This window comes from Mya arenaria, chromosome 5, assembly GCF_026914265.1.
Source record: "Mya arenaria isolate MELC-2E11 chromosome 5, ASM2691426v1".
NCBI classification, from domain to species: domain Eukaryota; kingdom Metazoa; phylum Mollusca; class Bivalvia; order Myida; family Myidae; genus Mya; species Mya arenaria.
The window spans coordinates 63,975,313-64,251,562 of record NC_069126.1 but is presented as its reverse complement, the minus strand read 5'-3'; the positions used below and the strand labels follow the sequence as shown (position 1 = coordinate 64,251,562).

The 276,250-nt window shown below is 34.8% G+C and overlaps 10 protein-coding genes and 3 long non-coding RNA genes across 29 annotated transcripts; 9 read left to right on the top strand and 4 right to left on the bottom strand.

Moving 5' to 3' along the window:
• Positions 1–11,147: 11,147 nt before the first annotated feature.
• LOC128234093 (steroidogenic acute regulatory protein-like) lies at positions 11,148–61,673 on the bottom strand. 5 transcript variants are annotated; one of them, XM_052948084.1, is made up of 14 exons: positions 61,535–61,673; positions 57,815–57,873; positions 52,790–52,940; positions 52,061–52,144; positions 51,206–51,283; positions 50,389–50,442; positions 48,670–48,811; positions 47,644–47,751; positions 39,659–39,867; positions 29,244–29,405; positions 25,310–25,405; positions 23,663–23,847; positions 17,856–17,949; positions 11,148–17,104 (listed from the first exon to the last, which is right to left on the bottom strand). In XM_052948084.1, exons 1-14 carry the CDS (start codon positions 61,547–61,549, stop codon positions 16,985–16,987), a joined length of 1,557 nt encoding a protein of 518 aa, XP_052804044.1. In that variant the 5' UTR covers positions 61,550–61,673; the 3' UTR covers positions 11,148–16,984. The 5 variants fall into 5 exon arrangements, with proteins under 5 accessions (XP_052804044.1, XP_052804042.1, XP_052804046.1 ...); XM_052948082.1 differs by lacking the exon at positions 23,663–23,847 and adding an exon at positions 23,395–23,582; XM_052948086.1 differs by lacking the exon at positions 23,663–23,847 and adding an exon at positions 23,395–23,582 and having other exon boundaries at positions 39,740–39,867.
• A 2,067-nt stretch (positions 61,674–63,740) lies between these two features.
• Positions 63,741–96,489, top strand: LOC128234031 (zinc finger and BTB domain-containing protein 17-like). 9 transcript variants are annotated; one of them, XM_052947984.1, is made up of 5 exons: positions 63,741–63,845; positions 72,251–72,327; positions 72,756–72,875; positions 73,600–74,842; positions 94,825–96,489. In XM_052947984.1, exons 1-5 carry the CDS (start codon positions 63,836–63,838, stop codon positions 95,568–95,570), a joined length of 2,196 nt encoding a protein of 731 aa, XP_052803944.1. In that variant the 5' UTR covers positions 63,741–63,835; the 3' UTR covers positions 95,571–96,489. The 9 variants fall into 9 exon arrangements, with proteins under 9 accessions (XP_052803944.1, XP_052803943.1, XP_052803942.1 ...); XM_052947983.1 differs by lacking the exon at positions 94,825–96,489 and adding an exon at positions 91,755–93,237; XM_052947982.1 differs by lacking the exon at positions 94,825–96,489 and adding an exon at positions 89,213–90,050.
• Positions 65,092–66,729, bottom strand: LOC128234032 (uncharacterized). Its single transcript, XR_008260848.1, has 3 exons — positions 66,645–66,729; positions 65,560–65,663; positions 65,092–65,375 (listed from the first exon to the last, which is right to left on the bottom strand). It is a non-coding gene; the product is annotated as an uncharacterized LOC128234032 (long non-coding RNA).
• A 1,785-nt stretch (positions 96,490–98,274) lies between the features above and the next one.
• On the bottom strand, positions 98,275–107,116 carry LOC128235879 (outer dynein arm-docking complex subunit 4-like). Its single transcript, XM_052950666.1, has 12 exons — positions 106,997–107,116; positions 106,355–106,486; positions 105,137–105,290; positions 104,371–104,435; positions 103,632–103,797; positions 102,797–103,006; positions 102,069–102,276; positions 101,722–101,808; positions 100,972–101,168; positions 100,411–100,479; positions 99,318–99,515; positions 98,275–98,618 (listed from the first exon to the last, which is right to left on the bottom strand). The coding sequence occupies exons 1-12, from the start codon at positions 107,114–107,116 to the stop codon at positions 98,404–98,406; spliced, it is 1,821 nt and encodes a 606-aa protein (XP_052806626.1). The 3' UTR covers positions 98,275–98,403.
• A 3,743-nt stretch (positions 107,117–110,859) lies between these two features.
• LOC128235352 (uncharacterized) lies at positions 110,860–115,620 on the top strand. 2 transcript variants are annotated; one of them, XM_052950165.1, is made up of 2 exons: positions 110,860–111,393; positions 112,851–115,620. In XM_052950165.1, the coding sequence occupies exon 2, from the start codon at positions 113,404–113,406 to the stop codon at positions 114,358–114,360; it is 957 nt and encodes a 318-aa protein (XP_052806125.1). In that variant the 5' UTR covers positions 110,860–111,393; positions 112,851–113,403; the 3' UTR covers positions 114,361–115,620. The 2 variants fall into 2 exon arrangements, with proteins under 2 accessions (XP_052806125.1, XP_052806126.1); XM_052950166.1 differs by lacking the exon at positions 110,860–111,393 and adding an exon at positions 111,713–112,057.
• Positions 115,621–131,381: 15,761 nt separating this feature from the next.
• Positions 131,382–157,136, top strand: LOC128234948 (uncharacterized). 2 transcript variants are annotated; one of them, XM_052949599.1, is made up of 6 exons: positions 131,382–131,519; positions 133,889–134,227; positions 152,594–152,899; positions 154,057–154,326; positions 154,704–155,018; positions 155,206–157,136. In XM_052949599.1, exons 1-6 carry the CDS (start codon positions 131,462–131,464, stop codon positions 155,325–155,327), a joined length of 1,410 nt encoding a protein of 469 aa, XP_052805559.1. In that variant the 5' UTR covers positions 131,382–131,461; the 3' UTR covers positions 155,328–157,136. The 2 variants fall into 2 exon arrangements, with proteins under 2 accessions (XP_052805559.1, XP_052805558.1); XM_052949598.1 differs by lacking the exons at positions 131,382–131,519; positions 133,889–134,227 and adding exons at positions 150,691–150,828; positions 151,920–152,258.
• LOC128234951 (uncharacterized) lies at positions 144,268–148,319 on the top strand. Its single transcript, XR_008261077.1, has 3 exons — positions 144,268–144,386; positions 146,075–146,389; positions 146,579–148,319. It is a non-coding gene; the product is annotated as an uncharacterized LOC128234951 (long non-coding RNA).
• Positions 157,137–157,207: 71 nt separating the features above from the next.
• On the top strand, positions 157,208–174,850 carry LOC128234949 (uncharacterized). 2 transcript variants are annotated; one of them, XM_052949601.1, is made up of 6 exons: positions 157,208–157,650; positions 157,993–158,331; positions 158,652–158,957; positions 160,110–160,379; positions 164,269–164,583; positions 174,604–174,850. In XM_052949601.1, exons 3-6 carry the CDS (start codon positions 158,765–158,767, stop codon positions 174,723–174,725), a joined length of 900 nt encoding a protein of 299 aa, XP_052805561.1. In that variant the 5' UTR covers positions 157,208–157,650; positions 157,993–158,331; positions 158,652–158,764; the 3' UTR covers positions 174,726–174,850. The 2 variants fall into 2 exon arrangements, with proteins under 2 accessions (XP_052805561.1, XP_052805560.1); XM_052949600.1 differs by lacking the exon at positions 174,604–174,850 and adding an exon at positions 164,778–165,708 and having other exon boundaries at positions 157,219–157,650.
• On the top strand, positions 171,982–173,316 carry LOC128234952 (uncharacterized). The gene is made up of 2 exons (XR_008261078.1): positions 171,982–172,124; positions 172,867–173,316. It is a non-coding gene; the product is annotated as an uncharacterized LOC128234952 (long non-coding RNA).
• Positions 174,851–178,147: 3,297 nt separating the features above from the next.
• LOC128235117 (uncharacterized) lies at positions 178,148–186,183 on the top strand. The gene is made up of 6 exons (XM_052949854.1): positions 178,148–178,268; positions 179,364–179,702; positions 180,016–180,321; positions 181,602–181,871; positions 182,291–182,605; positions 182,798–186,183. The coding sequence occupies exons 1-6, from the start codon at positions 178,211–178,213 to the stop codon at positions 182,917–182,919; spliced, it is 1,410 nt and encodes a 469-aa protein (XP_052805814.1). The 5' UTR covers positions 178,148–178,210; the 3' UTR covers positions 182,920–186,183.
• Positions 186,184–226,075: 39,892 nt separating this feature from the next.
• On the top strand, positions 226,076–230,424 carry LOC128235115 (uncharacterized). 2 transcript variants are annotated; one of them, XM_052949853.1, is made up of 4 exons: positions 226,076–226,322; positions 228,218–228,556; positions 229,632–229,946; positions 230,134–230,424. In XM_052949853.1, exons 1-4 carry the CDS (start codon positions 226,271–226,273, stop codon positions 230,235–230,237), a joined length of 810 nt encoding a protein of 269 aa, XP_052805813.1. In that variant the 5' UTR covers positions 226,076–226,270; the 3' UTR covers positions 230,238–230,424. The 2 variants fall into 2 exon arrangements, with proteins under 2 accessions (XP_052805813.1, XP_052805812.1); XM_052949852.1 differs by having other exon boundaries at positions 226,078–226,322; positions 228,212–228,556.
• A 6,062-nt stretch (positions 230,425–236,486) lies between these two features.
• On the top strand, positions 236,487–240,329 carry LOC128233844 (uncharacterized). The gene is made up of 3 exons (XM_052947702.1): positions 236,487–236,714; positions 237,988–238,326; positions 239,259–240,329. The coding sequence occupies exons 1-3, from the start codon at positions 236,654–236,656 to the stop codon at positions 239,363–239,365; spliced, it is 507 nt and encodes a 168-aa protein (XP_052803662.1). The 5' UTR covers positions 236,487–236,653; the 3' UTR covers positions 239,366–240,329.
• A 2,172-nt stretch (positions 240,330–242,501) lies between these two features.
• On the bottom strand, positions 242,502–258,534 carry LOC128235878 (basement membrane-specific heparan sulfate proteoglycan core protein-like). Its single transcript, XM_052950665.1, has 22 exons — positions 258,447–258,534; positions 257,619–257,957; positions 256,947–257,252; positions 256,359–256,634; positions 255,883–256,149; positions 254,971–255,246; positions 254,398–254,664; positions 252,763–253,029; positions 252,315–252,584; positions 250,825–251,094; positions 250,304–250,609; positions 248,025–248,360; positions 247,690–247,821; positions 247,254–247,272; positions 247,059–247,108; positions 246,569–246,587; positions 246,366–246,415; positions 245,642–245,696; positions 243,909–244,171; positions 243,672–243,687; positions 242,963–243,054; positions 242,502–242,515 (listed from the first exon to the last, which is right to left on the bottom strand). The coding sequence occupies exons 1-22, from the start codon at positions 258,502–258,504 to the stop codon at positions 242,502–242,504; spliced, it is 3,948 nt and encodes a 1,315-aa protein (XP_052806625.1). The 5' UTR covers positions 258,505–258,534.
• Between the last annotated feature and the right edge of the window lie 17,716 nt (positions 258,535–276,250).

Genomic DNA, 276,250 nt, shown 5'->3' with positions numbered 1-276,250 from the left:
TACACAAAACTAATAGATACATTTTAATATGGAACTTATTTTTGTAAACAGGACAAGTGTTTCCATTCATGTGATCTGAGTGCTGGAAAAATCTCCCCCCACCCCCCTGGAAAATGAGTTACCCATAACAAAACATCTATTTAAAAAAAAATTGTTATAAGATAAAATGCTAAAGATAATTAATTTTTGACATTTTAAATTATAAAAGCAAAATCAAATGAATAATTAATTAATTAAAAAAAAAGGGTCGATTCCAGTTAAGTGGGGGGGGGGGGGGCCTTGGTTACAATTGACTGGTGCATCACTCCTAGATAAAAAACAAGGGTTACATCCTAAAATGTTATTGTAGGGTTCACTGAACTAGAAATGCTTAAAATATAACATAACAAAATCTAACACTTTAAAAATATGATGTTGTTTTGAACTATTTTACATCTACTCAGTAAATAATGATGCCTGCACTTTGGGTGGTAACAAAATCTAACACTTTAAAAATATGATGTTGTTTTGAACTATTTTACATCTACTCAGTAAATAATGATGCCTGCACTTTGGGTGGTACAAAAAGTGTTTCTGAAAAAGTATTAATCATGTGTTTCCATCAGGATGAGAAAATCAGACCCTCAGGCCTGCCACCGAGCCTGGAACTCTGCAAGCCATGTTACTTATTTTGTTAAAGAAATGTTAAAACCAGAAGGTACTTAATCAATTAAAGCCTAAAATATAGGTAAAAAACAACACATTGTAATAAGCCATTTAAATGAAGGTGTTCATAAAAAGTTAAATAAGTTAACACCCTACCTCAAAGTCCAATCATCTTCAAATATTCAATTTCTAACATATAAAACAGGTGAAAAGAAAATGGGGTTTGATTTTTCAATTTCATTTTAAAAGGTTTTTATGTGCTTTAAAATGCCTTATCAATTAACACATAAAAAGTTCAAATGACAGGATAACAATATGTTTATGGTCCATCAAAAATCTGGTAATTGCATTTGTTTGAAAAACGTGAATGGGTTATGGTCAATTTATTTTGCCTAGCATTCTGTGTATTGTTTGATTAGCAGAGATAAAAGCAAAATTGTGTTTTATGTTCTGTTGGAATGAGCATAAACTAAACCTTTAGGTACAATTATTCAAAAGAAGTACTTTTCTATGTGAAAGATTATTGAAAGAATCACAGTTTTTCTAATAAAATTGATTTAAATATTTGCCTAAATAAACAAAACTGAACTGAAAAAAAATATATATCAGAATAGCAGGGCTATCCCCGGCTATCCCCGGTATACCCCCGGACCTGGGGGAGCTGTGGTTACAACTGACCGGTGCATAAATTGACAGAATTTTTTTTAAAACCAGTTCATCTTTGACAAGATAATTGCACTTCTGAAGTCCTGTATGCCTCCATACTGAATTGGTTACTCAAAAGACAACTCATATAGACAACTTAGTACAAAATTGTTATCTCCCTTGATTTAGTAATTTTTGGCAATATATATATGCAGTAAAAATGGCAACAGAGATCTAACATCTTCATGTCTAAATGGTAAATTTTATGCACCAGTCAATTATAACCACGCCCCCCCCCCCCAGGTCCGGGTGGTATACCGGGGATAGCCGGGAAAATGGGCCGTGTTTTTACCTTCCAGGTGGCCCCGTAGTGCCGGGTGAACGCGGTGGTTTTATCTTTGCGCCAAATATATGGGGGAAAGGGCCTTACCTAGGGTCCCTGGGGTGCAGGGGCATTTGGCGGGTGTTTTACCAGTAGTTTGTCCCCGCAGAGCCCGAAAGTCAAAGTCCCCGCTATTTCCTGGACCTGGGGGAGCCGTGGTTACAATTGACTGGTGCATTAGCTGTCTTTCATCAGCTGCTTGTATTCAACATGGTGTGTTATTAATGTTATTTCTATAAATATTTTAATTGACAAATTTACCCATTGTGAGTGGACACTCAGTTGCAACAAATATGCCTGCATACTTTAATACCTTCATTACAAGTCACTTTTACCATGTATTTGAGTGTCTTCTTCATTTTTGTTTACACATAAACTCCCATATCGGGATAGAAACAAGAAGAATGAGTGTAATCGTTCCATAACTACTGTGAAGGGCGTGTTGGCATACTCCAAAGTGCACCGGCGTACAAATCCATTTTGGCTCAAGTGCTTAAATATCAAAATTGGTTAATGGATGTATATATTGCTTAATATATCCTGTGGTAAACAACTGCTAAAAAACGGTTCTTTCATGACTGTATTCATCACATGTTACCACCTCATATAATATGTCGAGACAAACTAAAGAGAGACATTCACATGTCGAAGGCTCACTTAAGTATATGGGCGTACAGTTCAAATTGCTTCAGGTATGCCCCTGTCTGTGTGGATAAGTTAAAATACTATTCACTTATACCACACACAATATTGAAAGTTGTCCTTGAAAATATGATACAAAACAGTTACGTCTCTTGCAACCCTCGTGATTGAAAATATTCACTCTCGCTAAAGGGCTAGCGCTCCTGTATAATCTATATAACTCACATAACAGGTGCCAAAACTATTAAAATTGCATGTCAATATTTCTGCACAGTTTTCCAGTTACGGCAATTAAAATGTTACAGTTTTAACGGGATTGCAACAGGTAAATGGAGCCCCCAACACTGTGCCAATACTTTCGCATCTTCTCTTCTCCTAGTGTTCCCTTTTCTTTAATCATCAGTACAACTGATCTGTTCATGAATTCGGATAAACAAGAGTGTTTTCTGTGTGAATATTGAAGTGAGTACTCTAAAAACTGATAATAGTTAGATAAAATGAAGAAAAATATCAATTTCTATATTAAGAAATTATAAGAGGGCTTCAAAAGACAATTGTGATAAGCAATCAAGTAAAATAATCTTAAACAAACAGCGTAAACAGGTGATTGAAAATGTAACTGATTCACATAAAAGACGCCAAAATGTCTTACTGGTTGAAAATATATTTTGTCAAATGGGATAACAACATTTTTCAAATCTGTGAAACAATTATTTTGGTCAATCAGCAGTCAGCCTTTATTCATTTTAATCAGGTGAATTGGTAGATTTAAGTTGTGGCTGGGCCAGTCATGACCACTAATACCTGTAAGGTTTTTATCCATGAAAGGGAGTTGAATTACTCAATTTGAACAAAGTTTTAAAAATTCATTTCCAACATTAAGGCCTATAAGCAAGTCCCTTTAAAAGCTATACGTCTAATGAATATTTGTAACAAAAATCTTGCTACATCATAATTCTGTAACCTGAGCTCAAAATTTGCAAAACAATCTAACTGTTTTTATAAACTCATTTTAATCTAAATATGATGATATGAAAAAAATAACTGCATGGGGGCAACGGAAGAATTACCTCCAGCATATTTTAATCTCGTAAACAAATGACAGCAACTTGGGTGGCTGGGTCAAGTACACTTAATAAAACTGAAAAGATGGCGAGAGAAAAAAATAAATATATGCATTTATCAGCGTTTTAATGACCATGCTAAGTAGCAAACGAGCATTTCAATTTCCAAACCACACCACCTCTCCGCCCATTGATGTCATAATTATTAAAATTACTAAATTGACACAGGCAGCTACTTTTACATTTTTGTAACCTGAGACCTACACTTAAAAACTCATTTGTAAGCAATATTTTTAATTTTTTAAGGGCTGAAAATATTTTCCCTTTACAAAAGAAAGTTTTCATTGAAAAAAATGCTTATATTTAGTAGTCTGTTAAATGGAATATTTGTAAAAATGAGTTATGACATTGAAAAAAAACATATTGTATTTCAGTCTAAATTTCGCAAGCCTGCTTAGGCCGTTGACTTATGTCATGTGCATGCTCCACCTCAATTGTACCTTTCCACATTTTCAAACACACCATACTGCAATAGCACTCGGGCATTGGCCTGAGGTGATAATGAAGCACAATATTAGCGCTTGTTAAAGAATGACATTGAGTACGCGTATGTTACAAACATGTTATCATATAATGCACAAATTATTTGGTTGATGTAGTGTGTATGTAATAGCTGTTTGACAGAATCTGAACATGACTTGAAAATGTCTCATCAAATTTGATCACCACATTTCTCACACTACCGCTTCTGAACAATCTGGTAAAGGGCCAAGTAACCACCACGGGAGAATATCTGGATGAGTAGTAGAAGGAAATGCTGTAAAGTGGCGCCACAATTGGAAAAGCTACCTACGTTTACATTTTAAATGATTATTCATTACGATTAAAAAAAAAATAGCAGTATCTTCTGCATATGAGTGTTTGTTCTTAAAAAGTTATAACCAACAACATACGTTGGCATAAAAGAATAGCTGATATTTGTAATGTTGTGGACTCTTGGTTAAATGATGTCACGCTAATCATATCGAGGGTGTTATATAATATGAATGTTATGTGTAATCTATACAAAGGATATAACTTCTTAAACAGTAGAAGTCTTACTCTGCTTTATCAATGTAGTTTCCTTCTTCAATCAAACAAGTGCCATAACTTAATTTAATATAATTCAAATAATTTTTTCACCCTAACACGTTAAAGATCTTACTGGATAAAAAAAATATATATAAAAAAAATATGTGCTTAGTGTATCTTGAACCATGTGTACCCTATTTCACTTGAATATCTTTAATCAGTTTTTTAGTAACTACCAAGGTTCAAGTTTTGGCACAAGAATGCCAACAACATCACAAAAGCTATAACAATTCCTCAACTTATTTCTTTAACAAGAGGCCCAAAAGTGCCTATGCTCTACTGGCATGGCTCTTGTGGTCATTTTCAATACAGAGCATGTATGTATGGGTAATAGGCAACAAACATATAGTTCACGTTTTGTGCTTGGGATAGCTGAAAACATTGCACGTTCAACATCTGTGAACAGAAAGTATTGTGAGCAGATTAGTTGCATGAACTATTTTAATATGTGCCAAGTAAAGGTCATCTAAGGAAAAAAATATATGCTTTCAAAACTGTCCGCACAGTCAAAATTTCATTTCTGTAGCTTTAAAAAAAATGGTCAAAAGGTCAAAGTCAAAGACTTCCAAGGACAACATTGATGCTTGTTTTCAAAACTGTACACATGATCCAAATTTCATTTCTGTAGCCTTTAAAAATAAAAAAGTAGGTCAAAAGGGGTGGGACCGGCTTTAGCCCAAGAGGCATAGTTTCAACTGTTTTGCTAGACGGTCATCATAAGATGCTCCACAACAAATATCAAAGGATTGAGCCTTGTGGTTTGAACAAAGAAGATTTTGAAAATATTTTTTAAATAAGTATCTAGGAAACTTGTGACCCCCTGGGCAGTGCCAGTTTTGACCCAAGGGACATAATTTGAACAACCAGCGGACCACTAATTTAAGCCTTATTCAAAATAGCAAGAGTCTGTATAGCTGTTTGAGACAAAAAGATTTCCAAACATTCCCAATTTAAGTATACCAAACCTGTGAACCCTGGGGGTGGCCAGTAATGACCCCAGGGGCTTAATTTGAACAAACATTCACAAGCAATTGAGTAAAGATGGATGCTCGAACACACAAAAAGATTTTCAAACATTTCCCAATTTAAGTATAGCTAACCTGTGAACCTGGGCATGGCCAGTTATGACCCCTGGGGCATAATTTGAACAAACATTCACAAGCAATTGTGTTAAGATTGATGCGCGAACGACAGACACTTTGGCCATTAGAGCTTAAAATGGCCATTGCCCTTTCAAAATAAACAAAGCAGAGTAATACACAAAACCAATTGCACAACCAAAAAGCAAGTTGTCTCCCTTTTATCCTAAACTTGACTTTACATGTATGTAAACTTGGCTTAAATAGCTTTGGCTCACATAGACTTGGCTAACAGTAGACTTAGGCCTTTTTTTTAAAATAAATTGGTTAACGGATCCGCCGCCCAATTATTTTGAAAACTCCAAAAAAAAAAATGAAAAAAAAGAGGAATTTTTTTGGTTGTATTTTTTTTTTTTTAAATATTAAAAAAAACAAATCTTTTTTTTCTGCGCACATGAAATGATGTAAATCCTGTTGCCTGTTCCTTTGTTCTGTAGAAATGCAGTTTTAAAATTGTTTTTGAAATGGCGGCCTCAATGAGCTGAGATCATACAAAAAAAAATAATCCCATTTTCAACATACCATCTGCATTTAAACGATTTTTTTTTGGTAATAACTGACATCATGGCTGATGTCTGTATCAATGGTTACAAATCACATATAAACCATAGTAATTGATAAAATATTTTGTCCTGTGTTTGTCCCAGGGGGCATTAATTGTTAAACAAATTATATGAAGACTACTATTCAAGTAATCAAAATATTGGGTAACTGAAATTTTGTTAAAGCTGCAAAGAAATATCTTAACTTCAAAGAATGCATTACTGAATATAAAATCATTTTTATTATTTACATGTCCTTATTCCATTTAAAAAATAATTGAGTTAGTGAAATTTGCTACAGTGTGCTTTTTCTGTTGAGAAGAAGTAGTGCCCAACAATTAGGAGACACAGGCATATTCATTGTAAGGAAGGTGGAAATAGTGTTGCAATTAGGAAAACTCTTGCAGTCAGGATGTGCTTCAAAAAACATCAACAAAAAGTGGCACTAAAACTGAAAGTTTGTAACAACATTGACTTTAAATGTGACATAATTTTAAGGTGAAAGTGTATAAAATGCTTATAAAATGATTACATTAATTTAAAGTTGAAATTGGTAGGAGAGAACACTGGACTGTAAAGCCAAACATATGTGTATGACAAAGTGAGCATTTGGACATATCAATATTCATTATAATATTGAGGCATTGCAGACATTGTGTTGTTCAAAACAAACCATCACATAATAATTAAGCTCATCTGACGTTTGGCCAGTAGAGCTAAAAAACAGACCAACTCCAAAGTCTTACAATCAGTGACGTCATCTTGTTTGGTAATGAGTGTTTCAAAATTACATGAATCGCCTAGAAAGAAAAAAAGCTATATTCTTGCCAAAGACCTTGGCATTTAAAACTACTTTAAGGGAGACATGGCTGATTATCATGAAGCTGCAGCTAACATTTCTGCATGCAATGGTTATCACTTTCCTTTCCTTCCTTTGGATAATTATACAAATTATCTGGACAAACACTTCCATGAAATTGAATAACCAAGAAGGCAGTGAATGTGACATCTATTTTCCAAATCTCACATTGACTGTGTTTATGGTTAAGGCAAATTTGTTTAATTTACTTCCACTCACCCGATCGACCCCATTTTGTTACACAAGGCCCTACTCTTTTTTTTGCCTTTTGATCGATCAGTAGTCGTTGCATAAAAAATGAATTTCTTTGAGTGAACCAGTTAAAATTTGAACATTTAATGTATATATGTTTTTCTAACAATAGTGATATACCCAATTTAGGTCCTGTGTTTTTAGTTGCTTTGATTAGATTTCATACGATAGGAAAATACAATACATCAAATATAGCATTCCCTTTAATGAACATACACGTTTTGTTTAAGGAATATCATTTTACAAACAACTTCAGCAATAATTCCATTCAAGTTGCACAGCTTATCACTTCAGTCGACGCATCCCTATGTATTTAAAGTTACAATGCATGCCCCTTTCAATCGCTTCTAAAGATTTTCGGTGCTTTGATTATATATCATACGTTATGCAAGTTTTATGAACATACACGTTTTAATTGTTTAAGGAAAATGATTTTATTTTTACAAATAACTTTAGCAATAATTTCTATCAAAATGAAGAGCTTATCAGATGGTTGTTTTCCCGCGGTGAGGACAAACATGTGGTCAGTTAATGTATGTAGAAACTATTTTTAGAAAATCAGTCATTTAATGTAGTTGAAACTATTTTTAGATTATCGGAAAGTGTCTGTTCTAAGAATGGGAATATGATTGTGCCTTTTCAAGTATTATTTATAAATAAATGTTATTTATGTTTTATGTAAGTACCTGTGTAGAAATAGTACTAGTGCTGTTATGAATGCTTCGCACTCTTTGGGTGTTTTACAGGTTAAATCCGAACTACTTTGCTTCACCAAACGTATGCATGACTCACTGTCGTATCAGGGCATGTGTGTTAGAATAACTTGAAAGGCTAATGTCCAAAACTATGCCAAGAATACACTGGAATGAAGCTTTTACGCAAAAAATGTAAACATCTTATTAGAAAAGTATACGCCTAAATGTCATTGAATGAATAGTATTTTGTTATTGTATAGCAGGCAAATCATAGTATTTGAAGCATTAGCAACACAAAACCTGGGTTACAACTATTTTGACTTTCAGACAATCATTTTTGTTTCTTATCTCATAAAAGTAATAAAAGAAATACACCCTTACAAATAAGCGTGCTTCATGGTCACACCAGGTTATAATAACAAACCCTGCAGGCGATGGTACACTTGCGCTCTGTATTAATTTCTAGAACATCTTGGGCTGAACTCAGAGTGAATATCAGTATGTTACCTTCCTACCAGAGAATCTATTATTTTGACCCACACTAATCTGATAAATATAACGATCTATAAATAGTTACATTCTGCTGAAATAAAACGCCGGAATACAGAAATACAGCGCGGAAATAGCCGAACAAGCAAGAACTCATACTTGGATAGTCTATTTTATGATTACAACGTCGTTCTGTTAAACATAGAGCGCACTGAGAAAAAAAATGGGTTAAAACGACATGAAAAGAACTAGTTCTTTGGATTTTGCGGTCTTAAGACTACCTGTGCACATACGCAGATAGTCTAAAAACTTCTCTATATTATAAAGGGAGGCAATAGTGCAAATTTAGAATCACCTGCTACCGTAAGTTTGTCCCCTTGGCATTCTCATGTAGGTATGTATCATGTATGTATTAGTGTCTGAAAATCTGACTCCATTTGCTATCAATAATCAATGGAATTGGATCAAGCATTTCGATTTACTATTGGACTATAATCGAAAGTTCTAATTTGGGAATACATTCTTTATACATAGTATCATCATGCTTATTTGAATGGTTTAACCTGGAGTCAGTAAGCGAGATACTATGAACTTGTAATGACTAAAGAACATATTAACAAAACACATGTATCAGATGCAAAATGATGCACTGTAAGTACATGTAAGTTACACATTACAAAACAAGAAAACCCGCAATGAGACAAAACCAGGTTTTCAATGATTGACAGAAGAAATTCAGCCTGTGTCTGTTTTTCTATTTTTAGTAACAGTGATCTTGACACTAGTGACCCCAAACACAATCCCATGAAAGGTCTCCATAAACTCTTCCTTTATACCAAGTTGGGTCAAGATATGTGAACCCTGACTAAAGTTATTCAGTTTCCTGTTTTTCTATTTTAAGTAACAGTGACCTTGACCCTGGGGACCCCAAACGCAAGCCCATTAAAGGTCTTCATAAACTCTTTCTTTATACCAAGTTGGGTCAAGATATGTGAACCCTAACTAAAGTTATTCAGTTTCAACTGTTTTTCTATTTTTAGTAACAGTAGATAGATAGATAGATAGATTTATTTCGGCATAGGAAGCATATACATAGTTAACAACATAACATAGGATAAAATAATGAGCATTATTAAATACTATATCACATACGAGAAAACTATGACATACACACCAACACCAAGGATAACACAAAAAAGGGCAAGCCCTTATTTCCATTGTGGTCCTTTGTATTGGCGTCATGACACAGAGAGGCGGACCTAAATATAATCATGTGTAAAAGTACTATTGAGTCATAAAAATGTATATCACAGTCAAATCTTGATTTAGTGACACTCCTGTTTGCAGCTAGGATTTAAAACACATTTCTAAAATTGTAAAAAGATATTAGCAAACAATTTAAAATCCTGAGCCGAAATAGGTAAAAACAATTTTAAATACTGTTCATAAGATGCCTTTTGATGGCAACCTTAAAACTTTGTAACCTGTTGATCTCCGTTAACTCTACAGGTAAATCATTCCATAGTTTAATTCCAGAGAAAGCAAAGGACTTAGAACCATGACTTTTGACTTTAGGTAGACAATACCCACCCTTTTGACTAAGTCTTGTACTATAATTATGTACTGAATCTTGCGAAATAAAGTGTTCACCCATGTAATCCGGAGACAGGCCATTTTTTATCTTAAAAACATGACACAACATTATCTGTTCAACTCTTCTGTGGACCGGTAACCAGCTAAGGGACTTAAAGTGGGATGGGTCAATATGGGCTCTGGAATCTAAGTCAAGTACAAATCTCATTATTTTATTTTGGCCTTCTTAAGAACAGACTCGGCCATGGAGCAAAATGACAGATTTTGGTCTATAGTAATCCCAAGATACTTGATAGATGAAGTTGATTCAATGGATGTACCAGAACAGGTTATATGCAGGTTAGATTGTGACCTAAGCTTTTGCTTGGACCCAAATAAAATTGACTCGGTTTTACCCAAGTGCAGTGACAACTTATTGTCCACTAACCATTGGCTGACCAAATCCATATCATCTGTCAGCGCCTTTTCAACAACAGATAAACTTTTACCAGATACCAGGATACCAGAATCATCAGCATATAAAAGCAATTTATTAACAGTGACCTTGACCTTGATCTTAAGGACCCCAATCGCAATCCGATGGAAGCTCTCAGTAAACTCTTCCTTTATCCAAGTTGGGTCAAGATTATGTCAACCCGAACTAATGCTATCCAGTTTCAACCATTTTTCTATGTTCAGTAACAGTGACCTTGACTGTGACACTAGGGACCCCAAATGCAAACCCATGAAAGGTCTCCATAAACTCTTCCCTTGTTCCAAGTTGGGTCAAGATATGTCAACCCTAACTAAAGTTATTCAGTTTTTATAGGTGAGTTTGACACCGCCCGGCCGCCTGCCCAAACAACGACGTTCGTTATTCTAATAACCAGTTACTGGGTATTACTGGAAGTAACATTAGCGATATTGATTTTGGACTTCTGCTATCAATCGTCGCCAACATAACATTGTTAGGGACGATTTATTGATTGTACTCAATAATCGATTCATCATTAGCATGTATGGAGTTTTAAAACAAAGCAATTTTCAACTTTTATCCAAACATTTATTTCAATAAAATATATGCATAAAATTTATCAAAAAATTAATCAAAACAATAATCATTTTGCAAAAAGGGTTCATCTCACAATTATACACATTTTTTTAAAACAAGCATTCAATTAAACCAGCATTCTCACTGTCAAAATGCCCCGATTTATCAAAAACATGACTTCTTTTCAATGTCTGAAATCTCTTCTGAAGACAAAAATAAGGAGCTTATCTTCATCCTGTTAAACAATGGTTTTATGAATTAGGGCCAGCAGGCAGCCGTGTAAAACTGGATAAGTTACCCACAGATTATTTTTTGGCTTGTTTGCACTTTGATTGGCTAACTAATAATAATTGGATAACTTTTGACCAATCATATTTTGGTCAAACCAAAGAAATAACCAGTTATATACCATTGGTTGCTGATGATTATAAAGCACATGTATGTCAATAAATGAGAAATGAATAAACTGGAAGTTACTGGAAGAATGCTTACACAAATCTCCAAAATATTTACAGACAGACAATATGTTGTTTCCAAATTAAAAATACCAAAGGAACATACATTTTTTTCTAAAACCATAAAGAGTGGTCGCACTAAGAAAGCCAAAAAATAAATAAGTATAAGTTTCACAGTTTTTAATATTTATTGGAAGACAATCTAAATAACCTTTACAAATTTCCTCTTTATGTGTAATTAAACATTTTCACATAAATCAATTAATTAGAAAAATACATGTTATAAGATCCACATACTGTTTAAAAAAGATGTTTGCCTCTTTTTAACATTATAAAATAAGCTTTTTTCACTTTTTAATCATATTGTTTTGTGCCAAACATAGATAAAAATTATTTATATGTTTTGAAATAATACATCGTTTATTCCATGTTATGTTAAAGTATAACACCTTAACTAAATTTGTAAATGCTTTCAGAAATCCAGCAAGTAAAGCGTGACAAACAAAAATAGGTTTTATAGGATTTTTTACAAAGTTTTCAGCCTCATTTTAAATATGTTTGACTAAAAATAAAATAAATGTAAAGCATCTTAAAAGTACAAGTGACCTTAAAAAAGTCACACAATTGATGCAACAATTATATTTTTACACACAAAACATTATATTTACACCTCAACTACCATTCCTTAAATGAACCGCCTTTCGGCAATTGCGTTTATCAATCGATGAACGCAACATCTTCGAATATGTTCGGATCGTAATTCATTGCATAACAATATACATGAAAGCTATTGATCTTGTTATTGGTTGTATTGTTTCTGCAGGTCCCGTAAAATATAGATCAACATTTTTAAAAGTGTTAGTTTATTACATTTTAAATATATTGGTACCAGAAGTTTCAATTTTACGTTTTAAAGTGATTTCAAGTGGTTGATCTTTTCCCGCGTTATTGTAACGTCATTTGAAAAAATGTTTCCGGTTATAGTCGGGTCGTTCTATTTACAGAATGGATAAGAACGGATAACTGAAAGGTTTTCTTAAATGAAATGAAGTATTTTTTAAACAATTCTTGAAAGAAATAATGAACTATTGGTGTAAATATAAGGAATGAATTGCGGGGTTGATGTCGGGGATATGAACGCAATTGGGTACACATTGACCAACCCAATTGCGTTCATACCCCGATAATGACATCAACCCCGCAATTCATTCCTTAAATGATATCATACTCCTTCTGATGTCATATTTACTACACAGCCGTACCTGCTTGGGTCGGTTTAAGAAGTAAGTCACAATTCTTTGTGTGAGGAGTAAAAAAAACTAAAACAATTTACTAAAACATACAACCTATGACTCTGAATGCTTAGCATTAATGTTAAAACAAGATTTAACATATTTTAACATTAATGTTAAAACAAGATATAACATCTTTACACTTTAATGGAAAACCAAGAAATAACATCTTAAAACAATAATGTTAAAATCTTAACATTAATGTTAAAATGAAATGTAACATCTTAAAACATTAATGTTAAATCTAAACATTAATGTTAAATGTAACATAACATCTTTAAACACTATAATGTTAGAATGAGGTATAACATATGTTAACATCGATGTTAAAACAAGGTATTCCATCTCTAAACATTGGTGTTAAAACAAGGTATTCCATCTCTAAACATCAATGTTAAAACAAGGTATTCCATCTCTAAACATTGATGTTAAAACAAGGTATTCCATCTCTAAACATTGATGTTAAAACAAAGGTATTCCATCTCTAAACATTGATGTCAAAGCAAGGTATTCCATCTTTAAACATTAATGTTAACACAAGATTTAACCTTTTTTAAACATAGATGTTAAAACAAGATATAAGGTCTTTAAAACATTTTACATTTTGAACCAGTATTTTATGTACATTCAATCAAAACTATGACAGCATTGCAAAAAATGAACTAAGAAATAAGGATGACTTTACACATTTAAGGTATATAACAAGAAAACAGCATATATTCCAAACAAAATACAAACAACTTTAAATAGCAACAGTACAGACATACTGTTGTAGTATTTTCTACTTAAGACTTATTTAAAACTTGCAAAATGTACTCGGTTCCAGGGCTTCTTAAGTTTTGGAACCTCAATCGGTCTGGATCCGGCGCCCCCCCCCCCCCCCCCCTAAAAAAAGTTAAAAAGTCCGATTATTTAGAAATGTCATACATTTTCGCAACGTCTTCTCTGTCAATATTTTTTCACGATATCACAATTCCTAAGAGGGTTCTAGAGCCGCATAGCCGATTCAGATAGTCATTGATACAAGCTTAATTCAAATGAGATTCTCATCGAGTTCTGCGGCGTTTCTAATAAGAACGATTGAGATCGTAAATAACTGTGGCTGTCTGGAAGCGGTCAGACGACAAAAAGTGGAAGCGGTCAGACGACAAAAAGTGAAACAGTATTATGTTTTATTTGCTTAATGCATCTACAATGGGTCAACATTCAACTGATACTCTTTAATAATAATATATATCTAGATTTATAATCGGGGCTTCAATTAAGCTATAAGTGTGATATCGACAACGATTTTTTCATTCAGCTTCAAGACTATGTAGTTAATCGAGCGTGTCGCTGTTCATATCCTATATATGACTAGGTTCCGATTAACAATGATATAGATACAATTGAAAAGAACAATTTAAATTTAAGAGTTTGGTAATCAACAAACGGATATATCATGTAATGATCGACGACGACATAGCATATTCATATTGCCATGTGAAAATATGGACCGATTTTAACACTTCATCAGGATAGCTGCAAGCATATAATTAACACATAGTTTGTTTAATTGTCTTCTGCCAATACCAAAACACGTGATTGGACCGATTGCAAGCGTCTGCTAATTAACAGATAGGCTTTAGAGTGTTCAGCGTAGCGGAAAAAGCAGCTGGTCGCATCTGTCTAATGGTAACTAGGACACTTTTATGACCTATTGGGGGTAGGTAGTTTTGAATGTGTGAATGACCCGTAAATGTTTGTGTATTACAATTTCTACAACTGGCAATTTGCCGGTTTTTAGAAGCCCTGCTCAGTACATATAAAAAAAACATTCAAATAACAATGATATTGAATTTTCTGTACAGTGACATTGAAAAACAAGGAGAGTCAAGCCCCCATTACAAATTCTGGAATTACATCGTAGGTCATAGGTCAGCAGGTCTCAAAGCACCACCTCTACTTTACACATTAAAACTATTTCCATATTTGATTGATTTCCATAATTCTTGTTCTTTCAAAATGTAAAAGCCTTAAACATTCACAGAAAAATAAAACAAACAGTTTTTATGACAGATTTCCATAGTTGAAACCTCAGTAACATGTACTAAAGACATATGTTTGAATCATAATTTAGTACAATACTCAATTTAAAACGTATAATTAGTTTTAAATAAAAAAACAGTTATATCAGGGTTAAGACAAAAATATATCTTCATCAATCTATAAACACAGTTTTGTTGACATTCACACTGGTTGTTATAACGAACAATATGGTTAAAAAATTAACAAAATATTAAACAGTGAAGATCACAATACTCCTGTTTCTGGTATTAATACCGCAAAATTGGTCGGTATATCACAAGCTATATATCTGGGTATCAAATACAAACCCTACATTTGCACCAATTTTCAATGATCTTTGATCATAAGTTATTTAAATATCACACTTTAGAACTAGAACATACATCACAGATGAGCAAATTCAGAATTTCTTAGAACAGAAAATTCTTAATCAAGTCTTCCATCTGTCTATTCATCATTTGCATACTCCACAGACAGATATACGATAGAATGTGGCATTTTTTGTTCATATTTGGTTGTGGTTTTTAACAAATGTGTACGATGAATTTTCTTTACGCCTTTAATCGACTCTTTTGATGAAGTACGCATTGAGAAAGGTCCCAATACGGTATATTAACATTGCACAAAGCATTATGACTATATATATGAGCCACTAAAAGCATATCTTGTCATTAAATATCATCATACCAAAAAATATCTTTATACAATACAACCCAAATATTTTTTTCTATTAATGAAACAACCCCATTTTCTTTAATGCATAATTTTGAAGACTTATCGTTTCCATTTTTAACATTCTCTCATCAGAAATATGAAATGTTATTTAATTCTATTTTAGGAAAATCATTAACATTTCAAATACATCACTGACAATATGTAAGTAACTTTAAAATGTTATGTGTAATAAATACATCAATATTAAAAACATCATGTAACATCAGACATGAGTATTTTCATATCAAAAAAGAAATACTGGTCCATGATTTAATAGGATGGCAATAATAAATGATCTGATTGTTCTACATTATTCCTGGCAGAGCATGATCAATGAAAAAATAAATAATATAATTTGGTCAATGAAATGTAATGGAACACTTATAATAAGTTATGCCACACAAACAAGTTCCTAAATGAACAATATAAACAATATTTTACAAACAATATCATGGTAAATCTATTTTTATAACAATACTTCCATCATACTTTTGTATGTATATCATATACAAGGCATGGTAATGTACCAGTCAATTGCAACCACGCCCCCCCCCCCCCCCAGGTCCGGGGTTATACCTGGCATAGGGAAACAGGCGGTGTTTTTACCTTTCAGGTGGCCCCACAGTGCAGAGTGAGTGCGGTGGTTTTGTTTTCATGCCGATAAACAGCGGCGAATGGGCCGTACCTAGGATATCCCAGGGGTGCAGGGGCATTTGGCAGGGATTTTACCAGCAGTTAGTCCTCCCCGTAGGGCGGGTTTTTTACCCGGGCTTGGCTGGACCGAAAGTCAAAGTCCCTGCTATACCCCCCGGACCTGGGGTGGCAGTGGTTAAACTTGACTGGGTCTTAAGGCGTAAAAAAATATAACAGCTTTGTTTCTGGTCACATGCCCTAAATGATTTGGGTCAGTAGGAAGTTTTTTTTTGTTTTGTTGTTTTAATACAGCATGTTAAATTACTTTCAAAGGGCATTCTTGCTTTGTTATAGGGAACAAAGAATTTATGCACCGTTTGGTGCTGAAATAAATCTACATGTGAAATAAGTAAAGTAGCCATATTTTTGGGACGAACAATTTCGGATTTTTTAGGTTGGGGCCAAATATTTTTTTGAGTCAGTGGCAAATAGATAGGATTAGCTGGATGACCAGAAACAAACCTTTTTTTAGGCCAAATCAAATGAATACATTTTAATACTTCCTAAATGACTTTTTTGCCTAAAATACAAAGCATGGTAATGGAAATGAACAAATTTGAACATTTCTTCCTAATTAATTTGTGCAGAACTACAAAGTTAATATCACAGGCATTGCTCTAGTTTCTAGAGTTAAAGCTTTAATAATTGGCACATGCTACGCTTGTTGCGTACGTCTATGATCTATGATGTCGGCGTAATGTTGAAGTAGAAGAGTAAAGTACGTCGTCAATACCCCGCTCATCGCTTGGTCTATCGCAGCCTGAGGTAGCCAACCCTGAAAATTAAAAATGAATTACATCTTATAGCAATATTTTTAAATATCGTTTTTTAAATCATAGAAAATAAGTCATTGCTTAAATAGAAGCGTACCTTAAAAATACCATGGACCCCCTATTAAATGTGTCATGAACGATTTAATTCTGTTTTATTAGTCACAGAAAACACTAACATCATGTTACCCGTTAATGCCAGCCAAAACTGCTACGAGACTTATTTCTGCTTGTCGGCATACCTTTATTATGATCTGTATGTCAACATAGTAAATACATGGGAATAGCGAATCCTTCACTTGCATATATATTGATTTAAATGTTTGGTTTGCTCTTTGTTTAAGGGGGGTTCTTTTGTTGTTTATAACTTATGTTTCACTATTGTCATACAATAGTGTTACCATATAAAATTATAATAATGGATGTCCTGTAGTAAGGAGTTAAAATTAAAATGATTCACTTCCCTGACAAGTGTTTTTTCCTGTGATTAGGTTGTACTTTAGTTTAAACTCCATATAAATTTAAGAAAGGAATATTTACTTATACTAAGTAACTCTCTTAAGCATGATGTTGCTCGAGAGTGTGGGAACTTAAGAACCCAGAGAGAACCCACTTGTCCGGCTTTTTTACCACCAACCAAACTCACATGCACCTAGGCCAGATATCAAACACGGGTCACCTTGATGAGAAGCGAATGGGCTAACTGGACAATCGGCTCTTACTTTAAATCATCCAAAAGTCTGAGGGCTACCTTACCTTAAGGTTAGAGTTAACAATCCATGTGAAGAGACATTTGTCCGGTTCCCCGTCCACAGCCTCAAACACCCAGCCACCAGGCCCATTCTCACCTCTGGAATTGTGGGTAATATACAAGTAACACTACACTAAAGTATCTTCAAATGGTTTGTACTACCACTATATTATCTTATAGTCATACTAGTACTTATAATATAATATGAATAAAACTAGAGCTGTCACAGGAGTGACGAATACCCCCAAATGCCGCCTGGACACAGGAATGGCAAACCATTCCTTTGAAAGGAGGCCATAACTCCAAGGTTACTGCACACTGCATCTTCTTTTATCATGCATGTATTGTTTTATTTAAATCTGTTGAGTAATTTAGAAGTTACACTGCTGACAAGAAAAACTAGCCATTCATGAGTTATCGTCCGGAAACCGTTTTTCTATTTTAAGTAACAGTGACCTTGACCTTGGCCCCACCAGCCACAATATCGAACTTGACCTGTATCTTCTGATGTTACACCTGTGTACCAAAAATTGTTCAAATCTGTCTAGCCTTTCATGAGTTATCGTCCGGAAACCATTTTTCTATTTTTAGTAACAGTGACCTTGACCCCACCAGCCCCAATATCGAACTTGACCTGTATTTTCTGATGTTACACCTGTGTACCAAAAATAGTTCAAATCTGTCAAGCCTTTCATGATTTATCGTCCGGAAACCGTTTTTCTATTTTTAGTAACAGTGACCTTGACTTTGGCCCCACCAGCCCCAATATCGAACTTGACCTGTATCTTCTGATGTTACACCTGTGTACCAAAAATTATTCAAATCTGTCTAGCCTTTCATGAGCTATCGTCCGAAAACCAGTTTTCTATTTTTAGTAACAGTGACCTTGACCTTGGCCCCACCAGCCACAATATCGAACTTGACCTGTATCTTCTGATGTTACACCTCTGTAACAAAAATTGTTCAAATCTGTCAAGCCTTTCATGAGTTATCGTACGGAAACCGTTTTTCTATTTTTAGTAACAATGACCTTGACCTTGGCCCCACCAGCCCCAATATCGAACTTGACCTGTATCTTCTGATATTACACCTGTGCACCAAAAAATTTTCAAATCTGTCTAGCCTTTCATGAGTTATCCTCCGGAAACCATGAAAACCGACAGACCGACCAACCGACAGACAGACAGACCGACAAGCTCACTCCTATATACCCCTTCAAACTTCGTTTGTGGGGGTATAATAATCTTTAAAAATGTTGAAAACAACATGTTACAATATAAATTATGTAGTTATGAAAGGATGTACCCTTAAAATAAAATAGACAACTTAACTAGTAAAGGTATATGAAGTATTCACAGTGATTCTATTTGCTAGCATAAAGTGCAAGTAAATCTAATACAAGAGCCCAGCAGAGCAAATACCAACGCTCGTCTGTTTATGGCCTTCTCAAATTCAAACAAAGAGAACAACTCCACAACTATTGAAGCAAGAGTTATGGGCCTTGTAAAAATGTTCGCATTACTCTGGGAAAATGTGTACCAACTTTTATTTAAATATTTTGAATGTCTTTTTGAGTTATGGCAAAGGTAAAAGTTTTGCCGATGACGCCCATGACACCAACACAAAGGCTATGACAATACCTCATCTTTTTTTCTTATAAACTATAACAGACTTCATGACTGTGCAATGTATATTATTCAGTTTTATCATCTAGAGCCAACTATATTAAACTGGTCATTTTTCTGGTTTAGTCATCAAAATGTTTATTGATTGGTTAATATTAATCCAATAATTATTATTGAAATTTCTTGCATTTGCAAACTACCCAAAAGATAACCTTTGGATAAGTTATCCAGTTTTATACAAAAAGCCCCAGTACCATATTTAAAAGAATGAAGTGAATAATCCATACATGCCATATTTCTGGAAGGCTTCCCAGGGGATTTTACGAAGAAATCTAGGGTGCTTTTTATATCGTTATAATCGAAGGCACATTATTTTTTTGTTTGCTCTTCTTTTACAAGTGTTTTATTTAACGAGCTTTTTTTTTAAAATGAAAAGCACTGAATCAGGTATATTGTAATTAGAAATCTAGTCTTCATTTTCTAAATCACATAATGTTTTTTATTTATCCCCCAACTAGACCCCGGGGGGATAAAACCAAAGTTCCAGAGGATATGGCATGTAAGATAATCATTAAAATTGATTTAGTGCTGACATATTACTGTCAATGTTACCAATTTGGCAATGTAGCGATTAAAAACTTTTTTAAAATAAAATATGTACTTAAATGTGAAAAAAAAACACATGTATATGAAGAAGAAAAGGTCTGTACTGAAGCAATTCATATCAAAACAATGTGGAAAGAAAACCCAACAAAAATGGTGAATAAAGCTCCTCCATCTACAGAATACACACATATAACGGCAAATGGCTTGAAATGAAATCAATACAAATATGACTGGTGTACATCACAAATGTTGCTATATATAAGATTGTACGTCTAAGAAATTTGAAATTTCAAGGTGATCTTGGAAATTATTCAACAATAATTCTTTTGATATGTGATCCAGTGTTTTCATATTAATAATATACAAGAGTGACACTCACAAAATACGCCCATCAATAATTTCTTGGATTCTAAGACAACTTACTGTCACATTGGCCCTTTGAGAAGCAAGCTTTTCAAGAAGCAAATGATTTGGCACAATATGGCATTAACAGTAGAAATTTTTTATTTTAATTCAAGGGTTTCGAAAAAAAAGTCAGAAAAGGCTCCTGAAAATCGTGTCTATAGATATAGACGATTAATCCCAAATCATGCCCAAAGACGATCAACGTGTTCGGGATTTGAAAAACAACATTCATGTAAAAATCGTCTCCAAGAGATGATTCATCCTTAATCGTACCCAAGAGACAATCAGTGTGTACTTGGCAAAGCATTTATACCGGCAAACATTCTTGGTAAAGATTTTATAGCTACAAACATTTTCAGCAAGTTTGGTGAAGATCAGATGAGAATTGTAATCCTGAAGTGCTTCGGGGCATTTGGCTGATTATCATACTTGACCGATTTATTTTACCAACAAATATTTTCAGCAAGTTTGGTGAAGATCAGATGATAACTGTTCAAATTAGACAGTGGACAAAGCAAAAATGGCAAATTTTGACCAATTCAAGGGCCATAATCCTGAAGAGCCTGGCTGGTTATAGAACTTTTCCAAGAATATATACCAACAAACATTTATAGTAGCAAGTTTGGTGAAATTCGGATAAAAACTGTTCAAGTTTGAGAGTAGACAAAGCTAAAATGGCCAATTTTGATAAATTCAGGGGGCCATAACTCTGGAGTGCCTAAAGCGATTAGGCTGGTTATCGATCTTCACCTAGATATTTCACCAACAAACACTTTCATGAAGTTTGGTGGAAATTGGATGAGAAATGTTCAAGTTAGAGAGCGGACAAAGCTAAAATGGACAATTTTGACAAATTCAGGGGGCCATAACTCTGGAGTGCCTAAAGCGATTTGGCTGGTTATTAAACTTGACCGAGATATTTCACCAACAAACACTTTCATGACGTTTGATGGAAATTGGATGAGAAATGATCAAGTTAGAGAGCGGACAAAGCTAAAATGGCCAATTTTGACAAATTCAGGGGGCCATAACTCTGGAGTGCCTAAAGCGATTTGGCTGGTTATCGAACTTGACCTAGATATTTCACCAACAAACACTTTCATGAAGTTTGGTGGAAATTGGATGAGAAATGTTCAAGTTAGAGAGCGGACAACATTGTGGAGCCGCCCGCCCGCCGCCCGCCCGCCCGCCACCCGCCCGCCATGGGTGTTCCCATAATACGGCCATCGTAAGATGGGCGTATAATAATAGTATAGAATATCATTTAGTTTATTTAATGTAGAGATGATAATTGTTGTTGAACATTTCCAAGATAAAATGATAACTATGCACAAAAGTATTAATATAAGAGATAGTTATTGGAAATAAAACTCTATCAAACAGTGAAACCACAACTCTTTTTAAATTGGAATATTGTGCTATCAATAATCTAAAAAATAAAGAAGAATAATAACAAATTCATTCAAACCAAAAAAATAGTCTCCATTATTTCTGCTGCCAAAGAAAATAAAGAGTAGTTTGGGATATTTCTTTCTTAGGGCAAGCAGAGTTGAAATGTTATTTTTACACTTAAAACTGTCATAATTTTGTCTGTGTCAACGAGCCCACTTTTCAGAGCGTTGTTAACGTCATCATTGTTAACTTTCAAAAATTATTGCTCTGGAATGATCGTGAACACTTTTGATCTGCAGAATTTCTAACAATTTTTGAGACAACTGTTTCAGCTGTTTTATTTTAAAAATATTAGCACACCAAGAAACATTTCATCTTTAAAAGTTAACAACGATGTGGTCAATAACATTGTTAACTTTAACAAAGTTCTGAACAATATTAATTTAGTTTTTTACCAAACAGTGTAAAAATTAATGGGTACAAAAAAGGTTACCCTGGCATTAAAACATTAGAATTGGATTCGAAAATAAGTGTGAGTAACAGAAATAAATAAAATTGTTACGCCTAAACAAAGTGATTTTCAAACAATGATACCGTAAACCATTGGGTATTAGACGCCCTTTTTCCCCTCAGATTTTGATGCAAAAAAATGCCTGCGTATACCCAGTAACAATTTTTTTAACTTTTTTTCTGAGGTCGATTTCAAGCTGAGAGTTTGTTTAGATTTATGTAGAAAGGGATGTTACTCGCTTATATATAAGTTAAAACGGCAGTTGAAGATCGGGATACTTTTTTTTCGTTAGACATTTATAATTTAAACAAAAATATTTTTCGATTAAAGTTATTGAATATTATTTTGAATAATAAATTGAATTCAACAATAACTAAACTTGCATATAAAAAAGCAAAGTTGGGCACTGTCAAAATATTTTTTATCAGTTGTACGAGAAGGTGTGAAAAACTCGACTGCCTTTAACCTGTTTAACATACCAATACTACTGCAAACTGTTGCGATAATGGTCTTGTTTTTTCGCACTTTGTCACATTCTTTATTCTTTTCTGTAGGTGTTGACATTTTGAGAACGAACCCGTACAATATAAGGTTTTTGCAAAACTTAACTTTTCATTCTCAACAGTTTATCATTGTATGGTTTTAAAGATAACCGTCTCCATTTTCATGAAAAAAATAATTTCCCCTGCGTCTCATACCACCTATCGTCTTATACCCAGTCATTTACGGTAGTTACAATTTTAAGCAGAAAAATAAGTTCACAATATTTTATTTAAATTTCTTTCAGAGTTGTCCTTTCAGAGTTGTGGTTTCACCGATTTTCTTTAGATAGGTTACATAATAAATACATACAACAGTTAGTAAAGGAATCAAACTGCAGATTGTGAATGAAATACTGGCAAGTGATGGCCGGTGGAGGTATCTAGAGATGAAGACATGCTAGTAGCGTAAGAACTTGCTAGAACACACCGCAGCACATCTAAGGCGAGATAGTGTTACCAGTACCTAACATATTTCTTTTGAACGGGCATATCTGGGTGTGTACAGCCCATGCCTATTGATACAAAATGTCGCTCATCTAATTTCGACCACTGCCTCACGCTTATAAAGTCCCGCGCCGATACCAGCCCGCCTGCCGCCTCTGTCGCTATGTTGTACATAATCTGCGTATTTTCATCTAGTTCTTGCAAGCACTGCAAATTTTGAAAAACAAATATTGTTCCATTAGCATGCAAACTTTGACAACACAAATCTTATGAACACTCGAGCGTACCTGACATATTTTTTCTGAATGGGCATTTCAGGACATGCGCAGCTAACACTGGCCACGATGTGCATGTTTTTATGCACGAGCCAGTGTCGTACAGTGACAAAGTCCCGTGCCGAGATCAGTCCGCCCGCGGCCTCATTAGCGATATTGTACATAATCTCAGTAGTGTCATCAACTACAACCAAAGTCTGCAAGAAAATAGACAGCATGCATCTCTCCGCAGACAATTGTATAAAACAGGTTTACTCTGGTTTGTTAGTAAGCCAAAAATGTTCAATATTTATCTAAAAAATATAATTAACCAGTCAAATAATTTAAATTTGCAAAATAGCAAAAAGATAATGTGTAGACAACTTATAAAAGTTTTATACAACTTTGAACTAAGATGTGAAAGTCAAATTAATAAAAAAAAGAAAGAAAATCTATCTTACACCACCATTCAAGCATTTTTTCTCAAAGGTTTCCCCGGACCATCTAGCTCAGAAAACCAGGACTTGCCCACAACTTGAGGGATACCATCATAATTTGCTCTTCTTATTGACATGTTCCAGTTTTATAAGCATTTTATTTAAACTAGTATTTACATTTAACTTAAAAGCACTGTTCAAATTAAAATGTTGAAAAACAATCCCACATAGTAACATAGCAATCAGATTTATCAGAAAATGCAAACTATATTTTATTTTAATAAGAAACCACAACAATTTTCAACCCCAAATCATACAAAAAATGCCAAAAAAAGCTAATTGATTGCCAGATTCTATCAGCTAAAATCTGTCAAATAAAACTTAAATTGGTATGGATTTTGCTGAAAGCAAAAAAACCAATTGACAGACAGGTGCAATTTATTCTTTATTTGAAAGGATATCACTCTTATTATATTACCCAATTAGCAATTGTAAAGGTCTACTTTAGATCTACATTATACCTCAGGTTCAAATGGTCATAACTTATATTCCCAAAAACATTCATATAAAATACTTGATTGCCAAAGTTTTGAGCAGAGATGGACAGTCCCCAACTCACCAACAGACTGAACGTGCCAATCTTAATTTTTTTAAATATTTTGTTTGAGTATTTGAGTCTCAGACTGAGGACCAAATAATGGTTAGGGGATTAGACCTGCTTTGAAATTGCTTTCAAAACAAGTTATATACATTTTAAGATACTTTTTCCTTATTTTTATGCAAATTATGCCCTGAAAAAACAACAACACTAAACAAATTAACATCTGTCTAAAATTTAAATTTCAAGATTGATCCTGATTTTGGACATCATTGTTTGGAAATAACAGTTAAATTTAAAGCTGCACTCTCACAGATTGATTTTATTTTTTGTCTTGGAACGAGCCAATTTTTGCGAAAAATCCATGGAAACCAGTTATGTAAGACTGCTGACAAAAAAATTAGATCGCAGATTTTTATATTTAAGTTCAATTTTTTTTTATTAAACCCTTAGTAATGGTTTAAGCCATAACATTTGCTCTATCCAAAATTAAAAAAGTTGTCAAAACATTCAATCTGTGAGAGTGCAGCTTTAAGGCAAAACAAAACGTCTCCAAATTCATCAAAACAGATGACCTTAAATTTGACCTGATATTAGATACTTTGATTTCACAGTGGACCATCAATGAAATACTTAGTCACCTACCCTACTCTCTAGAATGGTTGGGTTCCACTCCGGGGATTCGTTGAGGGTTTTCACCATGTCCTCCCAGAGATCTCGGGGTGCCATATTAATGAAGCCCTTAAATAAAAAAATAAATTTCTTTACAACATTAAAACAATTTATTCAACAGCATAATGATGGGAAATAAAAAGCTTAGCTGAGGCCAAAAAAATACAATTCTTTGTTTCCACTAACATCTCAAAAATCTAGGGTACATAGGTAGGTAGGTAGGAAAATTAGGGAATCCACTTTATGGCAAAAAATGTGTAGGATCGGCTGAAGAAATATGCTCGGTCGGATCTGTGTAAAGATTTTTTTTTCAAGCCTTCACATCAATAAATAAAGTCCACCAAAATAGTCCTATTAGTTGGATACACATTTGCTCAAACTTGGCTCATCTTTCCAATGAGCCTACCAAAAAATGTCATAAGATCACAAATTTCTATTGAATACAAAGCTGGCGTCAATAATGAAAATAAAATTTGAACTTGTAACTTTAAACAAGCTGAGAAGAATATTTCAAGTCTAACATTTTGTTTCAATATGACTGTAGCTCATTACAACCAAGGATAAAAGATACGAAAAATCGATCATATGATACTTAAGATGGACCATAATGTGAATCTTAATCTGTTGACATAATGCATTATCATTAAATCATATTGGTTAAATGTCATCACTTGGTTCGTGATCAATTGAGATATTGACTCGTTAACAGAGCCTTAAACTGAAACTAACCCAATCAAAACTACCCATGGATATGAAACGGTCATTAGGCCAAAAAAATAAATATGTCTGGTTCAGGAAACGTTGTCCCAAAAAATTAGGAGGGTAGGCATTTTTTCCATTTTTTTTTTTTTTTTTTTTTTTTTTTTGGACGTATGTTGTCTATGTGTAGACGATGCACAGAGCAGTCAGATCACTTTGTAACTCCCAGCATGTGGTATTGTGATGTGTGCTTGTTTCAATGCAGTCATTTAACCACATAATAACAGAGCATTTCAACCCTGTATTATCTGTAAGGACCACAATGGAAATAAGGTTTTATTTTAACTCTTTTTTGTGTTATCCTTGACATAAATGTTATATATGTTTATACATGTTTAAATTTGTATTTGTCATGTTATATGCAATTTTTATGTCGAATAAATCTATCTAATCTATCTAACCATGTATCATCTTTGTTTATTCACATAATTTTCCTTTTCTATGCTTGCTGTTTATGTACCCTATGCCTTTTAGTCACCCTCTGTACAATGCTAACCTGCACAAAGAGTTCACAAAAGAGATTCATGTACAACCTAGTATTTTATAAAAATTCCATTTTTTAAAGATTTCTGTCGACAATTTTGTTTAAAATATCTTGTAAAGATAAGTCACTTTAATACATCTCTTTTGTGAATTCTGTCATTGTAACAAATGCACATTGTGAGTGGTGTTGCACAAAATCATATAAGGCATTAGCTAGGCAACCTTAGTGCACTGAGGACCTAGGGGTCCAGGTTAGAAGAGCAACAAAAGTATTATCCAATACTTTGTGAGTTTAATATTATTAATTGACTGTTGATATATTTCCCAAACACAATTATTAAAGTACAAAATGCGTACATTCAATGACATGGCAATTTTTTCACTGTGCAACCATGCTGGACCGCTTTCATGACCTGCCGCTCTGCTCCATGTTCACATTTTTGGAGTTTTATGGCCATCAAAGTGGCTGGTGAACACGCCATGGGCGCCGCCATTGTTGTGCGCTCTATTAACCCAAAGATCGATATAAACGCGCTCTATTAACCCAAAGAGCAATAACTACAGAAAAGAAAATTTTCAATACGCAGTATAGCGGTTTTCGGCCGCGATTTCGAAAAAAAAGTTTAGGGTCGGCGGGTAAAAAATAGGGTCGGTCGGGTTTCCTGAACCAGACATATTTGTTTTTTTGGCCTTATGTCAAATCAAGACAAACAACATGTTGACCTCCTACCAATTTGCTCATAGGACCTGACCAACAAAGACAGCAAATCAGATTGGATTAGGAAATACTGCTAAATTAACAGCTTAAAAAACAAGAGGCCCAAAAGGGCCTATGCTCTACTGGCTGGGTTTGAGTGGTCAACATCACTGTTTTCGAAAAGAACCAACCTCTAATCTGAATACTGTAAAAGTTTCATTGAGATACAATCAAAACTGAAGACTGTATCATGTTTGCAAGCATTTTTTGCACAATAGCATTTTTTTATACTATCAAGGCCCATAATCTAATCATTTCAAGGCCAATAATCTAGGCATGCATGGGCAGATCTAGCTGGTTTTCGAAAGGATCCGAGCTGTAATGGATATCCAAATACTGTACAAGTTTCATTGAGATACAATCAAAACTGAAGACTGTATCATGTTAACAAGTAATTGTTTACACAATAGCATTTTTTTATACTATCAAGGCCCATAATCTAGGCATGCATAGGCGGATCTGGCTGGTTTTCAAAAGGAACCAAGCTCTAATGGATATCTAGATACTGTACAAGTTTCATCAAGATACAATCAAAACTAAAGGCTGATTCATGTTAACAAGGAATTGTTTACAGATGCACTGACTTTTTATACTATCAAGGCCCATAATCTAGGCATGCATGGGCGGATCTGACTGGATTTCGAAAGGAACCGAGCTCTAATGGATATGTAGATACTGTACAAGTTTCATCGAGATACATTCAAAACTGAAGGCTGTATTGTGTTAACAAGGAATTGTTTACAGACGCACGGATGCACATACTACGTACACATTACCATTGCATAAGCTCTTCTGGCCTTTGGCCAGTAGAGCAAAAAACATGTCAAAATATTGATATCCAGCAGCCACAGTAAAGCGTTGAAATAGTTTATGGAATTTTACTTTATATAATGATCAATACATGCGCTAGATCATAAAATAACTAAAATACAACATTTAATGGAATATAACACATAATATAATTGTTCCTTGGAAATCGGCTGAAAGTAACACTTGCAGTTAAACTTGCTTTATTTAAGAGATTGGTGCAATTACTGCTTAGAAACAGGGAGACATTATTTTGCTTTAATGTGGTTGTCTGATGTGCAAATTTTTGATGACCAAGTCTGGTCAATGTATTACTTTAGCAACGAGAATAGGCAATCCCTAGAAGTATATATTTACATAGCTGATGGGAGATTGCGGATGTCTTAAATCCACCGTTGTCTCCCAAGCCAATATACTGGGAAAAATTAAGTCATATCAGAGCCTTGCATTTGTGAAGGATGGTGAATAAATACTTCAACAGGAATGACTGTAAACACAGTGTTTACACGGTTATAACGGCTGCGGTCAATGAATTATTTAAATATTAATTAGTACATGATATGCAGTCAATTGTATCCTTGGTTTGGTTAAAGTTAGCCAAACTGTTCATTGATTGGTCAATTGTTATCCAATAACTACTGTCGCCTAATCAAAACTGCTTTATATTGTATTATAGCCAAACGAAAACCAATGTGGATAAATAATCCAGTTTTATACAATTGGTGATGTTTATGAATTACCTGTTACCAAGAAGTTCTTAGTGATATACTTCTTACACTTAAACTTTTATAATAACGGACTTGAATCTTTTAAAAGTGATGCTTAAAATATCCTTATATGATCCTTGCCCAAGAAAGTTTTGCTATTTTAAGTCCCATTTCATGGTGCAGTCTTGTTTATTTTATTCACAAATTTTCTCTGATATTGACATAAAATGTTCACTTGGTCATTTTTTGTCGGGTGCGAAGCCAACCTCCAGCCAGCCAAAAGTGCCAGTGGTGGAATATAAGTAATCAATTAAGCACCATTTCAACCATCAATGACAAGTAAGGAAATGTTCAGCCACTTAAATATCACTGATGAATCCCTGTATATACCAACCTTAAGTTTAAATAATTTTCGTCCGTATTTTTTAATGTTCTTGCAGTAGACCATTCCCTCTTCGAGACTTTTCCCGGTCTCCAGTTTCCAGTCATCCTCGTAAAACATCTCCAACATGTCTTGTTTGGCTGTATCCAGGAGTTGCCGGTAGTTCTCCGACTCCTGAATGAGGAAAATAATTAATTACCAAGATGCAAGTTGTCAGTCAATCATATTGTTGGTCATCAATAGGATTATACTTCAACAATATATAATAGCACATGGCTGTATCGTCCGGTGGATTACTTTTACCACCTCCAACATTAACCTCCATCCAGTGACAACTCTTTCGAGTAATCTAGGGTTATAGACATGTTTTGAAAAGGACAAGGTGCTGATAATTGTATCAGGTCATAAAGAACTGGAAAATAAAAAAAGTAATAGAAGTATAGGCTGAAACTATCAAATATGTTATGTTTTGTATCCATTTATAATCGTTTTAATAAAAACAAAATAAATATTTTACAGTCTTAAGCATTTCATTCAACAGAGGCAGGAGAGTACACATGTTGGTAAGGCAGAAGTGTGCTACCAGCAAAGGAGAGATCGCAGCACCATTCCGTAACTCTTCCGCTAAAAAAAAGTTCTAAATGGTAGTTAAAGGGATGTATATATATATATATATATATATGTACAGTGAGACAATAATCTATGAGCTCAGATATTTCCTTGTATAAAAAAAATATAACCTAACTTGGCCAAAAATCCTGTGCAAAGAAACATGTAGTTCCACTTTCTTTTTTCTGTCAGTAAAATCAAGCTATGTGAATCTATGCAATATAATTATTATGACACAGAATTTTTTTTTGTATAATACTTATTAGAATCACTTATGGTACATTGAATTTGTAAATATTTTTAAAAATCTGTTTCCTAACAGATAAATTTTACTTCCGGCAAAAAATGCCAAATTCCTCCTGAGAGACAGCTCTGCTACCAAACCTGTAACAACCGACAAAAATACTCCATTAAAATTACATACAGTTACCTTTTCCTTTTTAAAAAATCCCTTTGAACCTCTCCGAGAATTTCTACAGCCTTTACACCCATTAAACATCATCCCTCAACCAGCGATAGAAAAACAGATGTGAGTGGGACGGACTTTCAGGCTCTTTGATTGCTGGAGAAACTGCCCACGACCAGGGCAGTGAAAACCAGCCAATAAGGCCATACGAAATTGATTCTTGGTTTCAACTTCAAATCCTACCTACCAGGTAGGAAAAAACACAATCAAATGTTGAGGATAAAAATATAAATTGTCTGAATTCATTGTCTTCGATATCACAGCAAACAGCAGGCAATCAATAAGAAGAATTATGCACCATCTTATAAACAAGATCGTAGGATCGAAATTTTCAAAACAATATTTTAATGTTGTAATTATTTCTATTTCTAAAATGAGAGTTAATTTAGACAAAGATTACATGATTTTGGCAGTAAATCGTTCTATTTTTAAAATTGTTGCATTGACCGAATAATTAAAGAAAAATCTTAGTCTTACAATATTGTGTTTTCACCTCAGTGATAAGAATGTTCCCTAGTAGGTGAATAAATAAGGTCATATGATTTTAGAAAAAAATTCTTTTGTTTTTTCTTTTTTGTCATTGAATTTAGAAGCCGGAATACGTCAAAATCTTTCAACAGGCCGTACGTGCTATATAAAATCCAGAATTTGAGCAAGCCCTACTTAAAGCTGCGAAATAATTTCACCAGTGCAGGGTTGCGTTGACAACTATTTGTTTAAAGCAAAACCTTGAAAGCCTGCTGGTGCTAACACAGAACTAGTTTGGCTTGGCCTAATTGCTGTCTGTCCTCAAACATTGACAAAATAATCAAGAGGTCTCCTATGGATGTCCTTATGTATGCATTTCATCGGGGAGTATTTAGATGAATATAAATATTATTCATTGAAGAGGGAAAGCACTGACTCTGTCATTGAACGGCATAATTTATACAAGAACTGCTAGATTGTAATTTAACTTTTCATTCCACCTCTTCATATTAATTAAAGTCCCAGTGCCACAGAGAATTAAAAATTAGTGAAAAATATAAAAGTGAGTATATATCTATGAGAGAGTCTCATATAATGTCTGATCTAATCCCGAGGTCCACTCAATGCTTTATTACATAGAAATGTATGGGAAAAACCAACAAAATCCAGGTCCACTGACTCACTATATACTAATGAGGTAAGATAAGTTGGCAGAGCATAGTGCTTTTCAAACAGTACCTGAGCGGTTGCTGAATTTGACTGTAGAAATAATTAGAGAAATACTGATAGAAACAGATGAATATAATTAATAGTTAAGATTTTAAAATCAGGTATGCAATAAGGAAATGACCATGGCGTCTCAAAATGTGTGCCGCAATTATGATCATGGACCTTGTGCGTATACCAAGAAAACTATCATAGGATATAAAAGAAATTCAGTGTGGTAAAATTTAAAATCACATTTTAAACCCTTTTTAGAAACAATAACGTCATTAACGTTTCAATTACTTCAATTTCTCTTTTATTTTGTCCTCTTTATAGTAATCAATATCTCATGTGGTTTAAGTAATTGTTTCCCTACAACAAACACTTCCCTTCGTCCTATAGTTCACAAATCAATGGTGAAGTGTTGAAAATCAATAGCAGAAATTAGCCATGAATGTTATTTTAACAAAGATTATTATTAAGTTATCATTTTTCAGCCTTATTTTCAAAGCCATTTTCAATTCCATTTGATTCAATCAGAACAGTTTGAGTATTTAAGGTATCTGATGTATACATCAATGTGAACATTGGAAGCCTGTTGGTCCATAAGAATTTGGTATCATTTTGAAGGATTTTCTGGAAGAGAATTGCAAACAAGCTTTTTGGGTATGAAAAGATTGAAAAATAAGCCAACTCACTCTGATTATAGTTGAAATAATATTAAAGAACAAAACTTCAATCACCTTATGTATTATGTAGGTCATTTATTTTAATAGTAATCAGTTAAATAATACCAAAATTACATGAGGGTCACCTTTAAAGCAACAAAGGACTCCACCTACGGTCTACTCAGATGATTGGTATCTGTGAAAAGGGTAGTTGGTATTTAATATTCTTGACTGTACATCATACTGAAGGTCAAAATAAGCAGATTTTAAAAAGTTTGCAGAATGGGGAAAAATGGTTCTTATTAATTAGCATCAGGGTTCCCAAAAAGACACATGGCTGGAACGCTTAATAGGACATTAACGGTATTTAAAGTTATATATATCCTTTCAAAAACTCATTTTAACTTCATTCATTATTTATCCACCAAATCAATAGAAAAAAGAGAAACTGGAACTGTGTTAAACCAAGTATGACAGTTTAATTAATAATTCAGCAGCTTTAAATGACAGATGATACTTATTAACCATCGGAAATCATATTCTGCAGATTTAAATATCAAGAATTCATTCATACATGACATGAATGCAAAGCTAAGCTATCTAATTAAAAGTAATAAGAAAAATAATCTGTCAACAACACCAGTCTGTTTTTAATCTGAAATGTTGTTTTATAAACAAAAAAGATGCATTCCACTGCTCTGTAGAAGAGTCACTGTAGATCTGACTTTATTATATACCCATCATAAATCCACACGCAATACATATCGCAAAATACGTAAGTCCGCATTCCACTCTTGTGACGTCACGTCATAACAAGCATCATTGCGCGATGTTAAAATGACGCCATAAACCAAAATAGTGCATCGTTAAAATGTCATTTTTTATGAAAACATGTGGCTTTTAAGAGATCTAACCAGTAATGTATATAACAAAAGGGTTATTAGTACTGTGGTTTGATCCAGAATGTCGTATTCGATTCTCGTGAACTCTTGCAGATTTTGATCCAAATCTGCAAAAACCCACTCAAGTCAGATACAAGCCCTCGGATCAAAACTCAGTTCTAATAGCCCTTTTTTGTTATCTAATTGATATATCAGATTTTTTTTTCTAATAGAAACATACAAAACTACCTGATAAAATTTCGCTATATCTGTTGATATTTGATTTTTTTAAAAACAAAATTGAGTAAATTTGAAGCTCTTGAATGCCATAAAATCAATTTGTTTAGCAATACATATGCCACCACTATAGTTATGTCGTAACAAGATGATCTGTGATGTCTGAAGTACCTTGGTTGTTGGAATTATGCAGCAATAAATAAAATAAAACAGAAGGCAGAAATGCATCTTTTTCTTTTAGAAATATACAACACAAACACCTGATCCTTTTTCAACAGATGCTTGCCATATTTATTTCAAAACAGAGAATACTGTGAAATCATTAATGTTCGTGGGGCATTAATGTTCGTGGTTTTCGTGGGTTAGGTGATCCACGAATTCAAGATCCCACGAAATATAAACCCTTTATTCACTTTTTCAATTGCCTTGTTACGTACATTCTCTAGTATATTATTTACAGAGGTCGCAGTATACAGTGTTAAAACCTGTCTCACTGTATAACTTACGATCATTATTCTGTTAATATATTATAACTGCCTTTAACAAATAATGAACCAAATCAATTAAATGTGTTTTATGCAGCAAATGACAGTTATAAGCACGTGTTTAAACGTGTGCTGTTAATGAAAATCTCCAAGTTTACAAGATGTGCGTGATGAGTGTCTGTACTCGATTTTTTTATTTAATGAAATAATTAATCGATTACTAGTACATTGAAGGTTACTAAGCACCGAACGTGACAATATACGCACCTATTTGGTGTTTTCACAGTTTGCAAAATTCTTAATTGTCATTAAATGGCTTCCCCTATCTGTACTTATGATCAGGGTACATCTTCTTTTATTACCTTTATTCCCAATTAAATCGATAAGTGACATGGGTATATGCACTAATTGGCATGTCGTACCACATTAGCGAGTGTCATAAACCGAGTGACGTAGGAGACGGAAATCACGGGCCAGCGCGTGGATATTATGCAGACGATCTAGGACGATCGCATCTTCGATTTTTTTTTTTCAAAAATGAAAATCCACGAATTTAAGTACCCACGAAATTGTTTTTTTTTCGGCAAACCACGAAATTTCATGCCCACGAACATTAATGATTTCACAGTATATTGCGACTGTCCGAGATCTAGTTCCCTTATTAAACTTTATGAACGCTGAAACCTAGTCTAACAAGAGCTGTCACAGAGACAGGGCGCTCGACTATTCCGCCACTTTTCAGTGTAAGGATTGAAAGGTTTTGGTAAAACATGCATGGATCACTGTTAGATTAGATTTCAATGCAATACATGATGTGTGGAGATATTATCATAAATGTGGTTATATGCAAAAAAATTAACCAGAAATTTTAAGTGTAATAATAAAGGGCCATTATTTGCAAAACACAGTTATCTAACTTGATTATTCAATTAGGTTGGGTGGTTGAATACCATTGTATAAAGTCTCAATGCAATACATCAAGTAGTTGCTGAGATATTATCCTATGTGTGCTAACATACAAGACCTTAACCAGAATTTCTAAGTCGCATAATAAAGGGGCAAAAATGATATAATACAAAAGATAAGAGTTATCTTACTTGATTAAATAAGAAGGTTAAATGGTTGGGAGCCTGTGTGTAAAGTTTCAATGAAATACATGATGTATTTGCTGAAGCATTGACTTAAAAAGTGGTTCACATGCAAAACCTTAACCAGAATTTCTATGTTGAATACAAAAGGGGCCATTATTTGAATTTAATGCAAACTAGAGTTATCTTACTTGGTTATTTAAGTAGATTAGATGGTTGAGAACCATTTTATAAAGTCTCAATGCAGTTCATCCAGTAGTTGCTGAGATATTAACCTATGTGTGCTTACATGCAAAACCGTAACCAGAATTTCTGAGTCAAATAATAAAGGGCAATTATTTGCATTAAATGCAAACTAGAGTTATCTAACTTGGTTAATTAAGTAGGTTGGATGTCTGAGTACCATTGTATAAAGTATCAATGCAATACCTCAAATAGTTGCTGAAATATTAACCTATGTGTGCTTGCACGCAAAACCTTAACCAGAATTTCTAAGTCAAATAATAAAGGCCTATTATTGGCATTAAATGCAAACTAGAGTTATCAAACTTGGTTAATTAAGTAGGTTGGATGGTTGAGTACCATTGTATAAAGTCTCAATGCAATACCTCAAGTAGTTGCTGAGATATTAACCTATGTATGCTTGCACGCAAAACCTTAACCAGAATTTCTAAGTCAAATAATAAAGGCCTATTATTGGCATTAAATGCAAAGTAGAGTTATCTAACTTGGTTAATTAAGTAGGTTGGATGGTTGAGTACCATTGTATAAAGTCTCAATGCAATACCTCAGGTAGTTGCTGAGATATTAACCTATGTATGCTTGCACGCAAAACCTTAACCAGAATTTCTAAGTCAAATAATAAAGGGCAATTATTTGCATTAAATGCAAACTAGAGTTATCTAACTTGGTTAATTAAGTAAGTTGGATGTCTGAGTACCATTGTATAAAGTATCAATGCAATACCTCAAGTATTTGCTGAGATATTAACCTATGTGTGCTTGCACGCAAAACCTTAACCAGAATTTCTAAGTCAAATAATAAAGGCCTATTATTGGCATTAAATGCAAAGTAGAGTTATCTAACTTGGTTAATTAAGTAGGTTGGATGGTTGAGTACCATTGTATAAAGTCTCAATGCAATACCTCAGGTAGTTGCTGAGATATTAACCTATGTATGCTTGCACGTAAAACCTTAACCAGAATTTCTAAGTCAAATAATAAAGGCCTATTATTTGCATTAAATGCAAACTAGAGTTATCTGACTTGGTTAATTTAGTAGGTTGGATGGTTGAGTACCATTGTATAAAGTATCAATGCAATACCTCAAGTAGTTGCTGAGATATTAACCTATGTGTGCTTGCACGCAAAACCTTAACCAAGGGGTGACGCAGACGCCGACGCTTGGGTGAATAGTATAGCTCTCTTTATTCTTCGAATAATCGAGCTAAAAATGAATGCTGATTTTGCCAATAAACTTGAATTCATCACATTTGCATTAAGTTTCATGTATATATCTGCTACAGTGAATGCAACTTTAATTCCGCAAATTGCATTTCTGTCAAATTCAGAGAGGGTTTATCTTATAGAAATGGTCAATAGTCCTACTAAGTTTGGGAACTGAAGGATTGAGCATCTTGGATATATAAAGCAAAAACTGTTGTTTCTAACTCATGGCCCATAGTAAAGCAATTTGGATGAGTTACGCAATTTGGATGAGTTACGCAATTTGGATGTGTTATCTGATGCGATCAACCATAGCTGTTGATCCCAATTTAATTATAACTTTAATATTAAGTTTTAGAGATCAGAATCAATAGGGGCCATATACACTCTACTGGCGTCAACAGTCCTACCAAGTTTGATGACTATATAATGACACTTCTTACTCATGTCACATATGGCTTTTAAATACACTTTGATTCATGTTGGCTAATGGTTGGGTAAAAAAATAATCCAGTTTAGGTGAGGGCAGTCCTTCATAAACTTTATAAAACAAATATCCACTTAAAGTCAACATTACCTTGACCTTTGACTTAGGCCTAAAAAAAATAATTGTTTGGTTAGGGTTACATCCTTTTCAAAAATAGGTAGGGTAGGTAGGCTTTTTATTTTTTTTTATTTTTTTTTTTATTAGGCTTTATATAAGAATATCATTTTCATCATTGGAGAATGGTGTTAAAGCTATCTTCTGTATAAGCATTTAAGGTTGAAACTACATATTGAAAAGCAATTTAAAAAAAAAAATTATTATTTTTTTTAGTTTTTCATTTTTTTTTTTTTCAAACTGACTATAAAAAGTCGGTAGGGTCGGCGCCTATTCCGTAAGTAGGGTCGGGTAACCCGAACCAAATGTATTTTTTTTTTTAGGCCTTACTGACCCCCAAATCAATAAGATTTAATCTTATGACCATAATATACCCAAAGTGCATACAAAATGTGGCAACTTTACAACAAGCAATTCCTCAGTTATTGATCAAAAGCTATTTTTCTAGTAAAGGTCACCATAACCTTGACCTTTACCTGCTGGCCAAAAATTCAATAAGGGTCATCTTCAGACAGTGATCCATGAGCATCAAAAGTTTGAGGAATCTAGAAGTCCTACACATTTAGTTATTGATTGGAAATTGTTGTTCAAGGTTAGGTCACTATGACCTTGACCTTTGACAAAATCAATAAGGGTCATCTAAGTTTTTGATTGGAATCAAAACTGTGACTCTGTTGTTGACACCGCACCCAGACAATATTATCCTGACGTGTCTGCCATGATTTGCAGGCAACACAACAACAATCAATGACATCAAGTACACAAGCACTGCTAGTGGATGGCAACAGTGGTATAATTTCTTAGATGGTCAAGGCTGATTACTTGAAAATCCACTTGATCAATCGCACGTAGTCTGTCCTCGACATTTGCGAGCATCATCAGATTTTTTAACTTGCAGAGGAATTATTGCAAATGTATCACCAAGCTCCCGAGTTGTTGCTGAGCTTTTATATTAAGTCACAGCTCGCAAGGGCCCAGTAGAGCTTGTACAGTCATTGCATGATGTCCGTGAGAAATTGGAACACCGTGATGCTGGTAAGAGCCTCGCACAGTCAACATTATGTCTGTACGATACAATTGTTAATAAATCTTAATTTATTATAAGAAGGTGTATTCACTTCAGTTGACTAGCTACAATGAGAACTTTTCAGGTATAGCCAAACTGGTTTATTTCACTTGTACAAGGTGCGTTCGAGCTCCTTGCGTGCTCCGAACAAATTGTCTGCGATGTCCATACAGATAGCATATGATTGCATCCTCCAAAATATTGTATGGACCCCATAAGCATTTATCCAGAAGCTATGCTTGTACAGAGTCTGTAGACATTATAAAAGTTAGTGGAATTGTACGGGCATTGTACGAATATGTTACCAAAGCAAAACAGAGAGCATTCTTTTTAAGCTTAGGGTAAGGATCTTAGTTGAAGCCATCCAAGGGGGGTAAGTGTGTGGATAGAACAATGTGGTACAGTACTTGCAGGTTCGGGCAAAGGAGTGGCAATTAAATGGTAGTGTTTGTTTCTTAACAGTGTTTAACAAGGTTTGCTTTTTTACATATTATTAAATATCATTAAGATTAATTTTAACTTATGATAGAACTCATACTTATAAATATACTAAATTATCTTAATAACAAAGTATAATACTTTTATATTGAACTAAAATTATTATTTATTATTATCGAACTATTTGAGGTATAATAATTCATAACATTATTCATGTTTCAGTAATATATGTTAAGTTTTAGAACATAATTTAGTATTTGTAGTAAAAGAATATCTAATTCATTTTAGTTTGTACATAAAATTAACTCTTACAATCAGAATTTGGCTTGTGACCTTTAACAAAAAAGAACTGAAAACTTTATACAGCAGAAGAAAAGTCTTTGCATAGTTGTAAGCACAGTTCAAAATCAGGTACATAAAAGAAAACTTTTGGCCATTCAAAAGACAAGTATTGGGAAATAGCACTGTACTTTGACAATTACTTCCATTTTAGAGAAAAAAGTGATCAAAGATTTTACTCAAAGGATTTTGTGGGTCAAAGTTCCATTCAAATAAATCATGTTTATTCAGTATAAATATTTAATGGCCATGTATTGAATTATGAAATATTCCATATTAGGTTAATACCAAAAATGTTCTAACAAAATAAAAATCAGAAATAAAAATATTATAAAGTCACGTACAATGCACACAAAAAAAGTTATCAAAAAGTTAATCAATCATTGTGCAATAGAAAATTTACATTTTTAATCAAAGCTTTTCAGATTTTAGACAATTACATTGAAACATGATATTTTGGGAAAGTGCTATCCCTAGTTGAATTTGTACATTCCCTAGTTACCATGCTATAGAAATCAATAAGCAGTGAAAATGCAGCTTTAAGAAATTAACAACAAAAATCATTTTTTTGTGAAATAAAGATGTTTAAATGTGTTACAATTTCACAATAAAAGCATTATAGTGATTATTTTTTAATATACCGGCCGGTAATTAAGCAATGCATTTTGAAAGGAACATTATGAGTCGGATAATGTGTTGAGGTGCCTTATATATAAATATCATTAAAAAGTACTAAATTTGTTTAGAAATGTATGTTGAAAGTTAAATTTGTAAGAATTACTTTTTATCTAAAAATGTGATTTTCTAAGGGCAGGGGATTGTGTAGTGGGTTGTTTTTTTTGTTGCATTTTGCAGTTGTGCTGCGGGTCGTATGAAATTTTGGGTAGCAGGGCGTATTGTACCACATGACATATTCCATCCACACACTTACAGGGCTGGCCAGGCTGCGTACGCTGTACATAGACGCGTTTGACCCCAGCGAACTGATCGAACCCAACGACGAGTCACTTGCCTTGCGTTCATGCTTGCCCTTATGGTGGTGATGGTTGTGGCCGTGGTGGTGACTGTGACGGTGGTGGTGCGATGATGATGATGCTGACAGGCTGTTGTTGTTGGCTTGTTCTTCCTCATCTTCGGAACCTGAAAGTACCGGAAAAAAGCCCCGTTTTAGTTTGTACTAATCTATTACAGGTCAATTGTTAAGAAAGCGAATCATACTTTTAGTCCCTTTCCTGTTTAAAAACAATACTATTATGAATTTAAAAAAAAACTTCCTTTTTTACAAGGCCATGAGGGCATCCCCCTCAGGTTACAAGGACTTGAGCCTTTGGGCAAGTGAGGGACATCGAAACCACTAGACCACTCCAAACAGCTTGATCATTGTATATTTCATATTTTAAGAGGTTGAAATAAGCTTCTCGTAGAAGTTACTTTTTTATTACCGGTATGATTTCATTTCTATATCTTAAACAAGAGTGCCATAAAGAGAACATTGCTCATCTGATTTTTTGTGGAAAGGGGCATAACTCAGCAACTCTTAAAGTCAGAGTTATGAACGTATCTAAACATGTGTTTATTGTCTCTGACAACATGTGCCCTCCTTTAAATAATATCTTGAAATAGTTGTCTTGTTATGGACTTTTTTGCGCTCATGGCAATCAGCTGATGACAAAATTATGACAATACCTCAATATGTTTTCTTGATAATTAAAGACGAGCTAAAAACATGAAGGATATAGGTAAAAAAAATGTACATGAAGTTCATATGTAGGTCATCAACTCCAAATGCATACCCATAAAACATCATACCAATAATTGCTACCACAGTGTCACCTAACAATAGCCATTATTTGAGGCTAGTTGATTTTGTTTTATGGATCAAATGGCAATGATAGTTCCATAACTATTCGTTTGTTAAAAACAACTAATTGACCTTACGACAGCGGCTTCTAAGCCACGCCCCCTGATATCAAGGGAGCGAACTCTGTCTATGTCCGTCAAACAAACGAGGAAGTAATGGCGTATCGCGTCGTTTCGCTTTCCGATATTCCTGACAAATTATCATAAATGTGACATTACAATGCGAAAAAATAGAAGTCAAAGGAATTTGTAACTGGCTGCTACATCGGAAGGCTCGATATATCTTTAGAAAATGACGATATCTAACATTTACGGGATGAAATCTATCCAAGTCAGAGAAAATCGGATAGCCGCCATGTTGTCAACATTGACATCGATACAAAGGAAAAGCGTGTGTGTGTCTAATCCAAAACAGTCTTCTGCAGATCTAACTGTTGAAGGCTTAGGTAAAAGACAGGCACCCAAAATAAACAAATCAGATATCAAACTCTCAACTTCAAAACCTTTTAAACAAATCACTTTTAATAATGAAAAAAAGATCAAATTATGTATTGACAACACAACAAAGATTATAACTTAAGTCTGAATTAAGTTCAAATTTCAGTAAAACATTTTCTCTATTTTCATTTCTGGATGATCATTATTTATAATATTTGACTTAATCAAATATTGACTACCAGTGAGGTATACAAACATTTCAAGTGTTAGATTATGCATTTATGACGTTTTTTAGGTACTGGGGTTATATATTTTAGGAAAATCGAAGTGAGCAGCATGGCGAATTCAATACAGTTTATCATAAAAAGTACAATATCATTATGAAATACATACAATTTTAAATCCTTAAAATATTTGTATCACAAAAAAATATATATCTCTAAATACTTTAAAGCTGCACTCTCACTGATTGACAGGTTTTTTTATTCTAGTTTTTGTCTCAGAATCAGCTAATTTTGGCATCAATGCCTTCAATTCAGTAATATAAGGTACCTTACATTTATGGAACAAATCATGACTGTATGGAAAACTGCCAAACACTTTATATTCTTAAAGCGTTAGTAACGCTTTTAGCCATAAAACATCAATTTTCAAACATTTGCAGTCAGCAGTCTTGTATCACTAGTTTCCAGATATTTAGGCCAAATTTGGCTCATTAATTCAAAGAAAAACAAAAAAATGTTAGAAAAGCTTTAAGACAAAAACACCTTTTTTACTAATCACCATACAACAAAATTAATGTTACTTTTCAGGGATGCAAGACTGACCCTATCAGATCAGCCGATATTCAGGACAATTGGTCACTTGGTCAAACATCACTATAATGAAGACCACATTATTGACCATATCACCTGGAGGTCACTTTAATATTACAAGCCTGATATACTATTTGCCTGTCAAATAAGTTGCTCTTTAAAGTCCGAACATGTATGACCAATATTGTTTCTTCAAATATACAGCTTGGGTATTATGATGGCAAAAAATAACACATTAGGTAACGAAGCATGATCAAATAAACACATTTACATAAGGTTACATAATACTAAATCCTGGGCTTTGCATAGGTAGTATGTATAATCAGACTAAGAAAAGAACAGAAATATCATCTTAAATATTATCTAAAATATTATCTTAAATTTATGTTATCAATGATCGTTTAATGTGACAATATCTCATGACAATAAAAGTGCATATCGCACAATATTATACTGATCATGTAATCATGTAATCTTGTAAACTTGTTTTATGTCAATGACTTTATGATATCATGACATGTTGCCAATGTTATGTCGAGTTAACCACTAATGAAGTTGGCATGTTAACATAATTTTTGTTGACAGCACTGGCAAAATAATTATGCTTATGTCTACTCATTTTTGTGAACATGATATGACTTATTTAAATTGTGTCAAAATAATTATCCAGTTAATAATTTTGACAAAATGTAGCATTTTAACTTTGTCAAGTCAACCTCAAACAAGTCAACAATACTACATAATCATGATTATCAGTAAATACAATATACGCTTCCATACAAAACAGTCGCTTCCATACAAAACAGTTGTACCTCAATAAATATAACGTACACTAACATTACAAATACTTTGTTTTGTCAAAGCCAAAATCTTGATAAAAGACTTCCAAGACTTATGATCCAACATATTCAAACTGTCAGTCTATTTCAAAATATTATTTTGGTAACACCCTGGCAATTGGCTTGGTCTATATCTTTTTATTAGCATTACTATAGTTTCATAGACAATATTTGGTTTCATTGAAAGATAAAGACATTAGCCTATCATCATGATTTCGAAATATATCATTGAATAATACTACATTGAAAAATAAATGATTGCTCGGTGCTGATGTTGTAAATGACATTGAGCATAAAATAGGAGAGGTTTGAAGCGATCGTTATCTTCAAATATTAATGCTCATAAATATTTTGTTTACTTTTAAACCTACTTGTATATTATTGGGCAGGTTTAAGACATCCATGTGCAATGAACATTAAAACAGAGTGGTAGCATCCAAATAAATCAATCAACTCGTTTGAGATTTTTTATTTATTTTTTTCCAATTTTAGTTTACAATTAACTATATTTAATATATATTCTGATGTAAAAGCTTGCTAAATATACCGTACATCTCATGTGTGTATAAAAGAAATAACAATGGTTGCAAGAAATAACAATAAAAAAATCATCACAGTTATTATATGTATAACTTTTAAGTTCCATTTAATTTCTATTTTAAGAATTCTAGTATGCCTTGAATAAAAATCATGTATAATACATGACACTTCAATGTAAACATGGGTATTTGTTTTCTCATCATAAATCAATACATATAGAAATAATTAATTAAACACAATAAAATAAAAATAAAAATGTTTAAATATTCAAACTTTTTATTTCCCTCCTTTTATTTTTTCTTGAATTAAAATAAAGTGAACACAACACTTCAATGTGATCATGATTATTTTTCTTCTGATCATAAAACAATACAAATATAAATAATCAATAAACACACAAAAAAAACCAACAGTTTAAATATTCAAACTTTTTATTTCCCTCCTTTTATTTTTTCTTGAATTAAAATAAAGTGAACACAACACTTCAATGTGATCATGATTATTTTTCTTCTGATCGTAAAACAATACAAATATAAATAATCAATAAACACACAAAAAAAAACAAAAACAGTTTAAACATTCAAACTTTTTATTTACCTCCTTTCCGTTTTTTCTTAAACACCGATAAAAATCCGCTCATTCCTTTCCGTTCCGTAGTGGCTAGTGACATTGTACACAAAAACTCTCACTCAATCTATATATTCACCTATTCAATTCAATAATTTTAAAATTGTCATTTAGACCAAATCAAACATGAAAACTAATCCCACATTTCATTCAACTACTTTATATTGCTTAATACCCGACACACCTGTTTTAACCAGTCTAAAAGCCAACCCAATAAGGTCTTTAATTGCCTTAAGCATATAAAAAGCAACACTTTAATCTTATTTTAAAATTTCATACATACATCTTTTCAATTCTTTTATTGATTTAGAATCCTCTTTAATTTAAATCTGTTACAAAATTCAATTATCGTTCGATGTACTTTTCAGACGTAAATCCCCGAAGAATAGTAAACTACCATATCCATTGGATGTATTTGGTAAACATAACCCTATGGCACTGTAAATGACCCAAAACAAAATATGGAACAGATTTTAGTTCAGATTTAGATAAAACAATAAAAGAACAATCTTATTTTAAGTTAATACTAGCTAGCAGTAACATGAATTCAACATATTTGTATTATGGATTAAATAAAAGTACAGCTCGAGTCAATGGAGTTATGAAAACTCTATCTTTATAACTACCAGAATAATACAAAAGAGTATTTGTTTTTAACCTATATTTATGATACTGTTTCACTTCCTATATTGTTTATTTGTATTGGGTAATTGTGTATGGCAATGGCTCGGTTGCCTAATACAGCCATTGTATTGTTGTTGTTATTGGCATAAAGCGGCCAATACAACGGTTACTATGAAATGAGATTAATCAATTATATGTATAACACTAACAGGAAAATTTTGAAAAATTGAGGGCTCAACCCAGCCAGAGGTAAATCTCTCTATTTATATTTAGGGTATTGTAAATTGCTCTAAAGTCCTAATAATATTAGTTGTTTATCAGAGATTTTAACGCATTAAAGATTAAACTTCTTCCTTTGTACGAGACAGACTTAAGAAATGGAACTGCCTGGACATAACCGACCTGTTTTCATATTGTTATGCAATCAAGCCTTTCTTTCTTTTCCTTATATAATCAGATTCTTATTAATAATCCAACTGAAAATTTCCACAATTTTCCCTATTCCTTTATTTCAAAATGAGATAATATTTCAAAATGTGATAATATAAATTGGGTAAATGTATCACTATATAATAAATATTAAAGTTAAAGTATTAAGAATTTTCATTTAAGAACAGTTTAAATACAGGGTCTTCTTATCTTAGGAGTACTGAATAATAGAAAAGATCAAGAAATTCTGTCCCAGACTTAAGTTAGCGTAAAAAATATACAAACTCTGTCTAAAGTTAATACTCGATACCCTTGTTTAAAGGTTTTCAATGCACAAATAACGTGGTTGTTTTTTGGAGCCATTAGCACTGATGTTAAATTTAGATGCCTGTATGGTAACCACATATAATTCTGGAATGTTTGAAAGGCTTGCTGATTACTGCTTTAAAAATCAAATGACCGCAAATAAATCAAAGATAAATTCATTGCGGTTTGCTTTTTTGTTCTTTTTTTTTCAACTGAAATCATTATTTCAAAATGAAATATCTTGAAAAATTGCAAGGCCAAAAAACTTGTTGATATTTTTTATATGTTTTATTTTTTTCTACACTTTTTACCCTTTCATTAATTTAATGAGATTATACAAATATGGGGTTGTTTGTTTGTATGGTGAATAGCCCCAAACTTTTTTGATGGAATTTTGATAGAAATTTCTAACCAAGTGTTGACAGCATCAAACAAGAGAATATCCTGTTCTATAATTAATGAACTACACTACCAATCATGCATTATTTTGCAGATTTTGTCAATCGCCGCAATTTATCCTTACTGCAGACATTATCTTTTTAATACATTTTTCACTATACCCCGTGATATAAGCATATCGCACGGCCGTTGCTATTCACAGCATTTCAAAGTGTTAATAAACAATAAATAAGGTAGCTGTTTTCGATTTTCTGAAGGCTATTTCTTTGTTCCCTTCCAATTAATATCATTTTGGTCGGTTTAATTGTACTAGTACGAACTCAACATGTAATGTACAAATCTCTTGGTTCATACTCAAAATGTAGTTGGTTCCCTGAAAATTATGCTTTTCAACTGTGGAATATTTCAGATGCTATTGTCATCTTATCCGACTAATCTAAATTTCGAATACTCTCATAAATCTTGTGTGAATGTGAATAAGTAATGTATTGACTACAATGTAGCGTATAATTTTATGATATTTATTATTGGTAGTAAAAAATAGCTAGTGATGTTTAGGGGAACTTTCCACACAAAAACAAGGCAAGAAGGCCTTCAACCATGTGAACTTTGAAGGCATATATTTGACCCATTAGTCACTTTCAATCATGATTTTCCAAAAAAATTTTTAAATAGTAGCATACATAACAAAACATACTTAAACAAACTCATTTTGCAATGATACCTTTTTAAATAAAAACTTGATTTGGTTTTGTTTTATAAGTTTTGACCCTTACAAGAAGGTACAATAACTTCTGCTCCTCCAGCAAATTACTTTATCACGGTAAATCGCGGGGATATATTCCGTGATAGCCAACATGGTGGTTTGCTGCAGATCGCAGTTTTACATATTTACATTTGAAAATTGATGTTTTATGTCGATAAACTAATTTTTCTTAAAGCGTTAGTTACACTTTTAGCCATAAAACATCAATTTTCGACCGTAACTCTGAAAAAATGTGTTCTGATTTTTAGTCATCAGTCTTATATCATTGGTTTCAGACATTCACAAAAAAATTGGCTCATTCCAAGACAAAAAATAAAATAGTTGTCTACACGGTCATCTACGAGAGTTCAACATTAAGGGGTTGCAAGTTCTACATATAATTGTCATTATCTCTATTTTTTTCTTGGCACAAAATTTAACTCACTCCTTTTTAGTTTAAATCCACACACAGTAAACACTGAAAAATATCAGTACTATGTAGTAGTTAGATGACATAAAGTAGCATTTTAATGATTAAGAATGGGCAGAGTGGGCGTAGCCACTATCTTAAAACTGTACATATGAATATGCTCTATACTATTTAGGAATGTTACTTATTTTTTTTATTATTTCTATGTTTAAATGCATAATTTCAGTTTGAACCTACAAAAGTGCACATCATAAACAATCATATCGATGATTTTGTGCATTTTTTTTTAATATAAACACAACAAAGTAATAAAGGACATTGATAGTACATTCCTGAAAATTGTTCTTATAGTTAATATTGTGAAACTAACATACTAAATGAATATTAGTGTGTTAAAAGTAGCACTCAACACTTCATCCACGAACATAGAACGACTATATCGTGATACAGAATTTTTGAATACAGCATGCTGTACTTGAACTAGACTTTACACATAACCAGAACTTTGTCATGGCTTATATGTCACAGCTGTTAATTGTCAATTCTGAAAAATAGCCGGGGGTTTCTCTGAGTCTGAAGGATTCATGCCAAACGCAGGGTGAAGGGGCTTTAACCCCTTATGAAACTGTTTCCAAAGACATCTAGACTATATTCATTTCAATGGGCCTCTCACAGTTTTTGCATATATAATAAATAATATAGCAAATATCTTACCAAAAAATACCTGAACAATTGTCCTGAACTTTAAAGCTCTCAAAAACCGTATTTCAGAATTAATCCTGAACTTGAGATTGCTTGATTATATGCTTCAATACCAGAGGAGCTAAACTGAACCTACTACTGCACACAGAACACAGCTCCTACCTTCAGGTGTATAGAACTCCCGGGTGTCGATGGTGGCCGTACTTTGCTCGTACTCGTTCTGTAGAAGTGGATCTCGATCAGAATGATGTTGTCGGGCTCTTCGTTGGGCTGAAATTATCAATGGTTAGATTTAGCACAACCCACAAACCATGCGGAGGTTAATGCTTCGTTGGTTAAGTTAATGGTATGGAATTTAAATAACTAGGCTAATGGAGTTATATTCTAAAACTATTTATTATGGAAAGAGTTTGGGCTTGTTTATACAAATGTTCAACTTCAGAGAACAAATACTTGTTTTTACATTTATAAACATAACTACACCTTTGCTTGAAAAATAAAACTTTCAAATAAAGACATTTTATACCACAGATAAACATGTTAACATGACTTGTTATATCATCTTCATAGTCAAGATAAACCTTATTCATGGTTATAGAAAAGAAGAACATGAGTTTTGAATTACAGAGGAAAAGAAACTTATTGAGTTATTTCCCTTTGTCTAAAATACGAGTATTTTTACCAATTGTTTGAATTTCATTCAACTTTAAAATACCAAGAAGTTCTTCAGTTCTTCTACATAGAGGTTTTTTTAAAAATGTTACATACTTTGTGTCAGTTTGTTGTTTTCATTAAAGCAATCTTAGGGGGTTTAACAAGGAATTGCGGAAAATACTTCTATTCTAAATTGGGAAAATTTAAGATGTTTTGCAATAATTTCAGCATTTCGCAGCATTTTAATGTCAAATATGGTACATTCTCCCCAAACAGAATGGTCAAACCAAAAAATATATGCTAGATTACTTAGTCATGGGTTGTCCAGTTAGCGCACTAGCTTCTCACCTAGGGGACCTGAGTTTGATTCCAAGCCTGGGTTTCCCCCACAAAACAAGACCATTATCTTGCGTAAAATCAGGCCAACGAAAGTGATAAATATAATGTTGTAATAACTTTTCTCACAATCATTTCACAATGGGTACAATATTTCGACCCTATGAAAGAGGTGAACAATCCATGCATCTACACTACCTCTGGAAGCTTTGACAATCTGTGTTTCCTCCGGTATAACTTTGAAGTCCAGCATCCAAGTTTCCACCCAGGCCAGCACGAAACACACGATCAACAACACATAGCTGAGCGGGTTCCTACCACCTAACAACTTGTCATTAAACTGAAAAAAGAAGTCGAAACAGTAACAGAACCAGTTACATATATACATGACTTGTATTTATTTTGATTAGTGTGTAATCTCTTATACTAAATTCCATGTTTGCCCTTTACACAGTGTGGCCATCCGATGAAAGAGTGTCTGACCAGAAGCCATATTACAGATTTGTACCTTTTCCATAAATTCAAAGTTTCCTTTATTTCACAGGTAGACCATGTTATGCTTAGTGTATATTCTGCAATTAAAGTATGATCAATTGAGCTTTAAAAACAAAACTCCATTTTAAAGAATTAGTTCTTTGAAAAAACATAACGATTTCAAATTTTACACGTAAGTTAAAATATGTTAAAAAATTCTCAAGATGCTTCTGTAATACAGACCCTGTTATCTTAGCATAAGGACTTTCAGTCCAAGATCGCCTAAAGATAATAACTACCTTCCATGGCCAAGAGTGTAAGATAGGTTCATCCCGACCAGATCGTAGGATGTTTTGTGGAAACGAGGTTTACAGAGTTTCCGCAAAACACCCTGCGCGTGGTTTGGGATGAACCTATCTTACATGAGCGGCTCAGGTAGATGCTTTTTCTCCCACATCATTTAAACAAATTAAAGTAAAAATGTATTTTTTTACTGGAACTCTTTTGTGCGTAGTGAAAATAAATGCATTTGGATATGTGATAATTCATGGTTGTCACGGATATGCGCGCAATGATTTAGATAATGTTAATTGTCAAATCGGTCTTTAAATAGTTAAAAGGAGAGTGAAGCATTATTTCTACGCCATTTTTTCCACAAATTGATAATTTTAGATATGCAAGAAAAAATATCAATCATGTGTTTCCGGTACGGATAGAAAAATCTGATCCTCGGGCACGCTGCGTTGCCGGTAACTCGGCAAGCCTTGTGACCGGCCTACGTGCGTGCCCTTAGGTCAGATTTTTCTATCCGTACAGGAAACACATAAAAGATACTTACAATCTGAGGTGGGAGAAAATTTACTGAAATGAAAGTGTTTTTTTGAAATTTAAAGTATTGATTTTATTTATTGGTTTCAGACCAGCTTGAAAAAGTGATCATTGGATACAATAGTCGATAAGAGAGCTCCCAAATCCATGATTTCCATGCCCTATTCACCAAAAGTTATTTTCAATTTGTGTCAGTTCGACCTCAAAAATTAAGATGTAATTTTTTTTATACCTTATTTGTGTGTCCAATCCTAGACTCTCATTTTCAGCATGTGACCGTACAACATATTTCCATACCAAGTAGTCTATGCCGCTTAAAGAGCCCCGCCTTCGTTTTATTACCGGAGATTGATAAGGTGATTAGTGATTAGTTTGCTCAAACACTTTGACAAACCTGTTTACAAAATAATGTTTTGACAGTGCTCCGTAAGTGGCGTAGACTGCCCTATGTTTTATTTAAAATTGTGAAGGAATAGTAAAGTTGTCTTTGTTTTAAGTGACCATTCAAAGCAAAATGTTGCCATCTGACATAGCATACATGACGTAATTTATCACATAGTATACACACACTGATATCTACAGACTTTTCTTCAAAATTTTAGCTAAAAGACTTACTTCAAATAAAAAGCATTTAACTAGAAGATACACACAGGTCATGGAGGTCGATATCTGAAAAGAAAAAGCTCAGCAATTAAATAAGATTGCAAATTAGGTTTTTAGACTTAATGATTGATACATATACTATGTACTCTTAGCTTTAAATACTGAGCACTGATCAAAATTAGCACAATCCCGCAGGCTCGTAAAAAAATGTTTGTTTTAATGTTTACATAGATGGTAGAATTAATAAAACATAAAGTATTGAACAACAACAATGCATTCAGGCAATCATGCCTATAGCATACAAACAGTTTACGAGCAAACAGGTCAATTTTAGCAAGATCGAAGCATAATAATAAAATGTGAACAAAAAGATAAATGATTGTTAATTAGAAGTAGTGAATTATCTTGTAATTGAAGGTTAATCTAGAATGCTTATATAAAAACATTTTGTCATTAACAATTTGCTAGAACATAAAATACAACAAGTAATTCACCACTCTCAGACTTTTTCAAGAAAATCTCAATTTGGATAACCGATCCAAACAAATAAATTTGTAATAAGCTACAATGAATATTCACCCTTTCAATAACAAAATAACAAATTTATTTATAGATAAAAACAGATGAGATGTCACTTCCAATGCACTTAAAATGATGGCATGTTTATCTACAATGGCGTTCGATGGAAATATATTTATTCTGCAGAACAAACGTTATGTGCTGCCAAGTTTACATGCAGATTTTATCGCACACTTTGAACAAAATAAGTGTGTAAGGAACCAATTTTGCAAATTCAAAAAGAAGTGATATAACTTGAACGTCTACTTACAGCAATGACCCACCAATGACGAATTCTGAACAATGCGTAGGCTAAGATGATGAAGGTAAAACGTGACGTAGCGATCATCTGAAAATATATCATGTCATTCAATTTTAACCAAACGGTATATATAATAGCACAGCATCTACTATTTAACATCAAGAATAGAACATTGCTATTTTAGCTTGATTAGTTTAATACTTATACAAAGCATGAGCACCACAACGAAATCGAGGGCTTAATGCCATCATGTAACATCTTTTACATTTATATAGAGTTACATTGCTCCAGCCAGGTTTTGAAAAGGGCAGGCTGCTAGATCAGAAATGACACTTTTGATGCGCATAGAGTGAGCCCTAGTGGGGCACTTTTAAGGGTCAATGTTAAATTCATACTGTGTATGTGTTGTAACTACTGTAATTTGTTACGAGTACTTAATTAGCTGTTATCTTCACTTAAGTGTCAAAATTATGTATATTTATTCTTTTTATGAGTTTATTTCTGAAAATTGACTCAGTCAAGCAAACGGGCACTGCAGGGTGAAGTAAAAAGGCAGCAGGGTGCAGGAGAACAGCAGTGGGTGCCCCCACCCTGCTATTAAGGCCTAGCTGGAGCACTGAGTTACATCCGTGTTACACTCATCAGACCCCTAAAAATGTCAACACTTGTCACATTTCTCTGAGCATTACCTAAATCACTCAATCACATCAAAGTGCACATAACTTTTTAAAATATAAACCATGGTTTGACACTTTAGGCCAGACTCATATTTTGGAACTTGCGAGTGCGTCAGATTCAGAGTTCAGGTGACGGACTACTGTGCAAAAGCAGTTGATGTCTACCACTGGAAATGAGAACACTTACCACTGTATCAAACAGTGACTTGGTGAATGTGTAGTTCCCCACTTGGTCATCAAATGCCTTCCATATTGGAGTGACCCCAATAAGCTGGAATAAAAGGTTACACAAATGTATTCAGAAAAAATATATAAAGTTCTGAGCTCGAGGACTGTCTGAAACTCCTAAGAAAATAGAAATAATAGACTACCGGTATTCATCATTTTCACATTAAAGGGAAAGATCCATTTGTTCCATTTTGGTTAAATTATCTTAGCTCCTGACATTAAGCTTTCTATAACACATTTCAGCCTCTCCTGACATTAGTTATATCAATTTCAAAACAAAGCCTCTTGGACATTTTATCATCTGGAAGGTTAGAAAAAATCCACAAAAATTAGTTCTGACTATGTTTGAATTTAATTGGTGAGTAGGAGACATTATGGCAGAGATTAACGACTATTCTATCGTCTGTAACGTGTCATTTTAATTTTAAGAATAAAAATAGGGACCCAAGGCCAATATGAAAATAATCGGTGATTTTCAAGTCGCAGGTTTGTAAAACATGGATTAAAAAACAGCAGCCTAAATTGGTAATTAAAAACCATGGTCTTTATCTGTAAAACAATTTATATTTACACAAAGTCATAATGATAAGCCAATGTAGTAAACATGTCTCAATCATTTAAGTCTTTTAATCATAAAATACTTCTTACATTTTCATGGACAAGTTCTAACATACTATAATCATGTTACCTGAGTATAAATGACCCATAATATAAAGGTTAGAATAAGGTCAAAGGTCGTGAGCAGGCAGAATGTTCGTCTTGCGGGCGACATGACCCCGCTTTCTGGGTCCCATTCTCGTGACACCGACAAACTCCCACTAGACGCTATTGTATTGTAACTGTAAAATAAGGAAACATACATGTAGGTCAAAATATAGCAATTAACCATAGTACAGTATTAATTATACGCTTTCCGTGGTTAAGAGATTTAATTTTTCGTTTTTTTTTTAACCATTAAATTAACAGAAAAATTGAAATAAGATTTCATCAAAAAGACATAACAAAAGACTGATAAACAGAGACATTGTGCAGTAAGGGATGGCTAAATATTGAGACCACCTGTTGTGTTCTGACTTCCTGTTTAGATAAAGAATAAAAAGCATTTGCAAATGTGTAAAAAAAATAACCTCTAAACAATCATTCACACCAGTTCTTGTAAATAACCCCTAAACTGGTGTATGGATACATGCCATATCCCCCAGCAGGAGGAAAAATCCCCCGCAATTTTGATCCATCACCTGGTGTCCTGGCCCCCTGAATTAATTTATTATTTTTTTTTGGGGGGGGGGAGATTTTACATCAGGCAATAATGACAAAGCAAAACCACAGTATGTGAGTGAAACTGAATGTAAAGAAACAACTCCACAAGGGTGAAATGACTGTTTAACAAGAGGCACATCAGTGCCTGTGCTCCACTGGCCAAAAGGTTCAAGCAAAGACCACCTAACGAACATTTTCGTCAAGTTTCATAGAAATACAATCATCAATTTTTGAGGAGAAGTTATTTAATTTTTTTTTTTACTTTAGTTTAATAGCTCTGGCTGCCATGTTGTGCAGTGGACCGAAATGATTTGGGCAATTTGAGTAAAGGAGCACCAAACAAACATTTCTGTCAAGTTTTATCGAAAAAAGGTCATCGGTTTCGACGACAAGTCGTATAAAGTTTTTTTTTATTTTTTAGCTCTGGCAGCCATGGTGTGCAGTGGACTGGAACCATTAACAAATTTTGGTTAATGACCACCCAAGGAACATTTCTGTCAAGTTTCATCAAAATCTGATCATCGGTTAACATTTAATCTGAATAGATTATGAAGCAAATATCTAACCTGAACAAGAACTGACGAGATAGAATCGACTTGGTGTTTCACTTACACTTTTCGGCCATTTAAGTTACTAAAAATAGCTGTTTCATAAACTTTCAGAATGTCACTTAAACGAAAATTAATGTTCAGTCTATATATACTTTCCTATGTATAAATGTAAGGTTTTTAAATTGATCTTTTTGTGAGAACTTTATGCTTATATGTTTACTCATAAATTATTATTGTTTAAAAATTATTTAAAGATGCTATACGTGAAAAATTAAGACATTATTTTTTTTCTATTAAAGGGAGGTAATTCAGTAGTAAAATGTAATCAAAGCTATTAAAGCATGGCATTTCTTTTCTAACCATGTTGATACTATTACAGTCTATTCAAGCAAGATGCCTTTTGTTTTTACATAGTACCCATAGGTTCTGAAAAACAAGGAGCACTATTCCCAACAGAAGGATGTCACTCCCTATCACTGCATGAGCATCATAATAAAGAAATGTTTACTCAAACTGCAAGCTGCTCAATTGAAATAGGTATTTACCTCAAGCATACAGTTTTATAATGTGGCAAAATAGTCGGACTACTAGATTGTCATTCGGACTAGTAAAATATGCCATTATGCTAGTCCAACTGGCTAGTAGGTTAAAATGTTTTTCGTGAAGACTGCGGACGAGAAGTCCTTAAAGGTTTTTCTATTTTTAACTCTCGCAGCCATGTTGTGCAGCGGACCGGAACCATTTGGGCAATTTTGGTTAAAGGGCATCCCGATGAACATTTATGTAAGGTTTCATCAAAATCTGATAATCGGTTTCTGAGAAGATGTAGTTTAACGTTTTTTTCTATTCTTAGCTCTGGTGCCAATGTTGTGCAGCAGACCAGAACTGTTTGGGCTATTTTGGTTAAGGACTACCCAAGTAACATTTCTGTCAAGTTTCATTGCAATACGATCATCGGTTTCTGAGGAGAAGTCGTTTAAAGGTTTTTCTATTTTTACCTCTGGGGGCCATCTTGTGCAGTGAACCGAAACCATTGAAGCAAATTTGATAAAGGACCATCCAAGGAACATTTCTGTTAAGTTTCATCAAAATCTGATCATCGGTTTCTGAGAAGATGTTCTTTAAAGGTTTTTCTATTTTTTTGCCCTGGCAGCCATGTTGTGCAGCGGACCGGAACCATTTGAGCAATTTTGGTTAAGGACCACCCAAGGAACAATTCTGTCAAGTTTCATCAAAATCTGCCTATCTGTTTCATAGGAGATGTCGTTTAAAGATTTTGCTATTTTTAGCTGTGGCGGCCATATTGTGCAATGGACCAGACCCATTTGAGCAATTTTAATAAAGGACCATCCAAGGAACATTACTGTCAAGTTTCATCAAAATCTGCCAAACCGTTTCAGAGGAGATGTCGTTTAAAGATTTTGCTATTTTTAGCTCTGGCGGCCATATTGTGCAATGGACCGGAACCATTTGAGCAATTTTGGTAAAGGACCACCAAAGGAACATTCCTGTGAAGTTTTGTCAAAATCCGCTAATCAGTTTCAGAGGAGATGTCGTTTAAAGTAAAAGTTTACGCACGCACGCACGCACGCACTCACGACGGACAATCTGTGACGACATAAGCTCCATGGCCTTTGGCCAGTGGAGCTAAAAAAGGTTTGATAAAAGCAAAAGGAAACTTTAACAACAAGTGATCAATTAATTTGTAGTAAATGATCAAAGGCAGAGAAATATTACTACTTTGCAAAAGGAAGAAATTAAAAATATTTATTCCATTCTCCATATTGTCTGAACGTGATCAAAACTTTGGAGGAAGGTAAATTTAAATTAATTGTCTCGAAAACATATTTTCCATAATAACCTCTAAACAATCATTCACATCTGTGTATTTTATGTTTACTTTTATCATAAGTTGTATAAAAAATAATAATAGGCTTGAAAAAGAATAAAGAGTTGCTTTGTTATGGCGGATGTAAATTTTCACTCTTGCACAAAATATAAAGTTGGTTGTATTTCTTCTGTTATGAAACTAGATAACAAACATTTCCCCTAACATTTTTTGTTAGAAATGCAGCAGACCATTAATTTGCATTTCGCAACATTTCAATTGGAAAATACATGCAATGAACCAAGTTTACATAATGAGCATTACCCATCAACCCCAAAAATGGTGATAATTGTAATAACCTTATCATGTTTTTACATTATAGGCCTAAAAAAATACATTTGGTTCGGGTTACCTGACCCTACCTGCCAATCCTACCGTTTTTAAAGTCAGTTTGAAAAATAAATACAATAAAAAAAATTGTATTGCTTTTCAATAATTATGTAGTTTAAAACGTTGAATGCTTTATACAGAAGATTACTTTAACACCATTCTCCAATGATAAAAATGACATTCTTATATAAAGCCCATTAAAAAAGAATAAAAAAGCCTACCTACCCTACCCATTTTCGAAAAGGATGTAACCAAACGTTTTTTTTTCAGGCCCTTCTGATGAAGGAGAAATATTGGAAAGTTAAGAGATAAAAGATAAAATGAAAACAGTTTTTTGTGCAATTCTATGCAATATCAATGAAATGTCATAAAATACAAAAAATTCAAACATCAAAGGAAAGATCAAACACAAAGAAAATATATGAGATGGTTGTCTTACGTTCTTATGTCACTCATTCTTTTCCAATATTTTTTTTTCCATATCTGCTCTGTTGCGTATTTGTACAAAATGGTACTAAATTACAGCACATTTTTAGTAAAAATAACAGCACAGCACCACATTAAATAGTTTAAATCACATGAGTATGACTATATTGATCAGGAAGTAAAAAAAAAGCATCACACTATGAACATGATTTTTTGTTTAAACTTATGAAAGATGTTTTTGGGGAAGAAAAATTCTAATCATGTGTTAGCGTGCATCACTTCATAATGACTTTGTATATACATGTTCATATCATCGCCTTAAATATTAAAGTTTATGGACAAAGGCTGCTTCAATAAAATTGGCTGGATTTTATAAAAATATTTAGGCAGTGATACTAAAATGCTTTATTCTGTTGTCACTAGGGTTGCAATGATATATCCATACATATCGATATTCTGTCTGACAATATGGTATCACAATGAGATTTAATTCATAACAATATACCGTAATACATTGTTCAGTGATTTGTTCTTTAATGTTTCATGCAGAAATCCTTATTAACTTCCCCTCAAGATGATGGACATTGTTTACACAATGGCCAATTGAAGATGTAGTGTTTATTGTGATTATGACTGTTTTAGAACAGTTTATAATGTTCAATTATTCTTAATAAACATTAAGTGAAAATAACATTTTGCTTTTATTTTTGGATCTTTGAAAATGAAAATTTAATCAGTCCAAAAAAGCTTGCTTAAAGTATTGGCAAGTTGTTGCAGCCATAGTTACCTCCCATATAGAACAAATGCTAATGTTATGATATATATAATCATGCATTTAGCCAAACTTGACATAAAAGCAGCCCTACTATCTGTTAAGACCAAAAAACTATTTGTTTAATACCAACTTCGTTCATAGATTAAGTTGTTTCTGAATATTATTGTCACACTTCAAATCAGCGCCATTAATTTGGTCTGGATCAACATTACCTACGGATCTCTATCAAAACAATATGTTAAGGCTTCTTTCCAAGGCATGAAAGTACCTTATGTTTCTAAAAATAGAAAAAAATACCGATCACAAAAATGTTGTCAGATGGCAATAAAAAGTAAGTCAGGTGAAAAATATTAGAATTGGTCGGGAAACAGGAAACAAATTAAAAAGTTTGTATAATGAAACCATATAATAAATAATAAATTTTAAGGAAAATTGACGAGCTCAAAAGTTGACAATAAAAATATGTTAATGTCAAGGACATACTTAGGATTATCATTGTCGATAAGCACCGAATCTTCTCTCGGTCTGTAATCCTCACGCTGCTGAAACGAGAATGATATCAAATTTAATGTTACATTTGAGTTTATAAATACATTATGACACATTGTATGTATAATGTTACATTGTACTTTATGATAAATGATAAATCATGTTGCATTATGTGATACTATACATTGTGTACGGTATTACTTCTCTGACAGCTTTCTTGAAGAATTTGACACATTTTGAAATATTGCAAGTTTTTCACTGAAATGAGGAAGTTTGAAGTCCATTCAAACCATCAACTAATGGAATTTTCTAAAAAAGATGAACAGATTTTTTGTTCTTCCAAGCCTTAGGTATCATTTTTGAAAGTTAAGCCCATTTTTAGGTAGTTATATATTTTCCTTTTAGTTCCTTAAACGGGAGCCCTGTATTACTTAACATTGCTCATTAAACTTCACATCGTGCTGAACTTTACTACTTAAATAATCATATGTAGCTAGCTATATATTGCCGGTTACTTTACGCTGTACAATATGTTATGTAATATTGTACATCATGTTGAATGATACGTGATCATGTTATATCATGCAACACAATACATTGCACAACATTGTACATTATGATATAATAACATTGTATATTACATTAAAATGCAGGAGCAGATAAGAGTAAGAAGAATTAGAGTTTGGGAGTAACGAGTAAGAAGAATTAGAGTCTGAACGAGTAAGAAGAATTAGAGTCCGAGAGTAACGAGTAAGAAGAATTAGAGTCCGAGAGTAACGAGTAAGAAGAATTAGAGTCCGAGAGTAACGAGTAAGAAGAATTAGAGTTTGGGAGTAACGAGTAAGAAGAATTAGAGTCCGAGAGTAACGAGTAAGAAGAATTAGAGTCTGAACGAGTAAGAAGAATTAGAGTCCGAGAGTAACGAGTAAGAAGAATTAGAGTTCGAGAGTAACGAGTAAGAAGAATTAGAGTCCGAGAGTAACAAGTAAGAAGAATTAGAGTCCGAGAGTAACGAGTAAGAAGAATTAGAGTCCGAGAGTAACGAGTAAAAAGAATTAGAGTCCGAGAGTAACGAGTAAGAAGAATAAGAGTCCGAGAGTAACGAGTAAGAAGAATTAGAGTCCGAGAGTAACGAGTAAGAAGAATTAGAGTCCGAGAGTAACGAGTAAGAAGAATTAGAGTCCGAGAGTAACGAGTAAAAATAATTAGAGTTCGAGAGTAACGAGTAAGAAGAATTAGAGTCCGAGTGTAACGAGTAAGAAGAATTAGTGTCCGAGAGTAACGAGTAAGAAGAATTAGAGTCCAAGAGTAACGAGTAAGAAGAATTAGAGTCCGAGAGTAACGAGTAAGAAGAATTAGAGTACGGGAGTAACGAGTAAGAAGAATTAGAGTCTGAGAGTAACAAATAAGAAGAATTATTTTGAAAATCATTTAATTACAAGTATACCAAATGGCAAAGGGGGAATGCCAAAGGGTGTAATCTGCAATTTCCTTTTTTTTCCATGATGGCATTTATGAAGCAAATACTTTGTATATTCCTACCTTGTGGAAGTTGCCTTCATATTTCATATTCAATCAGATATTTTCTTCTTTCTATAAATCAGCATTTTATAATTCTCAAAACATCCTCTTTTCGGCACAGTTAATAAATTCACAAAATTTGAACACAACTTTTAAAAAAAGAAAGTTAAAAAAGCTATTTCTAACACCATTACCATGATTGCTCTCTCTATATATAATCATTCATACACTCCCAATTTTGTAACATCAACATATTATACAAAAATAAATGCTTGCCAGATAACAACAAGGTCGTCAGATGATCAGTATGAATTTATCTTCGTGATATAGACATACTAATAAAATATTCTGATAACATGTGAGATACAGCTGCCATTTGTCTTGATAACTCAACACCCTAAACAATGATTTAAAACTGGGTTGAGGACAAAAAATATTATTTGTGTAATCTTTGTCAAAACTTCAATAATCTTAAATCTGTATAAAAGGTCACAAATGGTAATGTTCAGATATTTTCTTAACTTTTTGTTCTTTTTTAATACTGGCCAAATTCAGATCACATATTTACATGTATCATAAAATAACAAAATTATGACACTCAAGTAGTTTTAATTAATAACTAATATCGAAAAAAAACTTAAAATGATTTTTTGGGGTCATTTTTCTCTGAATAACAATGTAAATTAATTCATTGCCATGGCAGTAATAATAAAGCAAGTTTAACTTATTTTTTTATTGCTTAATAAATGACCTAGCTCCTGCTTAAATGGCAGGGCCTTCTTTAAAATTGTATTCATTTGAATTGATAAAAGCCCTGCCTAAAAAATCAGGGATTTGTTCATTTTGGAGGGAATGGGGTTATAGTTGACTCGTTTAACAAGGGATCTTTTACTGAATGTAACAAGTTTCAAAAATAGAAATGCAACACAAGTCAATGATTATTCTACTTGTATTTTGTTTCATAAAATAAATGAATAAATAAACAACTTAACTTAATTGGAGGCTACGATAATATTAAATATCAAAGAAGAAAAACGCCCACTTCCACAAAGCATTTCAACATTATATAATTAGGCATCATCTGGTGAAAGCAATTTATGAACTTGAATTATAAATGCTCTAGTTAATCCCATTTGTTGTACTCAGTAAATGATTGCTTTGAAGGGACAAAATTTAGCTGTCTGCTGATTATACAGAAATAATAACTGACCAATAATCCCAATCTGGAAAACCTACTTTGAATATTCAAGAGGTATTTAAGCCCCAAGCAGGACTAAGGTATTAAAAGGACTGTGTCACAGAAGTTTGTACGCCGAGGGGGAAAGCGGAAAGAGCCAAACTTGGTGCTCAAAACAGCACATTGAGGCCCTGTAAAATGCTGACACCTGTTCCAGCAGTAAGGCCATACCAAACTGTTTTAATGTTTAGCACCAACCATTAGAACGGAAACCTATCTAGCTATCATGAAAAAACAACATAATTATGAACCTCTGTAAAAAATAGATGTAAAATAATGACACCACAAATATAATCATGTGTTATTATTTTACAAGGAAAGCCAAAAACCTATCAGTCAGCAGACATTAAACATAGAAACAATTTGGCATGGCCTAAGCATTATTTATTTACATGTCCTTTATGCACCAGACAATTGTAACCACGGCACCCCCAGGTCCAGGGGTATACCGGGGATAGCCAGGCAAATGGGCCGTGTTTTTACTTTTTAGATGGCCCCGCAGTGCCGGGTGAATACGGTGGTTTTATCTTCGTGCAAAATGTAGCGTGGAATGGGCTCCCTGGGGTGCGGGGGCATTTGGCAGGGATTTGACCATCAGTTCATTCTCCCAGGACGACATTATTTTCGGGGTTGGCTGGACCGAAAGTCAAAGTCCCCGCTATTCCCCGGACATGGGGGGGGGGGGGCTGTGGTTACAATTGACTGGTGCATTAAAGACTTTATTCACATGAAGTGGCTCATTTAATTCTTCAACGTCATCCAGGGTCCTCAATCAACATTTGAGGAATTAAGCCAAATTTGATGCAAAGAATTGTTATTTTCTTTTTGAAAAAATATTTACATGTACATTCAAATCAATGATATTCAGGCTTTGATATTTAATAAAACTGTAGCCTATAAATCGAATTTATAGTGATACAAATAGGGTACTTCAAACATCATCGTTTCATTCTTACCGTGTTTACAGACATGCCTGCAATTGAAGTTGATTTTACTAATTGATTATTTATTTGGGTTTTAGCTCTGCATTAAACTAAGGAAAGAAAATAATGAACTAAAACACTAAGTTCCTTGTTTCACTTGGTGGGGAATGGTTCTCAAATTTGGTACCCAAACTATATACTGGTTACATACTACTAATTTGATAATTTCATATCAAGACAAATTCCCATGCACAAGTAATATCCCTTTACAAGAAGGAAGCGATAAAAATACAAAATTTAAACGTCCTTTTCGTCGATTTTTCTACTTTTTGTTCAAGAAGGGCTTTGTTAAAACATATAATTAAATGCTTGATGGAAGATAGAAAAAAAGATCAAATAAGCTAAGACAACTTTTTACAGGGATCTTCTCACATAATGCATCTTATATTTCAATTTAAGTCATTAATTGATTTAAAAAAATGCAAAACAACAAGTGGCAGACACACTTTCGGTCAGAATCTCCTATAATTCAAACTTAAAAACTATACCATTCAAAACTATATTTATTTTATTCATTTTCGAATACTATTTATAAATACTATATAATAACATATAAGCCGTCAAGTACGTTGTACTGTTTACAATATCTTGTATGACATCAATTTAATCACCAATTGTGTTTCGCCGTATGGATTTTCCGGTGATTAGCTATGTTCACTCCCGCTTTTAGTCTGTTCTTTTCCCCGATTTTGAAAATATCTTCTCGAAGAGTCTCTTATCGAAATGTTTGCATATGGTATTTACACAAAATCTGAATCTGCAAACTGACCCACCTCCACACTCACTTCATAGCCAGCATATGAGTTGGTATCTTTGGGAAAGCTGCAGAGAAAAACTGACGCTACACTACTAACCTGTGTTCTCTGTTCCTGGCTGAATAATGTGAGCCAGAACTAAACACATGACCGAGGCCTCCAAAGTTTCCCTGTACAGTGTGAAGCAAGGGACGTCAGTGGACAACTCCGGTGAGTGCTGATACCACAGAAAATGCATGGGAATGAATGACATAATATCCAAGGCCCTAGCCAAAGCAACTGCGATTGGGCATGTGTACAGTGCAGCATACAAGCAGACATCATTATTGGTACGGAATCTTTAAATCATATCGGGCAATCAAGATGGTGGTGTATTCATCCTTGTTCCGACATCAACAACAGTGAAGAACCATTTGATATTACACTAGTACTGTAAACTGAATGTGAAATAGTTTGGTGTTATATTAAGAGGGTCTCAATATATTTTTATTAGTTTATTTTATAATTCTCCAAATCAGACCCAGAGTCTCTGGATTTTCAAGGTCACGCTCTCAACAGGGTACCACGAGGTGCTATGACTGGAATGGATTTTAGCTTGTTACCAGACATTTACTGACATTTTAAATAATGAATGTCCAAAAGCAGCAAATCAATGCCAATAACTATATTATAATTGATGTAACTAGAAAAAAATCCAAAAACAGATTGTTACTTCTACTACTAGAGCAACAGTGTATGTAAACAATATTCTAGAGTATATTTGTCACTAATAACATTTCTCATGTCAATAGATACAGAGTCTTTATCGGTACCAATTGATTTTTTGAGAACAAGACAAATTAGGTCTATGATGTTATGACTTCATATCAACCTAAATCAGATGCATTCGGGTGATTTTTACAACATGCACATCAAGAGTTGTGTTATTTAGCACGAACTCGGCATAAAAAATATAATTTATGTTTTGAGGTATGCTTTCTGCTACTACATGTAATTTCTTTGGTGTATGATGTGGCAGTATGTGTTGACCTGTATGTGTTTTGTCTCTTTCTTATTTTCAAATTGGTAACTTAAGTAGACTTCTAGAACAGACTGTTTGTGGTCGCTTGTCATCTACATAACTTACATTACAAAGATTTGTCTGTGTTGTACAAAAAAACAACATCTGGTGAATCCCATGATCAATATCCGGTCGTAAAAAAAGTTCAGATCAGTGTCTTCTAATCGCATATAATAGGTTATGGTTCGTATATAAACAACAACAACAAAAACTTAAGCAAAATATGTTATTAAAGTTTTTCAAAAGAAAAACGTGAACAGTTAAGTTGATTTTTTTCCATACTGCAGCATGGGGATCCACTTACGCAATACGTTTTAACAAAACGCCTAAATTGGTGGAAAGTAACCATAGCTCTTCGGTAGCGGTTTATTTTCCATAAATAAGACGCCATGAAAATGCTCTTCCGGTGAAAATAAAAGTTTTGAATTAACCAGATATTATCAAAATATTTGCAGCAAAATGGCAAGTGGTAAGTATTTTCAGCAAATCAATATAGTATTTCACCATATTCAATCAAAATGTCTTGTTGATATATCATGTAAGCGGTTGAAATTCGCCTTTAGTTTTGAGTGAAAGGGAGGTAAGCGTGGCATCTTTTTTGGCGCAAAGTCAACTAATATTTCCTCAAAGTCAACTAATATTTTCGTAATAAATTTTATATCAGACTCAATTTATGAGCAATTATGTTGTCTGGTCATTAAAATTTTACACTTTGGACTTAAAAATCCTAAAACTCAATAACTACAATAGCCCCATGAAGGCCTCTGCTTTTCACAAATTTTTAAAGTCTTAAAACAGCGTCATTGCAAGTTTAGTTTTTGTAATTGGTGATTTTGTGATATTCTACGGTGACCAAATTCCAGCTCAGGCTACCAACCGCAGAAACTAGCCTGACCATCTTTTCGATGATGATTTAAAAAAACCTGTGACAAACATGCATCCTGTTTTTCTTACGATATCCAAAAGGTACTATACACCAGTTTGACACCAAAAAAAGTTTTTTCTCTGAAGAATCTTAGGACAATTATTAGTGTTTTAGCCAGGAATTAAAAAGGGCAGGGTGGGCCAAAAAAGGGCGGGGTGGGCCTAAATAAGGGCATAGTGCTTTCTTAATTGGGAAAACAATGAGCACAATATTAGCTTTGTATTGTTGTAAAACGACCATGTACCTTATCAAAGTACATGCATGTTCATGCACACATTGTAGTAATATCACTACAGTATACTCTTAATTCTTCTCCCTTGTTCATTTTCACTTCAGACACTTTCTTTACCATCTCGGGTTGTTGTCACGGCTACCAGACAAATCGGCCCCTTACCAAATCGGCCCCTAGCTCAAACGGTTACCTTTTCGGCCCCTTACCAAATCGTCCCCATCACATAGACGTTTCGGCCCCTGATTACCGAGACGTTTCGGCCCTTATTTTTATTTTATTTTTTTTATTTCTAAATATAAGTAAAAAACATGTAATTTCATTTTTTTTTAATTTTAATAGACAAAGCTATACTGTATACATGCATACAAAGGCATCTATAGATAAAAATAGATTTAAAGAAAATACCTGTACACTTGAAAACATGTAAAGATTTATTCACGAGATATTTTTTATAAAACGAAATAGAGTTGAAGAAGAAATGTTTAAACTTTTTTTTTTATTAAATAATCTTTAAATATTATACACAACTATGTTGCTAATAATATGACATTTCCATTGCCTAACATCAGTCTTGACCAAACACCTATCGGCCGCCGTAGATGGCACCAACATTTTCCAGGAACTCTTCGCAGGTGAATCATGGGAATCGTATGAGTCCCACTCATCCATGATCATGGCGTCGATGTCTCTGTAGCGCTCTCGACGCTGACGGCCAAGGGCTGCCTCCGACACCAGTTGATGTGTTACCTTCACCATTTTGGATTCCCTCAGCAGCAGACTCAGCAAAACGTAAAACTGCAGGATTGACCGACCGGCAGAAAAGTTCAAACGGCGATGCCATCCTGAAATTACAGTCATAACACAATTAAAATTAAAACATACATGATTTTCTATTTTTAGTGAATGCTATTACCGGAAATGATACGGGGCATATTAACACACATAAAATATATATTCTGTTCAACCTTATAAATTCATACTATTAATATATATAAATAGTGACGTTTTTTTTAATTTTATACTTACATCAATAGGTACCAAACCGTCCCTCGTAACATTGCAGGGCTTGCAGACGAATTGTACTGTGGTTAACTCTTTCCTGGCTTTAAAAAAATCTTCTCTGGAGATGCCTTTTAAGATGGATATTGAGGGATAATGATTTATGAACAGAAGAGAACAGATATTTTATAAAAACTATTATACAGTACATCTTATTAACTACAATTTAATTATAAATAAACAAACACATGGAAAGAAAGTTATACATTTTAATTTTTATGAAATTCAGTATTTTATATTCAAATCAGGTAAGGATGAAAAAAACTATTATTAATCTTATATTGAATACGTATGCAAAACCATACTGGCTTAAAGGTGTTTTTAGACAGACGGTCTTATGGCGAATTGTCACATACCACAGAGGTATCAGGCGTTGGAATTGTGACACTTTGTGTTTACAAGCTTATAATTACGTCTACAAGGATTGTTCCGACTGTCCCAACCGCTAATTCTCACACTTACAGAATAATACCAATTATCTCTTCGCACCTCAAACAGAATATTATTTCACTCTTATTACGGATATATTGTGTTACTCTTTTTAAAATGCATATTTGTTGTAGAATATATGTAGAACTATCAAGTTGTCACTTGTTTGCAATTCATAACCATAACAAACACATTATTCAGGTATAATATGAAAAGGTAATGCTATCGGTGTTATATACCGCAAGGTTCATGCTGCGTGGTACATACAACACAAAATGAACAAGTATATGTACATCGCGTATGTCCTATGGATCTACAGAATTATGTTTAAACACTACCGTTTATGATACAATAAACATAACAAAGAAACATAGCAAAAATTTTGTACTAGGGTATCACAAGTCAGACACGCGTGTAATCAGGAATGATAAAAATAATGAAATAAAAACAACGACAGCCAGTCCAGTGTCAATGACAACAGTTTTGATATACCTTTGGCGGTACGTGCATTTTAATTTAAATGAGTTATGGGAGTACTCGGCGGTAAACATAGCCATCCTTAGAAAGTGTTATACATTTCTATACGTTTTTTTGTGTCTATAAAACATATTACTTGCACCTACCTGTATCGCAGACTCGATGCTGCCAACGGTCAAATACATCGCAGGTGATGGCATGTTGCAGTGGCCTCACAGCCTTATCACACTCTACACAAATCAGAATCAGACATTATAATTTATAATAAAAATCCATTTCATTACACAATAAAATAAAAGTAGCACAACAACGCGTTTATAATATCCAATACACGAAATTCTAACAGTAGCACAGCAACACGTTTAAAACAAATGGTACCCACTTTTAGAAACAATTTAATATATATACTTACGTTGTTTATATTACTCAAATCTTCTTTAATCAACTGTAAATACCATTAACAAATTAAAGACAATTATTCATTCACACGTTTTGAATGTCTTTTTCACACCCACAACACTTACAGTTTGCCTTGCAAAGAACGCATGGTTCAAAGACAAATTTTTTTGAAGTCTTTAATGATCAATTAATAATTAACAGTTATAACATATAAACTTTCTTAGATTTTCTAACATTTTATATTAAAAATCATTAAAAATAGTTATTTAGATTTTAATTATATTTTTATATCAGTCATATCATTGTTTTCCATGCATATTTGTCTATTTGTAAATTTAAATATGTTATTGTTATTTACAACTTATTTACAGATCTCATTTACATTTATAAGACGACCTACAATGTTTTACTTTATACTCAAGATGAAAAATAAAATAAAATTAAGGGGCCGAAATGTCTCTGTTGAAAATCACTAAGGGGCCGAAACGTCTCGAGTCATTTTAATTAAGGGGACGAAATGGCAGGGCCGAAACGTCTTAGGGGCCGATTTGGTAGTAGGCCGATTTGGTAAGGGGCCGATTTGTCTTGATCCCGTTGTCACCTGGGCTCTCACAAGGCTGATTTTTTGGGGAGAAGTCACTTCTCCCACCAGTCAAGTTAGGGAGAAGTGGGGAGACTTTAAGGAGAAGAGATCCTTATCGTAAAACCTGAGATACATATTGTGCCATGCCACAAAACTTTAAATTCACATTTACTTTGATTGCTTTTACTAGATGATATGTTCAAAAAAAGTGTTCTTTTTGGCCTATCAAAAGTGTACTTGTCTAGAGTCTCTTTTTTGCAATGTATAGTTTACCTCCAAAAAGTGTCTAAAATAAAAACAAAGACAATCAGACTGGCCTTATTTATGAGCTGTTAAAAACATTTAAGTGCAGGGGGCGAATCTTGTTTTGGTACGATCAGGATAGGCTACGAATGTCACATTCAGCTTTGCTGTTGTTTACTTGTCTTTGGTTAAATAAATTTCAATATGCTGATATTTTAAAACAAAATGACATTTAAATTCTCTATCCTTAATGAAATACTCACTAATACTTAAAAAAAGAACTAGAAAATTGAGAAATAAACTCCGAAAAATGTTATGACAAAATGGCGGTGACACGCCGAATCTTCTACTTAAAACATCGTACAAAGGAGGAAAATACTGTAAGTAAACGCTAAATAAAGCAAATAAAAAAGTTTTGAGATTACAAAACAAATTTTCATTATGAGCATTCAACACTAAAACTATCAAATATTGGTCATGAAGTCAAGTACAGTACACTCCACGCGGAACTACCACTTTCCTCGGTGACTCGGAGGCGTTTTTAATTTATCGCGGATTTCCGCCGAGTACGCAACCTTTTTCCTCGCTAAATTTCGCCGAGTTGCACCGAGTTAATCGTTTTCTATGGAGGGTTTTATTGCCGGTAGCGCCGGTGATCGTATCGATTTATTGACCTAATCGCGGAACTCGGCGTTTTGTGCATAGCAACTACAGTACATTGCTCTGTTAAAACAGTATTAAATAATTATTTTTTTCAAAGTACAGTCAGTTTCTTTTTAAAAACAATTATTGTAAATTTCCATATCAATTTTCATCAGCATCGTCAAACAAATGTTGTTTTTCACATTACGTAACTAAAAGATATACCATAGCATGTATTTGTGTTCGTTATTGTCATCTTTCTCTTTCTATATTAAGGTGACCGTGTTGAGAACTTAATTAGATTGGAGTAATGAAGGTGTTGAGAACTTTGTAAGTGTGAATATTTTTCGGTCATTATTTCTTAATTTGCATTTTACCACTTATTAATTTATCCGTAGTTATCAATGGTTCTAAACTTATTCATTACGCATATAAGTGTAAATCCTTCATCAAGTTAATTAAAATCCCATTAAACACCATTGTATACATGCATTGAAATGAATAACACATTCTATCGGCTTCAGATCAAACAGTCTCACTGTGTGACGTCACATAACTCACAATTTTACCCACGAGGATCTCATGGAGAGCATGTATATTGTTATGCAGGATTAATTTGTCTGAGTGGTGTTTTCGAATGTACCTTAAGTATTGCATTTCCAACTTTATCTCATCACATTAATTAGTTACCTATAAATCATTGAATGTGTTGTCTTTAATTGATGATTCAATAAGTATAACTGTACATAATTGCTTCTTACAGTCTACAAGTGTGGCACACGTTTTAAAGTTTATTGGCAGATCGTTTTACAAAAATGTCATTTCTTTTGTTTTCTTAATCCCATGATTGCCCTTGCTGTTTATTTAATTCTCCAATAAATATTTCACACTTCCTCTTACTACATGCAATACATTATTTACTAATTAACTTGTCAACAGTTGCGTATACGGTTAGGTAGATAATCTTAGTCTGTGAAATTTGGTAAGTGTGAAAGTTATGATTGATGTCCTTTGGATGTCCGAAAATTAGGTACGCGAAATAAATTATTTTTATAAATAATTACGGGTGTAGCAAAAAATATCAAATAAATTAAACAAAATTAGATACAGTGGGAGATTCTTATTGGTTTTCCTCCAAGTTTCGCGGTGTTTTTACCTCCGAGTAACGCGGCGATTGTAAATATACGGTCCACTGATCAGCCTCGGTGGGTGAACGAGTAAAAACGCCGAGGAAAGAGGATTATGATCAATTGGATGTCGTGTCCGCGATGACCAAAATCCGCCGAGGAAAACGGAAAGTGGTAGTTCCGCGTGGAGTGTACTGTATTTGATTTTCTTAGCGCCACCGTCTGTTTTTCAATGACCGTCTGCTTCAAACGAAACAATGTTCTAAAAAGTGTGCCTTGTTTTAACACTGCAAGTATCAATTGTTTACTAATGCTTGACAACATTTTTCATCATTTCTTCGCTTTTTCTATCGCAATTTAACAAACTTTTAATCATTTGACCAGTGTCTTCTCTGATTGGTTAACATGGGACGTTTCGATAATTGGATGATAGACGACCCAATTATGCGATTAGGAGATTAACGATTATATATGGCTAAATTAATTAAATTTGTAACAACATTGGCATCAAAGATCGACATTTAGAGGTACAGCTTCGATGTCTCAGACAAGGAATAATGTGTCATAATGAACAGCAATTAGCACCCTGATTATAAGCGTGATTTACCGTTAATCAGACCCGCGGTGATGACGGTCGTGTGCCTTAGCACGCACTGATCTGTGACGGATTAGGAAACGGCGACATTGACCAATGAAATACTTTAAGGGCGTAACTTTGTGATAAACAACGATCTGAATGGCCAGAAGGGCGCAAGGGGGCGGGAAAAATATGACAGGGCTTGTAAAAAGGGGCAACGGGGCGGGGTCAAAAAAGGGCAGGGCGGGCCGCCCTTCCATTCCGCATTAGCTAAAACACTAATTATTAATAAAATGTTTTATTTACTCTTTGATATCATAATTGTAAAAAAATATTACCAAAATTGCAGTTCAGTGTTGTATCCACTGTGCTACGAAGGCTTACCCTAAACCGTGGGAGTATTTAAGTTAGATACCTTAACTAGTAATAGCACGTGATAACATTGACTAGCCAATCACGCATAAGATTGAATTCTACTAGGTAAAGATACCTAGTAACTTTTTTTATGGAAAAATACGAAAAAAATGCAAACTATGTGGTACTTCAGAGTCAATGCATTGTACACAGCAATACCATTTCGCTATTTCATTTAGGTGTATAGCCCCTTGAACCAAGGCAACTTCGTTATTAACAAAGATCAAAGCGAAGTCTGTTCGCCAAAGATTACGATGCTCAAAAGGGATATGCTTTGCAATTCAGGGCAGTGCTACAGCCAGGATTTAAAAAGGGCAGGGTGGAGTTTTGAAAAGGGCAAGCTACATGAGTTGTGTAGGGGTGGTTGTGGGAGGGGTCCACCCCTGTCACAAGGGGGGTTTATTGGGGTCACCCACTAGAATATGTTTTGTTTTCATACTCAAGTTAAATCTTTTTCCATGATTACCAGACTTGAACAAAATGAGTTGTTTTTTCTCAAAATTTAGAAAGGTGTTTGATTTTGAAATTAAAATTTGTAGTAACAATTATTTTGAAAGATTTAATAGTGCTTGACAACATTTTTCACCATCCCTTCGATTTTTCTATGGCATTTTACAAACTTCATCATTGAATAAACGAGTTCTCAATAATTTTTGATTGGCTGACATTCAATAGCTCCGCCTCCTGGCGATGTTTCCCTATTTGGCTCTTCCTAATTATTGGATTAGAAGATGACCGATTATGAAAACACAGGTCGTCTGCTCACAACACTAATACACAATTAGCTGTCATATGACTTGGACAAGGCACATGGGACGATGAAAGGGCAGTACGGTATATTTTAAGCAGTCAATGGGGGCATGGTGACACCTAGCGGGAACACTATTATCAGAAGTATTACGTAATTTGTTTCAATAATGACAGCTGATTAAGGGCTGCACATCTTTCATCATAATTTCAATAGTAATAAAGGGGGCAGGGCGGTAAGAAAAGGGCACGGGTGCTGCGCCATTGAAAAACAGGCTAGCTGGAGCACTGCAGGCTTGATATTTCATTTCTGTTAAATATATTTTATTTATCAGCTAAAATTAGAAAATAGCTCTTCAATTTCTTAATTCATAACAGAAAATAAACAGCGTCAGAAACAGGTGCCCTTTACTTCCTGTCAAATTTAATGAAAGCGAAAGGAGAACTGGTGTATATAATTATATCGGTGTCAGTGTACATGTACAATATTCTTTTATATACCTTTGAATTGCTTTGCCATTTAAATATGAAAGTGAACAAAATTAGCAGCATGGGAAATAGGAACATCAAGTGTTATTGTTTTTACTTCTTGCACTTGAAATGAAACTTAAAGTAGAAAAGAGTGGGGGAATCGTAATCAAACTTCCATAAAATCTTCCAAAAGAATGATATTGTATTGCTAGTGAAATTTGAATTGGGCTTGTAAAGTTTCCTATATTTGGTAAGCCAGTTGGACTTGTGGATTCAGATGTGAATTTTGTACCGTATTATACTATGTATAGGATGCTAGCATTGAATGATAGGACGCAGGCAAAAAAAAAAATGGTGAGAAAACTGCTAAAAACCCTTAATATATAAGATTTAACTTTAACTTTTAACTTTAAGCTGACCATGTGTGTGTAATGACAGACTTCTGCTTCTGTTAGAACTAGTAAGATTGTTGTGCTTGTTAGATGTAACTTTGAATACACGTTGCACTGAAATCGGCATACACTAGCATTAGTTTTGTTATGATTTCAGATGACAAGGGTCCTGGTTTGAAAGCCTTCATGATGCCAGTGCGTATCTCCCAGGCTGGAGCCCAGTCCAGCTCACAGGTAACAATATCAACTGGCCAGTTGGCTTCTTGCTTCCCACCGGTAACTGTAACAACTGGACAGTTGGTTGCTTGCTTTGGAAACCAAATTATTATGTCAGCATCCTTCTGGACAAGTGAATAACTCACTTGACTGAAATCCATCCAATATAAAATTTGCTGTAAATTAGTTGATCTTTACTTGCCAATTCTCATCCTGCTCTCATGTGCTTGCATTTTGCCAGCACTAGTTGGGACAGGAAAAGGGTGGCAAGATTTAAAATTGATAGAAGGTTTTTAGTGATCTGAGACCATTAGCCCTAACACAGGTACAAAACAAAAAACTTTGTTCAAAAACAAATTGAAAAAAATCGATTTGGAAACAAATTGAAGCAAATTGTGTGAGAAACAAATTTTACACCTGTTACAAAATTTGTGACTATTTTACAGGCAAAGATAGCGGTCAGTCCGGGAGGCACTCAACACATTATGACCACACAGGGTCTTAATGTGCCAGGAGGGGGACAGAGCAACACCATCATCATCATTCCTGCAAGTGACCAGTCACAGGTAAACCCCTCGTGTAAACTGTACTAGTATATCTTTGTATGTTTCAACTTAAATGAATTTATGAAAAAGCATGTAGTGAAATATTAAGGTATAAAGCTGTTGTGACAGAGAAGGAAGAGACCTAATTATTGCGACAGGAAGTTTTTGCATAAAAGTTTAAATATTTCCATGATTTCGAATTCTGTGCGACACAGTTTATGGAGTTCTTGTGTTGCATGCGAAACTTGGCAGACATAGGGATTACTTTTGTCTGGTAACTTTGTGTGATGATGGCAATGACTGTTGTTTCTGAAATAGTCTTCAAACTCAGTATGCACATCGGTCATGGTCAGTTGATGTCTCATGGGCATTTGTATGATTGATAAGTGACAGCCTCAGTTGCACACGATCATGGTGACCGATACTATAAAAATGATGGATGCTATGGACAACACATGATTTGTTAATTTTTGGAAATCTAGTTCAGAGATTTGATTTAGTTAAAAAAAGATAAATTTGATATATATATATATATATATAAACAATTGAAAAGAACTCCAATCATATATGTAGCTGTTCTGCTGACTGATATTCACTAATTAATTGTTAAAGTTTTACATAGTCTGTAGGCATTAATAGAATAAACAAGATTATAAACAGTCCAGTTGACCTTTGATGATAAGTTTACATCTATTTTTAAATTAAAGATTTGACAAAGTGTGAAAATGTCTCTTCCACATTCCAGGGTGGTGAGCATGTAGTTCAGCTGATGGCTCCAGACAGTGTTGGTGAACATGTACAGGTGGCCACCACACCTACAGCGACTGCTGAGGTACAGACCCTATACACTACACAACATTCTCCTGTCAAACGAGTCGTGGCCATGACCCCGGAGTCCCGAGCTGCTGCCTTGGACAAGATTCGACAAGCAAATAGGGAGAGGCTTCAACAAGGAGATGCGAAGCCCCCGTCAACTGGGAGGGGGTCAACGCCAACTCACTACGTGAAGGCAGCAAAACCGGGCGGTGGGACACAGAGGGTGATTTATCGAATTGGGGAAGGTGAGGCTGCGTCGGCTCCAAGCATTGATCCATCTCTGCTGATAACAGAAGATTCAAGGAAACAGTCTAAGGACCAGAGGACTCTCACGCTCCCTCCTATAGGCATGGCTCAGTGTGAAACACAGAACATTTGTATAGAGATTGAGGTGGACAATGAGTTAAATGTTGGCGAGTTGGAAAGCTGTAGATTGAAGAATGGGAAAACGAAATTCTTCTTTAAAATCTCTAAACAACAGATTCATTTGAAAGCAACTGAGCATTTTACAAGACAGAAGCAGAAGATAACGGTCACGCCAGTTCCAAAGAGAAAGCTCCCTTCAGAAGATTTTGATATGTATGACGATTTGGATGATTATGATGATGATGAGGAAATTGAAGAAAAGGAAGCGAAAAAGCCAGCTGCAAAGAAAATGAAGCTTCCCATTAAAGTCATAAAGGCTGAGAAAGGTGTCTTTGAAGAGTCTGGTGGTGCTGACAATGACGGGGGTGATTCAGTGAAAGATAAAAAGGTTGTCATTGAGCCATTGCCTTATGAGATCAAAGATGATGGTACATATGAAGCGGAGGAGGATGAAGCATTTGATGATGAGGCTGGAGATGACGATGATGACTTTGAAGAAGAGGTCGCTGAAGCAGAATCCAAAACGTCTAAACCTGTAACAAGAAAAGGAAAGAAAATGGCGGATTCCACTCAACAAACTGGAATAGTAACTAAAAGGGCAGCCCCAAAGAAGACACCCGCTAAACGGAAAGGGCGTAAAGCGCTTGTGGACGAAGATGGTAACCCAGAAGTAAGGTCTCTTACAAAGGCAGTTCCAAAGAGCCTTGCAGAGGAGGATGAGGGGGAGGATGGTACACCGAAGCGAACATACTTCCGGACGAACGCATATGCTAAGAATGACAAGTTCCTGGTCCTGCGGGAAGGAGGTTAGTGAAACATACTTGGTTTTCAGCATCTTTATTCTAATGAAAAAAATATAAAATTATCATGTTTCTTCTTATCTTGTCTATATTAAAAAGAATCTGAATTATATAAGTATGAATTTAAGCTGGATTGTGCACTAAGCAGTCAATTTCAGAAAATATATATATTTTGGTAGATTTTTTCTACTAGAAAATAACATGGTACAACACAAATTGAGATGCTGATATTGTATTCAAAATCATAATTTCTATCAAAATATCATACCATTATGTGGTTCAGTGTTGTCTGTTCTAACATACACATGAGTTAGATCAATATTAAGGTATCACAGCCCAGCTTAAATTAAAATATAAGAATTTAGTTATGATTGTGATCGACTTTTGTCCGTGCCGATCTTTTAACGTCTTGTCTTCCATCCTATGACACCATATATCTAGGCACATATTCTTGTACATGTACATCCGACAAGTCAATTTTATGGTGTTTAAACCAAGTCTATTGATAAAATATACTGTTCACTCATTTCTGCATCTACATCATGTGTAGGAGCTGAGAAATGTTGTACTTTTTTACCGTTATGTAAAATTAGGGTACATGACTTATTGTCATTTTTTATAGAGGTTTCATTCTTTTTAATGAAATTGGGTTTGTTGAAATGTGAATGATGTCTGCTAGTATAAGTTAAACCTATAGAATACTTGTATAAATTATACTAATATCAATGTACATGTATGATAAATGTATACTTTTAATAAAACAGTGTTTCTTGAAGACTTTAATATTTGTGTGAAAGGTGGGCGACTTGAAAAGTCCAATTATTTCTTAATTTACTTTTTCAACTCCATTTATGCAAAAGGAACTACCGGTACCTTGAAAACAAGTTGTTTCCCTTTGTCCAGTATTGTTGCTTGTGTCATCAAAATTGTTAACATATGTTGGAAGTTAAATATCCTCCATTAGAAGGTTAAAAAATATTATCTTTTTTTTATATAATATGGCTTATATTATACAATTTACTTAGCATCTATAATTACCGAACAACTGACTTGTCTAAAATATACAATTTCCATTATAACATATTATATGATTGCTTTTCTTGAGATTTCCATTTCAAAATATTTTTTTTATTCATTTTAGATCTTGTTATTTCTAGATTCTTGTACCTTTATATTAAGGAGTAATAGAAATAAATTAAATTGGTTCGTGGAAATTTAGCCTTGTCTGTTTTAAAATTCTGACAGTTCAATGGAAATTGTATATTTTCAGATAAAAAAAGACATTCCTGTAATTTTTGTGGACAAACATTTAAAATGAAAAAACTGTTTATAAACCATATGCGAGAAATACATGATTACAAAGTTACTGTGAAATGTGAAGTCTGTGGACTAGGTTGTGTTGATAAGAAAACGTTACATCGCCACATGATCAGACATGGTGAGAAAAAGCTTATTTGTGATCTGTGTGGGATGCGGTTTCATATGAAGCAAGATTTGCAGAGTCATCAAGCCACGCATGCAACAGAAAAGAAATATGAGTGTCAGATATGTGGAAAAGCTTTCAAACATTGCTCAACATTTTCACGTCATAAGTTTGTGCACAAGGAAGGTATGCGGAAGTTTTTGTGTAACGAGTGTGGGGCAGTGTTTCCAAGAAAGGACGGTCTTGCTAGACATTTGCGTATGATACACGGGCTGGATAAAGGCCAAGGACCTGAACAAAACATTGCTGAACATCATAATGATGCACAAGTCGCTGAAGTTGACAATGTGATAAGTGAACAAATTGAATTCTCTTGACCATACTGTACATGGGAGAAATTGAGACATTTTTATGCCCCCTTTTGAAAAAAGTGGGGTATATTGTTTTGCACATGTCGGTCGGTCGGTCGGTCTGTCTGTCGGTCGGTCGGAATACCAAATGGTTTCCGATCAATAACTTGAGAACGCTTTGACCGAGGGACCTCATACTTGGTATGTGTATTGGTCATCACCAGCAGATGAACCCTATTGATTTTGAGGTCAGTGGGTCAAAGGTCAAGGTCAGTGTGACCTTTACATGAAAAACGGTTTCCGATCAATAACTTGAGAACGCTTTGACCCAGGAACCTCATACTTGGTAGGTGTATTGGTCATGACCAGCAGATGAACCCTATTGATTTTGAGGTCAGTGGGTCAAAGGTCAAGGTCAGTGTGACCTTAACATGAAAAACGGTTTCCGATCAATAACTTGTTAATTTTTTAATTGAATGATCTCTTAGTATTTTCTTGATTGTATAAGAATGATTATAGATGTGAATTGACAGTTAATTAAAATGAATAAATATGCCATTGTTTACTCAGTTTTAATTTTCTGTCAAAATTGTTTAAGAAAGCGACATGTATTTGTCAAATCTTTTTCAATTATTTGACAAATCTGACTTTATTTAAATGTAAGAAGCATAAATGAAGCATAATACTGTTAGCTAAAAGAAAAGTCATTCTTGCATGAGAGGAACTTGTCATGTGCAATGAAAAGGACTTTTACTGGGATGAAATCTCAGGTGAGCGAATCCAAATGATCCGTTAAATAGTACTTGTTTATATTTTCATTGTTGTTTGAAATAGTAAATAAATAGTTGAAACAAAAATACTTGCTCGTAATTTATCATAGCCATATTTTTTTGACAAAAGGTATGAATGTTGAGTTTATGGTGTGCTATTAATTTTCAGGCAAGAGAGTGTTCGAGTGTAAAGAATGTGGCTTCAAGACCAAGTATAACCAGAGTATTGTGGACCATACACGCATTCACACAGACGAGAAACCATTTGAATGCGGAGTATGCTTCAAACGCTTCAACAACCACTCAAATCTGAATGCTCATCTCTCCATCCATTACGAGGCGCGCCCGTTCGAATGTGATATCTGCGACTACAAGTGTAAGCTGAAGTCAACGCTAAACACACATCGCAAGCGACACTACCAGCCAGATAAAGTGTTTGTTTGCGAACTGTGCGGAAAGGAGAGCACGCAAAAGACCGTGCATGAGCGTCACATGCAGATTCACTCCGATGAGCGTAATTACCAGTGTGGGGAATGCGGAAAACGATTTAAGGATAAGTACCAGGTGAATCGCCACATGTATATTCACACTGGAGGAGGGAAGAACGAGTGCTACATCTGCGGAGAGAAATTTGCGCGAGTCGACTACTGGCGTAAACATTTGGCCAGTAAACATGGAGAGGAAGTTGAACAAATTAAAAAGAGGCTTGTGCGTGTCGATGAGGTCATTAAGGAAGAACAAAGTGGGGAAAGTGAAGAAGACGAGGAAGAGATGGAAGAAGAGGAGGAAGGAGAATATCAAGAAATGCGTGAAGTACAGACAGCAGATGGCCAAACAAACTATGTCATTTCCAATGTGGAGGGAGGAGGTCAGGAGATCCGGTACTTACAGGAGGAAGATGAACAGGACGGGCAGATTCAGGTTCATATTGTAACTGTCGATTCGGAAAATCCGGAAGGGCAGGAGATTGGCTCCGATGTAGAGTATGAGTTTGAAATCTCAGAGCAGCCTGAAGGGGAAGGGGAGACTGGACAACAGCAAGTGACTACTGTACCGGAGCCGGAGGGTATTGACAATGAGTAACTAACTGGAAGAAGTGTAAAGCATATTGATGTTCTTCAGACTCCAAATTGAAGATTCAAAACTTTTTTATTGTTCAAAGTGTTTTGAGAAATGAAGACATAATAATGTAGCTTTGAATGGCTGCTGATAAGAAATTGAACTGTTTGTGAAGAAGAATTGTTTTTGTTTGTGTGAATTATACTTGTTGTATTGTATGCCATAATGTGGAATATGGCTGTAAATAGACATTTTGAAATTAACTTTTATTATTAAGCATTAACTTAATGGTAATTAGAGTTACAGTTACACTGGAATTCAAGAAAGTTCTTTAAAAACCTGATGCTGTGAAACATGACAATGAGCATTGAAGTTGGTGATTTTAAAGAGCAAAAAATCATGAAGCGTAATAATTATGATCTTCGAATTATGGAAATTTAACAAACAGTAAATAAGTTATACCATTTTTTCGATTTTTTTTTTTAGCAAAATGTATCTTGCTCAATATCTTTCTACTCTTGTACACTGTCTCTATTATTGACCATCTTTAACTGAATAACTCGTGGTACTATGTGTAGTAAAAAGAAATTTCATTTTTGTGTAAAGTAAATTACCATGGTTTGAATGAACTTACAGATGTCTTGCACTTGGAATGTTTGAAACAAACTTGGGCACTGCATTTATACCAGATATTAACAATCAATTATGTAAGAACATGTTTGTCATTTTTAACTCATTGATATTACATGAATCTATATTTATCATATTTTTTCCTTGTTATAATAGACATGAAATGATGTATTTTTAATTGATTGAAAACTATTGTTGGTCTAATTGAAAAAGTTGTGCTAATGAATTGTGAATGAGGTGCATCAAATATTTGGTGTCAGCATGGATGCATGCATTTGCATCATGAAAAAAATGGTCTAATTTATTGTGAATATCATGTTTAAGTTATGGGTTGTATTTGGACTTGATGTTTGTTAACTTGATCTGAGAGTGTCTCACTATTAAAACATTGTTTATTTTTTCAATTTCTGCATTTTATCTTATATCTTGACATTAAATATCAGTGCTTTTTTCACCATTTTGGGAATGAGGCCGGGGGATTTCTGACGGGAGAATAATGTGTCGTTGAATTCCAATTTTGCCTAAAATACCTATAAAATTGACAGAAAGACAAAAAAATGTGTTGATGTTTGTTTTGTTAAGAATACACCATTGCTTCTATATAAAATAATAAAGGGGTCCCAAATTTAGATTTTTTGAAAATTAAGATTTGGAATTCTTGTTGACATTTTGGAAAAAAATATATGTATGCAGAATTTTGGCTCCAAATTGGTCATGAAAACACAATGAGTTTTGTAGTTGTCATGTAGTTGTAAATGTTCTTCGTAGTTTTCTCAATAAATAAAGATACATAATGTTTTGAGTCTTTTTTTGATTAAAAAAAATGGTGATGGAAGTTGAAAAAAAACAATGAGAAAAGGGACGGCATAGTTTGTGCCTAGTGTCACAGTGGGTGTCAGTGCTTCAGCCAGGATTTGAAAAGGGCAGGGTGCTAGGCCAGAAAGGACACTTGATGTATTGATAATCCTTATATTGGCCATTGGGGCACTTGCAAAGGTTAATGTTCGATTCATGTCGTGTACATGTTCCAGCTAGGCCTAAATAGCAGGGTGGGGCACCCTGCTGCCCTTTTCCAGCACCCTGCTGCCTTTTAACTTCACCCTGCTATGCCCTTTTGTTTGACAGAGTCAATTTTCAGAAAGAAGTAGGAAAATAATAAATATACATAGTTTTGACATTAAATTAAAGAAAACAGCTTAGCATAACTAACTATTAAAATAGAAAGTAATTACAACAAATACACAATAAGAATTCAACATTGGCCCTTGCAAGTGCCCGATCAAGGCTCATTGAAAGTGCCCTTTTTTATCCTAGCACCCTGCCCTTTTCAAATCCTGGCTGGACCACTGTATGTTCTAACTACTTTTATTACTCTAAGTGTGTTATGAATACCTTTAATTTAGCTGTTATCTTTCCTTAAGTGTCAAAGTTATTTGAATTCATTATTTTTATACTTATTTCTGAAAATTGATTTGACAATATGACAAATAAATATCAAATATAGTTCATTATCATCAAAGGCAGCTCTGTGAAACAAAAGGGCACAGGGGGCATATTGAAAAGGTAGCATGGTGCTGGAAAAAGGCAGCAGGGCCCCACTCTAATTAGGCCAAGCTGGAGCACTGAGTTTACTTCAAAGTTGAGTCAGTAAATAAAGAAAGAGTGGAGTATTAGAGTGAAGTTCCATTTCAAACAAACCATTGGATTTATAATCTAGATAAAAAGTGTAGAGGATTGGTCAAATAGGTTAAATGAATTGAGATGTGACTTGTCTAAGATGTTAAAAATTGAATTCAAAACTTGTTTTTGCAAACAAAACAACCTCTGTTAACACATAGCTATTCTTAAATGAATCTGAGTATAATGGATAAAAAAGAAGACAAGTAAATGTAATGGCCAGTGTTTGGAAAAGTCAAAATTAAGAAGAACCAGGTGGGCTGAAACACAAAATGCTGGGACTTTTGAAAATACAGAACTATAACTTCATTTTAAACCTCTACTTCCAGATAAAAAGCTGTTCCAATGCGTTTCTTGTGGATTTCAAACCAAATACAATGTCAGCATGGCGGACCATGTCAGAAACCATAAAAATGAACGCCTTTTTGTATGCGGACAGTGCGACAAGTCATTCATTAGTCAAGCTAATTTGAACACTCACATGCAGACACATAAAATGTCAGCAGTCGATGAATATCCGTTTTCTTGCGATCTCTGTGAATTTAAGTGCAAGCTTAAGGGTTATCTCCAAAAACATAAAAAGTTACATTTTCCCCAGAATAGTCTTACATGTGACATTTGCGAAAAGACATTTGCATATTTGTGTCAACTCAAAAGACATATGGTGTTTCATGAAGATAAAAGACCATTCACCTGTGAAATTTGTAAGAGGGCATTTAAGGCTAAACATTTATTACAAAGGCATATGCATCTACACAGTGAAGAGTCGCTACTTTGTCCCGAATGTGACCAAACATTTTGTAGACTTGATAATCTACGTACGCATTTAAGAAATGCTCATAAGAATAGCGTGACCATAGCTAGTAAGAAGAGAAAAGTGACGAAGTACTCTAGTACTGATGTGAATAATTCTTTGAATCTGAGTAAAGCTAATTATAATCCAGTCAGCGATGGTGATTCTAGTGGTACATATTATGTCCAGGATATTATATACCTTCAGGAAAGCAAAGAAACTGCCACTACAGTTAGCAATTTGGAACATTTTGCAGATGTTGAAGAGATTGTTAATTTTTGTGACGTTGTTGAATCAAGTCCAGTAGCGCCAGCAGAATCTGAAGTTTTTGCAAGTAGTAGCGCTACCATTCACACTGACAATGACATGTCAGGTTGTGTGATTGAAGAAGTGGTGCAAAATGAATGAGTTTCATTTAGGATAGTATCTAATTGTTATTACGTTGATAATGAATTTGACATCTAAACATTTATTTAATGTGGTGTGCTGTACACTTGCGTACACTTGTTATGCCCCCACAAAGTGGCGGCATATAGGGTTGCCCTTGTCCGTACGTACGTACGTACGTACGTACGTACGTACGTATATGACTTGTAACGTACGTACGTACGTACGTACGTACGTACGTATGTACGTACGTACGTACGTACGTACGTACGTCCCGAAGATTGTTTCCGATCTAATTCTTGAAAACCGTTTGTCCAATCCTCACCAAACTTTAAACACATGTTTGTGACCATAATATCTTGATCAAGTTCGATAGTCATGGAAATCGCTTTAGTCATTTAGGAGTTACGGCCCTTTTTTGCCAAAAATTCCCGAAGATTGTTTCCGATCTAATTCTTGAAAACCGTTTGTCCAATCCTCACCAAACTTTAAACACATGTTTGTGACCATAATATCTTGATCAAGTTCGATAGTCATGGAAATCGCTTTAGTCATTTAGGAGTTACGGCCCTTTTTTGCCAAAAATACTTCAAAAATATATGTTTCCAATCTAATTCTTGAAAAGTATGTGTCCAATCCTCACCAAACTTTACATACATGATTGTGACCATAATATCTTTATCAAGTTCGATAGCCATGGAAATCGCTTTTGTCATTTAGGAGTTACGGCTCTTTATTTGCAAAAAAAGACTTGAAAAATACGTCCCGAAGATTGTTTCCGATCTAATTCTTGAAAACTGTTTGTCCAATCCTCACCAAACTTTTAACACATGTTTGTGACCATAATATCTTGATCAAGTTCGATAGCCATGGGAATCGCTTTAATCATTTAGGAGTTAGGGCCCTCAGATTATCCTGAATAATCATTATGGCTTATTTTTATATCTGTGAAGCTTTTGCCAGGGGTTCCTAAGTTCAGGATTAATTCTGAAATCATGATTGAGAGCTTTGATATCGTTAGACCATTGTACAGTTATGTTATAGAGATTGTTTTTTGCATTAAACACAGTAAGAAGAACCTTGAAATGAATAATTATAAATGACTTCGGAAACAATGTCAAAATTGGTCTTAGGTTTGGGCATGAATCCCTCATACTTGAACAGATCCTCAGCCCTTTTTCCTGATTGACAATTATCAGCTGTTAAAGCTCCTCATTTGTTTATGTGGAAATAAAAAAATAATGTTGCCATACTGTATGAAATAAACATGTCGAAGCAAAAAATATTTGGTTTCAATTTTAATTGAAATAACTCTTTATCATACACACAGTGTTCTCAAAAAGAAACCAGCTGCTGGTCATAAGTTCAAACATCAATAGGGCTGGTTTAAATTTGGAAAATAAGTGAATTTTAAGTAGAATAAGTAGTGGCTGTTTACCTTACTGTTTGAGACAGTTCAACTGATATTTATTTAGAACCAACTCTGTACCTACACATTTGTAAGGAAAATTGTAAGAACTTAATATATATATATTTATATTAAAAAGGCATTAAAATTAGCAAAATATAATCAAGGTAACATGGCATAGTGCTTAAAGCATTTCAGAACATAATATTACTCAGGTGAGCCGAAAAATTCTTCAAAATCTTCAATCACATCCTTGGTTGACACTGTGATTTGTTCTGCACATTACAGTGAGTTTATCACTGAAAATAAATGTAAGCCTTTTTTCAAATTTTCATTTTAGGCAAGAACATATATGAATGTAAAGAGTGCCATTACAAGAGTCGTCACAATTCTAACATGAACGACCATCTACGCACACACACGGGTGAGAAACCGTTTGTGTGTGGTGTTTGTCATAAAAGTTTCCGAGCCCAGTCAAACCTGAACCAACATTTGACGATTCATTACGAAACACGGGCGCATGAGTGTAGTGTTTGTGGAGTGAAGGTGAAAACGAAGCAGCAATTAAATACCCATAAAAAAATTCACACCCATGAAAAGAATATTAAATGTGACGAGTGTGATAAAATGTTTTCAAGTCAGAGGTTGTTAAAACAACATAAGGTGTCGCATTCTGATGTTCGTCCATATCAATGTAGTTACTGCAGCATGTCATTCAAAATTTCGGCGATGTTACAACGTCATATGTTCATTCACACCGGAAAGGGCAAATTCCAGTGTGAGATCTGTAAGAAATCGTTTGCTCGCAAAGAATCACTCACAAATCATGTTGGGGGAAGGAAGTGTGAACAGACAGTCCTATTAATAGAGCGAGAGATTATTGCACATGAGAAAATTGACCATGAGACCTATATAGACGAAAACACAAAAGTTGATATACAAATTTTACAAAATGATGGAAGTGTCCCGCTCGAGCAGATGGATACCTGGAGCACCGTAGTTGAAGAAGGGGGAGATTACTACCTTGTGGAAAAGACGGGGGAGATGTTGAGAATATCTCGGGATGATGTGGAACAGTCACACGAGGGGGCGAGGCTTATTGTGCCTCAAAACTTGTGAACAAGGACATTGTGATTGTGTACAGTAAAAGCAAATTAAACACTAGAGGTGAAATTCATCAACTCTGTCTTTTAACCCTATAGGGGCACAATATAGGTATACAGAATATAATAACAATACTTACGCGCTTTTTCAACTCGGAATTTGGCCACGTAACTATTAGTTGAAAAAAAAACATTTATAAAGGCTGATATATTTTATTTGTACACATATTATATGAATTATTTTGTTTTGATCGTTCAAGTAAAATGAGATACAATTGCAGAATTATTTTTTTTTTTTTTTTTGCATCAACCTTTATTGTGCCTGAAAGAACTTTTTTGTTTTGTTTTTATCAGAAAATACATTGTGAAATCTGAGTTATAAATTTTCAATCAAAATGTGATTCTTTATGTAAATTTCTGTGACAAATTCATCAATATTCAGTTCTGTTTCTCAGGTGAGCTTGGCATTACTTGCATATGATGTATTTTGTAACAAAAAAAATTGTTTTGATTCTTTGAATGATGTAAATATAACATAATGATAGCTTTGCCGTTTATAGATGCATACAATCATGTACTATAATAAATTTTAAATAAAGTTCTATTTTTATAAAAGATTTCCAATTTTTCTTTATTTATCCTTCGCAAAATGTAGATGAACTAGTTCATTGGTATTTCATAATGAACAAAATGATCATTTAATATCAATATTTAATATCATTTCACATGCTTGTATTACAATTTGTAGGAGGGAAGATTACAGCCTATCAATGCAAAGTGTGTGACTTTAAGACAAAACACCGAACAAGCTGCATCGACCATGTCCGATCCCAGCACACAAAAGAACGACCTTTCTGTTGCGCAGTCTGCCTCAAATCATTCTCAAACCAGTCTAATTTAGAAGCGCATCTCGCCACACATTCTGATGACCGTAGATTTGCTTGTAGCATATGTGGCAAAGCATTCAAGCAAATGCGTTACTTGAAATGGCACATGGATAAACATACTAGGAAGAATGTGAAAGACCTACCGTGCGAAATCTGTGAGAAAACATTCACTTCTATATCTCTATTAAAGCAACATTTGCTAACACACTCCGATATACGCCCATTCTTATGTACACATTGTACCAAGACATTTAAAACGAGGGCTCTTGTTAAAAGACATGAAGCCACACATACAGGCGCAGGACAGTTTACTTGCACGGTTTGTAAGACAACATTCTGGCGGAAAGATTACTGGAGGGACCATATGAAATTGAAACATGGGCAAAATGTGGACCACTTGAAGCGGCAACCTTTAGTCCGCGTAACGACTGAAGAGACTAAAACTGCTGTTAAAATTAGTGAAAGTAATGTTACGATGGAAAATGTTGCCAACGAGAACAGTCAACCAGTTGCGTTCGTGGAACATATAGCGAGTAAGATAGACTCTAGTACAGATAATGTTGATGGACAGACTGCGAATTACACAGCAGTGGAAATTAGGGAAGTAGAAGATGAAAATGAGACTTACGAAGTGTTTATAGATTATGGTGATGGCTACCAGGCTGGGGATGTTACATTTGAGGAAGGGAAGGTTGATGTGAACAGTGACGGCCAGATTATTGTCATCCACACTGATCAAATATGATTATAATTGATTATAGCGTTTCATCCTCATTCATTATTTTAATTACAATTTTAAAGTGAAACTGTCTCTGTTGAGTAAAGCACAGTTTAAGAAATTAAAGTTTGTGCTTATTCATCTGATGAAAACTTGATATTGTTTAACTAATCAAACATATCTTAACACGTTTAATATAATGATATATTATGATAAGTAGTGTACAAGACTTAGTGTCTGAACTTGTGTGTGATTATGATATGTTGTCAATGGTCACACTGTTTATAACTGTTTTATATGCCAATGTGATTATGGTCTGGAGGCCTTGTTTGAATATTAATATTATTAGGAATTTTAGTGTTTTCAATATACTTGTATTTCTTTTCTTTTGAATCAAACAATATCTTTATTTGGCTGGACATATGAGTCAGTTTGTTAACATCATAGAAATAAACAGTTCTACAAATTGAATAGTCTTTTTATAACTGATATCTCACCAAGACTTGACTTAAATTATTGACATCTTACTTAGACTTGATTTTAGTCATAACATTTGATGGGTTGATATTCATCTCACTTCAACTGGACTGATTGATATCTCACTAAACAGACTGGACTCAAATGAATGGTATCTATTCTCATTCAGACTTGATTTCAATTCTTAATATCCAACTAAGACTCAATTTAATGATTGCTATCTTACTTAGACTTGACTTTAATGATTGATATCACACTGTCATGACGGATTAACAGGAAATGTTTAATCCCATGTACAGTATAATTATGCTCAGGTGGGCAATAATGAACTTCACCAGAATATAATGTTTTGAGGAACCTGCACAGGATAAATAAAACTCCATATTTAAAAAATGGAGTAAAATTCGTCCTGTGCTTAAATAAGTATTTGATTTGTTAGTTTTAAGAAGAACCAGCACATCCCATTGCCTATACTACAACATTAATGTCAGGGTCTCAGGGATGTGATTTGTGTGTGGATTTAATGGCATCAGGGACCAAAAACAACATTTTATTTTAAGTAAAAGTTAACCTGTTGGTTTTGATTGATTCTCAATTTGTTGCTTATATTGACACACTCCAGTTTGCTTGAACTTTGAAGTATGGAAAGTCCTCAAAAAGACTTCTTAATAGCCAGTATTGCTCCTGCATCAGGGTGTTTCACCACCAAACCCATCACCAAAATGGTTTAAGCACTGCATCAGTGAGGTCAATCACATCCCTGAACTTTTAAGTGAGTATTCAACACACAGATCGAGTACCATTCTCATTCATCAGAGGTTTGATTATGATAAATCTATCCAGAATGATCACATACTGACAGCTGCAATTATATTTAAACTTATTTTTCCAGGAAGGGCTATCACAGGTTACCAATGTACGGAGTGTGAATACCGAACTAAAAACCATAGTAACGTGCTGTGTCATATTCGCTCACGACATTCACTAGAAACACCGTACATGTGTTCAGTGTGTTCGAAACAGTTTAACAATCGTTCCAATCTTAACAAACATTTACGAATACATTCAAATGATAGGCAGTTTGTGTGCAAATTTTGTGGCGCCACATTTTTGAATAAACGACCTTTGTTGAATCATGTTAACGTCGGACATTTCCAAATTAAGGAATTACAGTGTAAAGTCTGTGGAAAACACTTTGGCACTCAATCTGGAATGGCACAACACATGATAACTCATTCCGATAAACGGCCTCATGAGTGCCCGCAGTGTGGTAAAAGTTTCAAAACTCGAGCCCTTTGTGATAGGCATAAGGCAACTCATTCAGGCGAGGGACGCTTTCAGTGCATGGTTTGTAAGACATTGTTTTGGCGAAAGGATTATTGGAGACAGCATATGGAAACCAAACATGGTGAAAAGATGGAGCATTTGAAACGAAGACAAGTTGAGAAATTAGAGCTGCCCAAGGAGCAGAATGAAGATAACAAAGTAGTGCTTGAAAACAGTGATCAAGGAAATAGTAATTTAACAATTCACACTGAAAATAAAGATGAAAAAAATATTGATTCCACTATTCCAACTCAGCAGCAACTGCTTTGTTTCAATGATGGCGCGGTGCTTGAAAATGTTGATATAGAATCTGAAAGTACTGAAATTGCGAGAGAAACTGTGGAGCAATATGCTGACAATAGTGTCACAGTAGTTCGTCTGGGCTCTGGTGAATATGTGATGTACAATGAGCCGTCTCCCGGCACAATTGAGGTGGGAACTGTGACACAATTGGGTGACCCTGGCAATGCTGTTGAATCCTTCGTGGGTCTGCAAGATACAGGCTGACGTTTTGTTGTGGAATGCCGTGGTCTAAAAGACATCTTTGCTGAGAGGGCTTAATTTTATATAAATGAAAATTATGTGTGAAGAAATATTTTGAAATTAAACAAAACTTGTTACATCTCTGTTTTCCAAAGAAAAAAGTGGAGGTATTTAACATTTCAAACGTTAACAAAAATTCAAGATATTCAAATGAAACATATTGCCAGAGAAAAACAAGAACCATAATTCTAGCTGTAATAAAGGTTGAGGTTGGCCTTTTTTCTGATTAAAACAACCGTAAGCATTTGATTTGCAACACATTTGTTGTTGTTTGGTTTTGTTGACATCTTCTGTTATATACAGTCAAGTTATTTGAACAGTAGAATTGAAATGAATTTATACCACAGGTTTATTTGTTGCTACTGTGATTACTGAATACAATGCGTGTGAAATAATTGACTTGGTTAGCTAGTCTTCAACAACAAGTAGTGTTGTTTTCGTACTCTTTGTCTTGCTGTCATGGTCAGAGGTGCAACATGCTACCAACTGACAGTAAACGTACCCATTAGCAACAACAATGGCAGCTATCCCGAGAAAGGCCCATGATATTAGTGTACAAATAAATGAAATTATGCACCTTATAAGATCGTGAGAAAGAAACAAGAAATTTCTAAATAAAGTTTGTAAGATACTGTATATTCAGGTGAGCGAAGGTGATAGAAAATCAGACATCAGTTAATGTTTAAAAATAAAAGTATAGTCCAGGATCTTCATAGTTGTTTATAATGATAATTTGTTATGTATAATGTTGTCGGCAAAAGTTCACATTCAGTTACAAATTGTATAACTTTTCTGGGATTAAGTGTCACGGTCAACTATTTCCAGGACGGATTTCCGGCTTCAGCTGTACAGACTGTGATTTCAAGACTAAATATCGTGTCAGCATAGCCAATCATACACGATCTCACATTGGCAACAAACCCTTCCAGTGTGGTATTTGTGATAAAACTTTTATCAGCCAATCAAATCTGGATTCCCATCTTCATTGTCACTATGAAGATCGGCGTTTTATGTGCAAAATTTGTGGATCCAGTTTCAAGAGGCTTAGGTCGCTGACAAATCATGAAAAACGGCATTTTGTTCTGAAGCGGTTTGAGTGTAATGTGTGTGATAAAGTGTTTAATACGCAGGATAGTCTCCGACAGCATGCCATTGTTCATTCTGCAGATCGCCCTTTTAAATGTTCATTCTGTATATCAGATTTTAAATCTAAAACATTACTGAAAAGACATGAGTTTAAGCATACAAAACAAGGAAAATATCAGTGTGAACAATGTGTTGAATCCTTTGGACGTAAGGAAACATGGCGTACACACATGAAACAAAAACATCAGCAAAATGTTGAGAGTGGCAAACGCAAGGGGATCATTCACTTTGATGATGAAGGGGAGGCTATCGACTCTCAAGCAGAATTGGAAGAGTACTTGGTTGAAGTGGCATTACAAAATGAAAATATTGATGGTCCTAAAGACTTTGCAAGAGGACTTGAGGCTGATGTAGATGTGGCAGGGACTATAGAGGGTCTTTGTACTGTTAGCAATGCGGGAGCTGCTATATTGTATTGTACCGAATAATTGATGAACATTTTTGTTTTATGTTTCTTCTCATTGTTATAAAATTGTTTTATCATATTGAGTATAACAATAAACACATTTACAATTTTCATACTAGATCTTGCGTCATTCAATTGTTAGGGTTGTATTCTACTAACACTATATGTCATTCTCTTTCACAGTGACCTCCCTTGATGAGAAGAAATATAAGGTCTCTGCAAAAAAAAATAATTTGAACTTGTTTGTGAATAACTAATTAAATCTTCAAAAAGGTGACAAAAATTGATCTATTTTGATGGAAAGCATTTGAATTGCTATTGAATATTGCATCAATTTTAAGGAGGCCTTGATTTACAAGATTCAAATGAATATCTGGTGTTTGAATTAAGTAAAATAACTCCTTTTCAACAAAGAAAAAAGGTTGTCAACAATTATTAAAAGCTGAAAGTCACATAGTTCCTTCAAAACTTAATAAATGGTGAGCAAATAAAACAAATAAACAATTTAACTATTGACTTAGAAAATTAGAAGTGCTTATCATATTATGTTGCCTGGATACCTTTAGCTAGAATAAAGGACCACTAATGATCACTCACAGTATCTCTTTGTAGGCTTTTTTATTAGTTTGCAAATTTATTTTGCAAACATGATAAAACTTAAGACAAATATTTTCCATAGTCAGTTGACATAAATCATGTTTCCCACACTTATTATGTTTCTAAAGGACCCTTAGTCACCCTCTTGTTATCAGGTCAAGGGTACTAGAGGTCAATCCTGATGATCTCATGGTCCTCAATGGATTTTAAATACAACTGAGCTCCTGAGTCCTACCAAAGCCTGAAACTATAAGAAGTGATTCTAATTTGATGTCCAGTCCTTCCAAAGTCTCACACTAACAAGTGAAGGTCACATTTGAGGTCCAGTTATATGTGAGGGTCACATTTGAGGTCCAGTCCTAAGTCTCACACTAAAAAGTGAAGGTCATATTTGAAGTCCAGTCCTATCTAAGTCTCACACTAACAAGTAAAGGTCACCTTTAAGGTCCAGTTCTACCAAAGTTGCACACTGTAAAGTGAAGGTCAAACTTGAGGTCCGACCTACCAAAGTCTTACACTTAAAAGTTAGAAGTGAGGGTCACATTTAAGGTCTGGTCGTACCAAAGTCTTTTACTAACAATTTAATGTCACAGTTGAGGTCCAGTCCTTCATGAATGCTTAACGCCATGTAGTTTAACCTATGATATGAATAACTTCAGAGTTGACGTATTTTGACCAAGGTCAATACATGTATACATCTCTATGTTCTGTGTCAAAGTAAAATAATCCTCATTATTAATTGATTAACCTTTCCCTTTAATATTTTTCCATTCTTATGCATGCTTTCTAGCTTCTTTGTACATCCTCTTGGCCAACAGGAGTTGAGGCTAGATTCACTATAATTATAAATAATTGGAAAACTTTGAAAATGTCAGAAACTGCTGGCCAGATTTCAAAATGATTTTTCCTTAGGGGACCCTTATCGATTTCCTTGTTTCATCAGGTTGGTAATAAACTTCGCCATCAGAGGGCGGGGCTAGTTTTCACTATTTGAAAATATGGATACAATTTAAACATTGTTTTTTGTTGTTGTCAGAAATCATTTGTCCCTTTTGCTCAAGAATAATTGCACAGAGATTTTCCTCTGCTCTGAATCATGTACTCAGGTGAGCATAAAGAACCATCTTGGCCCATGTGTTTTTATTTATTGAAAGTTACAGCAAAACATTTTGCACCATGTCATCGGCCTTTTAAACGATTAATAATTTATATTTGTAGGCACAGGAAAAATTAAAATGTACATGTGCCCACACTGTCCATACCAATCAAAGGTCTGCGTCAACATGCGCCATCACATCTATGTACATGAGGGTGTGAAACCGTATAAATGTGATCAGTGCGACAAAACATACACTGACCGATCTAACCTAAATGCTCACAAAGTTTCCCATCAAGCTGATCGGCCTTTTATGTGCGATGTTTGCGGTGATTCGTTCAGGACTTCGAAGATGTTGAAATTACATCGGAATCGACATTTCCCTGGAATGTTTACCCATGTTTGTGAGCTATGTGGGAGATCTTGTACCGACGCCACGGCTCTGAGAAATCACAAATTCCAAATTCACAAAAGTGAGCGAAACTTCAGTTGCGAGTACTGTGAATCAAAGTTTAAAACAAAGCCGCAGTTGTTGCGACACCAGTTCACTCACACAAAACAGGGGAAGTTCCAATGTGATCAGTGTGGCAAACCGTTCTTCAGGAAAGAGTATTATAGAAATCACATGTGGAAAAACCATAAGGTGAATCTGGACCATGAGAAGAGGAAAAAGATCATGCGTTTACCGATGGCTGTTATGCCTGAAGATGCTACTGCAGTTCATATTGAATTAGATGAACGCTCCGCTCGGTTTAAGGAGAGGGAAACAGGAGCTGATGTCTCGTTGATCAAGCTGGAATCTGAATTTGTAATCGAAGAGGAAGTTCTCGTGCCATTTGCAGACCATACCTTGAATCTGCCAGAGTAATCCATGCCGTTTATATGATACATGTCGAGGGTTGAAAGCAAAAAGGTTCTAACTGAAACAATTAAGGATTGCAGTTCAATGCAACCTTGCTCTGTTGAAACATATTACAGCATTATACATTGTAAAATTTGTAATCTGTGTGTTAAAATTTGCTTCACTTGTTTAGATTGTTTGATTATATAAATATTATTTAGGTAAATACATTGTGCCATGCTTTCAGGAACAATACCTGAAATAGAATGGAAAACTACTGTCATTACATATTGAGGATATATATATATATATATATATATAACATGAGTGGTCATTTAATATGGAATTTATTTTAATAATATTTTTCTTATTTTCTGTGTGTTAAATGACCTCTTATTTTACATTTTTAGTGTTTTAGCTGAAGGGTTTACTGTTATGGAAGGATGCTGCACCCAGTGTTCTGTTTAAGTAACAACCATGGGCACCCTAATCTGCCTCAAGCAGAATTGGAAGAGTACTTGGTTGAAGTGGCATTACCAAATGAAAATATTGAGGGTCCTAAAGACTTTGCAAGAGGACTTGAGGCTGATGTAGATGTGGCAGGGACTATAGAGGGTCTTTGTACTGTTAGCAATGCGGGAGCTGCTATCTTGTATTGTACCGAATAATTCACGAAACATTTTAGTGTTATTTTTCTTCTTTTTATTAATAGAAATACATTGTTTTATCATATTGAGTATAACAATAAACAGGTTAACAATTTTGATACTAGACCTGGCTTCATTCATTTGTATTTAGGTTGTAGTCCATTAACAAAATATCGACCAAAAATGTCAGTCTCCTTCACAGTAACCTCCCTTGATGAGAAGAAATAAAAGGTCTCTGTAAAAAGTTTAATTTTCGCTTGTTTGTGAAAAACTTCTTCAAAAAGGTGACAGAAAAGGATCTATTTTGACAAAAAGCATATTGACTTGAAAAACAAGAAAATCTTGTTCAACGTTAACTGGGTAACAGAGCTAAAAATCTTTATTGGCTATATATTCATCCACAAATAAAGTTTACATTACACTCTGATAAATATCTTTAGACAATGTATTTATTATGTTTCCCACAAAGTATAATGTTTCTTTATGAATCTTTAGTCATTCTCTTGTTATTTAATAAGTCAAGGGTGCTAGAGGCCAACCCAGATGATCTCATGGTCCAATTAGATTTTAAAAATAACAGATCACTGGCCCTTTTGAAAATAATTGTACAGAGAAGTTTCTCTGATCTGAACCATTTTCTCAGGTGAGCACTAAGGGCTATCTTAGCTCTCTTTGTTTTAATATACCAGTTAAAAAAAATGTGACAGATTATAATTTAACCTCAGCTGTGATGGGCTGGTGGGCAGGCATTATGTGTCCAGTATGCTTTCTACTCAATATTTTTAGAAGCCTTTGTTCAATCATCACCAAAATTGGTCAGAACGTGTAAATTGGCAAAATTTCATGGAGAAGTTTGATAATCTGAGCCATATTGCTCTAGTCACTTGAGAGTATTCTCCCTTTAATTATATGAATATTCTAAAACTGGTCCTGATTGCCCACTCAGTAACATAAGAAGCCTTTGTCCAATGACCACCAAATTTGGTCTGAATGTGTAATGGCATAATATTGGAGAAGTTCGATAACCAGCCATGTTGCTCTAGTCATTAGAGTTATTGCCTTTAATTATAGAAACTACCTCAAATTACCTTTTCCGGTTGATCACCGGTTGGTGTTATCACGTGATATTACAGAGGTAGGTTTAAAGTTTAATTATGTTAGCCTTGATAGCTCTGTAGGGAAGATGCTGGACTGCAATTTTTGCGACGCGGGTTCGAACCCGATCTCCGTCACAATTATTTTTAACATTTTGGTACTTTTTTTACAATTTTGACATCAAAGCGTACATTTTATTAGATAATTGTCCTGAGATTCGTTACAGAAAAAAAAATAATTTTGGTACCAATCTGTGACACAGCCCCTTTAAGATTTGTCTTGTCATATTAATAACTTTAGAACCTTTTGTCCAATCATTATCAAATTTGGTCAGAATGTTTATGGTCAGAATATCTTGGTCAGGTTTGATAACCAACCATGTCGCCTCAGTCACTTCAAAGTTATGACCTTTGAATTGGCTAAAAATGTAATTACATTGTCTACTCTCTAAATAAGTCTTATAGTACAACCACTCGCCACCAAACTTGGTGTCTTAAAATTATGACAGGTGTATGTTGTGACAGTTGGTGCTCTTGTTATTTATCGAAAATTTCAGCAGGTTTGCACTGAATCATGCCATTTTCAATGATTAAGCGTTTATATTTTTAGGCACAGGAAAAATTAAAATGTACATGTGTCCACACTGTCCATACCAATCAAAGAACAGCGTCAACATGCGCCATCACATCTATGTACATGAGGGTGTGAAACCGTATAAATGTGATCACTGCGACAAAACATTCTCCGACCGATCTAACCTGAATGCTCACAAAGTTTCCCATCAAGCTGATCGGCCTTATATGTGTGATGTTTGCGGCGATTCGTTCAGGACTTCGAAGACTTTGAAATTACATCGGAATCGACATTTCCCTGGAATGTTTACCCATGTTTGTGAGCTATGTGGGAGATCTTGTACCGATGCCACGTCACTTAGAAATCACATATTCCAAATTCACAATAGTGAGCGAAACTTCAGTTGCGAGTATTGTGAATCAAAGTTTAAAACAAAGCCGCAGTTGTTGCGACACCAGTTCATTCACACAAAACAGGGGAAGTTCCAATGTGATCAGTGTGGTGAACCATTCTTCAGGAAAGAGTATTATAGAAATCACATGTGGAAAAAACATAAGGTGAATCTGGACCATGAGAAGAGGAAAAAGATCATGCGTTTACCGATGGCTGTTATGCCTGAAGATACTACTGCAGTTCATATTGAATTAGATGAACGCTCTGCTCGGTTTAAGGAGAGGGAAACAGAAGCTGATGTCTCGTTGATCAAGCTGGAATCTGAATTTGTGATCGAAGAGGAAGTTCTCGAGCCATTTTCAGACCATACCTTGAATCTGCCAGAGTAATAAATGCAGAGTACATGTTAAAACAATTAAGGATTGCAGTTCAATGCAACCTTGCTTTGTTGAAGCGTTATAGTACATTTTATTTTGAGTGTAAAAATGTGCTTTAGTTTTAATTTTGGATTATGAAAATATTTTTTAAGTAAATTATATATTATTCAATATTATACAAAATGTGCCATACTTTCTGGAACAATACCTGAAGTGGAAAACTACTGTCATTACATATTGTGGATATCACTAACTTGAGTGATCATTTAATATGTAATTTATTTTAATCATATTTTTCTTAAACCAATTTGGGCTCCCTTCTGCCTTCATAGAATGAAGTGCTTGAGACTGTCAAATATTGCGCTTGTATAGATAAACTTATAATATGATTGTAAATTATGCAAACAAATATTACATAATTATATGGCAGTTGAAACCTAATAGGTTAAACACAATTCTGTATATTTTCTGTCAAATTCAATGTGCAAAAATGATGATGATGATCGACGATTTTAAAATGATAAGTATTATGCTTATAATATTGATATGGATTAAGAGGAGGAATTATTGGTTTTAATTGCTATTAGTGCTACTTTATTAAATTGCTGATTTCTATTTATTTGATGATTTTACAATTCTCCACTTTGACTTTTAATCATGCATCTTGTTTTCTGTTCAAACAAAAAGAAACAGAGAATGTCATAGGAAAGGTTATGTACATGTATTCAATAGACTTGAGTGGTATTTGTTTACTTTAATGGTGTGATTGGGTGTTTAAGTAAGTACTTATCATTTACCTGTTAAATCATGTTTTTGTGACAAGGAAGTTTTAAATTTATTATTTTCTTTATTCTTGTTATCTGTTACTTGGTTATAGATATAAAATACTTCTCTTAACTTATCTTTCTTGACTTCTGACTGTTTTGTAAAAAAATGTGATAAAATAAAAATGAAAAAAATTGTTACTTAAAAAAAAGAGTAGAAGGTATGGTTTGTCATTGCCTTTAAAGCTGCACTCTCACAGATTTACGTTTTTTGCAACTTCTTTATTTTTAGCTCGACTATTCGAAGAATAGGTGGGCTATACTACTCGCCCAAGCGTCGGAGTCGGCGTCCGGTTCAAGTTTTAGGGCAAGTTGGGATTTTCACTTATAAGTCCAATGCCCTACATTCAATTGACTTAATACTTCACGCAGTTGTTCAGCGCCATCACATGATGAGGTTAGATATCTCCATATCATTCTTTACACAGATTATGGCCCCTGATTAACTATGGAACTTAGGTTAAAGTTTTAGGGCAAGTTGTAATTATTTATTAATAACTTCTCTATCCTTTGTTCAATTGACTTAATACTTCACACAGTTGTTCAGGACCATCACACAATGAGGTTACTTAACTCCATATTATCCTAAACACAAGTTATGGACCCTGATTGACTTAGGTTAAAGTTATAGGGCAGGTTAAAGTTTTAGGGCAAGTTGGGATTTTCACTTAAAACTCCAATACCATTCATTCAATTGACTTAATACTTCACACAGATGTTCAGAGCCATCACATAATGAGGTTAGATAACTCCATATCCTTAATACAAGTTATGGCCCCTGATTGACTTAGGTTAAAGTTTTAGGCAAGTAAAAGTTAAGGGCAAGCTGGGATTTTAATAAAAAAAAATTCTATACCGTTTATTAAATGCACTTAATAAAATTCAAAATTATTTACGACCATCTTACAACAAGAAACATTACTCCGTTTTAAGCCTAAATACAAATTATGGCCCTTGAATTTTTTTTTTTAATTTCCTTTGAAAGGCATATTTGTATATTCTTAGCCACATTTTCATAATGGGAAATCAAGTTATTTGAATGACTTGCGTCATTGTTTGGGTGGGCTGGTGGGAGGGCAGCATCAAAGTCACCTTATGTATCGAATAATTTTAGTTCGGTTTGACATAAAGAGACCAAACTTGGTATTATTACATCTTATTGTATTCTAAGTCAAAGCGGCGTAGTCGAGCGCGCTGTCTTACGACGGCTCTTGTTTATCTTTGAAAGAGAGAATTTTTGTGTAAATATCTGCAAACCAATGATAAAAGATGGCTGAGTGACTAAAGATCAGATCGCAGATTTTTATATTTCCGTTTGGAAATTGCAAACTAATTCATTCAACTTCCGATTTCAGTGAGAACAAAATTGAATCTTCTACAACTTTCTCTTAACTGTATAGTCGCGTATTTAATTTCTAATAGTAGTTATCAGTAAGCCTTGCAAATGATACCATAATAAAATTGGGTTCATCAAGCATGAATTTTAAACATTATCGCCATCATATGGCTCAATAAATTGACAAGCACATCATTGTGGACTGGATACCTTACAGAACAAACTGCATTACTGAAATCAGTGAGTTCGAAAACCTGAAATTTTTAGGGTAAAAAACAATGCGCCAGTGGGACAAGAAACAAATTGATTTAGATTTACTTTTTTTATTTTTCCAAAGTGAATAAAATATCCTCTAATAAATCAACATATTTTTAAATATCACAAGAGTATCACATTTAGCTGCCATGACTAGAGTTTGTTTAAGTTGGCAAGACATTGGAAAGTTGACAAAACATCGAAATCACTATATTTGCTAATATAAATGATCTACAATAAAATAACGAACATCTGTTATCAAACACGCAACTTCAATTTTATAAACATCTGATGTCTTTACTGAGTATTTATTTCAAAAGATAAAGTCTATAATTTTAGCCTTGGAAACGTACCAAACTGGCTGTCATTGGTGATGATATATCCAAATCTTAAAAATGTATGTTTAATAACTAATACACATCACAATATTCTAGCTTTCCCCGGTCTGCTCCTGTGACTTTGTGTCACCACTGTCCTCTGCTTTCTCCACTGGCTTGTCCTCCACACTTTCCTCAGCCTTGTCTCCGCTGGGTGTTGTCGCTGTCGGCTTGTTTTCAGCCGGGCTCTCTGTTCTTGACGTGGTCTTTGGTGTATCTTCTTTTTTTGGTGGCTCTTCATCCTTAGTGGTCTCTTCTGGTTTGGTTTCTATCGTAAAAAACATGTTTGATTATTAAAATGGACTGAAATTCTGTTACAGGAACTATTACATGTTGTTTTACTTCAAATTTTACATTTTACAATAAGATTAAACTTGTAAACTATAGTTTAATGATTTGGCTGCAACATGTTGTTTCAATGTAAAGTGCTTAACCATAGCTTACATTTTTTCTTCATTTGTAAATGTAATTAGAGCTGCACTCTCACAGATTGACCATTTTAACAACTTTTTTTATTTTTTTGTCTTTGAAAGAGCAATTTTTTGCATAAATATCTGCAAACCTATGATATAAGATTGCTGACAAAAAATCAGATCCTAGATTTTAATATTTTTGTTCAAAAATTAATGTTTTATGGCTAAAACTGTTACTAACAGTTTAAGAAAAATGCATAAAACACCAATTTTTTAACTCATTTATTTTGTCAGCAGTCTTATATAACAGGTTTCTATGGATTTTTGCAAAAAATGGCTCGTTCCAAGACAAAAAATAAAGTTGTCAAAACGTTCAATCTGTGAGTGCATCATTAATAGCTATTTAATCAAGAACACCTTGCTTATTCCTGGACCCTAATATTACTCCAATTAATGAGTCTGAATGTTAAATTGGACTGCTGCCATCTTATTAATTTCTGAAGCCCCAAAACAACTCATTATTTCGAAATCTTTCTGCACTCTCATACACAAACCTTGTACAGGAGTCTTGGCTGGTTCTTTAACGGGTGAAGATGACTTTACAGGTGATGCGGGCTTATCAGGTGATTGTGATGGGGGTTGGTTGGCATTAATGTTGTTCTCATTTTCTGCTTGCTTAACCTGCTCTATGATTATCTTGGTGTTCAGGTCCTCTATGGCTCTGCTGATGGCACTTTCTGCAGCCTTGTCCCCTGCAAAATAAAGAATACTTGTGACTCAGAAATTGGTTATTACTTCTGTTTAAGGGACTCGTTTACATTTCAGACATTGAAAAAAATAATTTGATGGAAATTATAAACAAAAGTTAAAAAAGAGCTATAGCATAGAAAGGATGCAGGCAATGTTTTAGACGATAATCTGGGGTAAAAAAGTGTGTCCTATGCATAGTATAATAAGGTAGTTAATAAACAGTGATTTAAATGTATTACAGAAAATGCTGTATGTTTTAATAGCATTAGTGATGTTATTGAAAAAAGACAGACTTCAGGCTAGGATTTACAACATCATCTGTTCAAATGAGGATCCGCGACTTGCTATTTTGTGTTTATTAAAGAAAGTAAGGAAAATAATTTAATTTAAAAAAAGTGTGTACGAGTCACTTTTAACCATCATGTAAGAGTTTGAACAGTTGTGAATTCCCCCTTGTTTGTTAAAATGTTGGACCAGGCTGCGTTAAACAATAGGACTTTATGGTATGTCAATGGATAGAGAAATATTTTTAATCTTATATAGTTAATGTTTTCATCAATTATCAGGAAAAAGTAATTCTATTCCATTTCAAATGTTTGGAAAGAATGAAAAAAACAGACTTGACAGTATGTAGTAAAATTCCCTGAATTTGGTGAGTCACTAACAGAAGTGTCATTTTACAAGAAAAGGTATCATGGCCTTGACCTTCTGACCTCAAAATCAAAATGAGACATCAAATGATCATGACCAGTGTGAATACCAAGTTTGTAAACTCTACAATCAGTCATTCAAAAGTTGTGGAATGAAAACGATAAAGGACGCTGATGGACATTGCTGGGGGACAAATAACTCCCTACAGGTGTCTGCTGTGTTTCGCAAGCCAAACAAAATGTCTACCTTGTGCCTTTGCGAGTTCTAGCGCCTTCTCAAATGTTGCTGCTCCTGCCGAGTACTCCTCCAGTTTCACTGAAGAAACAAATGATATACAGGTGAAATCAGTGATGGAATATGTGTATGTTTATAGTACAATAACGTTGCACTATGGGTGACAGTACGGTAACCATTACAAACATGAAGATGAATTATTATAAAGAATAGCATTACAAATACATAGTGATTCTTTAACATACATGCTGAGCCTAATCAGCTCACATTTATATTTGTTTAATTGCTGGTGGTATTTAAACACAGAGGGGCGTATATAATAACGTTTTTATATAATTCTTCCCAATAACTATATTACATGATCTAAGAGTGCAATTTATATAAATCAGATGAATAAAAATAAAGTTATTTTTTATACGTAAATTAATCAAAGCAACTGACTCAATCACTTTCATGTCAATGATACAGTAAACAGTTTTTTTTAAACAGATTTAACACAGTCATAAAATACACTATAATTATGGAGAAAGTCAAATTCCACTAAATAAGCCAAGTTGATTAAGTTTGGCTTACCCTCAGCTTGTCCTGTAAGCACAGAGGCCTGTAGATGCCACATGGTGTCCCCTGCATCTACAGCAGCTGTCTCCGACTGCACGCCATAGTTCTTCGCCTCTGAAAAGTTCCCGATCTCAAGATGACAGCGACCAATCTCATGGAACAACCATGTGTTCTCTAATGGAGACTTGCTCATCGGCAGCTTGCGTTCCCAGCTGAAATAAAGGTAACGATTCAAGGCTTGACATCTTAACACAAGTTTGGCCAATAAAGGTAAGACCATTTTGTTTAACATCTTGAAGAAGGCAGTTCACATTAAAAATCAAATCAAAATTGTTATGCTGAAGTTTTTTATATCACTGCAAACAAAGTTTAAAGAGAAACATTGGACATGCCATCCAGTTAGTTGATTGGGTGGTCTGATGGCAAAAGCAGTCTTAGAGAAAGCTCTGTTATACTTGTTTCATGGCAAGAAGTGCCCGGTGTGTTTTTCGTAGCCTACTACCATTTCATCTTGGAGTGATGTGCCATTTAATTTGATTTTTACACTGAATTTCTCCAAGAGTAATAACTAAGGGAAACAACAACTGATACAATTAATGTCAAGATCAATACAAGTTGTTTCCCCTTAATAAAGTAAAGATATAGCCAAGTGCAAAATAATGATTTTTTTGTTGGATAGTGTGGGGAAAAATTCAGCTATGTAAATCTCGCAGTTATAGAAAGGGTTTTTAATTTGTTCCAATTTACTTGGCTATGACCACTCACACTTGTATGGCGTTTGAAAAGTCTCCCTTTCTGGCGTGCACTCTGCCAATGTTGTCCAGGGCTCTCGAGACAGCCTCCCCAAGGTCACTGGAATAACAAGAATGTAGAAAGTTTAGATCTGCATAAAGTTTTATGGAAATATGTCTCCTAAGAACAGAATTAAATGCCAACTTCAAAAATCATTTTTGTACACTTCTTTTATACTTCATTCATTCACAGTTTACAAATTCTGCAAAAAGTAAATGGTTTTGGTGTTAAATGGGAATTTATCTATTGCAAACCTCATTAATACAGCTAGAGTGCCCCCTCCCCCCAACAAAAAGTAAACATGAAAAGAAACCACATACTTAGTCTCTCCAATTTGCAGGTCCATCTCATGACTAGCAAGGGACTTGCCATAGTCTCCAAGCTCTAGGTATGCATTACCAAGGCAACTGTTAAGGTTGGCAATAACCTCAGTCTTGTTTGGAACGTCTTCTTCAGAGAACTTCTGTACAGTTGCCATGCATTTCTCGGACCTTCGCAGAGCCTCTGTGTAACGTCCCTCAACATGAGCTGTAAACAGGTACATTGTAATAATAACATTTTTATAAAAAAATATTTCTGGACTACCAGAGCTTAAAGGCTTCGAAATTTTCAGGTCTGGTTCTGAAACGTCAAACAAACAATTTATTCAGGATGAGAATGATTATATGTTTTCAAAATTGAATATATTGTAAAAAATAGATTAAAACATTTTTACTATGTTTTCTTTAACTGAGCTGGGAAAAAAAGCATCAACCATGGCCACTCGTGTAAGACAGGTTCATCTATAACACCTTACACTTGGTTTGGGATGAACATATCTTACACTGTCGGTGATGGAAGATACTTGTAATCATTAGCAGTTTTAATACAAATGTTGACAAAAATTGAATTCTAATTATAATAAATTCTTTTAGATATACAATACAAAATTCATATATAGAATTTCATTTCAGAAAACAAACATTACACATGTGAATCATTTTCAGAGTAGGTTTAAATGTATCATGTACCATGAACAAGGCTTATATAGACAGATTAACAAAGTTACCATCATCAATCTTCTCCAGTTCCTTGATGATGTAATCATTGGGTGACACCTTATTGGACGACACCTCACGTTTCCGGCGCTGCATAAGGCGATCATGTCGGCGAGCATACATGGGTTTCTGCTGGCGCCAGAAGTCAGACCGTGTATCAAGGTAGGAGAGGCCCTCAGTTACCAGTGTGGATATGGTCTTACCCATCTCTGACTGTGGGTCTGAAATGTTAAAATTATGTCAAATGAGCATGAACAGATTAATTTATTAATTTGAGAAAAGAAAGAAACTTGCAGTATAGTCAATTCACCTATGATCCATATGTATGATCTGAAACTGCACTTCTTGGTTTTCTTAATGTACTATTACCTATAAGATACTTTAATGAATAGTTGGTTTTCAGGTTTTTGAAGACATCGCACAGTAATTGGAGTATAACTGAATGCAATAACAAAATAACCCGTAACCATTTTTTTTTCAGAAGTTTGTCAAGGTAAATAGCTCCCCTTGCAGCTGTTTGATGATCTTTTCTCTTTGTTTAAACCTTATTTATTTTACAATGTTTGTGAATAAATTTATTTTAACTTATAATACTAAGTCCTCTAGTTGGCACGATGTTAAGCAAGAGTGTGGCCTTGGGTTATGGGGATCACAAAATAACCTAGAGTAAACTTACTTGTCTGGCTTCGTGACCACAAACCAAACTCACATGTACCCAGGCCCGTTAAATGAGGAATCAAACCCATGTCGCCTAGGTGAGAAGTGAGTGCGCTAACCTCTTCATTAATCTGTTTGGTATATGAAGAAGATACTAAATAGTAAATACAGTACTTTACATTAAAATACCTGTTTCTTTTAGGAGTTTCTCGAGGTACTGTCTGTCTCCATAGAGTTCCCCAAGCAGCTGTTTGATGGTCTTCTCGCTGCCTGGAGGCGTGCGCTGCTTTGTCGTCTTGCTTGTCTGGGCAACAGCAGTTCGACCGATTGTGTTGGTCTTGCGCTTGATCTTCTTCTACAAGTATTATTAATTAAAATAAAAAGAATATGTTAGAAATACAATTTACATCACAGGAATGGAAGCCTAGTTTCGCCCGATCTCTTGTAGGAGGTCGTTTGTCTGAGATGGTCAAAGTATCTAAATGGATTATATTACTTATGACTTGAACTAATTAATGATCATAGATAATATGTTTTAATTTAATAGATCAAGTAGATTTTTTATTGTGTTTTTTTCCGTTTTCTTTTGAAAAGCTTTTATATCTTAATTCTTTATTTGATCACAAATAAAATGTGTGTTATCTTTTAAATCTAGTTGTTTTTTTTTCAATTACATAGAACAGAGTTTAACAGTTTAATTATAAGTTACCCTACGCTTGATCAAATTCTGGGTTTTATATAACAGGACTTGTATCAATTCTATATGCCAGAAAGTTACCAGGGTTTGCAAATTTTTGGACTATTTGTCCAAAAGTCTGATTGTGATGATTCTTGCAACTGTTCTTACTTTTACCTAGATCACAGAGAAATCAATTTGATTGAAGGCATGGAGTGAAGTGGTCAGTCCTAAAGCCCTCTGTTAACTTACATCATCCTGCATCTGTTCGAAGTATGACAGGTCGCCCTCTGTTGTCAGCTTAACGGTGTCTGGAGCTGCACAAACATGACATAGTAAGTGTATGTGCAATTCTGATTCAAAATGGATGGTAGTTATTACAATGCGTTTTACATGTACCGTTATTATAATCATGTTAAATGTTTTAAAACCTTGTCAAGGGTTTCTATCCTATTAAAATAAGACAATCTTTATTTTAAGACTGCAAGTTTTGAATAGAAAAAAACTTTTAAGAAAAATGTTTTTTCTCACAAACTGTTATTTTTCTTGTAATATTTATATTACCTCAGGAGTCTGTGCAATGCTTGTTTAGTATATATACCTTAAGTAAAAGAAAGTGTGTAACACTGCAATCATTTGGCTTGTTCTTTTCAGAGACAAAATAAGATGGATTAAAAGAAAACTGGAATTATATAGGACAAAAGGAAGAAAGGAGTACAGAAACAGTAAAACTGATGATGAATAGTTACAAAAAAAAGAAAGAAGTTGGAAACAGTGTTACCTTTAGTGTTATATGTGTTAGTTAGATTTGCTGGTTTCTTTGTAGGAGCAGATAGGTTAGAGGTGCTTACAGAGTCACAGTTAGTAGAGGCAGTAGAGAGAAGAGATGAACAGACACACTCGAGAGACCAGTCCGACTTTCTGCTGCGGGCTGTAATAGATTTGCCCAAGCCTTTCTTTCGAGCTGGCTGACTTTGTCGAGATTTGTTTTGACGAAAAGTAACTTTAGTTGACTTACAACCAACACTGTTATCTATAGCTTCCTGTCCTTTTTGAATGCCTAAACGAAATTCGTGAAGCTCAGGCCTGAGTTTATGACCTCTGTGGTAGAATACAAGGGCCATCTCAAAATCACCCTGATAATACAGGGCTTGCGCCTTTTGAAATATGCCCTGAAAAAGAAAATATTACAAAACATGAAATATTAAGTTTTAACTTTGTTGCACTTTTTTCTCACCTTTATGATATTTCCATATTTAGATAATAAATACTGGAAATTGCTACCCAAAGACTAATAGATTTCCAATAGTTATGTACTTTATACAGATTACAAATTGATCTCAATAGCAGTGAATGCAACATCTACTTTTGTTTTTATTTTATTTCTTGTCTATTTCTTTAAGAACCGCCACAGAGTTCATTTTAAAATTGTAAGACTATCATTTTTATGTTGTTATAGAAAATGGGATCCTCTTGGAAATTATTCTGCTAGGTATTTAGCATTGATATTAGATCATATTTGAGTCTTTGGCATTTAATATTTAAAAGTTTTCAAGGTTAATCTGTTCATCACTATTGCAACACCATAGGAATAATTTTATCACTATCATTGAGTGAATCGTGATAGTTATCCTTTATATAAATATTTTTTTTAAGTTTTATTGTACACTTGCTTCATTAATCCATATTTGTTTTGTATTCATCTTTGCCAAAATAAAGGAATTGATTATTCAAGCTTTTAGGATCCATTTTAATGATATTGAATGAATCATAGCGGTAAACAGGGCCTCTATTCATAAAATATCTTGAGTCATTTTCTAATTTAAAGTCTGAAATGTCAAATATTAGTGTTTTTACGTAGAAGTACAAGTTTTGAATACAGTGAATGGAAATAAAGTCTTTTTGAAATTATCACAAAAATTATGTTATAATATTTATGTATACCCTGGTATGTAGCTGTACACACAGTGAAATATTTTAATTAGGAAAAGGACTTACATTGTAAGTCAGGAACTGACTTAAAATGTTTTATGAATACCGGCCCTTAGATTATGTCTTTTATGATTTTTTACATTGACCACTACAGTACAGGTCTTGAATCAACAACCACAGGAAACAATAGCAAAATAACTACATGTAGTTACCAACTGAGCTACTGAGTGGCTGATTTTAACACTGTACACAAACACACTAATTTGACTGTAAAAATAACCAAGCCTATGCCCTCCCACTGTACCTTGTGGTAGTCTTTATCCTCTTGTAGAGAAGCCTCTGCATCGTTTAAGGCACTCTGCATGTCTCCCAACTGTAGGTAACATTTTGATCGGGCAACCAGGCAGTTCTTCTCTCCAGGAGTAAGTTCAAGTGCCTGAAAAAGGAAAAAGCATACTTGTTGATAATATTTCAAAAAGGAATAAAATGAGCATATATCATGGGAATTTACATCACCAAAAATTATTTAATTTAACTATTTTGAGAGTCTATGCGCCAAATACCGCCGACACTCTTGAGTATCACGTATCCAAAAGTCGGGTTACACCTCAGTTGATAAAATAAATAAATATGCATTTGGTTACATAATATAATAACTGTTTTCCTGCTTATATCACCTGTGTCGAGCATTTAGGCAGTCATATTACAAAGGTACTTCCCAACACATTCAAACATATCTGACCTTGAGAAGTTTGGTTGCTCCCAACTGACTCTAGGCTGAACAGGTATTTTTTTGAAAATAGAATGCCTCACTATCTGACAAATACCCATCACCATGTATGTTAAGCATTCATGGACATCATTCATTGTTATATTAATAATTGTCAATCCAGACCGGTCACGTTATTAATCATTTGGTAGTTTAGTGAAAAAGAAAAATACTCACGAGGGTATAACTTTCGATGGATTTCCTGTATTCCCCTTGTTTGAACAATGAATCGGCTTCGGCTCTGTATATTTCAAAGGTTCCTCTCGGTCCTTCCGATCCATTGTCATCGTGATACATGTTTTAGTCTTATTTGTTCTTTATGAAATTGTTATTTAAGTCCGTTGTTGTAAAATTTCACTTCTTTATCATGTATGTCGTTAGTTTTCCTGGAGAGTATCAACTTCCGTCTCGTGTTGCTTAGCAACGCGCATGCGCACTGACTCGAAACGTCACGCGCTCAAAAAGTACTTTGCCGGGAAAATTTTAACGAAGTAAAAAATTGCTCGAAGTTTATTAAGTTAAGTTGATTTTGTTTTATTTTATTTTAAATATATTTATTTCGTTCATAAATTGTTTTTGTATAAAAATGGCGGTTATAAGGGTGAATGGCGGACTTGTCCTCAAATGTTAATCCGCCCATAATGCGGTGGAAAGGATTATACACTGATTTTGCGGATTAATGTAGTAGATCTAAGCATAGAACTTATAAACAAACGGCGTAGAGTTAAATGCATATTGTTAAGACTTATTGTTATACATGTACATTTTCGTTTCATCGCTAAGACTTGTTTCTAAAGACCTTTGTGAACAATAAACAGGGGCGTACCTAGAGATATCTAGCATGTACTCGCAACCATCCCCCGTGATTTTTTACGGTGTAATTTGGCGTATATTTCATGGCTTTTTTGCTTTAAAAAGCTTTAAAAAGCTAATATTTTACACAAATCACATGTAAAATTCAAACCAAGATGAAACATTCCGGCCTTTTTTCAACCATTACGTCTTGAACTGAACTGTAACGTTTACTTTACATGTTACTATTATGGGTACCATTGTGTCTTACCCGGGTAATGGTTGGGTTTTTATATAAAATTTCGCATTTGAAACGTTTGTGTGTTTTTTCAGGGGTTTTCAGTAGTACGCGCTCGAGTATTTTGCGTAAAGCTTGGTACACCGCTGTTAAATCTGTCTTTCGTTGTCTCGTTCCGTCATCATCTCCATTATTTAATGTCACTTTGAACCATTTCGCATTCACCCGTCGCGATGGAATAGTAAAGTAAGACCATAAACGCGCTTGCATCCTGGCGTTGTCGCTACCTGCCAGTGACAAAGGTTCTAAATCACATCACAAAAAGCTGTACACCATTGTGGAAAAAAACAGGATCGCAACGTCACCACAAACCCTACTTCAGTATATATGTAAATAAGCAGTGATTAATTTAAAGAATGGTTGCATAAGCTCGTCTGTTGTTTGTTGTTGGTTCAAAAAAAAGAAGAGTCGAATCTAAAACTTGATCATTAGTCATAACTCCATGATCGTACACCAGAGTGATGATGATTTGCGTACCACATTAATTAGATTTATCATTATCAAACCTCTGATGAATGGAAATGTCATAACTCAAAAAAACATTTAAGATATTCGATTTAAACTTAATTAAATATGCACATGTACATTGTTGCTCATAACTTATTCTTCATAAATTATCATGAAATGTCCATTGTTTTTTTGTTGTTTTTTTAATGTGGCTGTATATTAATAACCATTTAAGGTAGTCACGTTAAATTTCGTATTTTTTTTCATATATTACCCGTGATAATGAGTACATATTTTTCAATGCCAATAACTATTACTGACTTAAATAAGTGAAAAGTTATGACATAGAACGGACGAGCTTTGGTGTTCGCTCCGCGGCGGTCTTGTTTGGAAATGTCACATGACCTATCAGGTGACCACTCACCAGCCTGTAAGATAATTATCTGACCTTGAGCCAGTATTTATAAGAATTTTGACTAAGATCTCTTGTTATGGAGTATCGCACCCGGATCTCTTGTTTCTCACTCGGTTTCTTTGAGTCTTCAAATATCTAGATGTGACTGCGTATTGCTGTCACTTCTATCTCATATCACTTACGACCTTTAAACACAATTTAAGTCGTGATGGAGTCACGGCGCGGTCAAGCCATAAACGGCGAATGGGCGAGGTCAGACCTTGATAAACTCACGTAAACACAAACAGATCCTTTTATGAAACGGGCCCTGGGTACATGATTATGCCCAGAAGTATCAAAAATGCGATTTATTCACTTGACCAGATCTGAATCACATCGTCGAAATTTCAACGGCTGTGTACATTATCAAACAATTGTATTGAAAACATATACTACGCTATACTTTACGTTACATCATTTTCATTTACTAACAGAAACAGGTTGAAATATCAGTCATATTAATATTTATAAATAAGCGTGTTCGAAGGAGTATCGTCAAAACGTTGTCTAAAAGATGTACGTGAAGTTAGCGGCCTAGCGGCGACAAAGTAGCGGCCTAGTGGCGTGAAGTTAGCGGCCTTGCGGCGTGAAGCTAGCGTCGTGAAGTTAGCGGCCTAGCGGCGTGAAGCTAGCGGCCTAGCGGCGTGAAGTTATGTAAGGTCATTTTTACTACGATGTACGATTTTTTTTAAAAATATATATCTTTCCCAATATGGAAATCACCAAACCCCATCCCCTTACATCAAATTCAGCTATATAGTTTTGCAAAAATGCGTGCATCGAAGCCATTCGTTGAAATATTTGTGATGATGTGCAAGATAAAAACAGGAAAGAACTCATTGTAAACTCGTACATCTTAACAGGACACTTGATAGGATTTATCTCATTTTAACATAAAGTGTAGGTTGAAAGTAATTGATTGTTTTAGAATCATGAGCAGGCGTGACGTTGTAATCCTTTTTAATCCACAGAGAATTTGTTCGTCGCCGAAAAGCTGTACAGAGTCTATGTAGCATGTTCATAATTGCGACGTAAAGCCAATCTTAACTGTATCTGTATGTCACGGTCACTCTATCTGTATATCACGGTCACTTTATCTGTATGTCAATGTCACTCTATCTGTATATCAAGGTCACTCTATATGTATGTCACGGTCACTCTTTCTGTATATCAAGGTCACTCTATCTGTATATCAAGGTCACTCTATCTGTATATCAAGATCACTTTATCTGTATGTCAATGTCACTCTATCTGTTTGTCACGGACACTCTATCTGTATAACAAGGTGACTCTGTCTGTATAACAAGGTCACTCTGTCTGTATATCAAGGTCACTCTGTCTGTATAACAAGGTCACTCTATCTGTATAACAAGGTCACTCTGTCTGTATAACAAGGTCACTCTGTCTGTATATCAAGGTCACTATATCTGTATATCAAGGTCACTCTATTTGTATATCAAGATCACTCTATCATTATGTCAAGGTCACTCTATCTGTATGTCACGGTCACTTTATCTGTATGTCACGGGCACTTTATCTGTTTGTCAATGTCACTCTGTATGTCAATGTCATTGTATCAGTGTCTGAAGATCACTTTATCTGTATGTCAAGGTCACTGTATCAGTATGTCAAGTCACTTTATCAGTTTGTCAAGGTCACTTCGAGAAGAGTTTAACGTTTAGTGGAAGGGGTTTCATATATTGTGTAAGAAATAAGAAAGAGAGAAACTTCTTAATGAAGGAAACTTCTGACGATACAGAGACTCTTTACCAGGCGAGCGTTTAGCACCCACAGTCCCAGTCCACTTGTTTCATTATTATAAATATGTTACATTATACAGATAAACAGCCTGAGGATATAGATATAGTATTCGGAATGTAACTAAATCAGCGGTTGTATCTTCTATCATTTCTAATATTATTTTACAATTTAACGGCATGTTAATATATAAGGTAATTAAATTTGCGAGCATGGAAGCGTAAACTATTCCGATTGAACAAACGGTATGACGTATGTGTTCATTTGATCCGAACAGCGATTATATCTGACTGGTGAAAATATTTTCATTTAATATTCATAAACGTATACAGTAGAAAGTAATGTCATTATTTCTGTAAGTGCTGTGTAAGTGAAACGAAATATAAGTATTTATGCGTGACATTTAATGCTGTATATATCTTTGACAATATTAAATAGAATAACTACACTACCATGGCTGCGAAAATATTTTCATCATAATTAGAAGTATTACGATGTTCTGTTTATGATATGAAATATCATAATGACACACACCTGAGACCTTAGTGTTCAGGTGAAGGAAAACACCAAGTGAGAAATACCACTTCAAAAGGACAATTGATTGGGACAACAATGCATGTTTAATATTCCAATATCTCTAGTACCGTACCATACACAGATTTAGGCTTGATTTCAACTTCTCAGGTCAAACAGGGTTATGTAAATTGGACACACGTTTGAAAGTGATATGAAATGTTTAAGTAGTTATAGCAAAAGGGATAAATAAGAATAAATACGTCGATTACACTCGGATGTTGGAGGATTGTTGTGTCAACTACCAGACAGGTAAGCAAACTTGTTAATTATCTTATCAAAATTATAGAACTGTTAAGGCGTTTATTGAAGCTAAACGCGTGTTTAACACAGGTAAATACAGGTTAAGCGTTGTAAGATTAATTCAAATGTGAAATAAATGATTCGCTTCTTAGTTGAAAATGACTATCAAATGACAGTGTTTTAACGTTTAAAGAAAATAATGATCATAATTTCAATGGGCGTACGAACTTTTTGTTTTAAGTACGTCTTAAAAGTTGATTAAGGAAGTGTTAAACGTCGTTTTAGTTTTTCTTCCATATTTTAAGAACATGTCTTACTATAGAAATAATATAATGGTAAAGTTTGCGTTTTTGTAAACAAGTTATCAGGTTTCTACCTCATCTAGATTACAATTGCGATCTTTTTAAGAAGGGGATTTTTGTAACCATATAATTTTCTTTTCAAACATAAAGTGGCTTAAAGCAGAGTTTAGTTGATGTACACCTGCTGTACCATCTAATTAAGCCACGTGGCGTGTCATGGGTTTTAACTCGTAATAATGACATTATTGTGTTTATGAGAGATTTGAACAATGTCAAGGAATGTGATATCGAGTCAACATTTAAGTTAGACAATATAATGATGGTTTGCGTATAACAAATGAATGGCTGTTCTTTTTTACTTTAAACACAAGGTATATTGTTTATTTTTCTATATTGAAAACTTGTTTATATTTCAAACTAAAATGTGTTCAAGGTACATGTGGGTAGTATTTATTACCCGAAAGTGCAAATATGCCAGCGCCAATATGCCGGGTAGTTTCGACAGTAGAGTTATATGAACCATTTTGTATCCGTACACAGGACAGCATATATAAAATTTGAAGAATATTTGACTATTTCATTACACCGATAAAAGGTTAATTCACCGTATATTGAACACCCGGTAAAAGGCAACCGTTCTCGCTGTATAGGTTCAAATATAAAAACAAATCGTCTGAAGTGAGAACAAACTTCTTTTAACAATGTTAAAAATCAATCACAGTGTTCAAATAGAAGCTCGTTTGTTAACAAATTTATACATGTATATAGTATGTCTTGGCTGCTTGTTCTTTGTTTGTTCTTCACTTGTATTTACTTTTGTTCGACGTATCTTGTAAATGTATTTCATTTTGTTTACCTGTTTTAATTCTCTTCAATGGGGAGGGATAAAAGAATATTTCTCTATATTTTGTCGAAAAGGTTAAAGTAATATTATGAAAATTAGAATGACTTTAGGCTAGAAATGACATTTCTTATTAATTAATACGTATCTATCCGCTTTTGATTGATGGGTGTTTAAAAATGTGGACACAATAAATACATTCCCCCCAAAGTGACAAAAAATGTTGCCAATATAGAATGTGTGAACGAACCCTTTTAATGTTGGAATTTATCAGTGTAAACAAGTACTACTATTGTATTAAAAGGTTGTTCTTTTCATTTCAGGGGCAGGAGATAGAATATACAGTGTATACAAATGCAAACAAACGCATTGTGATACGAAATATCTTACGCTAACATCAGCCATTATGTTGAATAAATTTGGATTTTAAAGCTCGGAGCTATAAGCAGAAGTTGTTGGTGCGGTGAAGTGTGTAAATTCGGACATTAGACCTGCAGGACCAATGAACAAAGACTGATTAGTGATTCACGCACTTATTGAACGCCTTGGTTGCGAGTAACATGTAAATGCTGTCGAAGCATAATGTTCAGTAGATTATTTGATTCAACAAAGTATAAACGGGGTCGATAACACAGTACATCAAATAGTGTCGTATTGATTCATGGTTTATTCACGTATCGATAAAGGATTGGCGCATGACTTTCACTACCGGTTTATTCTAAACTTACTAACCGTGGATCGTAATCCACAAATGAAGCAATAAATCTGAGTAATAAAAGCTAGAAGATGTGAAAAGTGATAAAGAAAACAGTGTCGTAGCTTTGTTAACCTGAGAATAAAGAGTGCTTTTAAAAAAACGAAGGATATAAATTCAAAATGTCTTCTGGTGAAAATGAAGCAGCAGCCGACAATATGTCGTCTGCTTCAGGGTCACACACTTCAGAAGATGTTCACATTACAGAGGATTCAATTTACAAACCAGAACCTGACGACGCGTTCCAAGAAGCCATTGATAAACTAGATGATCTGAATCTAGAACCGGACACTTCTCTGCCTGACTATGAAGACAACGAGAACGGCTCTGTTGGTGAGCATTCAGTTGACAGTAAAGAAGAGAAGACAGATGATAAAGGTGATGTTATTGCCAGTGGTGTGAACAAAAAGGCCGAAAAAGGACAACAAACTAAAGATGAATCAAAACCAAAGAAAAAGGGGTCTTTGTTTGATAGACTGAAACGATTAACAAAGTTTGAAAAGAAATCTGGTGGCCACAAAGAAACGAACTTGTCAAAATTCCGAGGAGTAAAAGTAGACCGCTTACCAGTATGTTTTGTGGCAAAATATATAGGACACCGTGAAACAAAGGGAGTGTTCGGTTTAGAACATGTTCGAGAACCAGTGGATGACTTAATTGCTAAGGTCAAGGACGATCTTGTGTCTATGGACAGGGTGGAGCTACCCCTGTGTTATTTGGTGTTCTCACCGAAAGGGATTGACGTAAGAGAGCATCCTTCAAACAAGGTCCGTGATGCGGTGCATTATGGTCTTCATCCCATTGATTTTATTTCGTACGGTGTCCAGGATATGAAATACTGGCGCGTGTTTACATTCATTGTTGTCAACGAGATGGGTTATAACAAGAAGAAAACAGAGTGTCACGCATTTATTGCAGACCAAAGTCAGAATGCAAGGAAGATGGCGCTAGCTCTTGCCGCATGTTTTCAGGTATACAAAAAGAAGCTTACTGCAGAAGGGAAAAGACACAACTTCCAAGTTGAGCTAAGACCTCCGGATGAGCTGTCTGGGGATCTTCAAAATGATGTAGAAGCTTGAAGGAGTGCATAGTGATATTAGTAAAGGTTTCAGTGAACCATTCGCCATATTAACACTCCGTCCTAGCTGCATTTACCCAGTGAAGATAAGGGATTGAGGTCATAAAAGTATTTATACTTATTAAGTACCCAAACAACTCAAATTTGGAAGCGAATGCACGTCTTTTTTGTTTAACTATTTAATTTGTCGTGTATGGCTTACCGTATCAAATTAGAGGGCAATAGGACTTTGCTAAATCTTGAGAAATGGCTTCTTGCATGGTTTGTGTCTGATATTATATATAAAGGTATAATAATACTATGTAACCTGTACTTGTAAGTATTCTGTAAAGCATTATATCATCTTATCTACGTATGGGTCATCTTTAAGTGACACTCTTATTCAAAATCAACACATACACAGGCAAACATAAATTTTGACTGATATACCTTTAACTACTTACTAAATAATGCATTTATGAAATATATAAATTACTGATAACAAGATTGTAACCGTGTTTTTTATAGCTGAAAACGCAAAAAATATTAAATGATTGGTGAATGCTAAAAGATTTAGAGAGATCTACTTTTGTCTCATAAGGTAGAAATACCGTGTTTTCTGCACATTTCTTTCAAATGAAACTCGGAATCCTTCATAAGAACCATTATTTTCGACATTTATTCGTCCTTTCTGGTATATTTAAACAATTGTATTAATTGAGGTAAATCTAAATCTGATTAATAGTGCATCTTTAACAACACACGTATCGTACGATTGAGGTTTTTCAAATAGATATTTCTGAGAAGTTTAAAGAATATCTTTTTTGAAACTAATAGCTTTATGGCTCAGTTAAGGTAATGTTTTTTAGGTTTTGAAAGTAAAACTTAAAATTTAGTTTGAAACGATCGCTCCAAATTTTACTGAATTTCTTGGTCTTTCAATATTTTTTTTCGTACGGTCGTTGATGAGACAGAAACGTGACCATTATTGATAAATGTCATGTATGTATACATGTGTTCAGTATTAGAATATTTACAAGTATTTTTCGCTTATGAGTCATATCAAAATGAATATTCTTTAAAGCATTTAAAATGTTAATATATAGTTTATAATATCAATATTGATAAAACAATTATATTTTGCAAAACATTTTAACCCGAAGTTATTATAATATTTTAGTCATTTTCAGATATTGTCCAACATGTTGTTAAACATAACCATGCTGCTTATTTTAAATTCAATGTAACATACAATGCTATTAAAAGTGTAAAAATATCAAAGTTTCGTTTTTAACCTGCCGACAGCCGTAAAATAGCGTTTGATTATGCGACTTTCATTAGATTTATGTGAGTTAAGTCATGCGGCTATTTTATAAATCACGATCATACGAAGGAACGGATATATGTCATCCTTTGTTATTAAAGAGACACTGTTATTCAAAATAAATATATTCTCGTACACATGTATAACAAACATCAATTTTGACTGATAAACCTTTTACTACTTACTAAATATTGCATTTATGGAAAATATTAATTACTGATAACAAGAATGTAACAAGATTGTAACCGTGAGTTTAGTAGCAGAAAGTGCAAAACTATTAAATGATTGGTGAGTGCTAAAAGATTCTCAGTGATCTATTATAGCCTTATAAGGTAGAAGTACCGTGTTTTATGCACAATTCTTTCAAATCTAACTCGGCATCCTTCATGTTATGGACATGTATTCGTCCTTTTTGGAATATTTAAAGTGACACTCTTATTCAAAAATCAATACAAACAAAAAATTAACAAACATATATTTTGAGTGATAAACTTTAAACTTCTTACTAAACAATGCACAATGGAAATTAGTAATTACTAATAACAAGATTATGGCCATGTATTTACTAGCTGAAATCGCAAAAATATTAGATGATTGGTGAATGCTAAAATATTGACTCTGATCTACTATCATTTCATATGATAGAAATACCGTGTTTTCTACACATTTCTTTCAAATTAAACTCGGTTTCCCTCATAAGAACCATTGTTTTTGACATTTATTCATCTTATTTGGTAGATTCAATCAATTATATTAATTGTGGTAATTTCATTTGGGAATAAGAGTGCATCTTTAAATATGTTGCCACCGAATGGATACCACCGTTTATTTAACCTTAATATGAAATGTTCATTTCTGTGTGTATTAAGATTAAAACACATTTAACAAATCTTAATCAGTTAAAGAATGTTGCGACAATAACACATGAAGCATATATATCTTAATTAGTTAAAGAATGTTACGACATTGGCTACCGCTTTAAAAGAATTTAAAAATAAAATGCTTTCGTGCTCATTTACTAATTCCGAAATGCAGCATTTTCTTAATCATAATTATTACTGTTCCGGAATAACTACAAACAAAAATCATAATTAAGTTTATTTAACTTAAATTTCAGGAATTTTAGCAATGCAATAATCATTCTGATGTAGACTTATTAACCGCAGTCTTACACGCTTACTTACACACGTACTGAAAACATTTTATCATTTTCAATTCGTGAACGCAATTAAATGATTGTATCGGCTTGCATTGTAATTAGTGTACATGCTTGCATTGTAATGAGAGTACATGCTTAAATTGTAATGAGTGTACATGCTTGCATTTTAATGAGAGTACATGCTTGCATTGTAATGAGTGTACATGCTTGCACTGTAATGAGTGTACATGCTTGCATTGTAATGAGTGTACATGCTTGCATTGTAATGAGAGTACATGCTTGCACTGTAATGAGTGTACATGCTTGCATTTTAATGAGAGTACATGCTTGCACTGTAATGAGTGTACATGCTTGCACTGTAATGAGTGTACATGCGTGCATTGTAATGGGAGTACATGCTTGCAGTGTAATGAGAGTACATGCTTGCATTGTAATGAGAGTACATGCTTGCATTGTAATGAGTGTACATGCTTGCACTGTAATGAGAGTACATGCTTGCATTGTAATGAGAGTACATGCTTGTATTGTAATTAGAGTACATGCTTGCATTGTAATGAGAGTACATGCTTGCACTGTAATGAGTGTACATGCATGCATTGTAATGAGAGTACATGCTTGCATTGTAATTAGAGTACATGCTTGCATTGTAATGAGAGTACATGCTTGCACTGTAATAAGTGTACATGCTTGCACTGTAATGAGAGAACATGCTTGCATTGTAATGAGAGAACATGCTTGCACTGTAATGAGTGTACATGCTTGCACTGTAATGAGAGTACATGCTTGCACTGTAATGAGAGTACATGCTTGCACTGTAATGAGAGTACATGCTTGCATTGTAATGAGAGAACATGCTTGCACTGTAATGAGTGTACATGCTTGCACTGTAATGAGTGTACATGCTTGCACTGTAATGAGAGTACATGCTTGCACTGTAATGAGAGAACATGCTTGCATTGTAATGAGAGAACATGCTTGCACTGTAATGAGTGTACATGCTTGCACTGTAATGAGAGTACATGCTTGCACTGTAATGAGAGTACATGCTTGCACTGTAATGAGTGTACATGCTTGCATTGTAATGAGTGTACATGCTTGCACTGTAATGAGAGTACGTGCTTGCATTGTAATGAGAGTACATGATTGCACTGTTATGAGTGTACATGCTTGCATTTTAATGAGTGTACATGCTTGTATTGTAATGAGAGTACGTGCTTGTATTGTAATGAGAGTACGTGCTTGCATTGTGATGAGTGTACATGCTTGTATTGTAATAAGTGTACATGCTTGCATTGTAATGAGAGTACATACGTACATGCTTGCATTGTAGTGAGTGTACATGCTTGCATTGTAATGAGTGTACATGCTTGCATTGTAGTGAGTGTACATGCTTGCATTGTAATGAATGTACATGCTTGCATTATTATTAGAGTACATGCTTACATTGTAATGATTGTACATGCTTGGATGGTGGTAAGTGTAATGTTAGAATATTCTTGCATTGTCATGAGTTTAATGAATACACATGCTTGTCTTGTAATAAGTGTACATGCTTGCATTGTAATGAGTGTACATGCTTGCATTATACATGACTTCATCGTTATGAGAAAAAAGGCGTATACGTTTTGTTAGATTAGTCGAAAGGATTTTCCTTGTTTGATCTATCAAATATATTAGGCAAGGTGCGTACTTTGAGGATATCGAAGATAAGAATGATATTCGTTATCTTTCGAGTACCGCTGTTACACTGTAGATCCTTAAAAAGACAAGGAAGTTATCTTGGTTTTGATTTTCATTGCATACATATTCAACATTACAGATATGGGTGCAGTCTAGTATCTAGATCGTAAACCGAAGTAAGGCTACCCATTTCTCATAGATTTGCGCATAGGTGGCAGTATTAGTCAGGACGGTCGAACAAAATATATAATTATTTACTTTTTGAAGCCATGTTATCAACTAGCGAACGACAAACTGGACCATGTTGAGAACCGTTAGTGAATTAAGAAGCATAACTTAAACATTATGAACCTAGTTTACCATCTCCAACCAAACTTCTTGACAACGTTTCAAAAATATATCATGACGTCCAAGAAATACAATCGGAGCACCTAGGCCAATATGCTTCGAAACAACCCTCGGATGTATATGGGCGGCTTCCAATTTCAGGATCCATTACTTTTAACAATGCTGCAAAATGGCTGAGATTGTGAAAGTTGTCTTCATTTTATCGCTACAAAAATGGACATTAAAAAGTCGCCTGTCTGAATCTAAACATAAAGTACAGGTGGACACCAATTTCGTGGCGTTGCGACCATTTTAATTTTTCTAAATACTTTGACTCGTATGTAACCGGGCGTACCTCCCAGGCTCGTCATATGGCGAAGATATCCGAGGTGTTCCGATTGTCGAGGAATTAGAGTCGAAAACTCGATCGTATGATACGCTCGTCCATACGATGTCTCCAGAATGTATGTATAACTATACTTAACATCACCTTATATAACTGATATAGCAACAGTGCCTTAACATATGTTGACTACATCCATTCTGTGTAACATAAACGGCAGGAGGACATATATTTAAGCCATAGAAATGACGTGTAGAATGCATGTTCCAGTGTAACTTCTTTTGAAAGTCAAGATCCCAGACATGTTATATGAATCTAAGGTAAGTCAGTTGTTTGTTTCCTCACCATAACTCGTCAGCCATTAAACTCAAGGTCTCGCCTCGATACCAAAGGTCAGTCAGATGGTGACCTTCAAGTCGAAATCACAAAAATATACAATTATTACTGTCCTTAATTATTTCAATATATCCATCAAATCAAGACGAAGCACAAAACACATGTTTCAGCGGCGGCGCTAAAATGTCAAGGTCACATTCAGGGTTTAATTACGTGTATATTAGTTATGTTTCCTTCACGACATTAATCCGAGATGTGCAGATCGCGTCTCGTAGTTAAGCCAAATAAAGGTCAAGGACACGCTTTGGATATAGCCATTTCTCCTTACGGTCAAATACCTAACCGCTGGCATTTATACCATCTCTAAAAGGATCATCAAGATCAAGTCAATACGTTTTTGTCAAAACTCAGATAAAAAAATGCACCCATTACATGTAACCTCATCCGCCAGAAGGATATGGAACTAAGTTTACAAGATATTTCTCACATGGAGAATATAATTATAAGTGTACATAATGTAAAGTCCAGCCAACCAGTTCCAATGCCAAGGTTAGAATTAGGGTTCAACCGCTAATATATGTGTTCATTCATAACGCTGGGAAACGTGAGAACTTGGCACCGTTTGTCAACACATAGACTTTAATATGAACACAACACGCTACGGACACGCTGTTCACATCTATTGGTCAAAGGTCAGATAGTCTTAACCCTTAAACTGCTATAATAAATTCGAAATAAGATGGTCACCACAGTTGTGCTCAAATACTTGGGGTTTTGTGTGTACGCTTTATCAATTCTTTTAACAGCTAGAACAGATATGCAAAAAATAATAATAAAACGTTAATTTATTTAAGTAGCACTTCCAACCATTCCGATTCAAGGTCAATGTCACACTTTTGGAACAGAGGAAATCCAGCTTCCAATAACTCCTCGACCGTTCGAGGAGTTAAATAAATTACATACTAATAACAATAACAATACCAATTACAATTGGTTGATGTTTGTAAGGGAAGTAATCCACAAACATACACACTCATACATAAGGAAGGTTATGTCCCTTACAAGGTTGTAAAATTAAATTGTGTTTCCTCACTACGAACAAGGGTAAAACGAATATTTTCTAATAAAAACCACCAAATATACCTTACATCATCAACAATACAAATTTGGAAATGGTTACGTATATAATTGCACATTGCATTGAAACGTAATTTAATAAATATTGCATGCAACACTCATTGATGAGAGGTGAGTAAAATGTGTTAAAGCTTCACTCTCCCAGTTTGAACCTTTTGTCAACTTTTTTTATTATTTGTCCATAATCAGCTGATTCTCATTAATGCTTTCAATTAAGTCATATAAGATAATATATAAAACTCAGTTCATACAACATCCATTTTCGAACGTAAACATTTAAAACTGCGATCTGATCTTTTATCAGCAGTCTTAATTCACCGTTTTTCAAACATTTACGCAAAGTTTGGCTCATTTCAAGATAAAAAAATAAAAAAACGTGTCAAAATAATCAACTTTTGAGGAACTTTAATGCAATTTAACATAAATAAACATACAAACAATTGGATGGCAATTTAAAAGGTGTATATATAAGATCAAAAGATCCGTTCAAACTTCACATCCGTTTAGAGTAAATACCAGAGGTTAAACTCCAACCAAATTATAAGATGTAAAAAGCCTTGGACCACACATAAGCAGTAAGTATGAACAAGGAATGCACTTATGCATTATGTTTATTCGATATTGGCATAAACAGAAACATCAAATTAAAATTCACATTGATATATACTGTCCATGTGTATTTTAAACTGTTTAAAGGCCTGGAATGCGATAACGAAGTCCTAAATCCTGGCAATATGATATCTCCGATGTTAGAAGTCTTTAGGTTTAAGATGTGTGTCACAGTTGACGTAAATTATGACGGGGGCCGCGTCATCGTTCTAAACCATGCAGCAAGGAGCACCGAGCATTTCCGTCCGTGAGGCGATGGCAACGACACTTCTTAAACCATTGAGACACTTTATATGATTCCATTGAACATTACCGACATTCTATGTTCTTCCAGTGGCCGGCGTCCTCTGCAACCTTAACATGACCACTTAAAGTAGTTAGAAAATACCCACAATAATATATTCCTTTGCCGTTCTCATTTGTTTTATATTAACGAGAATCCTGCACGTATTTGCCTGCAGTACAAAAAAAACAGTTTATACATGGTTGAAAACTCATATGAAATATAAATCCTCAGAAACTGAGCGCGAGCGGTGGGGACATATTGACTTAATAAATGATTGTTATCACTGCCACATGATGTCCTCGAATGGCGAACCACGCCTTTGATCTTAATATACGATAAGGTGCCAAGAAGTAAAAAATAATGTTTCACAAACTTTAGCGACAGATCATATAAAGTAGAGATATAACTTGGCAGATAGAAGAATATTACAGAATGTAAAATATTTTGTAATAGTAATGCACATTTAGAGAGGTATATAGCACCTAACTTGTTTATGTCTGCCAACAGCAAGTTTTATATACCAAAAAATATGCTAAATTATGCGCAAAATATGGGTTGGGGTTAGCATTTTTATGTGTAGACTGAGACAGGAGGTCACCAAGTAATATAAATACACAGTACCTGGTAAATACAAATGAAATTAAAAACAGCAAAGTAAATGAATGAAACATACCAGCGGTGTAAAAAGTATTGTTTTACAACAATGCAAAATATTAGATATGAAAGGGTTTCCAAGTTGTGACTCCAACGACTGTCAAGACAGCAATGCCCGAGAGATAGAATGGCGGGAATGTTACGGGTGATTTCGTGCATAATTGAATTCTAATAATAATTAACCAATTGAAAGTTGTTTGACCTATATAATGCGTATTCACTGACCACTCTCACACACTCCATAACAAAGTACGCGGAATCTAAACGCAAGCAGGCAATGATAATAAATGAACATGAACGGATTGATATAATACCCTGTTACACCTCCCCATCCCCTCACCCCCGTAAGTGAAAGTTCGTCCTCAAATTTTAAAAATGTAATACGAGAAACGATTTATGCAAAACAATTAATCAAACAAATTCAATGTAATCCCATTATAATCACAAACCCACCGAAACAATGTTATTAAAGTAGTCTCCCTTACACCGTATAAAAATATTACAATGTAAAATGCCTTATCAAAAAGAAAGAAAACCTACATATACTAAACAATGTGAATAAAATATGCATGCGCACATATCTTAGTTGCAAAACAAGAAACCATTTCTAAATATCATTGAAAGCAATTGCAAGTTCAGAAAACTAATCGTATACGCTCAAATAAATAAAATGTGAGCACTGAAATAAAATGATTATTAGTTCATAAACTTATCCATTACAACCTGAAACAAAACAGAAACTATTATTTCATCTCCTGAGACTGGGTTTATATTAAAACCTGATAAAATAAGTTAAACGTAATAAACATGCTCCTGCACAGAACATTGCGAAACCCATTCTCCATAGCGATCAGGGGGTCTCCTTTGACGTGCCGGACGAGGAGAACGCTCCTCCTGTAGGGGCTGAATCGACCCTGATGGTTGGCTAGAAGTTACTGCTGTGTCTTCACGACTTGCGTCGAGCCGGATGGGCGTATCGGTGAGGGGGTAGGCTGAGGTCACTGGTGTAGCAGGAAAGTCCCTCGGTTCCTTCTCTAATGTCAGATGTGTCCGGGGCACGATTTGGTTTCGTCCGACGTTTGTGATCCTCCGTTGCGGAATCACATAGCGAGTAATGCTATCGTCGTAAGAATCCGAATCGGTCCCGGAATCACTCTAATCGCGAGGAAATGCTCGTGTTCGCGGCCTACGCTGTATACTTGACGGGTTGGTAGGGGGCGGAAGATGGGTGACGTCTTCCTGTGGGAGAGAAAGGAAAGACAGTAATAAATTACGATGAACTGTGCGGACAGGCCCCTTCCGAGTCTCTTGCTGAACTTGATAGATAGGAACATCTGGATCGGGAATGTTAACGATGACGTAAGGAATCCTTTCCTACTTATCAGCCAACTTGTTCCTGCCCCTCAAGCCAACCTTCTGCACGAGGACAACGTCATCAACATCCATACGGTTCTGTTTAACTCTAGAGTCGTAACGTTTCTTGTTAACGTAGCCCGCTTGCAAGCACTTTCACCCGCAATCCTGTATGCGAAACGCATCCGCTCACTTAGTTGTCGGGTTGACCACCCTCTTGACTCGCTGTAGGGTCTGTTCCATAATAAGCATCGGCGGATAACCTGGGATGCCAGCCAAAAATCAAATAGTGTGGGGAAAATCCCGTCGATTCATGTTTTGTGGCATTGTACGCTTGTACCAAAGGTCCGATATACGTCGATCAATCCGTATTCTGGTCATCTGTTAACGTGCCAAGCATCTTCAATAAGGTACGGTTGAACCGTTCCGCACTTTCGTTTCCGCATGGGTGGTACGGCGTCGTACGGGTTTTTTAACATTGGCCAGTTCACATAGAGACCTAATAAGTTTGCAGTCGAAGTTTTTCCCTTGATCGCCATGAAGTTGTTCTGAAAAGGAGAAATGTACAATCAAATTATCACACAGAGCTTTTGCTGTGGCATGAGCTGTTATTTTCTTGGAAGGTATGGCTTTTGCAAAACGGGTAAAGTGATCCGTTATTACACGAATGTCTTCGTAACCACCCTTGCCTACATCTACTTTTAGAAAATCCATGCCTAGAGGTAACAATGGGCAGAAGTTAAGCCACTGGTTTCGTTGGTGTCTTACGACATATACAAGTAATACAGCATGTGACCAACTTCTCAATATCCGCCTCCATTCTTGGCCAATAAAATCTCCAACCAGAATGTCTTGTCCTTACCAGGATGTCCAACTTCCTTATGTTCGCCGTTAAACGCTGTAGTTCGGTAGCTTTCCGGGGCAACAAGCTGCTTGACAGGCTCACCGTCTTAAGTGGCGTTCCGGTACAAGACTCCTCTGTCCAAATGTAGTCTGTTCCACTCCCTAAGGAGGCGCCGTACTGCCGGTAGTTCCGTGTCCACCTCCCGCGGGCGAGAATCGGCACTCAGTAGGTCAATAAGACGAGCAATGACTGCATCTTGACGCTGCTCGGTATTCCATGCCACAGTCTGCATGGTAACGGGGGGGGGGGGGGCTCTAACTTCTCGGAGGTTGAGAAGTGAGGTCACCGGCTAAACTATTTAGTAAATACATAAGGCACATCTACCGTAACCGCAAGGCGAACGGCTTTAACAGCGTCCGGGGATATAATTCTGCTCAGACCATCATGGAATGGGGGAGTTTCCCACACTCTGCTGATAAGCGGAAGTAGTAAATAAGAGGTATACACACTACAGCCACTTGATGTAAACACAGAGATTAAACATGGATTCTAAGAAGGTTTCGGAATATTTTGGCTGGTCAGTTGTTAAATTAAAGAAATAATTAATTACCAGAGGGGCTTCAACAGCAGGAAGAAAAGAAGATTTAATATTAAGGTAATTATATTTAACATATTGAATATATTATATTAAATCTTAAGCATATAAACTGCTTTATTTTTCAGCTGTAAAATGTAGACCATGTAGACTGAATAACAGTATGAAAATGATCTTGGAGAAATAATCAACACACTTCTGGTTAAAACTTGGTTATTCTTTTTTAAAATATAATGCCTTTACATACATTGTATTTAAGTAGAAATGTAAGTGAATTATACCATGTGTTTGATATAATTATTCGACATATTTGTATATTTATGATGCTTTAAATTAAAAAAAAGTAATCATATAGAGTGTATTGCTTCAAATCTATTCTTTACTAAATAAAAAATGCATCTTGTTTTATATTTGTTACAGATTGGAGGCGTATGACAAAAATTTAGACTTTAAGGGAGAACCTATTCTGATACCCGAGCCATTGGACACTGACTGACCAGAGTCGGGACTCCACAAATTGCAGTAAGAACAAAGAATTCTTCTGCCAAAACTGTCAAGGCCACATATCGATGGCTATTTCAAATACAGATAGGCCACAGACAAGAACATCACTTCAGATGTCAAGGCTTTACAAAAGGGACAGTTGCTGTACAACAAGTAAAAGAATTAGAACATGTAGCATAAGTGTAAAAGGACAAGACTTGTTTTTCACTGGTATAGTTTCAGCAGCAATGAGACGTAATGTAACATTCAGCTACAAGCTAAAACTTCGCAAAGAAAATGGGGAAGTGTTAAATAGTCACTGTGAATGCCTTGTTGGAAAAGGACCACATGGTACATGCAAACACCTTGCTGCTTTGCTGATTATGCTCTCCGAGTTTGTTTCTGGCAATAACCCCAACGTGCAAAAGACATGTACTGAAATACTTCAGACATTCCACAAGCCAAAGAAACAATATTCTGGGACACATTTAAAGGCAGAGGATTTGCCAGGAAACAAACAAACAAACAAATGAATTTCAGGATCCAGGACCCCGTGCTCTCAGGAATTCCCAAACTACATAGATCATGTGAGGAGCACAGTTTTCAATTATTGTTCAAATACGTCCAAAGACTTAGCCATCCGCTACATATGGGGCAAAGCAGATATACAGTCTGCAGGAAGAGATCATGACTACCTCCCCAGACCACTGCTGGAACAGTGGGTAGACAACGCCCAACACATTAGCCCGGAACAGATAGACACAATAGAACGGAGGACTAGATCGCAGGCTGACAACCACACATGGCGTCTCTGGAGAGTAACTGCATCCAGATTTATGGAAATTTGCAAGTTGACAGCTAGGAGGAACATGAATAAATTATGCAAATCTTTCATGACTTCTTCGAATCTTCATAGCAAACCTATTATGCATGGCAAGCAGTATGAAGAAACGCGCGTATGAAATTTGAAGCTGAAACGGGACTCACAGTGCAGCGTTGTGGACTGTACATCTGCCATCAAAAACCGTACTTAGCCTGCACACCTGATGGCGTCATCAGCGACACTATGATCATAGAAATTAAATATCCATACAGTGTGTGAGAGACATGTTCATTAAACCTTGAAAATTATTTCCTTTCTTGGAATATGACTCACAGGGTAACATCTTACTGAGACAAACCAGCAACTATTACTATCAGATTCAAGGACAGTTGTATATCAGTAAAAAAAAAGTATTGCTACTTTATCGTTTATACATTCAAGGACATCATGATTCAAAAGGTTGAACTTGACAATGATTATTGTGAAGGCAGTTTAATACCAAAGTTAACACTGTTCTATGAGAAGTATTAAAGACCGTATATAGCGGATCACTACTGATACAAAGACAGGAAAGCTCAGTTTAACTCACTTTATTACATGTATAAAGGCAAGATGAATTAAGTATGTGCATTAAAACGTGACATAATCATGATAATGTGTGTGTCTGAAATTATAAAATCATCACTTTATATCTGTCTTTATTTTTTATTGAGTATCCACTAACTTTTTGGGGTTGTTGTGAAATCTTCTTTTCTGAAATGTCTATGACAAACAACATCGTGCTTTGATGGTGACCATAACTTCATTTTATTACCACGCACACCCTTCTTTACTGCTACTCTCCATTTATTCTTAAATCCTTTGTCTTTCGGAAAATGACCCCCCCCCCCCCAAACCCATTACAAAGTGGAACACAACAGTAATTCACCATTTCTAAGACTGCAATGTTAATCAGTTTACTTTGCAATATAAACCTTAGCTTATTGATTAGACCAGGTCAGTTGATTACATACTCTGCATTCTCCCATTGTAATTCAATGTAAACCAGCTATACTCAGAGATAGCCAGCATACAGGTGTATACCTCTTATTTGTCAGGGGCGCTGCAGAGATAACTCTGCTGGATTATCTAGAAAATCTCCCATTGCGAGAAATTCAGGCTTATGTGAGAGGTAATTCCGCTCACTTGCTTGAAGTCCCCGACTGGCGTAGGCGATAACCCGCTCAACACCGTCCTGCTCCTGCACCAACGCCTGAACCTGAGGCGTCTGTGTGAACTATAAATGACATCAGCAATACCTAATATGGGGGCTCGGTAAGGTGCCTTTTCATCGAGTCAAATGCAGATTGCTGGTCCTGTCCGCAATCACATGATGAAGGCCATTGGCCTTCTTTCTAGACTTGCGCGACTTCTTTCCCGTGCAATGGCTCTCCAGCAATTTGTTAAGAAGTTTGACTATCTTAGAGTAGCAGGGCACAAAGCAACGGTAATAGCCGGTAAATCATAGAAAGGACCGTAACTCCTTCACATTGGAGGGGACAGGCCAATCCAAGACCGCTCGTGTCTTGGCGGGATCTGTCGATATGCCATCAACAGGAATCACGTGACCTAGGTATTCGACCCTTGTTTTAAACAGTTCACACTTTGACGGTTTGAGCTTAAGACCATGATCTTTCCAGGCGCTTAAAAACTGACTCTAACATATCGACATGTTCGTCAAAGGTTCTAGAAAACACCAAGATGGCATCCATTAACACACGAAAATCTTGTGAGACCATATGACATACGATTAAATTCCCAGTGACCAAGGTTTCCCACAAAGAAAGCAGATTTCTCTTTGTCCGGCTCTTCATTTTCTACCTGCCAATAAGCTATAGGAAGGTCAAGTTTGGAAAAGAATCGGGCCCCTGACAGTACATCAACAGTATCGTCAACTCTAGGCAACATGTAGTTATGTATGCGCGTTCTGTTATTCAACATACGAAAGTCGACACAGAAGCGCAGGCTGCCATCTTGTTTTCTTACTAACACAACACTGGAGGAGAAGGGGCTGTCAGACGGCCTAATAGCATTACATGCTACCATATCTTTAATGTGTTGTTCAACTTCCAAATACATTGAAGGAGGTATCTTACGATATGGCTGTTTAAAAGGCGTACTGTCCGTAAGAATATTTCCATGTTTAACAGAGGTTGCTTTACCAATGTCGGTGAGACCAGTACTGAATATATTTCTCCAATTGCCTAGAACTTGTCTAAGTCGTCTGGAGTTAAGTTCTCCTCTTCAATCGTAAGCCCTAATGATTCAATATACGACTTATCGCTGTCCTTATCAACAAAAGTACCCAAACCAGTCTCAGGAGCTAAACTTGAAGTTATATTGTCAATAATAGAAACATCATTAACCACGCACAGTTCAGACTTCGGTTAAATGTACACAAGCTTAGCAGAAATAAAGCACACCCTGACCGATATTTTAACTGAAGTGCCTCATTCAGGTACAATTACAACATCCGGTCGTACAATATACTGCCTATCTGCATCTAAATTCTCTGCAACAAAAGTAGTAGCATTAGATGGAACACCCCTGACTATGCCGTTCACTGTAAAACTTTCGTACAGACCAACCTCTATGGCGCGCTTTGTTTGTAGACCGCACCGTATAACGAGAAAGTAGCTCCTGGAATTACAGCGCGCTGAGACCTATTTCCTAAGTAGTTGGAAAACCAAGACAATAGACGACCACAAAGTCCTGCTTGTTCAAGTTTGTACAGTAGACCACGATGCCAAACTTTATCAAACGCTTTACTTATAAAGAAAAAGACAACTCTAAGTTCAAGTCCATCGTCGAGAGCTTGACAAAATGTATTATAAAGATAAGTTAACTGGTTAACAGTAGAGTCACCGGGCATAAAACCTGGTTTGAAAATGGTAAAGAAGTGTAAATCACGAAGAAAATTGAATACTGTTTAAATACAGTTCTTTCAAATACCTTTTCAATTGTATTACGAAGAGAGATTGGGCGATAGTTTGAAGGGTTGGTTTGAAGGATCACCTTTTTTGATTACGGCGCAGACATTTGAACATTACCATTCTAATGGCATAACCGAAGAGCCAAGTGTAACATTGAACAAATCACATAAAGGTTGGCTAAGTTGGACAGAAGCTTCACGTAGGATACGATCATTAATGCCATCTGGTCCCGATGCTTTGGTTATCTAGTTATGGTTTGCGAATTCCACTTAATAAGAAACATAAGAACTGGTTAACTAGATAAGATTCGTTTTACCAGTTTTCTATATATATATTTATACAACTGGTTATCTACTTATGATTTGCGAATTTCACTTAGTAAGTGGTACTACCACTACTACTACTACTACTACTACTACTACTACTACTACTACTGCTACTGCTACTGCTGCTGCTGCTGCTGCAACTGCTGCTGCTGCTATTGCTACTACTACCTACCACAGTTTAAGTTTAATAAATAGTCTCATGCGTATATTTATGGCATTGACGTGTTATTGACAATCTTATTTTGCAATCGAAACATTCCATTCAAATGATTCAAATGATTTATATCTTGAAAGGTATATTACGTGTCAAAACTTAAACTAAATCGATGATTTAAAGCTTGAAAGCAATTATTTACAAAAAAGGTTTATCGTCAAATCAACAATCATTACGCAACATAGAAATCGTGATTACCTTAAAATAACGAAGGCATGTGCACAATTTGAACACAAAATGAGTCGATATCTTATCTAACGGGATTTAACGATTACAAATTAGTTTTCGAAAACAAATAAGAGCGAAATTGTGCCTCTTTAGATTTGAACAATGACGACTTCTATAAAGATTGACCAAACGGGGCGGAACAAAACTGTATCTATTCAGCTTTATATATCCAGACAATCTATTTCATACGTGCTTCTAAAATATTTTCTGCAAATTCATTACAAAGTGGTAAACAGGATCATTAAATACATATAACAAAGGGAATTTTGTTTTGATTATTCGAAAATAGAAAACCCAGGGTCGATATCTGCCATACAAAAGTAAATAATGGCAATGATTAATCAGACCATACGTGCTTATTGAAGTATTTACTCCTTATTCTACGTCAGATACCACACTGATAATGGATGATTTACACTGAACGAACAAAATCAATGAGCACAATTTGAATGGTGACTGTAATCTTTCTCATGTATGAACTTTGCGTGATTTGTCTAAAAATAAAAGTGATTTCATGTTAACTGCGAAATGTAATCTAGTGTTTTTGAAGTCAGGCCAGTCCACACCCAATTTATTTTTTGTTCCACATATTTTTGAAGAAAGAAATTGGAGCGAGCAAACAAATTTTCTTTTTAATAAAATCATTTTTCATAAAAAGCAAGGTTAGCGAAGAGCCAAACTTTGTCTTTCGTATAATCAATGTAAAGAATAAATATATTTCAATATATTGTCCTTAAACCAATTGAACTTTGACCTTGAGTGCTATTGGACAACGGAAAATAAGTTCCAGTACTTATTTTTACCATTTATTTTTGAGAAAGCACAGAAATTGATCAATATTTTTTTTAAAGATAATTATAACTGATTTTAAGACCTTTGATAATATTTATTCACAAAAAATAATAAAAAAGTCCTTTAAAGAAATTGGTTGAAACAACCAATCTACCTGAATCACATTAACATCAGTTAAGTTCAGAGGGAGAGCAATATTTCAGCTCAGTTTGAAAATTCAAAAAAATGTTAAGGGAAGCCACCTTTTGGTTGGAAATGACACCAATGCTAAACAGGTTTAATATAGAAGATTCCACGAATCGATTACTTCCCTTTATAAAACAGTACTATACAATCATAAATAGAGTCACTGCGTGAGGAAAAAAAATCTATTTAATTGCAGCTATGACCATAAAAAATCTATCTGGTTCGCGCGCAGACATTAAAGTTGTGGTAGAAGTTTTTTTTTTATATTTTCCTTAACATTTTCTAAAAAGTAGCTAAATACGTCGGCGGAACGAAACTTGAATTTGATTTGGCCTGATACGTAAATTTAGAATATTGGTCGAAGTGTGTCGATTGGAATAACACATTACGTAATGCAGGTTTTTCGATTTAACATTTTAAAGTTAATGAAATGTAAAGTCGGCAGTTCATAAATGGCGATATTTTACTATTTCAGTGGTTTTAGTTTTATTTGGGTAATATTTTTATCAAGTAAGTATCTGTTTTATTTATGATTTTAAACTTAATGTCTCAGTTAAACCATCGATCGATTTAAACTGAACAAGAGATGTTTGTCAAACATTATGCCCCCCCCCCCCCCCTGAGCGCCATGTTGTCAGGATTATATGGACAATTGAATGAAATATGCATGGACCGAAATGACAGCTGATTTGTTGGCAGTTTTAAGATTATGACCATTAAAGTGTGAGGATAGAGTGTGTTATGACCATGACTTTTGACTCTATGAACTCAAAATCCAGAGTCATCAGCTGGTCGCCAGAATCCTAAATGTCAAGTTCGAGGGCCATGGGTGCAGGCATTGTCAAGTTATCACACAGACAAGTTGTTTTTCGTTCAAGGTCACTGTGACCTTGACCTTTGACCCAATGACCCCTTAAATCATAAGGGGTCATCTACAAGTCAGATGCAACTCCAAGTCAAGTTTGAAGGCCATGGGTTCAGGCATTGTTGAGTTATCACTCGGACAACCTTTTACCATTCAAGATCACTGTGACCTTGACCTTTGGCTCTATGAATCCTAAAATCAATAAGGGTGATCTACTGGTCAGGCTTAATATCCATGTCAAGTTTAATGATCATAGGTTCAGGCATTGTTGAGATATCAGTGGGAGAAGATTTGTTAACTTGTTTGCGTTAAAGGTTACTGTGACATTGACCTTGGCCTGATGACCCCCAAAGTCGATAGGGGTCATCTACTGGGCAGGCCCAACCTTCATGTCAAATTTGATGACCATAGGTCCAGGAATTGTCGAGTTCGCTTTCAAGGTCACTGTGACCTTGACTTTTGACCCCTGAAATCAATAGGGGTCATCTACTGGTCAGGCCAAACCTCCATGTCAAGTTTGAGGGCCATGGGTGCAGGCATTGTTGAGTTATCACTCGGACAACCTTTTATCATTCAAGGTCACTGTGACCTTGACCTTTGGCCCAACGACCCCTAAAATCAATAGGGACCATCTTCTGGCCAGGCCCAACCTCCAAGTCAATTATGAGGACCATGGGTGCAGGCATTGTCGAGTTATCACTTGGATAACTTTTTACCATTCCAGGTCACTGTGACCTTGACCTTTAGCCCAATGACCCCTAAAATAAATAGGGACCATCTTCTGGCCAGGCCCAACCTCCAAGTCAAGTTTGAGGGCCATGGGTTCAGGCATTGTCGAGTTATCACTCGGACAACCTTTTACCATTCCAGGTCACTGTGACCTTGACCTTTGACCAGATGATCCCCAAAAACCATAAGGGTCATCTCCTGGTTAGGCCAATTCTCCAAGTCAAGTTTGAGGGCCATGGGTGCAGGCATTGTCGAGTTATCACTCGGACAACCTTTTACCATTCAAGGTGACTGAGACCTTGACCTTTGGCCAGATGACCCCCTAAAACAAAAGGGGTCATGTACTGATCAGGCCCAATTCCAAGTCAAGTTTGAGGGCCATGGGTGCAGGCATTGTCAAGTTATCACACGGAAAACCTTTAACCATTCAAGGTGACTGTGACCTTGACCTTTGGCCCGATGACCCCCAAAAACAATAGGGGTCATCTACTGGTCAGGCCCAACCTCCAATTCAATTATGAGGGCCATGGGTGCCGGCATTGTTGAGTTATCACTCGGACAACCTTTTACCATTCAAGGTCACTGTGAACTTGACCTTTGACCCAATAAGCCCCAAAAACAATAGGGGTCAGCTACTGTTCAGGCCCAACCTCAAAGTCAAGTTTGAGGGCCATGGGTGCAGGCATTGTCAAGTTATCACTCGGACAACCTTTAACCATTCAAGGTCACTGTGACCTTGACCTTTGGACTGATGACCCCCCAAAACAATAGGGGTCATCTACTGGTCAGGCCCAACCTCCATGTCAAGTTTAAGGGCCAAAGGTGCAGGCATTGTTGAGTTATCACTCGGACAAGCTTTAAAATTATTTTACCATTAAAGGTCACTGTGACCTTGACCTTTGACCCGATGACCCCAAAATCAATAGGGGTCATTTGCTGGTCAGGCCCAACCTTCATGTGAAGTTTGATGACCATACGTCCAGGAATTGTTGAGTTATCACTCGGACAAGCTTTGGTCTACCGACGGACCGACCGACCGACCGACCGACCGACCGACATGCCTGTGCAAAGCAATATACCCCTCTTCTTCGAAGGGGGGCATAATAATCATCATTATATAACCGAATACGATATGGTAATTGAATATTGATATTATTAACAATAAAATGTGCTTTGGATATTCAAAATAGACAATTTAAAATGCATTTAAACTACAATTTAGCAAGGCTAATTACGCATAGGTATATTAATTTTTTACATAAATCCAATTTTTTTTTCGATTTAGGAGTTACATGTTGCCCTAGTAACAGCAGTGTGTACACAGAAAATGGACAAACAAAAATATTGAAATTCGAGGCTCCCATAAACCCAGAAATAAAGTTTGCTATCTACCGAGTGGCCCGCTATGATGGCATAACACTCCTAGCAGTAAACTACCAACATGGGAAAGTTATAGGAGAACCTACCTTACAAAACTGCTCCCTGGCTGCAAGCGCAAATATTCCAAATGGGCTCCTACACATCGAGCTTAATCCGTTTGTTGAGGGCGACCAAGGAACATACAGTCTGACGGAATTAAGTGAAACTACTACTGTCATAGAATGTGTGACATTATACATCCTAGGTAGGGAAGCTTTTCAAACCTGTATGTGACATTATAAAGGTAGGATTTTTTTTTTAATCTGTATGTGAACCAGCATGTCACAGGTCAGGAATAGCATTAAAAGGGGCAGTCCTAATTGTTATGAAGAAATTGACAAATGACAATACAAGTTTTAACAAATATATTATTTACATAAATTACAATAAATATAGAGAGATCTTCTGATGTAATAATGGTTGAATGTCACTACTGCCACACTGTTACGCTGTTACCAGTCTACCACTCCACTATCTCAATCTCCCGCTAACGTAAATGTCACACAGACGTCACCCGGATGTCGACAACGGCGTCACACAGACACCACATAGACGCATCGACGTCAGACACCGACCACATGAAATACAGGCGTCACTTAGACGTCAACACTGACGTCACTCAGATGCCAATCCCAATACACGTCCCGCCTCTCGACGTCCACGATAGGATATATCAACGCCCACCTAGGCGTATCCGTCCTCAGCATCAGCCTGCGTTACCGGTACAAACACGAGGTCCACTGACATCCCGCCCTGTTAGCGTCCGGAAGCCCAACTACGTTGAAAACGTCCTCTGACGTCATGAGCCCCAAAACGTCAATGTAACCGTAACGTGGCAACCATAGCAAACGATGTTCTGCTGTTTACGTATAACCTGACATTCAAAATTACGACATAAGTCATACTATTTACTGTATCATTGCTTACCTAAATTATATCTAACAAGCATGATTATACACTTTTACTCTCAACAATTATGCAAAGCAAACCAATAAAATGTCGGTTCATTCCCAGTCAAGGCAAAACTGTGAGAATCTAAACAATTATAGTTTAACACGAATGAAAATAGTTCTCTAGATAATTATATGAGCAAATAATGCTTACAACGCTTTCTTGCAATATAAAAACCTGACAATTGCAAAGTACATGTACAAGAGACAATATTTAACTGTATTTACAAACCTAAATTGTAATGCAAGAATGTCTATAAAACAATTATAATGTAATGGCACTTACCCTGGTATCAGGTGTTAATAATACTTAGTATTAATGCACATTCATTCCCCAACAGCTTTTCGGCTGCATAACTGCAGACGTGGCAGTTCCGTCCGTCCACCCAGAGAATGTTACACGTCTGTCTTGGTCAAAAACCTGTTCCCAACTAACTAGAGAATTACACACCCAAAACATGTACAAACAAGAGATGTTTGTCAAACATTATGCCCCCCCCCCTCCCCCCTGAGCGCCATGTTGTCAGGATTATATGGACAATTGAATGAAATATGCATGGACCGAAATGACAGCTGATTTGTTGCTGTTTTAAGATTATGACCATTAAAGTGTGAGGATAAAGTGTGTTATGACCGTCATGACCTTTGACTCTATGAACTCAAAATCCAGAGTCATCAGCTGGTCACCAGAAACCTAAATGTCAAGTTTGAGGGCCATGGGTGCAGGCATATTCAAGTTATCAAAAGACAAGTTGTTTTCGTTCAAGGTCACTGTGACCTTGACCTTTGACCCGATGACCCCTTAAATCATAAGGGGTCATCTACAAGTCAGATGCAACTCCAAGTCAAGTTTGGAGGCCATGGGTTCAGGCATTGTTGAGTTATCACTCGGACAACCTTTTACCATTCAAGATCACTGTGACCTTGACCTTTGGCTCTATGAATCCTAAAATCAATAATGGTGACCTACTGGTCAGGCTTAACATCCAGATCAAGTTAAATGATCATAGGTTCAGGCATTGTCGATATATCATTGGGGGAAGATTTGTTAACTTTTTTGCATTAAAGGTTACTGTGACATTGACCTTGGCCTGATGACCCCCAAAGTCGATAGGGGTCATCTACTTGGCAGGCCCAACCTTCATGTCAAGTTTAATGACCATAGGTCCAAGAATTGTCGAGTTTGCTTTCAAGGTCACTGTGACCTTGACCTTTGACCCCTAAAATCAATAGGGGTCATCTACTGGTCAGGCCCAACCTTCAAGTCAAGTTTGAGGGCCATGGGTGCAGGCATTGTTGAGTTATCACTTGGACAACCTTTTATCATTCAAGGTCACTGTGACCTTGACCTTTGGCCCAATGACCCCTAAAATTAATAGGGACAATCTTCTGGCCAGGCTCAACCTCAAAATCAAGTTTGAACGCCATGGGTGCAGCCATTGTCAAGTTATCACTCGGATAACCTTTTACCATTCCAGGTCACTGTGACCTTGACCTTTGGCCCAATGACCCCTTAATTCAATAGGGACCATCTTCTGGCCAGGCCCAACCTCCAAGTCAAGTTTGACGGCCATGGGTGCCGGCATTGTCGAGTGATCACTCGGACAACCTTTTACCATTCCAGGTCACTGTGACCTTGACCTTTGGCCAGATGACCCCCCAAAACCATAGGGGTCATCTCCTGGTCAGGCAAATTCTCCAAGTCAAGTTTGAGGGCCATGGGTGCAGGCATTATTGAGTTATCAATCGGACAACCTTTTACCATTCAAGGTCACTGTGACCTTGACCTTTGGCCCAATGACCCCCCAAAACAATAGGGGTCATCTACTGGTCAGGCCCAACCTACAAGTCAAGTTTGAGGGCCATGGGTGCAGGCATTGTTGAGTTATCACTCGAACAACCTTTTACCATTCAAGGTCACTGTGACCTTGACCTTTGACCCAATAAGCCCAAAAAACAATAGGGGTCAGCTACTGGTCAGGCCCAACCTCCAAGTCAAGTTTGACGGCCATGGGTGCAGGCATTGTCAAGTTATCACTCGGACAACTGTTTACTATTCAAGGTCACTGTGACCTTGACCTTTGGCCTGATGACCCCCAAAAACAATAGGGGTCATCTACTGGTCAGGCCCAACCTCCATGTCAAGTTTGAGGGCCATGGGTGCAGGCATTGTTGAGTTATCACTCGGACAAGCTTTAAAATTATTTTACCATTAAAGGTCACTGTGACCTTGACCTTTGACCCGATGACCCCCAAAATCAATAGGGGTCATCTACTGGTCAGCCCCAACCTTCATGTGAAGTTTGATGACCATACGTCCAGGAATTGTTGAGTTATCACTCGGACAAGCTTTGGTCTACCGACGGACCGACCGACCGACCGACCGACCGACATACCGACATGCCTGTGCAAAGCAATATACCCCTCTTCTTCGAAGGGGGGCATAATTATGATGACGTAAAAATGGTCAGAGCAGTGAAAATTGGTCAAGTGTTACCGTATCGTGTCGATACAATACTACCTAATGATTGATTTTTAATCAATGTTTAAACTAGTACAAGCAAATTATATTAAATAATAATATCATAATATAAATGTAAAATGGGATTTGTGACACAGCAGCTTCGAATAGGCCTCTTTATCATCTTTCCACTACAAGAATTAATTTCATTGAATATGATAGACGTTTTAACATTCAACTTTGGTACATAACCCTTTTCCTTGTTTGTTTTGGCAGATAGTTTTTAGTTTGACAAACTAGTTGTCAAGACTGGACACACATATAAATGTCGTGTACATATAGATATTAACTAATTAAGTGGAAATTGAAATCACGTTGATCATCTGTTCGCATGTACACCGACACAGCCGACACTCTCGGCGTCGGCTCATCATTTGCGAACTCGAAAATTAACACACACATGTACCAGTTCTTCATCGACACATCCTTCTTACAATCCCTAACGATGCATAAAAGATCCCCTCCATTCTCAGTTGAAATGCAATTCATAGAATCGCTGTGATCTTAATTTAAAAGCTCCGACAGTTTGAATGGTTGAACCATCCATCGTCCAATCATATTGCATCGTTAGGAGTGGTTTAAGGGCTTGGTCGTTGAAGAACTGGTACATGTTAGTGTTCATTTTGAGTTCTCAAATGATGAACCGGAAGTCGAGAGAGTAAGCTCACTTTAATTAAATACCCTCATTTAAGATTTTGTTTTGGGAATAGACAATGCATTCAATTTACGGCATGAGGGTATTTGTTTCACAATATATAACACATAAACCAAACTGATGCTGTTTTAAATGATTTCTTCTAACCTTGTATTCAGCTAAGCCTTGGCCTCCTTCAAATTTACACATTATCAGTACACCTGGCTTGGTACACGCTGAATGGACTAAAGGTTTCAACGGAGGAAGTCTTCAATCATTTCTACTGCAAGTATTCTACGATAACATTTGGAAGAACCTGACTTAGGTGAATGAGAATGATAGGAAGAATATGTTGAATGAAACCGTATATCAAGTCAATATCACAAATGTAGAACCTGGGAAACACTCGGTGCGAATTATTGCTTTCAACAAAGTTGGGTATGCAGACCCCGTGCTCTTTACGGAAAAAGATTCGGAACAGATCAATTTTCAAGGTAACGAAGCGTCATTAAGATACATATATACTTTTCATTTGGTAAACATAATCACACTACGGTTTTAAAATGAAACAAATAAATAACTCGCCGAAAAGAAATTCATGGACTGAAATAAAAAAATGTTTAGAAACAAAAGTTAAATTGCTGCTTCATTTTTATTTGTTTCATTTTTCTTCTTCAGAAAGTACAAGTGGAGAAGATAGTTTGAAAATTAAAGTTATGTTGCTGATCTCTGCAGTTGCTGTATTTTCTAGCACGTGAAACAATGGAACCGTGATTACTCTATGCGTTTTGAAAATACCAAAACCAAACATAAAAATAGTATATTTTATCAAGACAACTAACTCTCAATTATTTTATAATGCTCCAAAGTGTATGTTTGCTTATACTTTGGGATCATTGCATACTGTTTTGAAATTCGTTAAAATCGAAAACCGCTTAAGCCCGTGCTAGGTGGGTTTCAGTATTGCACCAATAGATCGAGGTAGCTATATTCATTCATCTTTTATCGATGTTGCACTGCAAACGGATGCTAAATTGTTCTTTCTAAAATGAATATGTTGAGATGCTAATTTTCGCCATTGTTGAGGACGCTGAAAGGCTTTTAAAATGAGTCAAGTACCTAATGTATTGATATCCCCAAACATTTGCGACCAATGATATACTGACATTTACTTTCACTGTTCATTGTTTAAGTATGTGAATGTACACACGCATATTTACCCAAATCATTAATATTGACACTTCAAACAAAGTTATTAACTGTACTACATTACATAGGCATTTGTCTAAAGGAACTCTAGAAGGTTAAAATCATAAACTGACCTTCTATTAAGATACAAGTGCAATTTACTGAAGATTTAGTACGATTTTTTTATATGGAAAATCCTTCAGTTTCACAATACTCCAAGTATTTGCAGATAACATAGACAAAGTTACTGAAGAAATTCATGAACATTATAGTCCGAATCCAAAAATATGTTTATACATGTAAACATACTATTTTACCATATATAAAATCATAATGAATTTCTTTAATGCAAGTGCAAAGCTAGGGTTTCTTTAATGCTTGTATTGTTGTATATATATCAATTGACTGTAAAATATGTTAACATTTAAATTACGCTTAAATCAAAATAAAGGGTATATAGTTATATAGAATAAAACCAAAAGTATATCCAAGGTGTAGACAGATCATGTTTCCACTCAATAGATATAACAGTAAAATTCCATTTTATATGTATTTGTCCATGTTTTGACAATATTCGAAGATGTTCTTATAATCGTACGTCTTTGATGAATGTTCTCAATTTATTGTGTCAAAAACAATAAGAACTTATATAATATGTTTATATATTTTGCATAATTATCTTTACCTTAATTGATCATCTGTTGTCAGTTTTATAGTTTGTATTACTGTGTATTTACCATTTTTTATATTATTTAATTTATTTGTAAAAAAATAAGTTGATGCTTCTCCGATTAATCGTACTTTTGGTAACGGATTGTACAGTGTTCTACACGATATATCAAAGGGACTTAACTGTAGCTTAGATACATTTTGTTAATTTACCGAACGGTAAATAATTGTATCACCGTGCATAAAAAAATTCTAAGCGTGGATGACGAAAGTTCCTTTGTTTATTTAAAGTAAAGTTAAACCCACCCTTTCCAATCCTGCACAAAACATTTATACCTGAAAAATGTATTAAGTCGTATTTTGTTTATCGTTGTATTTGATTTTTTTATCTTAAGATAACCACACATATGTGCATGAATTTATTATCATTGTTATTGCATTTGTTTTGATTTAAGAATGCCAATTATTATTTATTATATCCATGTTATTGTTCAATCAGTGCTGCATAATACCACTTTTCCGTTGTCCATGCATGATCTCATGTGTATTAATTTTTGACATATTTCTACGTTACTTTTCTGTTTTGTACCATATATTTCGTTGTTATGGAAATACATTTGTACACATTCGTTTTCGGTTGATCGTTCGTGTGCCTCATGTTGAGATAAGGTTAAACATTTTATTTTAGTTATATTTATCTAAACTGACATATTAAATCAATTTAATTAATTAACTATAATAACAATATCGAAACCTATCTCTTTTCAAACTTCAAAGAACACAGAATGGGTACCCAGTGTGTGTATACCACGTGATAAATTGCGTCATAAATGCTACGTCGGAAGGCAATATTTTGCTTCAAATGAGGACTTTAAACAACAATAACTTCACTATTTTTTAACCATTTTAAATGAAACATAGCGCAGGTTACGCCGGTTACGGAGCCCGGCCTTCGGTCTTTTACCAGTGTTTGAATGAGAGTTTAGTTTTTAAAAACACTTCGACAAACCTTTTTACAATACAGCCGTCTGACGAAGCACTGTCAAAACATTATTTTGGAAACAGGCTTGTCGAAGTGTTTGATGAAACTAATCACCTTATCAAACTTCGGTAATAAAACGAAGGCGGGCCTTTTTGAGCGGCATAGACTTTTTTGTTTAAAAAATGTGTAGTAAAATAAAGGTTATCTTTGATTTAAGTCATTATTTTAAGCAAAATGTTGCCGTCCGACGTAGAATATATGACGTAATTTATCACGTAGTATATTATTCTTCGTGAGTATTCATTGTTGATCGATGTCGGGCTTTTTTGTATAGATTGTTTATCTGCGCTACTTTCGTTGGTGAAGGTCAGGATTGGTAATGAATAATAAGGTGACACATTATTCTTACACTGTTTTCAAAATTACAGATGTTTTCATTCTCGCTCATATACGGAAACGATATTGGCCATTGTCATTTTCAAAGTTCATATCGATTATTACACAGAAACGACTACATACATTTATTTTAATGTATACTTAATAGGTGATGTATATATGTTGTATTGATGAGACTTTAATAAACTATCAAATATATAAATATAAGTATACATTAACATTATCAAATATCAAAGGGCGATAACAAATTTGTGCAAGTTGAACTATATTTTTTATGTTATCTCCCAACTTGTACTATAAATGCGTATAATCAACCTGTTCCTATATATATATATATATATATATATTTTGAAGCCTTGGATTGCCGATAACTGCAAAGCTTCAACCAACTTTTATAAGTACAATTACATGCGCACCAGCGAGGATCGATGCCTTTTTTGTTAAATTAGGTTTAAATTATTTGAACAAGCAAATAAAAACATGTTGTTTTTAATTAAGATACTTTTTGTGTAAATAAAACTGTTATCTGTATTCGACTCTCCATACAATTTCAACAACGCACACATAGCAAAAAGGTCAACATTGGTTTAAAGGTCAACACATCGTCAAAGCTTGGAACTGCTGTCTATTATATAAGATAAATAACCGCATGATCTTAATATCCAAACCAGCATCAAAGAGCGCGCACCAAACATTTTGGTTTCATTAGTGGGATTGTTTATTTCATACTTATCTAGAGAGTCGTATCTGCATAATCAGAATACACAGAACAGAAAGACACATACCTTGCTATAACAGCGACGAGGAGGTAACTTCTCTAGACCCAGATGCCGAAACAGCTATGGGGTTTAACTTATTCTATATCAAAGCCACTGCCATCTCCACCAGTATAGCAGTATGTAAAGATAGAAGACACTTTCACATTTGAAGGCACTAAAGTGGTGCAGGACCCCTTTCTTAGTGGATTCAGAGATGACTACAGAGATGCGTCCATAACTGCGTCACATGGACGTTATAGATATAAATGACTGTAAACAAATGATGTTGGCAAAACAAAACCAAACTATCTTGATATGGGTTTCTGGTGTTTAATCAAAAGACCAATGGTTCATTATTTGTGAAAATAGTGTTAAAACTAAAATATTTTCTGCAAATTCATAAGAACAGTCATTTAATACATATACTAAAGAAGATGGAATTTTGTTTTGATCCAAATTCTCGATATCTTCAATACAAAAGTAATTAATAGCAATGATTACTCAGATCATACGTGCTTATTGAAGTATTTACTTCTTATTCTACGACATATAACAAACTGATAATGAATGCTGTACAATGTACGAACAAAATCAATGAGCACACATTATATTGTGACATTAATCTTTTTCATGTATAACTTTTGTGCTATGTTATAATAATAAAAAAAAATAATAATGATATGTTTTTTCAATCAGGCCACAGCAAATTTATGTATGTTTCACACATTTTTGACGAACGAAATTGGAGCGAGCGAACGAATTTTCTTTTAAATAAAATCCTTTTTCATAAAAAGCAAAGCAAGCGAAGAGCGAAACTTTTTCTTTCTTATTATAATAAATATAAAAATAGAAATCCTTTTCAACATATTATCCTTAATCTAAATTGAACACAAACTAATTGGACAACGGAAAAATGTTCAAATACTTATTTTTTACATATTTTTGAGTAGGCGAAGAAATAAATAAATCGAATTTTCAAATATAATTATAACAGATTTTAATACTTTTAATTATATTTATTCATAACGAAAATTGAAAAAAAAATATGTAAAGGGAAGCCACCCTTTTTTTGGAAATGACACCAATGCTAAACAGGTTTAATGTAGAAGACTCCACGAATCGATTACTTCCCTAGCTTTACAAAACAATTCTATGAAATAATAAATAGGAAGTCACTGTGTAAGGAAATTCTTATCTATTGACACCACTTATTACCACAAAACAATCATCTGGTTTGCGCAGACATTAAAGTTGTAGTAGAAGTGTTTTTTTTTATACTTTCCTTAATTTTTTTCTAAATAATAGCTGAATACGTCGGCGGAACTAAACTTCAATTTAATTTGGCCTGATACGTAAATTTAGAGAATGGATTTGTTTTCTTGGTTAACCGTTTCTATTCTTTCATGAATAACTCAATTCAATAACGATATGATTAACATCAATCGTAACAACTCGGCCATCTCCGGTAAGCTTCGGTGTTGACAATTCTGTAGGATAATGGTAGAGGTGTTCCAACTGGTATAACATATTGTGTAATACAGGTTTTCCAATGAGTAATACGGTTGATTTGACATTCTAAAGTTAATGAAATGTAAAGTCGCCAGTTCAGTAATGGCGATTTTTCACTATTTAAGTGGTTTAAGTTTTATTTGGATAATATTCTTATCAAGTAAGTATCTGTTTTATTTATGATTTTAAAATTTATGTCTCAGTTAAATCGTCGATCAATTAAAACTGAATATTTATCATAATATAATCGAATACAATATGGTGATTAAATATTGATATCATAATAATGACATTTGTATCTGATATTCAAAAAAGATAATTCACTATGCATTTATACTACAATTTAGCAAGGCTAATGCCGCATAGGTGTATGAATTTTCACATAAGTCCAATTGAGCTTTTTTGTTTTTTGATTTAGGAGTTGTATGTTGCCCGAGTAACAGCCGTGTGTACACTGAAAATGGACAGAAAGTTTTATTGAAATTTGGGGCTCCCATAAACCCAGAAATAGAATTCTGTACCTACCGAGTGGCCCGCTATGATGGCATAACACTCCTAGCAGTAAACTACCAACATGGGAAAGTGATAGGAGAACCTACCTTACAAAACTGCTCCCTGGCTGCAAGCGCAATATTTCAAAATGGGCTGCTTCATATCGAGCTTAATCCGGTTGTTGAGGGCGACCAAGGATCGTACAAACTGACGGAATTAAGTGAAACTACTGCTGTCATAGAATGTGTGACTTTATACATGCTAGGTAGGGAATTTTTTCAGTATGTGCCATTATACATCCTAGGTAGGTAAGCTTTTCCAACCTGTATGTGGCTTTAAACATCCTAGGTAGGTAAGCTTTTCCAACCTGTATGTGGCTTTAAACATCCTAGGTAGGTAAGCTTTTCCAACCTGTATGTGGCTTTAAACATCCTAGGTAGGTAAGCTTTTCCAACCTGTATGTGGCTTTAAACATCCTAGGTAGGTAAGCTTTTCCAACCTGTATGTGGCTTTAAACATCCTAGGTAGGTAAGCTTTTCCAACCTGTATGTGGCTTTAAACATCCTAGGTAGGTAAGCTTTTCCAACCTGTATGTGGCTTTAAACATCCTAGGTAGGTAAGCTTTTCCAACCTGTATGTGGCTTTAAACATCCTAGGTAGGTAAGCTTTTCCAACCTGTATGTGGCTTTAAACATCCTAGGTAGGGAAGCTTTTCCAACCTGTATGTGGCTTTAAACATCCTAGGTAGGGAAGCTTTTCCAACCTGTATGTGGCTTTAAACATCCTAGGTAGGTAAGCTTTTCCAACCTGTATGTGGCTTTAAACATCCTAGGTAGGTAAGCTTTTCCAACCTGTATGTGGCTTTAAACATCCTAGGTAGGGAAGCTTTTCCAACCTGTATGTGGCTTTAAACATCCTAGGTAGGTAAGCTTTTCCAACCTGTATGTGGCTTTAAACATCCTAGGTAGGGAAGCTTTTCCAACCTGTATGTGGCTTTAAACATCCTAGGTAGGGAAGCTTTTCCAACCTGTATGTGGCTTTAAACATCCTAGGTAGGGAAGCTTTTCCAACCTGTATGTGGCTTTAAACATCCTAGGTAATAGCTTTTCTAACCTGTATGTGACATTAAACAGTCTAGGTATGGAACAAGCAGCTTAAAATAGGCCACTTTGTCAAAATATCTAAAACAAGTTCCATTATAAGTATTCATTTCTTTGAATATGATAGTCGTTTTAACATTCATCTTCGTTACATAATTTCAACTTATCATAATTTCAACTGTTCCTTGTTTTCTGGGCATATTCAGTTTAAAGTTTGACAAACTAGTTGTCAGGAATTGACATACAGTTCTACCTCTCCCTAATGAAGCATCAAGTTTCCCTCCGTTCTCAATTGCAATGCAATTCACAGTATCGACGTTATCTTAATGCAAAAGCTTCGATATTTTTAACGCTTTCCTCGAAATTGCGTCGAACGAGAATCTTCCACCAGGTTGAATGACTGTACCGTCGATCGTCCAAGCATATTGCATCGTTAGGGAGTGGTTTCAAGGCTGGGTTGTTGACAAACTGGCTAATGCTAGTATTGATTTTGAGTTCTCAAAAATTAAAAATTAAAAAACTTACTTGATATATTTTTGCACGAACAATAATTTTGTTCAATTCAACAATTAAATGCGCAATAATTGTATGAAAGTCGTGATATTGAACGTTTTGCCGATTTGGAACAAGAAAACTAATTGTTGATAACACGTATACAGCTCATCGTTCTAAGTAGATTTATCCCGTATTTATATGCCTTATATCAAACATGTTGGCAAATAGTCAAGCATTGAGTCATAAAGATTTTATTTCAATACCTTCATTTAAGTGGTTGTTTTGTTAATAGATAATGCATTCACTAAACGGCATAATATTATTTATTTAACATCATTTCTTCTAACCTTGTATTTAGCTAAGCCTCGGCCGCCTACAGATTTACACATAATCAATACGCCTGGCTTGGTAAACGCTAAATGGAGTAAAGGCTTTAACGGAGGAAGTCTTCAAACTTTTCTACTGCAAATATCCTATGATACGATTTGGAAGAACTTGACGCAAGTGAACGAAACTGACAGGAATAATATGTTGAATGAAACCGTGTATCAAGTCAATATCACAAATGTAGAACCTGGGAAACACTCGGTGCGAGTTATTGCTTTCAACAAAGTTGGGTATGCAGACCCCGTGCTATTCATGGAAAACGATTCGGAACAGATTAACTTTCAAGGTAACGATGCACTGCATTATTGAGATACATGAGTTATTATTATTTTGTTAACATTATGAAACTACGGTTTGAAATAGAAGCAACATAATAACTCGCACAATACAAAATCATGGCCTGAAATGAAAATATTGTTTAGAAAAAAGTTATATGTCATTTGTGCCTCATTTTTGTTTGATTTTTCTTTTTCAGAAAGCACGAGTGGAGCTAATAGTTTGAAAATTACAGTTATGTCGCTGAGCTTCACAGTTGCATTTATTATACATGTTCTTGCACGTGATACAATTGAACCGTGGTTACTCTGTGCCTTTTGAAAATACCAAAACCAAACAAAGAAATGGCCTATTTTCTCAATACAACCAACTCTCAAGTGTTAGATAGTCCTCCACAGTGTCATTGTGTTTGCTTTGGGATCATTTTACATTGTTTTGTTATTCATGAAAATCGAATACCGCAGACGCCCGAGCTTAGTGGTATTTGTAATATTTCACGAACACAATTCTCGACTTTTAAAACTGTCAATGATCCTATCTTTCTTAATGTTGTCAGTGGGTGCATGGGAAATCTCAACCGTTATTCTGAAGGATGAATGTTGAAACTGTTCACTATGTGTGACAGTACCAAAAACACGATATTACAGGACCTTTAAAAGACATAAATATATTATATGTTTCTTAAATTTCGGCAAGAAAACTTGACCAGAAAAATCGGCGGTCTGTTTTTCCAAAATTAACATCAGTGCACTCGTGTCAGTTTCACAAAACTCCAAGACAGAGTCATTTACTTATCCAAAAAGATTGACAAAGCTTAAAGAGTAGCTTATTAATCACGACTGTACCATGTATACACTTAGGCTTATAGTGTTATTATTTGTAGATGAAATGGCCAGTGTAGTCAAGTCATCTGACGAAATTCAGAATCATTTTGATTATGTTCTCAAACCTAAAATACTATGTCAACTATTTTATCCTTCTGTTGCCCCTCTTTTCTTTATTACCTGTTTATGCTTGGGAAAGGGCCGTAACTGCTGTTGGAAAAACTTCCAAAGGGCCCAATCCCTTTGCATGTCCTTTTTATTTGAACGCAAAATTTGTTACATTGCACTGTTCTGTTTCTTTGTTGTTATCATTATCATATAAGGTGTAAATGTATCGTTATGCAATAAAATATGTTTAACTAAATATGCTTTCGAAATATGGGGTTTTCTAAATGAGAATAAATGTCAATATATTTGTTAGAATTATACACTTTTAGTTTAAAGTTGTCAACAGTGATAACATTATAATACCCACTGTATATATGCAAGCATTATCTGATTGTATAAATGGTAACAGTAATTGGGTATCTAATATTAGAAAGCTATTGAGAAATTCTGGTTTTGCTTGTGTTTTTGATAATGTTAATTTCATAAGTATTAAGTCATTTTTGTGTGAGTTTAAAACTTGAATAGTTTACTTTTTAAGCAAGAATGGTTTACATCTTTAGATAACCCAATTCTTTTTTTGTATAAATAATTGTTAACAAACATTTTCATTTAAAAATGTGCCGCATCATACCAATATTGACCCAATCACTGGAACAACCTATAGCAAGTGTTTCTTACATTCTTGTTTTGTTGTATATATTGTAAATTACTGTTAAATATGTTAATAATTAAAGAAGTCCAACTTCAACAAAAATTATTTATTTATGAAACAACGTTTCGGCCACTCGGCCTTCATCAGGTTGTATGTATATAATGAACAGGAAATGACGTCAACATCAAATGACAACATCTGGTCAAGTTTTCTTGCCGAAATCGTTAATTATGTTAACATTTCGAAATAAAGAGTGTAGAGGTGTATATAATCAAACGGGTAGATATACCCGAAATCGTAATCAACGTGAAGAAAAATTTCTGTTTCAACTCAAGAGATATAGAAATAGAAGTAAATTCCATCTTTTATGCATTTATCCATTTTTGTCAATATTCGAATAACATATATTAAACGATCTTATTATATTCGACTGTCTTTGATTAATTTCCTAGATATATAACGTTATCAAAATAGACAAGAAAATATCAAATATATTTATATATTTTGTATATCCTCACCTTTTTGATCATCTGTTGTCAGTTTTATGATTTGTATAACATCAAGGCCTTGACAGCCTTCATTCCTGGGAACACGATGGCAGATGTATTTTCATCAGATGAAAGTGCGAAGTAATCCATGTCAGCACAAAATGTATCTTTCTTCATAGTCAGTGCACCGTCCGTGGTAAACCTTTATGTTCAGTATGGTCAGGCAAATACCTTGGGTATCCATCTCTCCTGAAATTTCATTGACAAATGATATAAAAAAAACACGAAGGCAAACTCAACCATGTCCGCTTTCAGAAGAAACTTTTCGTCGTGTCCACCTAAACCAAAGGCAAATGTTTACCGCACACACGTTCGTCAAAGTTTGGAGTATTTGTCTGTTTTGGTCGCATACACCGACTGCCTTATCAACCACCTTGAGTGGTCGCATACACTGACCGCCTGATCAACCACCTTGAGTGGTCGCATACACCGACTGCCTTATCAACCACCTTGAGTGGTCGCATACACTGACCGCCTGATCAACCATCTTGAGTGGTCGCATACACCGACCGCCTGATCAACCACCTTGAGTGGTCGCATACACCGACTGCCTTATCAACCACCTTGAGTGGTCGCATACACTGACCGCCTGATCAACCACCTTGAGTGGTCGCATACACCGACTGCCTTATCAACCACCTTGAGTGGTCGCATACACCGACTGCCTTATCAATCACCTTGAGTGGTCGCATACACCGACCGCCTGATCAACCACCTTGAGTGGTCGCATACACCGACCGCCTTATCAACCACCTTAAGTGGTCGCATACACTGACCGCCTGATCAACCACCTTGAGTGGTCGCATACACCGACTGCCTTATCAACCACCTTGAGTGGTCGCATACACCGACTGCCTTATCAACCACCTTGAGTGGTCGCATACACCGACCGCCTGATCAACCACCTTGAGTGGTCGCATACACCGACTGCCTTATCAACCACCTTGAGTGGTCGCATACACTGACTGCCTTATCAACCACCTTGAGTGGTCGCATACACTGACCGCCTGATCAACCACCTTGAGTGGTCGCATACACCGACTGCCTTATCAACCACCTTGAGTGGTCGCATACACCGACTGCCTTATCAACCACCTTAAGTGGTCGCATACACTGACCGCCTGATCAATCACCTTGAGTGGTCGCATACACCGACTGCCTTATCAACCACCTTGAGTGGTCGCATACACTGACCGCCTGATCAACCACCTTGAGTGGTCGCATACACCGACCGCCTGATTAACCACCTTGAGTGGTCGCATACATGGACCGCTTTAGCATCCACCTTGAGATGGTCTAACGTAGGGCAGCTTTTTTTCAAACATAACTACTCAGGGACCAGTAGTGTCAGCCACATGTTGACAGAGTTGGAGTGGGGGCGTCACAAAAACGCAGTCTAGGTTATAGTATTAAAAAGATCAGACATAACCGTGGCGAAGTTTAACCTTCTCACATAGGAATACCTTAAAGAAACGCCCAAAAAGCGCACAAGGAAGGACACAGCCAGCATTTTATCAGCAAGACAATCAGCCTAATTGTACAGCTTCAATCCATCATCCATTTTTTCGAACTGACTTTCAACACAGGTAATTAGCCAGCCTGCCCTCACCGGCCCCAGTCGACTCTTGTGAAACTGGGATGCATATAAACGAAAATTTACTAACTCTAAATCCTGCAATTTCAAACACGATAAAACAACCTAAATAAATGCGTTACTTAAATAGCTTAATAATTATTTCTGTTATTGCTTCTTGAATCGAATTTTGAATTGAACCAAACTGTGCAACTGCTAATTTACATGGTTTTACACTTGTACAACACACTTAAGGATTATATTTTAAACAAAATTCATCGTAAACTTCTACAAGGTACAACAAAATTCCTTCATCTAAATTAATTCATCGTGCAAAAGCTAGTTGACATCTTGATATATAGTGCTGGCAAGTCCCAATTTTTGAACATAAATAAAATGTTAAGTAAGGTTATGTACATGCTTCTTTACAATAAAATGACAAACTTGAAATTCCGGTTTTTTATTCCGCGTATACTAAAGCGTAAAAGTGTTATTGACCTTAAGATCGATTCGCTGATCAAGTATTGTGAGTTGGAGTTATTTTTGAATATTATTGGCATCAAATCAAGTGTCTATATTTTCAGAAAATTATTGTGAAGCTATTGTATCATTTTCATAAATAAATCACAAGTGAAATCATAAAGGGGTCCATTTAATCTTTTAAAGTTAGTTTATATATTGTTGTTATGGCTTATCTTCTTCTTTTCCACTATTGGATTTGTATAAGTACAATATTTCACACAGGCAAGTATTTGTTTTATTTATGACTTAAAAATTATGTTTTTTTGTTGTTGTTTGTTTTACCGTAAAATGATTTACCAACATGATTTTCAATAAAATATTGTGGGGGAGTCAATCATTGATATTATAGAACATTACATCTTTACATGTATCACATCTATGAAATGCTTTAAGCACGACCAAATATTTTATTTCTATTGAAACTAGTGCCATGGTACATGACAAGTGGACATAAATATACAATCGTCAGACAGCCATTCTTTTATTAATTCCAGCAAATCTTCATAACGTCGTTTTTTTGCATAAGGTCAACGATGTTAACAGATCAAATCGGGTACACGTTCTAGATAAAATGGCGAACTTGGTCAACTAATTTAAGACTAGTAGCCCTACGTACCTTTTGCCAAACTATGAACAAGAAAAGAAATCGTCATAAATGATTAATAATGTTCAAGCAACATAGTTTCCCATTCTTATTCAATATTCTCAATATCAAGAGTACAGAAGTATACAAATGGCAGACAGGCGCACTCTATTTATTAAGAAAAATATTGTGCGTTGACCAAACCTTGCCCGTTTCTTAACTAGACATCGCAGCGGCCTATCATCCTGAAGTTAGTCATGACATATAGATCCCTAGTCTACAACTGGAATTATTTTTAGATCAACATACCAAAGGTCAATATCAACAGGGAGGTTGGATACGACCAGACACTAACCGTTATTGAGGTTAATAGGCAAAAAGTCACGGTAGCGAAAGGTCACGGTCGAGGTTACCGTGAACACAAAGAGCTTGTCTCATTGATAAGTAGAGTATGTTTGGACCAACCGTCATCCAACTTGAACATAGGAATATTGCCATATTGAATAGAAGGTTAGTCATTACTAACATATAATCCATATGGACTTTGAGGTCAGCAGGTTAATTGTCACAGTCGTGGTGAACTTGAAAAAAACACACACTAATTGTCCTATTGTAACAAGAGGGTATAACCTTAAATTATCCGACTGATATTTCTTGCCAAATGAAATATAAGCTGCCATTAGGGGAGCGTACATTTTTAAAAATCTTGATTAATTTGTTTCACGTATAGGATTTGGATGCTGCCCTAGTAATAGCCGTGTGTTCACACAAAATGGACAGACAAAAGTATTGAAGTTCAGGGCTCCCATAAACCCAGAAACAGAGTTTGCTACCTACCGAGTGGCCCGCTATGATGGCATTACAGACATGGCAGTAAACTACCAATATGGGAAAGTAATAGGAGAACCTACCTTACAAAACTGCTCCCTTGCTACAAGTGCAAATATTGGAATAGGGATCCTACACATCGAGATTAATCCGGTTGTTGAGGGCGACAAAGGAACGTACAAACTGACGGAATTAATTGAAACTACTACTGTCATAGCATGTCTGACATTATACATCCTAGGTAGGGAAGCTTTTCTAACCCGTATGTGCTATTGTAAAGGCCTACATAGAAACTTTTTTAGCCTGCATGTCAACAAGCTGCTTAAAATAGGCTGCTTTGTAAACAAATCTAAAACATTGTCCTCTTGAAGTGTTTATTTTATTGAATGGCATGGACCTTTTAACATTCAACATCGTTACATAGTTTCCCCTTTCATTTGTTTTCTGGCAAACATGTATTCCGTTTTCAATTTGTCATACTAATTGTCAAGAATGGACACACACATAAATATCGTGTTTATATAGCTATTAAATAGTTTTGTGGAAAATGAAATAACGTTGATCATCTGTTCGCAGGTACACCGACACAGCCTATACTCTCGGCTTCCGGCTCATCATTTGTGAACTCAATATTAACACTCACATGTACCAGTTCTTCAACAACCCAGCCTTCAAACCATTCCCTATCGATGCAATATGCTTGGGCGATCGACGGTACAGTCATTCAACCTGGTGATAGGTTCTCGTTCGACGCAATATCGAGGAAAACGTTAATAATATCAAAGCTTTTGTATGAAGATAACGGCAATACTGTGAATTGCATTGCAATTGAGAATGAAGGGAAATCTTCGATGCAAGCCTCTTATGCACTGAGTGTATTTTGTAAGTTGTAATTAAATTAGATATCGATGCTATCATGCTAATAGCAAAACTAAAGCGCCGCTCAGTATATCCTAAATCATCCACTTATTGTGAACAAAACATCCAAATGCTATAATCATTGTGCTGAATACATGTATTGGGGATCACAAGCGCTCTTGCGATAGGATCCGAAAGCCCTTAAATGCGTCTGTATTCGGTCATTTAGTACTTGAAAAAATCAGTTTCTTTGTAAGTATTACTTTATTTGTCATTGTTTTCAGGTTGATAGGAAACCGCCACATGACATGTTGTCTTTGTCATTAAAATTTGACGACCTGATAGGTTCTTAGTGTCTTAGACTGTAACCTGTGTTAAGAAATATCAATCTAAAAGATAAAGCTTGGTACTTATTGTAAACTGATTGTAGGTTAAAATTTATAAAGTAAAGATACTGCCAACAATTTTCGGAAATTTAAAAAAACGACCATTTCGTAAGGCATCACGAAAGCAATTGTTTGTTTCCAGTTTTCCGATGTACCATGTTTTTGCCTACCCTTATTTTTAAATGCGAGCAGAATTTGCTTTACTGACCGTTATTTTCTTTCTTCTTCGTTTAGGATTCATTTTTGGTACATTCTTGTTCGAGAAAGACGCGAAAATGTATTTTTTGACATACCTTCCCTATATCGTTTGTCAACAATATGTTTGTTAACTCATATATCTCCTGATATTAAATGCGCATTATTTGTATAAAAGTCGTGATATTAAACTTTTGGACGATTTGGAATACTAAAACTGCAGTATTTTTCAACTTACATTTACTGCATTTTATATAAATCAATTGGTTAAATGCGCGATAGCATATTGATTAATCTTTTGAGACTGAAATCGAACGAATAATTTGCGTCAGTGTCATGTTACAATAATGATGAATACAAAGACCGCGAATAAACTGAATAGACCCATGCAAGGCGACACATGACCAACTTTATCTGAAAGAAAATGCTTATTTGTAATCAGATTGAGCACGTACACGTAAGCAGTTAGATTGTTAATTTTTTTAATCCACTATAATTTTACGTGAAGGAGCACACGCATGTACTGTGCCTGTTTACCATTGTACTTCCATTATGCATTGATAAATACTAGATGAAACTTACTGTTTAGTATGATTATAGACGGTCCGAATGATGCCAGTGTCAATGCCTCCGATGTGATCACTGTTAATGAGCATGAGGATGTTGTAACCATCAGATGTGACGCGGATTGCAGACCTCCTTGTCTAATTCAATGGACGAATCTCACAGACGGAAACAAACGTTTAATGAACGAGTTGGCGTTTGGAAGAGTAAATCGCTATCACGCAGGGACGTATGAATGCAAAGCTAAAACATCTGTTACTGGAGTGATAAAGATGTCCATAAAACGCATACAGCTCATTGTTCTAAGTAGGTTTCCCGTATTTATATTCGATACATGTACATATACTTGTATATTGTTTTAGAGTATACAATACAAATACTTAAATTTATACTTATTTCTATTAGCTCGATTGTGATTTAAGCTGATGGCTAATAGAATCACTATCGAGTCCATTTCCTTGGTAGAAACCAGTACTGGTGTTCATTAAGAGAGGCCGTGAGAAAGGAAACCTTATTGGGCTCTAACCAACAACCTCTTAGGTGAGCGGCGGACACCTTTACGACTAGACCACTCTCACTCGCTCCCTGCATATGATATACGACATGAGATCATTCGTTTAACAGTATAAAACATACACCAAATTTATGCTGGTTTCAATGATTTCTTTTAACCTTGTATTCAGCTAAGCCTTGGCCTCCTACACATTTACAAGTCATCAGTACACCTGGCCTGTTACACGCTGAATGGACCAAAGCTTTCAACGGTGGAAGTCTTCAATCATTTCTACTGCAAATATCCTACGATAACATTTGGAAGAATCTGACTCAAGTGAATGAGAATGACTGGAATAATATGTGGAATGAAACCGTGTATCAAGTCAATATCACAAATGTAGAACCTGGTAAACACTCGGTGCGAGTTATTGCTTTCAACAAAGTTGGGTATGCAGACCCCGTTCTATTCATGGAAAACGATTCGGAACAGATCAACTTTCAAGGTAACGATGCACTCCGTAATTAAGATACATGTGTTGTTATTATTTTGTAAACATTATTACCACGGTTTTAAATAGAGCATCATTATAACTCAAACAATAGAAAATCGAGGCCTGAAATGAAAATAATGTTTAGAAATAAAGTTACATGTCATTACTGCTTCATTTTTATTTGATCTTTCTTCTTCAGAAAGCACGAGTGGAGCAGATAGTTTGAAAATTACAGTTATGCCGCTGAGCTTCGCAGTTGCATTTATTTTTCATGTTCTTCAACGTGACACAATTGAACTATGGTTTCTCTGTGCCATATAAAAAACACAAAAAAACAAACAAACAAAGAAGTAGCATCTTTTCTCAATACAATCAACTCTTAAGTATAAGATAATCTTCCGCAGTGTATTTGTGTTTGTACGTATGCTTTGGGATCATTGTATATTGTTTAGTTATTCATGAACATCGAATACCGAAGCCCGAGCTAGGTGGTGTTTGCAATATTTCATGAATACAATTTTAGACTTTTGAACCTGTCAATGATCGTATCATTCTTAATGTTTTCAGTTGGTGCATGGAAAATCTCAACCTTTAGAAGTTGAGATTCTAAAGGATGAATGTTGAAACTGTCAACTATATGTGACCATACCAAAGACACGGTATTATAGGACCTTTGAAAGCCATATATATATATATATGTGTGTGTTTCTTTAATTTTTATGTTATGGGAAACTTGCTGGTGACATTGGAGTCGTCTTGGATGACGTAAACTCAGAGCTATGAGATGTACACAAGGTATCCCACCATACTCAAAAGGAGCTGAACAGAAGGGATACCACGCAGCTCTTTGTGCAGTTGTTTGGTCAAGAAACCTTGGACAGCGAATCGGCTCTCTGATCGTTTTCCAATATTAACATCAGAGCACTCGTGTCAGTTTCTCAAAAACCTTACGTATCCAAGAAGCCTGACAGAGCTTGAAGACTAGCTTATTAATCACGACTGTCACTTAGGTTCATATTGTTATTGTTTGTAGATGAAATGGCCAGTGTAGACGAAATTCAGAAACATATTGATTATGTTCTCAAACCAAAAATTCTATGTAAACTATTTCATCCTTTTGTTGCCCCTGTTCTTTATTACATGTATATGCTTCCGAACTATGGTGTTATTCTAAATCGAAAGAGGTTGAAACAATTTATGTAAATATAATTGTTAGAATTAACCAATTTTGGTTTTAATTTGTCAACAGTGATAACATTATAATACCCACGGTATATATGCAAGCATTATCTGAATGTATAAATGTTAACAATAACTGGGTATCTAATATTAGAAAGCGTTAAGTGAGAAATTGTGGTTTTGCTTGTTTTTGATAATGTTAATTTCACGGATATTAAGTCAATTTTGTGTGTGTTTAAAACTAGAATAGTTTACTTTTTAAGTTTAAATTCCTTCATCTAAATAAATTCATCGTGCAAAAGCTAGTTGACATCTTGATATATAGTGCTGGCAAGCCCAATTTTTGAACATAAATAAAATGTTAAGTAAGGTTATGTACATGCTTCTTTACAATAAAATGACAAACTTGAAATTCCGGTTCTTTATTCCGCGTATACTAAAGCTTAAAAGTGTGGCATTGACATTAAGATCGATTAGCTGATTAGCTGATTAAGTATTGTGCGTTGTAGTTACTTTTGAATATTATTGGCATCAAATCAAGTGTCTATATTTTTAGAAAATTATTATGAAGCTATTGTTTATTATCATAAATAAATCACAAGTGAAATAATGGCCGGATCCATTTAATCTTTTAAAGTCAGTTTATATATTATTGTGATGGCTTATCCTCTTTTTTTCCACTATTGGATTTGTATAAGTACAATATTTCACACAGGCAAGTATTGGTTTAATTTATGACTTTAAAATTATGTTTGTTTGTTGTTGTTTTTTACCGTAGAATGATTTAACAACATCTCCCCCACCCCCATAATGTTCAATAAAATATTGTGGGGTAGTCAATCATTGATATTTTAGAACAGTACATCGTTATATGTATCACTTCTATGAAATGCTTTAAGCACGACCAACTATTTTGTTTCTAATGATACTAGTGCCATGATACATGACAAGTGGAAATAAATATACAATTGTCAGACAGCTATTCTTTTATTAATTCCAGCAAATCTTCATTATGTCGTTTTTTGCCTGAGGTCAACGATGTTAACAGAACAAATCGGGTACACGTTCTAGATAAAATGGCCGAACTTGGTCAACTAATTTAATACTAGTAACCTTACGTACTTTTGCCAAACTATGAACCAGAAAATAAATCGTCATAAATGATTAATAATGTTCAAGCAACATGGTGTGCTATCTCGATTCTGAATTCTCAATATCAAGAGTACAGAAGTATACACATGGTAAACAGGCACGCTCTATTTATTAGGAAATATATTGTGGGTTGACCAACCATGCCCGCTTCTTAACTAGACAACGAAGGGGCCTATCATCCTGGAACTTGGTGGGAAAGTTGGTCATGACATATAGATCCCTAGTCTACAACTGGAATGAATTTTAGATCCAGATACCAAAGGTGAAGATCAACAGGGAGGTTGGTTACCACCAGACACTAACCGTTATTGAGGTAAAGAGGCCAAAGGTCACTGTGTCTTAAACTTACGGTCGTGGTTACCGTGAACACAAAGAGCTTGTCTGATTGATAAATAGAGTATGTTTGGACCAACGGTCCTCCTACTTGAAAAGAGGAATATTGCCATATTGAAAAGAAGGTTGATCATGACTAGCACATATTCTCTATCGACTTAGTTGTGGTGAACTTGAAGAAAAAAATGTCCGATTGGCAACAAGAGAGTAATTGGGTGTAACCTTAAATTATCCGACTGATATTTGTTGCGAAATGAAATATTAGCCGACATTAGGGGAGCGTACATTTTTAAAAATCTTGTTTCATTTGTTTCACGTATAGGATTAGGAAGCTGCCCTAGTAATAGCCGTGTGTTCACAGAAAATGGACGGACAAAAGTATTGAAGTTCAGGGCTCCCATCAACCCAGAACTAGACTTCGCTACCTACCGAGTGGCCCGCTATGATGGCATAACACGCATTGTAGTAAACTACCAGTATGGAAAAGTAATAGGAGAACCTACTTTGCATGACTGCTCCCTGGCTACAAGCGCAAATATTGCAATTGGGCTCCTAGATATAGAGCTTAATCCGGTTGTTGAGGGAGACCAAGGAACGTACAAACTGACGGAATTAAGTGAAACTACTACTGTCATAGAATGTGTGACATTATACACCCTAGGTAGGGAAGCTTTTCTCACCTGTATGTGACATAATAAAAGCCTAGATAGAAACATTTTAACCTGTATGTGAACAAGCAGCTTAAAATAGGCTACTTAGTAAACAAATCTAAAAAACTGTCCTCTAAAAGTATTTATTTCATTGAATAGTATAAACTTTTTAACATTCAACCTCGTTACATAGTTCCCCCTTTCACTTTTTTTGGCAAACATGTATACAGTTTTCAATTTGTCATGAATGTTCACACACTTCAATATCGTATTTATATAGCTATTAAAAAGTTTTGTGGAAAATGAAATAACGTTGATCATCTGTTCGCAGGTACACCGACACAGCCTATACTCTCGGCTTTTGGCTCACAATTTGTGAACTCAAAATTAAGACTCAAATGTACCAGTTCTTCAAAGACATAGCCTTCAAACCACTCTCTAACGATGGATTATGCTTGGACGATCGATGGAACAGCCATTCAACCTGGTGGAAGATTCTCTTTCGACGCAATATCGAGGAGTACGTTAACAATATCGAAACTTTCGAATGAAGATAACGGCGATACTGTAAATTGCATTGCAACTGAGAATGGAGGGAAATCTTCGGTGCAAACGTATTATCCACTAAGAGTATTTTGTAAGTTGTAGTTAAATAAGACAATGATGCTAATATTAAAACACAGCACCACTTAATACATAGACTGATTTCATTGATTGATATTTATTCAATATTTTCATCCTTAATCATCCACTTATTGTTAACCCTTATCTTAATGCTTTAATCTTTGTGCTGAACACATGTATTGGGGATCACAAGCTCTCTTGCGATGGGATCAGAAAGTCCCTATATCCGTCTGTATCCGGTCATTCAGTACTTAAAATAACAGTTTATTTGTTAGGTTTGTTCATTTCTCAGTTTTCAAGTTAAAAAGAAACCGTCACATGACACACATGTTCCTAACGCCTTAGACTTTAGCCTATTTGGGGAAATAAAATATGACTACATGCATGCTAAGTAATATCAATCTAAAAGATAAAACATGGTACTTATTGTAAACTGATAGGTTGTAGGTTACAATTGATAAAGTAGAGTAGATACTGCCAACATTTTTCGGAAATTTATAAAAACAATCATTTCGTAAGGCGTCAAAAAAACACTTGTTGGTTCTAGTTTTCCGACCTACCATTGTTTTTGCTTATATATATATATATATATATATTAACTTAAGCGAGCAGACAACTTTTCACGTAGCTTTATGTTTTTTCTCCTTTTAGGATTCATTATTGCACGAGAAAACGCGAGAATGTATTTTTGTTAGCCATTATGTCTCCTGATAATCAATGCGCATTCATTGTATAAAAGTCGTCATATTGAACTTTTTCCCAATTTGGAATAATAAAACTGCAGTATTTCAACATACAGATACTGCATTTTATATAAATCAATTGGATAAATGCGCAATAGCATATTGATTATTTTTTTAAGACTGAAATTAACCGAATAATTTGCGTCAGAGTCATGTTACAATAATTTTGAATACAAAGACCGCGAATAAACTGAATAGACCCATGCAAGGCGATACATGATCAACTTTATCTGAAGGAAAATGCTTATTTGTAATTAGATTGAGCACGTACACGTTAGCAGTTAGATTATAGAAACTCATTATTAATCCACTCTAAATTTACATGAAGGAGTAACGCATGTGCTATGCCTGTTGACCATAGTACTTCCATTATGCATTGATAAATACCAGATAAATTTACATTTATTTTTGTATGATCATAGACGGTCCGAATAATGCAAGTGTCAATGTCTCCGAAGTGATCACTGTTAATGAGCATGAGGATGTTGTAACCGTCAGATGTGACGCGGATTGCAGACCTCCTTGTCTAATTCAATGGACGAATCTCACAGACGAAAACAAACGTTTAATGAACGAGTTGGCGTTTGGAAGAGTTAATCGCTATCACGCAGGGACGTATGAATGCACAGCTAAAACATCTGTAATTGGAGTGAATAAGATGTCCATAACACGCATACAGCTCATTGTTCTAAGTAGGTTTCCCGTATTTTTATGCGATATATTATTTATTTAGGCAATTCGTCAAGCATTGAGTCACAACGGTTTTATATAAATACTGTTATTAAAGTTTATTTTAGAGTGAAAATTGCATATACATTAATTTATACTAATTTCTTCAAGCTCGATTGTGATTTAAGCTGATGGCTAATAGATGATGGCTAATAGATGGCTATCGCGTCCATTTCCTTGGTAGAAACCAGTACTGGTGTTCAATAAGAGAGGCCGAAAACACTAGCATTTATAATTTTTATTAGTTCAATTACATGAATAGGCAAACAAAATTTGGCATTTTCCAAAATGCTAAATATAGGAACATCTGCCGTTTTCATCTTACTGTGAATCTTTTTTTTCATTCTGAGCCTAGCAAGCGACGCAAGTAATGTTTACTCTTTAAGGTTTTATCTCACAGCTACATCTAACTTAGGTATTCTTGCACGTTAAAGATTCCAAGTTAAATTTGATCAACGTATGCGATCGAAGAGCAGTTTCACATTAAGTCACACGGCAAGTGAAGCGTTTAGTACAAATGCATGCTTCACAAAACATTGCTTGTGCTTTATGTTTTCCATGGTAGTTTTAACTTGGTTAAATATTTTTCGTTCACTATCAGGCGATATTCACCCTAATCCAGGTCCCGGTTCAAGACTCGACACTTCCCCTGGTAGTTCATATAGCGACCTGTCCACTAATCTTTCAACTTTTCTGTGTTGTCCCAACTACCTTTCTATTATGCACTACAATGTTCAAAGTCTTCTACCGAAACTAGATTTATTGTCAACTGAACTAAGTTCTTTCGATATCCTTACCTTTTCTGAAACTTGGTTAGCTGATACAATCACAGATGATCAAATTCTAATCCCTGGCTTCTCAAGACCAGTTAGGCGTGATCGGCAAGGAGATTCATATGGTGGCGTTGCCGCTTATATCAAAGACGGTATCAATTTTAAAAGAAGGGATGATTTTGAGTTAATGGCACTAGAGTGTCTCTGGTTAGAAATAAAGATACGCACATCTAAACGTGAACTAATCGGTGTGTTCTATCGTCCTCCTAACTCTGATAATAACTATTATAGCCTTATTGAAGATTCTATAGGTTTGGCAAGAGAAAGTGGTATTGAGGATATTATCATTACAGGTGATTTCAATCTGAACACTCTTGTCGATAGTTCGGGCGCAAATCAACTCTTTATCACAACAGTTTGCCATTGAACAATGCATTTCAGATCCAACGCACTTTACAGAAAATTCGTCCTCAATTATCGATCTCTTATTTATTTCCAACTCAAACTCCTTAGTCCATAGCGGAGTTGGAGAGCCATAGTTTAGATACAATAAACCGGTTAAGAAGGTTACCCGGCGTAGAATATGGAAATACGACAATGGGAACTACACCCAACTTTGCCAGAAGCTTTTGGATACTGATTGGTCACTAGTTAGAAATACAAATATTGATTTGTTCACCTCTGATTTTACTAAATGAATTGTTGATATTTCTAACAGCTGTATTCCCAACAAGGTTATAACTATCAATCCTCTTGAACCTCCTTGGATAAATAACGACATTAAAATAAAAATTCGACAGCGTAAAAGAGCTTATAGAAAGGTCAAACGCACTAACAATCCAATACATTGGACTAAGTTTCGAAAATTGCGTAACGAAGTTGTCGCTCTAATTCGGAGTTCAAAATTGAAATACTTTGACTCCCTTGCTTTGAAACTTAAATCCAGTGAACTCAGTTCTAAGACTGGTGGAAAACACTTAAGTCATTTATCAGTCCGGTTAAATCACGAGGCATTCCTCCACTACTCAACCCATTAGATGGTCAGTGCGTTGCAGACGACCAAGGCAAGGGCGAAATCCTTAATGATTTCTTTGTTCTTCAGACCTACGTTGACGATTCAACTCAAGTATTACCTGAACTTGATTTAACTAATGATGATGCTAAACTTGATTCGATTGTTATCGTACCTTCCGAAGTCAAAGATGCTATAAGTAGTCTCTCGGTTGGTAAAGTATCTGGACCTGATGTCATTGATAATCGTATTTTACTTGAAGCTTCTTCAGAACTTAGCCAGCCTTTTTGTGAATTGTTCAATACTTCTTTAACTTCTTGTGTTGTTCCGTCTAATTGGAAATATTCAAATGTTTGTGCTGTCTTTAAAAAGGGGGATCCTTCCAACCCATCAAATTATCGCCCAATCTCTCTTTTGAACACTATGGAGAAAGTCTTTGAAAGAATTATATTTAAACATGTATTCAACTTTCTTCGTGATACCAGTTTTTTACTCGATCCCAATCCGGCTTTCTACCAGGTGATTCTACTGTCAATCAGCTTACCTACCTGTATAATAGTTTTTGTCAAGCTCTTGACAATGGTCTTGAAAAGTAAAGCATTTGACAAAATTTGGTATCGTGATCTACTAAATTAACTCGAGAAGGCAGGCATTTGTGGTCACTTACTGTCTTGGTTTTCCAACTGCTTAGAGAATAGGCGCCAGTGTGTGGTTATTCCGGGAGCCACTTCGGCATTAAAATCAATTGAAGCTGGAGCTCCCCATGGCTCAATTTTGGGTCCTCTTTTATTTCTTATATACATAAATGACATAGTAAACGAGATAGATTCAAATGTCAACCTATTTGCTGATGATACAATGATGCTGATGATACAAGTCTATTTGTTATTGTGGACACCCCCCAGATTGCAGCTTTAAAACTACAGACAGATATAAACAAAATATCTATTTGGGCTGATAAGTGGCTTGTAAAGTTCAATCCCAACAAATCTGAATCAATGGTCATATCTCAAAAACGTAACCAACCCATTCATCCGTCTGTGTACATGTTTGACACTGAACTCCCGTTTGTTGAATCTCACAAACACCTAGGTATTTTTCTTTCAAATGAGAGAAATTGGCATACTCACATTAATCTTATATCAATTCCTTCCAGGATTATCTCCTTTCTGTATACATGTTATTTAATACTACCAATCAGGGCCCAGTGAAGAAAAGGCACCGGAAGTTGTTCATCTAAACCAACCACCCTACCCTCTTTCTTCATTCTTATCCTCTTAACTATCTTATTCTGCTCTCAAACAAAATTAACGATTTTTGTATTTGAAAAGTGAAAATAAACTAAGCTTATTATAGCTTTGTTAATCAAACAAAATGTTTAACTTTTAACTACTATCTTGTATGTGTACATCGTATGTAAAAAATCTTTAAATATTTTAAATATTTAATAAAATTAAATGAAGCCAAATCACATTAAACACGACCATCTGATCTAATCCAACAATATCAATATCATTGTGTCATCTACATTGTAAGCTGTACAAATGTCCGTCATTAAATATGTACTTCTGCAAAAGTTTGGAGAACTTTTTATGATATATTTATCTTTCGTTCTAATCCTTTTCTAGATTTTACATGTGTTTTCTGTTTGTCTTTATAATATGTGTGTATACGTTGATGAATAAAAGATGTTTAAACTAAGAGAGGCCGTGAGAAAGTAAACCTGGTCGGGATCTAACCAACAACCTCTTGGGTGAGAGGCGGACACCTAGACTAGACTAGACCTATCTCACTCGCTCCCTGCATATAATATACGACAAGAGATCATTCGTTTAACAGAATAAAACATATACACCAAATTTATGCTGCTTTCAATGATTTCTTTTAATCTTGTTTTCAGCTAAGCCTTGGCCTCCTACACATTTACACGTCATCAGTACACCTGGCCTGATACACGCTATACCACAATACCACCCTCACTCGCACTTTGATTATTCGTTTCAAAATATAAAACACATACTCCAAATTTAGACTGTTTTCAATGTTTTCTTCTAACCTTGTGTATAGCTACGCCTCGACCTCCTAGAGATTTACACATTATCAGTACACCTGGTTTGGTACACGCTGAATGGACTAAAGGTTTCAACGGAGGAAGTCTTCAATCATTTCTACTGCAAATATCCTACGATAACATTTGGAAGAACCTGACTCAAGTGAACGAGAATGACTGGAATAATATGTGGAATGAAACCGTGTATCAAGTCAATATCACAAATGTAGAACCTGGTAAACACTCGGTGCGAGTTATTGCTTTCAACAAAGTTGGGTATGCAGACCCCGTGCTATTCACGGAAAACGATTCTGAACAGATTAACTTTCAAGGTAACGATGCACTCCGTAATTGAGATACATATGTTATCATTATTATTTTGTAAACATTATTAAACTACGGTTTTAAACAGAAGCATCATAACAACTCGCACAATAGAAAATCATGGCCTGAAATGAAAATGTTGTTTAGAAATAAAGTTACATGTCATTACTGCTTCATTTTTATTTGATGTTTCTTCTTTCAGGAAGCAAGAGTGGAGCAGATAGTTTGACAATTACAGTTATGTCGCTGAGCTTCGCAGTTGCATTTATTTTTCATGTTTTTGCACGTGACACAATTGGACCGTGGTTACTCTGTGGCATATAAAAAACAAAAACCAAACAAAAAAATAGCATTTTTTCTCAATACAACCGTCTCTCAAGTATAAGATAATCTTCCGCAGTGTATTTGTATTTGCCCGTATGCTTTGGGATCATTGTATATTGTTTAGTTATTCATGAACATCGAATACCGAAGCCCGAGCTAGGTGGTGTTTGCAATATTTCATGAATACAATTTTAGACTTTTGAACCTGTCAATGATCGTATCATTCTTAATGTTTTCAGTTGGTGCATGGAAAATCTCAACCTTTAGCAGTTAGGAATGTAAAGGATGAATGCTGAAACTATCCATTATATGTGACCAGACCAAAGACACGGTATTGTAGGACCTTTGAAAGACATACTTATATATAAAATGTGTTTCTTTAATTTTTATGTTATGGGAAACTTGCTGGTGACATTGGAGTCGTCTTGGATGACGTAAACTCAGAGCTATGAGATGTACACAAGGTATCCCACCATACTCAAAAGGAGCTGAACAGAAGGAATAACACGCAGCAATTTGTGCAGTTGTTTGGGCAAGAAAACTTGATAAGAAATATCGGCGGTCTGCTTGTCCAAACATCAAGTTACATCAGAGCGCTCGTGTCAATTTACAAAACTCCAAGGGTCACTTACTTATCCAAGAAGCTGGACAGAGCTCATTGATCACGATATTGTATTTTGTTAAAACAGCGTCTTGTTTTGAACCACGGTTGCAGCATTTATGAGCAATCAATGCTTTGTTTCATATTCAACCTAATATTTGATTTGTGTAACGATAGTTTTATTTAGATGATATGTTTTACTTATCCAAAGGCGTGCGATTTTTACATAACCAAAACAGATACAATCATAGCTTGAATTATAATACCGTTTTTGTTTCTGAATTTGAATTCTGAATAATCGGACCCTGACCACTATCGGATTAAGAGGTGGTGCATCCGGCGGTGCTAAACAGTCATTCAATACATATAACAAGAAAGACCATTGATGCAAAGCGTCAAACGGCGCCGTTTAATAGTCTATGCATTTGTTATATGTTGAAAAAGAAGGAATGTCAAGGCCAACAAGCATATTACAATGCATCAAACCGCATCCATGAAATTCTCAAAATATTTGTAGTATTCTGCTTAACAACATAGGCTAAAGCATTGAAATTAAAGAGTTTCAAGTTGAACATTTCATTAGGGTGTGGTACATTAATGAACACGACAGAATTAGGGTGCTTGTGCACTGTACTTTTTGTCATTGCCACCTATCCATATACCAAGTTTTATTTCAATACCATGAGTATTTTGAAAGTAATGCTCTGGTCAAGAAAAAGAGGCAAAGGGCAATAATTCTGTAATTAGCTGAAATACAGCTATACTGGTAGTCATTGTGCACTGCACTTTCTCTTGTTGTGCTTTACCATTGAATGATGTTTAATGAAAGTCCAAAAAGTAGTTTCCTTGTTATGCTACGGACAGGAAAAGGAACAAAGGGAATAACTCTTGCAAATCTCTGAAATATAGTTATTGTTCTTGAACACTGCAGTTCTAATCATTTAGGGGAGGGGGCAAAGTCACCATGCTGGAATGACAACTTGAAGGGAAGAATAAGTTTCCTGATTATATGGGGAATTCATCATGAAGAAGTGACATGAAATAACAATTTTTGTAGTACTTTAATAAACATTATCATTTCGTATGAAAATTACAAACATAAATAGAACATAATTATTGAACTGTTATATAAAAAGAGAACATTGTTTACTAGATGAAATGCATTTATAACATAACATGCCTTGTTTTTAGCTGTTTAATGATACTAAAATGTATAAAATTGGACAAATTGCATAAAAAACTGGTCAATGGAGTTATAATGTTAACTTCTCCATTTACATGGTAAAGAAGAGTTGAAAATGGATGTTTTTAGTTGATAATGATATTAACACAAAAATAGCATGTGTCTTATAGGACAATGGCAAATTTTTCAAATATGATAAAAATAATGCATACAAACTGAATATGTATCCGACTATGCATGAAAGAAATAATACTGTTTCTATTTTTCACAAAGGTTTTGAAATACAACAATGCACATATAAGCATAAATAGGCCAAATATGCACAAAATAATAGTAAACAATGTGTGAAAGTGATACTGAACACTTAAAATCATTTCTTTGTGCATTAAATGAATATATACCAGAAAAGCAATACTAAATCAAGTCAAAAATGTATAATAACATGAAGAACACCCCTTTATGAATATCTTCATAACAAATCAGAGTACATGTAAACAATAATCATTTATATAATTAGTATCAAATGTGTCTACTTTAAAGTGTGTTTTCATTTGCATTAAATTAATATATACCAGAAAAGCAATTATAAAAATCCTTAAATGTATAAGAAACTGAAGACAACAAAGAATAACACCCATTAATGAATATCTCCAAAACAAATCAGAGGTCACCTAAACAATAATCATTCATACAATTAGTATCAAATGTGTCTAGTTTTTGTGTGTCTGTTCATTACCTTTAAATGAGCATCTTTAAAGTGAAACTCTTATTTGAAATCAATACATATAACAGGGCTTCCATTAAGAATTTGAAACTGGAAGTATAAACTTCCTGTCCATCAATTTTGGAAGTTTTACACTGAAATGTGGAAGTTAAAATCTCCCGATTTCAATATCTTTTTCCACTATTTTTCAATTAGAATGTTAAAAATCAAGTAATTTGTAACTTTAACTTGCCAAATTCAAAGACTTATATTATAATAAATCATTTTATCTTAAGACTGATTGAAATTGTGACCATAAAAGTAATATTGACACAAGGTTTGAATATTTTGAACTTCCAAGCTTTCTACTTTGGTGGTTTTCTTCAAAATTATGGAAGTTTTTGTAAAATTATGGAAGTTTTTGTACTTCCTAGAAATCAATTTTGAAAGTTTTAACCCATTTCTAAGGAGTAATATACTTCAAAACTTCCTTTAATGGAAGCCCTGCATATAATTGTAACACACATCAAATTGACTGATAAAACAATAACTACTTCCTAAATAATGCATTTACTGAAATATTGTTTACTGATTTATAACAAGCTTGTGACCCTGTTTATAATAGCAGAATGCATGACAAATATTAAATGATTGGTGATTGCTAAAAGATTTACTGTGGTCTACTATAGTATCACAAGGCAGAAATACCATGGTTTATGTTCATTCTTATTAGCAAATTGAACTCAAAATCCTTCATTAGAAACATTGTTGTTGACCTCTATCAACCCATTTTGAAAAATCAAAACAATGATATTAATTGTGATAAGTCTTGTTTGGGAGTAAGAGTGCATCTTTAAAACTAGTGTGCATTTTTTTCACTTTATATGAAATATGTACCAATTCAATTTGACAAATGAGACAAAAAAATTAAGTTAGGAAATAGAAGTAGTAATTGTACATAATACAAAACAACCAAAAAATTGACAAAGCTCAATATAACAGGAAATCTATATGAAAACAAAAATCATTAAAGGCCATAATAATTTAAACTGAATTAAGGTATTTAAGTAATACACACTTTAATAAAAGCTTTCACCGACAACATAGTTATTATCAAGGTACACTATGGGACTTTTATCCAAATTTTGAAGATATTTTACCGTGAATTAAAAAAGTTATTTAAGTTTCATTACACCCAACCCCAAACTCCAAGGGCTACAAAGAGCGACAAGTAAATATTTTGTCTATATTTGATTTTTGTTTCACATTATCAGAGCTTATGGAATAAACACAACAGTTTCTGGTGAAATAAACTTCAGTTAACAGAAAACATATGTTCAACCGAACAGCATTATTGATACACATGCAAAAAATCATTTTGATTGATCTTGTGAGTCTTCTGAACAGTGCAGTATTTCGATGTTTGAAAATATAAAGCAGTTTTATAAATTCATTAAAAATAATTAATAATAAGACAACCTGCTGAAATCATTTTAAATATGTTCTATAATGTCCAATGAACAATTTAAAAGACAATTTATGATAGTTTACCGTTCAATTTTGAAGAAAATATACATAATGTCATGTAACCATACATTTTTACAGCTAATAAAATGCTTAAAAATCAACCCTTTTCTTGTAAAAATTGATAAAGCTTTATTGGACTTATTCATAAAATGTAATCATTCAAATAAATGAATTTTAAGTATGATACTGACTCAGAATTCAGATTTAAAAACAATGAATGTACTTTCAAATTAAAATATGTAAAGAAACAAGAACACTATGTACATGTAGGCGGTAATGCCCCTCCAAAAATGTCAGAGTGAAAGTTCTCAACTAATTTGTCTTTCTAATATTATAACATGTAAACAGTCTCTGTAGGTAATCGATGTCTATTTGTTTTATTTTGTCAATGGTATTCTTACATTTAGAATTTTTCACAATAAGTCTTCACTCTTCAACATTTGAAGTTTGGTCTGTTTCCATGCGTGTGCACTTGTAGTGTGTGCACAGATGATAATTACTCAATGCTGAGTCAATGCTGATTAGGGTTTTATGCCCCTTCAGGTCCTTTACCCATCTAGAATGTTTAGTGCTGTAAAGGAAAAAAAATGTACTTTAAAAGCCTTTCTAACTTATTAGTATAGATAATAATATTGCCATACACATACAAAATAAAATATAAACAGTTTAATATTTCTCGACATTATTTAAAAAAACAACAACAAGCTGATACATACATGTAGATAATATATAAAGAAAATTACTAAATTTATCAATAAAAATAATAATAATAATAATCATCATCATCATCATCATCATCATCATCATCATCATCATCATCATCATCATCATCATCATCATCATCATCATCACCACCACCACCACCACCACCACTTGATTATTGAATACAGTGAGTTTATAAAACAACAAACACCAACTCAAATATGTTTTATATGAAATACTCACATCATCTCTATCAGATGTGACTGCCTTGTGGTTGACATGGATGTCAAATCTGTCTCAATGATCCAACATAGTATTTAATGCAAGCTGGAATTCTTCATAACCCCAATTTGTTGACTTAGTAATATTCAGTCATTTTCCTACCTGAAAGAAATTAGACTTCTGATTATCAACCGGCAGAAACTACAACTGTGAAAGACAAATGCACATGTATCAATTATACATTCTGCACTAATATCCGTTTTAGCCAAGAGTAAGTTGGTAAGCACAAATGTGTAGTTGTTGTGCATATGGTTGATAATGATTCACAACAGTACGGGGTTTTAACGAGACCTACACCAAGCAAATGAATGTCACTTGTGTCAAAGCTGTCGTGGCTTCCAGCCCGAAACCATGTACGTCTTTTCTTACAGGTTTATTTTGAAAATATGCAGTTTGTAAACAAATAATGGGTATGTTCATGTATTATGGTATATTAAAAATAGGTCACATACCAAAACACATCATTTTTAAACAAAATTTTAAGTCTAATATTTTTCTAAGATAAAACAATCAAATAAAAGATTACATACTCATATCATATACATAAATAATGTGCATAAGTACATTTAAAAATATGAAACATGTACATAATGCACCAGTCAGTTGTAACCATGGCCCCCCAGTTCGGGGTTATGCCGGGGATAGCCGGGGAAAGGGGCTGTGTTTTTACCTTTCAGGTGGCCCTGCAGTGCAGGGTGAATGCGGTGGTTTTGTCTTCGAGCAAAATATAGCGGGGAATATGCCTTACCTAGGCTCCCTGGAGTGCGGGGTCATATGGCAGGGATTTGACCATCAGTTCGTCCTCGCAGGACGAGGATTTTACCTGGGGTTGGCTGGACCGAAAGTCCCCGCTATTCCCCTGACCTGGGGGGGGGGGGGGCGTGGTTACAATTGACTGGTGCATAATGCCAGTCAAGTTCAGTGAGAAAGCAATATTTCATCGTAGTTTGAAAATCAAAAACATGTAAAGGGAAGCCAACCTTTGGTTGGAAATGCCACCAATACTCAACAGGTTTAATATAACATTCCACAAATCGATAACTTCCCTTTAAACACAATACTATAAAAATTATAAATAGGAAGTTATTGTGTAAGGACATTCTAATCTTCTTAATTGCAAGTGACAGAGAAGTTTATAACCACAAAAAATCCAGTTCGCTCAGAAATAATATCTGTGGTCGAACAATTGATATATTTCTTTACCTTTTCCAAATAATACCTAACTATGCCCGCAGAACGAAAAAAACAATTGATGTGGCTGTATACGTACATTTAAAGAATGGATTTTTTTCTTGGTTTACCATTCCTAATCTGCCATTAATAATTCCATTCATTAATAATATGAAAAAACGTCAATCGTAACAACTAGGCCATCTCCGGCAAAAACCTGCATTGCGCAATATATTATTCCACTCGGAACACCTCGGTCACTATTCTGTTGGATAGTGACCGAGGTGTTCCGAGTGGAATAATATATTGCGCAATGCAGGTTTTTCAATGGAAAATATTGTTTTTAAAATTGATTTGACATTTTAAAGTTAATGAAATGTGAAATCGCCAGTTCATAAATGGCGATATTTTACTACTTTTGTGGTTTGAGTTTTATTTGGATACTATTTTTATCAAGTAAGTATCTGTTTTATTTATGATTTTGAACTAAATGTCTCTGTTAAACGGTTGACCGATTTAAACTAATGATTATCCTTAGATAACCGAATACTATATGGTAATTGAATATCGATATTATAAACAATGACATTTGCTTTGAATACTCAGAACAGACAATTTACTATGCATGTATACTAAACTTTAGCAATGCTAATGACGTAGTGTATAGGCGTAAATAATTTTCACATCAATCCAATCGATTGTTTTGTTTTGGATTTAGGAGTTACATGTTGCCCGAGTAACAACTGTGTGTTCACAGAAAATGGACAGAAAAAAATATTGAAGTTCAGGGCTCCCATAAACCCAGAAATAGAGTTCGCTACGTACCGAGTGGCCCGCTATGATGGCATAACACTCCTAGCAGTAAACTACCAACATGGGAAAGTTATAGGAGAACCTACCTTACAAAACTGCTCCCTAGTTACAAGTGCAAATATTTCAAATGGGATCCTACATATAGAGCTTAATCAGGTTGTTGAGGGCGACCAAGGAACATACAAACTGACGGAATTAAGTGAAACTACTATCGTCATAGAATGTGTGACTTTATACATCATAGGTAGGGAAACTTTTCTAACCTATATGTGTCATTATAAAAGCCTTTTTAACCTGTATATGAACAAGCAGCTAAAATTAACCATTTTGTCAACACTCTAAAAAGCTTTCCACTATAAAAAATCATTTCATAGAATAAGACGTTTTAACATTCATCTTAGGTACCTAATTCCCCCTTTTCCTTTTTTGGCATTTACCGTTTGACAAACTAGTTAAATGTCGTGTACATATAGTTATAAACTAATTTAGTGAGAAATGAAATCACGTTGATCATCTGTTCGCATGTACACCGACACAGCCGACACTCTCGGCGTCGGCTCATAATTTGCGAACTCGAAATAAACATGAACCGGTTTTTCATCGGCACAGCCTTCATAGCACTCCCTAACGACGCATTAAAAATTTCCTCCATTCTCCGTTGCAATACGATTCATAGAATCGCTGTGATCTTCATTCAAAAGCTCCGACAGTTTAAATGTTTGTACCATCCATCCTCCAATCATACTGTATCGTTAAGGAGTGGTTTGAACGCTGGGTCTTTGAAGAACCGGTACTTGTTAGTGTTAATTTTGATTTCTCAAATGATGAACCGGAAGCCGAGAGCGTAAGCTATCTTTATTAGGAACCCTTATTCAAATGTTTGTTATGGTAGTAGACAATGCATGAACTTTACGGCATGAGGTTATTTGTTTAAAAAAATCACATTCACCAATTGTTTTAAGTATTTATTTTTACCGTGTATTCAGCTGAGCCTTGGCCTCCTTCACATTTACACATTATCAGTACACCTGGCCTGGTACACGCTAGATGGACTAAAGGTTTCAACGGAGGAAGTCTTCAATCTTTTCTACTGCAAATATCCTACGATAACATTTGGAGAAACCTGACTCAAGTGAACGAGAATGACTGGAATAATATGTGGAATGAAACTGTGTATCAAGTCAATATCACAAATGTAGAACCTGGTAAAAACTCGATGCGAGTTATTGCTTTCAACAAAGTTTGGTATGCAGTAGTGATGGGCAATCGGTTGTATTTTACAATCGATTATCGGTTACAATCGGAGACCATCAACCGATTAGACATCGGCTATAATCGGATATTATAGAGCAGTGATTGCTTGTAATATACTTGAAGGTAATGGGTATCACTTTGTCTCTGTAAGCTGAATTTTATGTATAAATCAAAGAATAGAACTAATATATTTATTTTTCAAGAAATAGCACTAACAAACAGAAATAAATCTCTTTTCTTTCAGGAAAAAAACAAACATTTAACTGAAATGTTCACATCAGACATTCCAAAGTCACCAGTATGAAACTACCAGTATAACTTAAAGTTGTTGTTTTTTAGAAATAATGTCTGGTCAATGATAGAGAACACTTTGCCGACAAGAAGTTTCAGTAACGCATCATCTATGATGGCCTGTCTATCAAAGTTGAGTCTCAGGGGCGCGAAACTCAACTTTGCCTGGACTGTTGTTTTGTGGCTTTCTTCATTTCACCAGTAGAATCATGGGGATTGTCATGTTGTAAATGAAACTGAAAGTTTGTTGTATTGCCTGAAATGGAAAAAAAATGTTCTTAAGCATCTTCTATTGTCAAAAGCATCAAAACAAATATTTTTTCATAATTTCAATAACACTGTCAATTTCATTTTCGTGTCAACACAGTCACCTGACCATTTCATTATTCTCATAAATAATACTAGCTATAATTTTTTTGCAAAATAGTTTTTCACAAAGTAAGTTTATTAAGTGATATTTTCGTATCGAAGAAAAAAACAAAACAAAACAACATCATACTCTTTAGATGACGATGTTTTAACAAAAATAAATCCGGACAGCAATCGGTATTTACTTAGTTACTTTGTTTTGCCTTTTTTGCAAATATGCCTTGCTCATGTCAAGGTTTTCTTTGGTTGGAGGTCCTGGCTTGATTTTTTTTTTAATGCAAAGAAGAGCCAGATTTGGATTTTGCATTTACCACCCGGATAATCATCCGTAATCATACAGCACATCGTCATTTTCGTCTGCCATTCTTAAGAATTGTACCCAAATAAAAATGAGCGGAAACGTCGGCAAGATAAAAAAATCGTAAATTCATACTGAGTAACCTCCCTTGATAAATTTGTCGGATGTTCCGCGATAATCGATTATGATAATTTACAATCGATTATCGCCGATTTTGAAGCTTTCCGATCAATTTTCGATTATAATCGATCATCGGCCCATCACTAGTATGCAGACCCCGTTCTATTCACGGAAAACGATTCGGAACAGATCAACTTTCAAGGTAACGATTCACTCCGTAATTGAGATACATGTGTTGTTATTATTTTGTAAATATTATTAAACTATGGTTTAAATAGAAGCACCATTATAACTCGCACAATAGAAAATCAAGGACTGAAATGAAAATATTGTTTAGAAATAAAGTTATATGTCATTGCTGCTTCATTTTTGTTTGATTTTTCTTTTTCAGAAAGCACGAGTGGAGCTAATAGTTTGAAAATTACAGTTATGTCGCTGAGCTACGCAGTTGCATTTATTATCCATGTTATTGCACGTGGCACGATTGAACCGTGGTTACTCTGTGCCTTTTGAAAAAAACAAAAACAAATCAAAGAAATAGCATCTTTTCTCAATACAACCAACTCTCAAGTATAAGATAGTCACCCACAGTGTATTTGTGTTTGTGCTTATGCTTTGTGATCGTTGTATATTGTTGGGTTGTTCATGAAAATCGAATACCGCCGAAGCCCGAGTTATGTGGTGTTTGCAATATTTCACGAATACTATTCTGGACTATTGGAACTGTCATTGATCGTATCTTTCTTAATGTTGTCAGTTGGTGCATGGAAAATCTCAACCTTTAGCATCTAAGATTCTAAAGGATGAATGTTGAAACTGTCAACTATATGTGACCAGAACAAAGACACGATATTATAAGACCTTTGAAATACATAATTATATATAAATTATGTTTATTTAATTTGTATGTGATGGGAAACTTGCTGGTGACATTGGAGTCGTCTTGGACGACGTATACTGAGTCCTATGAGATGTACAAAAATGTTTCCCACCATACACAAAAGAAGCTGAACAGAAGGGATAACACGCAGCAATTTGTGCAGTTGATAGGGCAAGAAACCTTGACCAGCTATCGGCTCTCTGATCTTTTTCCAATATTAACATCAGAGCACTCGTGTCAGTTTCTCAAAACTTCAAGACAGAGTCCCTTACTTACCCAAGAAGCCTGACAGAGCTTGAAGAGTAGCTTATTAATCACGACTGTCACGTAGGTTCATATTGTTATTGTTTGTAGATGAAATGGCCAGTGTAGACGAAATTCAGGAACATTTTGATTATGTTCTAAATCCTAACATACTATGTCAACTATTTTATCATTTTGTTGCCCCTGTTCTTTATTACATGTATATGCTTCCGAACTATGGGGTAATTCTAAATCGAAAGAGGTTGAAATAATTTATGTAAATATATTTGTTAGAATTAACCAATTTTGGTTCCAATTTGTCAACGGTGATAACATAATAATACCCACGGTATATATGCAAGCATTATCTGAATGTTTAAATGTTAACAATAACTGGGTATCTAATTTTAGAAAGCGTTAAGTGAGAACTTGTTTTTGATAATGTTAATTTCACGAATATTAAGTCAATTTCGTGTGAGTTTAAAACTAGAATAGTTTACTTTTTAAGCAAGAGTGGTTTAAATCTTTAGATTGCCCATTTTTTGCAAACAAACATTTGCATTAAAAAATATGTCGCTTCATACCATAATTGACCAAATTACTGGAACAACCAATAACAAGTGTTTCTTACATGCTTGTATTGTTGTATATATTATTAATGACTGTTAACTATGTTAACCATTGGAAATAAAGATAAAGATGTATAGAATCCAACGGCTAGATATAACTGAAATCGTAACCAACGTGTGGAAAAATTCTGTTTCAACTCAAGAATTAAAGAAATAGAAGGTAATTCCATCTTTTATGCATTTGTCCATGTTCTGACAATATTCGAAGAACATTTATTAAACAATTTTATTATATTCGTCTGCCTTTGATCAATTATCTAGATTTATAACATTATAAAAATAGACAAGAACTTATACAAAATAGTTAAATTTATATAGTATGTATATCCACACCTTTTTTGATCATCTAATGTAAGTTTTATAGTTTGTATAACTGTCTATTTAACATTGTGTTTAATAAATACATTATATTATCATTCATGGTTACAAAATCGATTTACCATGCACAAGTCTAACAAAATAATCTGTTCTGTTCTGTTTATATACTGTATCAAAAATTATTGTGCGTGTATACTTGTTACTGTTTCTGTTTTTGTACCATATATCGTTTAAATCGTGTTTATGCAGATACATTTTCTTGGGGCCTTATTTATTCTTCGCATATATTATTAACATGCCGAGCCGGATTAAGGACTTTTTTGCCTGTTTGCTGACGGTACCCTGCTATATCGGCCGGTTAAGAGCAAGGAGGATGCCAAAAAGCGACATCAAGGCCTTGTCTGCCTTTAAATCTGGAAACATGACTGGCAGTTGTCGTTTCATCAGATGAAAGTGTGAAATTATCAATGTCAGCACAAAAGGTATTTTTCGTCATAGTCATTGCACCGTCCGATGTAAAACTTTATGTTCAGTATGGTCAGGCAAATACCTTGGGTATCCGTCTCTCCTGAAATTTCATTGACAAATGATATAAAAAAAATCAGGAAGACAAGCTCAACCATGTCCGCTTTCAGTAAACACTTTTCGTCGTGTCCACCTAAACCAAAGGCAAATGTTTACCGCACACACGTTCGTCAAAGTTTGGAGTATTTGTCTGTTTTGGTCGCAATCACCGACTGCCTGATCAACCACCTTGAGTGGTCGCATACACTGACCGCCTGATCAACCACCTTGAGTGGTCGCATACACCGACCGCTTTAGCATCCACCTTGAGATGGTCTAACGTAGGGCAGCTTTTTTCAAACATAACTACTCAGGGACCAGTAGTGTCAGTAGTGTCAGCCACATGTTGACAGAGCTAGAGTGGGGAATACTCAAGCGTCACAGAAACGCAGTCCAGGTTATAGTATTAAAAAGGTCAGACATAACCGTGGCGAAATTTAACCTTCTCACATAGGAAGACCTTCATTAAACGCCCCAAAAGCGCACAAAAGGAAGGACACAGCCAGCATTTTATCAGCAAGATAATCAGCCTAATTGTACAGCTTCAATCCAGCATCCATTTTTTTCGAACTGACTTTCAACACAGGTAATTAGCTAGCCTGTCCTCAACGGCCCCAGTCGACTCTTGTATAACTGGGATGCATATAAACCAAAATTTACTAAGCCCAAATTATGCAATTTCTGACAAGATAAAACAAACAAAAAATATACTTTTGTAAAACAGTAGACTCTTGTAAAACTGGGATGCATATAAACAAAAATTTACTAACTCCAAATCCTGCAATTTCAAACACGATGAAACAACCTAAATAAATCGTTACTTAAATAGCTGAATAATTAATTCTGTTGTTGCTTCTTGAATCGAATTTTAAATTGAACCATACTGTGGAACTGCTAATTTACATTGCATAAATGGTTTTACACTTGCACAACACACTTATGGATTATATTAAAAACAAAATTCATCGTTATCGTCTACAAGGGAAAACAAAATTCCTTCATTTAAATTTTTTTCGCGCAAAAGCTAGTTGACATTTAAATAAATAGTGCGGACAAGTCCCAATTTTTGAACATTATTAAAATCTTAAGTAAGGTTATGTACATGTTTCTTTACAATAAAATGACAAACTTGAAATCCCGGTTCTTTATTCCGCGTATAATAAAGCGCGAAATTGTGGTATTGACCTTAAGATTGATTAGCTGATCAAGTATTGTGAGTTGGAGTTATTTTTGAATATTATTGGCATCAAATCAAGTGTCAGAAAATTATTATGAAGCTATAGTATTATTATCATAAATAAATCACAAGTAAAATCATAAAGGGATCCATTTAATCTTTTAAAGTCAGTTTATATATTGTTGTGATGGCTTATCTTCTTCTTTTCCACTATTGGATTTGTATAAGTACAATATTTCACACAGGCAAGTATTTGTTTAATTTATGACTTAAAAAATATGTTTGTTTGTTGTTTGTTTTACCGTAGAATGATTTAACTACAACTCCCCCACCCCCAAAATGTTAAATAAAATATGGTGGGGTAATCAATCATTGATATTATAGAACATTACATCATTACATGTATCACATCTATGAAATGCTTTAAGCACGACCAAAATATATTGTTCGTATTGAAACTAGTGCCATGATACATGACCAGTGGACACGAATATACAATTGTTTCACAGACATGCTTTTATTAATTCCAGCAAATCTTCATAATGTCGTGTTTATTTGCTAAAGATCAACGATGTTTACAGAAAAAAATCGGGTACACGTTTTAGATAAAACGGCGAATTGGTCAACTAATTTAAGACTAGTAACCTTACGTACTTTTTGCCAAACTATGAACAATAAAATAAATCGTCATAAATGATTAATAATGTTCAAGAAACATAGTGTCCCATTCTGATTCAAGAATCTCAATATAAAGAGTGCAAAAATATACAAATGGTAAACAGGCTTGCTCTATTTATTGAGAAAATTAGTGTGTGTTGACCAACCTTGCCCGTTTCTGAACTAGCCAACGCAGGGGCCTATGATCCTGAAACTTGGTTGGGAAGTTGGTCATGATATATAGATCCCTAGTCTACAACTGGAATGATTTTTAGATCCAGATACCAAAGCTGAAGATCAACAGGGAGGTTGGTTACCACCAGACACTAACTGTTATTGAAGTTTAGAGGCCAAAGGTCACGGTCGTGGTTACCGTGAACACAAAGAGCTTGTCTGATTGATAAATGGAATATGTTTGGACCAACGGTCCTCCGATTTGAACAGAGGAATATTGCCATATTGAAAAGAAGGTCGTTCATTACTAGCATATACTTTGAGGTCAACAGGTTAATTGTCACAGTCGTGGTGAACTTCAAAAAAAATATATGGCCGATTGGCAACAAGAGGGTGATTGGGTATAACCTTAAATTACCCTACTGATATTTTTTTGCGAAATGAAATATAAGCCGTTACTATGGGAGCGTACATTTTTAAAAAAACTTGTTCTATTGTTTCACGTATAGGAGTTGGATGCTGCCCTAGTAATAGCCGTGTGTTCACAGAAAATGGACAAACAAAAGTATTGAAATTCAGGGCTCCCATAAACCCAGAAATAGAGTTTGCTACCTACCGAGTGGCCCGCTATGATGGCATTACACGCATGGCAGTAAACTACCAAAATGGGAAAGTGTTAGGAGAACCTACCTTACGAAACTGCTCCCTAGCTGCAAGCGCAAATATTTCAAATGGGCTGCTATATATCGAGCTTAATCCGGTTGTTGAGGGCGACCAAGGAACGTACAAACTGACGGAATTAATTGAAACTATTATTGTCATAGAATGTGTGACTTTATACATCATAGGTAGGGAAACTTTTCTGACCTGTATGTGCCATTATAAAGGCCTAGGTAGGAACTTTTTTAACCTGTATGTGAACCAGCAGCTTAAAATAGACTACTTTGTAAACAAATCTAAAACACTGTCCTCTAAAAGTATTTATTTCATTGAATAGCATAGACCTTTTAACATTCAATTTCGTTACATAGTTCCCCCTTTCACTTGTTTTTTGGCAAACATGTATTGCATGTCAATAATGGACACACACATAAATGTCGTGTTTTAAAAGCTATAAATAGTTTTGTGGAAAATGAAATAACGTTGATCATCTGTTCGCAGGTACACCGACACAGCCTATACTCTCGGCTTCCGGCTCATCATTTGTGAACTCAATATTAACACTCACATGTACCAGTTCTTCAACGACCCAGCCTTCAAACCACTCTCTAACGATGCAGTATGCTTGGACGATCGATCGTACAGCCATTCAACCTGGCGGAAGATTCTCGTTCGACGCAATATCGAGGAAAACGTTAACAATATCGGAGCTTCTGAATGAAGATAACGGCGAAACTGTGAATTGCATTGCAACTGAGAATGGAGGGAAATCTTCGATGCAAACCTCTTATCCACTTAGTGTATTTTGTAAGTTGTAATTAAACAAGATAATGATTCTAATAGTAAAACATAGCACCGCTTAAAACATAGATTAGCTTTATTGACTAATATGCATCCAACATTTTTTATCCAAAACCATCCACTGATTGTTAACAAAATAGCCAAATGCTATAATCATTGTGCTGAATACATGTATTTGGAATCACAAGCGCTCTTGCGATAGGATCCGAAACTCCCTAAATCTGTCTGTATCCGGTCATTCAATACTTGAAATAACTTTACTAGCTTATTTGTTAGTTTTACTTTATTTGTCATTGTTTTCAAGTTAAAAGGAAACCGTCACATGACAGGTTGTCTTTGTCATAAAAATATGACCTGATATGTTCTTGACGCCTTAGACTGTAACCTATTTTGGGAAATAAAATATGACTACATGCATGTTCAGTTATATCAATCTAAAAGATAAAACATGGTACTTATTGTTAACTGATAGGTTGTAGGTTAAAATTGATAAAGTAGGGTATAGACACTGCCAACAATTTTCGGAAATTAAAAAACCCCGATCATTTCGTAAGGCGTCAAAAAAACCAATTGTTGGTTCTAGTTTTCCGACCTACAATTGTTTTTTCTTATATATATATTATATCTTATATATATATATATATATATATATATATATATATATATATATATATATATATATATATATATATATATATATATTGAAGCGAGCAGACAACTTTTGACGTAGCGTTATTTTTTCTCCTTTTAGGATTCATTTTTGGTGTATTCTTGTACGAGAAGACGCAAAATGTATTTTTGTTAGCCATTATGTCTCCTGATATTCAATGCGCATTCATTGTATAAAAGTTGTGATATTGAACTTTTTGGAAATTTGGAATACTAAAACTGCATTATCTTTCAACATACAGATACTGTATTTTATATAAATCAATTATTTAAATGCGCAATAGCATATTGATTAATCTTTTGAGACTGAAATTGAACGAATAATTTGCGTCAGAGTCATGTTACAATAATTTTGAATACAAAGACCGCGAATAAACTGAATAGACCCATTCAAGGCGACACATGGCCAACTTTATCTGAAAGAAAATGCTTATTTGTAATCAGATAGAGCACGTACACATAAGTAGTTATATTATAGAAACCAACTTATAATCCACTATAATTTAAAATTATTAATTTTACGAGCACACGCATGTATTGTGCCTGTTGACCATTGTACTTTCATTATGCATTGATAAATACCAGATAAATGTACATTTATTTTTGTATGAATTTAGACGGTCCGACTGCTGCAAGTGTCAATGTCTCTGATGTGATCACTGTTAATGAGCATGAGGATGTTGTAACTGTCAGATGTGACGCGGATTGCAGACCTCCTTGTGTACTTCAATGGACGAATCTCACGGACGAAAGCACACGTTTAATGAACGAGTTGGCGTTTGGAAGAGTTAATCGCTATCACGCAGGGACGTATGAATGCACAGCTAAAACATCTGTAATTGGAGTGATAAAGATGTCCATATCTCGCATACAACTCATTGTTCTAAGTAGGTTTCCCGTATATTTATGCGATATATTAAACATTTCGGCAATTCGTCAAGCATTGAGGTTTTATATAAATACCGTCATTAATTTTTTTTTAGAGTAGAAATTGCATATTAATTAATTTATACTTATTTCTTTTTGCTCGATTGTGATTAAAGCTAATGGCTAATATAATCAATATCGAGTCCAAGTCCTTAGTAGAAACCTGTAATGGTGTCCATTAAGAGAGGCCGTGAGAAAGTAAACCTGGTTGGAATCTAACAAACAACCTATTTCGTTAGAGGCGGACACCTTAACCATAAGACCACTCTCACTCGCACCCTGCATATAATATGCGACCTGAAATAATTCGTTTCACAATATAAAACACATAAACCAAATTGATGCTGGTTAAAATGATTTCTTCTAACCTTGTATTCAGCTAAGCCTTGGCCTCCTTCAAATTTACACATTATCAGTACACCTGGCCTGGTACACGCTGAATGGACTAAAGGTTTCAACGGAGGAAGTCTTCAATCATTTCTACTGCAAATATCCTACGATGACACTTGGAAGAACCTGACTCAAGTGAATGAGAATGACAGGAAGAATATGTTGAATGAAACCGTGTATCAAGTCAATATCACAAATGTAGAACCTGGTAAACACTCGGTGCGAGTTATTGCTTTCAACAAAGTTGGGTATGCAGACCCCGTGCTATTCACGGAAAACGATTCTGAACAGATTAACTTTCAAGGTAACGATGCACTCCGTAATTGAGATACATATGTTATCATTATTATTTTGTAAACATTACCAAACTACGGTTTTAAATAGAAGCATCATTATAACTCGCACAATAGAAAACCATGGCCTGAAATGAAAATATTGTTTAGTAAAAAGTTATATGTCATTGCTGCTTCATTTTTGTTTGATTTTTCTTTTTCAGAAAGCACGAGTGGAGCAAATAGTTTGAAAATTACAGTTATGTCGCTGAGCTTCGCAGTTGCATTTATTATTCATGTTATTGCACGTGACACAATTGGACCGTGGTTACTCTGTGCCATTTAAAAAACAAAAACCAAACAAAGAAATAGCATATTTTCTCAATACAACCAACTCTCAAGTATTAGATAGTCCTCCAAAGTGTATTTTTGTTTGTGCGTATGCTTTGGTATTATTGTATATTGTTTAGTTATTCATGAACATCGAATACCGAAGCCCGAGCTAGGTGGTGTTTGCAATATTTCATGAATACAATTTTAGACTTTTGAACCTGTCAATGATCGTATCATTCTTAATGTTTTCAGTTGGTGCATGGAAAATCTCAACCTTTAGAAGTTGAGATTCTAAAAAATGAATGTTGAAACTGTGCACTATATGTGAGCTCACCAAAAACACGGTATTATAAAACCTTTAAAAGACATATATATATATAGACCAATGCAACCTTTGGGTAACTTTGTTGCAACCTTTGGGAGACTCGTGTCATTTAAGGAAAAAAAAATGGAAAAAATATTGTATATTATGAAAACAACCTTTCGGGTACACATTATATTTGTACTAATTATTTTCTTGTCATGGATATATGTCTTAGATAAGAATTCATAAATGTGAAGAACTGAAAACATCGAAATTACCCGAATTTTTTTTTTCGCAATATGCGTTCATGTTCCGTGTTATCGTGTCGCCCAAAGGTTGATGTTAGCTCAATGCTTTAAAAACTATAAGAAGGACATCTGAATAATATATAAATGTTGAGAAAATATTCCTGAAGAAGAAAGGAAAAGTATTTTTCAAACATACTGGTCAATCGGAGAATATGTGAATCAGTTTATTTGCAGTCATGTTGAAAACAAAGAGCAAGAAAAAATATGCAAAGACCGGAAATTAAAGAGAACGGTTTCTAACTCCTATTATTTTACAATTGGAAAGAGAAGATTGAGGGCTTGCAAAAATTACCTTTGGAATACTCTGGACATCGTCAAAAAACAGTTGGGATGTTTACTGGATTAGATTGACAAGGAAAGGCACCACTATCAAATAAGACATCCGAAATTGACAGAGCATTTGTCAGAGAACATATTGAAAGTTTTCCAACAGTGGACTCTCATTTAACCAGAAAGGACACAAACAGAAAATACTTGACACAAGATCTTAGTATAAGAAAAATGTATTCACTCTATGCTGAAAAATGTCAGAAACGTGAAAAATTAGATGATGTATCCGAAAAGAAGTACCATGCTCATCAAGAGAGGAAGAAAATTGCCCGACAAGAAACAAGATAAGAAAATAGGCAAAAAACCAACCCAACGTGTTATGCATCAACATTTGAACTTGAAGCTGTCTTGACAACGCCGTGCAGTTTGATTGGAGAACTTTATTACAAACAAAAACTTTGTTGTTACAATCTTTCTTTCTATGATTTAGAAAATGGAGATGGTTCCTGTTATTTATGAGATAAACGAGGATCTTGTGAGGAACTCGATTGTAATTAAAATGTCAAGTGTTGAAGAGGTGACACTTTGGAGGGATACTTGCGGTGGACAAAATATAAATCAATATGTGGCAAATTGCTTGATTTACTGCATTCAAAACATACAAAATCTCAAAACCATCACTCAAAAATTCTTAGAAAGTGGTCATTCAGAAATGGAATGTGATTCCATTCATTCCTCAATTGAACATGCGAAAAAAATTACCAAAGGTGTATATTCCATCACATTGGGAAACGGTCATCACATTAGCAAGACGTAAAAAGCCGTATATCGTTATTCCATTGAAATATGTAGATTTCATGGTTTTCAAAATGTACAAAAACCAGATCTTAGGCCCAATGAAAAATGATGTTAATGGGGAAAAAGTAGACTGGCTAAAATAAAGTGGATACAAACGTGCGAAAACTCTCCTCAGAGCATTTTTGTAAGTCAGGACTTTGAGTCCAGAAATTTGAGAGAAATTCAAGTTGTGTCAAACAGAAGTAAAAACAAAAAGAACAAGACTATGAAGCCACCTCGACAGGCATACAAAGAGAAATTACCGATCTCTTCCTTAAAAAAGGCTGATCTGTTGTCCCTTATAGCTTCAGGAACAATTCCCAAGGAGTTTGAAGCCTACTTCCAATCATTGCCTAGCAGCAAAACCGTCCAGGACAAGCTCCCTGCCCAGTCCGTTAGTGACAGTGATGAAAGTGATTGAAAAGATGGTGAAAATATGCAATACTGCAAAAAGTGACTACAAAAAATAAAAAAGATAAAAACGATCATAAATTAAAAGTGACAAATAGCATTAATGTTTCATGTGTGCATATATGTATTACTATATACTTGCTATACACTTTATCATTGTGTAAAGACGTAAAATACCCGGAATGATGAAGTGCGCCTCGTGCCTTATTTTGTTTAAATATACTCATCTAAATAAAGTAGGGATGGCAACGAGTAGTAAAATTAATACTCGAGTACTCGGACGATCGTTCGATCGAGTACTCGGGTACTCGATTACTCGGAAAAAATGAATATGTGTTCGCGAAGACAAGATTGTGTATACATGTACTGTATCGTTAATGACGTGTATTGTGCGTATTGTGCGTTGGTCGTATTGTTGGTCACTTTCACCTTTAAAGTAAACTTTCATTACGTATTTTAACAAAAAATGATATAAAAAGAAAACAAATGTTGTTTAAGGCTTTTAATTTGTTTTATTCGTATTATTTAATACTGCAGAAATGAACAAGAATCAGAATTACAATGAACGAAAATTAATAGCATACATAAAATAAATGAACGAAGTTCAGTTGTTTACTCAACATTTCTTTTTAAATCATAGTTTTTGCTACTGTATAATTGTTGTTTACCTCATTAATATTCATAATTCTTGATTTAAAATATCAACCAATCAATTGTGATAATCATTGCAAAAATACGCCCATTAAGAAATCAATTCTCGTAAAGGACGAAACTCTTTCGCTCGTTAGCGTCCATTGTTTGGTGAAAGGTCTCTAATTGGTATACAATAGAATTGTGTTGGAAGTACCGCTATCAAAACTTCGCTGTGCTAATTTGAAATAGGGGTCCTTTATTGACAGTTTGCAACTATCACAACAACTGTGAACTAATTGATTGAGGTCAAGTGTGTACACAGCGGGGATTAGAGGGACCATAAGTTTTCCTCTTGGCAACTAACCAGATCTGATATTTTATCTGTAAATCGTGTATTTGGTGATTTTTATAGATTTTTTGATTTTTTTTTTCCGAGTACTCGAGTAGTGATTTGGTACTCGAGTACTCGGACGTTCGATCGAGTACTCGGGTACTCGTTGCCATCCCTAAAATAAAGAGATTACATGAAAATATTGATTTTAATTTTATCTAAAGATATATGTTTTTGGACGAGTTTTATAATAATCAGATTTTCTTAGTAGCGGTAAAATGGAATAACTGCATTTAGCCCCATTTTATTCTAGAAATTCTCCGATTTTATGAAATTTAATTGCGGTAAACAGTGCAACCTACATATAGCACCATTTACCGGAACACATTAGTTAATGGCATTTGTATCTTTTTAAAAGTGCAAGACTTATGTGTTTTACTCTATACTTTACCGTCTAACTTTCGCAACGTGACAATCAATGGGCATTTAGGTTAGACCATGATAAAAAGACCATATTTTTAGAAGAAATGTTATTTTTTCAGTGTTTTTTTTCGTTTATCTCTTATTGTAAGAATTGGAAGTTGGCACCTTTTACCTTTGAACCCTCGAATTGTAATATAACTTATTAAAGCGCAAAATATAATACTATAAAAAAAATAGTTATCTGCGATAAGAGTTATAGTTGGGATATGTGTGAGGTTGTGCACGCAAAACAATTAATAAACATTTTACTGACTATTCCAAACGGTACCTAAAACCCCTGACACAAAGCAAAGCTAAATTTTCAGGAGCGCCGATAGATCGCAGGTAATATTGATATTTTACGTAAATGTCGATGTCGTCACGACGTTCTCTGGGCAACCTTGGCGTTTCTATGGTGCTCCATGGCGTTTACCGCGTTCGTACGAAGTTCTAGTTGGTGATTGTCTGCACTCTTATGGCGCTCTCGCGGCGCTTCCATTGTGTGCATCAAGTTGTTACACTTATCCACTAAACAACGGGACATGCATATATTTTATCATCTTAACAATATTTTGAAAACAGAAATCGTGATAATGTCAACCGATTAAGAAAACACAAACCTGTTTACGCTTGTATGAACATTGTAGTCGTCGGAAACGTTATAAGTGCAAATATCAGCATAAAATGATCCAAGTTTTTGTTTCTTAGTTTCAAACTTGCGTCATTTAAAAAATAATGCATAAACAAAATATTAATGATCAAGAACAATCCTACGATTTTTACTAAACGATACTGATATACGTTTTCTTTCAAAAATACTTGCATAACAATTATTAACAGCTTCTAATACTACTACTTATACTTCTACTACTACTACTGCTACTGCTGCTACTGCTACTGCTACTACTAGTACTTCGACTACTACCACTATTACTACTGCTACTACTACTACTAGATTTTACTACCACTACAACTACTACTACTACTACTACTACTACTACTACTACTACTACTACTACTACTACTACTTCTACTACTACTACTCTACTACTACTACTACTACTACTACTACTACTACTACTACTACTACTACTACTACTACTACTACTACTGCTACTGCTACTGCTACTGTTACTGTTACTGCTACTGCTACTGCTACTACTACTACTACTACTATTACTACTACTACTACTACTACTACTACTACTACTACTACTACTACTACTACTACTACTACTACTACTACTACTACTACTACTACTACTACTTCTACTACTACTACTACTACTACTACTACTACTATTACTACTACTACTACTACTACTACTACTACTGCTACTACTACTACTAGATTTTACTACCACTACAACTACTACTACTACTACTACTACTACTACTACTACTACTACTACTACTACTACTACTACTACTACTACTACTACTACTACTACTACTACTACTACTACTACTACTACTACTACTACTACTACTACTACTACTACTACTACTACTACTACTACTACTACTACTACTACTACTTCTACTACTACTACTACTACTACTACTACTACTATTACTACTACTACTACTACTACTACTACTACTGCTACTACTACTACTAGATTTTACTACCACTACAACTACTACTACTACTACTACTACTACTACTACTACTACTACTACTACTACTACTACTACTACTACTACTACTACTACTACTACTGCTACTGCTACTGCTACTGCTACTGCTACTGCTACTGTTACTGTTACTGCTACTGCTACTGCTACTTGCTACTGCTACTGCTTTTGTTACTGCTACTGCTTCTGTTGCTGCTGCTGCTACTACTACAACTACTACTACTACTACTTATACTACTATTACTTCTACTGCTGCTATTACTTCTACTACTACTACTACTACTACTACTACTACTACTACTACTACTACTACTACTACTACTACTACTACTACTACAAGTAGAAGTAAATGAAATGGGTAGTTGGTCATTATTGTATTTAAATAAGGATTTTATTTTCTACGTTGTTTAAAGTCACGAACTCATCGACAGTAGGATGAAAATGAGGAGTATAATCATTAAACAACCCGTCTCGTGGTTTTCATCACACGTTATGGTTCTTAAATATATGTTTTTCATTTCATGGTTGTTTGTTCAATAACATGTGTGCTATGTGCAATAATCATATTCATTCCATTGAGTCGAACATGAATTCAAACAAAAATAGAATATAGGCTGATAAGTTAGAGTCCACCTTTACCAACACTTGTAATGTTCCCGTTTCTCGTTCCTTATTGTCTACATGAGACCGATATGTCTAATAGGCGTTCGATGGACTTGAAGAGCCACGGCTAACGGAATTAACCACATTAGCATGCAAACAAATGGCTAAAAATATACTTGAACATTGCATACTTGTATCTAGAGCTTGTTTCCACTTCGTAACTAAATTCCTCTTTACAAAGTGGTGATCATGTTAAAAAGGTAAAATGGCTACAGGTATAGTTTTAATACATTCATGACCTGTCGTGAAGAAGGTAATAATGAAATATGATGAAATCATATATAATTTGAAATCAATTATTTATATTACTAAAATTTATTGCATATATAACTCAATGATTGCTGCTTGATCACTTGTATCCAACGTTGAAATGTTTGAAACTCCCAACCAAAGTGGTGGTCTAAATTAGATTTTCATCGTCAGACATTTAATTAACCTTTCTGTTAATTGTATGATAATTCAAATACTTCATATTGAAGTATTGTGTATCGCCTGGTTTTCTTACTAATTAGTTGATATTACGGGTTATCTGAATGGATTGTTTTGAATAGCAATTAATTTATCAACAAAACGGTTGGTTCGATCTATTAAAGAATAACAAACCTAGTGGTGAATATTTTAGTTATCTATACATATTAACGTGATATCAACATTATATCAGTTCAGGTTAAAGAAGTTCCCATAATAACATTGAACAATTAAATTGTAAAGACACAATTGTATTCGAATAGCTTGATGACAGTTCAGATAAAATACGTCAATCCTTTGCGTTTGCCCTTTGCATGTGGCGATCCATTGGTAGTATTATCATTCAAATACTTATTAAATATTTATATCGTATGAGCGTCAGTTAGATGATGTTAAACGATAACATTATTTCAAAAGACGAATTTAAAACATTTCAAAATCTATTTGTAAGTAAAGTGCGTATGTAGAACTAAAGTTTTAGGATAGTGTTCGTTGCTGGATGACAATCTATAAACTTTATTAATATGAATATCTTAGTAGAAAGTTCATGCTTGGTTTGAAAAAGTATTTCCGATCATGTCGAGATGATTTTATGAAAGTTGTTTATGTTATGATTTCGTTGCTCCTGATGCTGTATGCATATTTTATTTTATTAAAAGCGTAAAGATATCAGTTTTATAAACGTACATGTGCTCAATATGTACTACCCTTCTTTATTACAGTGAAGAAAAGTGTATTTCCTAAAATGCAAGCGCTTTTGTTTTTCCATATAACTGTTTTTGATAAACACACTTTATTTCATTCAAGTAATATACTTATTTTATGTTTCATCATTAAGTTTTAAATTCGCCAATCCTGTACATATTTAAAGTCAACATCGAGACATCTTTTTGATATTTCAGGACTCTGTGATTCAATCGTTCAAATATAATATATATTTATGTATTGATAATTTTTATTACTCCAAAAATGGAGAGATTAAAAATTTAAGGCTTGTTCACTTATTGTAGAGCAAGCACACTTTCATCACGGTTCAAATGTTGATTAAGCGCACCGCTTGTTTAAATCAAAAACGACATGTTACTTTCGATCAAATCATTGCCCTTGATCAGACGTTTTGCTAAGTTTCAGTATTAACGAACACAAATATATGTGTGTATTTAGTAAACAGTTTTGAACATGATTTTATACTTCGAAAAGTGTCTCCAATTTTCGTAGCACAGGTGTTGCGCTACGAAAATTGTTGTCGGAGACACCAGAAGTGTCTTACATTTGTTCAAATGTATTGAAGGGATTATCCGCTAGTTCTCTCATTATGCTTTATGACATTCCAATTTCCGTTTTGCGATAGTGAATTTGATGTTAGATTAGATTTTGGATATTTTCACGAATTAGTGTATTTCGTATCTTTATAATTATAAAGGTATTTTGAAATATATCTTTGTTATACGTTAATTTTACTTTTATACTCGTTTTTGTTGTTTCATTCTGAAAATTGATATGATTTCCCTTAAAATATATTTAATACATTTTAATTCAAAATCAAACATTAAAATCAACATTAGGTATTCAGTTTATGGACGCTACCAAATATGTGTTAATTCATTTGTAATAAAATGTTCAACACTAAATAAAAAAAATGGAAACATCATTCACAGTATAAAATGCTGCTTAACATTGACACTTTAAAACAAAATCGTCTGCATTACAATGTTGACGTTATCAAAAAATGAAGCTGGAAACCATTTTTTGCAGTGTGTTTTCTTACGACAGAGGTCACTGTTTGCTACTAACTGATCCCTTTCGGTGCGGACGTCAAAATCACCTCATGGAAAAGGTTAAATCAAACCTTGCCTGAAGTTGAAAAAAGCTGCAACAACAACGAAGGTAACACGACAAAGAATCAAGTGTTTATTGTTGATTATTATTAATTGTTGGAATATATTTGTTATATCTGTTATTGGACGGCAATACTTTTAATAGAGTTCTTGCCGCCCTCAGTTTTGCGAACGTGTATTCGGACGTAGGGTTCGGACAGCATTTTTTTCTTGAAAATAATCGGGCTTAATTCATTATTATTTTAATACCAACCCTTTATGTTTACTCATGGGTCTGTTATTGGGATTTTTGACTCTTATTGTTAAATTTCCAGAGTTTTGATGGAATCTATTGGTAAAAGCTTAGACAATCTTGACCTGTTTATGCACCGGTCAATTGTAACCACGCCCCCCCGCCCCAGGTTCGGGGGTTTACCGGGGATAGGCGGGGAAAAGGGCGGTGTTTTTACAGGTGGCCCCGCAGGGCCAGGTGACCGCGGTGGTTTTGTCATAGCGCCAAATTAAGCCGAGATTGGGCCTTATATAGAGTGTCTTGGGTGTGGGGACATTTGGCCGGGGTTTGACCATCAGTTCGTCTCCGCAGGGCGGGGATTTTACCCGGGGTTGGCTGGACCGAAAGTCAAAGTCCCGGCTATTTCCCGGACCTGGGGGGGGGGTGGGGGTGGGGCAGGATTACAAATGACTGGTGCATTACTTGTTGCGGAAAGGCTGCTTTTAAAATCATGACATTTGACAGCTTGGTTACAGTTTGACCAGTCAGAATATAAAACTGAATGCATCTTATGCTCTGTCAATGTTTAAAGCTGTTTCTCACTGATTTGGGTCAAATTTTGAAAACTTGACTTTATTGTCTATGTTTTATTATTTATTTATTTTAATAAAAAGGAATATTACAAAATACAATTTTTTTTTCTGTGGGGCTCAAACTCACATCCTTTGATCAAAAGGCTAACATGCTACTGATCGTAACATATTATTCTATAAACGCAATCTTTTAAGTCAATGCAAAACTAACCTAGGAAACAGTCCGTATCAACTTTTATTTTTGAAAGGTAAAAGCGTTTATAACGGGTTAAGGAAAATGTGCTTTTCAGAGTTTATTCCTGTCATTTGGAACTCGCAAATTTGGTGAGGTACTTAATATCACTGGCATAAAGACAAGTTTGCAAAAATGTGCACAATTTAAGATAATTTTTTTTTTTGTCAACTTGCCGATCTGTGAGACTGCAGCTTTAAGTTTAATCATGCTAGTACATTTTACATATCAGCTTCCATTTTATATTTTGGCCCTTTAGTTATCTATAACATCTTGTGAACTCAAAACTAAAACGTTTAAGAAAATGATAAATATTTTTCTAATCAGAGTTGAAACACTTAACATTTTTATAAATATAGAATCTATTACAATACAAAGCCAAATTCATGAGCGACACGCTCACAGATGAAAGATTTGTCAGAATTTTTCTTTTGTCAAATATTCAAAACAATTTGGTATTGACTTTGGCATAAAAACTTGCCTACTAATACCTTTTAATAATATTTTCAATCTACTTATAACTGCAGATCATTATGGGAAGGTGTTGGGCATTAAATGCGTTCTTCATCTTAAAGATCAAGGTTACACTAAGCGATGAATATGACTTCAGGGCCATATAATATGTCAGTTAATAGACTGGCCTGATTAAAATTAAAATTGTATTACCATTCTCACCATTCCTACTTTCAAAAATTATATCAGCGATAAATTGATATTGAGTGGGGGGACTTATGGTTATGTTGGAGAAAAACATCCAGCGTTGGATGCAATGTATTTAATATGAATATTTTTATTACTGTCAGACATTAGTCAACAGAGAGCACTTGAACTCCTACGACAGGCAGCTGCTGCCTTGCAGAGGGGGAATTCTACTACTACTACTACTTCTAATACTGATACTGCCACAACTGCTAACACTAGCCAGTCAGCCACCTTCACTTCAAGGACTATGGCAGCAGTAAGGAACATATTTGCTCCCTACCAGCCTTACAGCGTCAACAGAACAGGGGCTCGTGCCAGACGTTTTAATCATACTCAAGCACGTACATGTAGTTTCTGGACACACAAATTTTGTGTTCTTGGGAAGACTTCGGATGTAAGTTTATTATCCATTTGATCTGTTTTATTAAAATTTCTTACTTTGTACACTGAATTTGAAGCATCAAAATGGATTTATTGATTCCATGAACATTGCAGTATGGCCATTGGTTGGTCTGTCGGCTGCGGCGTTGTCATCCATAGTTGGTATCACGCATTTCGTTTCCGACTAATTACTTAAGAACCCTTGGGTTCCCGGACCTTATTGTTCATGGTCAGTAGATGACCCCTATTGATTTTGGGATCACTAGGCACCTTGATTTGTAGTTGAAAACGGTTTCTGCTCAATAACTTGGGCCTAGGATCCTCAAACTCAGTAGGCATATTGGTCATGGTCAGTAAATGATCCATAGAACCCTTTGGCCTAGGATCCTCGAACTTGGCAGGCTTATTGGTTATTGACAAATCAATACATTTTCCCCATAGATTTTGGGTCACAAGGTCAAGGTCACAGTGACTTTGTAGTAAAAAATACATTTTCACTCAATAAGTCATGAGTTTTTGTGGTTTGATCCTCAAACTTCATTTTTGACCCCTATTGTTACTGGGGTTTGTTAGTAAAGGTTTCAGTGATCTTTTGTTGGAAAATGCAGGTGATACAAGTGTTCTGAGGAACACCCTACATCTAGTTAAACCAATATTCAAAATGATAGTTTTAATGGTAGACATATATGTATCACTACAGTTTACCTTTTTCCTATTGTTTCATTAAGAAACTTGCACCTACCCGAGAAGAAAAAGACAGGCTGTATAAAGCCAACTTGGGTGAAAAAAAATCATTTGAAAAAAATGATGATGCCACGTATCTGAAGAGTAGTTGGAGGAGCAGTACCCCAAGTTGAGTGGCGAGACAAAATGTAATGAGTCTTGGTCAATGAAAAATGCAGTTTTTTCTGTGTTTGCACACTAAATTGTACTTTTCATTTAAGTGAATTATGGATAAAGACATTGTGTTATTTTAGGATGATGATGGTATTCAGGAAGAGTGCATTCGATATCACAGGATGATTCCTCTGAGACTACTTAGGGAGCATGCTATGACTTGTGGAGTTACAGAGGAGGTGAATTATGTTTACTTAAAATCCTCACAATAATCCCAGGGCATTTGAACCACTTAAACATTAGCTATTACATTTCGCATGTATAACATTCATTCTTGCTTAAAATTTTACTAGTGATGAATTAATATTCATATGATCAGCAAAAGGTTCTCTTACTAGAGCTTTGAAGACCATATTTCAGTGTCTGCAGAAATTGAGCACACATTATAAAAGAACCAATTAACTATGATAACTAAATATGGGACTTGCCAAACTTTATGGAACTCCCAAAATAGCTCATAAAGACGATGTGTAGAACCAATGAACCAACGCACCAGTTCAGGGTCAGGAATACAGCTGAGGGTCAAAGGCTTGAGTCTTGGCTTTCTTGTCCACTCAATTTCTCGTAAACCCCTTGAATGATTTTCATGAAACTTGTCAAACATTTACCTGATCAAGACGATGTACAGAACCCATTAACCATCCAAGCAGAACCCATAAACCATCCGCATGTTCTTAATGTCAAGGTTATAGCTGGGGGGGGGGGTGCAATAGGTTTTTGTGTATAAACAACCTAGTTTTGTATTAACTTCAGGATGAAGTTCTAACCTTTTCCCAAGAAGAGAAATCTTATACAGACACCAGTGTGCCAATTTGCTTGTGTAAGTTTTTAATACATATATATGAAGGAAGATCAAAAAGTTTGTGGACTACAAAATGTTATGTTACATAGTAGAGTTTTAGAAGATACATGTAATAGACATGAAACTAGGATCATGGGTAGAGTTTTGCAAACTACTAATGTAGGTTCAATCTTGGATTTTTTTCTTAACATTTTTAGTGATGTTCTAGAAATTGACCTGTTTTGCCTTCCTTTTTTATACATTTTGAATTTATATCTGGGAAATCAATGAAACTCTGTTAGTGGGGGGAATTAAATGTTGCAGACGTAGAGCCAAAACATTTTTTATAGAAATATATGAAATGTTTGCCTGAGGCACTGGAATTTATAATGCAAAATTGTGTTATGCCAGAAAATGTTGTGTCTGGTAATATTTTGGAAACCTGAAGAGGTAATCATGTATCTTTACATTGATTTTGTGTAGCCTTATGCACAATTTTTCCAGAGTGCCAGCAGCTGCCCTGGAAGTCCATTTTCACAGTAACTATATTGTTATAGTTCATGTTGAAGTTTATGTTATGTTGACTGCAACAGTTCATGCTCTTGGATGGTGATATTATAAAACAATTGTCATTCTGTTCTTTGTCATTGTACCCCTGCTTTACGAAGTATGCATGTAAGAATCACCCATGTTGACATGTCACGTCCGTCACATTCCGCGCCGTTCCGTCCTGTCACTCATTAAACAAAGTTAAATATCTCGAGTATGACTAGTGCTATTGCAATGGAATTTGGCACACAGGTTTAGAGGCATAAAAACAATGAGGAAGACAGGTATATGGAGGACAATTCCTGCCCAAAATCCAACATTCTTCATTGCATTTCAAGTTGTCGTTTTGAAAATTTATTATGAAAAATGTGTTGGCGTTCGCTCATTTGCGCTCTTGTCCTACTTGTTCATGTTTTGTGTGAATTCATGTAAAATTGTAATGTACATGCAGATGTTTTATTTCACCATTTTGTTAGCTTTCAAACAGAGTGAATATCATGTTAAATAAATATTTCAGGAAAGAGACTGAGCCTGGTGTATGTCCAGTTTGTGATAAAATCGTCCCGATAGAATTGTTACCAGAGCACGCTGATGTTTGTTGCCAGTCTGATGAAGTTTGCCAGTAAGGGGAAGCTGAAGCTAAACATGCTTTCAAGTAAGCCTTAAAACAATTCACTGAATTTATTTCTGGTGCTAAAGATCAAACCACATGATGATAGTTTTACAGTCGGCCAAATCTAATAATTCATGTCCTGTAGTAATTAGATTGTTCAATGAAAATCAGTATTTACTGACAATATTCTATATTTAATATTATATAACTCTATCTAACATATAGATAAAGTTACGACCCTTTAAGTTTCAAATTAAAACCGGTTAAGATTCTGTGTGAAACTACACTCAAATCCATATCTTTTTAAAAGCCTTCCCAATCGGCACACCAGCTTTAATATTTTAAGTTAGATAACTCTATTTTGAATTTATTTCAAGCATCGTTTTGTTTACTTTTCAACTCATAAGTTCTGGTTCAAGTTTTGATTGAAACTACATGCTAGTTATGCACCAGTCATTTGTAATTACGGCCCCCCGAGGTCCGGGGAATAGCGGGGACTTTGACTTTCGGTCCAGCCAACCCCGGGTAAAATCTCCGCCCTGCGGGGACGAACTGATGGTAAAATCCCCGCCAAATGCCCCCGCACCCCAGGGACCCTAGGTAAGGCCCATTCCCCGCTATTTTTAGCGCGAAGACAAAACCACCGCATTTACCCGGCACTGCGGGGCCACCTGAAAGGTAAAAACACGGCCCATTTTCCCGGCTATCCCCGGTATACCCCCGGACCTGGGGGGGGGGGCGTGGTTACAATTGACTGGTGCATTAGGGCCCGTAAAGAAATGCAGGTGCCCTATAGTAATCACCCTGTCTGTCCATTCGTCTATCAGTTCATCAACATTTTCCATGTTTTTTTGTCGAGGCCTCTTGCGGTGAGCGAGACATAGTTGTTACAATGGCGGTTCCGTGTATGTGCGTGCGTGCGTCCGTGCGTCCGTCCATCCGGACTGAACCTTGTCCAGGCTGTATCTTGACTATGCATTATAGGATTTCAAAAAACTTTCCATGAAGGTTCCCCATGATGAGGCGGCTTGTCGCGCACAAGACCCAGGTCTGTACCTCAAAGGTCAAGGTCACAATAAGGTCAAATGTTGAAATGAGTACTAAACCTTATTCGGGCTGTATCTTGACCATGCATTAAAGGATTTTGAAAGAAACTTTCCATGAAGGTTCCCGATGATGAGGCTGCTTTTCGCGCACAAGACCCAGGTCTGTACCTCAAAGGTCAAGGTCATGCTTAGGTCAAAAGTTTGAATGAGTACTGAACCTTGTCCAGGCTGTATCGTGATCATGCATTATAGGATATTCAAAAAACTTTCTCCAAAGGATCCCCATCATGAGGCAGCGTGTCGCGCACAAGACCCAGGTCTGTACCTCAAAGGTCACGCTTGGGTCAAATTTTATGAGACAGAGGTGCAGGTCTTAATTTTGAAGTGCACCTCTACTTAATTGGTTAATAATAGAGATTATTCTCTATATTTAGACCTTTGCGTCTTAATAAAAAATGCACTTTCTAAATTACATAAAAGTGCACCTCATAATACTTATTATATATACATTATATATGTTTAACTGCTTATTGTTCAACTGGTGCAATTGCAAGAGCATTATGTCTGTGTCAAAGGCTCTTTCAACGGGCTCGACATTTTGCCTGTTGGCACCTAGTCTTAATAATTTTACTACAACCATAGAAAATATCATCTGCACACTTACTCATATGAACAATGTGCTCCTTCATGGCAAGTTATATACTTCCAACTTTAATAGTTTAAGATTTATGGCCCTTTGCAACTTTTGTTAAATTACACATTACAAGTTGTTTCCTAATTACTAAAACCACTGAAGAGATCGACTTCAAAATTCATACACTTAGTTACAGTGGCAATGTGCTTTTTCTTTACATGTTATAAAATAAGAACTGAAATATTGAAAGATTTATGGCTCTTGGTATTCAACTTAAAATATCTTTCTTAGAACCAGGACGCAGGACGCAGAGGTAAAAAAATCACTGAGGGCACAGACTCTTTGACAGTTTATGATGTCACACTAATTCATTTGTATCATTGCAGCTCATTTGATGATTATTTGTCATCAAAGACTCTGAATGGGGAGAAGCTCTGGGACATATCAGTAATCCGAAGAATGCTTGTCCAGCAGGCCATGGAAGAAATTGAGCAAGCGTCAGAAGAAGAATGGAACAGGAAGTTTTGTATAACATTCATAGGGGAAGAAGATTTGGACTCAGGCGGATTGACAAGAGAGTTCTTAACATTGCTTTATGACCAATCCCCTGTTTTTGAGAACAGTGTTCTCAGCTTTGATGCATAATTACTTGAAAAAAAGCATTACTTCTTAATGGGACAAATGGTTACAATGGGCATTTTAAGTGGCCATCCAGGACCAAGGAATCTCATGAAACATGTTGTGGACTACATTGTCAGTGGAAGAACCACAGGTATAACAGATATACCTGTAGATCAACTTGGCCGATTGGATGCTGTCTCAGCTATACAAGAGGTAAAATATATTTTTAAATGGTATTTTCAGGCTTAAATAAAAAATCATTCAGGCTAGTTGTTGTGCTCTGTTACCAGACGGAATAGGCTAGTGCTCTGAAAAAAGCTTGTTATTATAGTTATTTCCATGCACACTCATCAACTACATAAGTAATAATTGCCCTTACTTCTTTGGCAATATTCAGGTGTTGGGGTGTCTGTGTACTATTGACACATTTCTGGCATAGGGCAAACAACACCAATACGGAAGTGACTATACAATGTTATTTGGTTGTCTATAACCAAAAGGAATGTCACGGTACACTTCATGTTATTCTGTTATAGTAATAATTACTGTTTAAATGAAATTAATCTCTAACATATAAATACATGCAAATACTTTGCTATTCACAGATTTCCGATTTAGTTGATTGCAACCAGATGATGGAGAAATATGGGGATCTGCTGGAAGCCTGCGGTTTTAGAAAAGTCTTGTCAGTAGAAAGCAGACAAGATGCTGTGTCTGCGATGAAGAGCTATTAAATGTTCAACCGATTTATTCCAAGTCTACTGCAGTTTGTGGAAGGTATGCGTATTTGTGTTTTCCCCTAAATATTTGTGGATAATGTGTTCAGTGTAGATTAATTATCGTATATTATAGTTGCAATATTGCATTATCTAGGCCAGCTTCTTTGCACTACTACTCATATACAGGTGTAAGGAATACCAAGGTTGTGTTACAGCTCTGGCACTGTGTGTCTGCCTTAGGACTGAGCATCTGTGTATTGAGCTATTTGACCTTTGGATGTGCTGAGCAACACTTAAAATGTTCCATTGTTTTAAGTAAAGATTGTTAAAATCTATAGGACTGATGCGTTAACAGATACACTTAATAAGTGGACTCCCTAGGGACATTTGACTACCATAGCAGCATTTCACTGTCTGCCATCAAAGAAATCTTTGGCAGCTCCTTACATCCCTAGAATAACCAGCTGACATCGTCTCGACGTCCCTAGCAATATTATTAATTTCCCTTAACAAACGACCTTTAAAATCAATTATCAACCACTAACTTCCTTAGCAAGCAGCAACTTCCTTAGTAACCACTCACTATCTGGTTATTTTAAGCAGATTAGCGATTTAGGGCAATATTGGCTCTCCTGCTGCTTTATTTGAATTCTTTTTTAGAAGTAAAAAGATGAAGCTTTACAATAATTCAGTAATGTCAGTTTTCGTATAATAATATTCTAATAATAATAATTTTAAATTAAAGCATATGACTCATGGTTTGGAGCACAGAGATACCCCGAGGAAAATTTAGTATGGTAAAATATTTTTACAAGGTTTACAAATCTTCCTACCCTAATTGTTTCAGGTCTCAAACTTGATGGCATGCTAGACATGTTGCGGAAGTGTCCGGAGAAGGCATACAGTTACCATATGCAGACAGAGCATGTGGACAGCTTGACGATCAAAGTTTTTTTTAAGCCTGTATTTTCTTCCGATAAAGCAGGAAAAGAAGATGAAGAAGTAATTCTATGCAACTTTCACCAGTTCCTGAAGAAACTTGAACGTATGTATCACTTGTAGCCGTTACTATACACCAAAGGTGATTTTGTAGTCTACGAGGCATAATGTCACTATGACTTGTTGGTTTGGTATTTGACAAGATTTAGTTGCTGCTTTGTCTGTCGGAGCTGAGTACTGGGTACTTGGGTGGCTAGGAAAACAACATATACAGTTCATTAGGATCTCATTAGGAGGCTAAATTGCTCTTACCAGGCTAAAAATACATTTGAGTTAGCCACGTATGTATCCATTTGTGGCGTACTGCAGTGCACAATTTTTTTTATCCTATCATGCATGTTTATTGAGTAATCTCCCCTGCCATACTGTCTAGTGTTTTGTAATAGCTTGTAGTTTCTGTATTGATTAAGTTTCTGAGCTTCTACAACAGATTTACTGAGAAAAAAGTTCTTAAACTATGTTTTGAAGAGTAACACACAGATTATAAGCTCACCTGAGCAAAATTGGAGTTCATAAGATTAGTCTAAATTCCTTCTAGTTCGGCTTGTCCAGGCTATAACTTGGCTATGTGTAACAAGGCATAAATGCTCACCATGAGTACAATCATGTCTGTAGGTTACTGGCCAAAGTTGCACATAAAGGCCATGGTTTAAATAAATTTTTAATGTTTAGATTGTAACATGGATTTAAATTTGGGTAATAGAAATAGTCAATATATATATTATATATATATATTATATATATATATATATATATATATATATATATATATATATATATATATATATATATATATATAAATATATATATACAATAGTTCTTGTGGCACAATAGTTGAAGACCTGTCTGTGAATGCATACCACACTCATTCCACTAAGACAGAAAATGTAATTAAACACGAGTGATTTTTACAAAGTTGTCCTGAAAAAAGCCTTCTTGATTTTCAAATTACATAGCGAGTATGGAGTCAACCTCTAAATTATGATTATTGAAGCTTTATGGTCAAATTAAATCTAATTATTAGAAAAAAAACAGTACTTATCTTTATATTAAAAAACACTGTTCCAACAACGCAGAATGATCAGGGTATTAATCAAATATAGGTGTAGTTCAATTCAATTTCAAAATATGATTAATTTTGGCATTTTTAAATCTTAACTTTGCCATTTATGTTCTAATAATAACCACTAATAGTAAGAAAAGTGTTTTATGTTTTTGGACAGTTTTACATGTATTCCATCTGCTTCTAGAAACACCCATATCAATATTATAAGTGCCCCAACAATGACAGCAAAAACCCCGGTACAGTATGTTTTTCATATCATTATCAGTATTTTCTCCTTTTTTTGTATATTCCAGGAGGGAAAATTTCATGCATTAGCATTGATGCTGAAACTGGGTCCTCATCTGAAGTAAACCTCAACACAGGACATCTCCTTCAAGCACTGATTAGATGCCCGGCTCTCCCAAGCTGTATCACAGAGGGAATAATAACCTTTGATCACAAAAGTGATTATCTTACAACTGTAAACACATGTGCCCCTTCAGTAAACTTCAGCAAATTATCAGTGATAAAGAACTATAGCTCATTTGAAGAACTTATGAAAAATGTCATTGTTGGATCATATGGCTTTGGACGTGAATAAATGTTAATTCAACAGCTCTATATGTTTAGAGCCGCAGCAGAGGCTGTTGAGGTGAATAAAGTTTTTTTTTTGGAAACTACATTTTGTGTAAAGGGCCTTTTAGAGGGCACTGTGTTGTGTGTTAAAGTCATGTTTTGGAAAAAATATTACAACACTTTATTGAAACCACAGGCCTTGGAAATTAGACATCTGGCCCATTGTTGTTGCTATTGTTGTATTAATCACTTTCAATTATAGCCAAAATTATTTTTGATGTTTTTGACTTAAACAAGCTTTATTGTAAAATAGTCATAACTTTTCAAAATTAATGTTAGCACATAGCAGTGGTTCCTAACAGTGATATAATCATAGTATGTATCCATTCAAGCATGAAGGGAAAAATACCTACACAGTTTCACGACATCACTTATGTAGTGTCTGTAGATAAGTGTTTAAGCTTCCACTAATTAGCAGTCATTTACAAATAAATTATTTTCCAAATACAGTAATCTGTATTAGACGAGAAAAAGTTCAACCCTCCAACTGAAACAGAGTTTTATTTTGGAGGAAAATCAAGATAAAACAATAAATATGTAATTGAATTACTTGAAACTCAGCAAGTATCATCGACCACATATATTGCGTAAACTTTGAAGATAAAAGTAATGACATCACGTCATCAACATTTTCATGGCAACTATTACAACTGCTGAAAGGTACCTACGGAGAATTTAGGGTTTAGAAAGACATTTGTCTGATTTATGTATCACTCAATGAGTAAAATACGTACAAAACTATTTAAAACGACTAAAAATATATTAATTTATTTCTACTGCCTTTCAGATAATACAAAAAATAGTTATATTATAATGTTTTAAGGTGTAACTATGACACATTTACCAGTAAATTTTGTTCAATACTTGAAGGATCCAGGCCCGGGTTATAGTATGTATAATGTTGTATTATTTCAGTCACATTTATGCTTAAATCATAGTGTAACATTGAAATATGATATTGTTATGAAACTAGGCGATATTCTGCTTAAAATAATTTACAATAAATTGATATTACTGAGAAATTACGTTTTGCATTATCATAGATCTTTGTAACTCGAGGTCAGAACTTCTTTGGCCTGGAATTTTATGTTCAATCATATATCTTAACCCTCTGCCTTATTATTAACTTAAAGTTAGTCAAGCCCTGTGTTATAATGTTTATAAAAGCCTACCATTAAATTATATTCTGAAAAAAAAAATTACCATACCTTTCACTCATTCTTTCTTATTATAATCGAAAATGTACACCGGAATCTGCCTGCATGTTTGCCCAGTTAAGTGACGCTCGGTTCAGTCACTAAAGTTTTCTACAGGAAGCTGTGAGAACTCTGCACAGGCATTATTCAATATAGCTCTACAAAATGGACACAAACGTTTAGTAGATTTTCTCAAGAAAAGGTTCAAATGAATTATGGTCAGTATGAGAAAGTCTAGACCAATATCAGTTTCCAACTGTGTAAATATTGACAGACTTTCAATTGTTTATTTAGAGTGGCCACTTCGGGCAGAGAAAAAAAATAGATTGGCATCTTTGTGCAAAATATGATTGAAATTAGTTCACCTTTAAAAAGATATTTGTCAGAAACTCAATATTTGACCTGGTGTCCATGTTTACTCCGCAGAAGACGTAACAAAATGGCGGCCGAATAATTTGTAGCTTCTCGCTCGGCTTATCTTTTCACTGTAGGGGAGCTTATGCACGTTATTGAATATCGATTTTATTCAAGCAATCTGTTGAGTGTAACCGACTGTTTACATGAGACATTGGTTACAAAATGGCTACTAAAAACGGTTTGCAAGCACAACAAGTGACGAATTCCTCAAAAAAGGTTAAAATTAAATTCAGAAGAGACGCTTCGATGCAACAAGAAATCTGCAAATGTGCTGATGAGTTACCTTCAAGAAATTGTTAAAAAACAGTGTTAAAAACAGTTAACTGTGGTTGTTTTTCTTATTATTACATTAATTGACTGTGATACATCTTTCTTGTACAGTTATAATTTAATGCACCCTTACTGAGAAAATATACATGCTGTCCAACAATGTTATTACTATATTTACATTGTTATTGTATTTATTCAAAATACGCTTCATAACATAAACTTTTTGTATTTCTTAAAATATAATTTTGAGACAATATTTAAGCGTCACTGAATATTTTCATAACACATACATTAAAACTTAATATTATCTTATTATTAAAGGTACTCGGTGAGTTATATATATTCGTTACACTGTTAGATTATAACAATATCGAAAGTTAGGAACACAGAATGGGTACCGCTGGAAACCGCATTTTATACAAGTTTGATATGCAGAATTGTTGTCTGCGTCAGTAAATCTTCGTTTATTTGGAAATGTAATGCTTGTTTTGTGCAAATACTTTTGCACTAACATGGTGAAATATGAAAAAAACAACCCTTTTTAGTTTATTTGAAACATCAAATACTTTATTTTTTTAAACATGTCCCACAACTTTTTTTTCCCACAAACCCGTTTAGACGTCAGGGATACGAAGAATCCCGAAATGAACGTCTATATTTCAGACTACAGCCGGCATTGATCATTTTGTGATTTTTGTTCTGCTTTCAAAAACAAATTCTACGTGAGTATTCATTGTTGATCAATGTCGTGCTAATTTGTTTAAATTGTTTATCTGCGCTACTTTCGTTGGTGAAGGTTAGGATTAGAAACGAATAATAAGGTGACTCATTATTCTGACATTGTTTTCAAAATTACAGATGTTTTCATTCTCGCTCATATACGGAAACGATATTGGCCATTGTCACTTTCAAATTTCATATCGATTAATAGACATACACGACCACATACATTTACATTATCAAATATCAAAGGGCGATAACAAATTTGTGCAAGTTGAACTATAATATCTGTGTTATCTCCCAACTCGTACTATTAATGCGTATAATCAATCTGTTCCTATATAAATATTTTGAAGCCTTCGATTGCCAATAACTGCAAAGCTGATATATTCAGCTAACTTTTATAAGTACAATTATATGCGCACCAGCGGGGGTCGATGCCTTTTGTGTTAAATTACGCACACAACCTCCCAAACAGCCAATCAAATCAGAATTTGCTCAATTACGTCACTGACACACGGGTTTTCCGTTAATTGTGTATCTAGTATTGAATTGTCAATGAAACAAAAGTACCGTTTGATTTACACCAGCTAAAACATGTAAATGAGTGTTAACTCATTCAAAGATACTTTTACAGTCGGAAACTTTACTGTCTAATGGATATTTAATGAGAAAAATAGTGCTCACAAAGATTCGTGTGAATGAAGGATTTTCTCAGACTAACGTTATCTAACTTAAGATTAATTCTACATGATGCTAAAAATAATCTACCGTGTATACATGAGTAGAAGGTAAGCTTATCTTATTATTAATCTAATAATATTTAAAACGTAAGAAATAAAAAATAGCTGTACTGAATGACTATCTAATGAAAATAGATGCTTAATCATATCTTTAGAGCATTAGTATGTGATCACTCTCTTTCGATCTTACAACATGACACTTGAAATTTTCACTTCTGCAGCTATGAAAAATGCACAATTCTAACTGAACATAAATACAAACAAATTATGTTTTACACAAAATTATGGTACTCACAGTTTGTTGTATTTTGGCCACTACTATATAAATCACAAAATAACAACTTCCATAATGTTCACGCACGTATAACAAGTGCTACAGTCAAAAATTCCTAGGTTGTTGATGGATGGATGAAGATGATGATGATTCTCTGATGACGTCACGTCCTGTCCTGCGTTCTAACTGTTTCCGGTCCTTAACAGAATGGTATCACAAATGCACGCCGGTCACGTCCTGAGTTCAAACTGTTTCCGGTTCTTAAGGAAATGGTATCACAAATGCACGCCTGCCCTGGGTCGCAACGATTCCAACCACTAATGAAAATGTCACGATATGTTTGTGGGGTCAACCAGTTTCCCAACGAAATGGTAGATTCTGGGCTACGAACCACTTCCGGCCTCAAACGATCGTCTGTTCTGGCTCCTGACCCCGGTCCCCTCTGTCTTCCAACGATTAAGAAACGACTGGTTTGGCGCCACGTTGTAATAGGGTGGTTTTCTTATGGCCACGACTATAATAACGGTCTAACTCAGCAGTTAGAATTCAGTGTAGTTGATAAACACGTCGGAAGTCTTTAGGGGCTTTTATTACATGTATTATAAATCCACAGCTCTGAAAGTATATAAACATCAACTTATTAATAAGCATATCACACAAGAGTTAACAATTAATTCAGTATATTTTCTATAATACTTTGGGAATCAATATTCCTCATAATTAATACTATTTTCTAGCGGCCATACTATTACATAATATAATAATATTAAAACAATACAAACATCATATACAAAACAGGTACAAACACATTTCACATCACATTACATATAATCTAACTCACCAGCTGTAGGCCAAACTGCCTTTATATTCTTCCTGACACATACATTCAACTGGTGCCGCAAATCTAAAATAAAAGTGGTCTTATTAATATTACTTGTAATATTAACATGCAAGGTTGAAACACTATCTTGACCTTTTAGAAATATTATAACTATCATATTTCCAACTTACTAAATACTTAGATACAACTACTCAGATGTAATTAAAAATATTACACTTCTTATTAAATAATATTCTAGAAATACTATGTTCTAGAAGTATAACTATTAGACTAACCTTCAATATCTTTTCCCGCCAATTCCAACAATTACAGATATAGTAAAATATGATGTGTTCGCCTTGAAAACAAAGAACAGAATGATCCAGTGTTCCCACCAAAAATGTCAATTTAAGGATTATAGTCACACATCAATTATATTTTAAAATTACTAAGAAAGACAACTCCGTACATAACATCAAAGCTGATTTGCTTGTTTTCTCCCTTGCATTACATCAAACTCACTTAAAAATGAAATATAATAATTATGAAACTTGGACTTTGTTACACATTTCCCAATTTTTCCTGGCAATTAAATCTCAATTACACTCATGTCACTTAAACCAAAAATTAATGAATATTATTTCACTTGTTTTTTTTTAAAAACATGTATACAGTTTTCAATTTGTCATACTAGTTGTCATGAATGGACACACACATAAATGTCGTGTTTATAAATCAATAAAATAGTTTAGTAGAAAATGAAATAACGTTGATCATCTGTTCGCAGGTACACCGACACAGCCTATACTTTCGGCTTCCGGCTCATCATTTGTGAACTCAAAATTAACACTCACATGTACCAGTTCTTCAACGACCCAGCCTTCAAACCACTCCCTAACGATGCAATATGCTTGGACGATCGACGGTACAGTCATTCAACCTGGTGGAAGATTCTCGTTCGACGCAATATCAAGGAAAACGTTAGCAATATCGGAGCTTTTGAATGAAGATAACGGCGATACTGTAAATTGCATTGCAATTGAGAATGGAGGGAAATCTTCGGTGCAAACCTCTTATCCTTTGAGTGTATTTTGTAAGTTGTAATTAAATTAAATAATGATGCTAATAGTAAAAACACGGCTAGCTTAATACGGGCTCTAAACCGAGCGAAGCTCGGCAGAGCCCTATTAAGGTCACACATAGCACTTCTTTCGTTCAAAAGTTGCACATACTATCAGCCTGAAAAAAAGACGTAAAGGTGATGGAACCAGTATTTTTTCTGTTCATAAACTATATTGAGCGCGTGCATGCCGGACACCAACGTCATCAGAGCGTGACGACACGGAATAAAACAGGCCCATGAAATTTAAACTATGCGATGCGGCGAAATAGTGCCCCACTAGTTATTAAAATAATTCAAAATATGCTTATAAACAATTACTATGAATACTTTTGGTAAACTCAAAAAGACAAATAAAACATATTTCTATAGATTGTCTGAGATATATACTTTGTTTTCACTTGTTTATTAAAGATATTCATACGCACTGTTTACCATTCTATACGAAGGTCACACTTGACAGTTAGTAGTTGTCATTTTAGGCTTTACAATATCGATACTATTTAGATGTTTGACAGTTGTTGATCGGATAGAAATTGCGAAGAATTAATTCCTGTTGGATTACCGATTTAATTACGACCATTGATTATACCGGTACACATAGCAGAGCTTGTCACGTCAGCCAGGTACTGTATGATTATTTTGTAAAAACACTTTTCAGTAATTCTTACAATGAAGATATCAATTTCATAAACTTATGACATGCGGTTGACCAGTTCAGAAATCGCTATGGCTGAGCGAGATATTGTCACTGAAAAGATGGATGGGGAGTACCGTCTGTGAACCTCAACAAGGTGGATGAGTGAGATGTTTTAACTGAGATCAAAGGATGGAAACACCTTTCAATTACCAACACGCTGGTTGAGAGATTAAAACTAAAAAGATATACAGAAATTGTGTGACAGGTGAACTCTTGTGCTATGCAACACCACTTTTGTGTAAATTAAGAAGTTGGGCGGGGAGGGTGCGGGAGGGGTATCCCCTCGTGCCAAGTGAAACCATGGCGGAGCGCAAGATTATGACTGAAAAGATCAATGGACGGTTGCGGTCCGACACCATGTGAATGATAAAGATTGTATGTAATATTAAAATATTTAATATGTTAAAATATACGACCAAAAGTGGATTATTTGTTTATTATATGTATCATAGAGTACACAGTGACAAACACATTTTTTTTTATAATTTTCAGAACAAAAGATCACCCAAAGGACCGAATCGCCCCAATCAGATAGGTCGACTGGCCACAACTGCAGTCCAAATACCAGGAAACTGAAATGCAACACCACTTTTTTGTGACAGTTGGAAAGGGAGGGTATGGGAGGGGTTTCCCCTCCTGCCAAAAAAAAACCCATGGCGGAGCGCAAGATGATGACTGAAAAGATAAATGGACGGTTGCGGTCCAACACCATGGCTTTATGAGCTATTGTGACTGTCAAGATGAATGGATTTGCTTTGATCCACAGATTGTGTGAAATATTGCAAATAAATAGTGCCGAGTGACCCCTCGTGCCAAGCAACACTTTGGGAGATGAGAGATTGTGACTGAATATGTTGAGAGGAAGGCTGACACCATAAGAGTGCAAGATTGTGATTGAAAGACAAATCAGCAAATGCGGTTTGATGGTTTTGCTGTGGGCAACGCATCGTGTGAAATATTGTAACTAAATAGTCAGTCAAGGGTTAAGAGAAGGCGAACCATCCTGCCAAACAACCCCCATGACTGAGTGAGAGTTGCCATACCCTTACAATGAAACAACATGGCTTTGTGAGAAAATCATCAATGTTACTAAAATACTTTACTTTACATGTGCACCTGTATGTTATCAAGCTGTGCAATTCTTTATTCATACGTTCTGTTCTATATATATTTTAAAACTTTAAAATGGAGGTGCACCTCTTACATAGACACAACTGCACCTCTATATTTAAGATGGAGGTGCACATCTTTAATATACAACTGCACCTTTATATTTAGACCATCATGCCTTTTCTTAGACCTGCACCTTAAAAAATTAGGTGCAACTCCATTTTTTAATTTACATCGCCGTTTAGTAATTTTTCACCCAAATGGTAAGTCAAACTGTACTGGCTTGCTCACACTCAATTTCATGGTCAAGTTTGTTATGAAATTGCCATTGTGTCAAAAATTCTGCTTGTTAATAAGTAAAAAAAGTCTAAATGAGATGCCTTAAGAAGATTGTGTTGTTGACAGTAAATACTGTAAACACTCTCTGCGATTCACTCAAATCTGCATGCGATAATGCACCAGTCAATTGTAACCCCCCCCCCCCAGGTCCGGGGAATAGTGGGGACTTTTGGTCCAGCCAACCCTGGCTAAAATCCCCGCCCTGTGGGGATGAATAGATGGTAAGGTCCCCGCCAAATGCCCCTGCACCCCAGGGACCCTAGGTAAGGCCAATTCCCCGCTATATTTAAAGAGAAGACAAAACCACCGCATTCACCCCGCACTGCAGGCCACCTGAAAGGTAAACACACGGCCCATTTCCCCGTCTATCCCCAATATACCCTCGGACCTGGGGGTGGGGGGGGGGGCGTGGTTATAATTGACTGGTGCATAAGATCCCAGCTTCTTAATAAATCTTAAGCGTAACGGACTTAAAAAGCTTGAACCTGTTATAAAATATTTCCATAAATTGGGGCAAAGAAACATGACATACAAAATAAAAAAGTCATGTACATACAGTGTACTAATGCTCAATAGGAATATGTTTGGTCATAAAAAAGTTGTGTTACTATAGTTTAGATTTCAGTGTAAATCACTTGTAAATGGGATATGTAAGATTAGCACAAATTACAGACTTTTTTTGTATTTCAGAATGCATCCATGCCACCTGGTTTTTGACATTACTGCTGTGGACTGATTTTCAGTAATGCAGGTATTGCCATGTTATGTATTACTGAAGGCAATACGTTTGGAAATAAACCAGACCTTTGTCAAGGTTGCCCTGTAATAAATTGCCAGTATGTTTCTTGCTCTTTGATATTAACATTTGCTTGTTATGACATCATGATCAGTGTTTATTTCAATAGCTCATTGATGAACTGTTTCTTTCCGAATTGAATTTCTTTCATGCCATTTTTGTTGCGGCTTTGAGATAATATCATTTTCTAATAAAACTGCTGACCTTCATTGGTCTTTGGACTGTATTGTGCATCTATTCGCACTTTTTGTTTGCTCTTTTAAGCAAACATTGCATTAATTGCAAACAAGCATCACAACTTACTACACATGATGCAGAATTATGTTTCATTAAGTGTGCATATGATTTTTAGCTTATGAACATGAAAAACATCTACTTCACAATCACAGCAACACAATGAAATCCCTATCTAAAGAAATATTGCTACTATTCATTCATTCATACTGTCAATCATTCATGAATATATTCATTTACTTGAAGTTAATACATTGAAAATATTTACATCTCTGATGGCAAAAGCAATAAAAAGTAAGCAGGAGGATTGAGATATGAACCTGTTTCCTTTATGCATTCAAGAAAAAACCTAAATACACTCAAAATACCTTTAAGGGTACACCAGATTGGCACCAAAGATATTTTTTCTGTAGGGAATCTCGGGACAATTGTTTAATAAAATTTGATCAAAACGTTCAATCTGTGAGAGTGCAGCTTTAATAAATTAAAAACACTAATTTATTGTTTATTTAATATAGCCAGCCTGGTTGCTGAAGCCACAGAGTAAAGATTAACCTTTGAGTTGTTAAAAAAGTTATTGCAAATCGTCCAAAGGACTATAAACTTAATGTTTTTGTCATATTTATTTTGGAATTAATGAACTTTTCTGCACATTTATCGCATTAATGCACCAGTCAATTGTAACCTTGGACCCTCCAGGTCCAGTGGTAAACCGGGGATAGCCGGGGAAAAGGGCTGTGTTTTTACCATTCAGGTGTCCCTGCAGTGCCGGGTGAACGCAGTGGTTTGTCTTGGCGCCAAATATAGCAGTGCGGGGGCATTTGGCGAGTATTTTAACATCATTTCTTCCCTGCGGGGCGGGGATTTTACCCTGGGTTGGCTGGACTTAAAGTCAAGGCCCCCGCTATTCCTCTGGCTTGTTTTTTTTTACAATTGACTGGAGCATAATTCCTTCATAAAAGGTTATGTATGTCTCAAATGAGTGTTTACAGGCATTTTACATACTTTTACAGTAAAAGAAGATAGTCTTATTCTGTGTCAAACATTGATTTTGTGTCTTGCTTGCATAATATGATGTGCCAATAAGCTCCAGTTTGCTGCGGCTTTTTGCCCATGGCAGTGGTCGTGCAATCTAGATCCAGGAGTTGCAGCTCTGTATCTAATATTTCAGAATGCAGATGTAAGATAACTTTGTAGTACTTGTTTGTGTGTAAACGATTCCAAAGAGTGAGATTTATATTAATCAGGTGTAAATAAGCAACTTATAGACACTGGTTAAGAGCTGTAATCTTAATTAATCTTAATTTTAAGGCAAATCTAGCCTTCAAAACAGATACTTAAAGCAAAAAAATATTAAAACTTAGCATAATTATGCTATCACTGCATTTTTCTACATCATGTAGCCATCTCATACATGAAAACACTAGCAGTTGTCATATATCATTCAGTTTAGGTGTTTTTTTGCCATTCCCTTTGCTGTCCCTGGAAGCATTTCAGTTTGGCTCTTTGTCATTTTTTAGCTCGACTATTCGAAAATAGGTGGGCTATACTACTCGCCCCAGCGTCGGCGTTGGCGTCCGGTTAAAGTTTTAGGGCAAGTTGGGATTTTCACTTACCGGTATAAGTCCAATACCCTATATTCAATTGACTTAATACTTCACGCAGTTGTTCAGGGCCATCACATGATGAGGATAGATAACTCCATATCATCTTTTATCGAAATTGTGGCCCCTGATTGACTATGGAACTTAGGTTAAAGTTTTAGGGCAGGTTGGGATATTGTTTAATAACTTCTATACCCTTCATTCAATTGACTTAATACTTTACACAATTGTTCTGGACCATTACCCAATGAGGTTACATAACTACATATCCTTAATACAAGTTATGGCCCCTGATTGACTAAGGTTAAGGTTTTAGGCAAGTAAAAGTTAAGGGCAAGTTGGGATTTTAATAAAAAAAAACTTCTATACCGTTCATTTAATGCACTTAATAAAATTCAAAATTATTAACGACCATCTTACAACAAGAAACATAACTCCGTTTTAAGCCTAAATACAAATTATGGCCCTTGATTTTTTTTTTTTTTTTTTTTTTTTTTTTCTTTGAAAGGCATATTTGTATATTCTTAAACACATTTTCATAATGAGAAATCAAGTTATTTGAAAGACTTGCGTCATTGTTTGGGCGGGCTGGTGGGAGGGTAGCATCAAAGTCACCTTTTGTATCGAATAATTTTAGTTAGGTTTGACATAAAGAGACCAAACTTGGTATTATTACATTGTTAATGTATTCTAAGTCATAGCGGGGTAGTCGAGCGCGCTGTCTTACGACGGCTCTTGTTATATAAACGCTAAGCTGATAAAGTGGAAAAATCTTATTTTGCTTTTAAAAAATCTTAATAGAGTAGGCAGGCCATTTTTATGGTGCTGTCTTATATATATATATAATCTTTACTTGGTCAGATTATTCCAATGCTTGAGGAAATAATGGCTCTTTTAAAGTTTGCGGCTTACCGATTGATATGGCTATTTCTGCTTTTTACGAAAACACCACAAGTGCTTATACTCATTCTAAAAGTGTTTAAAATATCATTGCCAAGTTTTCAGTATGTGTTGCATACAGCCTGAAATTGAACTATAGGAGTTTTGAAGTATGTTTTTGCAAAAATATTATATGAAAGTACTGTTTTGAAGAGATACATTGTAAGCTCAAGGTTAGTGTCTATATGAAACATATAGTTAGAATAACTGTGGTCTTAGGCCATATTTACATAATTTTGCCAACGGTGACTTCATTTGTTAGTGTGATAGTCTCTTAATTTACGTCAATGTAAACAAATGACCCTTATTTATTATATTCTGACTTAGGTGTTAATCTGTTTCAGATCTGAATGCATCACTATAGTACCGTAATCACCAAGGTTTTATCCAAGATACCAGAGTGGCATCTGGGATTGATCTCTTCAGTAAGTTGGATTCGCCAGTAACGTTTAACGTGGGACGATCACTTCAGTACCCTATACCAGAGTGTATTATGTATCTTGGATCGATGACTTCAGTACTGTAATCATCATGAACAATTGAAATAAGAGAAAAAAATGCATATGTATCAAATGCAGGAAAATGTGTCAATTTTCTTGCAGAGTATTCCCCTATCAATAGATCAATACATCATAGTTTATTGCAGTCATATTGTCAGTAGGCTGCTAAACTCTTGCTGGGGGAGATTTACTATGTCTAAAAAACAGTGACATTGTTAAAATGAAAACAAAGCCTAATACGTTCTGAACAATTAAGTGTATTGGCATAGTATTAAAACTGGATGAGCCAATGAATGAGCTAATGTAAGCATAATTATAGTACATTTTTGTTCTAATAATGTTGTTGACTGTTAAATTGCTGTATTGTGTATATATTACAAGTTTGCAATGTATCAATATCAATAACTAATGTTTTGTTCAATAATCTATGTGCTTGATTTTACCTCACCTGAGCAAAGTGCTCAAGGTGAACTATTGTGATCGCCCTGTGTCCGTCATCCATCGTAGTTGTCCGTCGTCAACAATTTGACTGTTAATACTCTAGAGGTCACAGTTCGGGCACTATCTTAATGAAACTTGGTCAGAATGTTACCCTCCATAAAATCTTGGACAAGTTCGCTATTGGGTCAGCTTGGGTTAAAAACTAGGTCACCGGGTCAAATTAAAGGAAAAACTTGTAAACACTATAGAAGACACATTTATGACTGTATTTTCAAGAAACTTGGTCAGAATGTTAATATTGATAATCTGTAGGTCAAGTTCGAATCTGGGTCAAGTGTGATCAAAAACTAGGTCACCTGGTCAAATTGAAGGAAAAGCTTGTTAATACTCTAGGCCCCAATTTCTCGAAACTTCTTAAACTTAACAGGCTTAAGTAGCTTATTTCAATTAGTCAAAATACATACTTGAATGGAATTTTGAATAATGAAAAATGGTTAAATTTAACTAACATATAGATAATTCCTATCTAAAGTATAAAAACTCTTAAAGGAGTAAATATTATCCAAATTATTGAAAACCAAAAATAGTAAGTTTAACTTAATCCTGTTATAAGGGACTTAAAAAGTTTCGAGAAATTGAGGACTGTGGTCTCATTTACAACTGTATCTTCCTGAAAGTTGGTCAGAATGTTTATATCGATTAGCTCTAGGCCATGTTCGATCTTGGTCATGTGCGGTCAAAAACTAGGTCATTTGGTCAAATCATAGGAAACGCTTGTTATTCTTGATGATCTGTATTGGATGAGATGAGTGATACAGGGCCTTCAGGGCCCTCTTGATTTTTTAAATGTTATAGATGTATAATTCAGTTTAAAGACTCATACTTTAAATAATTAAATATTTTCATAATTTCTGCATACATTGTTATATTCAATGATGGAATGGTGCTAGCAACATCAACTACAGGGAATTTATGTTCATTTCAAACTGCTGAAGTGGTCAAACCATTTTTCCAGGTTAATTGCAGAATCTAAAATATACACAATGCTGTTTTACATATTAAAATCGTATAGTACAGGTTAATTGTCAGATAACTATAATAATTAGTTTTAAGTAAACTCAATCTGTTTCGTTTACCTTGTTATGTTTAAAGTGGGAATCATTTATTTGTACTGTAAATGCTTGTATGATATTCAGTATTAGGTGAATTAATATACTTATGTGTTTTTATGAGTTTTTTTTCAAACATTAAAATATTAAATTTGCTTTGCATTGCCTTAACCTTACTTGTTATGCACCTTAATAATCTAATTGGTGTAGTCAAAGTCATAGTATGTCATATAAAATGAATTTTGCATTTGACTATTGTTTACCTAAGAAAAAATGTACTGCATTAGCAGTTTCTGCAGTTCATAACATACCTAGAGCCCGTTTAAGGCAGTGCTTTATTTCATATTACATAGATTAGTTTCATTTAATAATATGCATTCAACATATTTTATCCAAAATCATTCACTGACTGTTAACAAAATAGCCTAATGCAATCTAACAGATAAAGCGTGGTACTTATTGTAAATTGATAGGTTGTAGGTTAGATTTCATAATGTACAGTTTATTGACTGCCAATAATTTTCAGAAGTTTAAAAAAACGATCATTTCGTAGGGCGTCACAAAAGCAATTGTTTGTTTCCAGTGTTCCGACCTATCATGTTTTGCCTACCCTTATTTTTTAATGAGAGCAGAAAACATTTTACTTACCGTTATTTTTTCTCCTCTTTTTAGGATTCATTCTTGTATGAGAAAGACGCGACAATGTATTTCCTGAAACAAACAATATTTTTGTTAACTCTTATGTCTCCTGATATCATATACGCATTATTTGTATTTTAAAGAAGAGAAGAAGTTTCTGTTTCCCGCGTATAGTATTTCGCAACCAGATTTAATTTGTAGTAAGTGCAGAGAAACAAGTCTAGTACAACCAGTGACTACACGTGCGCATTCATTTTGTATTTTATCCAATTAGTCTTTTTCGTATTGTGTACACTTATCCCAAAGAGTATCTGCATACTCCAAGATTGGCCTAATAAAGGAAAGGATAATTACCTACAGAGACCGCCGAACAAGTTGATGACGAAGACGTTTCATGATATTTACTCTGGACCAGGCCTTATTTTTAATGTAATTAATATGAGCATGCCAACTGCAATCATCGGAGAGAAAAATGCCAAGATATTTGTGAGATTCAACAGAAGGAATAGCTGTGTCGAACATATACGTTGGAGGGTGAATGGGTTTATTTCTTTTACGAGATATGATCATTGATTCTGATTTTGATGGATTGAACTTAACACGCCATTTGTCGGCCCAGAGAGATATTATTAATATCAGTCTGTAGTTGTAAGGCTATAGACTGAGGGGAGTCGACGATAACAAAGAGACTCGTTTCATCCGCAAAAAGTTTTATATTTTAATCGACCTCCTTATCAATATCATTAATGTATACAAGGGACAAAAGGGGGCCTAGAATTGACTCCTGTGGAACTCCTGCTTTGTTCTCAGATAATGAGGAAGTAGCTCCTGGAATTACAACGCGCTAAGACCCATTTCCTAACAAGATGGAAAACCAAAACAATAGACGACCACAAAGTCCTGCTTGTTCAAGTTTGTACAGTAGACCACGATGCCAAACTTTCTCAAACGCTTTACTTATATCGAAAAAGACAATTCTTATTTAAAGTCCAAGAGAGCTTGACAAAATGTATTATAGAGATATGTAAACTGTTTAACAGTAGAGTAAAACCTGATTGGAAACTGATAAAGAAGTGTGAATCACAGAAAAACTGAATACATGTTTAAATACAATTCTTTCAAATACCTTTCAATTGTGTTTAGACTAAAGATTGGGCGATAGTTTGCCATTCTAATGGCATAACCAAAGAACCGAGCGAATTATTGAACAATTCACATAAAGGTTGGCTAAGTTGGACAGAAGCTTCACGTATGATACGATTATTAATGCCATCTGGTCCCGATGCTTTGGTTATCTAGTTATCGTTTGCGAATTTCACTTAATAAGAAACATAATAACTGGTTAACTAGATAAGATTCGCGTTACCAGTTATCAATACATATATTTATACAACTGGTTATCTACCTATGATTTGCGAATTTCACTTAGCAAGTGGTACTACTACTGCTACTGCTACTATTACTACTACTACTACTACTACTACTACTACTACTACTACTACTACCACTACCACTACTACTACCACTACCACTACCACTACCACTACTACTACTACTACTACTACTACTACTACTACTACTACTACTACTACTATGGCATTGACGTGTTATTGACATTCTAATTATAGATCAGTTTATTTTGCAATTGAAACATTCCATTCCTATGATTGACATTTTAATAATAGATCAGCTTATTTTGCAATTGAAACATTCCATTCCTATGATTCATATCCAATGTTCTATATCTTGAAAGGTGTATGACGTGTCAAACTGAAACTAAATCGATGATATAAAGCTTGAAAGCAATGATTCACAGAAAAGGTGCATTGTCAAAGTCAACAATAATTACGCAACCTAGAAGTCGTAATTATATAAAATAACAAAGGCATGTACATAATAGAACCCAAGATTAGTCGATATCTTATTTAACGTGATAAGCACAATTTTGCTCTTATTTGGTTTCGAAAATTAATTTGTAATCGTTAAATCACGTTAAATAAGATATCGACTCATTTAGGGTTTTATTGAGCCTCTTTAACGTTCTTTTCCGTTCGATTTGAACAATGACGACTTCTATAAAGATTGACCAGACGGGGCGGAACAAAACTGTATCGATCAATCTAAACAATATATTTCTTACGTGCTTCTAATCTATGAAAAAATACATTTGGAAACTATGTACAAGGTCTGTCAAGATTAATAAACTGGAAATTGGAATTTTCTTTTATGATTTTATTCATGAGTTTATCATATACCACTCATTTCTATCTTGTCCATTGGGCATAGAAATATTTACTTAAAGCATCAACAAGTTATGTGCGACAGTTTTGACTGAAGTATGTTCTATACTATTTGTGCTTTAAAAAATGTTACTTATTAACGTGCCAACAATCAGATTATGTTGCTCTAATTCGAGGTCTTATAGCAACCAACGCTCAAAATCGAGAATAAAATCAAACTATGACCCAACATTTTACATAGTTAAGTTTCACAGAACATTGCAAACCCTTTTCCTTTTCCGGTTGTTTAAAGCCTTCCCCGACAAGGGTTAACGTTTTACAAATCACCTCAAGATTTAAAAAAAATATAATCTCATTTAATTTGTTCTAAAAACGTTACAACTTACTAGTATATAATAAAACGGTAGTATCATAAAGCTACTTTTGAAAGTTATTTACACTATCCTTATACCTAACTCAAACTGACCAACTGATCTTCAAAAACAATAGGTAGATTGTTCAGAACAATGTTATTGTTAACAACGTTGTTAACTGTGTCGTGATCTACGTTATTTTTCACAAATATTGAGACAACTGATTCAGCTATGCTTTGTTTCATCGAATTATATCAGCACTTTATAAAATATTTCACCTTGAAAACGATGCCTTTAACAAGGTTTGACTGATACTTCTTGCTTTTATTTATACTTATTTATACAATTAAAATAGATATACTTAGCATTGCCGAGTGAATTCATAGTTCTGACATCTGTTAATTTTCGCACATAACGTTCACGTATTTATAAAGCATATTCAGCGAAAACTAATGACTGTTTGTCTGACATCAATGCTGACATCATCATACTATCATTTATACTGAGTGGTTAAGTACAGAAATAAGGGACGTTTGAGAATGTGCGAAGATTAATAACCACCCCTTACAATCGGAAATATGTTTCAAATTAATTCCGTTAAAAGTCACTGGCGACTTAAGAGGGGGCGCAACCGGTACCTCATACCCATTCTTCAAAACTTCAAAGTTGATTTTTTATGTCAACATCGGATAAAAAAGTAATGAAATACGCTCCAAATGCACCATTGCGGACTAGAAATTGTTAAAATTCTCGTCGGTGAGTATCCCAAAACACTCATGCAAACATTTTAAACCATTTCGGATCTGAGGGAGGTGCGAATGTCAATAGGTTGTGTCCCGAAGTTACGCCACCACAATCGCCAATTCCCGGATTCAACCCTTAAAGTATTTTTATTTAAAAAATGTTTTACAAATTAACATGCTATAGTAGATTGCTTAAAAGTGAATCCCGTTGTTGCATGTAGAGCAGGCCAAAAGTATGTTTGATTGTATTTCCAGATTGTATACAAAACAAACCATACTTGGTCATTATTTATATGTAATAATAATAATAATAATAATAATAGTAACATCTTGTTTTTAAGAAGATAACACATTATGACATAATTACAGTGTCAACTATAAAACATCATATTTTCAATATGGCCTTCTAAAACAAAACATTATGACATCATGTATACATACTGTTATTCAAATTTCATCAAATAGATAAACAACAAGTCATATAAAGCATAAATGCATAATAAAACATGTTAATATAAGTATTTAAACATAAATACGATAATTATTAAGCGCTTCCAGACGTCACTCTTTTCCCATAATTCTCTAATAGGTTTTAGCGCTTAAATCATTGGTCTTTGCTATACTTTGTTTTTACCATAAAAACAATAACACAAATGTGCAATACCAGACGAGTTGTTTATTAGATGATGACGTGCAGCCAGGTTAGGCAAGTATAAAACGAGCGCATGCATTTACGTAGAGCACAACACAATGAAATTCACTGGTTAACAAGTACAAAAGTTGCTGCAAGATGCAGCAATTGGATGTTAGCGCGGACCATCTAGTGGTTATGCATGTTTATATGTCGGGTCAGAACGAAGTTGATGAATTAAGGTCAAACATTATTTGTATATGTCAGTGTAATATTGGACGGTATTCAAAAGATATACATAGTATTGGACCCTTGTTATGAAATGCTGTATAGTAATCATTGTAAAGACAGTGATAATTGGCCATGTGGACTGTACATTCGAATGCAAAATATAACGGATACTAAAATTGTATTAGGAAACTTTATTTTTGAACTGTATGAAACATCATTTATAAAACAAGATGAATATAGTGGTTAATATAATTTTGAGTGGCAGATATGGTTATCGACATGTTAAATGGACAAAATGAAAGTTGAACATTGTGCATAATTTGCATTATTGTGATGTTCAAGTACTTTGCTGACATATTGATAATGAACAATAGACGAGATCTGAGATCTTTTGAACACCTTTTACCTTTGTAAAATAAGTGTACGATAATATTCAAGTGTATCAAAGTCTTTGTTTGAAAGTAAAGAACATAGCATATAAATAAGTACATAGCATATTAATAAGTGTTGGCCTTTGCAACAGGTAGACCACAAATAAAGCAAACCTTTCATATAAATTGTAACAAATGTTTTCGTTTTATCTTAAGAAAATGAAGTCTGATCACAATAAGTAATGAGACTTTATATTTTGTGTGGCATGAAGGTATGTGGACACTGAGTTATGACTTTGGGAACATTGATTGTGAAATGATCGTCTGATAGAGTTTGAATTGTGATAAACAAAACAAATTGCATAACGTAGACATGAAATAAAACACACTGATGAATAACAAACAATGAGAAAGCATACTACTGAATGGATAAATATTGATTTCAACGAAACAAATATAAATTTGAATATGATTGTAAATTATCTGAAGTAGTACTAGAGGAAATTGATGGGGTAATATGATTGTGAACACGAATGAGTTTAAACATGAAGGAAAAGAAGTTTAAAATTGTTGATAAATAAGTGCAGAAAGTGAATGGCTGAATATTGTAGCAGGCTATAATGAACTTATTAAAACGAAACCAAGTAGTAGAGTTATAAATTAATTATGTGACTGTTTATAAAGTAGAGTGAAATTGAACTGAAAATAGCTTGTTCTTCATTTGAAGGAGTTAAAAGTAGATTCACCTTCATTTTAATGAGATGGAAATACTTGACTTTTATTGACTTTCATTCTAAATGGAAATATTTATAGTAGTTATTGTATTTTGTAATGTAAAGAAATGCTGTTATAGCATTATAAGAGTTATTCTGATGGTGTATTTATAATATGTCATTTTGTCAAATGTTTTGACTGTTCGAGCTGCGCAATTTTTTATGCAACGTTTTTATAGCATATGTACACAGAGCGCAAAATTTTGAGTGACGAGTATGTACATTACTATGAATATGACAAATGGAACAGAAATGATATTCATACTAAGAAAAATCAAATGACATGATATATATATATATATATATATATATATATATATATATATATATATATATATATATATATATATATATATACTTTTGAGCCTAGGATTGCCAATAACAGCAAAGCTAATATCTTCAGCTAGTTCTATGCATGAAATAAAAAAAAACTAAGTTTTATAAGTACAACCACATTCGCACCAGCGAGGATCGATGCCTTTTGTGTTAAATTACGTTTGAATTATTTGAACAAGCAAATTAATACATTTCGGTTTTTATTACGAGACTTTCTGTGTAAATATAACTGTTATCTGTAATCGACTTTCGTAACTATTTCAACAACGAAAACGTAGCACAAAGGACAATATTGGTTTAATGGCCAACACATCGTCAAAGCTTGGAACGGCTGTCTATTATATAAGATAAATAACCGCAGGATCTTAATATCCAAACCACCATCAAAGAGCGCGCACCCAACATATTGGTTTCTTTAGTGGGATTGTTTATTTCATACTTATCTAGAGAGTCGTATCTGCATAATCAGAATACACAGAACAGAAAGACACATACCTTGCTATAACAGCGACGAGGAGGTAACTTCTCTAGACACAGATGCCGAAACAGCTATGGGGTTCAACTTAGCCACTGCCATCTGCACCAGTATAGCACTATGTAAAGATAGAAGACACTTTCACATTTGAAGACACTAAAGGTGCAGGACCTCTTTCTTAGTGGATTCAGAGATGCGGCCATAACCGTGTCACATGGACGTTATATATATAGGTGACTGTAAACAAATGTTGGCAAAACAAAACAAAACTATCTTGATATGGGTTTCTGGTGTTAAATCAACATAGTAAGTGTTCATATTTTTTGAAAATAGTGTTAAAACTAAAATATTTTCTGCAAATTCATAACAAAGTGGTAAACAGTCATTATATACATTTACTTAAGAAGACGGAATTTCGTTTTGATCCGAATGCTCGATATCTGACGTACAAAAGTAAATAATAGCAATGATAACTCAGACCATAAGTGATGATTAAAGTATTTACTTCTTATTCTACGACAGACAAAACACTGATAATGAATGATGTACAATGAACGAACAAAATCAATGAGCACAATTTGAATTGTGACATTAATATGTGTCATGTATGAACTTTGTTCTATGTTTTAATACATATCTAAAAATAATAAAGATATGATTTTCAATCAGGCCACACCAAATTTATGTATGTTCCACAGATTTTTGACGAACGAAATTGGAACGAGCGAACGAATTTTCTTTTTAATAAAATCGTTTTTCATAAAAAGCAAAGCCAACGAAGAGCGAAACTTTTTTCTTTCATAATATAATAAATATAAAAAAGAAATCCTTTTCAACATATTGTCCTTAATCTAAATTGAACACAAATTTATTGGACAACGGAAAAATGTTCTAATACTTATTTTTTACCATATAGTTTTAAGTAAGTGAAGAAATAAATAAATCATTTTTTTTTAAAGATTATTATAACAGATTTTAAGACTTTTAGTCATGTTTATTCATAACGAAAATTAAAAAAATGTAAAGGGAAGCCACCCTTTTTTGAAATGATACCAATGCTAAAAAAGGTTTAATATAGAAGACTCCACGAATCGAATACTTCCCTTTACAAAACAATTCTATGAAATAATAAATAGGAAGTCACTGTGTAAGGAAATTCTTATCTATTAATTTGCAGCTGACAGAGAAGCCACAAAACGTACATCCGGTTGGCGCAGACATTAAAGTTGTGGTAGAAGTTTTTTTATACTTTCCTAAATATTTTTCTAAAAAAAGCTAAATAAGTGCGCGGAACGAAGCTTCAATTTAATTTGGCCTGATACGTAAATTTAGAGAATGTATTTTTTTTCTTGGTTAACCGTTTCTATTCTTCCATGAATAACTCAATTAAATGAAAATATGAATAACAACAATTGTAACAACTCGGCCATCTCCGGTAAGCTTCGATGTAGACAGTTCTGTAGGCTAATGGTAGAGGTGTTCCGATTGGAATGACATATTGTGTAATGCAGGGTTTTCGATTTGACATTTTAAAGTTAATGACATGTCAAGTCGCAAGATCAGTAAAGGCGATTTTTCACTATTAAAGAGGTTTAAGGTTTATTTGGATAATATTCTTATCAAGTAAGTGTCTGTTTTATTTATGATTTTGAAATTAATGACTCAGTTAAACCGTCGATCGATTTAAATTGAATAAGAATCCTTATATAATCGAATACTATATTGTAATTGAATATCGATATTTTAAGAATGACATTTGTATTTGATATTCAAAATAGGTAATTCACTATGCATTTATACTACAATTTAGTAAGGCTAATGACGCATAGGTGTATGAATTTTCACATAAGCCCAATTGAGCTTTTTGTTATTTGATTTAGGAGTTACATGTTGCCCGAGTAACAGCCATGTGTACACTGGAAATGGATAGAAAGTTTTATTGAAATTCGGGGCTCCCATCAAACCAGAAAAAGAGTTCGCTACCTACCATGTGGCCCGCTATGATGGCATAACGCTCCTAGCAGTAAACTACCAACATTGGAAAGATAAAGGAGAACCTTCCTTAAAACAATGCTCCCTGGCTACAAGGGCTAATATTGGAATTGGTCTCCTACATATCGAGCTTAATCCGTTTGTTGAGAGCGACCAAGGAACGTACAAACTAACGGAATTGAGTGAAACTATTTCTGTCTTACAATATATGACTTTATACATCCTAGGTAGGGAAGCTTTTCTAACCTGTATGTGACATTAAACAGTCTAGGTATGGAAACTTTTCTACCTTGTATGTGACATTATACATCCTCGGTATTTTCTTATGTATAAAATAGGCCACTTTGTCAAAAAATCTAAAACAAGTTCCACTATAAGTATTCATTTCATTGAATATGATAGACGTTTTAACATTCATTTTCGTTACATAATTTCAACTTTTCCTTGTTGTCTGAGCATATTCAGTTTAAAGTTTGGCAAACTAGTTGTCAAGAATGGTCTCTCAGTTTTACCTCTCCCTAATGATTCATCAAGTTTCCCTGCGTTCTCAGTTGCAATGCAATTCACAGTATCGACGTTATCTTAATGCAAAAGCTTCGATATTTTTAACGCTTTCCTCGAAATTGCGTCGAACGAGAATCTTCCACCAGGTTGAATGACTGTACCGTCGATCGTCCAAGCATATTGTATCGTTCCCTAATTGAACGTCTATATTTCAGATTACACCCGGCACTGAAAATTTTAGTTCAATGCCCACTTTAACTAATATATCTTTTTAGGCTGACTAATTAGGAATTTTGTTCAGTGCATTCACTGTTTATCGATTTCGGGCTTATTTGTTTAAATTGTTTATCTGTGCTACTTTCGTTGGTGAAGGTCAGGTATTGGTATTTGGATTGGTATTGAATAATAAGGTGACTCATCATTACGACACTGTTTTTATGTACATTCAAAAGTTTATGCTTTGTTGAAGGCCTCCTTATGTGAATAGATCATTTTCCGATTTGGTTGTTGTTTTTCTGTAAATTTCTTTTTTCGGCAGTCATAATGACTGCCACTAAATTGTGCTTGGTACTGCCATCAAACATTTCTGGGAAATGCCATCCTTTTGAGTGGCACTAGCGGTCTGCCGAGCAAACTCGTGCCTTTTTTCGCACGAGTTTATAATCGCCACCATATCTCGTGGCAGAGAGTCCGTATTGAGCTTTCGATCGGAGTACTCGTCGTAAAATAATTGAATTTTATCAGAATGAAATGGTACGAAATAATGAAAAAATATATGTTTAGAGAGAATAAATAACTGTTATTATACGAGTATTTATACAAAACTACAGATATTTCATTTCGCTCATATACGGAAACGATATCGTCCATAGTCAACTTTAGATTTTTTATCGATTAATAGACAGAAATGGTTACATACATGCATATTTTTAATATCAGAGTATGATAACAAACACGCGCACGTTAAACTATGAATTATGTGTTATCTCGTCACTTGTACTACTAATGCGTAAAATCGATCATTTCCTATTTCTATTTTATATTAACTCTAGTTAAAATTTCAAATATGCAAAGTAGCACAAAGGTCAAAATTGGTTTAAAGGTCAATACATTGCCAAATATTGGAACTGGTGACAATTATATAGGATAAATAACCGCAGGATCTTAATGTCCAAACCAGCAATAAAGAGCGCGCCCCCAACAGTTTAGTGGGATATGTTTATTTCATACCAATCCAAAGAGACGCATCTACGTAATCAAAACACACTACACAGAAACAAGGCCTGGTATGACACCGACGAAGAGTGAACCTTCCTAAGACCCAGATGCCGAACCAGGATGGAAGCACGCGAGCATTCCGAAGGCCGAGAAGAGAGCGACAAACATAGTGTATAGAAGCAAATTATTATTATTCACAGCAAAGAGATGCTGACGTTAGAGAGCTTCCAAAGGTGTAGATGACCTCGAGGCCAATCATATCGCACCGAGTGTAAAGACGGATGAGTAACCGTTAGCGACAAGTGTATAAATATATAGTACAATATTTGAACATTACATCACCTTAGTGCAAGAGCTCAATATCTGCTTCTACTTCTATATGAAGTTATTGAGTTATTGCACTGAGCTGACGATTTATTAATTGTGAACAGTTTTTTTTACAATAAAATGATATGTTTTGAACATATTCTTGAGTTAAAAGCTTTCGAATGATTAAAACTTCACTGGCTTTATTAACCAATTGAATTCGCTAAGTTAAGTTTGAAATTTGTAAACAATCGTACTTTCACTTTGCATGCTATCATCGTTGGAATTCCGGTTCTTTATTCCACTTATATTAGAGCGTCATAGTTTGGTATTGAGCCAAAATCAATTTTATAGAGGAATATACATTTTTTAATTCAGTGAACTCTTATATTGTCGTGATGTCTTATCTCATTCGGACTTGGATTTGTATAATTACACTAATTCACACAGGCAAGTAATTGTTTTAAATCTATGATTTAAATCATGTTTTACACTGGAGAATGATTATATAACCTAACTCCTCCAGCCCAATATTTTTCAATAAATTAATGTGGTGCGGTCGATCATTGAAATCTCTAGGAAACGCGACATCAGTTTGGAATATGTTTCAATGTTGTAACATGGAGCGTCACAGGATCAAAACGGACCAGCCAACAGTATTATTGTAAAATAAAACTATAAAGCATGTTTGATAAAAAGACAACCTTTCGAACAAACAATTGTATAACTGATTTAAGAAAAAACAAGAACATCAAGATACATAAAAAACAACAAAAACGAATGTCTTATACCATTATTACAAACCGTTGGACATATATATTGGGTATTGAATAACTTGTGCCCAAAGTCGTAAGCTAAGGTTTTTATAGCTTGGTTTACGATCCGTAGGGCCTGATTCATCAATGCTCAGGAAAAAAGAGTTCGGAGCTTGTTTTGCCTATTTTAAATATTCTGATATTTAATAATTTAGTAAATTTGAAAATTCAATGACAATTCATTACATATATCAATATGAGTGATACAATGTAGGAACTGTACGTTACCCAACTATCCAGTAATCACGACCGTATCATTGGGATATTACCCTCTTTTCTTCAATTAATATAATTTAGCTTTCAATTGAAATACTTTATAAAAAACAACAACAGTGTGTTATTATTGTATGTTTTAAAAATAACTAAGTATGAATTTTTTAAAAGAATACCTTAGTATTACAGCACTTGGGGACATATAGTTATCTGATCGCCTGTCCGTCCATCCGTCCGTCCCCACGGCTTTTGATCAAACGACCAAACTATGTTGTTCGTATTGAAATAAGTGTCAAGACACATGACAAGTGTACATAAATATACATTAATACACAGACGTGTTCTCATTCATTCTAGCAATCTTCTCAAAAGTGTGTTAGTTGCCAAAAGTCAACGATGTTTACAGAAAAATGCGGATACACGTTTGGATAAAATGGCTAACATGGTCAAACACTTTAAGACTAGTAACCTTACGTACATTTTTCCAAACCATGAACAAGAAAGGAAATCGTCATAAATGATAAATAATGTTCAAGAAACATAGCGTCCCCTTTTGATTTCAGAATCTCAATATTTAATTGTACTCAAATATACAAATGGTAAATAGACACGCTCTTAAGAATAATATTGCCGGTAGACCAAACCTCGCCCGTTCCTTAACTAGAACACGCAGGAGCCTACGGTCCTGAAACTTAGTTGGGATGTTGGTCATGACCTGTTGATTCCTAGCCCTCAACTGCAAATATGTTTAGAATTACAGATCAAAGGTTAAGGTCAACAGAAACTGACCGTAATTGAGGTCAGTAGACTAAAGGACACGGTGGCCAAATGTCATGGTCGTGGTGACCGTGAACACAAATAGCTTGTCTGATTGGTAATAGGGTATGTTTGGACCAACGCTCATCCAACTTAAAAGGGAGGTTTGTCACGACCAGCATATAAACCATATTGATTCTGACGTCAAAAGGCCGACCTTCACGGTCATAACAATCTTGAAAACAAATAACTTGTGTAATTGATAACTTGAGAATTATTGGGCCTACGGTTCTCGAAATTGATGGGGAGATTGCTCATGACCTGCAATGGTTGAAAGTTACGGTCGCGGTTACCTTGAGAAACATCATTGCCCTGGCCCGATTGCAAAGGAGATTGGTCATTATCAGCTGATCGATTTTGAGATTAGCAAGTTAAATGTCACGGTGTGGCAAACTTCAAAAAAATAAATAAAAAAATACGCGCGATTGGCAACAAGAGGATGATTGGGCAAAACCTTATATTTATTACAAACATCTCTTGTTTCTATTCTGTAAGGTATAGGAGTTGCATGTTGTCCTAATAACAGCAGTGTGTACACAGAAAATGGACAGAAAGAAATATTGAAATTCGAGGCTCCCATAAACCCCAAAACAGACTTCGCTATCTACCGAGTGGCCCGCTATGATGGCATAACACTCCTAGCAGTAAACTACCAATATGGGAAAGTGATAGGAGAACCTACCCTACAGAACTGCTCCCTGGCTACAAGCGCAAATTTTGCAATTGGGCTCCTACATATCGAGCTTAATCCGTTTGTTGAGGGCGACCAAGGAACATACAAACTGACGGAATTAAGTGAAACTACTACTGTCATACAATGTGTAACATTATACATCCTAGGTAGGGAAGCTTTTCTAACCTGTATGTGACATTATACATCCTAGGAAGGAGATCTTTTCTAACCTGTGTGCTATTATAAAGCAGCTTAAATAGGCAACTTTGTCAAAATACACTTTCCACTTTAAGTATTCATTTCATTGAATATGATAAACGATTTAACATTCAACTTCGTTACATAATTGCACCTTTTCCTTATTTTCTGGGCATATTCAGTTTTTGGTTGACAAACTAGTTTTCAAGAATGGACACACAGTTCTACCACTTCCTAGCGATGCATCAAATTTCCATTCATTTGAAGTTGCAATGCAATTCACAATATCGCCGTTATTCTCATTCAAAAGCTCCGATATTGTTAACGTTTTTTTCGCGATCTTGCGTCGAACGAGAATTGTCCACCAGGTTGAATGGCTGGACCACCGATCGTTCAAGCATATTGCATCGTTAGGGAGTGGTTTGAGGGCTGGGTCGTTGAAGAACTGGTACAAGCGAGTGTTAATTTTGAGTTCTCATTCTGATGAGCCGAAAGTCGAGAGTATAGGCCGTGTCGGTGTACCTGCGAACAGGTGATCAAACTATTTAATAGCTATATAAACACGACATTTATGTGTGTGTCCATTCTTGATAACTAGTATGACAAATTGAAAAATGTATACATGTTGCATCGTTAGGGAGTGGTTTCAAGGCTGAGTGGCTGATGAACTGGTACATTTTCGTATTCATTCTGAGTTTTCAAATATTAAAAATGAAAAAAAAATGTATCTCCCTTCTTACCTACTTTATATCTTTTGACACGAACAATAATTGTGTTCAATCCAAAAAAATGAATGCGCATTATTAGTATAAATATCGTGAAATTGAACCATTTGCCGATTGGGAACAATAAAACTGAATGTTGATAACACGTATACAGCTCATCGATCTATGTAGATTTACCCGTTTTAACAGTCAAGCATTGAGTCACAAAGATTTTTGTTCAATACCCTTATCTAAGTGTTTGTTTTGTGAATAGATAATGCATTCACTTTACGGCATGATATTTCTTATTTGACATGGTTTCTTTTAACCTTGATTTCAGCTAAGCCTTGGCCTCCTACAGATTTACACATTATCAGTACACCAGGCTTGGTAAACGCTAAATGGATAAAAGGCTTTAATGGAGGAAGTCTTCAGTCATTTCTACTGCAAATATCCTACGATGATATTTGGAAGAACCTGACGCAGGTGAATGAGAATGACAGGAATAATATGCTGAATGAAACCGTGTATCAAGTCTATATCACAAATGTAAAACCTGGCAAACACTCGGTGCGAGTTATTGCTTTCAACAAAGTTGGGTATGCAGACCCCGTGCTATTCACGGAAAACGATTCGGAACAGATCAACTTTCAAGGTAACGATGCACTCCGTAATTAAGATACATGTGTTATTATTATTTTGTAAATATTAGCAAACTAGTTTAAAATAGAATTCACACAATATCTCGGAGAATAGAAAATCTTTGCATGAAATGAAAATATAGTTTAGCAAAAAAGTTAAATATCATTGGTGTTTAATTCTATTTGATTTATCGTCTTCAGAAAGCACGAGCGAAGCTGGAAGACTGAACACTACTATTATGTCGCTGAGCGTTGTAGTTTCGATCATTATTCAGTATCTTGCACGTGATACAACGGAACCGTGATAACTCTGTGTCTTTGGAAAATTCCAATACGAGGAAGTTCCTTCCTTTTTCAGAACAACCAATTAACAATGATATTTTTAGTAATTTAGTATAGATATTACGCCCTCAGTCTGTGATATAATTAAATGTGATATTTTATATGTAACTATGATACATATTTGCACGAATAAAACTATCTAGCCATGTATATATTTATTCATTGTATATCTATTGAGCCTCAAACGTATGTTAAATTACTCATTCCAGAATATATATGCTAATATTCTTCTTTTTTTGCCGTTGTTGTTGACGCTGAAGGACTTCACAAATGAACAAAAGTAGAAATAAAATATATTGATGCGACCAGTATGACATACTGACAATCATTGTGTAGGGTTCATTGTTAAAGAAGAAAACGCCTGTACACGCTTATTTACTTACTTCAGAAATATTGACGTACCAATTAAACAAGCGATTAATCGTACATTGTACATCTAATAGTCATGTATCTAATCGATCTTCAATAACATAAACTGACATTATATTAATACCAATGTGCAATTTACTGAATACTTTCTTCCACCCGGCACTGACTCTTTTTAGTGAGTTACGTTCTGCCTTTAAATAATATATAAAGAGGATAATTGTTTGTTTCAGTGTTCACCGAGTGAGTAACAAAAGTTATATTTCACGAGTGACGCAGCCTAGACTGAGATATTCACTTTTGGTGTTCACGAGGTAAAATATATTGCGATCGTACACTACAGAGAAATATCAATTTTTGTTTCACTGATAATTTTCTATGACCACAGTAAAGCATAGTATTATAAAAGAACTTAATCGTTCAATGCTCACTTTCATTAACGTGAACATGACATGTTTATTGTGATGTCCACACTGCTGAAGCGTTCATATACCACTATTGCACAGGTTTTCACTATTGTAAACTTCAGATTTGATATAAACGTCTACCTACATCAACATTGTCAAATATTGAGGGCGATAAGACACTTGCCCATGTTTCTTGTTTTTTTTTTATTTTTGTGGATTATGTCTTTGGCGTTTATACTGTGCCATTAAACGGGATTCATTTTTAAACTTTGCTACTGGGCTTGTTTCTGTAGTTGTTGACATAAAATATTGAACGATTCTTTCTGTGTTATGTACTAGCATAGAGAATCAATAGTATTGAAACCTTTGATTGCCTTTTTTTTTCAAAAAAATGCTCTCCTGGGCTTAATCTAATGAACTGAAACTAAATTATGAATACTAAGTCTTGATGCGCACCCGCGAGGATCGATGCTTTTGTGTTTAATAACGTTTCAATAATTTAAATAATGTAATAAATGTTTATGCATTATTGTTTCGAGAATTCCTGTTAAATAAAACTGTTAATGAAATTCAGCTCTTGTCTTTATTTGAAGCATGTAATATAAGCACAAAGGACAAAGTTGGTGTACAAGACAATACAACGGCATAGCTTTGAAATGGAGTATATTTTAGAAGAATTATAACCATAACCATAAGAGTCGAAACCCAGTACTAAGTTGTCAGAAGATGGATAGGCTATTTTACATCAATCAAGAGAGACGTACCTACGCATACTTGATATACACAAAACTGGCTCGTGGTCAGCTATAACAGCGACCTGTAGGTAACCTTCCCTAGAACCAGATGTCGAGCCAGTATTGAAGCGCGGGAGCATACCGATTGTAAAGACATATACGTGGACAACAATGGCCGCTTTTGAGGGAATCAATTCTTTTTCTCACACTCAAGGTGACCTTAGGCCCTATTAACAGGGGAGAAATCACGCAGTGGCGGGGATAGAATACGAGGCGCTGCTTAATTACGACGTCTTGGTCGGCGGCAAGGAAGGGCCAGCTTTGTTAGGCAAGATTTATTTTGCCAAATGTGTGTGAGATGACAGATGAGAACGTCATAGTCGATAGCGCGAACTACCTGGTAGAGTCTTTCAGGGCGCGACATCAACCGTTTATGACTTTCACCCTCGTTGACGTCGACATTTACAATATGCAATGTAAGAATTCTTTAGTATACAAAAAGGATGGAAAAAGGTCTAAAACAATGATTCTTATGAAGGATACCAAGTTTAATTTAAAAGAAATGTGCAGAAAACACGGTATTGCTACCTTATGAGACCATAGTGGATTGCACTAAGTCTGTTAGCATTCATTCAATATATTTGCGTTTTCAGCTATTAAATAAACAGTTGTAATATTGTTAATAGTAATTAATATTTTCCATAAATGCATTATTTAGGAAGTAGTTGAGGGTGTATCACTCAAAATTTATGTCTTTTTTTACATGTTTATGTATTGAGTTTGAATAAGAGTGTCACTTTAATTGGTTGCGTTTCCCCGATGCCTCTTGCCAGTCAAATTCAATTTGATCCTTTGGTTTTTCTTAATTCATAGGATTAAAGGTCACTTCTGCACATGTTAAGATTACGTTAGAGTTTATTGCCGCGTCTTCAACACAACGATCAGTTTATGAAGTTGCATCCATTATTTATACAATAAAACTATAAGTCGATCGCTGTTAACGCACCAAGATCTTCTTAATGATACAAACTTGGGGTCATTATACGGATACGACGTTCTACATTGTCGTGGTTCAATGACAGTCAGACTGACGTCAAGAAGCTGATCACACATTTTGGATATTGTTATACAGTGTATAGTCACGTCACGTATCAAACTGTTATTATTTGCAGCGCATTTCTAAGAGCAGTGTCGGATTAAGGTTTCTTTGGAAATAATTCTTTTCAGGTGCAAGTAATCTGCCAATCACTGAGGTGTTTCCAAAGTTGTGTTGTTATACACCCGGGCATCTGAAACTAGTTATGTTGCAACATAATTTATCAAAGAAAACATATTATGTTATTTACAAATTCATTATTCTATTTTTGTCACTCAAGTTAATTGTCGATTTCAAATCACACTTTTTAATCATAAGCATGAGAATGGGTCATTATCTAGTTTACACGAAACGCAACTGTTAAAGCTATATATTCATAACATTCTGAACAACAGTTTCGTCGAACTGTTCTGAATTCTCACTTCATGACCTCAGCTCATGATCAACGTTACTACCCCTGAAAAGTGACAGCAGGCTTTTATAAAGTTTTTCATATAAATATTGATAGAGAAATCCACGTATGCCATGTTTTACATTTTTAAAACGAGTTATAAACAGGGTGAGGAATCACGTGACTTAAAGGGTTTTTGATATGAGTCACCACGGGTCACAACCAATGAAAATATTTCTAATACTATTTCCTGCTTCTATATGTGTGAAATATTTTAGATTTGCTTGTATTTTAATGATGCAATAAGTTAGTTTAAACATTTATTCATCAGCGTATGCACATATAACATAAATACAAACATATATTACATGTACAATCTAGAAAAGGATTAGAATGAAAGATGAATATATAAATATATCTTAAAAAGTTCCTCTCCAAACCTTAGCAGAAGTACATATTTAATGACGGACATTTGTACAGCTTACAATGTAGATGACACAATGATATTGATATTGTTGAATTAGATCAAGTGGTAGTGTTTAATGTGATTTGGCTTTATTAAATATTATTAAATATTTAAAGAAGTTTTTACAGACGACTTACATAGACTAGATAGAAGCTAAAATATAAACATTTTATGTGATTAACAATGCTATAGTAAGCTTAGTTTATTTTCTCTTATCAGATACAAAAGTCGTTATGTCTGTTTGAGAACAGAATGAAATTTGTAAAGAGGATAATATAGAAGAAAGAGGGTAGAGTGGTTGGTTTAAATGAATTACTTCCAGTGCCTATTATTCACTGAGACCTGAGTGGTAGTGCTGAATAACACCTGTAAACATTAGATTATTAGAAGTAGGATAGTATTATTGGCTATCAAATCTTTTTGTCATTTGAATAAAGAGGTGAACTGCATCGAACAGTGTCTTATTTTGTTCTTCTGTAAGGGCAGTGTCACCGTATAGTAAATTGCGAAGGGTTACGTCAGTCAAAGCCTCCAAAGAGACATGATATTATTATCTGTGTATGTGGTGGCCTATTATTGAAGTATTCATATATTTGTAATTTTGTATATATGATTCGATAGTAATGTTATGGGTTTTTTGTCGCCTTATGGTGGAGCTTTATGTTGCCCATTATTGGCGCTTTATGTCGCCCATTGTTGGCGCTTAATCGCGCCCAATGTTGGCGCTTTATGTCGCCGTTTGTTGGCGCTTTATGTCGCCTATTGTTGGCGTTGTATGTCGCGAATGGTTGGTGCTTTATTTCGTCTATTGTTGGCGCTTCATGTCGCCAATGGTTAGCGCGTCATATCGCCAATTGTTGGCAATTTCCTCGGAATCAGTTCTTATTTTCGTCACTTATTCATGGCTCTGGAATTTCCCCAAGTTTGGAGCTTCATGTCGCGCTTTCCTCGGAATCAGTTATGGTTGCGGCATATGTGTTGCCATATGTTTTGTTCTCATATTGTACTGATCGTTTGTATTTCTCATATATTTTTTATATCATGGCGTTGTCGCTTTTTATATCCAGTTTGGTTTCAAAACGAGTGTTTGTTTGTATTACAAAAAATACAGTCATTTGATCACTGCAAAATATTTGATCTCATACCCGTTGTATATATCTTGATCAGTCATTTGATCACTGCAAAATATTTGAACTCATACCCGTTGTTTATATCTTGAACAGTCATTTGATCACTGCAAAATATTTGAACTTATACCCGTTGTATATATCTTGAACAGTCATTTGATCACTGCAAAATATTTGAACTCATACCCGTTGTATATATCTTGAACAGTCATTTGATCACTGCAAAATATTTGAACTCATACCCGTTGTATATATCTTGAACAGTCATTTGATCACTGCAAAATATTTGAACTCATACCCGTTGTATATATCTTGAACAGTCATTTGATCACTGCAAAATATTTGAACTCATACCCGTTGTATATATCTTGATCAGTCATTTGATTATTGAGTTAGATATTCAGTGCCAACACTTATTTTTGTTTATTTTACCTTTCAAAACTAATTAACTCTAAACCTACGAAAGAGGATTGATGTTTACATATTATATTATCATTTATGGTTACAACAACGATTTACTTTGCACAAGTCTGACTAAATTATATATTTTTTATGTTTTTATACTGTCAAAAACTCGTGCGCATATGTTACTTTTTCTGTTTTTGTACCATATATTTCGTTTTTATGCAAATACATTTTAAACACATTTTTTTCGGCTGATCGTTCGTGTGCCTAATGTTGAGATAAGATTAAACATTTTATTATAGTTGTATATTATAATAATCTAAACTCAAATATTTAATCAAAATAATTAACTATAACAACTATAACAATATCAATACACATCACTGTTGAAATTTAAGAACACCGCTGCAAGCTCTATTTTACACACATTTAATATGCAGAATTGTTGTCTTAGTCAGGAAATCTTCGGAAATGTAAATCCCGTGTTTTTATGCATGTAATGCTTGTTTTGTGGGAAAAAAATGCAAATGGTAAATATGAATATAACACTCTTTAGCTTATTTCAAAAAACAAATACTTCTCTAAGAACAATTTCAATATGATACCCCCAACCCCCTCCTCGCCCCCCTGTTTTTTCACAAACACGTTTAGAAGTTAGGAATAAGAAAAATCCCGAATTGAACGTCTTTATTTCAGACTACACCCGGTATTGAAAATGTTAGTGAATTTTGTTCTGCCTTCGAATAATTTAAAGCAACTAAATCGTTCCATGCCGACTAACTATTATGTACATGTCATGTTTTGTGCTATTTCCTCACCGCTTATATATCCATGTCTTATCATTTTGTCCTCTTGAATATTCACTGTTGATCTATGTCGGGTTTATTTGTTTAGATTGATTATCTGAGCTATTTTCGTTGGTGAAGGTCTGGATTGGTTATGAATAATAAGGTGACTCATCATTCCGACACTGGTTTTATGTACATTCAAAAGTTTATGCTTTGTTATAGGCCTCCTTATGTGAATATATCATTTTCCGATAAAGTTGTTATTGTTTTTCTGTAAAAACAAATCGGCGGTCATAAAATCTGCCACTCAATTGTGCTTGGTACTGCCATATTTTGTCCGGGAAATGCAAACCAAATTATATTATCACTGTTATCATTCAACGGATACACTCCGCTATATCCTGTGTTGCGTGTTCATATTTATTGAGTGTAGTATTACTTGGAGTTATTTTTATAATATTGGCATATCGATTAAATATCTATATTTTTAGAAATTGATTTAGAAAGTTAGAATGCTATGATATCCTTATAATAAATAAATCGCAGATGAATTATTGAAGGGATTTTATTACTCTTTTTAATTCAGTGTATATATTGTTATGATGGCAAATCTCGTTCGTTTTTACCACTGGATTTGTATAATGACATTATTTCACACAGGCAAGTATTTGTTTAATTTATGACTTTACAATTAAGGTTAACACCATAGCATGATTTAACAACTTACTCCCATCCCCATATTTTGAAATAAATACGGTGGAGTTGTCAATCATTGATATTATAGTACAGTACATCGATACATATTTCACATCTATGAAATGCTTAAAACACGACAAGTCTATATTGTTCGTATTGAAACTAGTGTCATGAAAAATGACAAGTGAAAAGAACTATTAATTGTTACACAGGCATGCTCATAATAATTTCAGCAATCTTCTTAATGTCGTGTTATTTGCCAAAAGTCAACGATGTTTACAGAAATCTTCGGATACACGTTTTGGATAAAATGACCAACTTATTCAGATACTTTAAGGCTAGTAGCCTTGCGTACATTTTGCCAAACTTTGAACAAGAAAAGAAATCGTCATAAAATATGTTTAAGGAACATAGTGCCAAATTTTAACTCCAGAATCGCAAAATAAAATTTACCCAAATATGCAAATGGTAAACAGGCAAACTCCTTTTTAATTAAGAAGAATAGTGTCGGTAAGCCAAACCTTGCCCGTTACTTAACTAGAAAACGCAAAGACCTACAGTCCCGAGACTTGGTTCTGAGGTTTGTTATGACATGTATATCCCTTGTCCGTAACTGCAAAATATTTTAGTTCCACAAATAAAAGGTCATGGTAAACAGGTAGGTTGTTTTTTTACCAGAAACTGACCGTTATTGAGGTTAGTGGGCTAATAGTCAGGGTGACCTAAGGTCATGGTCATATTGACAATAGAGTATGTTTAGACCAACGCTCATCCAACTTGAAAGGGGGGTTGGTCACGACCCCATTACCCCTATTGATAGTGTGGTCAATTGGACAATTTTCACGGTGTTGGTGAACTTAAAAACAAATAGCTTTTGTGATTGATTACTGGAATATGCTTGGGCCTACGGTCCTCAAACTGGGATGGGGAGGTTGGTGATGACCTGCAAAAGTTGAAAGTCACGGTCGCAGTAACCTTGAACAGGGAAACATGACCAGAATGAAAAGGAGGTTGATCATTACCAACATATATTCCCAATCGATTTTGAGGTTAGCACGTTAAATGTCACAGTCGTGGTGAACTTAAAATTAAAGAAAATGTCCGGATTGCAACTAGAGGCAGATTGGGCTTCACGTTTAGTTATCCCACATACATTTATTGCGAAATAACAAATTAGCTATCATAAGAGGAGCGTATATTTTTTACAAACAACCGATTTTCTTTTGTTCACGTATAGGAGTTTCATCTTGCCCTAGTAACAGCAGTGTGTACACAGAAAATGGACAAACAAAAATATTGAAATTCGAGGCTCCCATAAAACAGGAAATAGACTTCGTTATCTACCGAGTGGCCCGCTATGATGGCATAACACTCCTAGCAGTAAACTACCAACATGGGAAAGTGATAGGAGAACCTACCTTACAAAACTGCTCCCTGGCTGCAAGCGCAAATATTCAAAATGGGCTGCTACATATCGAGCTTAATCCGGTTGTTGATGGCGACCAAGGAACATACAAACTGACGGAATTAAGTGAAACAACTACTGTAATACAATGTATGACATTATACATCCAAGGTAAGGTCACTTTTCTCACCTGTATGTGAACTAGCAGCTTAAAATAGACAATTGTGTAAAAAAATCTAAACTCTTTTCACTAACAAGTATTCATTGAATATGACAACCGTTTTAATATTTATCAGCGTTCCATAATTCCCCTTTTCCTTTTCTTTCTTCTTTTTTTTTGGGGGGGGGGGACATATACAGTTTTTAGCTTGACAAACCAGTTGTCAAAAAGGGATACACATATATGACGTATATATATAGCTTTTAAATAGTTTAGTGGAAAATGAAATAACGTTGATTTTCTCTTCGCAAGAACGCCGACATAGCCTTCACTCTTGGCTTCAGGCTAATCTTTTAAGAATTCAAAATTAACATTAACATGCACTAATTCTTCAACAACGCAGCCTTCAAGCCACTTCCTAACGATGCATCGAACGTTTTCCTCCGTTCTTAGTTGCAATGCAATTCACAACATCGCAATGATCTTCACACAAAAGCTCCAATATTGTTAGCGTTCTTCTCGACCTTGAGTTTAACGAGAAACTTCCAACAGGTTGAATGGTTGTGCCATTCATCGCCCAAGCATATTGCATCATTAAGGAGTTGTATGAGGGCTGAGTCATTAAAGAACTGGTTCATGTTCGTATTAACTTTGTGAGGTCTCGGTGCGAGTTATTGCCTTCAACTTAATTTGGTATGCAGATCCAGTTCTATTCACTGAAACAGATTTGGAACAGATCCACTTTTGAGGTAGCGATGCGCTCCATTATTAAAAAAAAACATGTATATTTATCATTTTGTAAACGTTATAAAACTACGGTTTTAGATAGAAGCAAAACAATATCTCGCAGAATAGAAAATCATGGTCTGAAATGAAAATATTGATTAGAAAAAAAAGTGTTATATCATTGCTGCTTTTTTTCTGTTTGATTTTTCTTCTTCAGAAAGCACGAGTGGAGCAGATAGTTTGAATAGTGCAGATATGTCGCTAAGATTTGCAGTTGCGGCGGTCATCATTCGGTATCTTTCACGTGATACAACGGAACCGTGATTATTCTGTGTCTTTGAAAAAATCCAAAACCAAACGAGGAAATTCCATCGTTTCTCTGTACAACCAACCATAATGGACTAGAGCACTAGTGTAGTTATGTTTGTGCTTATACGTTGGCATCATTTAATTGTGTTTAACTTTTAGGATTTTTTTAAAATAGAAAAGCCTTTAAACGACCGCCTGATTGGTGAAATAATGTAAACTGACTTTCTTTTATAACATAGGTACACTTTACTGAAGAAATTACTTCCACCGGCACTGACACATTTAAGTGTATTTTGATCTGCCTTTAAATAATTTAAAACAACTTAATCGTTCAATTCACACTTTCACTAACATGTACACGAGTTGTTTAGTATAATTGCCACTGGTGCGTTTACGGGTTTAACCATTGTCAACCTCCGAGTTTATATAAACGGCTACCTATATGAACATTGTAAAATTCGAAGGGCGATAAAAAAACTTGTCAATGTTATACGATACTTTCTGTGTTATGTACTAGTAGGGAGGATCAATAGTATTTAAACCTTGAATTGCTTTTTACTGTAAAAAACTGCTGTCCTGCTCACATGCACTAAATCTAAATTAATGATTACTAAGTATTAAAAGTAGAATCGCGCACCAGCGGGTATCGATACTGTTTGTGTTTTGTTGGGATGAGAGTCATTATGTGCACGCAAACTAGTTTAACCCCCCAAGTAATTTACATTTTACTAACCGTTCCAATGCGTTCCAATTCCTAACAATCCTTGATAAACATCCCTAGTTTTCTTTTTATATATAGTATATATGTTCTATGCTGTTTGTGGAGTTTTGTTCTGTTGTTTCATGTTTCTGGTTGATAATTGTTTGTTTTTCTATTCTATGTATTTGGCGTTGACCTTGTGCCATTATACGGGGTTGATGTATAAACTTTTGACTACAGTGCTTGTTTCTGAAGTTTTTCATATAAATATTGAATAACGTTTCGATTATTTTTGAACAATCACATACATGATCGTGCATTTTTGTTTTGAGTCTTTCCGTAAAATAAAACTGTTAACTTTATTCAGCACGTAAAATAAGCACAAAGGTCAGAATGGGTATAAAGGATAATACAACGGCAAAGATTTGAAATGGTGTATATTATACAAGATTTATAACGAGCCCCCATCATTTTGGTGTCGGACGTTGAATTGGAGAAGTACCTACGCATAATTGGTATACTCATTACTGACTGATGGCCATCTATAATAGCGACGAGGAGGTAACCTTCCCAAGAACCAGACGCCGAACCAGTATGGAAGCGCGCGAGCATTCAGATTGTATAGCCAGATGAGTGGTTAACAACACCGGTGTCAGTTCTTCTTCGCACACGCAAGGTGCCCTTAGGCCTCTGGTCAGGAGCGAAAGCTTGCAGTGGCGGATAAAGAATACGAGGCGCTGCTTCATTACGAAGTTATGGTCGGCGGCAAGGAAGGACCAGCTGTTGTTAGGTAATATATTATTTTTGCTCAATTGTGTGGAGAAATCGTGCCTGCGAAGAGGAAACCTTTAAAGGATAAGGAAAGAAGTGTTCGCTGAGGACTTCTATTTGCCAATACAGTCGGAAGCCATATCGTTGTCGAGAGGACAGATGAGGACGGCAAAGTCGATAGCGCAAACTATCTAGTGGAGATTATCCGGGCGCGATACCAACCGTTTATGACTTTTACCCTCGTCGATGTTAACGATATTAACAACATGCAATGCAAGATTCCTTAACCCATTTTCCATGGCAACAACTCATGAACAGGATGCAGAGATAGGTGTAGCTAAGAGTGTAGGGCGTGCTATAAGCGTCTTGACGCCGACTGAAATTGTCAAAAAATGTCAAATAAGAAAGCAACACGGGCTAGAAGGATATAGCCGAGCCATGCGAGCCATGCAACTCAGGTCCAGCCATCACAATAACGGCTTTTCGGTCAGAGGTAAGCATTGTTTAGGAACATATTTAGTCACTGGTAGTAGTAATAGAATGAGTTCTATAACTACTATGCGTGGCTGTGGTTGAAGTTGACCGCCAAAAAAGCGCGCAAAAATGCCCCCTAATTTAACGCACAATGAGATTATTGATTTAAGCCATACTCATATCGGTATGAATTCATGTTAACGCTTGTCAAATTCCTGTTATCTGATTTGCTGACACATATTCAGTGAGAAATATATATCTCTGTATCATTCGCACCTCAAAATTTAGATTATGTTCTATGTTCTATGTTTGATGTTCAATCTTGTTTTATTTCTCATCAGATATGTTTAAGATTTATATTTTTACCTTACCAATTTGAAATGATAACAATGTGCCATTATAGGTGTGCTACCTAGAGCAGTTTTCAATGACCGTTGTATTAACTCTTGTCATCATTTAACAAGTTCAATCTAACGTGACTTTGTAGTTTAATGTTTATCTGATTTTGGCGACAAAAGGGGGAAAATCCATAATCTGATTTTGTTCAACGCTCGCAAGAGTCGTTAATCTTCATATAAACACACATACGGTATTTAAAGTATAATAAATATTGAAATATCGTTTCTAAGTTATGATCGTTAACGATATTTGCGTATTCAAAATATATTATAGAAATGAAAGGACAAAACAAAAGCTAACAAACTCTCAATGTTCAATTTTATTTTCATTGTTTCCAAAGTATATACAAATATTCTCTTATATCTACATTACGCTTGAGTTAGTAAGCACTAGCATATACACACTATTGTCATCTGTTTGATTAGAAAGAATCTTCTAAGATGATAATGGGTCTATGATATTCACGACATAACCGCTGTATTTACATGCTTTAGTAAATGATACGCCTAAACAGCCACTGCAACGTCCTTTTTAAAGAGTAAAGTTTTCCACATTCCATCTTTACTTAGGGACATTTTAGTTCACTATTACTTAATACTTAATTACTTGGTTGCGTCTTCCCAATGCCTCTTGCCGGTCAAATTCAATTTGATCCTTTAGTTTGTTCATGAATCATGTGGTTAAAGGTCACTTCTGCACAATTTAGAATTACGTTAGAGTTCTTTGCCGCAGCTTCAACACTTACAACGATCTGAGTTGGAAGTTGCATCCATTATTTATATAATAACAATATAAGTCGATCGCTGTTCACGCACCAAGATCTTAATGGTACAAACTTAGGGTCATTATACACATATTACGTTCTACATTGTCGTGGATTAATGACAGTCAGACTGACGTCAAGAATATGTGCACACATTTTGGATATTGTTATACAGTGTATAGTCACGTCACGTATCAAACTGTTATTATTTGCGGTGCATTTCTTAGAGCAGTAGTACTTTAGAAATAATTTTAAGGTGTGCGCAAGCTTCTAATCACTGAGGTGTTTCCAAAGTTGTGTTGTTATACACCCGGGAATCTGAAACTAGTTATGTTGCAACATAATTTATCAAAGAAAACGTATGATGTTATTTACAAATTCATTATTCTATTTTTGTCACTTAATTTAATTGCCGATTTCAAATCTCACTTTTTAATGCTAAGAATGAGAATGGGTCATTCTCTAGTTACTCGATAACGCAACTGTTAAAGCTATATATTCATACCTGTAGCAATTTTTGCGTTCTGAAAAATAGCTTCGTCGAACTGTTTTGAAATCTTACTTCTTGACTTCAGCTCATGATAAACGTTACTACCCCTGAAAAGTGACAGCAGGCTTTTATGAAGTTTATCATATAAATATTGATAGAGAAATCCACGTATGCCATGTTTTACATTTTTAAAACGAGTTATAAACAGGGTGAGGAATCACGTGACTTAAAGGGGTATCTGCCATAGGTCACCAAGGGTCACAACCGATGGAAATATTTCTAATGCTATTTTCTGCTTCTGTATGTGTGAACTTTTCTAGATTTGCTTGTATTTTAATGATGCAATCCTTGGCCGAAAATTTAGCGTTGCACCGTTCTACAAATATCCGTCAAATTGAAATTTTACCCAAGGATTGCATCATTAAAATACAAGCAAAACTTAAATAATTCGCACATGTAGAAGCAAAAATTATCATTGGATTTTAGAGGCTTATATTTTCATATATTTGTGGCCCATTTTTTTTAAGTGGCCCATGTGAGAACTCCTTTAAGTCACGTGATTCCTCGCCCTGATAAAGTTAATTGTTTTGAATAAATGTGTATGATAGTATATCTTGACAAGAAAACCAATAGCATTCGTTATATATATATATATATATATATATATATATATATATATATATATATATATATATATATATATATTCGTATATACATATCGTACCTTGTAAAGGACTTGTCTGAAATGATAAAATACGGCATATGAAACATATTATTACATATATAAAACAATCAAGTTTTTTTCAAACTCAAAGTTTACTTCCAAAGAGATATAATACCACCATTATGCAGTACATGTATTATTAATTATATTTTTCCAGAAAGATACAATAACTCCATTAATCAGTACATGTATAATAATTATATTCTTCTGTTATTTTAGTTGAAAAACTCCTCTTACCAATCTTCATATATGACGAGTTTCCGATCTTGTCAGGAATTTCATCATACAGATGACTCTGTGTAGTGCCAATCCTTTCAGGAATGTCAGCATTAAGACGACTCTGTGTGGCGCCGATTCTGTCAGGAATTTCAGCATAAAGATGACTCTGTGTGGCGCCGATTCTGTCAGGAATGTCAGCATAAAGACGACTCTGTGTTGCGCCGATTCTGTCAGGAATTTCAGCATAAAGATGACTCAGTGTGGATTTTGAATTCTCCAGTCTAAAACACAGGATATAGTTACTGGTAAAAAGGATAACACATAAAACGGACCGTGGTTCAATTGTAGCACTTGATATTATCAGATACTTAAAACGATGCATTTTCAAACATTTTCCGTTATCTAAACTGTTGTGAAAGTCGTCTTCGTAGACAGGGTAGTTATTGTGTCAGTCTTCTAGATCAAGAATATATTTCGTCGGAAATGTACTTTAGTTTTTGACTCTCAGATATTTTTCCACACGTATTATTTATGTTACAAGAAAAATACTAAAAGACGAATGTTAATGCAAGACATCAAATATGCGGCTGAATAGGTTTAAGTGTGAATATAAATTATTGTATGAGATATGTTGAAAATATACAATACACGTAACGTTGATGTCTAGTTGCGTAATTGCCTTATTGGAGTTTATAAAGGTGTTTCATCGTCATACATTGGCAGCATTGTGCCTTTATGTACGTGATCAACAAGAATGAATTGGCTGGCTATTTCAGTTATCCTAGCATTGCGGTTAACCACATACTTCTTCCCTGTGTTACATGTTATATTTCAGACAAAAATGCGCATGGATATGCCCTTAACGAAGGGAAATAACCTCTGCGTCTCTGAATAGCGACCATTCTAAATAAAGAGGCATCGAATAAGTTTGTAGTTATCGTTATAGAGGTCTAGCAAACATATTTTTTTAAAAACATACACTATTTATATAGGTTTTTAACTATTCACGGACATCAAAACGATTCCTTTACAACATAAATGAAGGAAGGTTGAAAGAAATGAGTCATTGATAAGTTTTCACTTTTCGTATAATCTAAAAAAAATATAGCCCTTGTCCATTAACAATTGTCGACTTGTATAACTGTAGACATGGCCGTCGTCTTATAAAGAAAACACACACCTACGTGGTATTCACCAAATAAAAGCGATGTAGCTGACGTTTAACTTATAAGTCAACAATGCACCCACTAGAGAATACAACATCATCTGAACTACTCAGTCCATAATTGCCTTCACAAAAGGCATTATTGGTGCAATATTGTATAAATTGAACATGACAACAAAACAGTAAAAAATCTTATTCCAGACGCGCAGCCAATTATATTCAAATATGTCAAAAGCAAGAAATACACGTCAAAGCTTCAAAGAGTACAAGTTTCTATAATGTGTTTCCGGTACGGATTGAAAAATCCGACCCGAGGGCTTGCGCGTAAGCCGGTAATGAGGCTTGCCGAGTAACCGGCTACGCAGCGTGCCCGAGGGTCGGATTTTTCGATCCGTACCGGAAAAACATGATTAATTTTTTTCTTGCATATCATAAATAATCAATTTGTGGAAATATTGACGTAGAAAACGCCCTTTTGTAAATGAACGATTTGGTCCAAGAAACAACCGTGTGTATTACTCCAGATTGGGGGTCGGGGCACTTATCGAGAACTTAAAGTAGGCTGTTTACTAGTTGTTAGTCTTACCTGTCATAATTAGGACCCTTCTTCACGCCTTTCTTCGTCATTGCTGTTGGAGTATCTGTCGAATTTAAATCAGGGACACAAATGGTAAAAGAGATGAAATGTGTTCATTATTACACTTTATTATATGCTTTCGGTGGATAATAGAGATTTATCAATGAACTAAAATGATATTTCACTGTGTTAAACAGTATAAATATAAATTTGATTATTTGACTGTTTTGAAATTTTAGCCAATTCTTACGTCAAGATCAAATATCAGCTAGCAATTAGGACTTAATTTCAAAGACGTCATTTTCGAAATGACATTTATTTCGCATACAATCTGGTGCGTTTTTTCTAAAAAAAAACACACTATAAAATGACATTTTTAACCGTTCTAGCATATAATTAAAAGAAAACAAACTATTAGTTTCAGAGCACGATCGCAAAATATTTCACCCCATCAACACCAAAAGTGAATATTTTATTCATGGCTACGCCACTCGTTAAAGAAAGTTTTTGTTGCTCGCTCAATGAAATGTATTGCAATCTTACACTGAAATAAACAATTATCCTCTATGATATTTAAAGATATTATACTATTCTACACCTTAAATAAAGTTTTAATAACTAACTAGAACCGGATTCTATTTTCAATGTAAGGTAAACTCGTATATCATATTTTCAAACACAGACTAAACATTAACAAACATAAAAATATAATCGACAAAAACAAATGAATTACTTTCGTAGCTATTCAGGTTTTGATACTGCTGTACATCGCCCCCTGGAGACCTGAAACATTAATGTGTATTTGCCAAACTCTAAACGAAAATATAAATAAAGAAATTGATTGGCAGGCAGTAATTTTCCAATTACAAATGACAAATAATGACTGTAATGTGAAATATATTGAGAAAAGTATTATAACACAAAATATAAACCTACCTAACTGTATCGTCAGAATCTGAAAAAAATGTCTGTTATTGTTCATTTTATAATTATATTGCATTCAAAGACGTTACAGCAAATACAACCTTAAATTGAACAAATCTTTGTCGCGACACCTTAATAAGAAAATATAAACACTACGACTGCATGCTATGCGTTTTTTTTTCTGTCGTGAGTAAAACTAAGCGCTATAATAGAGTTGGTTGGTACATAAACACTGTGTTACACACAGCAAGCCATGCATTGCTTTCAGAAAATGTCACATGGTGATCTTCAGATCGTTTAGAATTAAAGGTCTTAAAGGTTTTTTAATATTTGTTACATGTGCGTATCTTTCTTATAATCAAGACCAAAACAACTTTATGAACCACAAAGGCAAAGAACCCGGCACAACCGCTGAAAATGAAATTAATATTGAAAGAATGAACCTGTTCATTAACAAACATAGTTTTAAAAATAGATTTAGACCAACAACAAATATAGTTACTTTCGTCGCTACTCAGGTTTTGATACTGCTGTCCATCGCCCCCTGGTTGCCTGAAACGTTTATTTTCATTTTCAAAACTCTAAAAGAAAATATAAATAAAAGATTCGATTGGCATTTTCCAATTTCAAATTACAAATAATGACTGTTATGTGAAATATATCGAGGAAAGTATTGTAACACAAAACATATACCTACCTAACTGTATCGTCAGAATCTGAAAACAATGTTGTCTGTAATTGTTAATATTATAAATATATTGCATTCAAGGACGTAACAGCAGAAACAACACGTAAATAAACAAATAATTGTTGCGAAATCTAGATAACAACTAACTATAAAAATAATTCGGACTTCAAGTTTATATTGAACTATTCTCAGCCTAGAAATAGAACAATAAAACTACAAATGTATGTTATGCGTTTTTTTCTTTCGTGGGTAGAACTATGTGTTAATACGCAATTGTTGGATACCCAAACACTATGTTACTCGGAGCCAGCAATAAATTGCTTTTAGGAAAAGTCGCATGGTGACTTTCAGATCGTTTAGAATTAAAGGCGAGTACAGTTTTATTTTGTTTCCATATTTCGTAGTTTATGCTCTTATAATGATGTGACTTTGTCACTAAACTTACCGTTATCTTTATTGTTACTTGAACAAGGTCTCCTCCTTATAATCAAGACCAAAAAAACAATACACACCACAAAGCCAATTCCCCCGAGACAACAGCTGATAATGAAATTGATATTGAAAGTCGGAACCTTGGCTAAAACAAAATGAAATATTTTAGGTGGACTACATATCAAAGATTGCAACTGTGTGTATCTTTAAACAGGCAGAGGAATAAATAAATACATTATGATGGTAAACAAAGCCACAAAATTTAACGAGTTAACATTTGTAACTTGTATTTCAAACATTCCAAATAAATTTTATTAGAGTGTTTTTGATGGAAAAAAGAAGACTCACATTTAGATATAATAGAAAATTCAGTCGATTGGGTTCCTATGGCATTTTCTATGAAAAGAACGTATCGACCGAAATCTTCACTAGTCAAGTCTTTAAAATGAACAGTAATGCGATGTCCGTGCAAAATGACATTCTCGTCGTAAAATCGTGTACGGACCAATGTCTTATTAACCACTATGTCAACATTTCCAGAGTTTACAGTGACATTCAGTCCGTCATATCTTTGGATATAATAAAAGGACATTTCCGGATGTGAGTAGAAGGAACAATGGATAAACAAGTCATAACCGGCGTCTCCGTGAAATATGGTGTCTTCAAAAAAGATAATTGGTCTTGCTGAAGAAAAAAAAATTAAATATATCAAAAGTCTGCGTGTCCGATTGGTAAGTGTATATGTATAATATCACTATCACACAGGAAATAACCACATACCGATTCGACAAGTTACAACTTTGGAACATCTTTGTTACAATAATCGATTTGGCATGTTTCAGGGCAACTAACACCAGTTCAGAAGCGTCAACACATTGTTAGATGCCTTATTTCTTTTAATTAAAACACTGCAGTATCTCAAAGCATGGTTATACCATATCAAACCATTGGCTACGTTCCATATTTATAGGTTTTGAAACTGAATTGTTTGTGATTTAAAAACAGACTGACCATGTTGGATCTACTTGATCTAATTGTTTGTCATACATTTTCAACGCATAGTTTGTACACATCCACCGGAGTTGGTGACATTATCGAAAACACAATGGTTACGTTCAACTATTTGTTTTCTTATAATAAACGTTGCTTTTTTCATACGTTGCTTAATGTTTAGTACACATGTGGAGCGTCTCATAAAACATGGTGTTGGGGATCGCAAAGCACGTGAAATTATTGTGCAAACTAGTCTATTGAATAATTTGGGAAATTATTTAGTAGTCTGTGACCTTTAAAGATCAACCCGGGGTGTCACAAAACTACCGAAAAATATGCTTTTTAACCATTTCCCAACAATAGAACTGTGACATTTAAGACCGTGCCCAGCGTTTAAATATGAAATTTGTGGATTTTGAAACTTTCGGTCAAGACTATGGGCATGGGTAAGACGGACCCAGTAAAACAGTTTTCGAGTGCAAAGATGTAAAAAAAACATTGTATTTTCGCAAACTTTTTTTAACGATTTTAATTTATATTTCCAGAGCTCTAAAACCTTCAGAAATCAACAGAAATTCAAATCAAATTATGTTTCAGTCGGAAATCATTAACGTATGTTAGTAATGACGTTATCTTGGTTCTGAATTGATCTTGTATATTATATTGTCCACGAAGTTTTGCAGACATTGCATGCCTTTTTGATTTCTGCATTTGAAATATGTTATCTAAATCTGGGAAAGTAATGAGGGTTTGGTATCTTGGTTTCATTTATGTATTTGATTATGTTCTCGCTGAGATCATTTGTGTTATTGCATATTAATGCTTTTATAAATGTATTTCCGAAAAAGGAAAGAAACCCAAAAGTAGTATAGTTCCGATAATATATTTTCTCTTATTCTGTACACTTTCTCTTATTCTGTACACTCTCTCTTATTCTGTACACTTTCAATTATTCTGTACACTTTCTCTTATTCTGTACACTTTCTCTTATTCTGTACACTATCTCTTATTCTGTACACTATCTCTTATTCTGTACACTATCTCTTATTCTGTACACTATCTCTTATTCTGTACACTTACCTCTTACAGCTCTATTGGTATACCACTGATCTTTAGAGTGTGATTGTCATACTGGATATTGGTGTTTTAAATGTGTGAATGTTGTATATGCTCATGTCAGATGCTGTTTTATATTCGCATTGATTGTTTGTCATTGTGATTATCTGTCCATGTTGTTATTTCGTTTTGTATAAGCCATTGTATGTTAACTGTTATAGTGTGTAGCACTATAAATATTTGGCCGCTTGCTTTGCTATCATGAATTATGATATCGTGAAATTCGTGATGTGTTTTAATATTACCTAAATAAAATTAACTATGTGTGTATTAACATATGTTGCAGTAAACAACTGTTATCCATTATCGACTAGGTTGTCCATTTAGCCCATTGTCATAGCAAAAACGATCTGTTTTATATGTATGTATATTTCTTACATATGTCTGTTTGATAGATCTTACATATGTCTGTTTGATAGACATTTATTAACAAACTAAGGTTGCACATATCTTATCATCATGTTATAACGCTTACAATTCTTTTGGTAAGAAAAGGAAAAAAAGAGAAAAAGGGATACCTCTAACTTGGAGCATGAAAGAAGCAGAGTGCACAAGACGTTTATCAACATCCGGTATTCCATTGCTTACACGACAAGTGAATGTGCCAGTATCTTGTACATGCAAGAGAGGGATTTGAACAGACATGTTTGCCATTTGGCCAGGACGCATTGTATTGTTGTTATAAACGACAACATCTCCCACTTTCTGTTCAAATCCGTTGAAATCATATATCGCAGGCACACCGGAAGCAACACACACCATCGTAAAGTTCTCTCCTTCCGCTGGTGATTTTGATGACGAGAATATTATGACATCAGGTGGATCTGAGTTAATGTGGATTCAATAATGTCATGCATGTTGTTAGATTGATCGAACTAAAAATAACAGTACTATTTTAAAGCAAATACATTAAAAAAAAATGCATAAGCATGTACGAAGCATTCAATAAGTATTTAGTTATTTAAGAATAATGATCACTAAGAACGTATTCGGAGAATTGCAACGCATTTATATTTTGCAAATGAATGATTATGCTTACAATGAACAATCAGCTCGACCTCCGTAAATGTTTCAAATAAAATGTCCATCGAAGGATTGTTTACAATGCATCTGTATGTTCCCGAATTCCAGCGGGACACCGGACTTATTTGAAGCAAGCTCGTGGAAGTAACTGCAGTATCTACTGTCAGGTTTTTCCAACGAAATACACACGCTGGCCAGCAATTTGCCGAACAAAGGATCTGGATTGTGTCGCCTTCGGTCACAGTTGTCGTTTTAGAAACGTTTAAAGTAGGTGTGTCTGGACCGTCTATTTACACGACGACAAAGGAGAAGATTTGCTCTACCTTTCATACTAATGTATAGATAGTTTAAGGTTAGTACCGTGGATGGAGAAAGTTTATCTGGCAAGACGGAGGAATTTATAAATTCCGTTGCCGAGCCAGATAAACTTTCTCCATCCACGGCACTAACTTAGCTTTCTATTTATCCTGTTACTTTGTTTATTAAAACACGATTATTTACCTTCGGGTCAGCAAGTACCTTTTCTTTTAAAAAAGGGCAACAACTGTTTTTTGACTGTTGATATCGGCACACTACAGTAGGTAACCATGTATAAATGTACATAAAAATAGTTCTAAAAACTATGCGTTTTTTCAATAAGCTTATCAAGGTAACTGCAATTCAATAAGTCAATATGAAATCAAAACATACAATAATTTAAAAGAGCATAAACATAGATCAGTCACCAAACATGTTCTATTAATGTAACAATTATTCCGCAAGTCACAGACTACACAGGTCATGGTTCAAGATTACGAGTGTTTACTTGTCAAACGAATCGCCACATGGTTAAAATGTTTACTTCATATAGACATTAAAAAAGTTTTGGATGTCCAGTATTGCACCGGCAATGAGGGAATTCATTTCTATTGAAAGTGAGATTTTGTCATTCACTACAGAAACGAAATTTAGTTTCGTTTTGTGCTGCACTTTTTCAGCATTTGCGGGCGGTGTCAGTGTACAAGTTTGTGTGTTATTTTCTTTGCGAGTGTCATTATCATGCAGAGTGATGAAACCTTCTGTGCGAGTGATTTTTGAGGTTGGTTTTTGGTGGTTTGCGGACTATTGATAAGACAATGAAGCATGATTTGTGCTTTTCCTCTGACATTTCACAATAGAAAAGAAGTCCGTGTTGGCAGTAACATGACAAACTGATTGTAGCTAAACATCATGTGGTCATAATTAATTAATTAATACCATAATTAACCAAAATTCACACGGCACCTTGTTATTCGACCAATTTGTATAAAATTGACAGGATAAATTGGAAACTACATGGACAAACACTGCAGACAATTATATAACTATTGATTAGAGGCGCAACGAAAACAATGCAACATCTCAACAGACAACATTAAAATATCATCAACATTACCGCATTTTTAACAACAATATACTTAATAACTTGTGCTGACTGCTGTAACAAATCAATTAGCTTAATTGAATATAATCAACTGATTAACGTACATCTCACATTTACAGCGACCAAACTTCCACTTTCTTGTTTCGATGAATTGACGTTGATCACATCACATTGGTATTCATCCATCTTCGATCTGTCTAACGGTTTTAAATCAAGGATGGCTGTCTGGTTCACGATAACATCCTTGCTTGTTTTCCAAGTATAAGAGCACGTCGGTAAGCAGTCCGAAAAACAGGTAATCGGTTCAAGGTCATAACCTTCATTAAAGGTATAGTTTTCTATCGAAGGTGTCAAAGTTACATTATCAGGGCCATCTGGAATGCAAATATTTATATGTGTTTGTAACACCTACGATTTTATCATTTACGTCTTAAAGTTTATTGTTGAATTACATGTTTGAATATTGTTCCATTTTTATCAATTAATAAACCTACCTTAAAAACGATTTTGTTTTAAAGAATGAGCTCAATAAAAAAGTGCATTAATACATACATATTACGATGAGTTCCACTTCTTGACCACTTAGTGTCACGTTTGTTGCAGAGTTGCTTGCAGTGCAGATGTACTTTCCTGCTTCGGATCTAATCATGTGACCAAGATCCAAGCGTTCGTCAGAACTGACAGTAGCTCCTGATTGCGACCATACAAACGTACAAGGAGGGAAACAGGAGGCCGTGCAAGATACTGGTTGTAATGGTTCTCCCTCCATCAAGGAATAGGATATTGCGGATGGAGAAAGGGTTATGGAATCTGGCCCAACTGTAATTTATAGATTTATCACATATATCATCACAATATAACCATCATATATGGTTGTGTATTACAGATGTACATAGTATCAATATCACTACGCCAGTTTGTAAATGATTTAATTGCAAACAATATTCGGTTAATTGGTAATATTTCGGCAAGGCATACGTTTCCTGAACTCAGTGAACAAATGCGTGTATTATATAATGACCCGTGACATATTATATATATTACTATTTTAAAATACACATGAACTTGATAATATAAATCGCAGGAAAACGCATTGTTCGTATAAATTGACATTGTGCATATTGAACGCAATGCTAGCGTGTTTACCTAAGGGCAAATGACTGGTATTCAAATATTATTTAGACACCCAGGGAGATTGAATAGAAACAAACATCTCATAAACTTTTTCGTTGTCTGAAATAAATATCTTTTTGTTTTCAGTATTACGTTAGTACAATTCATTAAACAATTAGACATGCGAAACTTCTTTTGTTAAGTTTCTTTTGATCGTTTTGAGCAATTGTACACAATTGTAAACATTTATTTCAAATACGGACATTATTTAAGCTGGGTCTACTCCAAATTAGAACAAACGTATGAATGAGAATTTCCATGTAATAAGGAAAATAATATACATTGCGAACCGTTTTACCTTAAATTTATTTATCTTGTCTTAACGCACAGAGATTTTTCAAAATAAATGTGTAAATATTTAAAGAATTTCAACAGAATTACATTGAGCCAACTTAAATAAATTTTCTTCTGAACATTATCAAACAAAATATGGAGCATAATTGTTTGTTTCAGAGTTAGATCAAATACGTTTCACAGAGTAAACAATAAAAGCTATAATACACGAGTGGGGTAGCCACGTGTGAAATAATTACTCTTGATGTCTACGAGGTGAAACATAATATTGTGCTAGCTTACACGGAACAAATTCCCTCTGTTTATTAAATGCCGAAAAAGAGTAAAAAATGACAGGTATTTGTAGTTTTTCAGACGAACGCTCAAAATTGTGAAATGACGTCATTGAGCTTGTTTCACAGTCATGTGCGCGCTGAAGTTAGATATGGCACTGACATCGGCTTAAAGTTCAAAGCAGTGAAATATCATTTTATTGCACTGTTAATTCTCTATAAGTCACCATTTATACACTATATAAAGGGATATTGAGAGCGAGCATGTTGTGATATCAATTGGTTGATTAACAGTGAATCGCAACAATTTCATTTATATTACATGCATTGTATCAATTTTCAACATATATTGATAACTTTTAATTTCAGGACTGAAACAGTAAAACTGAAATTGGATCGGCATGGTAGCAGTAAAGTATTTGAAGGATGTAAAGTGAAGCGTACTTACACCTTACAGCCACGGTAATATTGGCGCTTGCCTGACTCAGGTTAGATGATGGATTTCTTGCAATACAAACATATACGCCGGCATCCTCCCTCTCTACTTGTCCTAGGTTAAGTTCGGTCGAAGAACTGAATAGTTTCCCTGTTTTCATCCACGTCATTGCACATTGTGGGAAACACGATGCTGAACAAGTAGTGACGTTAATGATATCTCCCTCTGTGAGAGTGTATGTTGTTTTGGAAGGTGATATGAGTACTTTGTCTGGGCCATCTGTAACATGAAAGTAGATATACTTCGCACGCAATAACTGCGATCAATGTTTGAAAATGGATACAAATACTCGTGGAATGTAAAGGACTTAGCAGCAGTGCCAAGGCCCGAGCTTTTCTATTTTCAAGATTTTATGACGGATCTAATAATCATGAAATACCAAAAACCATCCTGTGTACGCAGTTGAAGCAATTTAACTTCAGACTTTCTACGTGCTTATTACAGTTAAACAAAAAACATTTTAAAACAAACTTAACAAATGTCATCTATGAGATCGATTCAAACACCGCTTTTCCACCTACTTACAAATAACTGAAACATTTAACGTCCTTCTCAATGAATCCCCTGTAATTGTGTGCGTTGCCGTACACATATAATTGCCACTTTTTGAGGGAATGGCTTCATTTAGGTCCAGGGTAGCATTGGAACTGGTAACATTTGAATCTGTTTCATTCTGCTTTGTCCAGTAAAATGAACATTTTGGATTGCAATAAGCAAGGCAGGTGACTGGATTAAATGATGCACCGTCGTTTAAAGTCACAGAAGATACATTAGGACGAAATCGGATTTTCTCCGGCCCGTCTTATGTCATGAAATGATAGAAATGAAATCTATTTGCATGTTAACCTTTCAATGGTTTTGTTTAGGGAATAGATTTTATTTTTACCGTTGTGAAATTTTAGCTAATTCTGCTAGCAAAATTAAATATGTGTGCGGTGAGGGCTGAGCCACGATATCAATGTCGTCATTTCGAAATGACGTTACGTGCGCATAAAGTTTGGCGCGTTTCTCGAATAAACTGTTATTATATATATATATATATTAATGTCACTTTAAGGCGTCTAATGATAATAAACAAAACGTTTGTTCGAGCGTGAGGTTAAATTTCACTACGTTAACACCCAATGCTTCACTGGTGATCACGTTTTTGATGCTCTTTCGGCGAACTATATCTCACACTCAAACACACATTCTTTATTTTTACTATATGCCTTAAAGTGATATTAAAATATGATAATGGATTTGTATTAGAGATAAAACGCCAATTATAAATAGTAGTTCATACAGTTAATCTCTATCAAAGTGGATACCATAATTACTATTAATATAACCTTTCCTTTCTTTGCCATGAGCACATTTAAGAACAGAAACACATTGGCGTCCTTTCATATTATTCTGAAATTTGACGTTTTCAACTAAACGATGAAATGAACGCACATGTAACAACGATGGTTATGCTGGCGCTGTCCCTGGTCATCATAGATGTTGGGTTCAGTGCCGTACACGTGTAATTGCCATCATCATTTCTGTCTACCTGGCCGATATCCAACCGCGCATTAGAACTGACGGTTAGGCCTGCTTTCTTCCATACAAAGGTACAGTTGGGGTAACAAGGTGCGGAACATGTAATAACATTTAGGGTAAGTCCTTCGTTCATGGTGTATGTTGTTTTACTAGGTGAAATGGAAACTTTGTCTGGTCCATCTTAAACATAAATGTATATCACTTTTACAGCACACGTTCAAAGTATAAATTTTATGAAGAATGGGGACTCATTCCAAAGAGTGCTTAATGGAAAATTACTTACAATAACCCTCTGATTTAAAGCTTAAAAAACTGACAGAATAGGAACATATATGTCTTTTTTAGGAAATTAATATCAGTTAATATTTTATATGTTTTATCATACTTACAGATGACTGAAACATTTAATGTTTTTGTCAACGAATGACCCGGAACCATGTGCGTTGCAGTGCATATGTAGATTCCACTTTCGGAAGGGAGGATTAATCCAAGGTCAAGAGTAGCATTGGAACTTGTAAAGGAGCTACCCGATCCGTTTTGCTTTTTCCAGGTAAAAGTACACGCTTCATTGCAATCCGCTATGCATGTAACTGGATTAAACGTGTCGCCGTTAGTCAAAACCAAAGAAGGTCCACTTGATAGAAATCGGATGTTTTCTGGGCCGTCTGATTTTACAATGCAATACAAATTATATTTAGTATTAGACTTCCTTAATGAATTACATTTTGCGTTGAAATGAAATTTACACAGTAAGAAACACTTATTATGTTCTAAACACGACAAAAACACATTATAAATTATCTAAAAGATCAAAATTTACGCGTATGAATCTTGCAGAACCTCTGACCAAACAACAGAAATTATTCTGTTTAGTAAGAAGAAATGTTATGACTTTTTACTTCCAAATCTAGCTACAATCAAGGTTTAATTGACAGAGGGTATTATTTATAAAAATATGGAAAGGAAAATGTACATACAAAATACGTTCAAAGTCACTTCGGAGGCCTGTGAGGATTTGCCTCCGACCTCTGTAGCGGTGCAACGAACCACGCTCCGGCGATCATTCCTTGATATATTATATATCGTCAATTCCTTATTGTCAGATGAATCAAAGGAAAACCTGCCACCACTTGCAATTGACGATCCATTTATTGCCCAGTTATACTGGATGGACAAGGAATGATTGCTTGGAAGTGTTGTTGATGTACTCGTGCAAGAAATCCGTAAATTTGTGCCCTCGTAGAAGGATCCGTTAGTAGCTAAAGACGGGATTATCGGTGAACCTAAAGACAATTTGACAAGTGACATCATTCATAAACAATCAGGACACGGCATGCAAGTATGACTTATACATAAAATGTGTCGATTTAAGACACCAACACAAACCAACTTTCTAGAGTTGAAATTGAACTAAATACATTTTGGAAAAACACAAACTACATCCAAAATATGAAAAATAAAGTTTCGGTTATGTTAATAATTTTGATTGACATTGACATAATTGAAAACTTGAGACATTGACGTATTATTTGGTATGTAGGAAGTTTTGACGTGTTTATGTCACTCCATCCAAATAATAATTAAATCCATACTAATGTCAACTGGAGTTAATCATAAAATAGAGTAATGATTAGTTTTATATAGCTCACCAAGAATATATACTGTGTAGCACCTGAGCGGATCTTTTTGTCCCCCCTTTCGCAAATAGTATGTGCCCCGACCATCCGCAGTCACATTGTTTAGTATAATGTCAAGAATCCCACTTGCAGCGATAGCCGTTGAAGCAAACGAGCAGTTCTGTAATAGTGGCTTGCCAAACACTTGTCCTTTTTCATATTGCAAACTAAGTAACGTGCTTCCATCATATCTTGAAACTCGGTAAATATCAAAAGTCACCTTCGGATCAAGGGATATACTGAAGTTTAGGACTGGCATTCCGCCAAGTTCAGTATAAACCCGTACATTACTGGGACAACACGTAACAAACTCTGCAAGTTGAACAAGAAATGTGTAAAACGACATGTGTAAAATAAAGAGTACTGTATATATTTTGCAATATATTTGTTCGTTTTTTTTTTTGTTTTTTTTTATCTCGATTACGAATAAAGCTGAAAGCTGCTATGAATCACGCTCAAGTCCGTTTCTTAGTGCAAACCAGTACTGATGTTATTTTCAAGATGCCATGAGAAAGTACCCCTGGTGGTAAAAGAACCCACAACCTCTTCGGTAAGAGGTTGCCACCTATATCAGTTTTATGTGTGCATGTTAACACAAATGTTATATTGCGTTGTATTTGAATTTAGTGAAACGTAACTAACTTTCGGAAATGGCAATGTGTACACCGAACGGCGCAAACGCAAAGAGAGTTTAAATTGTGCTTTCTTATATTAATTGTCACAATAAAAGTTAAACGTATAAGATAATAATATGCATACAAATGCTATTTCTATCAAGCAGATGTTTTATAAAACAATTACCTAAATAATCCAGATTCAAAATTAAGATCACAAATCTGTAAAATACTACTTTATCCATTACTTTATATTGTCCTTAACTCGTTTCTATTTGTTAATTCGCAGTTAATTTCCTTTTTCTTGATATATGGAAGGCCACTTCATATAACTTCTCTACCTAGGCCGGAAGTTATTAAATCTGGACAAGGGTCACGTTCGGGTATTTTATTAAGAGAAGTCAATATTTGAAGTAATAACGGCATGTTAAAGCGACAAAAGTTGATTTTTATGGAATAAAGACGATTCCTTTCATTTAAATATGGAAACAGAAGCGTACATTTGCTTCGTGTTTACACCCCTAACATTTTCGTGTATTTTCAGAGACATGCTTATTTTTAACCTTAAGAATCTGGTGTAAGAAAATAGGGTATACCACAATTAATACAATTGTTTCAATACACCGAAAGGATTATTAAATGTCGAAAACAATGGTACTTATGAAAGATACCGAGTTTAGTTTGAAAGAAAGGTGCAGAAAACACAGTATTTCTACCTTATGACACGATAGTAGATCACAATAATTTTAGCACTTACCAATCATTTAATATTTTTGCATATTAGCTATTAAATACACGGTTATCAGTATTTAGTATTTCCCATAAATGCAATATTTAGTAGGTAGTTAAATGTTTATCACTCAACAGTTATGTTTGTTATAAAAGTGCATGTATTGATTTTGAATAACAGTGTCACTTTAATGAAGTCACTATTTGAGTGGATTTTTATGGAATAAAGACGATGAATTATATTATAATATGGAAAGTGTACATTTGTTTCGTGTATATCCCCCTAGCACGTTCGTGTATTTTCAGATACATCTTTATTTCTAACATTTAGAAAGCTTGACAAAAGTTATAGTTGTACCTGTAGCGTTTTTGTTTTAATTGTTGTTGTGGTGGTTGTGGTGTTGATGGTGGTTGTATCATATCCGATGTGCGGTGTTAAAGAGGAATTTGGAAACCTAAAGGCGGGAATTAGACTCATGAATGAGACGTTAAACCGAAGGTAATAATTTATAATTAAAGGAGTAGTTGTATCTCAACGATGAATGATATCTGAAATGTTGCACAATCTGAAGACTGATGAAAGAAAGATGAACATCCCCGGTTTAATTGAAGCTGTCCATCTCTGCAACCACTCACTCCCTATGGAGGCTCAGAACCTACCATTAAAGCTCTCCATATTCCTTCGTCGAGAACTCACATCAGGTTTTGAACTTTGGAACTTTTTGAGGCTTTAAAGTACTCATTTACTTGTTTAACCCTATACGGTCTCCTGTTTCGATGACTACATATGGTGGACCCGTCATTTATTTATAATTGATATGTTGATACATGCGTAGTCTGTTCTGTTGTTTCACTTGTTTGCATTTTGTGTGTTTCTAGTTCAGTGCCTGTTAAACCCTATCAAAATTTCCGTTAAACAGTTTTTATTAAATATTTCGAAAGTACGGTGTCAAGGTCAGTAGCCAAACAACCAAAAATACATGAATTGTGTACAGATACAAAAATATAAGTAATGTTTAGAGCTTTTAACTGGGGAAATTCGTTGCAACGTAGCTAATAATGGATGATGGTTTGTTTCAGTGTAAAATCGTTATATATTTCACCGAGTGAGCACTAAAAGTTATATTTCACGAGTGTCTAATTGTGGTGTCCCTTACCTAAGTTTCTAACACATTTGTGCGGTGTCTTACACACTTGATAGTAGAAACAAGTGATAAAAATAAGAACTAGAAATTATTATTCAGTTCAACTTTAAGCTTAAAGCGGTGCGTTTAAACAAGTGTATACTCAAAGGAAACATATAATAAATGGAAAATTACGACAGGACGCTTTTCTTACGACCTGTCTCACGTACGCAGTCTTGACGGGTACACAGTTTCACATCTAACTCGACGTCATAATATCTCCTATAAATATAAATATATATATATATCGGTTATAATTATGTTCATGTCTGAAGATCTTTTATAGATACATGCATAAATTGTGTTGAAAAGAAGAATTAGGTTTCCAACGACATATGTGCTTTATTAAATGGTCAATCGGACTTTCTAGCTTTTAAGGGTCGTCGGTTAAAAATTGGTTAAAACTTAAAACATAGATTCGATTTATTTGAAATTTCAAAGCCAAGCACCAACACTAGTTTCATTTATTCATGCGATAGTGTAAGTGTACATGCATTTGTTAGATATTGTAGAATTAAACAATATATTTGTGGTATAATAATTATAGGAATACATTAAGGAAAATACAATCAAAGATATCAAAGATGCAATAATTATAATTAGTAACAGATCACTTAAGTGTAACACGTTAGTAAAAAGCAGTATTTGTACGTGACATTTTGACGCAGATATGTACACACCAAAGTTCTGCTAGGTGTATATAGTACTTTATAGGTTGGATTTAATTTCAAAAAAACATTTGTAAATAATGAAAACGTAAGTTTCTGGTAGCTACCAACATAAATAAACCATTTTTCAAATCATATGAAAGTTCTTTGATACATTTGTGATCCAGATCAATGAACCCACAGGACTATGCAAAAAGCATACTTGTTATATAGAGGTAAAATCATTACGACACACTTAGTCACTACAAGAGATGAAAAACAAATCATAACAATAAGTTTATAATGGGCATATAATACACCAAAACAACTGGGCAAAGGTCTTTAATCCAATATTCGAATATGCACCCTTTTAGGGCATACTGTAAGGGCCATAACGACACTGAACTCTTACTTACGTCTTCCGTCCGAGTTCAGATATAGGTTGGAATATTGCAAAAACCATGTTCCTATTTCGTGTTAAACAAAAGGTGTTAATAACAATAAATGTTAGGCTTAAAATGCAATAAAGTTATTTATATTCTGTAGCAAGAGGGCATTGACAGTGTTGCACATCGCATTATTGCCAAAGAACAGTCTTAATCAAACCGAGATTGCGGTTTATAGCTTTTGATGTTATATGTGCTTCCAAAGTCACTATTTTGAAAAATGATTTAAACAGTAAAATTGCCACCGCTAGAACTCATCTGCTAGCAATTTTGATATCAAACCAAGAGGTTGAGTATCACAATTAGAATCATGATGATAGCGGATATGGAGCCAGAACAGCGTGTGTCATACATGACAATGCATTAAACATTAAACTGTAACCATTTGAATATTTATTCAATCGACGATTCGCCACACAAATTAACTTAACATACATAGTTCATCTGCTGGATGCGCTACGAACTTGCATATGGATGCAACGAACATGTTAAGCGTCAAGATCGCAGACACATCTAGAGCAATATCCTGTATTGTATATTGTATGGAAATATTAAATTTCGCAGAGTATCAAATGATACAAACTGAATATTATTTACTCCATTTTGCAAAGTTATTGTATACAAGGTCAGAAACAGTTTCGTGTTTAACTGCTTAAGTTACCATTGTAAATGAAGAAGTTGATAATTGTGATTATAGAAAGCTAAGATTAATATCAATATTGACACATGAGGATAAAAAAACAAGTGAAAAGAGAAATAACTTCATTGATAAAATAATGCATAGAATGATTAAAACAGTCAATGTACTGTGCACAGTCGTACCTACAAATTATAATTCCTGCTGCCTGCATTAAGTTTGGTATACCACTTGACATGTGATCTCCTGCGAGATTGACTTTATGTCAGATTCTCGAACTGATACAACTCCATGGGTTAATGAACAACCTAAGTATTCCCTCTTTATCCTTCAAAACCCAACATTTGAAAGAGAAAAAAAACGATAATCGAAACAGGTTATCTAGACATGCATCGTTTCAGGTTGCAACTTTGAGATACAAATCCTAATTGGAGTCCAAACGAAAGCTCTGAATTCCCTGTTAAAGAGCAAATATATGAAAGGATTGAAAACACTGTTCAAGTAAGGCAATCTTAATGCAATCTGATTAAGAAGACCAAGTTCAAACTCTTCTCCAGTATTGAGAACGAATCTCGCCATAATACGGATGCCAAAGTAAGGCAAGAAGCAAAGAATGAACACGATTGAAACAGTCAGCATCATGAACGTCAAGCGTAACTCCCTAGAACTTATTCCCGATGTGGTATTTGACGATTGTTTTGACCATTTTTGCATTTTTATATTTGATTGCGGTTGTTGCATGTTCGATTCATTTTCAGGTTCAACTGTTTCTGACATCGACACTGGCTCTTTGGTGACAGAATCGCTCAACTCTGGGGTGTTCTTGTCCAAGGTTGCCAAATGACCTACATCACCAAATTCCTGTGATGATGATTTAAGGGTAATATTGTCTTTCATTCGAATGCTATTTAACTCTGCGTCGTCGATGTAAGTGTTCGTGCATATTTTATCTATTGAACGATCGACGGTCTCAGTTAAATTTTGTAACCTAAGTTCATTACCAGACTTTGTCTTTTCATCCTCCGCTTTTCTAACATTCTGTTCGGCCTTTCGATTGCGTTTCCGTCGTAGTTTGACCACGCGAACAATTATCAAAGAGTAACAAATTATGATGGATATCCAAACAACCATGACAATAACAAGATCTATCGTAATAAAAACAAAACCAATTGTTTTACAGTGCGACTGATCGCTGGCAGTGCAATAGGTTCCATTGAGTAGTTCTCCAGAATCTTGCTCAACTTCAACTGGAATCGTATCAAAGATGAACAGATTTCGAAGTCCAGAACAAAAGAATACGAAAACTGTTCCAATTATTGCATTCTTGACAAATTTCTGTGTTAGTTGTGCTTTAAACGGACGGCAACATTTCTTATGTCTGTCAATTGCTATCAACATGAGTGAGAAGACAGAAGATCCAATTGAGCCTATTCCAAGGGCATGCACAATTTTGCATACTACTCTTTGATCATTAGAAACGTTCATGGCCATTTCAACAATGTTCGGTATGATTAAAATGCAAACAAATGTGTCCATAATCGCTAGAAACGATATAAGTGTAGTGGTCGTATTTCTCTTGCATTCTCTGGTGTAGAAAATGATGGCAACGATATTTCCAACGATTCCGAACGTTCCGAGTACTGCCATGATACATATAGCAGGCAAAAATTGCTTCAACATTTCCCGTCTATAAAGTTCCAGTTCTGGAATGGAGTAATTTCGATATTCCATTTTGAATGGTTTTTCTTTAGCATATACTCAATATCTATTCAAGATGAAACAATAAATCAGACATTAATCCAAAGATGAACCACTATTTAATGTCCACAGATGATCACCATTGTTTTTTTATATATTTATTAAGATTATAAACATGCTGTACGAGCAAAATCTGGAAGTCTGCATAGGATTTAACTCAATTAATATCATTTAATTCTTGTCAAATGGCTTTTTAAAGATTTAGTGAAAATATTTTTCAAAATGCACAAAATATATACTTTTCAATGGTTGATATTTAAGAAAACGTATTCACATTCGGATTCAAACTTACAATAACCCAAGAAATTCTTCGACCGTCTTCAAAAACAAATAACCTCCATTAAGGCCAATGCAAATATAAACCTCTAGTTGTCTGGCACATATTCGAGTTACATAAGGTAGCGTTTTATCTAATTTCTTTGTTCTGAATTGTTTGCCACCTTTCGTTCGAAGATTTGACAAACAGGGTCCCAAATGTCGAAAGGTCGGTACTAAGACAAATGTTATGTCCGCTCTATAGTTCGAGAACGGTTTGACGAAATGTCATGAAACAACAACTTCAGAGTGTTTTGAATTAGGACCATAACTCTTCAGTGGTAGATTGCTCTTGACCAGTTGATTAACACTGCAAAGGGCAATCTACCGACCCATTAACCACCAAATGCGGCTGAAAGTGAGCAATACAAAACCAATATTCCTTTTGGTTTCATACATCAGGGTCACAGCTAATGTCATTATGACATCTTTGTCTTCGCAAAATCTCTAGAATCGCTAAACCTAGGACCATTGTATTTCTCAGTTAGACTGTACCTAAACATGACGCATATTGTGGTCTTGGGTGAGGTGAGTATGTCAACGTTAAGGTCAAAGTCATTGCCAATGCATTTCTTTTTAAAACACCTTAGTGCAAATAATTCACACACAGCGGCGCTCAGGGGGCCGAATGTTTTCAAACATCTCATGTTCTAAATGAATGATTTTTCATCTTTATACTTTATACTCATATATTGAACATGCTATCAGTGTTTAAAATTATTAACAATGATTATCAAAACTCAATATTTAATATTATACAGATGAGTTTGGACAGTATAGGATTGTCTCAAAAATATAAAATATTACATTGTAGGCGACTGAAGGAGACAATAACAACACGAACAAGAATAACAACATTATAAATTTATTTTTGAATTTAAAACATAAAGCTAAGTTTAAAAGCAAATGCGGCTCCGCCTGAGAATGTAATATTTTTTTAATTGTATTTGGCCTTAGTTTAAAAATTATAGTTAACTGAACATACTGTATCAAGTTTCATGATGTTTTCCTTTTACACCTATTTTAGAAGTATGTTTTAACTTCCTCGTTACTTTTAAACAAGGACACGAGTATCAGGTGCGCCCGGGTTTACCCGTTCATTGTTTGCTCGATGTGATCAGTATAAACAAGGATTTTGTATGTTTAAAGAATATTTATCTTGTGCACAGAACGAATATTAATACTTGTTTTATTGCCATGAGTATTTAATTTAACCAAATTCCGTGTTAAACTTAATCGCAAACAAAAGGCACGTTTTAATAAGGCATCATTCATTTACACATAAACCGCATGCGCTACTTTGTAAAAGGCCTATGGAAATTATCGATGGGTTGTTTTGATTTTGGGTAAAATATAGAAGAAAAGTAAATGTTATGCTTGTAATTATGTATTGTACTTACTACATTGTTTATTTAGCCGTTTTAAGTTTGCCTTTATTAAAGATGCTCGCCTTTTCCCAAATAAGATTTGCCACAATTAATAATATTGTTTTAATATTCCAAAAAGGATGAACAAATGTCAAAAACAATTGTTTTTAGGAAGGATAGCGAATTTAATGTGAAAGGAATGAGCATAAAACACAGTATTACCATCTTATGAGACTGGAATAGATCACAGTACATCTTTTAGCATTCACCAATCATTTAATGATTTGGGCTTTCTGCTATTAAATTCACGGTAACAATCTTGTTATCAGTAGTAAATATTTCCATAATTCATCATTTAGTAAGTAGTATAAGGTTTATCAGTCAAACTTTATGCTTGTTATACATATGTATGCATTGATGTTGAATAAGAGTGTCACATTAATAAACATTTTGAACTCGAAGTCGTTTTCTGTTTTTAAGACAATTATATATGTTCAACTTTTAATAGCAGGAATTGGGCACGTTGTGATAAATCACATATTTCTTAAACCTTAAATAGCCATTGTCAAAAACGGTTATTACAGAAACTAGAAATTACTGGTTAATCATGGAATTATCAAACAATGTTAATGTTTAAAAAGTGCTTTATAATAATCAATATTGCGAAATACAATAAAGAATACAGGGATACGCCCAGAAGCCGGACATTTGACTAAGCCACCTGTCGATTTAAAAATGTACCTTTTTATGCAACAGTTTTACACTGTTTTTTGGCATGTCACATCAGACTACAATAGGCATACAATAAGTGTAATATATATTGTAAAATATAGTGTAAAGGCTTTTGCTATTAGGGAGATATTCATTCGTGATCAATAGTTTCCATCATAGAGATATATTTTGTACTATACTAATTAGCATTTATACTACTTATAACAGCACAACTTTGTCACCGCTTTTGAGTAATTCTCTGATATTTCTATTTTGAGTCAGAGGCCGTGTACTACAATAAATGATATGCTATGTTCAGTGTTTCCCCCAGTATATTTTTAAGGGATGTTGGACTGAGTAGGGGTGGATGTTGGGCCTTCCATTTTATGATTTATTTGGGCCAGAGGGCTTGTACATCAATAAATTTTATTTTAACTTATTTTAAGTTATGTTACTTATATGAAAAACTACAGAAACAAGCTCAGTCGCCAAACGTTAAAACATAAACCCCGTTTAATGGCACAGGGTAAACGCCAAAGACAGGGAACACGAAAACAAAAATCATAACCTAGAAACATTGAACAAGAGCACACAACTCCAAAAACAACGCTGATAGTGAATATATGCGATATAGACACTAGGTGTGTTTATTTTATGTTTCAGTTCAACGTTCTTTCAAAATGGCTTTTCCGCACGTATCGCAGACGTGGCACTACTCAGTTTGATCTTTTCGCTAAATATTCAATTCATGTGACGCCCTGGAAACATTTTCCCTAGTCACATACAACACATTTGTTTGGTTCCTCACCTAATCGTTTTTTCTTGTGCTGTCCTAAATCTCCCCGCAGGTTCTATAAACAAAATCGGTTGCCGTTTTGTACTGCAAAATAATATTTCTAGATACGAATTTAATTTTCATATTTTAAGTTATTTTACAAAGCTAAATTTAATATCGTTAGGTGCTTATTCATTTGATCTTCATTTCAACCATTAAAACATTTTTTAATCAAATCATTTCTGGAGTTTCCAGCTTCTATTTGAATAAAACTGTTCTTCAATGTTCGCCTAAAGACTGAGCAAGGTCTAATAATAAACTTTTTTTAAAACATTACCGTAGACATATTTTAAGCTTTAAGATTCGAAAGATTCCAAGCCCTTAGGGCACAACACAGTTGTTTTAAGGATTGAAATAAGTTTACCTAAAGTTAAAGCTACTTCAATAGATGTCGACCTACATAAAAAATTATATAATTTGAGCAAGGAACCAAGATCATATAGTAAGTGTGCGTCTGATGATTTTGTACATGTAATTCCCTTTGCTGGAGAGTGAAATAGACTGTGTACATTTTATGATGTAAATTTGACATTTGGGTTATCCCGGAGTATTTCTGTCAGGAAATTGTCTGTCCTTGACGCCATTATTGGAGGCACATGTAGCTCCCCCAGATCTCAAAGAGTGTAGACAATACTTTTTAATGTCATCAACATGAGGAGCAAGTGTTCGAATAAATTCATCCTTTAAGTTCGTATAGGACATCGCCTTGTTAGCTTTCCTCATTTTATATCCATTCTTAGTCTTACACAAATTGGAAAATAAAAAATCATTTTCACTGAATTCACCCCCACTGAATAAACTGTTCAACATTAGACGCATGACATATACAAGAACCAGTTCTAGCAATGGTTATCCACGAAGCATCTCTTATATCTGTCTGTCTTACTGCTTCCTATGAAAATTGTCATAAAAGTTTCATAAATTTGAATATCGAATAGTTTAATGTTAAGAAGTTCTGAACTACGCATGAAACCGGCAAATGCCAATAAACACGCGCAAATGATCCTTTGACTTTTTAAATTGCGATACTCGTAGATTCTTTTATACATAAATAGAAGAATGTCCGAGGTAATCGGCTCTTTTTTAACAGTTGGCTTTGCCAAAATACGCTTACCAGCTTCTGAAACATTTGTTACCAATTTTGAATTTGTTGGAGACTCCAAATCATACAAATCGTCATACCATTTTAAAGCATTAAAAGCAGACAAGACTGGACTTGCACTTTTAGCACTTTGAATCAAAGAACACAAATATATTGCAACATTGAAAGCCTTAGCAGGAAAATATCCCCTCTCCCTAAACCGTTAGTTAAAGCCCACTTTTTCCAACGTATGAAACTGTTTTCGTATTTACGGCTAGTATTCAGCGCCCTGGACTTTAGCAGCAGTTCCGGGAGAAGATCCACCTTGCCCACCAAGACTTCCGGTAAAGCATCTATGTCATCTTTGTGTGTCTGCAAAAATAAACGTATAAGAAAAAACAATTAAACATCCAATAATGAATGGTATCTGGGAGGAAAATAACATTAATATTGTTCCCAGATGGTATGCAAATATTAACAAATGTAAGTAAAAAAGCTCTTCGAAAACATACATTGTAAACATATATTAACATCATTGAAATGCTCGATAACAACATGTTTCAATATAATATAACTGTACTGGTGAAGCAACCGTGTACTACAATTCATTCATTGCTGGCGAAGCCGCCTATGAATGTCTCTCAAGGCGAAGCCGCTTTAGCTCAGCGAAGCCGCTTTTGTACATTTATGCAAAGGGAGGTTATAACAATCCATATTAGTTTTCATCTACAGAATACTCCCTTAAAATCAATCAACAAAGCTAACATTCTAAATTTAAGATCTGCATTCCCAAAAATGCCCTTTCCGTTTTTACATGCTACATAGAAATATCGTTGTGTTGGCAAATCAATCATATCAACAATATTTGATATGAATATCCCATTTGGACACAATAATGGCCAAAACATTGCTGACTTCCAATAGGGAACTACCAAAACTCCCTTTACTCGATCAATTTCTAGTGTGCGTATGACTCTTAAAATCATGCAAATTGGGGGGAACAAATAAGCCGAACCTTCCGAACCATGACTCAGAAAAAGGGTCCGTCCCTGTTGAAGACGGATTCCAACACCTAGAGAAAAATACTAGCAATTTAGCATTGTATTCTATTGCAAACCAGTCTACATCCAATATGCCAAACCTCTGAATAATTATGTCCAAAGACACCCCAATCATCATAATCCACTATTCTAGATAAGTAGTCTGCCCTTTCATTTTAAGATCTCGGTATCCATTCTAATTCAAGCGAGATTGAAATTGTTCATACAAACTTTGAAGATACTAATAGCTATATCCTGGAGATCCCTTTTCATTGACCCTTTTTAACAATAGAGGTAACACGTTGATTATCTGAATACCATTTGACACGTTGATTTGCCAACACGTGACAAAGTGACAATAACACGCGATACACCGCGGTGAGCTCGCATCAAGTTGATGACTGTACAGCTTCAATAACTCTCCATTCCCCATGCAACACACCACTTATCGTAGAAACCTCATAGCCACCGTAACCACTATCGCTAGCGTCAGAACACATTTGTTTTGAGCATGTAACCTGCTTAACCAAATCAGTACTATTAAGGAGTTTTAAATTGGATTTCCAAAATTCCAATTGCTATACGCTCTCTCCAGATACATGTAGATAGGCATCCCAATGCGACGCAGCTAAAATATCCATAGATAAATAACGTGTCATTATTTGAGAAATATGTCCCAGAACTATGGACATAGATACGATCTGTCCAACCAAACTGGCCAATTTCCTGACAGGAACTCGTCTGTGGATTTCAAACATTGAAAATTTTCTAAAATAGTACCTAACACATTCTCTAATCTACGATCTGGTAGAAAAATCACACCAGTTAGAGTATCAAGCATAACACCCAAATATTCCATCTTTTGCACTGGTACCCAGACTGATTTCTTTGCATTTGGTACGAACCCCGATGATAACAAATCAGATTTTCAGATTTAACTTGTAAGCCTAAATCCTGAGTTATAGCATGTTCGGACGCACAACCAAACCCATCGTCTAAAAATATGGATACTAGCTTTCCTTTACTACGCCATTTTGCTATTAGAGGTCGGCATACTTTTGTGAAAGCTGCACAGGCTGAGGAGAGCCCAAATGCCAAAACCTTGAATATATAGTACTGAGAGTTCCAGGAAAAACCCAAATACTGTGTATGAGGTTTATAAATTTCTATGAAATGATATGCGCTTGTCAAATCGAATTTAAACATGAAAAATCCATTTTTTAAATAAGACAAAACTGCTTTTATATCATCATACTTACGTACGGACTGTTTCCAAATATGTTTGTTTACATTTCTTAACTCTAAAATTAGTCTTTTCTTACCGGAACTTTGCACAGAGACAATAAAGGGTTTTACAACATAAGGAATTTCAGTACATTTTTCTATCAAATTTCTGTCTAACAGATTCTGTATTGCTTCAGAAACAAATTCTGGTTCTAACATAGCGGACTTGTTATTCTTACTAAATGATCTAGGAGGGTTTGAATATAATGGAATTTTATACCCATTTTCTATCATATCAATAACAAAATCACTTGCATCAATTGCTTTCCAAAAATGTAGATTTTCTTTTAGTGTACACCTAACAATGATAATTTTCTGCCCTTGCTCATACTCAAAATAATCATGTGTGAACCTGTCAAAATCATACTCATCTTTCAAAAACTCTCTGTTACTCTCCGCGTATGAGGACCCACTGCTACTTCCTCCTATCTGGTTGACTTCCGGTGACGGTTGCGGGCCGAGCAACATTGGGACAGTTCCTCCGGAAGTGACTGAACTCTCCACATCCGAAACATGGGCCTGGCGCTGCTATCCCACCGAAACCGACTGTTGGGGCGTAGTTGAAATTACCGTTGTTGTGGGGGCCACGAAACGACTTTCCGCGCCCAAATGACGGTTGCAACCATGGTCTAGGTGCCACACCTGCACCCCACGCCTGACTGTTACCACCGATACCCCCACTAGAAGAAGGCAAAGAGCTCGAACCCCGGCCTCAACCGCTTGGACGCTTCCGTTTGAGCGCCCTGTTCTCAGCCTTCTGGATTTTACTCTCATCGTCCGAGTCCCTAGCAACAGGATTGGTTTCATACTGTCGAACAGTTTCCCATCCGCCAGTGGAAGAATCAGCTATTCTAATCAACTTATTTCTTTTCTTCACTAAATCAGTGATTTCAGCACAAAGTTCGTTAGAATAGTCTAGTTTTCCGTGCAGAACAGACCAGCTCAATTGCTTTTCAATGTCACCAATTCTTTCATTAAATTCAAATTGAATTTTGTTTCCCTCAAATTTCCTTCTTTTTTTTTGGAGCTTTTTTTCAGTTTTTTTAACCTCACTTGCAACACTATCGTTGGCTCCTCTTACCTCGTCTCGTAATGTCTGTACGTCTACACGCTGCTTTTTAATTTCATTAAACAAATCCTTCAATGATAAATTTTCATCGTCCTCGTAGTCAGCCATATCTATTGCATAAGTACACGTATAAAGAAAATAATCAATTTAGTCGAACTGACCGCATCGATTCCCCAAAGCTGAATGACTTCAATAACTTATCGCACGAACATTTCGTGTATACATACAACGCCACCCAGCGATTATTGCATTACAATCTAAGGGAAAATAATTTTCTTCTAATTCGTTTCAATCTTAAAATGCAATCTAATCATAACATGTCTATTTCTGTCCAGCGTATCACTGAATCACAAGGGCTGATATCAAGATCGCCTGTTATAAGCTCCTAAACATAAGAAAACATTGTATCTTCAATTGCCAATAACAGAAACAATTGCTCAAATGACGATATACCTGCCTGCGATAATGGAATCACATTTTTTTCCAAGTTTCAACAGGATACAACTTTAATAAATAATAATTTAATAAAGCTTGACAAAGAGGCAAAAAGAAGCTAAGTGATATATAGGTTGATTATAGTTCACATATTGGACTTATACACAGTCAATTCTGCTTATGCAAAACAATAAACGAATGAACACCGGATTGCATCGTCTCTACATTATAAAACTTCAGTTTTAGATAGTCACATAAATGGATTTGCTGACTGATCATATATTTAATGACCGAAAGTCTTGCAAGGAAATGGTATTAGCTTTCGTAGGGGTCACCAGACATTATATTGAAATGCTTGACGGAAAATGTAAGGTAAAAGCAACGAGAAATAGCAGTGAAGTTATTTTGTCTTTATTTCAGAGATTATTTCAAATCAAGAAAAAAGTTAATTCAGGAAATCATTATAGAGATAAGAAAGTAGAAAATTATAGAAAGAAAATCGAATAAGTATGTAAAACACACGAATCAATATACAAAGGACTGAAATATTCACAGTTAAAAAAAAGCTATAGCCTAAGAGAAACACGTCACTGCACAGAAGGGAATCTGTATAAAGGAAATGTTTATAGCTATATTCGTGTATAAATGTCTGTTCTACATAAAATGACTCCCTGTATAATCGACCGTAACGTACGCTGATAACTGCCGCGTAAAGGTGCCACTTAATATGATCCGCTAAGTACATGAAAGACAATCCGTACTCATAGTTGGTACAACTGTATACCGAGTTTGTTTCCCTTACATGTAACGCGTTTTCGCAAATCGAAGACGAATGGACGAACTCGGCTGGAGTTAATGTACGAAATTCAGAAGGCGAAGGAGCGAAGAGATGAAGACGTTGACGCGAAGGGATCACCGCCGTCTTTTCGCGTCTTCGCTCTTTCGCGTAAAGGCGAAGACATGATGACTCTAACAGAACACCGCCACCTACAGTTTCTCAATTAAACTGAATTTAAAAGTCAAAGCGTGAACTGATTCAATTTCACTAACGATTTTCGGCAAGACATTTTGTCACGTTTTAAATGCCTGTTTTCGATAGACCTCTAATTTAAACTGTTGATGATAGTTTTATTGTCGAAACAACCAATGTCTAACATTAAATACGAAAATAATGTGTATATGTCTGACCCTATTTGGCATCAATATCAAATGCAACACCGTAAACTGTCAACGGTTCCTAGCAACCGCTTAAGCAATACTGTGTATTCTCTTTGGAAGAATCAATATACCAAGTTGTTTAATAAATAAGCCATTAGGACCAGAAAACGGAAAATAAATAGCTGTAGACGAAGTTGGGTGTTGTTTTTGTGATAAATAGGTGTACGCTTTCGCTAATACCATTAGTCGATAGCGATTACAATGCCTGTCAATCAACAAACACAACAAAGACTTTGGGCATTTCTGTGAATAAGAAGTCGCCATTTAACCGATACTGGTCTATTTCCTGTAGCTACTGTAGTCAAGTATATTTATTTTACAAAGCTTTCTATTTTTAAAACAATACATGTAAGTACATCGTGTCAGTATAATTACCTCAAATCTGCAACGTTGTCTACTTGAAAACCACTAAGATTCAAGATCAAGTGCTATAACATGGAAACATAATAGATTTAACATTGCATTTTATATGTTATAATTTCCGTTTCTTATTCGATGCTGGACAATATTTGAGAGTTGTAAAATAACAGATCACGCAAATCGAATTTTTCGGTTTGCATTCATACAGATTCTGAACAAGAATGGTGAATTGATTGTGAGATATGAGTTTCTCACTGGTTACCATTAACATCTCACCATTCAAGTATCTAAAGCGTACACAACGTGTGTAAAATTTAAAAATATGGGAAACATGCTCTCAAGGAAAACTTCACTCTAGGTCGCCCATTGATAACCCATAATATCAGAACATCCGAAAGAAAATTGGCTGCGATTCCTAACATTGTAAGGACATTTTTTTTGACATGTCATCTCATTATTCTACGATTATTTCGTTTTTCTTTTAAACTGTCTAACGATGCATGGCTTCACAGATTTACTTGGCTTCCAAGTGATTGTCTTTTAGTTATTTCTCTACAGAAGAAATAGTTCATAATATTCCTCCTTTAAACACAGTGTAATATAATGCAGTTTATGATAACAAAGTATTACTCTTCAATTGTTCTATTATCAAACAATACATAGACACAACCAATTTACATGGGATTTATATTCAATAAACTAGGAACGGATTTCTTCTCCCTGTCAAATTGTGCTTTAATATAAAGGCCAGTGATAAAAATAAATCATACAGCTCATACCCTAGTTTCTCGAGTGTAAAACGTTGGAGTTTCGAAAAGTAAAGGCTAGTTAATCGTAATTACTCTAACCATATTTTCCTACAAATGTCAAAAAAATGCGAATACAACACGAGTTATACCAAAACAAAACTAGTGTGCTTAGCGTGTTCCTGTTATAAAAATAAATGGTTCAGTAGCCCTTTATCATGCGGAAGGTCCCAATTTTAATTTTCGGTCGAATCACGTTAAACCTTTGCATCGGAATTTTGCACTGAGCGTTTTAGAACCAATGGCTTAGTTATAAAAGAGAAAGATGCAGTTCTTAAAGTATCGAGTCTGACTTGAATGAAGTTTACACTGTCCATCCGTGCAGCTGTCTCTTTAACAAAACCAAAGTGGCTGGTTTGTAGAAAAAGACATTGAATCATTTCTATTGGTAGTCCTAGATATGGAGATTTAAAACACCAGTGTAACAGGACTGGCAATGACCATGTTGCGTTTAGCAATGCCTTTAGCAACGACTAGTATTATTTAAATCATGTAAATGTATTTATATTTAAGGTGTGATGGTTATGGACGTTTGTATCTTTCGTTTGATGTCGGTTTGGCTCTTGTGCCTAAAACAGCGTTTATGACTGCAGCGCTCATCATGGTAGTTTTCAGTGCAGTATTAATTTTCCTTGACATTACAAAGATCATCAAATATCCATGCAATGATTCCATAAAAAGACATGTTGTTGAACATTTTCATTTATGAGGTTAGCAGACTTAAATCAGTCGAAAAAGTAGAGACTAGTTCTTTTACTTTTCAGTCGAATCTATGACGTTTCCAACACAAATATTGGTGTGCAATACAACATGGCGCCTAGGCGAAACCTAATATAAGTATAAAAACAAGTGCCTTCAACTTTACAAATAGATAAAGCTAATTTAAAGTCATGAAATGATTTATTTGCGTGTTCATTTAAATACATCAATTTTGGTACTTGTAACAGCCAGATAATATAAATACCTTTTCTATCAGCCTTTATGATCGCAGTTTCAAAATAATATATATTCATAACGTAAACAAACAGACTGATATGGATCATAGTGCTTCGAACGTGAAACAAAGCGAAAGAAAATGAATGTATGCAGCACCAGAGATACAAGAGCAACGACACATTATAAAATCTATGACAGGTAACTTTTAGCATAAAAAAGCACACTCAGTGAAACGAAAATATAATATTTTAAATTTGGAATCTCTAAATGCAATATTTAATAATTTAACTGAGGTACTGCCTGAAAGTTTAGTGGGGGAGGGGTAGGGGGAGATCAAACAGTACAGTTACATTGCAATTAACGAGTTTATTTTCCCAAATGGTTGATATTATACTTAAAGTGTGTCGTCGTTAGCGCAAATGAGTCATATGGAGAGTCACGGTACCGAAGGAAAAGAAGCCTATGTGTACATTTGAGTAAGAGTAAGTTTAAGTGTTCAATAGCTACGATTGCTTTCTTATGAGACATTAGTTCATAACAATTGCAATTGTGACTTTCTTTGTCCACTTATTTGGCAGTCACATCTACATATATTCACCATTTACTGAATAAATCCTGCATTACAGCGCATTTTAAAAACAATATAACATCTATAACGAACACCCACCACTCGTAGTTATATCGCCATGATTAATCGGAAGTAAATACCGTTTAAAACATCTGCGGTTCCATTATTATATTGGCCATAATTTTGTGATATTATCTGTACTATATAATCAATCAGTTGTGGCATTTATTATATTTCCCTAGAGAAATCAGTCCTAAAATAAACGGCTGAAGCTAACAAAGATTACAATTATTTCGGTACGAAAAAACATTAAATCCATTTGAAAACCAAATATGTATGACATCTTAAAAGTCTTTATTGCTAGGTGTGTTATTGCAAAATGTTTGTACTCATTGTTAAATTTATGTTAGGCCCATGTTGACTGAAATTTGAGAATGAATATTAATGGTACTGTTCATGTCAGTATGACTTTGTATGTTATTCAATGAAAAAACAAAAAAACAAACAACATATTCCAGCCTTACACACTGAACAGAATCAAAATTCAAGCGGCGTGTGTTGAACG

Coding starts and splice junctions, on each gene's coding strand:
- LOC128235115 (XM_052949852.1), top strand. CDS start 226,271: ATGTCTTATCTCATTCGGACTTGGATTTGTATAATTACACTAATTCAC. Junction 226,323..228,211: donor AATTACACTAATTCACACAG/GCAAGTAATTGT, acceptor CTATTCTGTAAG/GTATAGGAGTTGCATGTTGT. Junction 229,947..230,133: donor GGAACAGATCAACTTTCAAG/GTAACGATGCAC, acceptor TATCGTCTTCAG/AAAGCACGAGCGAAGCTGGA.
- LOC128234949 (XM_052949601.1), top strand. CDS start 158,765: ATGGATTATGCTTGGACGATCGATGGAACAGCCATTCAACCTGGTGGA. Junction 158,958..160,109: donor TTATCCACTAAGAGTATTTT/GTAAGTTGTAGT, acceptor GTATGATCATAG/ACGGTCCGAATAATGCAAGT. Junction 164,584..174,603: donor TGAACAGATTAACTTTCAAG/GTAACGATGCAC, acceptor TTTCTTTTTCAG/AAAGCACGAGTGGAGCTAAT.
- LOC128235117 (XM_052949854.1), top strand. CDS start 178,211: ATGGCTTATCTTCTTCTTTTCCACTATTGGATTTGTATAAGTACAATA. Junction 179,703..180,015: donor TGTGACTTTATACATCATAG/GTAGGGAAACTT, acceptor ATCTGTTCGCAG/GTACACCGACACAGCCTATA. Junction 181,872..182,290: donor CATACAACTCATTGTTCTAA/GTAGGTTTCCCG, acceptor CCTTGTATTCAG/CTAAGCCTTGGCCTCCTTCA.
- LOC128234093 (XM_052948082.1), bottom strand. Junction 39,868..47,643: donor GGAGTTCTATACACCTGAAG/GTAGGAGCTGTG, acceptor CGGTACTTTCAG/GTTCCGAAGATGAGGAAGAA. Junction 17,950..23,394: donor GTTCAAAAGAAATATGTTAG/GTACTGGTAACA, acceptor CCACAATTCCAG/AGGTGAGAATGGGCCTGGTG.
- LOC128234031 (XM_052947976.1), top strand. Junction 72,328..72,755: donor GAGCCCAGTCCAGCTCACAG/GTAACAATATCA, acceptor ACTATTTTACAG/GCAAAGATAGCGGTCAGTCC. Junction 74,843..87,410: donor CCTGGTCCTGCGGGAAGGAG/GTTAGTGAAACA, acceptor TTATTTTTCCAG/GAAGGGCTATCACAGGTTAC.
- LOC128235352 (XM_052950165.1), top strand. CDS start 113,404: ATGTCTTCTGGTGAAAATGAAGCAGCAGCCGACAATATGTCGTCTGCT.
- LOC128233844 (XM_052947702.1), top strand. CDS start 236,654: ATGATGGCAAATCTCGTTCGTTTTTACCACTGGATTTGTATAATGACA. Junction 236,715..237,987: donor AATGACATTATTTCACACAG/GCAAGTATTTGT, acceptor GTTCACGTATAG/GAGTTTCATCTTGCCCTAGT. Junction 238,327..239,258: donor TATGACATTATACATCCAAG/GTAAGGTCACTT, acceptor TTTCTTCTTCAG/AAAGCACGAGTGGAGCAGAT.
- LOC128235879 (XM_052950666.1), bottom strand. CDS start 107,116: ATGTATCACGATGACAATGGATCGGAAGGACCGAGAGGAACCTTTGAA. Junction 102,277..102,796: donor ACTGGAGAAGATTGATGATG/GTAACTTTGTTA, acceptor ACCTGTTTACAG/CTCATGTTGAGGGACGTTAC. Junction 101,169..101,721: donor TTTTCAAACGCCATACAAGT/GTGAGTGGTCAT, acceptor CCTTTATTTCAG/CTGGGAACGCAAGCTGCCGA.
- LOC128234948 (XM_052949599.1), top strand. CDS start 131,462: ATGGCGATATTTTACTATTTCAGTGGTTTTAGTTTTATTTGGGTAATA. Junction 134,228..152,593: donor TGTGACATTATACATCCTAG/GTAGGGAAGCTT, acceptor ATCTGTTCGCAG/GTACACCGACACAGCCTATA. Junction 155,019..155,205: donor GGAACAGATCAACTTTCAAG/GTAACGATGCAC, acceptor TTTCTTCTTCAG/AAAGCACGAGTGGAGCAGAT.
- LOC128235878 (XM_052950665.1), bottom strand. CDS start 258,504: ATGGATAAAGTAGTATTTTACAGATTTGTGATCTTAATTTTGAATCTG. Junction 255,247..255,882: donor CATAACCATCGTTGTTACAT/GTGCGTTCATTT, acceptor TCATGACATAAG/ACGGGCCGGAGAAAATCCGA. Junction 254,665..254,970: donor GTTAAATGTTTCAGTTATTT/GTAAGTAGGTGG, acceptor TTCATGTTACAG/ATGGCCCAGACAAAGTACTC.